The 288,358-nt window shown below is 40.8% G+C and overlaps 1 protein-coding gene across 1 annotated transcript; it reads right to left on the bottom strand.

Moving 5' to 3' along the window:
* Positions 1-129,937: 129,937 nt before the first annotated feature.
* LOC134298506 (uncharacterized) lies at positions 129,938-135,467 on the bottom strand. The gene has a single exon (XM_062978935.1). The coding sequence runs from the start codon at positions 135,464-135,466 to the stop codon at positions 131,942-131,944; it is 3,525 nt and encodes a 1,174-aa protein (XP_062835005.1). The 5' UTR covers position 135,467; the 3' UTR covers positions 129,938-131,941.
* Positions 135,468-288,358: the final 152,891 nt, after the last annotated feature.

The raw sequence follows: 288,358 nt of genomic DNA, 5'->3' as shown, positions 1-288,358 counted from the left end.
GTATTTGTTTGACTATCTTCTTCACTGCCACCAATGGAGGAGACGTCAGGCAGATGGCACTGGTTCTTTTAAGCTGTCTCTATTTGTTTCACTTCAGATGTTGTTGTTGCTTAACTTAATATAAGAGTATGACAGAGGCTTAGTTAGAATAAAAACAAAACAAGTTTATTGCAGGTACAGAGCTTGATGGTTTCATATAACTTGTTAAAGGCACTTCGCTTAATGGTTACAAACGGATATGAGGTGGTCAAACTTTCAAAATATTCCTTTCTCTGGATTACACTAAACCCTGATCCTCCTGGATCCCCTGGGATTAATTTTCCCTAATCCACAGGCTCTATAAATGACCCTAAACAAGTCACCTAACTTGCCTAGTCTGGTCCAACTTAGATCTGACTCAAATCCTTCTATTTGAGCCAACCTGATTCTCCTCACAAGAATGAGATCCTCCACTGTGACTAGAAAATCACAGACTGTCTAAAATAATTCTCTTTATTTTAGACCTGACTCAAACTCTTCTATATGAGCCACCCTGATCCTCTACACAAGAATCAGTTCCTTCCCTGTGAATGGAAATCACAGACTGCCTGGGTTTTTAAATATTCCCCCTTTTCCTTTCCAGGCGGCGGTTGGCTCCGCCCCTGTTGCTATGGTAACCTGTCTTAGCATTCTAAGATGGCTACCTTCCCCCACACATCATCAATTCAAATACTCACCATTTTAAACTTAGCCAAACCTGACTGTTCAAACAAAATCAAATACACATGTCATCTATAAACAAAATATAATTATACACTTCTTCACAATATTGTTGTAAGGTTTTTTGCCTGCTGTAAAAAAAGCCTTTAAAATTGTTGTCCTTTCTTTTCCCGAGTTTAAATAAGATAAACCAACACATGTCAGGAAGAGGGCAGAACTCTAAAATAAACTGTTGTATGCCAGTGTGTGTGTGTGTGTGTGTGTGTCCATATGGAAAGGAAACAATGACTCTCAAAACACTTGGAAAAAAACTTGGAACAAATAAAGCTAGGCAATGAAGTAACAGAGCGATACATTTCATGTGCTACCAACAAATTCCTGGAAACCAATGCAAATTGGTGAAGTTAAGGGACTGGGGGAATTCCCAAAACATTCTAGGAAAAAGTAAGAAGGTAAATTTTTTCCAGGCATCACCACTGAGACCCAAATGATTAGTTATTGTTCATTCTCACCATGCTAAGTGTGCTCCAAGGGAAAGCCCAAATGAAAACAGGTATAGCAAAAAGATAAGCAACCGCAGTAGGTCCAGAATTGGGAAGCAGCAACCTATTTAAAAGCTTGTTGTCTACTCGGAGTGATTCTCAAAAACTGCAGTGTGCCAATTCCTTTTGGTCCAGAGGAAGAACAGGCCAAGGGTCTGGAGGTTCAAGGCTACCGAAACAGCATTGTGGACACACATATGCCTTCATAGCCACATTTGATGTAAAGCAGAGCTGCATGACTTGGCAGTAGGTAGAGGCTGAAATTAAACTTTTCTGGACCATATGCTGGGCACCTTGCTGTTGGGGAACTTACCCATGGAGCTCTTGGCATCCCTCTTGCAGACCTGACCATGGGGCTTCTTCTGCACTCTCCATGACTGCCAGGGAAGCCATATCCAAACCCCCCTCCTTCACTGCCCCTCCATCACTTGTGCCGCTTGTGCCTCAATCTGCTCATTCTCTGGCACTGCAGAGTGGATACACGTTGACTCCACTCATCAGGAAGACCAACCTGTTAGGCAGAAGAAGAATAGACAACTGGGCAGTCAGCCAGACTCCCTGGCATCTCCTATCCACACAGCAGCAGCACCTCAGACCCCTGAGGGCAATGCCAGTGGACGAGATGTAGCACAACATTGGGAGAAGTGATAGCTGGAGAAAGCCATGGGAACAAAAGAGGAGGTGGTGAGGTCCAGGCACTGAGACATGGCTCTTGCTCTTGGTCCCAGCCAGAGGACAGAGGGCCAGCATTGAGACTGTGGCTTGCTCAGGTGTTGGTGGCTTCAATGTAGTTAACCAGGGCACACTCTCCCTGGCAGCTGTGGTAGGCTGCTTGAAATCTTTCTCTGCCTGTGCCTCACTCAACTATAATTTCTAGGATTCTGTAGCATTGTGCCATGGTAGTTAAAGTGATATCAAACTGCATTAATTCTAGAGTGTAGATGAACTCTCAAACCTGGCGCACTGGCTCCCTGTTGTACTAAGAGTTAAGGGCATTACTGATGAAAAAAGTCAGAATCTACAGCAGGCCTTGGAAGACAGTTTTGTACCACTGGAATCCTCCAAGGGGCTACATGAATGTTAAAAAAATGCCAAGCATCCAGAGGAAACAAACAGAAATCTAGACGTGACTGGTTCACTTCTGGTTTAAAAAATATATGAATATTTTGCCTCATATTATAAACCAAATGGGCAAAGAAATCACTTTCGTCAGCTTTCACACATTTTGGAACTGAATTTCTATCACTGCTGCCACATGAGTGTGGTTTAGCTGATACTTGCGTGGTTACACTGGACTTAGCGGCCACGGATCATTTTGGCACCTAAGGAAGATTTGAGGTTTCAAAGCACAGTTCTGGAATACCACAAAATAGCTTTGAAAGTTATGCCTTCCCAAAATTGATATTAGGGTTGACATTCTAAAGCTGCTTCCTGGCTCTTCCTAAATTATGATCTTGTTTTAACCACATTTCAGAACCTAGCAATTTAACTTTGTATTTACTTTAAAAAATAAAAATAAATGAATATGATTGGATTGCATGGGGTGAAAATAAGCATTTCTAGATTGTATCACTTGATGTCACTCTTTGAAAGCTCTGAAACATCTTTTTGAGTCAAATCATATTACACAGCTTTACTAGATGCCTCCATTCAAATTTTGCTAATAAATACATAATAAAAGAATGTATCACCTAAACTTAACAGTCTAGATATAATATAATATAATATAATATAATATAATATAATATAATATAATAATAAAATATGAAATTGTGTCTGTGTTTCAGGTGCCTTTGCAATAAAACAACCTTTGCCAGGGTACATTAGGTTACCAGAAGGAGAGGTGACCAGGTGTGGATTTTTGTGTGAAAGGCCTGTGCAATCGGTTTAGCTGTATGGTGCAGAAAAGAGATTCCTCTGTGCAAGTGAAGCTAGCACAATGACTGATGCACACTATGTTGCAATGCACAGTGTGTCCCAATGTGCCGCAGAATCATAGAAACAGTTAGAAGAGACGCAAGAGCCACATCTCACACAGTGTCCTGTTCTACACCATTGCAATTCACTAGCACAGAGTATATTGTGTCAGTAATGTAGCTCTCTCATCATAGCCTTTGAAACACGATCCTGCCTTACATCCTCTCTCCCACTGCCTTTTGAATTCAGGAATTAAAAACAGATGGGGAGAGTTTAAATCCCCTGTACTATCACGCAAAGACTTCATACTAGATCTGGATCAGGACTGGTCATGCTTTCTTGCATATTCCCTCCTTTCCTATCTCTCCTCAAAGTATGTCATTTGTACTTGGTGCATCTGATAAACTTGCAAATTTTCAGTCCTTTATTCACTTCATCATGCTGAAAGAATTTGGATGGGATATTATATGAACTACATGAATACATATGAGGTCTCCTATTAAAATATGCTATTCTTAAAAGTAGTGGATGTCCCAATATGGGACCTTGCCAGAAAGTGTAGCTACCTGGTCTGAGGAAGTGGACTTAATCAGGAATTCTGCTGGATCAGACCAAAGGGCCATGTAGGCCAGCATCCTTTTCCCCTTTGTGGCCACACAGATGCTGCTGAGAAGCCCACAAGCAGGACAATCCTGAGGGCGATAGGAACATCATACTCATGTTCTGCAGCAATTAATCTTAAGAGGCTTTGACACTGGAGGAATCATACTTATTATGACTAGCAGCCAACAGTTGTCTTGTCCTCCATGAATTTGTCCAATCACTCCATTCAAACTCTTTAAGCAAGTTGTTACTTCCCATCTTTAGTCAGCAAACCCTACTTACTTTGCACTCCCTTTTTCAACTGTAGGTGTACAAAATCAGAGAAGATGTACCTGTAAGTGCTTCTGAGAAATAATATATGGGGCCCAAAGAACAAGGAAGGGAGAAATCTCGTTTCTCCTTAAATGCTCCCAGCATGGCACGCTAATTGTTTCTCAGAAACAAGTGGAAGCATTACTTTTAAGCTAGTTTTATTTTAATTTTTGATTAACTGTGTTTTTCCTTTAGTTTTTTGTGGCTTTTTAACTATTTAATAATTGAGTCTCGATTTGGGACTAATAATACACTTGGGAGCAACGCAAACCTGTAAATGAATGCATTGCCACTAGATGGCAGTGCAGTCCACATTACAACAGCATTCATTTGGATTTGATAACAGCACTTTTACATGGATTGCATCTAAAACTACTAATTAAAGCCTTGTTTTCTCTTCATAGATATTTTTAAACAAATGAAGATGAAACAATTGTTGGGAAACCATGAGAGTATGCTGGATTACTCAAAAATTCAATGAATATGGCTGTGTTAGTGCACTACAAACACCTTCTAAATACCCCACATCACATAGAGAAAAATAAATAGGTAGTGTGATTTGTCTTACCAGCAAGAAAATAAAAGAAAAAAAAATCCAGCACATGAAATGAGAAGGACTGCTTTCTTTCAACGGCCATTAGTCAATTATAAAAACTATTTAGTATGGTGACCTTAAAAGTGAGGGGAAAGATCCCTGGGCCAAAAGACAAAATAGTGTTGTGATACTGAGAAAGGATCCACCAAGGCGTGAAATTAAAAAATCTTCTCTGAATTATCCAGTACTATATCTAGCGAAGGTGACAAGAGTTCATACAACCATATATATATATATATATATATATATATATATATATATATATATATATATATATATATATCTGGTTATGAATGCAAGACATTGGTTCCATTACCCTTTTACCCAGTTGAGTCACAAGAAAGCAAACAAACACAAATCAGCAAAGGGTGATTAGGAAGGATTTTGTCTCGTCCTTCATATCTACAGTAAGAGGTGCTCAAAGGTGCCCAGACGCTCCACCTTCTGATCTAAGATAGCGTTTCTTTTAATCTCACAATGTAGTCTATTTATTTATTGTTATATCCTGCCTTTTCTTAGTGAGGTCAAGGTGGTGCACGTGGCTGTCTTCCTTCCCACTTTTACGTAAGAAGCCACCTTGAGTCCCTAATTGGGAGAAATGCCAAGTCTCAGTCAAATATTCAACATTGCAAAAGCCACTCTGTACACATTCAAAAATACTTTTTCTTATTTTGTTTCAAGAATGAGAGCTGGCACTGAAAACAGGTGGTTTCCAAGGTGGAGCCCTGCTGAATATTTCCTAGTTCCAAATTTGCCTCTGTTATGACAGTTATTCACACCTTCCTACAGGATTTCATGTTACACCCAGGGCAGAATACCTGTGAACCTCCCGATGTTGTTGGATGGGCTTCCTACAATGCAGTCCAAAGAAGCTGCAGTCTAAAACACCCGGAGTATCACAGATTTCCCTTCCTATCATGTCTTTTCAAAATGTTAGGTTGATATTGGTACAGGCTATCATTGGGGAGGCATTGGAGAATGTTCATTCAGAGTCCATGAAACTTGGGATTCGTCTTGACTTTTGGACAGTGGGCAGCTTGGTCTTCATTGAGAGAATATATACAGAAAACTGTACCTGACCTGCCCACCTTCATCATGGAAAATGGCTATTTTACTATTCTCAAAAATGTTTGGGTCCATTTATCAAAGGTAGCTCAATATCACCTTGATTTGTAGCACCATTTGTGGATAAAATATTTTGTTCCAAGTTAGTATGTTAATTTACTGTATGATCTCTCTCCCCTCCTGCCCTTCATCTCAATATATGGAGATGTTGCTATATACAGTGTCATGGTGGTTATTCCTGATAAAAGATTCCTTCATAACCTGAATACCAGCAGATTACATGGCTCTGAAGTTTGTTTAATAAAAGATACCTTATCTGTATCACTTACTCTCTCACAAGGGCAGCCTCAGTCATACGATCTGTCCAAAGTTCAGACCATGTTATCTGTGACACCAACGTGGGACTAATACTTTGAAGGCCTGCCTACATTGTGGCATTTTCTGATTGACAGGACTAGCCTCTTTCCCACTAAATTCAAAACCTCTCCTCATATTGTCAGGATAGCCAGTATTCCTTTGGCTCAAGGCAATTTTCAGCATGAAAGAGGAGAAAAACCATTCCCACCTTCAAGATGCTCAACATGAGCCACATTATTTTGGTTCCCGGGACATGTGATCTCACCTGAGACATATATTCCAATAAACAAGAAAAATTGCACACCACCAAATAACTAACAATTGGCTTCCTGTTCATCCTTCCGAGAAGTGACCCATTCTGTCTAATAATAGGCCCATTTGAGGGATTCAAGCTCAAGAATTTTGACATGAGAACTCTCAGTCCCAAGAATTGTTATTATTGTGTGCCTTCAAGTCATTTTTGACTTATGGCAACACTAAGGTGAACCTATCACACAGTTTTCTTGGCAAGATTTATTCATTTTACTTTTGTCTGAGGCTGAGAGAATGTGACTTGTCCAAGGTCACCTAGTGAGTTTCCATGTCTGAGTGGGGATTTGAAATCTGGTCCCCAGAGTCGTAGTACAAAACTCAAACTATATAGCATCCTGACTCTCAGCTCCCAAGATTACCTCCACACACACACACATATCAAGAGCAATGATCTTAAAAATATAACTCAACAAATTAGTTTGAAATTGTGCTGGGGGAGGGCTGAAAACCCAAACAGGTTTTCACTTTGGTCTGTACCTGTGATTCAAAACAAACATAAATACATTTTCAAAGATACAGCTGTGCCTGTTTCAGTATAATGAAGAAGGAAAGGGTCAACTTGAGGCACCTTTAAAACCAATGTATTTCAGCACAAGTTTTATAGACTATGGTCCACTGCTGCATCAATGAAATGGGCTACAGTCTATAAAGATTTATACTAAAACAAACTGGTTAGTTTTAAAGCTGCCACATGGCTCCATTCTTTCCTTTTTTATAGACTTATTTATTTATAAGCTACTATTTATAAGGAAAAGCCTTATGTTCCTAATCTATACAACTAGAAAACTTAAACTCTGGAAGAGATTTGCCATACCGATTCTAGATTTAGTATCATGCATTTCTGAGGAGGCAGACCAGACTTGAGGGGTATCTGTCACATGTTATCTATTCAGCAGTTGAAGCAAATTATAAACTTTTTACAGGGGAAGAAATATTTCCTAGCAGTACAGTAAATGCTATCTATGCAAACAGGTTTTTCTCCAAAATGGCTGGGAAAAAACTGCTTTCTTTGAAAGCTTATTGTAATGAAACTCTTGTTTCAAGCAAATCAGCATAATCTTCTAACAAGCAGGAGTTTGTAACAGCTAAAATTAAAACTCAAATAGCATATGCACTTTATTTACTTTCACTCAAGTAGCCTTTGTGCAGATAAAGGAACATTTCCCCTTCCACCATTTTCCAATTGTTTCCCATTGCCTTATACCTTCCAATATAGTGCTCTTGACCAGAGGTTGTTCCATTCATTTGAGAAGTAGATGCCAAGTCCTGGGCTGTGGGAATCTTAATCTCATCACATCATACCACAATGTTACAATGTGGTCACCATGGTAAAAGTTATTAACACAGAAGAACACACACACATACACTAGGAAAGTGGTTTGCTATTGCATGAGTTGAGAGCAAGATTATGTTTCATTTCCCCCCCCCCCCGCCCCCCGCCAAGTTAATTTATGCTTTTACATGATGAACTCAGTTTGCAGCAATGGAAGTGAGTTGTGAACAGAGCTGTGGAGAGTGGGAGGATGAAGAAATTGGAACATTTTAAAAACAGCTGAAAAGGTGGGATGACAGAGGATTAACCAAGAATTGGAAGGTATGTTGCCTAAATGGCCTCATGTACTGTTTGTTGTCTTCACAGAATTATAGAATCATAGAGTTGGAAGAGACCTCATGGGCCATTCAGTCTAACCTCCTGTCAAGAAGCAGGAAATCATATCCAAAGCACCCTGACAGATGGCCATCCAGCCTCTGCTTAAAAGGCTCCAAAGAAGGAGCCTCCACCACACAGAGTTCCACTGCTGAACATCTCTCACAGTGAGGACATTCTTCCTAACGTTCAGGTGGAATTTCTTTTCCTGCTGTTTAAAGCCATTGTTCTGCGTCCTAGTCTCCAGGGCAGCAGAAAACAAGCTTGCTCCCTCCTCCCTATGACTTCCCCTTACATATTTACACATGCCCTCTCCATGTCTCCTCTCAGCTTTCTCTTCTGCAGGCGAAACATGCCCAGTTCTTTAAGACACTCCTCATAGGGCTTCAAGTCATTTATAATGTATGGCAAGCCTGCCTGTAAATAGTAGGACAGAATGCTTTGCAGAGATCAATTCCTGAAGCAAGTGGTAGGAAGTCACAAAAAGTGAGGAGGGGGATAGAGCTTCACTGTTGATTTCATTGGTGTGACTCTCCAAGGTGCTGAAGTCTGTCTCCAAAATACTGATAGGTTCAGTACCTTGCATAGTTCCTTTAGAGTTCGGACTAAATTGGTAAAATAATTACTTCCACACTGACGTGGAAACCATTGGGCTACACTGGAAAAACTAATCAACTATTTGATTGAAAACATTCAAATTTCTGCATGAATAGCACAGTACATATTATATAGTATTTATTTAGCTATTCATAATTTATTGTGTCACATTTTACTGTTTTCACTTTGAGAGAAGAGACTACACTAGAAAATAGTGAGCATGATATTTCACGGGGGGGGGGGGAGAACACATCTGTTTGGCAAAGTATACCTTTGTTCCACTTTTACCACCTTCTGTACTACCTTTTCAGTTAGCTAACATCAGTAGAGGGATTGGCATAATTCTCATTTAGCGTATAAATTGTGACTTCATTGTATTAGCATATTTAATGCCTAAAAAATTTTATTTGAACTCAAATAACTTGTCTTTGTTTAATATCAGAAATGTTATAGCTTAGTTCAAACAGCATGCCAAAGTATGGTTTGTGTTCATCACTGGGAACCCTCACTATAAGCTTGCAGATATCCATCAGACCATGTATTCAGCACTCAACTTCATAGGTTTGTAATTTCACTCCTTTCTTCATTGTGGAGCAATAGCACCTCTAAATGGAGTTTGCCAAAACTTCTGCTGTTCTGAATTCAGACATATCAGAATATATTAATTTATACACACACTATATCCAGATGTATTTGAAAAGGCGGAGTCTATCTATCTATCTATCTATCTATCTATCTATCTATCTATCTATCTATTTTCTATCTATCTGTTAATCTATCTCTCACTTTTCCCCCAGTTTGTTAGAGCAGATAAAAGAAGCATAGCTAAAAGTAAACCAACTACGCTATCTATACAATTAAAATTAGTTAAAACATGTCTCTTAAAAACAACAAATAAACAAAACAGAGACAATATAATGCAATTTTGCAGGATCCAGTAAACCATCATTGCTGCAAACTATCCAAACCATCTTCAAACCAAAGTTTGATATTGTGATTTGATATCTCCTTGGAAACAATAGTTTGTGAGCTTATCCAGGTTCACACATACATGCTTTAGAAATCTCGGTTTGGCACTATATCCCAATGTAGCCCTAACACATCTACTGTGCGCTGTTTGGTGGATTGCTAACTTGAAATGTAGGGTATAAACGTGATCTGGATTTTGTTGTTTTGTGGCAAAGGTAAGAGTTTTTGCTGTTGCACAAACAGCTGTGGTTTCTGCTGCATTGCTGTCACACACTGTACAGAGTATTATTGCCTATTCAAGAGGTTTCATATCCACTAGGCTTGTCATGAAAAAGGGTGGGTTGCTGAGAAAACTGAAAATGTCTTTTGTTCAAGGGAAAAGAATGCAAACCCCACCTCTGTAAAAGGTAATTTTGGGCTGCCTTCCAGTTTGCTTAATATAGAAATCTATTAATAAAGCACCAGCAAGCTTGTTATCCAAAAAAGAGAGACAATATCCATTAATTATCTACACTTGTGTTTTTCCTGCATGTTGAGTCCTGTTGTAAATTTGTGGTTTTCCAGTTGCTGCAAAACACTTACTTGCTGCTTGATATTGCACCCACCCACTTTCCAACTCAATACCAAAGGATACATGGAGGATTTACCATTGAAGCAGAGTGAAAGAACTTGTGGCTGTTCAGATGTTGTTAGACTGCAGTTACCTCCAATCCTGTCCACCATAGCTTATGATGAAGGATGATGGGTATTGCAATGTAACAACATCCAGAGGACAACATGTTCCCCACTGTACACTTAAAGCCATAATTTGTTTCAGACTCAAATATCCAAAGTACACCTCCCGCTGTATTAGTCTTTCTGTGCCTTAAGATCTGCAGGGGAGCACACTGAGTGCTTTTTCAATATATTACTGACCGTGCTGAAGATGTCAATTGATACCGTGTAAGTTTTGGTTATCTGAAAGATTATAGCTGGATCTACACTGCCATATAATGCAGTTCAATAAATAAATAAATAAATAAATAAATGGCAGAAACAAAACTCTCTGGCGACCATGAGAGCAATTACTAGGGCAAATAAAACCCATGTAGACTGAGCTCAAGCAACTCCAAAATGAACCATAATCACTGAGCCCCTAATACATGATATCAAGAACCTTTGCCACAGTCCGATGTTGCTTGCACATGTGTCCAAGTTTCCACCTGTGACATGTTAGAAGGCATGGAAATGGAGTGGACTTTTTAAAATCAATGTCACCCATCTTTTGAATTCCTTGAGGCATGTCTACAGGGTTTTTTTTTTGGTTCAGTTTTATTAGGTGTTCCCTAGTTTTGTTCCCTGTTACATTCACCTCCCTCAAGCTAATAATCCAGCCGCCCACAATTACCTCAACTCACAAACAGGTCTACCAGTTGGGAAACTCTTTTTAAACAGATTTCTAAGCTACAAAGAATTGCATGACCAAGTCCTAGGGAATTAACATGCATTCTAACATTTTTTTAAGTCTACCTTTTACGGAAACATCTAATATTTACCTCTTAGAAAGAGCATTTACTACACTACTGAACGGACAACAACCAGGAAAGAACCTTCTTCTAATATTTGCTTTCAGATGTGTGTGTTTGATTTTTAAAAGAGTTTTTTGGTATCTTGATAAATCTAAGTACAGGAAAAAGGACTGGAAAATGTTCTTTAAACACGTAATGATATTATTTTGTTTGTGTTTGTATAAAAGTTCTAGTACTTAATCAAAAGTACACAGACTTTTCAACAAGCTTGAATTTTTCAGTGTTCAAAGGAAACAAAGCAAAATATAAATGTGCAAATACAATGCATACATTTCCACCCCCTCCCCTTTCACCACTCTGCCCATTTTCTTTTAATTTTTAATCTGTTTCATCTTGTTGCTATGTCTTCCCCCCATATTTTCGCAGTAAACTCTTGTCCAATGGCCAGTACATCATGTTCTTGGTTAGGGCTGTGACGTCAAATAGGATCTGGCTCCAAGCCAAGGAGTGTTATTGGGGAGGAATGTATGAATGAATGTGATCTGCCGTCCACATGGTGGTGAATGCTCTTTCATCAGCAAGAGAATCCTTATTTTTAAATAGCCAGCCAATTGGGGAGAGGGGTTTAAATTCTGCACCCCGGAACCTGCTAATCCAATCAGAAAGAGGATCTGAGGCTCCTCACTCTCTTGAACAGTGTGAATGAGCAGAATGGTTTTAGATGAAAAAGCAAAGCCATGATGCAACTCATGGTGGAATAATAACCATTTATTTTTAGAGACAGAGAAAGAGAGAGAAAACTTTAAGCTACATTTTGTGTATCTCAGGCTTAAGAAACTTGAATCTTCATATTTTATGGAGTGCAGGGAGATGGAGAGAGGAGCCAAAGTTTCTAAAAGTATGTATGATGTTTATAGGGTGGCTATAGATCAGGCATGGGCAAACTTTGGCCCTCCAGGTGTTTTGGACTTCAACTCCCACAATTCCTAACAGCACCAGCTGTTAGGAATTGTGGGAGTTGAAGTCCAAAACACCTGGAGGGCTGAGGTTTGTCCATGCCTGATCTATAGATCCCACTGTATTAGACAGTTTTCAAGGGTTATTGGAAGGCAATCCTGGAGTTAGTAATGACTCCTGAGGCCATATGTGGCCCTCAAGGAAGATACCTTCAGACTCCTGAAGACCACATTTTTTCTGGCAAAGAGGTGGGAAATTCACCAATTTTCATTAGGCTGCAGGACCACTCTGTACTATTAAATATGTTTTGACAAGTTTGACAAACAGAAGTGAATTTATAGCCATTTCCAGTTTTGTTTTATAACAACAACAACAACAAAAACAACTTTATTATTATATCCCGCCCCATCTTCCCAAAGAGACGTGGGGCAGCTTACATATGGACCAAGCCCAGTGGAAGAAAATTAAAATACACTTTTAACTAAATTAATAAATTAATAAATTGTTCACTTTTTGGGGCATTTTTGGCACTGTGTCCTCAACATATTGGGGAGGGGGAGGGTCCCAAGAAGGAGAAATTTGGCTCCCAGACCTGCTGAGATTTCACACTTTTGCTCTTTTTGAAGGCTTGAGGAGCTGAATCATGACCTGAAGCTGGGAGAGCCAGTATGGTATAGTGGTCTGAGTATTAGACTGTGAATCTGTAAGCCATGATTCAAATCTATGCTTGGCCAGAGAAACCCACTTGGTGAAGTTGGGAAATTCACACACTTTCAGTTTTGGAGAAAGACCAAGGCAACCTTCCTCTGGACAAATCTTCAAGAAAACCATGGCATAGGGTCATCTTAGGATCACTATAAGTCAGAAACAACTTAAAGGCACATAACAACAGCAAAACAGGAACTGAATTGTTCAGATTTAGAGACCCTATGAACTCCAGTATGGATTCTCCATTATGACAACTGAATAAGCAACCTGCCCTGGATGGGGTTTCACTGTGGTAGAACTGGTGATGGGCTTGAGCTTTTTCTGTTACAAGAGGTCCAATTGGACTAAATGGCTCAAAGTACTTGAGACCCGCTTCATCTAGTCTTACCACCTATAACCTTTCCTGGAGAGGAATAAACTTATTACATTAGTCCATGCATTGGTAACCTCCAAATTAGACTATTGCAACCACATAAAACTGGCCTGGAGATATTGTCCAGGCTGGCAGTGTATTTTTGTCTTCATTCATGGTGTTGAAACAGTGGCAAGAGAGAGAATTAGTTGGGACAATGCCTGACAAATTGTGTCGGCAAGACCACAAAAGTAGGCCTTCTCAACAGCAGCCTCCATTCTTTTGAATTCCCTTCCCCACAGGATTGGAGAAATACGGTTTATCTTCAAAGTAAGAACTAAAAAAAAAAAATCAATTGACATAGGCATTGCTACTCCAGTAGTTATTTTCACCACTTCCTTTAAGTTTTGATTTTTTATTATTTCTAATTTTAAAATACTTTAATAAATAACTATATAAAAACAATACAAGACAATTGATAACACATCAAAGATAGCAGTTTAAAACTGTTTTATACTGTTTCTGTATCTCTTCTCAATATAATCTTGCTGGCGATATGATAATATGGGATGATATTGGGCCGGGCTGTGGCGCAGCTGGCTAGTAACCAGCTGCAATAAATCACTACTGACCGAGAGGTCATGAGTTCGAAGCCCAGGTCGGGTTAAGCCCCCGACCATTAAATAGTCTGGCTTGCTGTTGACCTAGGCAGCCCCAAAAGACAGTTGCACCTGTCAGGTAGGGAAATTTAGGTACGCTTTATGCGGGAGGCTAATTTAACTAATTTGCAACACCATAAAACTGCCAGCAAAACACGAGGAAAGGAATGAGGAAGTACAGCCACTAGTGGATGGTGAAGCAACAGCTCCCCCTGTGGCCGGAATCGTGAAGCTGGAAAAATGTTAAAATGCCTCTGTGTGTGTCTATATTGTATGTTGTTTGTCTGTTGGCATTGAATGTTTGCCATATATGTGTTCATTGTAATCCACCCTGAGTCCCCTTCAGGATGAGAAGGGCAGAATATAAATACTGTAAATAAATAAATAAATAAATAAATAAATATTGAAGACAACAGCAACCTCTCTGAGGATCCTTGTGGTCAAGTATAAAGAAGCACTTGATCTGTGTATCTACAGATCCACCCTAATTGCCATGGTTGTATTCAACAGAGAATGTTATGTACTAGAATTCCCCACTGGAGAACTCTAGTGCACTTCTCTAAAAAAAATATAATACCTGTGCTCTCTGACAAGTTTACTGAAGCCAATAGAAAATGAGAGGGCAGCAGGTTCAACAATTACAATTTCCTGTTTGGGACTGATATCCAGTCCCCTCTTCACCTTATTTCCACTTGCAAGGGATTAAAAAAGGCAGTTCAAGCCAGGTGATCTTCTGTTGGTGGGAGATATTCTTAGAAAAAAAGAATGTTCTCTCAAATAGAACTCTGTACTAAATATGATTCATGTACAGGATTTGCTGTACAAAACCTAGCATGACCTAGCACATTGACATACATAGACAAAATACTTGGATACTAAATTCTTTCAAATAGGCTCCAGCAAAAGCTGGGATATGACCTGCTTGTTTAAAAAAGATAATTCATCCTTTGCCTTTTTGATAAATGAAAAGAGCTGAGCTGTCAGTTATGAAAATATGTATTTCCTGTGGCAAACTTGAAAAAAGGGAATTTTATTAAAATGAGGGAAGCACATTCACATGGGAAAACATCCAGAAGAACATGGATTATTCTATGCAACATGCAAAACCACTGCAAAAACAACACAATGTAGACTTTACAAACACACTGAAAGCAATATGAAGGGGTTTTTTTTCATGTCAGGAGCAACCTGAGTCGCTTCTGGTGTGAGAGAATTGGCCGTCTGCAAGGTCGTTGCCCAGGGGACGCCTGGATGTTTTGATGTTTTTACCATCCTTGTGGGAGGCTTTTCTCATGTCTCCCCGGGTGGGATTCGAACCTGGCCGCCTTCAGGTCAGCAACCCAATCTTCAAGTTACAAGGCTTTAATCCTCTACGCCACCGGAGGCTCCAGCAATATGAAGTACAGCAGTATTTCATTTTGAAAGAAAGGGTAATTAACAATCAGCACCACATCATTAAACCTGGGGAGCCCCCAGTGGCACAATGGGTTAAACTCTTGTGCCGGACAGGACTGCTGACCGAAAGGTCGGCGGTTCGAATCCAGGAAATGGGGGTGAGCTCCAGTCTATCAGCTCCAGCTTCCCATGCAGGGACATGAGAGAAGCCTCCCACAGGATGGTAAAACATCTGGGCGTCCCCTAGGCAACATCCTTGCAGAAAGCCAAATCTCTCACACCAGAAGCAATTTGCAGTTTCTCAAGTCGCTCCTGACAAGGAAAAAAAAATTAAAACCTGGAGCTTTCACAAGCACCAGAAAGCATCCAAAGTAAGAGGAAAACGAGTCAATTCCAGAGAGTAATACTGCCAACAAAAAAGATCTGCTCATGTTTTCCTAAGCAGGAACCACTGGAGTAGACAGAAAGAAGTGTCCATTTTATACTTCTCCCTCTTTAAAAACAAATTATGCCCTAGAGATTTCTAGCCTCCATTACATAATTTAACAAGATTCACCTGAAAGAAGCATTTTCATCAGTGGATTGTAAATTTATTTATTTAATTGATTGATATCCCACCTCTCTCTTTGTATATAATCCAAGAGGGGCTTCAACCAGATTAAAGGCAGAGCATACTACAAAAGGTTGCACTATGGAGTCTGTCTGCTCAGCATCCCAAACACTCTTACTTCATTTCCTTCTCTCTATTTTCTATTTTCCCTTTAACAGCCAATGAGGTTGAAAAGTTCTTTCCTAGAAGTTTTCCCCTTCTACATATTCTTCACACTTCTATGAACTTGAGTGTTCATTCCAATCTGCTGGAAACTTGAGTATGAGTGGTAACCAATGTTCAATTCCTTGAATTAGTCATTAATCAGAATGTAGATTACAGTCAAGAAACCAGAATAAGACTATGACTTTCATAATTTGGGGGGGGGGGGGGGTGTTGAAACTTTTTTTTTTTAACAAATCATGAAGAGTAGTTCCATTACGCAAAAGAATTTAGAAATCAGGCACCATCAATAAACTTCAAGACAGAAAAACTTCAGTGGACACAAATGGGGATTTTGGTTAATCAGTTAAAATTAATTAATAAACCAGTTTTTTAAAAACCTGAAAATTTTCAGGTTAGGGTTGAACCCCTAAACCCCCCCTTCCTTTGGTTACAGCTCTGATGACTTAAAAAAGCAGTTATGAAGGAACTAGACAAGATCCTGAAATATAAAGATGAATCATTGAATGAAGTTAGGATTGTCCATGCATATCCCCAATTTCTTTGTGAAAGCTGGACAGAGAAGAAAATAAACTCATTTAAAATGTGATGCCAGATAAGGCTTCTATAGATACCACGGAATGTGAAAAAGACAAACAAATGAGTCCTAGAGCAAATCAAGCCAGAACTCTCCCTAGAAGACAAGATGGCTAAACTGAGACTAGTCATATCATAGGAAGACATAATTCACTAGAAAAGACAATAATACTTGATAAGGTGGAAGGCAATAGGAAAAGAGGAAGACCACACTCCAGATGGATAGACTCAAGAAAGACAGGGAAAGACCTGAGCAAGGCTATTAACACCAGAATGACTTGGAGGTCTCTCATTCATGGGGTCACTATAAATTGAAGTAAACTTGATGGCAGATAACAAGGACAACATTTAGAAGATATATGAATTCCAGTTGAATTCTGTTAATGAAACTGCTGAACCAGTGGAGCTGTGACAAACTGGACTTCATGATTTTATTCCTTTTTTTATAACATTCAGAGTTTATACAGAGTTTTGTTGCAGAAGTAAAATGATGGCCATTCTAGAAGGTCATGTACGCATTCATGAAGAATGGGATACTGGCTCACCAGAGATGTGGTAAAAGGAACAGCTTATCAATTCCACCTCTCTAGAGTCACATGGACTCCATGTGTGATCATCACAATTTGTCAGTATTTCCCCTGCAGAAGTACTAGGAGCTAGCGTAAAAGCCCTATAATAGTTTTGAAATCAGAGTGCATAAGGAAGGAGAGCACATGTCTAAAACCAAATATCCACACAATACTTCTAACAGCACAGGCAAATAATTAGTGCTGACTTCCCAAACACACGGTAAGGATGAAAAAGCCTATGACATGCATGAGTTTGCCATACTCAATAGGTGACTTGAAGGCATACAGATACACCTCACACATGGATTTTGACAGGTGATCAGAACAAGCATATAGAAAAGGGAGAGAAGTCTCAAATACAAAATGCATTATATCTTTTAGGGAGAAAGTTCCTGCATACCAAGTCACTGGCCCATTTATTTCAATGCACTGAAATAAATGGAGCACATTCCGGACATATGTTTGACCTGGGACCTTTTGCATGCAAAATGTGAGGTCTGTACTTGAAATACGATGCACATATCTCACAGCAAGAAAGGCGAATGTTCTTATACTTCCCTTGTGCCACTCTCCTTCCTTTCATTGTAGTGCCTACATATTTCTCCTACTTCCTATCTCTAGGCCCTGCTTCCTTTGTCAAAGGCATGTGGATCATCAGGCTTCTGGATCTTAATGTCTGTTAAGTTCATTGGCCCTTAGAGTCACATGCCAGATGTCTTGTTTCTCCACTACAGTGTCATTGTCAACTCCACAGGGCAGCCTTTGAGTTTTCTCTTAGAACAGCTGAATAATATTTACTGAATTAGGGAAGAAGAGATTTGGATTACCACTAGTCTGCAGACACTGCAGTCTGCAGACCTAAGCAAAGAATGCATCATGAGAGCTTTGTTCCTTTGGCATGTTTTCTTTTAGCCAGTGCCAGAAATTTAGATATGTGGAGTGGGAAGAAGATAATGGAAAGGAATTAAATGGACCTCCCCAAAGGTCCCTCTGTTGTGTCCTGTTTTGTTTTGTTGGTGTGCGTGCATGTGTGTTTTGTGGGCAAAGGTTCAGAGAGCAGCTCTTGGTTCAGCTTCAGCCACTTTGCTAATTTGTAAGTGAAACCAGCTGCAGACAGCATCCAATGTATATAGCCTCCAGCACAGCAAAACATTTACACGAAAAAGCTTTTTCTGTGCCTTATTTATGGTCTAAAAGCAAATAAAGGGGGCATATAAAAGGGGGGAAATGTCAAATTTTGACTCTAGAACAAATTGTGCATCTTTACATTCTTCATGACTATCCAAGAAGCAAATACACAGCTTTGTTCTTTGTTTGCGTTTTCCTGCAATGATAATTTCTCATGTTTATTGTGGGGAAACATGAATAGTGCTTAGAGGTTACATACAAAGAATTTGTAGTTGTCTGTGAGCCCCTTCAGATGAGAAAAAAATGTCTTTGAACATCTCAGGTTTTGTTCCTGTACAAACTGATTTTATTTTTTTGGAGAATCACACTTTTTTTATTCTAAGGCATTTCCTAGGAACTCCAGGCATTGCTAAGGACTTTGCATTTGTACATCCCATGTTGGATTAACATTACACGATATTTTCTGTAGGTAAACTTATCTATAGGAGCCCCCAGTGGCGTAGCGGGTTAAACCGCTGAGTTGCCAAATTTACTGACCGAAAGGTTCGCGGTTTGAATCCGGGGAGCAGGGTGAGCTCCCACTATTAGCCCCAGCTTCTGCCAACCTAACAGTTTGAAAACATGCATATGTGAGTAAATCAATAGATACTGTACCGTTCTGGCGAGAAGGTAATGGCGCTCCATACAGTCATGACCTTGGAGGCATCTACAGACAAAGCTAGCTCTTCGGCTTAGAAATGGAGATGAAAACCAACCTCCAGAGTTGAACACGACTAGACTTAATGTCAGGAGAAAACCTAAAATGTCAAAACACCAGGATCCCAAATTGAACCCCAAAATCCACAGTCCCATAAGCGTTAAACGTTGCACAAGCACTACATATGCATCCAACACCCAGTGCCAGATTTACCATTATGCTTAGATTTGCTTAAGTACAGGGCTTTGTTGGCCAGGGGCCCCCATATTCCTGCCCGATTTTGTTTTACAAAGAATTTGGCTTATGTGATGTAATTCTAAATTTGAAGGCATTCTGTTTTGAAGTGATACCAGACATAATGATAGAATTGATGATCTATGGGAGTGTGCTACAAAGCAGGCAGTGTAGGCCTACCGGGCCCCCCTCCTTCAGGACCCAAGGAAGGGGCTTCATCACTTAACTAGCAGAAGGCCTCATTTGTCCGAAATCTGGCACTGCCCACACCCCAGGGCATGGCTCAGTATTCAGTCCAGGAATAATCCTACTCCCTTCACAATACCCCGAGAGACACATAATGGGCTTGGCAAGAGCCATGAAGTTCTTCCGAGATTTTATCATAATATTTTCCTGGGAAAATTTTCTCATCCTGGTTGCCAGATCAGACCCCCCTCCTAGGGAATCCTATTCACAGTGCATCTATACCCTCTGCACCATTGTATGTGTGGTCAAATCTCATTGTTCTATTCCAGCCAGGCAGAAACAAAGCCTTAAAATCCCATTATTTCCAGGATATCCATATTCCATTCCTGGGTAGATCAATGACAGCTGATAGACTTCAAATCTAGTAAATGACAGTTTCCTAGCCATGACCGTAGTCAATCAGCAATGATGATGGATGGTGCTCTTGGATTTATCAGGGAGTGGATCCTAGTGGCAACATTTTGGACCAATCAACAGAAGGCATGGCAGTTTCTTTGTTTTGAATAGCTATCAAAGACTCAGGTTCGCAGCTTGGGAGTTCTCCTGGACTCATCGCTGAGCCTGGAACCCCAGGGGAGCATTTGCACAATTAAAAATTGTGCACCAGTTGCACCCATACCTTGGGAAGTCAGACTTGGCCACGGTAGTCCACGCTCTGGTTACATCCCGAATAGACTCCTGCAATGTGGTGTACATTGGGTTGCCTTTGAAGAATGCTCAGATGCTTCAAATGGTCAAACGGGCGGCAGCCAGATTGCTCACCAGAACGGGATACAGGGAGCATATAACTCCCCTTTTATGTCATCTCCACTGGCTGCCAATCTGCTAACAAGCACAATTCAAAGTGCTGGCTTTAGCCTATAAATCCCTAAACAGTTCTGGCCCAGCTTACCTGTCCAAATGTATCTCCCTCTATGAACCATCTCAGAGTCTGAAATGGTTCTATGAACCATCTTGCAGTTTGGAATCGTCCGAGACTGAGGCTCTGCTCTCAGTCCCGCCTTCCTCACAGGTGAGTTTGGTGGGGACGAGAGACAGGGCCTTCTCACTGGTGGCCCCTCGGCTATGGAATTCCCTCCCCAGGGATATTAGATCAGCCCCTTCCCTTCTGATCTTCCATAAGACGTGGCTTTGTGACTAAGCCTTTGGAGAATGGTGCAATAGACATATATGGAATGGTGTGCAATGACTTTTGGAATGACCCAGATTATGCTTATGGATTATGTGCTTAATAGTGAATGTACTGTTTTTAAATGTTTTAATAGTTTTTAGTGTATTTTATCATTCTTTTTTAATGTCCATTTGAATTGTATATTGTTTTTAAGGCATCAAATAGTTGCCTATCTGTAAAGCCGCCTTGAGTCCCCTCTGGGGTTGAGAAAGGCAGGGTAGAAATGTTGTAAACAAACAAACAAACAAACAAAATACTATAATTAATTGTAATCATATTTCGCATTTTAGTCTTTAGTGCTCAGACTCTGCTGACAACCTCTTTTTGGCCAAAGAGCCTCTGATTTTTGCCTTCAATTTGTCTGTGTCTTATTCGATCATTTGGGAGATTGACAAGCCACGCTCTGGTTCTTACGGTATCAGAAATCACTGGTTCTTGCAGTGAAATCGCTAATCATCTGATTGTATTATCCAACAACTACTGTATATATTCATGTATAAATTGATGTCATGGATAAATTGAAGGAATACGTCTGCTTCAGAATTTATGGAGAGGATATGGAAATAAAAACTGGGTTGTTGCGCATTTTCCGGGCTCTATGGCCATGTTCCAGAAACTTTTCACCCACATCTATGTCAGGCATCCTCAGAGGTTGTGAGGTATATAAGAGAAATAAAAACTCTTTTGGTGCAGGAATCAAGAAGTGGTGTCTGGATTCCCAGTGTTTTGGAACTAGCAGCAGTGCTTGATGGATTTCGTGTTCCTGTACCTAGCTATAGTTTTGTAAATAAACAGCATATTAACTAGACACCAGAAGTCTTCAAAGGATCTTTACTAAAGGGAATGGAATCTGTACATTCTGTCCTGGATTTGCCATCCCCAAAAGAGGGAATGGAAAAGAGAAGGAGAGAGAAAGGGAGGGCACAAATATATTAAAATATTTTCTCCCCAGAATGGTCAAATGCCTAAAACTAGCTCAAGGCATGCTGGCTGCCTCTGTCATTTCCAGCTCCATGACATGAGAGAAGTCTCTCACAAGGATGGTAAAACATCAAAAACATCTGGGTGTCCCCTGGCCAGCGTTCTTGCGGATGGCCAATTCTCTCACACCAGAAACAACTTACAGTTTCTCAAGTAGCTCCTGACACACAAAAAAACTGGCAAATGGAAAAGTCAATGGAAATTTGTATTCTGACTAAAGATAAATGGCCAGAACCTGTTCACATATGTCTGCCTAGGACATATAGTGAAGGATATCAATTATCACATTTTGTTGCTTGTTGTTATGTATGCTACATTGATTTCATCTCATTGGAAGACCCCTTCCAAGTGTTTGGTCATTGAGATTTCAAAAGAGGTTTGTCATTGGATTCTTTGGAGGCTGGAAAGGTATGACCTGCCCAAAATTACCCAGCAGGTTTTCACAGCAGAGCAGTGATTTGAATCCTGGTTTTCCAAAATCCTATTGTAAAAGTCTCAGATGTCCTGTTCTGGCCATTAATGGATAAAGGAGGGAGGGCGGTGACCAAGCAACGACAGAAGAAAGAGAAATGAAATATTCATTTCTTTTTCATCTAAAGAACCATAGTGGGGGCAGAAGGAAGTCCTTACTGCTTTGTAACTCCTGTTTCTTCCCACTTCCACTTCCCCAGCTCTCTAACAACTGGGCTTGGCATTTAAAAGGGGTATGGGTGGAAGAGATGTACATGGGGAGTGTAATAATCTGTGTTTTTGATATAGGATTTCAGCTATAAATTCACGTTCTTTTCTTTATTTTGGTCAGTAGTGTGGAGACTGTGGTAAAGATATGAAAGAAAGCGGCAATTCAAGATGTTTTCATACAGAACTGAGAGGCCCCAGTCCTCAGCTGATCTTGGAAGCTAAGCAGGCTGGGCTCTGGTTGGTACCTGGATGGAAGACCACCAGTGAATATCAGGTGCTGTAGGCTATATTTCTGAGCAAAGAACTGCCAAACCACCTCTTGAATATTCCTTGTCTAGAAAAAGCCTATGAAATTCATAGAGTTATATGAACTGTTGTTTTAATGTATTGTGTCAGGCATTGAATTTTTGCCTATTTTGTAAGCAGCCTTGAGTCCCCTCGGGTGAGAAAGGTGGGGTAGAAATGATGTAAATAAATAAATAAATAAATAAATAAATAAATAAATAAATAAATGAGTTGACATTCACCAACAGATGATTTGAAGCCATATGTACAAACAACTAGCATGGCCACTAATGCATCCCCCCCCCCAAATGTCTCAAAATGGATATTTGCATCACACACATATGCCAGATTGATCCATTCATGGGAGATATACTGTTGAAGGCTTTCATGACTTGAATCACAGGGTTGTTGTGTGTTTTCCAGGCTATGTTCCAGAAGTATTCTGTCCTGACGTTTTGCCCACATCTATGGCAGGCATCCTCAGAGGTTGTGAGGTATATTATATTATATTATATTAGACCTCACAACCTCTGAGGTTGCCTGCTATAGATGTGGGTGAAACATCAGGAGAGAATACTTCTGGAACATGGCCATACAGCCCGAAAAACATACAACAACCCATTAATGGGAGGTTTTTAATTGACAGAATTGGGCTTGATGACAGCTAGGATCCTTTTCAGCTCTTCAATTATAATTAAAAAGCTATTAGTATAATTTCAGTTGCCAAGAATGAATCTCTGCTATAGTTGTAAAGACTAGGTGACTCTGTTTCTGCTCAACCGGATGTAGACTAGGAAAACTACCCTCTGCAAAATAGTCTGCCCTTCCTCATTGGTTCAGAGCCTGGGGAAGAAGTAGCCTCACAGTAATAAAGTGCTTAGTATTTTAAGGAAATCCCCGAAAGAATGCGGCCTGTAGTTTCTCAAGCACTTTGAGGCATTACTGTAGGAGCAGAAAACCTAGTGGGTTGTGATGAAGGGATGGAGACGTGTGCTAGCGGCTGGGTTATCTGTGACCCTCTGGATGATGCTTTCTCCAGTTCTTAACTAATGTCAACATCTCCAGATATCAAAGATGATGGGAATTGTGCTCTGATAACAGCAGGAAGGCTACCAATTGGTTATGCCTGGCACATTCTGTTTCAGTGAAATTGGTGGTGGGAGGGGGGATTATCTTGAGGACTTGGGAAGCACTGACCGATCACTTCTGATGTAAAGAAGAGATGAGTTTTGGCTCACAGACAGAAAATAACAGAAATGTACGTCAAGTGGCTGATGACACTGCTGTTCAAACTTTGACTTTGTGCGATGTTTGAAAATGCTGCTGTGGTCAGAGGGAAAGACAGTTGACCATGAGAGGCGATAAGCAGTGTAAACAAAGTCCCTTTGCCTTGGGAACATCATAGATCACATGTTGCTTTAGCAGTTTTGAGATCTGCAGCAATGCTTTGGACAAATCCTGGGGATTAATTTCCTACCTGTAAAACATTCAAAGAAGGAAATGAGTGAACCATAGAATCTGAACTGATTAGTTTGAGTTTGCCCTTACTGAACATCATGACTTAGATTATTTGGACAACATTTGGGGTCCCTCAATCATTATGGTATTAAATGTTTTGGGAATTGTAGCACAGAATTCCGCTCCTCAAGTTTTACTTCTGATGTTACCATCTGTGTGTGTGTGTGTGGTGGGGGTAGGGGGGCTATACTGGAGCAAGAATCCTAGAAAGCTGTACAAATGTATTAAATTAATTTTGTTTAGAAACTTTTCTCAACCTTAATCCATATGGATTTTTTTTTTAAAAAAATGTACTGAGTGACTTCCGAGGTATTGTCTGACCAAATAAGAATTCCAGTGCATTTCAGAGATTTAAAATGCCCCATGCTGTTGGAAGTGTTTCTGGATGTTATGGGAATATTCCACAGAACTCAAATGTCCAGAGCCAGAAAATGCATATTCACAAGAGACAGAACATTCATTCTGAATAGCTGACAGACCTCTTTTACTTGGAAAAAAATACAATCAATATAATTTTGGTGTCCAAAAAGCACTGTTATTTCCAAACGAAAACAGGCATGTATCTCAGAGAGCAGACGAGCTCTGGGTACTAATTTCGTTTTGCAAGCTAATTTTTATTGAATATTAAAAAAATGGAAGCAAAAAAAAAAGAACAAAGCAAAGAAAGAAAAAGCAGACACAGAAAGGAATATATACCCAAAAATGGTTTCAAACTTTCTCTTCAGCAGTTATACATATAATATAGTCCTCTCTCTAAAACTGCATCATTTATTTATTTTTATAATCAGGTCTTACTAATTGTCAAACCCAAACCAAGTGGTTTTACCCCCCCCCCCCCACAAAGTCTATAAAGAGTTACCAACTTTTCTAAAATGACACTAGTGATGTTCCCTCTAATCTGACAATTTCTAATAAATCAATTTCAATAGCCATTCTTTCCTAGTAGGTAATGTTGAATTCTTCCATCTTTCTACATGCTGCCATGGTCATACATTGCCATAATCTTCATTGTCTCTTTTCCAACTGTGGTGTGTTCAGTTTTGTCTTGTTCAGTTTTGTTCACTGATGTTCTCTGTCCATCAGCAGGACAGAACGCTAGGAAGGTTGAGTTGCAGTGGCCATCAGGATACTTTTTCCAGATATCCTATCCCACAGTTTCAAGGTTTGAATGTGTGTATCCGAAGGAGAATAGCCAAGACAGATTAGAGATTCTGTTGGTATATCACTAACACTGCATATCAACATGTAATTCTGTTTCATATGTTTATGAAATTATGTTCTTCCAAATACCATTAGCCTGGATTGTCTCCTACAGGGTGGATAACATCATCAATGTACTCTCAATTTGCAAGGAAATGTGCTGCAGCTTATTAAGGGCATTTTAATGCTACACCAGTGGTTCTCAACCTGAGAGTCCCCAGGTGTTTTGGTCTACAACTCCCAGAAATCCCAGCCAGTTTACCAGCTGTTAGGACTTCTGGGAGTTGAAGGCCAAAACATCAGGGGACCCAAGTTGAGAACCACTGTGCTACACCATTATAGTAGATTCTAGTTCAATTGCCATGGGTGCATCCTATGAAATCTTGGGACTTGCACTTTGGTGGAGCACTAGAGCTTTCTAGCTGGGAATCCTGTATTACCCTCCCTAAACTGCAAATTCCAGGATTCCACTGGATGTTGGCAAAGCAGTTAAAGTACAATTATAGTAGTAGAATTGTGTGGTGTGAAATGAACCTTACTGGTAAAGATGATGCTTTGCATGCAAAAGATCTCAGGTTGGAACCTTGTGATATTCTGTAGGGTAATAATGCTTTCTCCCTGAAGGACTATAAAGATACTGCCAGTCTGTGAAGGTTGTGATGAGGTAGATGGACCTTTACTTTGGTTCACTATAAGGCAGATTCCTATGTTTCCATGGTTGCTCCCTCTTTGATGGTACAATGGGACAATTTGTGCTTGACGTACCATAGAAGTTGCATTTTTAGGAATAGGGTGGGATCCAAAGAATTAAATAAGTCAGGTGCCTTGCAACCTGAGACCAACGACTGGGATAGAATCCAAGTTTGTATAAAACATTAAATCACTCCCTTGCTCAGGAATATGCTGTACATTCTGTTCTTTAGATTTTCACATGAAATGCTAAGGCTCCCATTTTATCCCAGGGCATTTTGCAGGTGTGTGGTCTACATCTTGCAAGGAAAAAAAGATGCTGGGGGAAAGGAAGTATTGGAAGATAGAAAGCCAATACTTAACAATTGGAAACAGCAAGAAGCCTACCTCTGAGTACAGCAGATGTGAAAGAACAATAGATTCAAGGCAGTTTTAAATAGTATACTAATCCAATTATTCAGTCTTCACCATGGAGGATTTTGTGTTAGAAAGAATAATCTGCAATATTTTTCCTGTGTCCATGCATTACCAGCAAAAATTGTCCTATCAACAGAAATATGCTTAAAGTTAGACACAAGCCCTGCCCTGAGATTGGTAGCAAAGAAATAAACAAAAACATTGTTGAATTGCAGGAGAAAGAGAGAGGGAGATTAAGCTCTGTCCATGCAAGTTGGCGTTATTGGAAGCTTCATTCCTGGTGCAAACAGCATCTGGGAAAGTGATTTTTATTGTAACAAGACAAAGCAAATTTGTCCTGATTAGTACTCTAACCCTTTTACTATTTACATAATTTGCTTAACAAAAACATGCATGTAACTTTCATTCATTCGGCTAATATTTGGCATAATTTGACCCTGATATCATTTAATTAATGATTCCCTGATCAGAAAATGCTCACTTATCCAACATTCGCTTATCCAACGTTCTGGATTATCCAACGCATTTTTGTAGTCAATGTTTTCAATACATCGTGGTGCTAAATTCGTAAATACAGTAATTACTACATAGCATTACTGCATATTGAACTACTTTTTCTGTCAAATTTGTTGTATAACATGATGTTTTGGTGCTTAATTTGTAAAATCATAACCTAATTTGATGTTTAATAAGCTTTTCCTTAATCCCTCCTTATTATCCAACACATTCGCTTATCCAACATTCTGTTGGCCTGTTTATGTTGGATAAGTGAGACTCCACTGTAGAAATGAACATTTTAGAGTATTTTAATGACTTCTATTTCAAGTCCCTTGGAATGGGGATATAAATGGAAGGGATAAGAGAAATAAAAACAAATAGCTATATGGAAATCATTGTTACATCCTTGTTTAAGAGTACAGGAAAATTAGAGAAGGTTTCTGTCACTTTGTGTTTAGTCTTATTTCAAGCAAAGCTGATTTAAAGTTCCACTGCAAGCCCCACAAAAGATACTTGGCAATCTTGCTGAGGAAATGGGTCAGGCTGCAGCTGAACTTAGGAGACAGAGTTTCCATATGTTGAAAGATTTTCTGTTTGAGGAATAATTTATGGTTGCATGGAGGAAATGGCAATTAAAGGACCGTGCAATGCCCGGGCAGGAACGTCTCTTCCACAGTTCATAATTATGCATGTGAGAGGGGAAGCAATGTTTCTGAATCAAATCAAAGATGTCCTCTTATCTGAACATTTCCATTTGGGAGTATGGAGAATGAATCCAAGTTCTCATCCCATGTTATCTTTTTCACCTCATGAATTTAGCAGGAAGACAACACAGTTTTGGAATAAGTTAAGTCATACATTGCTTTTTTAAAGTTTATCTTGTGCATGTATGATTAATGATTTGCTCTATTCGTTAATTCCATCATTGACCTATGCTTACTAATCCCAATACCACACTTAAGGGTTGTTTCAGTATAGAAGTTATATTAATTTCATACGACTTTGTTATGGCTGCATCCAAAGGAGTCCTGGGATTGAAGTTCTTAGCATCCTTGGATTTTTTTCACACAAAGCTACTAATCCATGGCAGTCATGTAATCAATAAATACATTCTTGGACTTTGCGTGGACATGCAAAACCACAAATAAAGGATCTTTAGTCCCAAAATACTATATAGCTACTTTGGAGGAGCTAGAAAATAGCCTGCAGTTCAGGTGCTACCAGTTGAAGCAACCTCAAGGCCCTCTACACTCCCTTCTTATGGATCTTCTCATTAAACTAGATTTTAATGGTGAAGTGGGGATATAAATGATGATGATGATGATGATGATGATGATGATGATGATGATTATTATTATTATTATTATTATTATTATTATTTTAACTGAAACATTATTCAAGTAAAGGGTGGTTTCAAACTGGAACACTGCAATTTTCAATTAGCTCTCAATGCCTTAGACTCTTAGAGTATCATATTCTGCCAGAATATGGTGTGAAGTGGACTACTGATGAAATATCATGGTGCTAATTTCTTCCTCTTTCTACTACTGGTAAGCTTTCAAGGGTTTACTGAAACTGGACCCATCTCAATTCCACAGGATCTCACTAATATTCTTCCAACCTGACTCCGCCGCTTGCATTAGATTCCAAATGTCATAACTTTTTTTTAAGGCTAAATGTAGTAAAATAGATGAAGGGAAATAGAGAAATTGTAGTTCTCCAAGGTTCTCATTAAATCCTTTAAAAAGGCTGTAATTTAGGCTTCATATATGAATTTTTTAAATTGTAATTGAGGATCCCTTTTCTGCAATGAATTGATATTGGGATATGAATACAGGTTCTAGGCAGAATTGTACTGTATGGGTATGTTGTCCATCAATACCCTTCCTTATAACCAAAAAACTTCCATAATGAATTTTCATTCAACAGAAGTTATTGTTATGCTAAAGGTAAATTCAGCATGTTTATTGCATTCTGTTAAATGTGGCTAGGTGCCCCAATCAACACGAAGCAATAAAATGGGTTGACATTGCAAAGAGGAGATCTTCAATTGAGATGTGCAGAGTATCTGCAAATAGTGCCCTGTAAAGGTAGGCGTTGCAAATGCATTTGTCTCTTGTGCACACACAAATCAACATAAATCTGATATGTAAAAAAGTCTCAGAGGAGTAATCAGAAAACATTATAGTAACCCAGGTAACAATGATTTGGTGTGGGCCTCAAATAGATATGTATTAATTACTTTTTGTATCCTGCCTTTCACTTAAAAACAGTGAAGCTTACAATGTTCCGTAAATCAAATTCAGCAAGTTACATCCTCTTCCTCCTGCTCCTCCACCACCACCAGCACAACAATAATAATTCATCAGAACAATGTAAAAGATCAGTTTGAAATCTTTACATCCTTCCTAAAATGAGCAAGAATGGCCATTGATTACAACTTTGAGAACTGGGAATAATGGAAGAAAAGGCCCTATATTGTGATCCCATCTATCATTTTGAAACTGTACTCAGATCAAGAAAACAACTAGAATTGCATAAACAAAACACCAAAACATTGATATGGAATATAGTAATGATAAATACAGTAATACAAATAATGTTGACAGCCAATATAAATAACTAATGAACACGAATACAGCAATGGAGAACTAAATGGAATACAACTTACAACCCCAATATTAATTAATTAATTAAATGAGGTATACAATAATTTTCGGAGATATAAAGATTTTCTTGTTTCTTCTTAAAATCCTTTGAATGTGGTGACTTTTAAATTATTTTGTAATTTTTGCTAATTTTTTAAAAGCTGGTTTAATTGACTAGGAACCACCTTGGGTCTCACTGGGAGAAAGCAGCATACAAGTAACAGATATAAAATGAAATAAAGTAAAGTTTTCTTAGATTAAGAACCTATTTTTTCATGAGGAGCCAAAAAACCTGAACCTCAGTACCCATGGTTTACAGGTTTAACAACAACAACCTGATTTTTGTTGAAGAATATTTGTTTTCCTTTTGAAAGTCATCTTGATGAAGAAAAAGCTGATCCTCCAACTTAAGTTGAAATAAACTCACTCTATTTTATTATTAATGACAAATTTATTAAAATAGCTCTCTTGAATATAATATCGTATTCTCCTGTGACCTATGTGACTGATCGTAAGGAGATAAAAACAGTCTTCTCTTATGCAACTGCCAAATATCATTAGTTTATAGTCTTTTAAGAAGAACAAAAAACAACAGAAGGGACAAAATTACTTTTTAGTAACTGAATTGCTCCAGTACAAAAACACATGCTTTGGGGTGTTTGTTCAGAAAAGAAACAGGATAATAAATCTGCTATTCCAAAGAGTCTTCTATGCACGTCACACATTTACTTTACAGGAATAAAGACTGTAGATGAGTACAGAACACTAGTAAAAGTAAGATGAGTAGTTCTTGAATCCAATGTTCAAGTGACTGCTATAAAATTAAACCACAGGACAGTTTGGAATTAACTCATTCTGGCTATTTTGTGTTTCTTCCTTTTCCAAAGTTCTCTTTGATATAAATTAAGATTCCTTTGATTATATATTTTTAGTCCAGTGCTTATGATATTCATTCCTAGTGCTATCTTTATAAATTTTGGAAATGTGTGGTGAATTTATTCTCCATTTGTTTGTGGGTTAACATGATTTCAAAATCTGCATTTATTTTAAATTGGTACATTTTACACATCTTTACACGGTGCCAAAATGAGTTTGGAAGGAAGGTACAGGGAAGCATGGATAAAAGCTTTCCGATGGTCTCTGATTTCCAAACCAAGAATGAATTTTGTCACTTTATTGTTTTTTTCAGGCCTTAAAATGGAAATGCTGGCAATCTTCAAGTTGTTATGATGTTGAGATGAAGGAAATGTATATGGCAAAGAACAAGGTGAAAATACTTAAAGCTTTCTTTCTCAGAGCAGTTACATCTGTTTGAATTCCAAGGCAACAAGCAACATCTTGATCAAACTGTAAGACAAATGGAGTACTGGGTCCAAGAAAAACATCTGGATTCAAGCGTTGGTGCCAGCATGCAGTTCCTTATAAACTCACTATTCGAACTCATGGAATTATAGGAGTACAATGGGTCAAAAAGTACATACAGCCTTTGCTCCAAAGCTTAATTTTTCATCCATACACTAACAACATTCAAGCTTCATAGAGCTTGAAAGGGTTACTCTTTTTACCATAGCTCCCAGAACCCCTTACCTAGCATGGTCAACAGTCATGCTAGCTAGGGGATTTTTGGAGCTGTCATTCAAAAAGTAACTTCCAAGCTCTGGAGTTTCAGCATGCAGAATGATCACAGAGCATGGAGAACAGAAAGAAGCACCTATAGTACAACTATTTCAAATGCCTTAAGGCAAGTGAACAAATTAATTTTCAATGACATAAGATTACAAGCTTATTTGATTTCCTCAAAACTGCCTGATTCCAAATATAGTATTTGATTAGCTGCTGAGCAAAATTCACACAAACATGGAATCTTCCAAAAAATGAATTTATTTTGTTTAAACCAGTACCAATTATCTTTTTAGAACTTACCTGTTCCTCTAAGGCACTATATGAATGTTCTCTGCATCTGCTACTCACCCTCTTGTTTCATCCAAGGATTTATTCATACCTTCTTCCCATCTCTGCTCTGTGACATATATCAGGTAGATGTTCCTTTCTTCTCAAAATGTACTTTTTAATATTAGCATTCAGTTTCAGAATAAGGGTTACATGTGTAGTAAGGTTTTAACTTCTTGTAGAGTAAGGAGTTGCCAGAAAGAGCCAATGTGGTATAGTGGTTTGATTTTTAAAGTAGGGTTCTGGGAGACTAAGGTTCAAAACCCTGCTTGGCCATGGAAACACACTGGATGATCTTAAATAAGTTATGCACCCCCTCAGCCTTGGAGGAAGGCAATGGTAAACATCTGAACAAGTCTTGCCAATCCTTCATGATTAGTTTGATTGAACTGGAATCTACTTTAAGTCACACAAACAATAGGATAAGGATATATGTAAAGTTTATAGAAATTAAGCTAAATTATTGGGATGTCATAATGAGTTGCTGTTGGAATCAGGTATTTGTCAATAAATTCTGGAAATAAATAAAATGAAGGGAAACATTTATATGATGAGGTGCCATCTCTTTATTCACACTGCTTTGAAAGAGTCTCTGAACAGCTACCAAGAATATGAGGAGAGGTTTTAGATGATCTAGTGTTCTTTTAAAGCAGTGTTTCCCAAACCTTGGTCTTCCAGGGATTCTGCTCCCAGATTTCCTAACAAACTGAGAGTTGATTGTGTCTTTCCTGCATAACAGAAGGGGGTTGGACTGGATGGCCCTGGGGTCTTCCACTGAAATACTGTTAAGTTTATGTTGGTCAAAAAGTTAGCCCATGCCTGAGATATATACTACATATACGACACATGCACACACATACACACAATAATACAGGGCTCTACAAGAAACTATTGCTTCAAAAAGGGCTCCATGGCTGAAAAAGTTTGAGAACCCTTGCTTTAGTTGTTTCATAATTCCTTGGATTGGGACATCCGTAGAGATACCAAGGTGATTGTTTATAAAGCCATTGTCCTCCCAACCCTGCTCTATGTCTGAGAAACGTGGACGGTCTACAGACGTCACACTCAACTCCTGGAGCGTTTCCATCAGTGTTGCCTCAGAAAAATCCTGCAAATCTCTTGGGAAGACAGGCGGACAAATGCCAGCGTGCTTAAGGAAGCAAAGACCACCAGCATTGAAGCGATGCTCCTACGCCATCAACTCCGCTGGACTGGCCACGTTGTCCGAATGCCTGATCACCATCTCCCAAAGCAGTTGCTCTACTCCGAACTCAAGAATGGAAAACAGAATGTTGGTGGGCAGGAAAAGAGATTTAAAGATGCGCTTAAAGCCAACCTTAAAAACTGTGGCATAGACACGGAGAACTGGGAAGCCCTGGCCCTTGAGGGCCCTTGAGGGCTCTGATTGGAGGTCAGCTGTGAACAGCAGTGCTGCAGAGTTCGAAGAGGCACAAATGGAGGACTTAAGGGAGAAACGGGCCAAGAGGAAGGAGCATCAAGCCAACCCTGACTGGGACCGCCTTCCACCTGGAAACCGACGTCCTCATTGTGGGAGAACATGCGGATCAAGAATAGGTCTCTTCAGTCACCTACAGACCCACCCCCAAGACCCCACAACTGGAGGACCATCATCCTCGGCCTACGAGGGATTGCCTAAGTAATTCCTTGGTAACAGTGGTTCACTCTCTGTTCCTTCTCCATTCAAACGATTCCCCATTTTTAGTGCCCTGAATGACTTCTTCATCTTTGTTTTCTTTGTTACTGTAGTGTTTCACTATTTCACTGCAAATAAAACTTCATGACCATAAACTCAGCCTATTATTTAATAGAGTGCACGTGATTACTGTTTTGTTAACCATACCCTGCACGTATGGCTATGAACACAAACATAGCGAACACAGCCAGGTCAGAGTTCTCATATTATGATGGATAGTATCTTAATAATTCATAACTATAAGACATTTTGTTGGCAGGTCAGGAACATCCTAAGTCCTAAGATTTCAGGATCAAAGCCAGGGGCCTATGGATGATCTCTGGGGATGTTATAGGAATATGCCTAAGTGATATTTACTTAGGGCCCGGGCTGTGGTGAGGCGGGAGATGGCGACGGCTAGCGAGCCGGGTGCATAAGCTCACAGAAACACGTCATTTCTGGGAAATCACGTGTTTTTGAAGAAATGAAAGCTAAGAATAGGCAAACTGCGTGTGCGCACGCAGGCGCTCTGAGTGATTGTGAACACGACAAGGAAAGAGTGTGCCCGGGCCGCTGGTCGGCGCTGATTGGATGCAAGTCGAGCCGCGTCACAACTCTAAGCCAATGAATTTGCTTGTGGGCAGGCATAACCCGAACCCTGTAATTTGTATAAATATTTACTCAGCCCACCGCTGGGGGTTCTCCCTTGGGAAGCACCGTGTTGTGCTAGGGGAAACCCCAGCGGGGTTATTGGCCGCTTGCCAATAAACTGTTTTTCTTGGAAAGACTCCAGTTGTCCGTCTTCAATTCTTCCCAACGCGCTCGCATGGACCGTAGCACAAAGGTTCTTCTACAGTGGCACAGGCTGGTGAGCAGCCAGCTGCAGCCAGCTGCAACAAATCACTCTGACCAAGAGGTCATGAGTTCGAGGCCAGCTCAGAGCCTGCGTTTGTCTCTGTCTTTGTTCTATGTTAAGGCATTGAATGTTTGCCTTATGTGTAATGTGATCCGCCCCGAGTCCCCTTCGGGGTGAGAAGGGCAGAATATAAATACTGTAAATAAATAAATAAATAAATAAATAAATATTTAACCCCTCTCCCCCACAGATATGATAGGTAAGGAATAGTGATGCTATTAAGCAAGGCCAGGATGAGGGGTGTGGGGCTAGGGAAGCAGAGAGAAAACGTCCACTTAGGTATTTGGGGAGGACATTACCTGGAATTTCATTTATGCTGCCACGGCAAGTAGTGGAGAGTTCCAGCGAAGATGCTGGTCACCAGGAAGTCCACATAGCCAAGAAGAAAGAGGGGAAAGTGATTTATCCACTTGTCTATGTTTCAAAGTAAAACCCATTGCGTTGTCCACATGGACTCTGGGGTATAGGGTTATTCTAGAGTTCAGCTGAAACCCTGGAGCATTCCACAAAATCTCCTAATGTGAAATAAAATCAGGTTAACTGGTTTTCACCTCATGTTACCAGTCAGAAGTCCCTGGACATCATTCAATAGTAATTTTTCATTGACACCAAGGTATATGGCCAATGCAGACAAGCCCCTAGAAAACTTTCTGAAACTGAAGTTAATTTAAGTGTGTGACTCGAAGATGCACATACTCATATTCTGCAGTGTCCATTTCCTCCCAATAAATCTGACATCTTTTACAATTTGAAAAATGTTAAGAGGGAAGGTAGGAAGGAGAGGAAGTGACCAGGTAAACTCCATGGAGAATCTATAATAGCCACTCCCAACAGTGTGGACTGCAGCCCACTGAGAGATGTAGATTTATTTTTTTACAAATTTATTTCAAGACATTACACTTGTACTGAGCTTATCTCCCTTTTCCAAATGCTCTGGTAAGACGGGCCTGATCCTGACATCTTGGAAAGTCTCCGTTGAGAATTAAGAACTGCTGAAACTTTAAGGATGCTGATGGGGCAGACTGATTGGACACTTAGACATGAAACTAATTGAGCTCATTACAATTTATGCCAGTTTACACAAGACATTGTTAGTCCTCTGTTTCCACCAAATAAGATAAACAACTAACAGAGTTAGTCTAGGCATCTTCTCTATAACACTGGCCAACACACATTTTCGCGCCTCAAATGTTAGCCCTGATTCTGAGTATATTTGAACTGCAGTTTTTCCTTATCAGCTCTAGTTTCTGAGATACAAAACATATGCCATCTATCAGTCATCATCTGATTGCTCATAGAAAACCATGATAATTATATCTAAGAAAATAAAGCTGATGTGGTCTATCCAATGCAATTTTCTGAATCAATGTCCCAAATAATCCCAGGAACAGGCCTATAAACCAAGACCCCGAGAAATTCGTTTTTGATTGGACTGTATAATAGGAGGGAATGTTATTTTTATTCTTCACCTGAGGCAGCAATGAAACTTGGGTCAGAGTACCTGGTGTGTGAAAGGCTGTAAAAAGTCATTCAATCCAACATTCATGAAATTGATCTCAAATTCCTAGAGAAATGGTGACCAGAATTCACAAAGGCAACTACAAATCTGTAACCACTGTAGTTCTGTAGAAATGTAGTGTGTAGATGTTTTTGAGAATTGTTGAGTTTGGGAATTGTTGTTTTTTTGTTTTTTTATCTCTGAAAAATGAAATGTGGTGCATAGAACAATGTGAATTTACATTTTTAGCAACACTGCTTCATTCACTGTTTTTTCTCTCCTTTGGAGAGGTATTTGACATGTGGTGTCTTTTTAATAAAACAAGCTGTTTGGGGAATGGTCCATCTGCTTTTTAAATGTGTGTTTTATGCAGACAGTCAACTGCTGTGCATTTTAAATGGCAAGGCACATTTTGTGGCCAAGGAAGATGCTAATATTAAACATTTCCCCAACATTTTAAACAGAACAGAGAATTATGGGAAGCAAAAAATTACAGCCGCGTTCATTCTCTTTTCTCTAAAAGAATTTTGCTCACAAAACAGCTGAAACAAAAATGTGGCTTTAAAATGCTGAACTGTGGTACTATCATTTCAGGACAGAATGTATGATTGTTTCATCTACTTTGGTATGATTGCTCAATTTTCATTTGAGAAAACAGGTTAGGGAAGATCAAGTGCTTGACCATTCCTAATTAGTCATTTGCTTCTACATTTTTAACAGATATTGTACACAGACAACTAAGAATATCTGTGATATCAATGAAAAACTTGCCCTGTCTTTCTGGGAATTGGAAAGAACAAGAAGATTACCTCTTATTACGATAAACAGAAGGCAAGATTACTCGGCAGCAAATGAGGAGGAGGAGGTGATTAAGTGCAAAGTTATGATTTCAGCCGAATCCTTTTTTGGAAGTGGACAACATTGTGTAAGGCTCCAACATTCTACGAATGTTCTTATAGGCACACACATTCATGTGCAAACATACTAAACATGTGAAAACATCAGTAATTGGGAATACTTTTTTCATGATTCATAAGCATTTTATTATGGCTGCAAAAGCAACCCAATGCTGGGAAAACAGAATAGGCTCTTGGGAATTTATTATCAGAAATTCAAAAACAAAAGACATTCTTCAGCTATGCAGAGATCTCAGGATTTATCAATCGCTTTGCTGGAACAAAGCAGTATTCCACCTGATTGTCCAGTGTTCTTCTACGTAGAAGGGCTTCACTCAGATGTTTACAACAAACTGGATGGGAAGCCGATACCTACCTATCTTGTTACCTTTGGCTTTCAGCATAATCAGAACTCTGACCATAGAGGTTTTATTTAACATAAAGATAGGAACTCTCTGGCCGACAGATTGGTTCACTTGGGACACCCACAAATCCTTACACCTAGGTTTTTTTAACTAACAATGTGGAGCTTGGGGAAATGCCCATGCTTTTACAGCACTATATTTTCAGGGCTATAACAAACTGGTTTCTTTTCTTCTTCTTCTTTTTTTTTTTGGGGGGGGGGTGTTCCCTGCCTTGAAACTGCCAACATGCCCAAAAGTTGTCTGGAAGTATTTCATAACTACTTCCAATCACTCAAAAAGGTGGTTGGGCAATGGCATCAGTAGGGAGAGTGCAGGGGGCTTGTTAACCAAGGTATGTCTGCATTTGTATCCTTCATGTGTTTTCCCACCATATCATCCATTTCATAGAATCATAGAATCATAGAGTTGGAAGAGACCTCATGGGCCATCCAGTCCAACCCCCTGCCAAGAAGCAGGAAAATCGCATTCAAAGCACCCCCGACATATGGCCATCCAGCCTCTGTTTAAAAAAAAACTAAAGAAGGAGCATCCACCACATTTCCTCCTAACCACAGAAAATCTGTGGGAGCCTGGAAACATTACTGGGAATATTAGCATTAGAGTTATTTTTTAAATATAAATGTATTCATCTTCACTTCTTACTCTGAAATAACAAATACAATTGTTTGTTAATAGCACACTGCTGTTAACAAGCTTCACAATGTCTTTTTTTTTTGCAGATGCTGCTGCTCATTAAAAGTGTGTTCCTTCTAGGAGCGCTCACCAACTCAGGCAAAAGAGAGCACTACGAAATCTATATTACAAGAATTGCTGAGCTGACCCTTCTGGTAGAGGTACATTTGTATGATCTGAGTTGAAAGGATGAATCTACACTCTCTTGGTACTCATGGGATGGCATTACCCAGCATTATATATCTATCAATTTCCCATTATCATCAATAGTGTAGTTTGACCTTTGATGGCTTATTCCCACAAACAAGTTGACACTTGATGGTGCAAACATCAAACAGCAAGCATACAGGTAGGAATCAGCATTTTTACACTTGCTTAGCTGGGAAACATACCATATTATCTGCACGTGTTGAACATCACAAGCCCCAATGCTGGAATAGCAGAGCAAACTAATGAAGTGTTGACAGAACATCCTGAGTCAGCATTGACTGTTAGTAAGAGCTGTTACCATGAGATATGGTTCAGCAATATTGTATAAAGTCTTGTGTGAAACAGAATCAAGCAATGACATCTTGGGATATATGCAACTGGCCTGAGACATTTTGCTGTCTGGGCCAAGCATCAAATAGAATTCCTTCCTCATCTAGGTCAAAATGCATCATACCCAAAGATAGCTAAGTTATGTTGACAAACTTTTACCCACTCTTAATAATAAGATCAAAACAAATGAAATTACTACAGTTCAGTGTTCTTTTCCAGAGTTCTGAAATCCAGAATATTACAAAATTGTCCACATGAATGATAGACTGAGATAGTAACAGTTCTGCTTTTTTGACTGCTCAACATACACAAGTGTTGTTTCATGATCAAAATTATTTCAAATATTGTTCAAAATTTAGGCTATGTATATACATATTTTGCCCTTGGTGGCACAGTGTATTAAAGCGCTGAGCTGCTGAACTTGCAGACCGAAAGGTGCCAGGTTCAAATCCCGGGAGCGGAATGAGCACCCGCTGTTAGCCCCAGCTCCTGCCAACCTAGCAGTTTGAAAACATGCAAATGTGAGTAGATCAATAGGTACCGGCGGGAAGGTACCGGCGCTCCATGCAGTCATGCTGGCCACATGACCTTGGAGGTGTCTATGGACAATGCTGGCTCTTCGGCTTAGAAATGGAGATGAGCACCAACCCCCAGAGTCGGTCATGACTGGACTTAACGTCAGGGGAAACCGTTACCTTTACTATACAAAATATATATGAAAACTAAATAAATTTTGTGTTTAGACTTGGCTCCCATCTCCAAGATATCTCATTATAAGTATATGTGAATACAGGTATTCCAAAATCTGGAAAAAAATCAAAAGCCAAAACACTTTGGGTTCCAAGCATTTTTGGATAAGCAGTGTTATCACAAGGGTTGATGTCACCCAGCAGTGTTACCCCATGGACATCATAATGTCGCCCCATGGATCTCTTCCCATACTAGACCATAATGTATTTAAAATACCAGTACCTTCAAGTACCCCCTGCTCCTCCTGTATCCTGGGATTGTGCATATGTGCATGCATATACATACACAGTGTCTGGTTCCTTGTTCCTGATGTTGCCCGGGGACCAACACAACAGCAGAAGCAGGGAACCCTGGCTGGCTTGCAAGAGAGCAAGGAAAGATTTGAGAATTCAAATGCCTATTCAGCAGAAGGAAATGTGTTTTTCAGCAATTGGAATAACACATGAAGCCCAAATTGCCTTCACAAATCAAAGCCTGCCACACAAAAGCATATGCTTTGGTATATAGTGCGAAAAACACAAGCTTCTGTTGTAGGAGTCAAACGCTGTTTTAGCTGCTGGAGGAGCAGTTGGCTGTATGGCAGAGAGGCTGGGAAGTGAAACAGGAAGGTTTTAAAAAATATCTGTTTCTTTAAAGAAAAGAGAGAATGTCCAATGGGCAGAGTTGGAAACGGGGAAATGCTCTGTGTTGGAAAGAAGGGACTCATTTGAACATGACCAAGGAAAAGGAAAGATAAAAAAATCTCCTTCTACCTCATTTTTGACCTCATCAGACAAGCCAAATTAGACTGTGTATGGCAATTCCTCTTCACTTCTGCCACAGAGACTGCTGGCTATTATCCCATGCCATTGATTTACTTCCAGCAAGGCTCCATGGCAAAAGTGAAGCTGCTGCAGCAACATGGAAAGCTTCCTGTGTTGCATTGGCAACAATGGGGGAAAGCTGGGTGATGGACACTTCCCTTCATGGGATAGAGTAAGGGGGAAGCTGGTTGATGCGGAGCGTGGGCCAACGCATTCCCGATCTGTGGTGAATCCAGCAGCTAATGTGATAAGATTCTAAGAGAGCCAAGGGTGCAAAGAAAGCAGCCAAGTAGTATTCACCATTACTTGGCTACTTTCCCTCCCATCTTGCCTACCTCTTTCCCAACATGCACAGTTGGTGTCAGCCCCTCTAATGATGGAATACTCTGGGTGCTTCCAGACAGTGTCAAAATCCGTTCCAAAACAGGTTTAAAAAACTTGCTTTGGTGTGGATTCCCATCCCCACTCCCCCACAAAAAAGGGCTTTCTGGGAGGGGGGGGGTTGGCTACATGGAATGCAGTCAACCTGAAGTCCTCCAATTTACTTCTAAAAATTAAATAAAACCTACCTGGCCGGCAGGTACTGGGGGTCGGGGGGGGGGAGGAGAAAAATCCCTACTTGCCCCCTCTTCTCCTAGCACATCATTTCCTCATGCCAGGAGGTTGCGAGGAGCAAAATTATGGCTGCCAGGTACAGGTATTTATTTTTTTAGGTGTAAATGGGGGAGCGGGTGGGTGCTATACCACTCTTCTTGTGATGTCTCAGAGACCCTCAAATCATGACCCTACAGCCATTATAGATCAGGCTGAAGAGGATATGGGTTTTTTTCCAACTCAGCTAGATTCTGCTCCCTTCCAGATGTTCCCTGTTGACAGCTTGGGTCCAAAGCTAATTACAAAAGCCCTTGAAACAGAGCCTGGTTCCCCGGAAAGTGTTCCTTTTGATAGAATATTGTTTCTCAAAACACACTGCTCTGAAAAGGAGATTCGGAGATGAAGCGCGAGATTAGCGGAGAGAGAGGACGCTAATTAAACCGTTTCCCTTGGGAGTTTTCAGGGAGGGTTGCATCTGGCAAAGTTGTTGTCTTCAGTCCGTTTTCCTTGGGAAAATGTGAACTCAGGCACCTGGTTTGGGGAAGATTTGAAGTTCCATAAAAGTTCTGGGCACAGGCTAGCCATCGTGGTGTCAACGTGTCAGTTGGAAAGTTAACATCGACTCTAGTTCCTGCGGCGCGCTACTCTTGAGTAGACCGGGCGTTGCGTCTCGTCTCCCTACCAAGACTGGACTGTGTTTCAGTTCCACCACGACCAACTTGCCTTGCCTTGCTTCCTTGCCTTGCCTTGTTTTCCTGCCTTGGACATTGAACTGGGAACTCTCTTGAGAGACCTTGCTTTATTCCCCACTCAAACTGCCTGGAAGTTTAAGTGTGTTTCGGTTATTGGATTTGAAGACTTGATCTCTAATACTGGACATTAAACTTTATATTACTGGACTATATTTGACCTTTCTTAAAAGGACTAATGCTGAACTATATACTCTGTTTATTTTTGTTTGATTCTTTTATTGCTTTAATAAAGATATTAGATTGTTTATTGGCCTCCGTGTTGGTTTCCAGTGCTCACGCAGCTTAGAGGCGTCACACTTCTGGGCTTTTGGAAACATAAAGAAGTGATATGGATATGGGGACTCACTCCCTGGGTAGTCCCAGGACTACCTGGAAGTGAGTTCCCACAGGCCCAATGCCTCATTAGACCCAGGCCTTTCAGGAAGACCCGGATCTAATGGGGTATCTAATTATTTTTCAACAAACCAGGGAAATGCTGGTTTGTTCTGAATGAATTCTGTTTTACCGGACATGTTATTTTGATCCGGTAAAACCAAGGCAAGTCCCAGGATATGGGCCTGCCTGGATGGGCCCTCAGCTTGTAGTGATTTTCAGCTGTTGTGTGACTCCCTTGATCTGCTGCATGAAGCAGCTACCTCACTCTTTCTAATGATGGAGGTGGCCATGGTTGCAGCAAGTACGGTATGTGAGTCCCTGACACAAGTCACCTGTAGAAGAAAGCTTCTATAATGGGAAACATTACATCCTTCAGGGAGCATGGACATTGTAGACTCTGAATGCTGCCTAACTAAGCACAGCACTATCCCCTTTCAGTTCTTCTGTTAGTGCTCTGTTCTAGAAGGGATCAGGAACTTGTTGCACTGTTGATGTGTGATGCAGGGTAAAACAGAAGGTTTAATGCTTTTAAACAAAGGGTGTGTGGTGTACTTTTGCCAGAAGCACTGCTCTCATGTATACAAGATTGTAGTTTTTCTTGTTTTGCCACATTTTTGTTCAGAAAGGTTACTGTCAGATATTAAGAAATGAAGGCACCAATCATCCCACCAAGCCTGGCCATAACCAGCTAGACATTTTCCTCTGGTGAACTCTTCAGTGTGTGGAGGTAGTTCATATCTCCAACCCTGCACCCTGTTTTTAGTCACACAACCATTATTATTATTATTATTATTATTATTATTATTATTATTATTATTATTATTAAACTTTATTTGTACCCCGCTAGCATCTCCCGAAGGACTCGATGCGGCTTACAAAGGCCAAGGCCTCAACACACAATGTAGCAATACAAACAAAAGGCAAATAAACAATTAAACAGTATAAACCACAAGCAATAACAATACGCTAGAACACAATAAAACTGGGCCGGGCCAGAGTAATGGGTACAAGATTAAAAGTGCTGGTGTGACAGGTGATATATAAGGCTTATAGGGCAAGTGCAGAGTGCGATGTGCGATCTTAGTTCTAATAAAGTGCTTATGGGACTTGGTATTGGAGATTTCCTATTACTCTGGGAAGGCACATTGGAACTCTTTCAGAAATTCTTTCTGAAGACTGCCAATGTAGGGGCCTGTCTGAGATCCTTGGGGAGGGTGTTCCAGAGTCGGGGGGCCACCACAGAGAAGGTCCTATCTCGTGTCCCCACCAACCGCGCTTGCGACGCAGGCAGGATCACGAGCAGGGTCTCTCCCGATGACCGAAGTGAAAGAGTGGGTTCGTAGACAAAGATGCGGTCACGGAGGTAGGATGGTCCCAAACCGTTCAGGGCTTTGTAGGTAAGCACCTGCACCTTAAATTGGGCTCGGTAAATAAATGGCAGCCAGTGGAGCTCCCTAAACAGGAGGGTTGACCTCTCTCTGTAAGGGGCCCCACTGCTCTATTTCTCTCCACCCCCACCCTATGAATGCAATTTTTTCTGCCTTTCTCATGAGGGCTCAAAAGGACTTTTGCCATCCTATTCGGGTGTGCATGGGCTAATACTGATATACTGATATGCAAGTACCGGCACATGTGCACCTTATTAGACAAGAAAAATGTTGAACATACTGGCAGACTTAACATTTGACATTCAGTCAGGAAAACATTAGGTGTTCCTACATGGCAGGTATGATTCTATCCTGGTAGGGATGATTAAGTTACTGTCCAGCCCAGATCATCTCCCACTAACTTGTTCCATCCACTAACTCCTACCTGAAACTCTTCAAGGATGCTGGCCACATGCTAAAAGATCCAGATTTCTTAGAAAATGGCAGGGTAAAAGGCAAGGTTTGTTTCTGAACCAGATTAAAGTCCTCAGCTGTCACAAAGCATTGGATTCCAAGTCAATCATCAAGAACATATATGTTTCAATTGCAGCAGCTACACGGATGATTTTTTTCCCCCAGCAGTGTAGACAATCCCTATTTTCTCAGATGCTTCAAGCTATATTCCTATTGTCAAATTCACATTTGCTGAATGTCCATGTTGCAGGGATCCTGGTCCTTCAAAAGGCACTCAGGAGATCTAGGAGAATGCCTCATCACTGTGCATTCAGCTATAGGAATATAGCTGGATGTCTTTTACTGATGTCTCTCCTGTTCACCACCATCCAGAAATAGACAGGCTGCCACAGATAAAGAATGAGTTTTGAGAGGTCAATCGAAGATATATGATGCTATTCTGCCTAGGAGAACTTTATGTTATCTCTCCCTGATCCAGGAACTTGTCCAATATGTGTACCTTCTTATCCAATATAAGTGTAAAGCAAATATTTTGACTGCCCAGATTCAAAAGATAAAACTATTACTGATATAGAAAGGAACCTACTATATCTGTCAAGAAGCTGTTGAGGTGAGGAACTGGTCAGATGGCGTTTTAGAATACACCGCTGTATAAATAACCTTTACACATTGGAAATGTATTGATCTAGGGCTTTCTAAAAGTTCTCTACCAGTGTTCACTTTACATGGTGTTCCTTTCGAAAGGATTACCAAGAACATGATGGCTGGCTTAATAAGAGAAGTAAGCTGTCAGAAGGGACTGAAGGTGAAAGTGGTAGTCAGATGTCCCCTGACATATTCAAATACAATCTGAGACAAATGTGACAATCTGAGCATGAAAAGAATTAAGCTCCTGAAAGGCCCAGGAAGAACCACGGCTGTTGTTTTGGCTCTGTCTTTATATGTGCTGCTTTGGAAGTCACCTCATTTGCCTTTTCTTTAAAAGGAGAAAGATGGGGAAATAACAACAAAAGAAAATACTTGGCACTGTTTCATATTCCTAGCTGTGGTTCCTCTCCCTCCTCCTCTGTACTCTTTGGCTTTTTACTCCTGGTACTGTGGGGCAAGCTAAATATGCCAAGCAATCAGCTCAGAGAACTGCCTGCCCTCCACCCCACTCCTCACAGCGTGGTGCCCATTTTCTGCTGAGTTGCATGCTGGCGAACTATGGCTCAGACCCAAGCTCTCATCGCTGGAATTCTTTCCCTGCTGACTGGAGGCCAGTGATCTGCAGGGAAGAACTCCGTCTACTGTTGCAAGAATGTTGGATGCTGGCCATTCATAAAAATGGGATGCTGGATAAGATGTGTTAAGATTTATTAGGCAAGGATGATGGACTTCCTATGGTACGGACAATTCCAGTGTATATGTGTATGAGAGAGGTTGGAGGAAGGGAAGCATGTTTTGGATTCCTTGGAAATTATTTTCTATTGTCATAATCCTGGAAATCCATAACCAAGTTGGAAAAACTACCAATTTTTTATTTCTTGGAAAAACTCAGGAGACATTTCAAGTCGTGCTAAACAAAAAACGTGTCTTAAATTAAATCTGAATACCCCAAGTCTTTGTTTCTTCTTCCTTTAAAGGAAAAACCTATGCTGTAGAATGTTGGTTCCCAACCTTTGGTCATTCAGTTGTTTTGGACTTCAGCTCCCAGAAATCCCAGCCATCTTTTCAGCTGCTGAAATTGTGGGAGCCCAAGTCCAAAACACCTGGAAGACCAATGGTTGGGAACCAGTGCAGAACAAGTATTAACTGGGAAAGGATGAACTGACTGTAGAAAACAAACTTTAACGGCATACAAGCAAACTATGTGATGAAGAAAAGTGTGCTTGATGAATGGAGAAGTTCCCAGGTCAAAGCTCAAGCCACTAGATGATATTAAGCCAGTCACCTCCTTTCAGAATCTTGCTATAAAAGATTCCAGAAAGTATATTTAGTAGGGTTGCTTAGTATTCCTATAAATGAAAGCCCTGAAAGCCCCAGGCTTGAAGAGTGCCAACCTAGAAGCTGTGGTGAGCATTTTTTACCATATTATTCAAGTGTGTGTGTGGCTTTTGTTGAAAGGTCCTTTACAGTCTCTTCATGTGTGCAAAATGTCAAGAGAGTGTCTTCAAGGCCCCTAGAGAGAACTGGGACATCTCTATACAATTTCATTTTTAAGTAAGTGACCAATTTTTGAGGACAGGGATACTTCCTGTTGCTGCCACTGCCGCTGTTCTTATCTTCATAGATGTTCTTCCATTCTCTTGAGTTTCAGGGATTCAAGGCATTGTACAAATTAAAATGATATACCTGAATACATAAAAACTCCAATTTTAAAATAGGATTAAACTATTCACCATATTGAAACAATTTACATCCTGCACTTAAAAAGGATAAACCACAATTAAAACAGTACATTATGAAACAATACAGCACTGTCTTAAAAGCCATTTCCTTAAAAATCTTCAGACCCAAAAGGCCACCAGAATGAACAAGCATTTGCATGCATACACTCCAATGTCTCATTTGGCTACTAGCAGGTTGGCTGGGGAGGAGGTTGGATCTGGAAACTGTAGTCCCCAGAAAATGACATTCAGGAGCAGATGTAGACATTGATATTTGCCAGTCCATACAGTTACTTCATACCATTGTGGAACATCACTTTCCTAACCTGTTTGAAGTGAAAGTAAAATAAAAGCCCTGCTAGATCAGACATAGTGCTGTGCATTTATCCTTCTGTCTTCCAGTCATGGCAAGTCTACTTTGGAAAGACCCACAACCATCATTTGATGGGAGTAGTATTTCCCTGCTGTCTCTCCTTCTCTGGATTGTGTCCAGAGAAGGGTGGCCAAAATGATCAAAGGCCTGGAAGCCAAGTCCTCTGAGGAGTGGCTTAGGGAGCTGGACATGTTTAGCTCAGAGAAAAGAAAGCTGAGAGGGAACATGATAAATATGTTGAAACATTTGAAAGTATGGCAGGCTTGTTTTCTGTTGCTCTAGAGACTTGGAAATAGAGCAATAGGAAACGCAGGCTCATCCAGAGGAAAGAAAGATGGTGGCCTCTTGCAACCCTTTACTTCGATTAATCATCACGTTCTCCTTGGATGGCTCCGGTGTCAGGCATCCTGTTTGTGTTGCCCCTTCTCTCTCTCTCTCTCTCTCTCTCTTCCCACATTTTTTTCATTTCTTTGCAAAGAAGGGCTCCCCAATTGCCCAGCTTGCCCAAGGTGCTTGCTGCTGCCACTGCATGGCCAAGAAGGTCTGGACCAGGAGGTCGAGCACTTGTCTGACTTGCCTCCCTCCCTGCCTTGGCTTGCCTCCCTTCTCTGGCTTGCTTTTGTTCCACATCGCCACCACATGTTTTCCAAAAAGGCTGCCCTTGCTGCTGTGACACCCCTGGCTGCGAGAGCACTGGAAACCAATACACTGAGGCCAATAAACAATCTAATATCTTTATTAAAGAATTGAAGAAATAAAACAAAAACAAGCAGAAGATAAAGTTCATCAATAGACCTTTTAGGAAAGGTCAAATATAGTCCAATAATATATTGTCCAATGTCCAATATTAGAGTTTAAAGTCTGAAATCCAAAAAACCGAAACGCACTCAAACTTCCAAGCAGTTTGAGTGGGGAAACGTCCAAGTCTTTTGCTAGAGTTCCAAAGCAAGTCCAAGGCAAGGAATTGAAGACAAGACTGGATTCATGGCACAACAAGGCAATGCTGAAATCACGGCAAGGCAAGGCAAGGAAACATGGTTAGGCAAGGCAAGGCTAGGCTGGAAGGTAGTGGATCCAAACGTAGTCCACACTAGGCTGGAAGTGAAGTTAATCCTTCAACTGACACGTTGACTCCGCGCTGGCTAGCCAGCGCACAGAACTTTTAAGGAACTTCAAATCTTTCCACAGAACAGGTGTCCAAAATGCTCTTTTCCCAAGGGAAAAGAGCTAAAACAACATCTTCAACCAGATGCGATCCTCCCTGAGAATTCTCAGGGGAAAACAGGTTAATCAGCAGATTCTCTAGCTGCTAATCGCGCACTCCTTCTTCTGCCAGCTTTCTCAAACCTACTAGTTTCCCAAAACATCCGTCTATCAAAGGGAGGGGAACTGATGGGAGAAGGCTCCGTTTCAAGGGCCTTTTTAATGAGCTGTGGGCTAGAATTGTCAATAGGGAGCATCTGGAAAGGGGCAGAATCTTGCTGAATCGGCACAAACCCCATTTCTTCATCACTTTGGTCCATAATGGAGGCAGGATCACGGTCCAAGGGTTCAGGGGACATCACAGCTGCTGCTCCTTGAGAAGAAAAGGGGAGAGACAGGTGGCAACTATAAACCCCCCTACCACAATCAAAGCCCTCCTGACAGATGGCTGTGCTGCCTCTGCTGAAAAACCTCCAGAGAAGGAGATTCCACCGGACCCTGAGACAGCATATGCCACTGTCTGAAACAACTTGAAGACACACAACAACAACAACAACAACAACAACAACCTTAATTAACTTGACTCTCTCACCAACCATAAGCAGGGCCACACTTCCCACTGGAATACTGGTATGTTAAGTTAGTTAAAATTGTTCTTCATTTTATATATTGTATTGTTCTTTCATGTTTTTGCACTACAAAAAAAATATATGCAGTGTACATAGGAATGCATTCATGTTTTTTTTTCAAACTATTGTCTGCCCCTTCAATAGGTTAAGGGACCGTGAACTGGCCTTTAGCTTTAAAAGTTTGGACACCCCTGTGTGAGACAGTGGAGCATGCTGCTTGGGAATGTGGTGAGGTCTCCTTTTTTGGAGGTTTTTAAAACAGAGGCTGCATGGCACAATGGGGTTGGACAGGATGACTCTTGTGGTCTCTTCCAATTCTGCGATTCTATGGAGCAGAGCCACCTTTCCTAGAGCTTAGTGGCTGTGGGAATGAATGAAATGGCTGCACATAAACCAGCATCAATGGTTTTATCCTTCCAATCTCACCACTCCAACATGTCATGAAATTACATTGGGGGTTCCAGGAGATTTCTCATAGCCTCCTCATTTAAGGGCACCATTCTGCTTTAACTATTTTAGTTTTCAAAATTTAGAGGTGGGGATGCAAAGGGGTGCCACATGGGCACCTAGCAAAGACAATGGAAAGGGAAGAAGTTTGATTTCTGCTGTTCTAGACGTTTAAGATGTCAACCATGGGGATCAAATGATAAGAAAGGAGATTGTGATTAAATACTAGAAAGAAATCCTATTGTGCAGCATTGAAACAGACTACATTGCAAGGTAAACTTCCCTCCTCTTCAAGTTTGTGTGGCCATCTGTCTGGGACACTGAAGTTGTGAATATCCTGCATTGACATGGAGATTGATCTACGTCAGTGGTTCCCAACCTTTGATCTTTCCAGTGTTTGGGACTTGAAACTCCAAGAAACAATAGTTAGCATGTCTAACTGTCAGGAATTCTGGGAATTGAAGTCCAAAACACCTGGAGGACCAAAGGTTGAGAGCCCCTTGGTCTAGATGACCTTTGGGAGCCCATACAATCCACACAGTTCTTCCGTCAAAAGACCGTGATCATGTGATAATATTTTTACATTTCTAGTAGTAGTAGTAGTAGTAGTAATAGTAGTAGTAATGTAGCACAGTGGGAGGGTGAAATTATGCTGCTCTCCTAGAAGTGCAGCATAACACAGCCAAGAAGCTGCAATTGCACAATGCCAGCATTTGTGAAATGTCTCCCATCATCATGATGAGAAGTAGCTGCTATCCTGCATAAGAGGAATGCCATGGGGTAGTAGCAACAAGCATGTGTACAGTAAAGTTAAGTTACAAATTATCTGGGGTCACAGCTGATCACTTGTTTTCTAAATGATGGTGATTTAAACTGTATAGATGCCCAGTCGTTCTATTTTCCAAGAGGCACACATGTATGTATGTACAAGAGGCACACATGTATATATGTACAGCCATGAGCATCCACTCTTCACATTCATTCCTTTCAAATGACTGTGGCCCTCCACACAGAACAATACGTCCTCCCCGGCAGCTCTGGCCAAGACGTCTCTCTCTATTCCTGAAGAGAAGAGAGCGTAAGAATGTTTCGGAATCACTTCTGATAAGGTTTGGAATGACGTGTTCTCTGTGATGCAGCCTTGTTGATTTAGCGTGAATCATTAACTGTGGACAAAGCATGAAAATTTGAGAGGCCTGGCTTATAGCCAAATCAAAGAAGAAGTAAATGTCAGGTTCAAAAGAATAGAATGGCTTAAGTTTGCAAAGGCAACTGGCCATTGGCATTTCGTGAAGGCCAGTGATCCAGAGATTAACCTCTCTCTGCACACTTTCTCTGCTGTGAATGGCTTGCTTTGAAATCTCAAAGATGGGTTGAGGAATGGATGGAAAATAAAATAGCATTCTGCCCAGTACCCATCATATGCCATCCTCAGCCAGATAGCGTCTGTTAACTTTTTTAGAATGCTGTCACTTTAGGAAGCTTTGAATTTTAAGATTCATCTTTACCTCCACATTTGGCCTCTATACATGAGAAAGGACTGGGGGAGAGGTAACTTCTCTGCCATTTGCTGATGAGGTCATCCTAGTTTGCTGACCAAATGCTGCACTCAGCAGTCATAAGACTTCCACTGATTAAAGCTAAAAATGCAATATGGACAAGTCACTGACCTTCCAACAGTAGACCTGGCTTTTTGCTCTCTCTTGCTCTCTCTCTCTCTGTCACTTTTCTGTCTCTCCCAAGCCCCATCTACACTGGCATATAAAATCCAGATTATCTGCTTTGACAAACCAACATATAAACCTATAGCTTTAAAAAGTACAACAATGTTAATGTTGAAATAAACAAAAATTCAAGAGAAACGGAAAGTTACTTTCCACTTTCCTGACCTCATCTCCCCCTCAGATGCACCATTTTCATTTGGCTTGTGTGTGCCACAGTTTGGAAACATTACTCTTTAGACTACAACTACCAGAATCCTCCAGCCAACATAGTTATTATTAATGCGCAATACAATAAGACCTCCATATCTGTAGAACCCATACCTGAAGTTTCACTTATTTACGCCGGAGGGACGGGAGTGGTCTTCCTAGCAATTTGCTTGATACTCCAGGCAATTCAATGGTATACTTTCCCCAGAAGTTACCATACAGTTGCCTTGGTGAACCCTGCAAATTCCTAGAGAAGATATCTCTCTAGAAATCTCTAGGCCCTCTATGATATGCTGAGACTGAAAAGGAGGCGATTCAATGGCATTTGGCTGCATCCATGATTTCACACACTTGCAGTCCAGCCTGGAATGCATCCTCCATAGATACAGGGGTGTAATTGTACCTTATATGTTTTGGGCGCTTTCATAAATAAATGGATGTACTCTATCATTTCATAGGTGGAAAATAAGCATAATTGTCTTTACTGGTCACTTTTTCTGTCCCAAGGGTCCCTGAGCCAACTTTCTGAGCTGTTTCGATTATATGTCAACTAACAAGGCAAACAAGCCATTTTCTCCGTAAAGCACATACCAGTGTTTTCCAATTTGTTCTATCCATACACACATTGCTAAACTCGGGTAGCCATCTTGAGTGTTTGTGGGGACAGAATTCTCAGCTAGGAAAAATCTTCAGACCGCCCTAAAGGCTGGTTCTGAATACCCATATACTGTAGTATAGTAAAAAAAAAAAAAATCATGTCAGGAGCAACTTGAGAAACTGCAAGTCGCTTCTGCTGGTGTGAGAGAATTGTCCGTATGCAAGGATGTTGTCCAGGGGACGCCCGGATGTTTTGATGTTTTTACCATCCTTGTGGGAGGCTTCTCTCATGTCCCTGCATGGAGCTGGAGCTGATAGAGGGAGCTCATCCATGCTCTCCCCGGGTTGGATTCGAACCTGGCAGCCTTTAGGTCAGCAACCCAACCTTCAAGTCACAAGGCTTTAACCCACTATACCACCGGTGGCTCCTAGTATAGTAATAATCTGTTTGCATTATGTTGAAATCCACATTCAAACCACTGTTGTTCAAACACTGTTTTCAAGCCAAGTGGATCTCTCACCACACATTTCATGGACTGTCCATCCAACCATTTGAATCCCTGAACAGAAACCAAAAGTAGAAAGGAGCGACAGAAGAAAGGAAAGTAGAACAAGCCAGCAAAAAATAATATCAAGGCCAAGAAGAACAGAAACAATAAAAATGTAAATACAATTGAAGTTCAACTAGGTACATTCCCATCCATCAGAGACAGTGAATCAACCACCAGTTATCATACTTTTCTTCTATTCTGTATCCATAAATTCCACTTGAAAACATTTTTTTAAAAATCTAAAAAGTAAACCTCAATTTTGCTAATTCATATACAAGAGAAATATTTTACTATGCTATTGTGTATGATAGGACGTCAACATCCATAGATTTTCATATCCATGTGGGGTCTTGGAACCAAAACCCAAAAGATACCGAGCTCTTACAGCCAGCACAAACAGCTTTTTGCAGGCTGCTCATGAGAAGGGTTTCTTTCTTTAAAAAAATAATACTTTTATACATACAGAAAACATGCCATAAACTTGGTAGGTTGTACTTCCACTTTCTAATATTTCTCTCATGGGTTTGGGCTTGTCTCTTAAAAACCAATCCAGAAAGTCAAACTGAAAGTATCAACAGGATGGTTCTTATGAGAACTGAACTATGTGCTACATTAAATATGTACTATGTAGCTGAGTTGTTCCCCCCCCCCCCTTCAAAATAAGGGCACAAGAGCCCATTGGAACTATGGCTCACAGATTGTAAATCATATGCAAAAAAGGCTGAAGTGCTCATCCCTGCCAGGTTTATTCTTTCCTATTTTAATATCTGCCTTTTGCATGGGGGTATAAAAAGTTGCTATGCTGAGTACTTTCAGAATATTTTCCTAGTAGGCACATTTTCAGTTTCAAAGCATTTACGTACTTCTAAGTGCTGATCTCCTCTCTTAATTTTTAAATGGTTGCATTTCACAATAACCCAAGGCATGTCGTGAATAGCTCAGAAATGCAATTTCCCTGTCATGTGCTGTTGCTTAATTATTTTTATTACTAATTGTAAGTAGGGGTATTTTAATATAATCCCTTGAGAACTGATGGGGAAGAAACACCCTATGCCTAAGCTCAAAAGAAAACATACCGAATTCAGTGGTGGGGCGGGGGAGAAATACCCTTTATACATATCCTGGAATTTCATCGAGATGGACAGGTTCCAATCCCAAAAAGGTGCAGCCTTGGGTGATCTGCCACTAGGGAGCTGTCTAATGCAACTCAACTCAGATATTAGTGCATACCGTAGTCACACACCAAGCAAATAGCAGCTGTGTTAGTCTCTTGCAGCATATCAAGAGTTAGGAAAGGGGAGCGGGAAAAGGGAAAGAAATTTGGCAGCACCCAACTCACCTTTTAATTTTACATAAGCTTTTGTGGACATAACCCCACTTTTTTGGATGCAGCACAGAATGAGTCTTTTCCCCTGAGTTTTACAAGCTGTGCACATTAGTCCCAATCTAGAATGGGCCCATGTGTACTTATTTTCAAGAAAAAAATAAAACTCAGTATCACCTGTACTTTACTCAAAGAAGCGGGTTTATAGCCATGAGGTAAAGGTAAAGGTAAAGGTTTCCCCTGACGTTAAGTCCAGTCATGTCTGACTCTGGGGGTTGGTGCTCATCTCCATTTCTAAGCCGAAGAGCCGGCGTTGTCCGTAGACACCTCCAAGGTCATGTGGCCAGCATGACTGCATGGAACACCGTTACCTTCCCGCCGGAGCGGTACCTATTGATCTACTCACACTGGCATGTTTTCAAACTGCTAGGTTGTCAGAAGCTGGAGCTAACAGTGGGCGCTCACTCCGGTCCCCGGATTTGAACCTGGGACCTTTTGGTCTGCAAGTTCAGCAGCTCAGCGCTTTAACACACTGAGCCACCGGAGGCTCCTATAGCCACGTGAGTTCATGTAAAAATAAGTCAGTCTGAAAGCTGCTGGCATGTTTCTTTCTCCCTCCTTTTCATCACCAAACATGTGATCTGATATAGCTGCAGAGCTTCTAAGAACTGTAAAAAGGGGCTTCCTTTGAAAAAATCAAAAGAGCAGAAGAGCCTAGCCTTCATTTTCTTATATAAATACAATACCTAGAACATTTAAATCTATAGTCCTTCTGGTTATGTAAAAATGAAAATTAAGGCACTCATCATGATAGTTTCTATAGTCATGTCCACACTGAGAGTCCAAAACACCAGGTGGCTGTGTTGCTTCATATCAATAATCCAGGTTTAGCCAGTCTCAACTCCACCAGAAGCAGGTCTCTTACAAAAAATAATGGATCCCAATTTCTCGTTTGAGTACAAGTCATTTCCAAACCTCTGGCTTTACAACAGTCTCTGCCTCAGCCATCATTTATTCCTGCTAATTAAAAAAGTCTCAGTACTTGAATCCTGTTGAGTCTTTGCTTCACTACACAAGTGAATCCTCCCCCTTCATTGTGAAATAATATCACTCAAAAGACAATATTCAGGGCATTATTTTGAATGTGTTGTTCTTCTCTTTTCTGATGCTGCACTTTTTTGTCTATCAAGGAAGGATTCTACTGACTGGAGTGTCAGCAGCCTCTCTGATGTAGGATTGCAATAATTCCACATTTTACAAGTTGTTGGATTTAAGTCTCAGTAGCCCTGGCCAGTTAAGGCATGATGAATGCTGAGATTCACAGTCCAACAACATCTATAAGACTCCTTCCTTTGCTCTATTCGGACATTTGATAACAACATTGCTCTGCTGCTAGGTGTCCCTACAGGCACCTTCTTCAGCATAAAACAGCATAAAAAGTATGCTTGTTTTCATCAACTGTAGTCCTGAGGGGAGGCATCATGGTGTGGTGTTTAGAGTACTGGACTACAACTCTGGAGACCAGGGTCCAAATCTCCACTTAACCATAGAAATCCAATGGGTGACCTTGGGCAATTTGCACTCGCAGAGGAGGGCAAAAGTAAACCTCTGAACAAATCTTGTCAAGAGAGACTCATGATAGGTTTGTCTTAGGCTCACCATAATTTGGAAATGCGTTGAAAGCACACAGTGACAAAATCCATAAGGGTCATGCTTCTAAACCTAGCTGCATGGATCTCCAAAAATAAATATGAGTCCTTCTGCAATCCAGCTATAATCTGATTTTTATGCGCCTATCAGATATCTAGAGCAGTGGCTCTCAACCTGGGGTCACCAGATGTTTTTGGCCCACAACTCCCAGAAATCCCAGCTAGTTTACCAGCTGTTACGATTTCTGGGAGTTGAAGGCCAAAAACATCTGGGGACCCCAGGTTGAGAACCACTGATCTAGAGGTATTAATAGTTTTAGGCACACAATCTTAAAAACCATAATATAGGGACACTGTCACTTGTCCATAAAATAAGTTTTGTGCAAAGAAGCTAGAATCATATTACTGCAGGAAACAATTGCACAATAGTAACTGACTGGTTTTTTAAAGAAATAAATTCTGCAGAAAACCCACAAACGTTCCAAGATCAACAAGTCAACTAATTTGGCGAATCACTCTGGTTTTTTTCATTGCAAACAGCAACATGACCATAAGTATGTTGATCAGAATTTTTTTTAAAAAGATTATTTTATGTTTCAACGAAAGCCAGTGGGAAGTAAGGTGGTCTTAGTTTTTATTGTTAACTGCGTTGTTAATAATTATATTTGTAATTATATCAATCACATGGATTTGCTTATATCAGTAACTCATGCAGTGCTTTCAGATGAAATTTCTATTAAGCAATCTGCTTAATTCAGAGAATTTAGTGAGAACTCAGATGCTACTATATGGTCATCTACACGGACCACAGACATTGTTGCCAATTTGGAGTGGAGCCACAGAAGTGGCTCAGTGGTTGATGGGTGTCCACATTGCATGGCACTGAGCTAGCCTTGTGGCTGGATGGAGTCTGCAGGGTGCAACAGCGGTGAAATCAGTTCAGCACCATCGGACTACCACACTTTCTCCCCACCCTGCTTTTGCTCCCTCTTTCCCTACTTCCCTTCTGTTTGAAGTAGCCTTCGGAGGCATTAGGACAAATGGGCCCTGTGTGTCATATGAACAACACCACAGAGTCCATTCCCCCCTCTGCAACTTCACTTGGCCCATATAGATGGCTGCATGTCCTATTTGCAAACCTGCCCTGTTTTCCTTGTTTACAAAGAATATCAGTTAAAGAGAACAACGGGACAGCTGCTCAATGTCTTTTGGTTGGACCTGTCTTAAAAGCACCATGTTGTAAACAGCTGGCACTGTTATAACTAGCTGATGAAGGGGATCTATACAAACTGCCTATTTTCCTCCAAGCATATTGCATACAATGTTGTCTTCAAGTTATATATGTAAGGGATATATTTGTGTGTTGACATGGATCTCATCTTCAAGAAATCTCATTATGAAAGTACATTAATACAGGCATTCCAAAATTTGAAAAATTCCAAAACCAAAAACCCTTCTAGTCCAAGCATTAAAGATCAGAGATATTCAACCTGTACTATGTTTCAATCTATGTATGTGTATTATATTACTGCGATGGGCATCATGGTACTGAAAAAATGGAAATATACGAAGTTTGAAAGGTCCATTATGTTAGATCATGATGTCTGACAAGATCTTTTCTGGTTCTCAAGCATTTACTTTTTTGCTATCTGAACCATTTTTCTGGAGTTATCAAATATTGATCATATGTGATTTTATGTGTGCAAACCACAGTTATACCATTGAATTATAGCCTATATACCCTTGTTGTGGGCTTCCCAGAGGCATCTAAAGAGACCACTATGCAAGAAACAATCCTGTACTACATAGACATTTGATTTGATCCTATAAAAAATTTCTTATAGTTTTTATTTCTCAAGTTTATAAGGTTTGAGATCAGAATTAGGATAGCATTCAAAAACAGAAAATAAGGAAATACTAAAGGTGACTTAAGTAGCAAGCCTACATAAATGCAACACAGCAATGTCAATATTTAAAAAGGTGACAGCCAGAGCCATATTTGAGATATTGATTTGGAAGATGCTTGGCCAATGACTCAAATTTACTTTGCTGTCTTTTTGGTGAGGCCACCTTTGTTGTGGAATCCCTTCCCCACGCAATGATCTCACATTGTGTTGAACGATAAAACAGTAATATTATTATATAAGTAAATACAAATAATTAGTATTATTGATATTAATACTTAAAATAAATGATAATATAAATTATAGTCAAGCATTTGTAAATAAATACACAAGCAGATGTCTTTTGATGAGAATTTTTATATATGAATACATGTACACATTTTTACATGAATAAATGAATCAGTGTAGATTGTTGTACATGAAAAAATAAGACATCCCCTGAAAATAAGCCCTAATGCATCTTTTAAAGCCAAAATTAATATAAGAACCAGTCTTATTTGGGGAAAATATTGTAGATGAATACCTTTACCTGTTTAGTTTTTGTTTAATATGATTGTTATACACAAATGATGTGAATCAATAAATAAAAAATGTATAAGAAATCCACTTCTTTGTTCCACTTAGTAAACTGAATGAAGCAATGGAATTTACATAGATATGGGTAATTAATCTGGCATGCCTACTCTCAAGACTAACAACTAGATTTATGTGTAGCATTTTATGATAGTAAAGAGAGAAAAGTGACCTGGTGGCTCTAAAGCAGAATTTTGGATTGTAGAGATAGGGCAAATGTAGTTGGTGGGACTGCACCCACTGAAAGGAGCCAATAGGCAAAGCGGATGGACTCTTTCACAAATCCAACAATATGAAGACTAGACTTGTTTAATCATTACCAGTTGCTCAAATAAGCAATGAGACTTGGGTTCAACTACTTAGCTGTTTTTCTAAGCAATTCCCAACAGTTACCATCAAGATCTGTACTGGGAGAGAATTAGTATAAAATTAGTTATAATATATGCAATAGAAGAAATGCCAAGGACACTGCAGTGAAATAAGAAAAACAACAATGAGGAAGAGGAACAGGGAAAAGCCCAAATACCATCCCACAAGCCACCTGAAGAACTTGTCTCGCAAGCCTTGAGTATTTGTTATTTCCATCAAGTCCACCTTTGGCACACATTAAAAAAAACACTGTTCACTAATAACAAAAGGAATGGAACGTTATGGGAGTGTTGAGAACATGTCTTTATAGCAAGGCTCCATTGAAATTGTATGTGGTCATATATCATATAATATAGAGACAAGCAGATAACCAAGCAGAACACACACAGAGTGAGGAGAGTATGAGCTCTAAATCAGGAGGGAATACATTCCTAGACTTCATGTGGATGCATCAAACTGCAAATGATAGCTAATCTTATTATCTTCAATGGGACAAACAATGGTGGCACTGAAAAGAGAGTGAAACTGTGGATAAGTGAAACTGCACATATACATTCTGTTCATATAGGGTCATACTGTGTACACACACACACACACAGAGTACCAGTATATTAATGTATACATAACAAATGACTCCTGTATCCTTGGGGGATAAATGATATCCCTTCAAATATTGTAACAAGGCCATCATATCACTTCTCATTCTTCTCTTCTCCAAGCAAAACACACCAAATCCCTAAGCTGTTCATCATGAGGCTTGGTTTCCAAGCTTTTCCCCATCTTGGTTGCCCTCCTTTGAACATGCTCCAGCTTGTCAATATCCTATTTGAACTGTCACACCTAGAATGTTGGTAATTTTCTTTTATTCCATTGTTTTCTTTTTCTTGTTGATTTCTTACCTATGGGAAGAAAATTGTGTATGCCAGCTGCAGAATAATATTACCCCCCTCCCCCGGTGTTGTGACATGCCTAGAAACAAGCAGAGTTGAGATGCTATGGATTGAAAGCTTCACACTATTCCTCTTCAATAATCACCCTTTTTTCTTTAGCTAGGCCAAAGATGTAAGGATCCCACATATTATGGGGCCTGGGAGAGAGTGTCTGAAATTATACCTTCCATTCATTTCCTTCAGAAATGGAAATCTGTGCTGCTCTATAACTTCTAAGCACTTAGGAATCCTATAATATCAGTCTAAAAGTGTCTATTATTAATTCTGTCTAATATTATGTTTAATGTAGCTCCTTAGGAACATTATAGAAGCTAGTCACGCTCTTAGGAGGCTTTCCCTCTTTTATTTCATCTGTCTTTATTTCTAAGATAATGCTTGCAACACAATCATGTATGATCTAAAACATACCTACTATATTACAACAGAAAGGTTGTATGTATATGCAGTATTACAGAAAATTAATTCACAGAATAATTGACTCAGATTTGTGGGATTACTTGGTAAAAGCTGAAATACTGTACTCATTTCCTTGAAAGTAAGCCCCATTTAATTCAGATGGCCCACTTTTAAATAGACAAATATAGAGCCGGGGTTTGAAGTCTCTGTGTGACAAGCTTTCACACAGAAACCTCCGCTATTAATAATATCAAGCCTCCAGATACCATGTGCCCACCAGGTCTAGGAGCTTAATTCTACATATAGGTAAAGGTAGGTAAAGGTTTTCCCCTGACATTAAGTCTAGTTGTGTCCGACTCTGGGAGTTGGTGCTCATCTCCATTTCTAAGCTGAAGAGCCGGTGTTGTCTGTAGATACCTTCAAGGTCATGTAGTCGTCATGACTGAATGGAGTGCCATTACCTTCCTGCCAGAGCGGTACCTATTGATCTACTCACATTTGCATGTTTTCGAACTGCTAGGTTGGCAGAAGCTGGGGCTAATAGCAGGTGCTCACTTCTCTCCCCAGATTCAAACCTGCAACCTTTCGGTCTGCAAGTTCAGCAGCTCAGCGCTTTAACACACTGCGCCATGTATATTTACTCATAAAGAAGATCACATTACTCAAAAGTTGTTACTCAAGTTTGGAGGAAGAAAAATAAAACCTAAAAGCCAAATGCTTGACATTCTGTATGTTTACGGAGCCTTCACAATAGTTAACTGTCTGGGCAGGAACAGGTGACAGAAATACTGCATGAATGTAGGACAAAAATAGCTGAGAATTTTGCCTACTTAATTTTTTGCAGAGTTTTCCAGAATTTTCACATTTTTAAAATAAACCAAATGGAAGGACTTTTTAAAAATTGAGTATAGTATTAAACTCAATTTTAAAAAGTCCTTCCATTTGGTTTAGGGAAGCCCCAGTGGCAAAGTGTGTTAAAGCACTGATCTGCTGAACTTGCGGACCGAAAGGTCCCAGATTCAAATCCAGGGAGTGGAGTGAGCACCCGCTGTTAACTCCAGCTTCTGCCAACCTAGCAGTTCGAAAAAAAAACATGCAAATGTGAGTAGATCAATAGGTACTGCTCCAGCGGGAAGGTAACAGCGCTCCATGCAGTCATGCCGGCCACATGACCTTGGAGGTGTCTACGGACAACGCCGGCTCTTGGAGATGAGCACCAACCCCCAGAGTCAGACATGACTGGACTTAACGTCAGGGGAAACCTTTACTTTATAGTGTTAAAATGCAAAAGCTATATCTGTTTAAATTCTGCAACTGCTAAAAATATGGGGTGCAGAATATTCTCTTTTACAACTTGCCACCCTCACTCAGTAAAGCTGATAAATATTATCTTACTTTCGTTTTGGGACTGTTATGTATTTACGAGCATAGTAAGAGATAGTATAATGCCTGATGAGTACCTTCAGTTCAATTAAAGTTGTCTGTAGGTATCAAACAAATTGTTTGAACATAATGCTAACATGAATGACAACCAGAAGGTATAAGGCAGCTCCCTCTTGTCATAGATTCTGAGTGTTGCTATGAAAGGCAAATGACAAAATTCTTTAATTTACTAGGGGCTTTGTCTTGTTTTTCACACAAAAGTACGGGGGCCTCCTTTGGATTTTGCGCTTTGCACACCAGCATTTATTTGCCTGGCTCTGAGCAGATGAAAACAAATGAAGAAATAAAAGGAGAAGGACATCAAAAGGAGCAGAAGGGCAAGAAATAATAATTATGATTATCAATGAATAGTTCTGAATCAGTGTTCAAGATTAGGGCTAACTGGACTTCAGAGAGTTAAAAAAACCCCAGCTCTCAGAATCCTCCAGCCAGCAACAGCTACCCCCATAGCTATGACAGTTGTGTTGTCCTGGGAGTTTGCTCAAATGTGAACACTGGTGGAGTTTGGGGAAAATGGATCTTGACATTTGGGAGTTGTAGTGTTTTCTAATGGTCTGTGGTGACCCCTCTGACACCCTCCTTGCAACATCCCCAGGGGTCCTGACCCCCAGGTTGAGAAACATTGGTTTAGGATATCAGCAAATAGATGTGATCAACATAGAACAACAGAACAATAGAATCTCCCTGCTCTATTCAAGAGTCTAATACACTGCCTCAAAGTTTGGTTTAATCTCTTTCTTTGGAGGTTTTTAAACAGATGCTGGATGGCCTCCTTTCAGGAGTATTTTGTGTGTTCCTACATGGCAGGGTTTTTTGGCAGTATGGTCCTTATGGTCTCTTCCAACTCTATAATTCTAAGTCGGTATTGGGTGACTTTTGTGGATTCTTGGCCTGCTCAACTAGTTTAGTGAACTCATCACATTCTGAAAAAAATATTCAAAACATGATTATATGGTTTCATGGATATGCACAAATGACTTTTGTTTAAATTGGATTGGTGTCTGGAGGTAACAAACAATTCCTTTTTTTCTTGGAGAGAAACAAAAGTAACCTGAATCCTTCTGTGATGAAATCATAATAATACTGGAAATACGACTAAAGGCAGTTGGGTCAAGAATAGAAGTAGTAGAACTGACATTTACCATATCTTCCAACTGTCCTTTGTTTTCAGCTTACTTCAAATGATGTAAATTGAATTCAAGCTGGAATAGGGGGAAGAGGAAAAGAGGGTGAAATTGTGTCCTTTCCAGCAGGCTCAATCAAAAGCAAACTGCTGCAGACTCTCATAACTCGTGTGCTTTTTCTCATTAATGAGAACTTTTGCTATCTTGGCCACCCATCCGTGAAATTCTTTTGGTGGGGAGGGGGGGTACAAATTTGCACTTGGTATTTTCAGACAATTGTCACCATTTCCACCCCCCCCCCCCCCAGGACCCCCATTAATTTTCCATTTCCTTGGATTGTTACACCACTGAGCACCACTGGGCAACTGTTTCTAGTTGCCATTTTGATTTCTCACAGAGCACTGAATGAATAGCAGCTCTACTCATTTAATTGACACTATAGTGCTTGCTGTAAGACCTTACTAAGTCTGTGACACACACACAAACACAGACACCATCCACAGATGTAGAACCAGCCTTTGGTAGTAGCAGAAGCACTACTTTTCATTCATATTGCTTCATCCCAAACAGCCATTAATTACTTGGGATGGAAGTCTAATGGAAAATATCAATTCAACTTTTATTGTATAGTGAAGTAATTACAAAATGTCTTGCACTGTAATGGGCAGGACCATGACTTAAGTAGATCAGATTGGCAGGGGCAGTCCCAATTAATCTTATTTTGTCCCACCTTTCATCTGCTTTGAAATGTCCTGATCTCTCTCTCCTTGATCCTCTTTCCCCCTTTGCTCTTGGTTTATTTCAACTGCTTCATACTGAGTTCACTGTGTGTCAGTTCCGCCGGGCGGAAAGAGAAGAGGTGGTGGAACATTGCTCTTCCCAATAGGCTCAGGCAAAAACTGCAGGCTCTCCTAGCTTGTCAATTCATTCATTTTGACCAGACTGATGTTGCATGGGGTTGTTGCATGTCTTTCGGGCTGTGTGGCCATGTTCCAGAAGTATTCTCTCCTGACGTTTCGTCCACATCTATGGCAGGCATCCTCAGAGGTTGTGAGGTATGGATGTTGCATGGCTTCATATGTCCTGGTTTTCACCTATGAAATATTGAAGAGTATGGTAGCTGTGCAGCATAAGTTTCAAAGATTATTTGTGGAAACCTTTGTGAAAACTGTGCCATGACTTTCTGAAAGATCTGCCACCAGAGAAGATGTAACAAGTAACTCTTTCTCTCTGCGAGACAATGGAAGTGGGTGTTACTGGGAAAGTCAATTATGTTTTCTGATTGTGGGGCTCAGAGAAAAGCTTGCAAGATGTAAATTCTGTGGGTGCATCCAGGAATATAACTTTTCATAAGTAGGAGCACTGTGATGCTCTAAGGAAATTTCACCACTCACCCTCCTCCACCTCCTCCACCTCCACTCCTCCTCTTTCCTGGAACAGTACACAATGAAGTACCCTATAAATCAGATCTGCAGGAGGCACTGAAACAACACACCTGATCTCTTGGCACTAGAACTTGGATCAGCTTTATGTTTACCATGAACATAAGTTGCCTTATAAGAATAGTTATTAACTGCCATCAAGTTGGACTTACAATGACCCAATAAATGAGAGACTTCCACGTCATCTTGTCATCAACAGCCCTGCTCAGGTCTTGCAGATTAATGGCCATGCTTTCTTTGAATTTGTCCATCTGCAATGTAGTCTCCCTCTTTTTCTATTGCCTACTATCTACCAAGCATGATTGTATATTATAGTAAATCATGTTTTCTGCTGATATTGATAACCGTCGCCCCCGCTTTCAGATTGATTTGAAAACGCAGCAGAGAGTTCCATAGATTACTCTCCGAGAGAACGGAGCGGGACCGCAACAGACCATTATTAAAAGATCTTTTTTTCTTCATTTTCCCTTTCCCTGAACTATGTAACAAATCCCCCCAATAAAAGTAGCATTTATTTTAACAGTAACACTCTCTATCTGGTTATTTTGTATCTCCCTCTGACTCCTTCCTTTTTGCATGCGGTTTCTCTCCCTCCCGTCCTTTAACTCCGGCTGAGGTTCTCCGCCATAGATTAACATGGCGGACGATATAAATTGGCTCATATCTCTATCAAAATTACCCCTAGAACGCTCCTCTTTTAGTCTTAACCCTTTCTAAGGCTCCTGACTCGAAGACAACCAGCAGACCCGAAATCGGTCCAGTTTTCGGCATCTCAACAGCTGACTGTCAAACGGAACCGCGTTTCTTTCCAAGCCAAGTTGCTGCTTTATCCCGGGTTTTTCTCTCCCCGCGACTCGCGGAATGGTTCTCCCTGGCCCCTTTCTGTGAAATGGGGATGGGGGGATCGCTCTCTCGCGGGGGAGACATAGTTCACCGAGGACCCTCACCCTCTACAGCTGCCAAGGGATGCCCGGACGGGGGCCCTCCACGTTTCATTCATAATTTCATAATTTTATGAAAGAGAAGAACACTCTTCCCCACGCCTACCCCTTGGACTTATGAAATCCTATACCTCCAAAGACTTACTAACCCATATGTGCCCCTTCCCCATGCCATCTCTATGAATTCCTTATGAACTCTTTCCCCTCATGTATTTGTGAATTTTCATATTCTATGTACATGACTCACTGTTGTATGAATTTCAAATTGTTGGGCAAACTCCATGGATTGTGAAATCATGCTGCTTGAACCCTACTTCTATGTTGGATTCCCCAGATGTTGTGAACTTCGTTCCTATCAAATGTTTTCTATTGCTCATTTATATTGTTTATATCATTCATGATTCCCCTTTATGCAATGTCACCCACCTTTATGGTTTCTCCTTTATCTACCTATCTGCCTATATGTATTTACACTCTTTGGGATCCCCGGAAAATATGTGTTTTTCCCTGCTGGGTTTATGTTCCGACTTTATTTATAATTTTCATTTTATCCCATATAATTGTCAGATCATGAAATCAAATGGGAAATATTACGACCCCAACCTGAACTCTAGCCCCATGACTCAGACCTCCCCTTCCCAAAAACAAAAGGATAATCTGCCACAGTTTAATCCCATCTCACTCCGATCGCATGGACAATATAGGGCGAGTCACCAAACTAAAGGTGATTCGCCCCCAAGGCAAACATTGTCACATCTCAGGCCAGGACGCCGCAGGAAGGCACCCTGTGGGGCCGTCAATGATGGCTCATCAAATCACCACTTCCCGTCTGGCACCCCAAAGACATATCTAAAATCTGTGAACGTGACAGGACCCCGGACATCCTTGATGGGTGTCATTAATTCCTTTAGAAATCGGCTGGGCCAGAATTAATCAGATATTTCCTGTCCGGTCACCCCATTGTCTCAATAGCTCCCGCCTCCTCCTCTCTGATTGGCCCGAGAGGGGACAAAAAGCGGCTCCCCATTGGGCCAGCAGAGCAAGGCGGGAAACGAAAGCCCGCCTCGTTCAACCTCTCAGCCTATCCGCGATCAGATGGGCAGGGAAGCGGGGCGGGAGATTCAAAGGGCTGTCAGACCGAAACATTGTATAAATATGGCTTTATTTGAAACATATGTTACGCTAGTAGATTGAATGATCGCTACTAGTGTCCATTCAGCTGAATCGCTCAATAAAAACTCCTTGGCGGATTTTTCCTTCAACTTGGCGGACCTTCTTCATTTCGGCTTCAGGTTGTATTGCGGCTTATATTCCTCTTTTGGCTTCGCCAGGGTCCGTTCCCTCAGGACCGGATCGGCTTCCTTCTAAAGGGGCCCAATCCCCCAAACGCGGTCGATAACATAATTTGGCTTTACCACGAAGGGACTCGCTTGGAAGTTCCAAAAATCAATTTTTTAGGCTAAAATTCCAAGCGGCGACCTTGGTCCAGATATTCTGGGACAGGTTGGGGAGAGAAACGGCTGCAAGGAGGGCCCTCCGACCAACAATTTGACCTCATTTCACATCCAAATTTCTCTGGCAGCCCCTTTCTCTCTCTAGATCTGATTCAGGGTACTGAACAAAGGAGCCAGATAGGAGGAAGCAGATTTTTAGCTCCTCGAAGGAAAGGCGCCAACGTGAAACAGGGGACGCCCTGTAAAAAAATAAAAGGGAACCGGCCCCGTTGTTGAGACCCAGGTGGGCGGAGCCTTGGAGGTATTGCACTTCGGATCAGGGCTCGGTAACAAATTCCTGGTGAAACGCGGGAACATCTGGCGCTCGGGGGGCGTGTGAGGACAGTCTGGCTTGTAAGATTACAGGTTCAAGAATCGCAAGGTAGGGGAACGGTTGTGTTCCCGGGGCACCTGCGGATTCCACGAACGCCAGCCATCCAGTCTTGGTGAAGGGAACTCTCGGTAGGACGAGCTGACCTGGCCGGTTGGGTGAGTCGTTACTCCGTTAACTGTCAGGTACTGGGCAGAGGTTGAGCCAAGAATGGGTGCTTGTTCAGCACGTCCAGGGTGTCCCACCCCAGCAGACATCCCCAGGGATTCTCCATTGGGCAAGATCCTGGCCGATTGGGGTGGGTTTGCATCGAAAAACATGGTGCAGGCCAGGTTGGTCCAACTCTGCAAGCGTAAGTGGCCCCTCGTGGCCCTTGAAGGGGGAGTCGCTTGGCCTCCACATGGCAGTGAGGATGAGAGTCTCATTTTGAAACTCCAGAGCCATTGCCATGGGGAGGGCAAGTGGACCCAACTTGCTTATGCTGCAATGTTCATGGCCTTAAGCCAGAGGGAGAGTGGAAGGGGAGAGGGGGTCCAAGTCTTCCCATGCAGGGACGTGGGCTCCAAACCCACTCTCCTTAGAAGCTCCTCTCTAGACCTACTTCCCCTCCCGCCTCCACCAGAAGAGGAACTTCTGGAGACATTTGCTTACCCCCCACCTTACCAACCCAGACCCCCATCCCTCATCCCACCTCATCCCGCGCCCCCTCCCCCCGTTTTGAGCCCTGCACCGATCCAGAGCCCCCAAAGTGACCCTTCTAGGGAACCTCTGCTTCCCGGGATTCCCACTCTCCTAGACTCACTCTCCCAGCCCCCTACCCTCTCGCCCCATCCCCCTTCCGCTCCCCAGCCCTCTCCTTACTCCCAGCCCCATCTCCCCTCCGTTTCCCAACCTCCCATTCCCCCACAGCCCCCCCAATCCTCCCTTCTCTCTCCTCCTCCCAACCCCCCCATTCTCCAATCCTCTTCTCCCTCTCCTTCCCAATTTCCTTTTCCATTCTTTAATGGCTATCTTCCATACACGCTACCTAGAGGATCACCTTTCCCGATCCCAGACCCTCTCGTCTCTCAGACTTTCCACCCTCTATTGCTCCCCTCTGCGCCTCCTGCGGGGACCTCCCCCGTCTCTTCAGCACCCCCAGCTTCTCAAACCACCCCACCAGTCCCCCTAGCGCCCAAAAGACCCAGCCCCAACTTTCCCCCTTCCACTCCTTCGTCAGGAACCTCATCCCTCCCCCCTCAAAGGGTTTCCCAAACGCCAGAGGATCCCTTTGAGCCCCTCATCACCAAAAATAGCCTGCGGACCCGCCCCGCCACTGTAATGGCCCCTCTACGGGAGGTGGTCGGGGCAAGGGGAGACCCGGTCCTAATTCATGTCCCTTTCAGTACCACAGACCTCATTACCTGGAAGAAGACAACTGCACCACTTTCCCAGGACCCCTCAGAAATGACCGAACTTTTTAGAACTATTTTTCTAACCCATCGCCCCTCCTGGGCAGATGTTATGACTCTCTTGGGCTCTCTCCTTACTCAAGAGGAGAAGCGCCGCCTACTGGCCGCAGCTCAGGCTGAAATCATGAAGGCCGATGTAGATGACGGTAGAGATGCTGAAATTATTTTTCCAACAAAGGAAGACCCCAGTTGGGACTACAATACCAACGCTGGTATGATGTCTCTAAAGGCCTTCCATCGTGCCATCTTGGCCGGCCTGCCGTTGGTCTATCCTCGCCCCATAAACCTTTCTAAATACTATGACATAAAACAGACTCCGGAGGAAAGCCCCTCTGATTTTTATGATCGGTTATGTCGCACTGCAAAACAGTGGACACACATTGACCCCTCTGACCCCCGAAATGAATCCTCTCTAAATTCCCTGTTCATTGGCAGGTCTTGCAGGGACATTCGGCTAAAACTCCAGAAACTGGAAGGGGGAGCAGGCATGCCCATCTCCCAGTTAATCAACATTGCTTTTAAGGTGTTCCACAACCGGGAGGATGCAGCAGCCCAGAAGGAAGAAGATGACCGAGAGGCTCAAGCACAGGTCCAAGCAGCCAGTATGGTGGCTGCACTGGCAGAACGGGACAGGGGACGGGGAGTTGGGGAGAACAGAGAAAGGCCAGTTTGGAGGGACAGGGGGCAAGGAAGAGAACCACCAAGGGAATTCCGTTGTTATTACTGCCAGCAGAGGGGGCACTTCAAGAGAGAGTGTCCCGATCTCAAGGATAAGGGACCAGAGAGCCGGGTCATGTGACTAGGGCAGCGGATCGTCTTGGCTCCCAGTGACCCGTTGGTGCCATTGAAGTTAGGAAAAAGAACTGTGGATTTCCTTCTAGACAGTGGGGCCACCCATTCAGTGGTCACCGAAGGGTTTCGGGGAACAGACATGGGAGCTAGGAAGACTCAGGTAGTGGGAGTCTCAGGGAAAGAGGCAGAGAGGTCTTTTCTCAAGCCCATGGAGTGCGAGGTGGGAGGAAAGACTCTGTCTCATGAGTTCCTGTACATGCCTGAGTGTCCAGTTCCCCTTCTGGGCCGAGACATCCTTTGCAAAATCAGGGCGCAGGTCACCTTTGGGCCAGAGAAGATCATCTTGGCTGTCCCAGAGGAGGAGGGGTGGAGGATACAGGCTCTCCTGCTTCATCAGCCCAGCCCCGAGGCTGACCTGATCCCTTTGGCCATTCTGGAACAAGTCGACCCTGTTGTGTGGGCCGATGGGATTCCAGGGAGGGCCAAGAACGTTGCCCCAGTCAAAATTGCCCTCAAACCAGACATCAGGCCCCCTAGGATTCCCCAATACCGCATCCCCCTCGAAGCCAAAAAGGGCCTCCAGCCCATCATTGAAAATTTTCTGAAGCACTCTCTGCTGAGAGAGTGCGCCTCCCCTTATAACACACCTGTGTTGCCAGTCAAGAAGCCCAACTCAGACGAATATCGCTTTGTGCAGGACCTCAGAGCCATCAATGCTGTTGTGGTGGACATTCATCCCGTGGTGCCTAACCCCTATACTCTTCTTTCCACTATCCCTCCTTCCTGCTCTTGCTTTACTGTTCTGGACTTAAAAGATGCCTTTTTTTCTATCCCTCTGCACATAGATAGCCAAGAAATATTTGCCTTTGAGTGGGAGCATGTGGACTCGGCCAGGAAGGTACAGCTCTGCTGGCAGGTTCTTCCGCAAGGTTTCACCTGTTCTCCTACGATCTTCAGCCAAAGCCTTGCTTCGGAGCTGGACAGGTGGCCGGATCGGGACCAGGGGGTCCTTCTGCAATACATTGACGATCTATTGCTTTGTTGTGAGGATGTACCTACCTGTGAAAGACTTACCATCAGTCTCCTCAACTTCCTGGGAGAGGCTGGCTTCAAGGTCTCCAAAAAGAAAGCTCAAATCTGCAAGGACACTGTGCGTTACTTGGGGTTTGATGTCTCTCAAGGACAGCGGGCTCTGGGGCCGGAGCGGAAGGAAGCTATCTGTAAGGTCCGAGAGCCCAAGACCAAGAAGCAACTGCGGGGTTTTTTGGGCATGGCTGGCTTCTGCAGAATCTGGGTGCCCAACTTCGGACTGCTCGCCAGGCCTCTTTATGAGGCAACCACCGGACCGGAGACTTTCCTCACCTGGACCGCGGAATGCAGGACAGCCTTCGATGCCATCAAGAAAGCCCTCATGTCTGCACCAGCCTTGGGACTCCCTGACATGACCAAGCCCTTCTTCCTTTATGTTCACGAACGTCGGGGGGTGGCAGCGGGGGTGCTGACCCAACCTCTGGGCAGCGCCAAAAGGCCAGTCGCCTACTTCTCTAAGCGACTGGACCCCACCAGCCTCGGGTGGCCAGCCTGTCTTCGTGCCGTGGCCGCCACTGCTATGCTGGCTGAGGAGGCCCGGAAGCTGACATTGGGCCAACCAATGACTGTCTATGTGCCCCATAGCGTCCTGGCAGTCCTGGATGCTAAAGGGACCAACTGGCTGTCAGCAGGACGGCTCACTCGCTACCAGGCTTCGCTCATCGACCAGGGAGACCTCACCCTGGCCACCACCAACTGCCTCAACCCAGCCACCCTGATGCCCATCGAATCAGCCGAAGGGGACGACCAGGGGCCACATGATTGCATCGCCACCATTGAAGAAGTCTACTCCAGCCGGCCGGACCTCAAGGACCAACCACTTCCCCAGGCAGACTTGGAATACTACACTGATGGGTCAAGCAGTGTCCATCAGGGCGTGAGGAAGGCGGGCTATGCAGTTGTTACTCTGTGGGACACCATAGAGGCAGAGCCATTGCCAGCCGGTACCTCCGCCCAAAAAGCAGAACTCATCGCCCTCACCAGAGCTCTGGAGCTGGCAGCAGGAAGGACTGTCAACATCTACACAGACTCTAAGTTTGCCTTCAATGTCCTGCACGTCCACGGAGCCATCTGGAAGGAGAGGGGACTGCTGACCACTGCAGGCAGCCCAGTCAAGCACCAGGCAGAAATCCTGAGGCTGTTGGACGCTGTCTGCAAGCCCACTGCTGTTGCTGTCATCCACTGTCGGGGACACCAGGTAGGAGACCAGGACGCTGCCAGGGGAAACAGGAGAGCAGATGCCGCGGCTAAGGGGGCCGCCAACAAAACGCCCACCTTCCAGGGAGCCCTCATCCCGGACACCACCATCACCAGCCTCCCTCTGTATGGAACTGTGGACGATGAGTTTGCTAGGAAGGAAGGACTGACACAGGATGGGGGTTGGTGGAAGGACAGCCAAGGCCGTCTGCTCCTCACAGATCCCCTGATGCGTGAAGTGGCCCTCCGCCTTCACAAAAGCACCCACTGGGGTCATGATGCCATGCTGGAACACCTCAGATCCTTCTTCATTGGACCACGCATGGCCCAACAGTCTATCTGGGCCTGTAAGCGATGTCTCCTCTGCCTAAAGAACAACCCCAAGATCCAGAAGAAGCCAGAAGTGGGGCATCTCAGGGCAGGACTGCAGCCAGGACAGGTATGGCAGGTGGATTTTGCTGAATTGCCCTCCAGTAAGAAGTACAAATACCTGCTGGTGTTTGTGGATTGCTACAGCGGGTGGCCTGAAGCTTTCGCCTGCTATACTTGTACGGCCAAAGAGGTCACTCAAGCCCTCCTCCATGACATCATCCCACGTTTCGGCCTGCCCCTCTGCATTTCTTCGGACAACGGGAGTTCTTTCATCTCCAAGGTCACCCAACAGGTCTCTCGGGTCCTCCAGATCCGGTGGGACTTGCATTCCAGCTGGCACCCAGAAGCAAGCGGCAAGGTTGAAAGGATGAACCAAACCCTTAAGAGACAAGTGGCGAAAATCTGTCAGCAGGCTAACCTACCTTGGCCAGAGGCTCTTCCACTCGCTCTCACTCGAGTCAGGGCTGCCCCTAGGGGCAAGTTAAAATTAAGTCCTTTTGAGATTCTTTATGGTAGACCTTTTCCTTCTTCCCAGGTTCCCTTGAAGGCTGAACACCTACATGAGGTGGGCTCCGAAAGCCTTAGAGCTAGGCTGTCTTCTCTTACCTCTGTCCTCTCTTCTCTAAACAGGTACCTACTCTCCCACCTTCCTGTCCCCTTGGATGCTCCAGTCCACGACTTTTCCATTGGAGATTGGGTCTTCGTGCGGACGTGGCGACCGGAGCCTCTGACTGAGAAGTGGGTCGGACCTCACCAAGTCCTCCTGACCTCCTACACCGCTTGCAAGGTAGCTGGAATCCGTGCCTGGATCCATCACACCAGGCTTAAGAGCGCTCCTGAACCTGAGCCAGCCCCCACCAGCGGTGAGGAAGACAAAGATCTGTGGACAGCTGAGCTGGGAGACGACCTGAAGGTGTTGTTCCGGAAAACACCTCCTCAGGGACCGCCGCCCGCAAACTGTCCTGACCCACACCCTCCCGAGGCTCGGAGAAAGACCAAAAGCCAGAGACCAAAGCACAAGACCCTCTCCAAGGACCTCTCCAAATTCCATCCTTCTAGCACCACGGGAACACCCCCATTTGGACCTACAAACATTTGACAGCTCGCTTTGACAGCTGTCAAATCGGCCCTCACTTCAACCCCCCCCCCTCGGAAGAATTAACGCCGCGACTGGGAGCTATCCAGCGTGCTGAATCGGGAGCCGTGAGTTCTAATTTTCCCCCTATTTTCCTCTCCCTGCTCTTTCCTATTCCCCTTGCTGGTAGCTGTCCAAGGTACTTAACCCTAGAAAATGCTAACCCTCACTCTCATCTTTTCTCTGACTTTCCCTGCCAGTTCTAGCCCGGTATTGTATGAGTGGCTTTCTTCTAAGGTAAACTTCTGGCAACAGTTGGCCACAAAAGCCTTAAATGTCTCAGATTTTTGCCTGTCCAGTGGAGCCTCAGCCACAGACCTGTTTTCCACCTGTTTAATTGGCATTCCAGAACCTCTGGAAATTTTTAGAAATTATACCATGTTCCAAGACATCCCAAAGGATATGTCTTACAGAGACCTCTCTAACTGGGGAAGAGTCTCCATGGATAGGTTGCCTGGCATGGCTACCATCCGCCTTGCCCATGTTCCTCAAGCAGAAAATTGTTTTCAAATACCCACCTGCATCGGTGAGTGCCATCAGCTTCCCATTGACAACTCTCTAAATTGTACACATATAGAAAAACTGTCTCATTTGAATGCCCATTTGGTCCTGCCCCCAGGATGGTTTTTCCTGTGTGGACAGACAGCCTATGGTTATCTACCTGCCAATACCTCCATGGGGAATTGTGCATTGGGTAGGCTGTCTCTTTTTATGCCCTCCAAGAACGACTTAGAGTTGGCACACTCTTTGGGTCGGAAGGCAAGATCCATTCAGAACTTGGACCCGAATTGTGATCCCTCAGTGGTATTAAAAGGCATCCCACAATTTGTGGCGGCTGCATTGTTCACTCCTGGAGTGGCCTCAGCCATGAATTATAGGGCCATAAAGCATCTGGCCTGCGCTCTGGTCAAAAACATCAATTATACCTCTCAAGCCTTGGCATCAGTGGCAAAGGAAATGCATGAGCTGCGGGAGGCTGTATTAGATAACAGGGCAGCTATTGATTTCCTCCTATTGAAAAACCACTATGGCTGTGAGAGTGTAAGGCACATGTGCTGCTTTAATTTGACAGACCAGACTCCTATGATTCGTAAATCCATCGAGGGTTTGAATGATTTGGCCTCAGGAATTAAGGAGACGACTGGATTCGACCTTAGTTTTCTAACCGACTGGCTCCCTTCTTTAGACTGGTTGAGGAAAGGTTTTCTCCTCTTTCTAGCTGTAATCCTTTTCCTTCTAATAATAAGCTGTTGCTGGTCGCATTTGCCCGCTCTGTTCCAAATTTGTCGCAAAAAGAACCATTCGAACCCCTCTCAGCAGATGGCCATGCTGCCGCTAAGAGGTTATAACGCTTATGCGGTAGGGCAGGGGCGAAATAGGCTCCGCCCATCTCGCCCCGCCCTCCCGAGTGGGGGTATGATAACCGTCGCCCCCGCTTTCAGATTGATTTGAAAACGCAGCAGAGAGTTCCATAGATTACTCTCCGAGAGAACGGAGCGGGACCGCAACAGACCATTATTAAAAGATCTTTTTTTCTTCATTTTCCCTTTCCCTGAACTATGTAACAAATCCCCCCAATAAAAGTAGCATTTATTTTAACAGTAACACTCTCTATCTGGTTATTTTGTATCTCCCTCTGACTCCTTCCTTTTTGCATGCGGTTTCTCTCCCTCCCGTCCTTTAACTCCGGCTGAGGTTCTCCGCCATAGATTAACATGGCGGACGATATAAATTGGCTCATATCTCTATCAAAATTACCCCTAGAACGCTCCTCTTTTAGTCTTAACCCTTTCTAAGGCTCCTGACTCGAAGACAACCAGCAGACCCGAAATCGGTCCAGTTTTCGGCATCTCAACAGCTGACTGTCAAACGGAACCGCGTTTCTTTCCAAGCCAAGTTGCTGCTTTATCCCGGGTTTTTCTCTCCCCGCGACTCGCGGAATGGTTCTCCCTGGCCCCTTTCTGTGAAATGGGGATGGGGGGATCGCTCTCTCGCGGGGGAGACATAGTTCACCGAGGACCCTCACCCTCTACAGCTGCCAAGGGATGCCCGGACGGGGGCCCTCCACGTTTCATTCATAATTTCATAATTTTATGAAAGAGAAGAACACTCTTCCCCACGCCTACCCCTTGGACTTATGAAATCCTATACCTCCAAAGACTTACTAACCCATATGTGCCCCTTCCCCATGCCATCTCTATGAATTCCTTATGAACTCTTTCCCCTCATGTATTTGTGAATTTTCATATTCTATGTACATGACTCACTGTTGTATGAATTTCAAATTGTTGGGCAAACTCCATGGATTGTGAAATCATGCTGCTTGAACCCTACTTCTATGTTGGATTCCCCAGATGTTGTGAACTTCGTTCCTATCAAATGTTTTCTATTGCTCATTTATATTGTTTATATCATTCATGATTCCCCTTTATGCAATGTCACCCACCTTTATGGTTTCTCCTTTATCTACCTATCTGCCTATATGTATTTACACTCTTTGGGATCCCCGGAAAATATGTGTTTTTCCCTGCTGGGTTTATGTTCCGACTTTATTTATAATTTTCATTTTATCCCATATAATTGTCAGATCATGAAATCAAATGGGAAATATTACGACCCCAACCTGAACTCTAGCCCCATGACTCAGACCTCCCCTTCCCAAAAACAAAAGGATAATCTGCCACAGTTTAATCCCATCTCACTCCGATCGCATGGACAATATAGGGCGAGTCACCAAACTAAAGGTGATTCGCCCCCAAGGCAAACATTGTCACATCTCAGGCCAGGACGCCGCAGGAAGGCACCCTGTGGGGCCGTCAATGATGGCTCATCAAATCACCACTTCCCGTCTGGCACCCCAAAGACATATCTAAAATCTGTGAACGTGACAGGACCCCGGACATCCTTGATGGGTGTCATTAATTCCTTTAGAAATCGGCTGGGCCAGAATTAATCAGATATTTCCTGTCCGGTCACCCCATTGTCTCAATAGCTCCCGCCTCCTCCTCTCTGATTGGCCCGAGAGGGGACAAAAAGCGGCTCCCCATTGGGCCAGCAGAGCAAGGCGGGAAACGAAAGCCCGCCTCGTTCAACCTCTCAGCCTATCCGCGATCAGATGGGCAGGGAAGCGGGGCGGGAGATTCAAAGGGCTGTCAGACCGAAACATTGTATAAATATGGCTTTATTTGAAACATATGTTACGCTAGTAGATTGAATGATCGCTACTAGTGTCCATTCAGCTGAATCGCTCAATAAAAACTCCTTGGCGGATTTTTCCTTCAACTTGGCGGACCTTCTTCATTTCGGCTTCAGGTTGTATTGCGGCTTATATTCCTCTTTTGGCTTCGCCAGGGTCCGTTCCCTCAGGACCGGATCGGCTTCCTTCTAAAGGGGCCCAATCCCCCAAACGCGGTCGATAACAATATGACAGCCTGTTTCTCAACCCAAAGCAGTTCACAGAATGATTGGAACCCACAAACATACGGAAAATGATTGAAAAAAATGCACAAACCCAAATACAACTAAGAACACTGCAAGCTCTAATAATAAAAGAAAATGATCGTATTAAATAAAGAACCAAATAAAACATAACTTAAAAGCAAACATTGGACAATTAAAAAAGGAAAATATATAGCATTATTCCTTAAAAGTGTCTTCCTTAGAAGACTTTTCTATTCTAAAAATCCTGCCTGAGTAGAATATTTTTGTTGTAGGTGCAAGGACAACTGGAAGTGGGAGGGGACAACCTAAGCTGCTTTTACACAACCACCAAAAAAAACCCTCTCACTGTTAAGAATGCATTGATTGTATCTTCCTGCATGGCAGGGGTTTGGATTACACGGTTCTTAGAGGTCTCTTTCAACTGAATGATTTTATGATTCATGCCCTCACAAAATGTACCTCTGAGAATACAACGTGAAAGAAAGGCCTCCGCTTAATATCCCAAAGTTGAGGCAAGCTTCAAACAGCTTGGACCCAACTAGTGTGGTATATATAGCTCTTGATAGGCTATAAACGGAACTTTTAATTGTACCTGGAAACATACTAGAAGGGAGTGAATAACAGTCATATGCTCCTTGTAACATGCTTCTGGTCAACATTCTGCCTGCAGGACCTTGAATCTTGCTGAAATTTCTGAATACTTTCCAAAATCAATTGCACTTATCTTTCTGCAGAAGATTTTGGGAACACTAGTGGGGCAGTGGTTTGAGTGTTGAACTACAGCTCTGGAGACCTGGGTTCAAATCCTTACTTACCATAGAAACTTTGGCGATGTCAGTCTCTTCTTCAGTCTCAGAAGAAGGCAAAGACAAAGGATTGCCCCAGGCAGCGAAAAGCCAGGCCTTGAAGCTGGCATTAATGCTAATCAAGGTGATTAATTACAACATTCACACTGGCCTCCAACAGACAAGAGTTCTTTCTCCCACCCTGGACCCTCCACACATATATAAACCTCCCTTGCTTAGCTTCCAATATACCTCACAACCTCTGAGGATGCCTGCCATAGATGTGGGTGAAACATCAGGAGAGAATGCTTCTGGAACATGGCCATACAGCCCGAAAAACTCACAACAATCCAGGCGAAAGCAAACTTCCTCTGAACAAATTTTTGTGGAAAGAAGACCATTATAAGTTGGTTTTAAGGTCACCATATGTTGGAAAGGACTTGAAGGTACACAACAACAACATAGTGTGGGAAATCTCCTCTTGACATGTCAGTTCCTGGTTGTTTAGAAAAGCAGATGAAATAGTAGATAAAGAAAGCTAAGAATTTGGCCTCATTGGGAGACTAGTTGAGAAAAATCAGATAGACGGGTAGATGGATTAAACCAATTTGTGTTTGCAAAGGGGTTTATAGGACTTATATTACATTCTCCTGTGGTAAACAGGTTCAATATTGGTTTAATCCCCCCCCCCCCCCCGGCCTACTCTGTTTGATGCATAGAACAAAAGTAAATGTGTGTAGACATCATGGGCAGCAAAACTTCTCACAAAAACACTTTTGGCACTGTTTATAGTTCACTCTTAATATGACAAATAGAAACGGTTGAATGTTTCCCGTGAGAATTTAAATAACATTTGTAAAATGAGAATTTAACAAAACATAAATTTAGTTGTTAGTTACGTTTTTCTTCTTAAATTATATGAAAAGAACTTGAGATCTTTTTTAAAATCCTAATGTGAAAAAAGTGAAACAGACAGATTTGAGCAGACCGGTTTAGAAGTGAAAGGAGTGCATTATATTTCAAAATGACAAAAGACAGTTCACTAAAAATATTTTTTTTGTTTCCTCTTCAATACATGACTTAAAACAAACAAACAAAGGATATAACTAACACAGAATGAAACAACACAGTAATTCAGTGGAAGTAAAATTGTTATGACATTTCTTTCTGCCATAATAATAGCTGTACTGCCCAAAATGAATATGTTGGAGGTGGTTTCTGACCCTCAGGGGAGAACATGTATTGGACATTGTTTCTAGTGGCATAATTGGTCTCTTCAGAGCCTAATTTTGTAAAATAGATATTCAACATTTTCACATTCAGATGAAAGCATTCTAGAAGTGTTTTGCTCCCAAGGGGAAAAAACTCAAACATTTCTTTGTTGCACACCAAATTAATGTATGTTATTCTCTCCAGGACTAAAACATCAGAAATCTAGTTAGATATGTTCCTCTTTATTCTTACAATAAAGCTCCTGTGTTCATAACTAGACTGTTATTGGCATTTGTATGCTTAAGTGTCAGACACATTTCATAAAAGATGTATTTGGTTTGGACTTGTCTTTAAATGTGAATGATGATAGAATCAAATGTCAGTTATCAGAATGGTAGACTTTCAACAATAATTAAAAAATATGGTCTGCAATGGTGTTCTTAATTTGTTTAAATAGATACCTAGGCTGTAGTCTTCAAAGGAGATGGGATATTCATCCTTGGACCTAATCCAATTGGGGAGGGGTCTTATTACCCTAGCATTCCATTCCATTTACAAGGAAAACATATAATGTATTCATCCCTGTCATACTCAATTTACTTTTTTTCATTTCTATTATGGCTATAGCATATCTTGATTTCAGTAAGGCCTTTGACAAAGTTCCCCATGACCTTTTTTCAAGTAAAACAATCAAATGTGGACTGGACAATACTACCATTAGGTAGATCTGTAGTTGGTTCAGCAACCAAACCCAAAGGGTGCTCACCAATGGTTCCACTTTATCCTGGAAAAAAAGTGACTAGTGAATGCCACAGTGTTTGGTCCTGGGCCCAGTACTGTTCAACATCTTTATTAATGACTTGGATGAAGGTTTAGAGGGCATGCTTATCAAGTTTGCAGATAACACCAAATTAGGAGGGATAGCCAATACTCCAGAGGACAGGATCAGAATTCAAACTGACCTTAACAGATTAGACAGCTGGGCCAAAACTAACAAAATGAATTTCAACAAGGACAAATGTGAGATGCTCCACTTAGGAAGAAAAAATGAAATGCAAATATACAGAATAGGTGATGCCTGGCTCTACAACAGTCCATGTGAAAAAGATTTTGCGTCTTCGTGGACAGCAATGTGAACATGAGCCAACAGTGTGATGCAGCAGCTAAAAAAAACAGAGGGATAATGGACTGCATAAATAGGAGTATAGCATCTAAATCGAGGGAAATAATGGTGTCTTTGTTTTCTGTTTTGGTTTAGACCTCATCTGGAATACTATGTCCAATTCTGGGCACCACAGTTCAAAAGTGATATTGACAAGCTGGAAGGTGTCCAGAGGATGGCGACTAAAATGATCAAAGGTCTGGAGACCATGCCCTATGAGGATCGTCTTTAAGAGCTGGGTAGGTTGAGCCTGCAGAAGAGAAGGTTGAGAGGAGACATGATAGCCATGTATAAATATGTGAAATGATGTCATAAGAAAGAGGCAGCAGGTTTGTTTTCTGTTGCCATTGAAACTAGGACTCTGAGCAATGGGGTCAAATCATAGGAAAGGAGATTCCATCTGAACATTAGGAAGAATTTCCTGACTGTACGATCTGTTCAACAGTGGAACTCTCTGCCTTGGAGTGTGGTGGAAGTTCCTTCTTTGGAAACTTTTAAACAGAGGATGGATGGCCATCTGTCAGAGATACTTTAATTGTACTATTCCTGTATGGCAGGGGGTTGGACTAGATGGCCCATGTAGTCTCTTCTAACTCTATTATTCTGTGATTCTATGGGATGCACCTACATATCAGAATTAATGTAGCTTGATATCACTTTAACTGACAAGGCTGAATGCTATGGAATCCTGGGATTTGCAGTTTGGTAAGGCACCACCATTATTTGACAGAGAAGGCTAAAGATCTTTTAAAACTACAACTTCCACATTTCCATTGTACTGAGCCATAGTACTTATGGTGGTATCAAACTACATTAATTCTACAATGTAGATGCACCCACAGATATACTTTCCATGATCTTCATACCTGTTGGAACAAAATCCCCCCTTGGACCGGAGGATAAGGGAACACATGTTCTCCAGATGCTGTTGGTTTTTAGTTTCCTTTCTTTCTCATTAATGATTATACGGATGAGGCTGATAGGAGTTGCAGTCCAACAATAAGTGGAGGACCACACCTTACCTTGTGATCCTGAATGATTATTACTATTGTGGCAGATGGGTTTTAAGATGAAAAATATTCCAGCTGTAATCTCCTAATTTGGAGCTGACAGTGGAACATAACCTTCAAATCAGCACTGCTACCTGGCAAAGTATCAGCTTTCTTGAGTATAGAATTAACCACTTTGCAAATACACCTGCCCACTTTAAAATTAAGCATTACACCCCTTAGTAGCTAAAGACAAACGTGACACAGCTAGGCGCTGATGTTACTAAAGTGCATTGTGGGTGGGCGGTGTTGTAATGTACAGAACTGACATTAGGAAAGAATGAGATGAGAAACTTAAGTTGGTTCTTCCCCTTGTTTTAACCTCTCAGGGTTTAAATAGAATGAGTCAGATTTCCCAGAAAAGTAGCCTGACCAGCGTTGATGCAGTCCACAAAGAGAGGCAAAGGAAGGGTTAAGGAAAGCATGAACTGAAGTGCACACACAAACCTTGACAGATTAATTGCTATGTTGACAGAGCTCGCTGTTTTGCAGCCAATGGTATTTTCCTCTTCAGAGTTTTGTGCTGCCTTACAGAAGGGGCCCAGGTTTGGGGGACACTCCCTCTGAATCCACCTGCTGGCAAGGAGGACGTGTGGAGGTGGCTCCGGCGGGAACAAAAGGGTAGCAGGTTGAAGAAGAACTGGGCAGATGAGTCAACAGTTTTGCAACTCAGGAAAGAGAAGAGCTGGGGCAAAGGTCACTGTTTGGACAGCAACAACCAGAATCCCCCAGCGAATATGATCACTGAGAGTGGTAGCCCAAAAATTAACTGAGGTTGAGGCTTCCTAAACCTTTTCCACTAGCATCCCCTTTCTACCTGAAATTTTTTTTCATGATTTTTCATGAATTTGCAACTATACCAGTTGCAAATTTTTGTGTAATTGTAATCTCTTGCCATCATGAAATATACTCCTTGGAAATTGGTCCATCATTTTGAAACAGTTTATATTTAAAGCCATGATATGTACAGTGACAGAGAAACTCATATTATTTGTTTTATATGATTTCAGTTTAGAACTAGGAGGGTACAGTATGCTATCAGTAGTATAACAATAACCTTTAAAGGGAGAAAAGGGCCCCTGGTGGTGGCACAGTATGTTAAAACGCTGAGCTGCTGAACTTGCAGACCGAAAAGTCCCAGGTTCAAATCCCGGGAGCGGAATGAGCGCCCGCTGTTAGCCCCAGCTCCTGCCAACCTAGCAGTTTGAAAACATGCAAATGTGAGTAGATCAATAGGTACCGCTCTGACGGGAAGGTCTGCTGGCCGCATGACCTTGAAGGTGTCTACTAGGCTTGAGCGATCCATGAAAAAATTGATTCTAAACTCGTTTCAAAAGTAGGGGGCGCCAGCGTTTCGTTTCTGATGTCATTTCCGAATTTTGCCCCCCCCAAAAATCGAAATTAACGAAAATTCATTATTTTCTAAATTAATTCGTTAATGGCGGACGCGCATGCGCAGTGGCCAAAAAAAACAGCATGAGGGGAGATTTTACAGGACTCTCCCGCCCTCATTTTTTGAGTGATCTTCTTCAAACTTGGTACAGTGGTAGAACACATTTAACACTGATAGCTCACCAAAATTTGGAACGTTTCCCTTATCCTCTGATTTTTGGCGAATTTTCATAGCTTTTATAATAAACCATTTTTTAATAATTGCAGAAATCTGTTCCTGGTTTGAAAGTCTTATTTCCTGTTTCATTGGGTTGTCTTTACTGTGAAAGTCATTGTTCTACTTCAGAAACTTTGTTTTTGTGGCTGAAACTTTGTTAAATTGGTGGACCAAACCATAATATGTTCCATCCATGTCGCTTGCACAAAGTTCAGGCAGTGTCATAGATTTTGCCATGTTTCTATGACAGAACCAATTAGGAAATGACATTTATCACCTAGGAACAGAAATCATAGTACACCATCAAATCCTTCCTGACAGATGGCCATCAGCCTCTGAATAAGGAAATTAGTTCCTGGTTTGAAAGTGCTATTTCCTGTTTCATTGGCTTTTCTGGGCTGAGAGTGTGTGACTTGCCCAAGTGGGTGGCAGAGTGGGGAATCAAGCCACAATTGGAGTCCAAAATTCAAACCTCTTCCTCCCTCCTTCTCTCTAAACTTCTCATACCTTCCAAGAATTCACATACTGTATGAAAGTTTGGTCAAGATGGTCAGAGGAGGGCAACTAAAATGATCTAGGATCTGGAGAACAAGCCCTATGAGGAGTGGCTTGAAGAACTGGGCATGTTTAGCCTGCAGAAAAGAAGGCTGAGAGGAGACATGATGTATAATATGTGAGGGGAAGTCATAGAGAGGAGAGAGCAAGCTTGTTTTCTGCTGCCCTGCAGACTAGGACACTGAACAATGGCTTTAAACTACAGGAAAGGAGATTTCACCTGAACATTAGGAAGAACTTCCTCACTGTGAGCTGTTCAGCTGTGGAACTCTCTCCCCGGGCTGTGGTGGAGGTTTCTTCTTTGGAGGCTTTTAAGCAGAGGCTGGATGGCCATCTGTTGGGAGGGATTGGATGGTGTCTTCCTGCCTGGCAGAAGGGGTTGGGCTGGATGGCCCACGAGGTCTCTTCCAACTCTAGTGTTCAATGACGCTATGATTCTAAGTGAGGACAAAAGGGGGTGGGGAATGTTAAGAGGAGAGAGGGCCTGGAACACCTGGGAATTGTAGTTTGCAAGTGGGCATAGTGCTATTGGAGAAACGTTTGCTTCAGCCCAATGCTTTTATAAATGGTCAATATTCAGAGGCTTCGTTCTCCTGCATTTTGAAAGCTATTATGATGAAATTTGCCAGAATGGAAGCAAAAATTAAGTACTCTTAGCCTATCAAGTTTCATAATGTTTGACCCATCCACTGATTTTTGGGAATTTCTAAAGCAACATTTTTTTAAAATGTTAGCAGATCGATGGCCACGCCTCCCTGTCCTTCTTCCTTCCACTTTGATTGGCTTGCTAAGGCTTCTGGGAAATGGAGTTTTTTCTCTCGTTATGGCGAATTGCTTCATTAATGGTCAATATTCAGAGGCTTCGTTCTCCTGCATTTTGAAAGCTATTATGATGAAATTTGCCAGAATGGAAGCAAAAATTAAGTACTCTTAGCCTATCAAGTTTCATAATGTTTGACCCATCCACTGATTTTTGGGGATTTCTGAAGCAACATTTTTTTAAAATGTTAGCAGATCGATGGCCACGCCTCCCTGTCCTTCTTCCTTCCACTTTGATTGGCTTGCTAAGGCTTCTGGGAAATGGAGTTTTTTCTCTCGTTATGGCGAATTGCTTCATTAATGGTCAATATTCAGAGGCTTCGTTCTCCTGCATTATGAAAGCTATTATGATGAAATTTGCCAGAATGGAAGCAAAAATTAAGTACTCTTAGCCTATCAAGTTTCATAATGTTTGACCCATCCACTGATTTTTGGGGATTTCTGAAGCAACATTATTTTAAAATGTTAGCAGATCGATAGCCACGCCTCCCTGTCCTTCTTCCTTCCACTTTGATTGGCTTGCTAAGGCTTCTGGGAAATGGAGTTTTTTCTCTCGTTATGGCGAATTGCTTCATTAATGGTCAATATTCAGAGGCTTCGTTCTCCTGCATTTTGAAAGCTATTATGATGAAATTTGCCAGAATGGAAGCAAAAATTAAGCACTCTTTGTCTATCAAGTTTCATAATGTTTGACCCATCCACTGATTTTTGGGGATTTTTGAAGCAACATTTTTTTTAAAATGCTAGCAGATCGATGCCCATGCCTCTCCCTCCCTCCCTCTTCCGCTCTGATTGGCTGAGAGGCATGCCAACATGGCTTCTCCTCTCAGAGGGGCTACAGCTTCATCCGAAGACATCAGAAACAAACAAAAAAAGGTACTTTTATTATTCAAATTCGTAATATTTGTAAGGGCAGTGAGCAGATGGTTCAATATTAATTCAAAAGTGCTTACAAAACGAATTTTTAATGAATTTAACGAAATAATGAAAAATTTGCTCAAGCCTATTGTCTACGGACAACGCCGGCTCTTAGGCTTAGAAATGGAGATGAGCACCAACCCCCAGAGTCGGTCACGGCTGGACTTAATGTTAGGGGAAACCTTTACCTTTACCTAAGCAAAATCTATCATAAAAAAGGCAGGAAGATGGGTCCCCCTGGCCAACGGGGCCCTGTGCTTAAGCACACCCAAGCACAATAGTAAATCTGGTTCTGGGTATATCATAGTACGACATAGGTTTGTACACACAAAAACATGTATCTCCTAAGTAAACATAACCAGCTCCCTAAGCTATTTCTCATTGGGCTTGGCTTCCAGACCTTTTATCATTGGCACAAGGAGAGCGTGGCCAAGCAAGAGACTTGAAGGAATACACACAAATACAGTCTTGCTTTATGAAACAAATATTGATCCATGTTTAGGGATCCACAGTGAAGGCTATAACATTTCCTCTAGGAGACCCTGACCACTAGATCCTAGATGTGGGTTTCTTTTGCTCTTTTTTGTATCATGCTGCCCAATATGCCATATAAAAGCACTGTCCTATATGGCATGCGTATAGGATGTTTGAAGGACCATATATCCCTTTATGAGCCCATTAGAAATTTAAGATCTTCTGGGGAGAACTGCTTAATGATGCGCTGCACTGTTTTATGGTTTGCATAATCTTTTAATTAATTTTCAAGTATTTAGCCTTTAATGTTTTAACTACATGGATTGTTTAATTTCTTTTTAAATTAACTTGTATACTACTACTTTTATTGATGTTTTGTGTAGTTTGTAATTTGTATTGTTTTAAAATATGTTCTTAGCTCTCTTGAGTCCCATTATTGGGGAAAAGACAGGATATATACAAATAACAACAACAGCAGCAACAACAACAAAGTCTCTGATGCTGAAGTCTCTTTATAGAAAATCTTTTTTATGTCTATGCTACTCTTTCCATTTTAGTAAAACAATTCACCTCAAAAAACTGAGTTGATGTATTCAAGGGTCAATGTAAGTATTGCACCTTAACTCTTATAAAAAAAAGAATAGAATGGCAAAAGATGAGAGGTTAGTCCATCCGGGGAGAACTTTAAAAAAGCACTGACTGCTTTACTGTCTCCTCTGTGGCACCACTTCTGGCCTTTTTTAATGCCTGGGTGGGAAAATGGTGGTCATGGCCAGGGGCAACTGACTTCCTAAAGTGGTGTTGGTGCTTTCTTCACTCTGTGGAATGACTCCCAATTTATCCATGGTTGATATCAAAATCCATAATTTTGGACCCCAAACCTGCCCACAATATGTTGAAAAATGTTGAACTGGTACCCCCCTTCACCACCGCCACCACCTCTGCTACTACTTCTACTTCCTCTTCCTCTTCCCCTTCCTTCTCCTCCTCCTTCTCTTCCTCCTCCTAGAGAGATGGGCCAAAACTAACAAAATGAAGTTCAACAGGGACAAATGCAAGATACTTCACTTCGGCAGATAAAAATGGAATGCAAAGATACAGAATGGGGGATGCCTGGCTTGACAGCAGTGTGTGTAAAAAAGATCTTGGAGTCCTCGTGGACAACAAGTTAAACATGAGCCAACAATGTGATGCGGCAGCTAAAAAAGCCAATGGGATTCTGGCCTACATCAATAAGAGTATAGCGTCTAGATCCTGGGAAGTCATGCTCCCCCTCTATTCTGCCTTGGTCAGACCACACCTGGAATACTGTGTCCAATTTTGGGCACCGCAGTTGAAGGGAGATGTTGACAAGCTGGAAAGCATCCAGAGGAGGGCAACTAAAATGATTAAGGGTCTGGAGAACAAGCCCTATGAGGAGCGGCTTAAAGAGCTGAGCATGTTTAGCCTGCAAACGAGAAGGCTGAGAGGAGACATGATAGCCATGTACAAATACGTGAAGGGAAGTCATAGGGAGGAGGGAGCAAGCTTGTTTTCTGCTGCCCTGCAGACTAGGACACGGAACAATGGCTTCAAACTACAGGAAAGGAGATTCCACCTGAACATTAGGAAGAACTTCCTCACTGTGAGAGCTGTTCGGCAGTGGCTGTGGTGGAGGCTCCTTCTTTGGAGGCTTTTAAGCAGAGGCTGGATGGCCATATGTTGGGGGTGATTTGAATGCAATTTCCTGCTTCTTAGCGGGGGGTTGGACTGGATGGCCCATGAGGTCTCTTCCAACTCTACTATTCTATGATTCTATGATTCTATGATCCTCCTCCTCCTCCTCCTCTTTCTCTATGGTGCAAGAGACTGTCTCTATGTTTTCCATGTTTTTTCTGCTTGTGACATTAAGTGCTCTGTTCAAGAATAATGCCCAGGAACATATCTACGTCTTTAACTCATTTATGGCTATCTTATAATAGCCCATCTAAAAAATCATATAGGGTTTTAAAAATATTGCCTGCTCAGTTCCCCCTTCTGTCCAAAAGATGCATCTCGCTGTGGTTTTGTAGACTGGCAATGTGCCAAGGTGTTACCACCAGATTTGTTTCTGAAGTGCTACCATAAATATATGGATGACATGAGTGGAATACCACAGCATACATTCTTACCACCTCACCACTGAATAACGGGTGAATAATAGGATGATGGGAAACCACAGAGTGAGCATGATCCAATAATGACATTTAGCAAAGAACAGGGGAAAACTAATTAAAATGTGGGATAACTGGTTAGCCTCTGAATTAGTGAAGGTGTGTGTTTCTAGGAGTCTCTTTCCATTCTCATTTTCTGTCTATGTAGCTTGCTGAACACCCACTAACCTTGTTACCATCTTGCATTAGCTGATATACTTTTCTTCTCCCTGGATCTTTCAAACAAAGCTGAGAATGTTTTACAAAGTAGAGAACGCATCCCAGATATCAGCATAGCCCAGTTGTGGTGTAGAAAATTAAATTTAATGAGCCTCACATTAAGATGTTGGTGGAAACACAGTTGTTTCTTCAAGAAGGGAATGCTTTTGTGTTTTTGTCAAAAGCAAGCGTGCTTTGGAAATTATTGTTTTCCATTTGCTCAATTTACCTTGGAGGGAGTGAAATCTGCAAGGCATTTTATACACTTCAGGGATGTTAACAACTAAGCTTTCCAGATGGTCACTTGTCTACAGGCCCAGCACCATGAACCAAATTGGTTGAATCCAGATTTAGAACAGTAAAGGCAAATTTTCTTGCTCCTTTCACCTCATACTTTTTTCCTGAAACTTCTTCCCAAAAGTTCAGGAGACCTTTCTAAATGGGATGAGCTATAAAGTGGCATGGAGAGAATCTTCTGTGAAATGTTCCAGTAGCAGACAGTCAATCACCTTGGTGGATGATCTATGAAGAGAGCTAGACAGGGGGAGTGTATCCCTATTAGTTATCCTGGACCTCTCTGCAGCTTTTGATACCATTGACCATGGTATCCTTTTGGGCTGGCTCTCTGGGATGGGGCTCGGGGGCTCTGTCTTACAGAGGCTCTGACCCTTTCTGGAGGGTCAGACCCAGATGGTGGTGCTGGGGAACTCCTGTTCGACCCTGGCCGGTGGCCTGCAGGGTCCCTCAGGGTTCAATTCTGTCTCCTATGTTGTTTAACATTTACATGAAACTGCTGGGAGAGATCATCTGGAGTTTTGAAGTTTTGGAGTTCAGTGCCAGATGACACTCAACTCTATTACTTCTTTCCACGTAATGCCAAGGATGCCATTCTGCTCCTAAACCAGTGCCTGTCATCAGTGATGGACTGGATGAGAGCTAATAAGTTGAAGGTAAATCCAGACAAAACAGAGCTACTCCTGGTCAGTTGGAAGGTGAACCAGAGTGTGGGATTACAGCCTGTGTTGGATGGAGTCTCATTCCCCCGGAAGACACAGGTTCGCAGTCTGGGGGTGATCCTGGATTCATTGCTGACCCTAGAGCCCCAGGTGTCAATGATGGCCAGAAGCACCTTTGCACAATTAAAACTTGTGCACCAGCTATGCTCATACCTTGAGATGCCAGACTTGGCCATGGTAGTCCACACCTTGGTCACATCCCATTTGGACTACTGCAATGCTCTCTATGTGGGGCTGCCTTTGAAGATAGTTCAGAAGCCACAACTGGTTCAGAGATTGGCAGTCAGATTACTAACTGGAGCACTGTACAGGGAGCAAAATACAAAGTGCTGGTCATTACCTATAAAGCTCTAAATGATTCAGGTCCAGACTATTTAAAAGACCGCATTTCCAAATACAAACCAAAATGAGCTCTGCGGTCTGCTGAGGAGGCCTTCCTCTCAGTCCCACCCCTGTCTCAAGTGTGGCTGGTGGGAACGAGAGAGAGAGGGCCTTTTCCATGATCGCTTCCCACCTCTGAAACTCCCTCACTAAAGAAAAAAAAGTACTAAAAAGTACTCCTCTCTCCTCTCCTTTAAAAAGCTTTTTAAAACACATATCTGCACATTAGGAGAGAAGGATTAAGTATAGCTATATGCACTCTTGACTAGAGGCTAACATCATCCTTTTAATTCTGCTGTTCACCATCTTCCCTCTAACAATGTTGTTAAATCTTAGGGATTTTTAATGAGATTTTAAGATATAATATGTTTGTAACTATGTGGATTGTGTTATGTCTTGTTTATTTAAGTTGTTTCTGTAATCTTTACTGAGTTTGTTTAGGATTTGTTTCTATATTACTGTTGGCATTGAATGTTTGCCACTGTGTTTATTTTGTTGTAAGCCGCCCCGAGTCCCTTCGAGGAGATAGGGTGGGCTATAAATAAAGTTTCATTCATAAATAAAGCTTCATTCATTCTTGACTTCAACACACTGAGCTATCTGGGTTTTGCTACTTTTTGTGACACTGTAACATGTACGGTCCAAAGTTAATACATTGCCTTCTGTACTGCTCTTTGCATGATAGAGGAAAGGGGACATTACCTCTCTAATTCATGACGTAATGTACCACTTCATATATGAAATATGCACTCCCCACTTCTGTTCATTTACAGACAGACCTAATTAATACCAGAGTGTGGAATATTTCTTTGGAAGAAGAATGAATACATAATGAGACCCAGAGTATCATCATACCACTGCTTGGTTTGGAATTGGTTATTTGTATTCTTCTGAAAGACATTCCACCAATGCAATGTCTCCTCTGCTGCTTTGATGGAAGAACTCTGTTCACTGGATCCCCCTCAAAGAGTTGGAATCATAGAGATGGAAGAAACCACAAGGGCTATCCAGTCCAACCCCCTGCCATGCAGGAACACACAATCAAAGCATTCCTAAGCATGGCCATCCATTTCAAAACATCCAGAGAAGGCGACTCCTCCAGACTCTGTGGCAGCATTTTCCACTGTTGAACAGCACTTACTGCTATGTTTGCAGTCAACTACACAATGTATGGACCCATTGTCACGAGCAGAGGAGCACTGGAGAAAGCAATGAATAAAATCTACCAGTGAATCTTGTACTGATATTAAAGACTCTATTGTTCGGAACTTTCATGCGCTTCTTCTCCAGTTAGAAAGCTGACCTGATATAGATGTGTAGGAGATAAAGGTGGAGAAATCGACTATGCCACTCCGAACTACATATGAGGAATCATTCCGAAATGAAGTTGTTTGTTTTGCTTCTCACAAATCAAAAGAATAAAATATGGGGTTACCTTTTCTACGGCATGTTCTCTTTTTAAGGGATAAAATTTGTGTGTGGGATGATTTCTAAAGTCATTGGTATTATTAAATACCAAGTCTGGAATTTCCACTCAACCATAGTTGAGTGATCTTGGTGCAAATCACATTCTCCCAACCTTAAAAGGAGGCAATGGTAAACCCTCTTTGAACAATTCTTGCAAATAAATCCTGATGACAGTGTCACCTAATGGCTGTCATAAGTCAGAAAAGACTTGAAGGCACACAACAACAAAATGACCAATAAAAAATTATTTAAATAAAATGAAGGTTAGCGTTCTTTCCATATGAGCTCTGGGATTCTCTGAGTCGCTGTGAGTAACTTTCCAACCACTAATCTATCACATCTAATGTTCCTTGTTTGAATTTTAATTTGTATTCTAAGTCTCTGCCCTTTAATCTTAGTTTATGGTATTGTTAGTTTCACTCCTGGAGCCTTGCTAGAAGGCATTTTAGAAGGACGTGCGCATACACACAAAGCACAGATATACCTAGTTTACATATTGCTGATTTCACATGTCTATAGAGACTCAATGATTATATTATTGTAAGAAAAACAATATCAACACAATAAGATGATGAACATATGGTGAGTATGCAGACAAGGATTTTAAGGAAAGTGATGCACAGGACATCATTTGTACACCACACCACTTCAGTTCATGCTGAATGAACTAAAATGAATGAACATTGGAAGATTACAGTGGGAATTTAGGTTGTGCATGACTGTGGACTATCCCTACCTGTAGCTATTCTACTTGCAACACTTCCTGGTATTTTTCCATTGTTATGTTTTGGGTGATGTGTGAGCATCAGTCATCAGTTCCAAACAAATCTGGAATCAGAACAACTATATATAATTGGAGGAATTATATCAACATTGTGAGCCACCTGTATGAGAAAAAACCCATACGAAGCAGGAGAGTATTCAACCTGCTGATTTCCTCTTCCCTGACCATCATTCCACCCTAACTCAACAGGTGAAGAAACAGCCTCCATGAGTCAACATTTGTGGGGAAAACACAGAAACATGGACGGGGTATGCACACCTGCTGTGTGGCACATATCTTCTACCATATGCACATTGAGATAAATATCCCATTCAGGCTTTGAGCTGTGAATTCCCAGAATCTTCCTTTAACTAAGGAAGCAACCCAGGCCCTCAAATCCTCCTTTTCAATGTACCATCCTTATTTGAATCAGGTCCTACACAATGGCACCTCTCCACTTGATCAATTTTCAACAGAATGGTAGGAAGCTCTGAATGGAGACAGTCAAATCCTAGCCAGGAAGGTTGGAGGTTATCAAGAGACCTTGGGTGCATCTATCTATGTGCCATCCATATAATTCGTTTAGAATTGTTGCAAATGCATGCTCAGATGAGATCAATGTCTGTAACCATAAACGCCTGATTTCCCAACAAGACCATCCTCATTTGCAGAACTATCTGCAACAAAGGAAGTGAACTCCTCTTTTGAACCAAGAACATGACCAGACAAAGAATGACCACAATAGTTCCAGGGCAGGAAGAACAGGAAGACTGCATGCTTTTCATTTGAAACTCACATTTATTATTTACGTTAATACAAGTAAATATGGGCCATTAATATCGGTTTTAGCATATCAGCCACCAGGAGGCCGAGGACCAAATGACCTCAACTGCATAGGAAGGAAATTAACTACCTATTCATAATCTTTACTTTTTATTTCTACATTCCATTAAAAATTACATAGTACTTTATCACAGTGAAATAAAATGGGCAGCTTTATAAAAGCTTGCATCAGTCTTTTGCTTCCCTTAACTTTGCAGGGAAATGTAGGCCGATACCATCTTGTGTTTGACTCAAAAGTGATTGGTTATCATTGGTTAAGTGAGTGAACATCCTACAAAAATCCAAAAGCACTTCACTCTCCAAAAGTGCAGCCCGCAGGCCGCATGGGGTCCTCTTAGAACCACTAGAATGTCTACTCAGGACCCAAACTCTACCAATCTATTTTTTCTATATACTTTTTCTCCCTTAGTCATGTTCCTCCATCTCTTCAAGGTGCAACTGAGCAGCCAAAAGCTTTCCCCCTCTTATTTAGGCCTTTCTATAACTTAAAGGTCACTTTAGATTCTCTGATAACCATTCAAATATAGACCTGTTTTCAGTTAAGTAGGTTATCTGGTGGTATAGCAGGTTAAACCACTGAACTGCTGAACTTGCTGACCGAAAGGTTGGCAGTTCAAATCCGGTGAGCAGAGTGAGCTCCCACTGTTAGCCCCAGCTTCTGCCAATCTAGCAGTTTGAAAACATGCAAATGTGAGTAGATCAATAGGTACTGCTCCAGCGGGAAGGTAACAGCACTCCATGCAGTCATGCTGGCCACATGTCCTTTAAGGTGTCTACGGACAATGCTGGCTCTTCAGCTTAGAAATGGAGATAATAATAATAATAAATAAAACTTTATTTATACCCCGCCACCATCTCCCCAACGGGGACTCGGGGCGGCTTACATGGGGCCATGCCCAAAACAATACAAAATAAACAGCATATAAAAAAACAACATTTCAGAACACAATGAACAGTACAATAAATAAAATATCCATTACAATACAAATCAAGAGAACAATAAAAACAAGGGCGGTCCGCATGAACATTAAATTAAAACTCGGGGTGAGAGAAACATAAAATAAAACCATAGCAATCAGGGTCAATGAAGTGGTGTAGTCTAGAGGATAGATATTAGAGGGAGCAACAGAAAAGGAATGTAAAATAGTTACTCTCCAAAGGCACCACGGAAAAGCCATGTTTTCAAATCTTTCTTGAAGATGAGCACCAATCCCCAGAGTCAGACACGACTAGACTTAATGTCAGGGGAAAACCTTTACCTTTATCTAGGTTGCATCATGACTTCCAGCTGCACATGATATTGCATGGTTTTGCCTTTTAGTGACAGTGTCAAAGGAACAGATGCCACATGCAGTGTCCACTGGTTTAGGGATGTTAGGACTTGCAGAAATTGTCTCCCTGGTACATTTCTTATACAAAGCTGAGAAGAGATACAGGTGAAGAGGGTCCTATTCAGGCGGGGAAGGGCAAAAAGTGGCTTTGGATAATTTTACAAATTGCTCATTATGTGTGTGTGTCCAAGAATGTGCACATCTAAACTGTAAATTCTTCCAAGCAATGAAAATAGTGTGGCTCCTTAACTGGGGAATGCTGGAAGTTACAGTACAACAGTATCTGGAGGACTGCAAAACTCCCACCCAGATGGAGATAGGGCCTAGTAATCATATCCAGATTCCAGAGGTCTTTAGGAATTAAATCCAGTAATCCAAACTGGAACAGGCTCACTGAGGCTAGATCTACACTACCATACAATCCCGTTTCAGAATGCAGATTAATTGCATTCAACTGGAGTATATGAGTCTACACTGCTCATAGCCCAGTTCAATGCAGTTAATCTGCATTCTGAAACTGGATTATATGGCAGAGTAGATACAGCCTCAAACAGTAGAATTTACATAAGCATGAGCTTACAAAATTGCCATTAATTTAGTGGGCCCACCCTAGTTCCCTTGATGCTATGAACTACCAAAATAATAATAAATGGGCCTAAGAACAAATCAAACCTGGATGCTCACTAGAAGCAACATACATTCAAGCTATTATACTTTGGACGTGTCAAGAGATGTTATAACTCCTTGGAAAAAATGATAATAGTGAAGTTGATTGCAGTAAGTGAAAAAAAAAGTATGATTGCATTACAAGTAGATTGATCAAACCAGGATGATATCCAAGGCTCTTGGACGTCTCTTATTCATAGGATCATCATATGTCAAAGCCAACTTGACAGCGCATGGCAACAACAAACTGTAGTTGGAATTCAAAATTAGATTTACTGGTATTGCGATATGATGAGTTGTACAAACATTTAAAGAAATCTCATTTTACTTCTTTGTCATCCTATAAGTTTACATTTTCTACCAAGCAGTCTGAACATACCCTTTGAAAACTTAATGCCCAAAGCAGCTGTTTCATCTCTTGTTTTGAGAAGTTGAAGGATATCCAAATAATGTTTTTCTCTGTGTATGTTTTTTGTACATGTTCTGTGTTTGCTTGCCCATGAGAAAAGCATTTTGTCTGTGTAGAAACCTATTTGAATGCCAAAATGTTAGCAGGTGCAGGCAGGGAGGCATTTTATTGGTTAATAGAGGTAACCTCTATAAAACTGAGTTCCTATACCCTTTTCCTGAATCCTCCCATTTTGTTTGAGTGAAAGCTATGAGCTCACACTTTGCTTTGCCAGAAAATATGTGTTTAACTGTCTGCTAAAGATATTCAGCTTTCTTATTGTTACTTATTGTATTTATTCCTCACTGGTTCTTTGAGTATTTCCTATTGCTCTATTTATATATTCTGTTTTTAAAAAATATTTTCCTATCTTTATAAATGAATACATTTGCATGTAGTTCATGCAGGGTAATCCTATGCATGAAGAGAAGACCTCATTTAAAATCCACTACCTGAATTCTTGTTTATTGCTACAGAATAGCTTAGGACTCTGGGAATGAATGGTGCAAAGTTTTGCCTATTGTCCAGAAGTCTCAAGAATATCCTGCAAGGTCTGGATTTCTTCTAACTCATGCTAAGTTGCACATGAAGGTGTGAGAGTAATTCTATGTTGCAGGATTGTTTTATTCTGATTAATTTACCTAGGGTAGAATGGCAAATAAATTGAACACTTAGCACATGTATTGTCCAAAATCCAAAGAAACAACTTTCCAAAGCTCTGGTCTGTAGTCTTTATGAAGATTTTGGAATGAGACTGGAAACTGGGAGATGAACACTCCAAATGTTATGGCTGGACCTTTATTGGCACCATAATAAAATTGAGAGTTGCCAGTAGATCCATTTGTGTCAGGGACGATTTGTTGTAAAAGAGACTGTACTATCTCTCTGCCACAAAGTAAAATCCTTTGAACCCAAGGAAAACACTGTACAATGTTAAGATTTGGAGAGAAGGTGGACCAGGCCTGAAGTTTCATTTCTCTGAGAAATAAATGGTGGTGAGGTTGGTTTCTGTTAAAACAACAACATAAAACAATGCAATATCAGAAAAATGAAAAGTTCTCATGTTATCCAACAATGCAATAAATTTGCGCTGTAAGAAACACTTCCTGTGAGGGTTGTTGTATGTCTTTCAGGCTGTGTGGCCATGTTCCAGAAGTATTCTCTCTTGCCACACCCTGGACTCTCCACAGATAGATAGATAGATAGATAGATAGATAGATAGATAGATAGATAGATAGATATTCATATATATATATATATATATATATATATATATATATATATATATATATATATATGTATATGTATATTCCCTTTCCTTGCCTACTTTATCCATGCCTCACAGCCTCTGAGGATGCCTGCCATAGATGTGGGCAAAACGTCAGGAGAGAATAATTCTGGAACATGCCCACACAGCCCAAAAGACATAAAACAACCCTGTGATCCCGGCCATGAAAGCCTTCGACAACACACTTCCTGTGAGCTTTATTGTCCTGTTGCTTGAAGCCAAAAGGACTTTGGGATGGACCATGACCCTGTTCTTAAGGTTCATAATTCTACCAGCCAAGGAGTAAGTAAATAGCTTGTTTAAGGCCAGTATAATAAAGCATCATTATGAGTCGGTTCACCTTAATTTGCTGTCCTGCCAGTTACAGCACATTATTGTGCCAAACCTTCAGGCTGCTTGACCTCATACTATAGCATAAAATGCTCATTGTACATATCCTGCCAAACTTAATTGCAAACATAATCCTAAAAGGGACATGTAGAAAAGACAGAGTCATAAAGTCTTTGAAGGGCTTTGAATGCTGTTTAAAGACAAATTACATGTTTATTCCCATAGGGGTTCAAGCTGCAAAGCTAGTTCAAGTATGCAGCCAGTACAATCCAATATAACATTTTATCTGGCTTCACATTAAAGTATTCGCCCAGAGATATGTGATTATATTAAATTATACTAAAGTTTCACTTCTTCCAGGATACTGCCGGAATAAAATAAACAATAGCAATTAGAACACAAAAGTGGAAACGCTTAAAGTACTTTACAATGGCAATTATATGAACAGGTGTTTAAGAAGAATTATGTGTCAGCTTTCATTGATGCTGAAGGACATGTCAAAGAACAAGAAGAGACTATATAGATGGACTTCATGGTGTAAAACATACAGAAGTTGGAGTGTGTTTTCAGAAATACAAAAATTTAGATCCCAGAAAGATAAGATTGCTTCAAATTTGTTTTCGTTACTTTTTAATTTGCACAAAACTTTATATCCCGCCCTTTATACACCACCCAATGTAACTAACAATAATTTACATTAACTACAAAATGCAATTAAATCTAGCCTAACCTCGGTATACCACAGAAGACAAGGTCATCAGATAATATGGAACTAGCATAGAAAAACATACCTGATAAAACAGAAATTTGTTGATAAAAAGAAGCCAATTGAGCTTTCTAAGGCAAAGATTTCCTCAACTGAGATATAACTACAGAGAAGAGCCTTTTTGTGGTCCTCATAAAATAAGACACAGAGAAGATCCTTTCCATCCTATCTTAGGATGAAGGGAGAAAGAGGTGGGGCTTGAAACTTCAGGAACACTTTGTATTGTCTATAGAAACCCCTGGATAATCCACCTAGTATTCTATGCACTTGTGTATTAAGTCAACCTCATATATAAGTTAAAGTCAGGTTTGGGGGCCAAGATTATGGATTTTGATATGACCCGTGGATAGATTGAAAGTCATTCCATAGAGAGGGGAAAACAGCAATGCTGACTCAGGCAACCAGTTGCCTCTGGCCACCACCACCACTTCCCCACCCAGACATTCAAGAAGGCCACAAGTGGCGCCACGGCAGAGAGAGTAGAAGACATCAGTGCTTGTTATGGGATCTTCTGGGACAGGATAACCTTTTTTTGGTAAGAGTTAAGGTACAGTATTCTCACTGACCCATGGACAAATTACCAAGGTTTTCTTAATTTATTTTTACTGAAATTTCTAGACTTATACTTGAGTATTTAGGGTACTTGCAGGACTACACCCTACCTTGACCAGTTACAATATCTAGTAGTCTCAAGCTGTGTGTTTTACCTTGTGTGTCTATGTATTTGTACAATCAAGGCAGAATATACTAGAATCACAGAATTACAGAATTGGTAGAGCCTGGAGGGGTCATCCAGTCCAACTCCCTGCCCTACAGAATTATACAAATTACTCCTGATAGATGACTGTCCAGCCTTCAAAAATTTCCAAAGAAAGATTCCACCATACTTCTAAATAGCATATTCCAAATAGCTTTTACTGTTAGGACGTCATTCCTAATACTCATGTGGAATCTCAAATAGTATGAATGAGAAAGCTCAGTGGCTACAGAATGCTTGCTGCTTGTTGGAGTGGATCAGAGATGAAAACCATTGGGTGTGAAGAGAGAATGGAGTATAGCCATGGGTAGTTAGAGTCTTAAGAAATATGGTAGCCCTCTGTAATGGTCCATGGTAGTAAAGCCCTACTAGGTAAAGGTAAAGGTTTCCCCTGACATTAAGTCCAGTCATGTCTGGCTCTGGGGGGTTGGTGCTCATCTCCATTTCTAAGCCGAAGAGCTGGCATTGATAACTTGTTCAAAGCTGGAAATGGTGCAGCTGAATCAGGTTCCACAAAAAGTGGCTTCTACAATAAAAGACTTTGTAACTAGAAAACATCAGATTTTTTTTCAAATACAATAAAGTGGAAGAATGCTAAAAATATTTATTTTTACCTAACTGTAGGTTTTGTTTCATTTTTTAAAAATAACATTTTATTGTAGTTTATTATAATTTATATTTTGAATGAAATATATACAGGGACATGAACATCTTTGAAATGCTTCGGACCTTTAAAGATCTTGATTCAGCCCTGTTGATATGAGCATATGATGTCAGCACATGAGTTAAAACAAAAACAAACAAAAAATATTATTTATTATGGATCCATAGACCTATCAGTGAGAGATGAGTATCCTATGTCATGCACAACCAGCACAAGCAAATATGCCAACCTTTATTACTCACTCAGGGGTTCCAGGTGCAAAATGTATACTTTGGCATTAGCATTCCTGGTGACAGGTAGTCTGACTCAGTCAACACCTTTTGCTCCTGTAGGCCATACACACCTCCTGTTGATGTACTTCAGCGCTAAATTCCATGGCAGTCATGCTACCATCCTTCTTCTTCCTTCAGGGCTTTTGGAGAAGATATGATATCCTTGTCTGTTACAGAAACAAAGCTAAGATAGTCAGGCAGAAAGTATGCTTCAACTGCTTGACAGAGATCCGAAAGAAAGCCTTTAATCCTGAAAGAATATTGTCTTTCAAAAAGAAGGAATAGCTACATTTAGGAAAGGAACTAGAAAAGCTATTATCTTAATCTACAACTGTGTCAAATCATGCCAACTAGGTGTATGTTGGGGGTTGTCATGAAAACAACAGCTGCCCCCCCCCCCCATACACATTTGTGGACTTCATTTTTGCATTTGATTATTTGCACATGTTCTCTCTAGGAATCTCTAGCTCCTGACACTAAAGTCATGCTGGAGGACCTAGAGATTCCCAGAGTGTGAAAGAAGGCTTATTCTGCTCTCTGATCATTGGGACACAAATGCCTATTTATTTAGATAACCTTTGGCCACCCACAAGTTGTGGCAGAAGAGTCTTTTCCCTCACATTTTAGGATTTTAATAGGATTGCTTAGTTAATGGCCTACACACTTTTTGTTGTTAGGTTTTTAGCTGTACTGCTTTAATGTTGTAAGACAACTTGATTCCTGTGCCTGGAAAAAGCTGGGATATAAATTAAACCATAGAACCGTAGAATCATGGAATAATAGAGTTGGAAGAGACCTCATGGGCCATCCAGTCCAACCCCCTGCCAAGAAGCAGGAAATCACATTCAAAGCACCCCTGACAGATGGCCATCCAGCCTCTGCTTAAAAGCCTCCAAAGGAGGAGCCTCTACCACAGGGGAAAGAGTTCCACTGCCAAACAGCTCTCACAGTGAGGAAGTTCTTCCTAATGTTCAGGTGAAAGCTCCTTTCCTGTAGTTTGAAGCCATTGTTCCACGTCCTAGTCTCCAGGGCAGCATAAAACAATCTTGCTCCCTCTTCCCTATGACTTCCCCTCAGGGCCGGCCGGAGATATTTTTAAATGTTAAGCGGGGGTGCTAAAAAGCGCCCCCGCCACCGGCCCCGCCCAGCGTGCCCTGGCCCCGCCCAGCGTGCCCTGGCCCCGCCTCCCACGCTGTGTGGGAGGCGGGGCCAGGGCGAATAGTGCGGGGGGCGGGGCCAGAGTTGGCCCCGCCCCCCGCCCAGCGTGCCCTGGCCGCGACCAGGAAGTAAGGCCCAAATGGCCTAGCTGTGCTGTGCGCGTGCGCACAGCACAGCTAGGCCATTTTGCCCTTAGTCAACAAACTAAGGGCAAAAATGGCTTATCTGGCTGTGCGCATGCGCACTGCCAGATAGGCCATTTTTGCCCTTAGTTTGTTGACTAAGGGCAAAATGGCCTAGCTGTGCTGTGCGCACGCGCACAGCACAGCTAGGCCATTCGGGCCTTACTTCCTGGTCGCGGCCGCCGATCGCCCGGGCGGCCGGCGGCCGCGACCAGGAAGGGCCAAATGGGCTATCTGCGCTGTGCCCGTGCGCACAGCGCAGATAGCCCATTTGGGCCTTACTTCCTGGTCGCGGCCGCCGGCCGCCCGGGCGATCGGCGGCCGCGACCAGGAAGTAAGGCCATTTTGCCCTTAGTCAACAAACTAAGGGCAAAAATGGCCTATCTGGCAGTGCGCATGCGCACAGCCAGATAAGCCATTTTTGCCCTTAGTTTGTTGACTAAGGGCAAAATGGCCTAGGTGTGCTGTGCGCACGCGCACAGCACAGCTAGGCCATTCGGGCCTTACTTCCTGGTCGCGGCCGGCGATCGCCCGGGCGATCGCCGGCCGCGACCAGGAAGTAAGGCCCAAATGGCCGTGCTGTGCGCGTGCGCACAGCACACCTAGGCCATTTTGCCCTTAGTCAACAAACTAAGGGCAAAAATGGCTTATCTGGCTGTGCGCATGCGCACAGCACAGATAGGCCATTTTTGCCCTTAGTTTGTTGACTAAGGGCAAAATGGCCTAGCTGCTTGTTGCGGTTTGGCGTGGGCGCGGGGATTGAAGCCCCACGGGCCCGCGCCAACACCGGAGGCGTCGGTGGCGCTACGGGTCGCTGTCGACGCCTCGACAGCGCCCCTAGCGGCCAGCGCCCGAGGCGGCCGCGTCAGCGGCCTCGTAGTAACAACCGGCCCTGCTTCCCCTCATGTATTTGAACATGGCTATCATGTCTCCTCTCAGCCTTTTCTTTTGCAGGCTAAACATGCCCAGTTCTTTAAGCTGTTCCTCGTAGGGCTTGTTCTCCAGACCCTTGATCATTTTAGTCGCCCTCCTCTGGACACATTCCAGCTTGTCAACATTTCCTTTCAACTGCGGTGCCCACAATTGGACACAGTATTCCAGGTGTGGTCTGACCAAGGCAGAATAGAGAGGTAGAATGACTTCCCTGGATCTAGACACTATACCCCTATTGATGCAGGCCAAAAACCCATTGGCTCATGTTTAACTTGTTGTCCACGAGGACTCCAAGGTTTTTTGCACACGTACTGCTGTCGAGCCAGGCATCCCCCATTCTGTATCTTTGCATTCCATTTTTTCTGCCTAAGTGGAGTATCTTGGATTTGTCCCTGTTGAACTTCATTTTGTTAGTTTCGGCCCATCTCTCTAGTCTGTTAAGATCGTTTTGAATTCTGCTCCTGTCTTCTGGAGTATTAGCTATTCCTCCCAGTTTGGTGTCATCTGCAAACTTGATGATCGTGCCTTCTAAGCCTTCGTCTAAGTCGTTAATAAAGATGTTGAACAGAAGTTAAGGAAGTGGTCTGCAAACACTTAGAAACAACTGCGAAAATCAAGAAAAATAAAGAATGCAACATGGTCTGTCTGCTGGAGATCAACAGGGGGACACCACAGTCCAAAGGAGGCTTGTAATAAGCTTTATTAAACAAAAACAAAAGGCATTTTATGTTTTGTTGTACTACTACTACTACTACTAATACTACTACTACTACTACTACTAATAATAATAATAATAATAATACCCTGCATTTTATCTCCACAAAGGAGACAAAAGAGGCTAACCGACTCAACTGGGATAAAGGAACTCTGTGTAGGGCATATATCTTTCCAGCCTATGCATACCCTACCAGATTGTTTCTCCAGATCTTTATGCTTCAGCAGTCTTAAGACACAGACTATCACAAATCCTTAGCTGAAGTTCGACTCCTTTTGTACATGCCATTAAATGTGCCAGAAATAGTTTTTTGCTCAAAAGAATGCTGCTTTTATTACTAATTGTAGCCTAAATAGAGCTAATCGAGAATGTATAATATATGATGGGAAAATGCATGATGCAAAATATTGCATGAACAAATAAATGTCTAATTTCAGAAGTTGTATGGTCAGGATGGAACTGAATGAATCCATATTTGCTGTGACAATATGAGTGTAGCTGGACATTTACAATGAGAATATGGTGGGAAGTAATCTGTTTAACCTTCCTCTGCCCACCAGTTCTGTATTTTCTTCTCTCAAGCATTTTTCATTTGTTTTCCGCAGTCTGAAACTCAAGACATTATTGTATGAGGCCTTGTCAGTTGTGTTATTAAAGATAATGGGTGCATATAGTAAATAACATCTCTGACATTGCACCTCTTTTCATTCACGCAATAGCACTTATTTGCTAGTCTGTGTCCTGCAATCATACTTCTGTATACCCATGTAATTCCACCTTCCTGGACTTCGGCTATTTTGCAATTTTTCAAACAATTATTTTAGTTTTAGCACTGAATAACAAAAAAGGCAAACATAAGTGTAAAATATTAAACACAAAACAGCTTGGGGATAGTAAGGGGAAGGAAGAAGAGAGAAAGAGGAGGACAATCTCATCCCCTGGTGTCACTTTATTGCTGGCACAGAGGGAGAACAAACCCATTGCATAAGGTGGGATTGCAAGCTATTGACAGGTTTTTCCAGACACTAGTGGGAGACAAGTTCTGTATGATATGGACCATCACCAAAGGTAATGTCCATCTTCACTATCAATTTTCCTGCCTCATATAATAAAGTCATAAGAATAAGCAAGCCTAAAGGAAGTTTCATAGAGGATAATCAATAGGTAGGAATAGGTCAAGTGCTTATCCACCACTTCTCTATGAGTGCATTACATCAGAGTAACAAGGCAAAATATCTTTGCATTATAATTTGAAATAATATCCTTATGTAAAAGGGATCAGAAATGGTCCCTATGTACCAAGAGAAAGAAAAATGCATCTGTAGAAGTAGTCAGTGTATTAAAGGCTGCTAAATGTTATCCTATATCCCGGCTCAGCTTTCCTCCCCAGAACAGCAGCCCGACATGCAGAATTTAGCCTTTGAAGCTTTATTTCCATGCCAGAGAAACCTATCTCCATGCCAGGAAAAGTTTCACCTCCTTAATTTTTGTGTGTCAGGCTGTTGTTAAAGGCAAATGAACAAGGCCAGTAAAAGAGGTTTCGCCTTAATGTGCATTTCTCAGAAACTATCCTTACTTTCGTGATTATGAGCAATAATAAACCAACCTTTTAATACAATATGATTTTGATTATGTTCTTCAGCTGTGCAAAATTATTCATTTGTGAGCCATTAAGTTTGGCACTGGGTGGGATCTGCTCTGGGATCTGTTCAGAGCTGTTCTATTGATTGCTTGGAAACTGAAAAGAAACAAATGATCTATTCTTGAATTAGAATGGGGGAGGGGAATGAAGACAACTTTAAAATTCATTTGGATCTGGCTGGAGAAATCATGGCCAGTGGTTTCTCTTTGTTGGTAACATCTATGGGATTCTTGGGAGCTGGACAAAGGCTGACTTGGAAGTCCTAACTTGCCTATATAACTGTTTGCTGCCCAACCTGTACATCATTAAATGTCCTTGGAATCAACTTCTAATGTGAAAACTGGGAATTCATGTCATGGAACTAAACTGTAGGTTGCAAGCAGGACATCTGATATACAATCCCATGCTATAGTGAATCTGCCTTCCATATTTTCCAATCTTTGGTGCCGCTGATTATCTTGAGTGTAAACCATAATGCGTGCCCTTTCCTTCTTTTGCAATGGAGGACTCACAGCTTAGTTGTACAGAAGATACTTTTGCAGACAAAAGGTTCCAGCTTCAATCAGCCCTATCTCCAGATATGGCTGAAAAACAAGCAGACACAGGCCCAAATCTCTGTACTAGTCTTTGAGCAGCAATCTGGCATAGATTAACCTGGCTTGGGTGGGCCTCTGTGACATGTCCAATGGTCATTTTTCTGTTTGTAGGATCCTCTGGAGCTGCATCAAAAATCATTGACTCCCAAAGTGTCCAGAAGTCTATTTCTGTGAAAATAATGGGGTTTATTTAATGTTAACGTTGCTGTTATAAGGTTTGCAACCTATTTAACAAGTGTATTCTCCTTCCTAGATGCTTCCAGGAGAGGGAATTCACTATTTTGGGAGGCTAAACAAGGTCATTGGGAGAAGAGTTAAGTCTTAGAAGGTTAGAAGTCCCCTTTGCCCATCCCTGGCCCAGATCAGTCAATGGTCTGTCTGATCGTCTCCTATGTTTCTAATGCTAAAGTAAGTAGACCTAAGTTTCCAGGATGACAAAGACAGGGGTGTGTGTAGGCACATGGTTTGATGTTATAGCCTGGCCTAGATTGTTTAGGTCTGCTGTGACATCAATGCTGGGAATGTGTCTGGATATTCCACATCTCCTGTAATTAAAGGAATCATGATCTGTCAGCCAGGTGAGAATGGCTCTTCAGGGAAATGCCACCACATCCTTTCACTCTGGTGAGCCAAGATTAAGTTTTAAAAGTTTTTGCTTTTAATTCTATAACCCAGATGTCTTTTCCCAGATGTGAATGATTTCCACGCAAATGCTGAACAAGGTTACAGTTTCAATTATTTCTGAGAAAACCAAACCTCATAGAAGTAGCTGGGCACCATTTATATTGTGATTTACATATTCCAGGACTCTGTATAAAGGTAGCTCTACTGTTTTGAAAACTCCCCATTTTCAGCAACAGTTTGGCTATTTTAAAGTGGAAATGGATGGCGGTGAGGCAGATTTTCTGTCATGCCATTGTTTCAATAACATCATGCAGCATTATTCTTCGGCTCGGGAGAGTAGCTGATAGTTCTTGGAGACCTAGATTTAGCTTTGATATCATTGGGTGCATCTTCACTGTTGAATTAATACAATCTGACAGCATTTTAACTGTAATGGCTCAATGCTATGGAATCATGGATGTTGTGGGTTTTACAAGATCTTTAGCCTTTGGTGCCAAAAAGTGGTGGTGCCTCACCAAATGTACAATTCCCATTATTTCATTGCATTCACCCATAGCAGCTAAAGTGGTGTCAAACTACATTAATTATACAGTATAAATGTATACATTGACTATATCTAGAACTAGAATGTTCTGTGGTTACATCAATGCATGAACATTCAGTTCACTGAGCAATTGCATCTCTCAGTATGATCTATTTCGTAATAGGGTAGAGTGATCGAAGTGTAAAATGGGGATGACAGAACAGAGACTTTCAGTGGTGCTTTTTCCCTTCTTGCATAACAAGCAACACCTTCTGAAAATTTCCTGGGTACTTAATCACTTAAAAGTCACCCCGGATTGCTGATGCTCACCAAACTACTGTTCCCATGATTCCATAGCATAGGAAGCCACCCACATTCTGGTAACCTTAAACAGGAGTATTGTGGTGGGAGAAATGCTGGACAAGCACACATAGTTTAACATGGGAGCCATAAACTAGAGGTATTAAGTACAACAACTAGTTACATTTACACTGGAAAATCTTTGGCTCTCTGATATTTCCAACTATGGCTTTCCTGTGACATTCACCCCAGCTGTTCCAATTTGTCAAGAACATTCCAAGTTGAATATAGAATATTATATATTCAGTTGAAAAGTTTCCCTCTTCATATTCAGCTTAAATTAATTTCTGCAAACTGAGTATAAAGTGTAAAGGTAGTGTGCACTCATTTAACTGAGCAGAGGGGGAGAGGAGAAAAGGCAGCAGATTCAGGCAAAAGCAAACTGCTACAAACTCTCCTTGTTTGTGTGTGCTTCCTTATTAATAATTTTTGCTTATTGATCATACTTCAATGTCCCAGCTTCATATGTGAAATGTTGGAGGGCATGTGGTAGTGTAAAATATCTAAAGTGGCATGTAGCTCAAAGAGAGCCCCACAGTGCAAGCTGTTGGCTGGATTGTTCCCTAACAACACTTTTGCGTGAAAATTGTACCTGCCCCTCCTTTTTCCTGGTGTGGTATAATTGGACTCTGTTTACAGATGAATCAAGAGCTCCATTGTAAAAAAAAGATGACGGGGTCTAACTGAGAAGAAAACTCTGGCAAGTATTATTTGTCAGTTCTTTAGTGTGATGTTTCCTGTCATGTTTTCACCTCAAGGAACTGGAGAGGGTCCAACCAGGACTCGTTCCTGCTGCTGTGCCCCCTTTCTATGAAGAGGTTCTTGTTCCCAGACAAAATGTAAATGGGAGGGAAAGAAAATAGCGACACTCCAGCCCACACTTTCAAATAATAACTCCATTTAAGTAATATGAAGAGGCTGACACCAACAAAGCCTCACCGGAAAACGCAGAACAAGGCTGGGAAAGCAGATGGCCTGGCACACCCATGTGTAACTTTACTGCCGTTGTATGAAATTCGACCAAACCAATAATTGTGGCGTTACCACTCTGACACACAATGGAGTCTGTGTGGTCAAGTGCTCATAATGATCTTCTTTTGCGGGCGGGCAAAGAATATTACACTGGATACGTGAATCGCAGAGAGTGTGCACATGACAGCAGCAAACGTTTCACTTTGAATTGGTTAAAACTATCTTCTCTCTTCTCCTATATTTCAATAGCTACCGAGTCTAATAGTTTTGTACTATTCTACTTACACATTTAACCCATAATGAAAGAGCAATGCTAATTGTGAGGTGGGTTGACACATATGGCAGGGCCAGAATGCCATGAAGAGAACACCCAGTTAACCAAGTTTTATTATTGCGTATGTCTGGAAAGGTTAGACAGCCAACATTGTGCAGTGGTTTGAGTGTTATGGGAGCATCTACCTTGTAGAATTAATGCATCCCATTGTTCCTGTATTATTTCTCAGAGAGAAAGGAGAAGAATAAAAAATGGAGACCTTTTCTCATGAAAAAAAGCAAGTTTTTTGTGCTAAGTTCATTTTTAGCTCCACTTTTAGGACTGATTGTGGGAAAGTTGAATTCCATATTGAGTAACACATGTCTTGGTGATGTTCCATGTGGCGTCTTACAGATCTTTGGCCACATCCTTAGGATTAGGATCGACTGACTGGGAAGGGTTCCGTGAAGTAATTATTTTGCTACACCTTGCCATTTTACTTGCTAGGAGGAGCAGCAGTGGAACATTCCAGGCAGAGGAGAGGCAATGCTGGTTCAACCTGCATTCCCCTTTGTTTGAGCTTGTCTGCCTTAGGTAAGGATGGGTAAACTCTCCACCCATAAATAATCCATGCCTATAGGATGGTTTTGCTTAATATCAACTGGACCATTCAGAAATAACTAAGGAGTTTTGGTGTAATTTTTGAATAGAAGCCTGCTAGGCTGGTCCTAAGTGTGTCCACATGTTACAAGTTCTAGATCCATTCTCCAACATGGCTGATGGTTATGGTGATTGGGAAACAATGTAGTCCAAAAACCCACCTTTTTCTCGCACTGCTTGATATTTAATGACTGGCATTGGCATGCCAGGTTTTAGTTTGGGTATAATAAGGCATCCAAGAAGATTTTAAATTGTCCCTATTTCCAGGCATCTAAAATAGATTCTTGCTGGATCAACTTCTCCCATAATCACCTTCTCCCACCTTGAAAATTCCAGATTACAGAAGCACTGCTGACTTCAAATCTCCTGAGAACTATGTGACTGCTCAGGACCACACAAGTAGTTTCTTGGTGTTCATTTACTACTTCTGTCCATCATATAACCTCCCAAGATCACTCCTGTGTTTAATCCAAGTTCAGTTTAATTGGCTTGATCTTGTGACTTGACCATGAAGCTGTCTTTTGTCTTACTGTCTTGAGACTTCAATGTCATAACATGATCTGCCTTCTCAAGAGATTTTCCTTCTTGCCTTGTATGTCACACCACACCTTTAGGGCTGCGGCACCCATTTATTAATTCTTAATCAACTGTCTGGGAAGCTTGCTCATAGCTGATCAATGTAAGGCACTCCTTTCTCCCCTGGGGCTGAACATGTTTCCTTCACAGTACGCAGCTCCAAACTCAAGGAACAAGAGGCAAGGGTGGGAACGAAACCTAAGTCTCCTGCATGACAATGCAAAGCATTATACCCCCAGGGCTTTGTGCAGACGTTCTTCTCCTTACCAGCCCCTGTTTCTTCCAGTGATCAGAAGACAATAATGGAAATGTCAGCTTGTTCATCCCAGTATTCTAAATTCGTATTCATAGGATTAGGATTGCTTCTCGTGTTTTCAGATAGACAATACAAAACAGCCTAACTTTCATGTTTTCTACATCATGTTGTTGTATCAATACATGATCCTTTGCTCTTTTCTTGATTGTTTGAGCAATTTTATTATGTGGTGTTATAGATTTGTCACAAAGCTTGGGAAAAAATATTTTAATAACATCCCAAATCCCCCATGCTAGTTCAGGCATTCTGGGAGTTGTAATCCAAAAGGGAAATTGTGAGATTCTGCAGCAGAAGGTATGCACCGTAAGGTTATGATGATGTGCTACCTGTCGGATACGCTATTCAACTCTACTAGTGTATTGTGATGAGGCATATTGGGCATCCTGTGTGGTGTCTCCTTGCCTAATGGGATCCATAGCACAATGATGCCACGGTGTATGGTGTAACGACTTCATACAATACCAGCCTGCATTTCTAAACTTTGATTTGTTGATATTTTCTAACAATCCATATATTTGTCATGACTGCTTTGAATAGGAAAATCAGAATATCCCAGCAGGAACAGACTAGTCATCAAGTTTAGCATTCCAGTTACCCCTATTTTTGCTGAGACACCATTGCAGATCATCTCATACCTACCCACTTTCCCTCCCCCACCACTGTAGGTAGAGAAACAAACAAGAGCTATGACAAAACACTGTGCTCCATACTCCGGTGGAAATATAAGATTTCAGTTTTGAGTTTCAGCCAACCAATAATACTTCACTCCAATTGGCATTTCCGTGACTTTTTCCAGATTCCCATTACTTTCTTTTCCAAATGAATAGAATAGCATGATTGAGACTATCTCCTTGGTTTGTTTAAGATTTTTCTGTCCTTCTGCAAATCTCATGCAACAAGACCTTGAATGTTCCTGTTTGGTGCTCCATACTGTCTGTCATGCTTACTTAACATGGGGTAAACTGGAATAAACCAGTTTAGTTCCATATTAAGGAAAGCCAGGGAATACCCTGCATTTTGGACAGAGTGTGGACAGCAGACTGGCTCCAATGTAAACTGTTCTGCTGTCCATGGGCCAGTGCCACCACCTCCCTTTTTCTTTAATTTGTCAGCAGGAGAAAGGGAGCAGATCACACCCACAATGCCACAGCAGACACTCAAAGAACTCCAGAGAGCTCCTGGCCTTCAACTGGCATCTTTGCTGACACTCAGCAACGGCACCTGGTGAAGGCCTGGAGCTCTCCCAGAGCTCTGTAGCCATCCTACAGTGGTGACAGTGACAGGCAAAGTAAGGTTGACAGCGTAGCAAGAAATTGGTTTCAGTCTGGTTGGACCATGTAGACTCTGCCCATCACTGGTTGGGGATGGAGAGGCTGAACACCTCTGTGGCCTCCAGGGCCATTCTGGAGTATTTCTTCTCTAGACTGGCCTCAGAATATTTGGCAGGTTTAGATGAGCTCCTAGTGTCTCCTCACTGTTTGAATCTGGCTGGCAATCCAAATGACTAGGATTCTTAACCTGTGATTCTTGGACTCTTACTGATTTTGGGAGTGGGGCAGACAAATGCTATAAAATGGAGTGAATATATTTTCCTTAATTTCCTTGAAAATTATCTCTGTGATGGGAAAAGGCTTTCCAGTGAGGAAGCTACAATTGAGCTGAAATGTGCGTCCATCTAACCAAACCAGATCAGATCTTTAGGCAGATCTGCTAACAACAATATTTAATTCCATTGAAAGTGTATGTGACCTTCTCCTTGGCTAGTACTGTATATATGTAAATATCATAAAAGCAAGGTAATGCATTTTAAATTGCACTTTAAATTCTAGTTGATATAAATGATAAAAGAGCCAGCACCTAATTGTGACACTAACATTTAGTCCATGACTGTGAAACATTGGTTCCTTTGTGGCCCTCCTTTTTATTGGATTAATGTTGTTTGCCTACATCTTCCACCAAATCCCTCAAAAATAATTTGGTTCAAGCCAAGTATCATCTTACGTCAAGTTTCTGGATTGAAGAACAGACTAAATATGTAGTAAGCAAACTAGTATGAAACATTGTTTATTTAGCATTCTCAGCGGTTCCAGAACATGGTACAGGAACCCATATTACATATATTCATTGCATCAAAGTAAAAGTAAGGAATCAGGGATACAATCCAATATAGCCTCTATGATTTATGGGGAGTCAGAAAACACTATACTGATTTTCTTTTTTGTTCTTATTTTCCACTTTGGGTATCTGAAAGATTATCTGACTCTGCATCAAACTACTTGAATAATAAAATTGCCCTTAGAGGACTTCTTCTGGGTATGATCATCATCATCTGAAGAAAGTTGGCTGCTAATAAGAGAGAGAGCCTTCTTGGTGGTGGTACCCAGGCTTTCCCTGTTGATAAACAAACAAGAAATATAAAAGTTTGCTTCCCCCCCCCCTTACACATAAGAATAAATGTTTTCAGAAATGTTAATCCATGCCATCTGAACAGTAATATTTCTGCGCATTTTTGAGCACTATATTTGTATCTTGGGATTTTGTCAGGAAAAATTCATTTGTACATTTTTGCATGTGGTTCTGCTGATAAGAAAATGTGTTTTCAGGGCAGAAAATGCACATTTTGAACAAAATTCAGCTTCTCTCCCTCAAATAGGCTTTCTGCTAAAAAAAATCATGTGCATTTTGTGTGAATACTTTTTCTTCAACAGACTCCCAAACCTAAAGTGCCTTGCCAATAGTCTTCTTTTCCTTTGAGATAGTAAGAGAATGCTAATATGAAGAAGAATTCTTCACATCACTCTTGTAGACTGACTTGACAGAACTGGCAGAAATTGTACTACATCCATTCCAAATAGATGAAAAGTCAAAGTGCATCCTGCCAAGGCTGGTCTCATCATCAGGCAGGGTAAAGCAGCTGTCTCGGGTGGTAGATATTGGGAGGAAGGGAGCAAGAGCAACTTGTTGGATAATATAGCTTAAGTCCTACCTTTCCAACAGTGAGTTAACCTGTGATCCTTAGGATGAGTGGAGGATACTGAACAGTTATCAACAACAAATCAAGATTCAGATGCTGATCTCTCCAGATTGTGTCCATGGAATAGGGGGAAGGCACTACCTTAGATACAACTCAGATTGAATACATTCCCCGTCCAGCTCCACAAAATAACTTTGTTTTTAGGCTGGGTGCACCCCCAATAAATATTCGGTGCCCAGCCTTAAAACAAGTTTATGGCCTGGTGAGGAAGTTATGGCAGATAAATGATGGATTGACACTCCTGAAGGTTTCAAAGAGCACAATTCATTCCTCTCCAAGGAAAGCATGCTACATGGCATATGGAAAGCTGCAAAATCTGTTGGGGGGGGGGGGGGCTGCATTTATCGCCAGGGTTACACTTTCCTGTTTTAATGATAATGAAAATCACTGTAAAAATAACAGTGGGACATATCCCCTTGGCAATGCTTTTAATTACCAAAAGGCTGATATTCACCTCAGGGGTGATGGAGATCAAGTATTCTTCTTAACAGGTTACCATGCAGTGGTACATAACCTATGGGAACTATGAGGGGTTTTTTTTACTGTACATTTCCAAAGCATGTAACCTCTCTTGAGTTCATTTGGTTCAGATGTCACTTTGACCTGTACAAATATGAGGCAAGGACAACAAGAATTTATTGGAACTTTTCTAGGCCAAGGGGAACACAGTTTTATATGCATTCTTTTGCACTGGCCTCTTCTTTCTTATCAGTCCGTGTCACAAGAGCGGAGCTCCTTTTTGTCTGGTTATGGATGCCTGTTCTCCTTCTTTAGTTGACAGATGGTAAAGGTTTGCTGTACAGAAGATGCAATGAAATTGTTTTAAAAGGGTTTACTCCTTTATAAAAGAATGCAGGGCACCAAGGCTGTCCTTCTCTGTATTACGGCAGCAACGTGGCCAGTCTTTCCTCCTTAGGCAGCTTACTTACAGGGAGAAGGAGCTTCTAGCCTGAGAGCTACTGACCTGTGAAAACACTACTTCTGTAATGACTTGAGAGCTCAGTCATTTACTCAACTCATGTGACCTGAAGGTCTAAAAGAAACCTGCCTGGTTGTATATAAGTGTTCTTCTAGGCATGATTTCTTAGTCTGAGAATGCTGACAAGCTGGTATAAATGTAATGTGGATACACCCAAGGTACCCAAATCTTTCTTCTTCTTCTTTTTTTTTTAAAAAGTGTACATCAGTATTTATACTTGTCTCTAAGGATCTTCTCACACGAGCCGCTGCAATCATCATGCATCAGAACCTATCACCCCACATCTCCCAACTCAACAGTAGCCATATCCCATAGGGGAAAATATCAGCCACCCAACCACCCAGCTTCCGCTCATTGTCTCAAAGGCAACACGGGAAGCCTCCTGTGTTGCTGCTGTGGTGGCATGTGCCACATCCTCTATAGTTTTACGATGGAGCCCTTCCGGAAGTAGTTCAACATTGTTTGATGGGAATCAGCGGGCTCTGTTGTAAAACTATAGGAGATCCGGTGCAGGCAGCCAAAACTAAGCCCATATGATGAGGTCATATGTCTTCTGGCCTTATTTTCTTGGTCCTCAACCTTCTCACATTGAACTGGCAGTCTGATTAAGTTCTCTTATCTTATCACATTCAATTGAGTGTGAACATAGCTCAATGTTTTTCAAGAGAAGTCAATGCATGAGAAAGACCGACAAGCAGAGTACATTTGTTGCATCAAAAAGATCACAGATTCAGTTTTGATGGAGGTCCTGGGAAACAGTCTGTTAGAGTAAACAAATAGGCCTAAATTGGAGGTGGGCATTTTTAAACTATCTAACTGTCAATTTAGTTTGATTAGTACTTTGCAGCAACTCTATAAATTTGAGACAGGAATCTTCCAGCTCTGACTGTCAAGGTTTGACCATCAAATCATTTGTATGGGACATGAAGTCTACCACTGAGGTATACCACTGGTAATAAACAGTTCTGGTAATAAATAGTGGCCTTTATAGTCAGACCTGTAGCCGGGGGGGGGGGGGGGGGGTTAGGGGTTCACCCCCCCCCCTGAAAATTTTCAGGTTAAAAAAAAACCTGGTTTACTCATGAATTTTAACTGGTTAACCAAATCCCCATGCTAAGTCTATGAGACGCAAAAAATTAAGAGTCCCTCCAGGCACTATCTCAAGCAGATATTGACAAGTCTGAACCCAGGGGGTGGGGGTCAGGGGTTCAATCCCCCTTGAAATTTTCAAAACCCCTCCCAAAAATTTTTTCTGGCTACGGCCCTGTTTATAGTGTCTTCCAACTCTACGATCCTTAAAGTAGAAAGGAAAAGATCAGAAAGACTCTATGAAAATTATTCTGACTTGCCTATTGATTCAACCTGTCTGTACATTGTGTCCTAATAAGAGAAGAAGATAGGGAGCTGAGAAAAGGTTAGGAAAGGGCAATGAGGGTATTTTGGAAATACTAGAAATATCAAGCACAATACAAACAATAGTCTCAAACAGCAAAATGATCAAAGGTTACCAGTAATATCAACACTTGACACTGCTAAATAGTACAGGACAAAACCAGCTGATTAACAGGAAATAGTTTACTAATATGTACAGCAGAATTTGACAGTGCTTACTGGACACTACCAATACTGGAAATGAAATGCCAACATTTTGATGGCTTGCTCTGAATCAAATCCAAATGATCCTGCCCCTTTGGCAGCAAATTTCCTCAACTTGCTAGCCATTCAACACCACCGCACCCCACTTTTCCTAGCTATGTATTGCTAGGCAATGGTGCCAAGATTTCGTACCGGTCTAACCGCTTCACAAATTTCATTGCAGCAGCCCAAATGCCAAGAAAAACAAGCATGGCTTCATGGTTGACATGGAATCTTCGCTGTCTCTTTCCCTATTTTTATGGTAACCTGTGAACACAAAACATTGCAACATGGGGTTGTGTGTGTGTATGTGTGTGATAGAGAGGGGTGGAGGGAGGGGTAGAGAAATGTGCAAATATCAAATGCACCCTCCAAACTTCACCAACAGGCTGTGAGAAGTACTACAGCCTATCCTCATTTATTGTTCTTTTTACTTCAGTCTTTTATATCTACAGTAGAGTCTCACTTATCCAACACTCGCTTATCCAATGCTCTGGATTATCCAACGCATTTGTGTAGTCAATGTTTTCAATACATTGTAATATTTTGGTGCTAAATTCATAAATACAGTAATTACTACATAGCATTATTGTGTATTGAACTCCTTTTTCTGTCAAATTTGTTGTATAACATGATGTTTTGGTGCTTAATTTGTAAAATCATAACCTAATTTAATATTTAATAGGCTTTTCCTTAATCTCTCCTTATTATCCAACATATTCGCTTATCCAACGTTCTACCAGCCCGTTTATGTTGGATAAGTGAGACTCTACTGTATATCCTACATCTCCTTATATACCCTCTAAAACCCACCCTCTAAAACCCTAAAGGGACATACTGCATCTTGTTTTCCAGCACCATAGGACTCTATTGCTCAGGACACTTAGCTGGCTTTTAAGTAGGGCTTCAGGGGCACCTGTCATTACTGCAAATGTGAACCTGAAGTAATACAAGGTCATACATCTTGCAACATCATAAATGATGATCAGGATGCCAACCTCCCTCGGTGAGCTTCTATAGCTCATTTTTAAACACATACTTTTCCCAAGGTTGTTTACTCAATAAAACAACAAAATAATGAAATCATAGTCATAATTAAATTAAACAATAAAATAAAATATATGAAGCAGTATAATATTGCTCATTAAAAACCTGGCAGAGTAAAGATGTGTAAGGAGCTAGAGGCAGCCTAAGAGCTACCTGAGTCATCGACTCTCAACAGGTCCCTGCAAATACTTCTCAAACACTTCCCTTTGAATTTTGCGTGGTGACACCTAAAGAAACTTATTGTCATGCCCAGTTGTGTGAATTTTTCTTTACCAATTTTAAAAAGAAGTGTAGGGATGTTACTTAATCCTGTGAATGCTACTAAATTCTCTTCTGGCCATTATACTTTATAATTTAGCTATCTCAAGGCTTAACACCAGAAGAAACAGCATCTTAGTACACTCTTCCCTAAACTATCCCTTTTGGAGTAATAGTTTTGCTTATTGTGTTGATGCAGCTTGCACCATGTTTGCTACAATGGAAAGCCCTGTTGATTTATTTATCAGAAAATAGTTTCAATTCATCTTTTAGGTGGATCATCAGAAGATGGTGTACCACCAGATGAAAAACCTCAGGTGTAATAACATAATGAATCATATGATTCTGAATCAGTAATGGATCAATAAATACATAAATTCACCCTAGGTCCCAGTGTTTCAGAAAAGGCAGGGATAAAAGAGATAAAGGAAGGGATATAAAACAAATACACAAACAATGCAGAAATAATCACAGATTTTTTCTATGTTTTTTAAAAAGTCTAGTACAAATGGTATTAAATTGAACACTAATCAAGAAATATGTTTTTCAATAACTCATGGTGGAAATTCAGTGTTACTTGAAGTTCATTTTACTAGACTCCCCCTCCTTTTCTGAATACTGGCCAAGAAAATTTGGAGGGGAAATGGGAATCCATGAGGTTTACTTTCTCTTACCTCACCTTTGATAAGAGCTTCCATGGGACATTTTGTCTTTTCCAAAGTCCTGTTTTTGTAACATTGGTTCAAAGAGCAGGGGGGAAAGGCCAAACAGGTTTGTTTAATCTCTGCTGTGACTAATGATGTTCTGAGCCATAATTCCACATTGCATTTGGTGCTAACTGTAATCCTTTGGGAGACTTCAGAGGCGCAACATGCCAGACTTTTCCTGGTAGGTGTCAAGGAGTTCAGCCCAATGGAGTTGCTGATTTTCTCCAAATATTCCAACATCTCAAAGTGTTCCAGGGGATTTATTCTGTACAAGAAACCATATTTTGTGTGCAAAAAACATGTGTCTATGCTTTTAAAAAAAAACCAGTTGGCTCTACAGAAAACACTTTTCTTTTCAGGAACAGTTTTTGCTTTTTTTTAAAAAACATATTTTTCCATGGAATTTATTTTACTTATTAGCTATTCCACAGCAATTGCACAATTCCCAATACTGGATACCTCCATAGGCCTGTTCCCACAATTCTGCTGCTCCGTGATTATTATTACGATATTTTAAGCAATTTTGGTAGTTCAAATTGTTAATTTTAAAAATGTCTAGACCGCTTCACCTCTCCCCCTCTACTAATTTGTGCTAATTTGGGGCAAGCTTCTTTTGCACCTTGAACTAATTTTGTAGCAACTGTATTAACTTGAGGACAAGGGGGTAGGGAGAGGGGAGAGAAACTGTGACATTTTAATGTAATTGGGAAAGTTGGGTGATAGAGGATTAATTGGAACAGTTGGCATTTCTTTAAAGGTGGGGCTGTTTGTTAAACTGTTCTGGATAGATGCGAATGGAGCATTGCTGCTTGAACGAAAGGATCTAAACAGTTGTGCTGCCTTCACATGTTGCTGATTTCCAGCAACCCTAACCAGTAAAGTCAATAGTGAGGAATGGCTAGAAGTTGCAATCCAACAACTTCTTCTTGTTGGCTAGTGCCACACAATTCCCTTTCCTGGCAAAAATCCAGTTGTTAGTCCCAAGTGCAGAATCTAAAAATTCAGCTGATTCAATTGAGCTTCTCTAGAGTGCATCTACAATTTAGAATTAATACAATCTGACGCCACTTTAACTGCCTTGGCTCAATGCTATGGAATCCTGGGAATCTTCGTTAGTCAGGCACTAGCAGTCTTTGGCAGAGAATATTAAAGACTTTGTAAAACTACAACTCCCAGGATTCCATAGCATTGAGCCATAGCAGTTTAAAGGGTGTCAAACTGCAGTGTATCCCTAGTTCAGGCTGCCAGATGAATTTAGACCAAAGAAGGTAGATTTGGAAACCAAATTTTAAGAACTTTGCACTATTTCCAAATGGATTTTCAGGAAAAAAAAATAAACATACCAACACTGTTTACCTTACTTTGAACATCTAGAGTAGTTAATCCAGTTTTACAACCATAAATTGGTGCACTTTTATGGTATGGATATCAAATACTATTAGAATGAGACCATGTGAAATTATGGAGAGATGGATCTGGGCTTCAGAAACAGCTGACATCCGGAGTTTATTTCACTTCTGCTTGCATCTTTTCTCTTTTCCATTGGTGAAGTCAGGCTGTCCTCAATTGTCCTACTGAGAAAATGCTAGGCCAGACTCCAGCAGCACATCTGAATTATTGTTTTAAAGTTTGCCAACACCAAATTGTTCAAAGAAGGAACACCCATAGACACATGTTAACTGGTAGTGTTTTTTTCCCCCCCTGAGAGCTCAACATAGATTTGTTTGGTTGCAATCGTGAAATAACCGTATTTGTTGTTTGGTGTGTTATTGCTTAGTCAACTGGGAGCTTGGAAAAGCTAATGTGAACTACTGCTCCCAGACTCCCACATCCACTATGGCCATTGACAAAGCTACCTAAAATAATCTAGGAGTTCTAGTACAAAAAAGGAACTTTTCCAAAGCTCTGGTTGATCACAGTAATATTTCAACGCATGCAGTTGTGAAGTGTAGAATCTGGATTTAAATTTCTTTTCTTTTAAAACCACAGTCATAATAGGTCAGAAAGCAGAACAGTTGCTTTCATGTCTAGTGTGACCCAAAACTTGGATAGTTACTTTAAAAAATAATTAGTTGAATCTAAAATTCCAATACACCAAAAATAGCACATTACCATCACATTTACAGTGTCCAATGATAAATATTTTCTCATTGTTTTTCAAAACAACAAAGCTACCATTGCTTATTTTAAAAAACATCTAAATGCTATTGCACAAAACGTAGCAACAAGCAGCATGTGAACCATGTAATAATATTAGCTCCTCAATTATAATGAAGTCATATTTCTATAAAAGTAACTTTTTAGAAGTTGTTGTTGTTTGTTGTTGTTATATATTTATATCTTTCTTTTTCTCCCTAACAAGAGTCAAAGCAACTAACACTAAAAAATATTATGTGTAATTTTTTAAACCCCCCCCCCACTATATTGCAAAAATTCTCCAAAAAAAATCTCCAAATTAGGGTGATTTTGGGAGTTGTGATTCAAAAGTAACTTTTCCAAGCTAGATTTGTTTCTAAGGAGTTATTTTCAATCACTGGTGAACCTATATCCTCTATTCATGGTGGTTTAAGAAGGGTTTAAGACTGAAATGGCCTGCTATATGTGCCCAAATAAAGAGCTGTGCATTGTATATACATTTTTACCAACCATCTACAGAAACTGGGGGCTATGTTTTTATTTTTAAAGTTATTTTAAAAACTTACAGTCACAGTCACAGAGGGATGTAGGGAATATGATTATGAAATATTGGAATCTTTCAGGAGAACGGAGCGGTTTTCCTTTGTTTCCTTAGGGAGTGAATGCTCGGAAGGGGTTAACCAGTGTTCAGTTTACAGCTGGATATGTGCGTGTAGCCGGGAAATAGTGCAGAACAGCGCAAACCACGGGACCAGCTGGAGCCTGCTGGAATCTCATTCATGTTGGCAATCACTCTTGAGGTCTTGGGCTCTGACATCACTGTGTTTTGCGTCAGGGTGGAACGCCTCCAGCCACTTGTCCTTTTTCATCATCTGCTTCCCTTGCCCTCCCTCTGCCCCATCCACTCGGGAACCGGATTCACATTGTAAATACTGCTAGAATGACACAGATGCAGTTCATACGTACAAACTGGGCTTTCAGGGAAAAAAACCTTGTTGTACCACAACACTCAGAATCCCCCAGCTAGCAAGGAGATTGACCATGCTGATAAGGAATTGTAGTCTTAAAAAGTGATAACAAACTGTGGTTGACATTAGACAGTCTTGAGCAGGGGTCCCCAAACTAAGGCCCGGGGGCCGGATGCGGCCCATCGAAGCCATTTATCCGGCCCCCACAGCACAAGGGCAGAAGGGGGTTGGGCTAAATGACCCAAGGGGTCTCTTCTTCTCTTAAAACCATTATTATTATTATTATTATTATTATTATTATTATTATTATTATTATTATTATTATTTGAAACACAACAAGATGAATCCACAGCAGACACTCTGCTGGCTGTTGAATTGGATCCCATGTCGGACACTTCCCAAGTGTCTAGGACTGTGTGATGTATCGGCGAAAAATGTGTGCAGATCCCAGTAAGGTGGCCTTCTGCAGCTGGCAGATGGTAATTTTGTTTGTGCTGATTTTGTTTAAGTGCAGGCCAAGGTCTTTAGGCACTGCACCCAGTGTGCTGATCACCACTGGGACCACCTTGACTGGCTTGTGCCAGAGTCTTTGCAATTCGATCTTTAAATCCTCATATCGTGTCAGCTTTTCCAGTTGTTTCTCCTCAATCCTTCTGTCACCTGGGATTGCAACATCGACAATCCATACTTTGTTTTTTAACACGATTGTGAGGTCAGGAGTATTGTGTTCCAAAACTATTATTATTATTATTATTATTATTATTATTATTATTATTATTATTATTAACAACATTGAGGCTAGGTGGCCATCTGTCAGGGATGCTTTGCTTGTGCTTTTGGTGCACAGAGGCAGAAGGGGGTTGGACTAAATGACCCAAGGGGTCTCTTCCAACCCTCTTTATTATTATTATTATTATTATTATTATTATTATTATTATTATTATTTATTGCTTGGTGACCAACTATAGTCCGGCCCTCCAACGGTCCGAAGGATCATGAACTGGCCCCCTGTTTAAAAAGTTTGGGGACCCCTGGTCTTGAGTATCTGAATCAGGCTACCTTTTTTTCTAAATGAACTATTTGGATGCATCTACACTGTAAAATTCATGCAGTTTGACACCATGGTTCAATGTTATGGAATCCTGGGAGTTGTAGTTTAGTGAGGTACCAGTACTCTTTGGAAGAGAAGGCTAAAGACCTCATAATTCCAAAGCCTTGCGCCATGACAGCTATAGTGCTGTCGAACTGCATTAATTGTATAGTATAGATGCACCTTCAGCCTGCTTTCATTTCTCTCTGCTATGGCACTCCTACTTTCATAGGTCAGAGGCCTTTAGAGATACATTCAAATATTGCAACGGACCACATGTTTTGCAATTCCATTACTAAGATTTCTTATTCTGTCTACCTGGTTGTGATTTTACAATTGAGACATCATACCAAACCATAATAGTGGGGTAAATAACACAAGGCATACCACATCTGAACCTCAGCCTTATTATTATTATTATTATTATTATTATTATTATTATTATTATTATTATTATTGACTCAAAACAGCTTAACATAAAAGCATTTAAACCATGATACAAATATGCAAATATTAAAACAGAATTAAATATAAACAGTATTAAAAATTCACAGTTAAGTTATGCATCCTAATTTTAAAAGCCTATCAGATTCCCCCACCAGTAATCCTCTTGCATGAAACTTTTATGGCAATTTATTCTTCAGGAACTGCACAATGTCAATATATCACCACTTTGCTGTGGCCATATCCCCCCCCCTTTTTTTTTAAACTAGATTTTGGACTTCTGCAATTGCAAAGCTTCCCTTAAAAAAAAAGAAAAGAAAAAGAAGGAAAGAATGTGGAATGGATTACACTTGACCATATGATAGCTCAGGATGTAGAGGATTACAGTAGAAATACACAAAAGTACATTGCATGTGATGAGTGAATGTATTATAAATTTTCCTAATAAATGGAATGGGACAAAACACTATGGTAATAAGGTGATCCCCCCACTCCCCCTTCCCCATGGGATGAGGTCCGAAGAGACAGCCACATAATGCTTAAGTACTTTCACAGCTAGTACATCACAATGACACACAGGCAATATTGTATTTGTATTGTGTCCCTCAATACAAAATAGGACTGCTCACCATTATCATTGGACCATTATTGAAATGATTACTTTTACACCTCACTGCAATTCATATCACTTTGTTTATACAAATTCTGGCAACTACTCTTCTGCGCAGCCTCTCCTTCTTTCATTTTCCCTATACAGTGCATGTGCAATGCATTTTTGATTTTCTCTTTCCTCTTTCCTCTCTCTCTCTTTTTTTTTTTTTTGCTGTAACTATGCAGTCTAGAAGGGACAGCCACAATTTATCCTCTGTTGTCCTATTTTTTTCAGCTGTTTTTGTACATCACATTTTTCTCTCTCCTCCTCTGACTCCTTCCTTTGTCTCTAGTTCATTTCATTTGCTGCAGAATGAGTTCAAAGTGCTAAAGTAGCTGGCTGGCACTCGGTTAACTCAAGGTGAGAATAGAACTACTGAACTAACGTAATGTGAAATATTTAGGCACATACAAAGGATTTTGAATTTGTAATGTCAACAGGACTTTATGAAGAAATTTCACAGAGATCCTTCATCAGGCACTAAATTATGGCATACTTAAGGACTGATTAATATACTTTTAATGGACTGTCAGGTTAACAATCTCATCTGCCAAATGGTGAACCACAGGGCACTGACGACAATAAGTTCGGTTTGTCTGTTTTTAATAAATGAGCTGTCCACTGCATAAGGACAAACTGTGGTTTTGGAAAACTGTTTCTCTTAAACATAAAAATCCCAGCTGGAAATAAAGTTTGCCATAGCAAGAGTCTCTTTGTAGTCTCGCTGAAATTGACAACATATTTGATCTAGACATGGAAATCAATCTACCTTTCTTCCATTCTTCCTTTTTGCGCTACTTATTATAATGAACCAATTGTGGAATAGACAGATTGTTTATCCTCTTAATCTTGTTTTGATATATGAAATACTGGGGGGGTTTGGGGGGTAAATGTTTTTTCTACAGTCTACAGTCTTACTTATCTGGAATGTAGTTCTGATTTTTCAATGATTATTGCCAAAAGCTAGCTTTCATGTTAATATACCCAGGAAGTCAAACATGCATATGCAGTGCACAAGTGCATAAGGTTTATTAAGAGGAAGAACAGTTCCTCATTTGGACAGCTGTATGCACTATTTCCTCAATGGAACAAATTCAATCCTTGGTATTTTCACTTAAAATAGGAAAGAACGTCAAGGTTTTCAAAGCTCTTGGGATACCATTAGTTCTTCGCAGTTGGGTGACTACTTGCTGCCCAATGCAAGAGTGAATGGCAACACTACTTAGCATCATTGATTGTAAATTGTGTGATTGTATAATCTTTGAATGTATGTGATTTTATCAGTCAACCAATAGGACCTCAGCCTGCATGTTCTGATATAGCTATATTAAAATAGATTTTCCTCTCTCAAACATTTATATTCTGAAGAAATACTTGTTTCCTTCTTCCTGTTCTTTGAGGGGGGTATTTGAGCTTGAGGAAAAAAAATTGCATGGTGCTAAGTAGGGCAGTGCAGAGGGTGGGTAAGCATTCAGAACAGCCTTCATATGAGCACATTGTACTTCTGGAGCAAGCATTTCTGCATGATCCTGAAATCCAGGCACCCACATGAAACAGAGTTTAGAAAAAATATAATACAGATTATCAAAACAGTCCACCATTATTTGCTTTGAACTGTATTATATGAGTGTACACTGCCATATAATCCAGTTCAAATCAGATAATCTGGATTTTATATGGCACTGTAGAAGGAGCCCCAGTCATACTAACTTGTTGGTTATTGAGAACTTATGGTAAGACAAAAAGTCAATGTTTAGAATTGGAACTGCAAGAAACTGGTCTGTTCTGTTGTTTGCAAATCCAGTCTGTTATCATATTTTGTGAGGCTGCCCATGTAAAGCAGTCATTTTGGTTTGGAGCAAGAGGTTTTAGGATTCAGATAAGGTTTTATTGTGTTCTCATCCCGCCTCATTCCTAGAATTTTCAGAGTCTAGAAAACTTAATTGTGTCCCATTTATGATCTCTAGGGTTTTCTATTCCATCTTAATTTTGTCATTAAATGAAAGTCAGCAGAATAGCTGTCATCGAAAGAATGGTTGCTGTGAGTTGTCCAGGCTGTATGGCCATGTTCTAGAAGCGTTCTCTCCTGACATTTTTCCCACATCTATGGCAGGCATCCTCAGAGGTTGTGAGGTCTGTTGGAAGCTAGGCAAGTGGGGTTTATATATCTGTGGAATGTCCAGGGTGACAGAAAGAACTCTTGTCTATTGTTGAACACCTAGGATAAAATTATATATCCACATGTACATGTTCTGCAGTCTGTGCTATTTGTCCATCTAGTTTTGTCTAATATAGTAGGTGTGGGGAAAATATAGTCAGCAGACTGCATATGTAGTTACCTGGTGGATTTCTGTGATTTCCGAGGCACTCCCACTAACCCACAATGCTATCCAATTTTTAAAAATTAGATCTTGCAGCTGAAAGAGAGCGACTTTTCTAAAAATATGTTTTAGTTAATTGTATATAAAATGTGTGTTCTGGAAAAAATGGCAGAGATTTAACAAGTTGCACCTACCAATTTATCACACATATCCACAACTTTATGTGGGTGTCATGCAAAAATTCCAGGAGAATCAATAATTTTTGTATCCATCTGGACTATGTTCTGTAGGATATCTTCTAGAATACAGTCATTTGATCCTGACTCGTATGAATTTTTCCTGGTTTGTTTGCTCCAATACTATTCATTCTTTTCCAACTGGTGAATTAGGCAAACATGGCTATCTGAAATGTTGATGTTATGGACTCTTTTTCCAAACTCAGATGTTTTGCATGGAGATATTAGTAGCAAGTGATTCTTGAACAATTATTGTGAGTTATGTCATCATTCCCCTCTAGCCTTAGGCATCTGCTGAATTCCTAAAAAGTTAGCATCCCTAGGTGTTTTGCCTGGAATGAATAGAAAAATATAGCTTTTGTAGAATTTTGGTGGCCCATGGCATTTCTCCCACCAGTCTCATGTGGTTGCGAAATCTGATGGGAATTGTATCTCTATTCTCACATCAAGCAATAGGACAGCTGTAGGACAGCTGGGAGCGGTGTCATCAGTGAAATATAATGTCCATATATAACTTGTTAATTTTTCTCAAATTTCCTGCAAAATACAAAGTAAGGGTGCATCTACACTGTTTAATACATGTAGTTTGACACCATGGTTCAATGCCATCGAATCATGGGTGCTTTAGTTTTACAAGGCTTTTGGCCTTCTCTGCCAAAGAGTGTTGGTCCACCACCAAACTACAACTCCCACTATTCCATAGCATTGAGCCATGGCAGTTAAAGTGTTGTCAAACTGCATTAATTTGACAGTGCAGGTGCACTTATAGTCTTCAAAAAGCTATTTCCCTGCTATGGAATACATTGCAGTAAGGAATGGAATAGTACCCTGATTAATACAAATATACAACCCATTGCACCCCCTTATTTTATGCACCAGGCGTGGACTGCTCTGCTCCTCAAATTAGGATGCCACTAAGGAGCATTTACCTCCCAAGTGTTCAGTTTTGGCTGAAATAACCAATTTATGGTAACATCCCACTTGTCAAGCTGCTTCTTTCAAATGTCCCAGTTTTTCTCTCATCTTTCACTCCCCCCCTTGTTTCCAGGTTACTTCAATTGCTGTAAACTAGGTTGAACGTACAAAAATAGTTTGCAGTCAATTAACTTAATCAAGGATGATGAGAGGAAGGGATGGAATCTTTTCCTTCCCTGTTGACTTAGGCAAATAACTCTTACCATCTTGACCACATTAAAATACTGTTTGATCACATGTGTTCCCGTTTTATTCTGTGATATGTTGGAAGGGATGGGATGCCAAAGCTCAGATTTGAGTTCAGATGAAACAACAGTAACAAGCACCAATTTGTGTAGAGATAAACTAATTATCCATTTGAAATGGAGCATTTTGCTTTGCTCACTTTGCTAAAAAAATTGAGGCAAACTCCTTCACCTGCAAGTGCCACACCTCCCATGTGATTGCTGTTTTTCTTTTTCTGGCCATGTGTCAATCTTTCTTTTAGTAGGAGATGTGTTTCTTTGAGTCAAAGTACAATGTACAGAGGTTTAAGAGTCTGAATAAAATGAGATAATCTCCAGATGTCTCTTGTATTTGCCACAACGGTCAGAGCGGGGGTGGGGAAAATAATTTATATTGACTTCCTGATGCAGAGTAAGTGCCACTACATGTCCTTGCTTGCTCTTCTAAGGCAAGCTTGTTTTGGTCATTTGCCATCAGTTCTGAGCTGCAAAAACCACATGCCGACATGATAAAAGCCCAGAGGAAGTGAGGATCTTAAGAAAGAAGTCAAGATTAGTTAAGCAAATACTTCTCGCTACTCTGTAAGGCAAGTTTCTTAATGATTATGACCAGTATAGATAATATTTCCAGTGATGGGCATATACTAGGTAGAACACTCCCTTGCATTATGTCTCTATAATTGGGGACATTTTCGACTTGCTTGTAAAAGATGCATAAAAGTCTATATACTATGTATTGGCCAGCAAATGATATAATGCCCATATACAGAGCAAAGGTCTGGGTTAAACAGAACAGTCTCAATGAAGAATTTTAACTTTAATAATAGAATTGATGACGTAAATCAATGCTTTGTTTGCAAATCTGAAGAAGGATTAAAATGCATTGTGTCTAGAGCTGTTTACTATCAACCTTCACTGCATTGATATAAACCGGGTTGCACAACTGGTGACCCTCCTTAACAAAAACTCATTTGTTTATTGTTTACCTGGGTTTAGAAATACCAAACAACTAGCAAGCTCCAATACAAAACTTTAAGGCTTAGTTCAAATCAGTGGGCCCTAGAATCTAAGTGGCTGTCCTGATTATGAAAGTTTGTAGTCCAAAGTATGTTTCCCCATTCTCTGGGTTGATTCCTTCTATAGCAACTTCAAATTGGTTTTGACTTTTGCTCACCTTAAAAATCAAAATCTTCAAAGACACCCTTGCCATCAAATCAGGGCTGTAGCTTGCTTGACTGACTCTGTGCACTTGTAACACCGTCTTCCTCTTTTCTTTCCACTTTATCAAGCACTAGCTGTGCCCGGCCACGCGTTGCTGTGGCGAAATATGGTGCTATGGGAATAAAGTATTGAAAAATTGGTGGTAGTTAAGGTAAAGGGTAAAGGTTTTCCCCTGACATTAAGTCCAGTCATGTCTGACTCTGGGGGTTGGTGCTCATCTCCATTTCTAAGCCGAAGAGCCGGCGTTGTCCGTAGACTCCTCCAAGGTCATGTGGGATGACTGCATGGAGTGGCATTACCTTCCCGCCGGAGCAGTACCTATTGATGCACTCACATTTGCATGTTTTTGAACTTCTGGGTTGGCAGAAGCTGGGGCTAACAGTGGGGGCTCTCTCCGCTCCCCCAATTCAAACCTGTGGCCTTTCGGTCCACAAGTTCAGCAGCTCAGCGCTTTAACACACTGCGCCATCAGGGGATATTATTTCCTAAAGGTTGTGAATATACAATATTTCTGAATGGTTTTTTTTTCCTGTTGGATGCAAGTATGAATGCTGCAATTAGGAAAATGATTAGGATGTAATGGCCTTGCAGCTTTAAAGCCTGGCTGTTTCCTCCCTGAGTGAATTTTTTGTTGGGAGGTGTTAGCTGGCCCTGATTCTTTCCTGTTCGGAATTCCCTTGTTTTCAGAGTGGTGTTGTTTGCGATATTTTATGTGCTTCTACTGTCTGTGGCCCTGAGAAAACAGAGGATTTGCCAGACTTTGATGATGGGAATACTTTGTTGGGAGGTGTTAGCTGGCCCTGATTGTTTCCTGTGTGGAATTCCCCTGTTTATTTACTGTCCTGGTTTTAGAGATTATATTGTTCTGCATTATTCTATCCCAGTAATTATTTCATATTAAAGTAGAATCTCACTTATCCAACATTCACTTATACAATGTTCTGGATTATCCAACGCAGTCTGCCTTTTCATAATCAATGTTTTTGTAGTCAGTGTTTTAAATTCATTGTGATATTTTAGTGGTAAATTTGTAAATACAGTAGAGTAGAGTCTCACTTATCCAACATAAACGGGCTGGCAGAATATTGGATAAGCGAATATGTTGGATAATAAGGAGGCATTAAGGAAAAGCCTATTAAACATCATGGAACTACTTTTTCTGTCAAATTTGTTGTATAATATGATGTTCTGGTGCTTAATTTGTATAACGATTACCTAATTTGATGTTTAATAGGCTTTTCCTTAATCCCTTCTTATTATCCAACATATTCACTTATCCTGCCGGCCTGTTTATGTTGGATAAGTGAGAGTCTACTGTTTATTGATAATCTTATATTATCTGCTTAGAACTGGATTATATGAGGCTCCTTCTTCACAGCTGTATAAAATGCCCACTGAAGTGGATTATATGGCAGTGTGGAGTCAAGATAATCCAGTGCAAAGCAGATAATATAAGATTATAAATGGGTTATATAGCTGTGTGGAAGGGCCTTGAGTCTACACTGCTATATAATCCAGTGCAAATTTGATAGCCTAAGTTTGCCTGTCCCCTAACTGAACCCTGGCTGTTCCTTGGCTTGCTAGGAGTTGGTTGCTAGTGAGCAGAGATTAGCCCTCTAAACTGGCAGCAATTGGATAAAAAAAATGATTGCTCTCCCTCTAATTAGGACTTTGTTTTTCTTTTCTTTTTGTTGTATCAACCTGGAGGCATGGATGATGGGTTGTGTTGTCAAATTTCGAGGTTGGGCGGCCTGCGGTTTTGTTGTTTTGTGAGTCGCCGTGATGCCATCACTCTTTTATATATATAGATTATTGTCTTTTCCAATTAGACATTCTTCACATTCTAAATAGAGTCCTGACCTTCCTACTCTATGATGCCGGTGCTTGTATTTGCCATATATGTTCATGATGTTGTAGGAAGTTGTAGAACAATCTCCTCCAACCTGATACCATTAGGTATGTTATTATTTATTTATTTATTTATTTCAATTATTTATACCCCGCCCTTCTCACCCGAGGGGACTCAGGGCGGCTTACAAGTGGCAATTGATGCCGTTACACTGATATACAATAAACTAAAATGATTAAAACAGTTAAAACAATCATAAAATAGTCATAAAATAGTCATAAAATACAATATACAAAGTTTAAAACAATGCAAAGTGCTTATGCCATTCATCCACCAGACGTTATACAAGAGCCGTAATTCAGACCGAGTAGAAGCCAACACATGCTTATTCTTCAAATGCCTGCGTACATAGCCAGGTCTTCAGTTTTTTTCTGAACCCCAAAAGGGATGGGGCCTGCCGAATGTCACTGGGGAGGGACACTGTTAGACACTGTTAGACAGTGGTATATAATTCCCATATTTTCTACTCATGTTACCTGTTGGCCAGGCTAGTTAAGCATAATAGATGCTGTAGTCAAACACAACTGGAAGGTGAAGGTTGAAACAGAACATTCTACTTTCCCTCAGACTTTTCTCCTTTAGTCATGCTCAGGAATTAAGCACTCCCCTTTTGGGCTACATCTGCAGTAGCATATATACATAGGTTGGTTACAAATCACATGTACAGTGATACACGGTCAAACCATGCTATCATCAGCATAAATGTCTCCAGTTGGTGGAGTGATTATTGTGTCAGTATGTGCTTTAGTTATATAGTTCTTAAGTTAATGCATATAATTTTATTGCAGCTGCATTTTTATGCAAAATTGACCTTTTCTCTTCTCTTCACTTAGAATCTACTTGATATTATGGTCACTATGTTTCTTGAGCTGGATTCATATTTGCTCATGTAAGGGCACACCCATTGTAATCAATGGGGTCAATGGGATGTCAATTAGCCAAGGCTAGTTAAAATTCATTTGATTTCTTTAGGTCTCTTCTCAGTTTGACTATATTGTTTAAAATGTAATTTTTAAAAAATCTCAACAGTTATGTTAGGATATTTGGGAAGAGCAGAAAGTAGCAGATAACTTAAGAGTTATCCAAACTATAGAATTAATGCAGTTTGACACCACTTGAACTGCTAAAGAATGCTATGGAATCATGGGAATTGTAGTTTTACAAGGTAAACTTTAGCCTTCTCTGCCAAAGTATGCTGGTGCTTCACTGAGCTACAACTCCTATGATTCTGTAGAATTGAGCCATGGCACTTAAGTGGTGTCAAACTGTATTAGTTCAACACTATAGATGTGCCCTAAGTTACATTTGTACATGAATCCATATCAGTTGGTACGGGAATTCATTATGATTGAATCTTTTAGGTATTCCTTTGCAATATTCATTACTCTTATGGAGTAACTGAAGCTACCTGGACTACTTCCACATCTAGTCCATGACTAAAAGAAATATATGTAGATCTCTAAAATAGAAAGGTTTTATGATTAGTCAAAGAGAAAGTGCACAGCAAAGAAAGAGATGATCCATGGAAAAAGAAAAGGAAATTAGCTGAGCAGTGGAAAAGGACTTTTTTTGCAGTTCATTCTGATGCTACCCCATTTATTTGTGCTGACATTGATGGAAAGAATTATGAACTTTGAAGTTCCTGAAGTGAAGCTAGCTGCGTTATTATTAGAGTCATTGTGGGGAATGGAGGAAACAACATTTGTGACTAGAAGTCATTCATATGTACTTATTCATATGTACCCAAATAATAGCATAATACAACTAAAGAGGTCATTTCAAGGTCATTTTGTATCAATATTTGTTAATTCTCATCTCATGGGACAAAAGTATGAAATGGCTATTATTATTATTTTGACCTGGTGGCAAGTGGAATCAATTAAAAGATCTGGAAATTTCCTGTCTCCTGACTACTTCGATGTATCAAAATCTTGGACTACTTCCTACTATATGTAGACTTTTTAGAATTATGATTTAGTGGTAAAAAGGGAGAATTATTTGCCTTCATTGGAAAATTAAGCATTCTCTTTCACCCCGACTGTTTATTGCTGTTAGAGCAAATCAGGATACAAGACAGTATAGGACCTACTGGATGCCAATGCTAATTCTGAGTTTGTCAACTAATGTTTCACCATTTGCTCTCCTTTCCATTGCAATGCATGGTCATATATAAATATACCCAAGTAATCAGATCATGTGACCCCATAAACTTCTTGGATTGGTGATTAAATAAAAACGTCTTCTCTATCAGTTTCTTCTTTACCTCTTTTTTTCCCCTTCCTTTCCTCTCATCTTCAAGATGGGAAGTTATAATTGCACACTCACTTGAACCCTTCTTTTTACCCTATCTTTTCATTAGTTATTTGGGTTGAGATATGATGGGCCCTTGGTAAATATTTGGATACAGAATCCGTGGATACTGTAGGTCAACTGTTCTTGTTGTGATACAGTTTCTAAAAACAATTCGTAAACTTTTTTAGTTTGTAACTTGATGCTTCATACTGGTATTTATTTAAGTCAGTCTCAGCCATGGAGCTACTGATGATTGAGGCATTTTAGTTCTACTAGGCTCTGCTGATAGATCCAGTCTTCAGTTTTTCCCCTGAAAGACTAACACCTTGAGATACAATCTTTTTCCTGCAGCCCTGTTGGGAAAAATCCAAAATCTACAAAATAATTATATTCTTATCATCCAACTAAATGGTCACTCAATGAAGTTATCATTCTTGTCTGGAATTTGAATTTTGCTGAACTTTGCTGTATGGTCAGCACAACTTCCCCTGAGTATATTCCTTGGAAACATGATCCAATTGCATAAATGGCTGAGTTGTTTGAATTTTGGATGACAACTCTGGAGACCAACCAGGATTGGCAATCCATTGAGTGAACCGGGGCAAATCACTCTCTCAGCCTCAGAGGGAAGCAGTGGCAAACTCCCTCTGAACAATCTTGCCAAGAAATCTCTGTGATGGGTTTATATTAGGTTTGCCATAAGTTGGAAACAGCTTGAAGGCACACAACAACAACCATGTAGCTTAGCCTTCCCAATGGGGTGGCTACTTTACATGTCACTTGAAAAACTGGAAGTGCGTTCCTAAAAAGAGGACCAAAATGACACGGTTGTGCATAATTTCTGAATGTGCTACCTTATTTATAAAGATGAATTTTTTTTAAATAACTGCCATAGTTTAAACAGAAGTACAACATATCTCACCTTAGCCAGAAAAAAGATATACAGGTGACCAGTCTATTTACTCAATTTGCTGTCTATGGGCTCAGTGCTGAAGGACATCTTCGGTGATCTTAATGTCCCTTTATAATATGCTTCTTTTCTATTAAACTATACTTAAACTGAGCAAATATTACTTGAATATAGCTACCCTTAATCCATTTAATATTGAACTCTTTTAAACTAACAACTTAAGAAGATCAACTGATGCTTAGCACATGAAACATTGAAATAAAAAATTCAGAAATTGATTTCAGGCATCAGATATCAACTGAAGTAATGGACATCTCACATTCATAATTATCCTCCCTTTCAGATATCATTTCACTTCATTACAAAAGCACAGGGCTAATTTATCGCTGTTACAGTGGTAATTATTTATTTTTCATGTTAAGTATTCATATTTCTAGCCTGCTCTTTTACTGAAATTTGACTAAGGATTGTAAGTCAATAAAACAATTGGAAAAGGGAATATAGCACCCTTGAAAAATAGAAGACAACATGTACAATTCAATAGCTCCAAATCCAAGCTATCACTGAGACCCCAAAATGGGTGACCTAAATGGTGATTGTAGGTTTAACTTGGTGCCAAAAGAGTGGTACTGTAGCGGAACCTTTGTGCTGCGGTTCTTGTTGGGCGCAGTGGAGGAATGGAGGACGGACAACTGAAGGAATTCCAAGAAAGCAGTTTTATTTCGCTAATGGCCACTAGGGTTCCCCCTAGCACAAAGTAAGTGCCTCTCCAGGGAGAACGCCCAGTGGCAGGCTGAGTAAACATTTATACACACTACAGGGTTCGGGTTATGCCCGCCCACAAGCAAATTCATTGGCTTAGAGTTGTGACGCTGCCCAATCAATGCTGACCAGCAGGCCGGCTGCACTCTTTTTGTGCCGTGCTCACAAATCTTTCAGAGCGCCTGCGTACGCATGCGCTGTTTGTTTATCTTTAGCTTTCATTTCTTCAGAAACACATGATTTCCCAGAAGTCACATGTTTCTGTGAGTTTATGCACCCGGGTCGCTAGCTGTCGCCATCTCTGCCCATATATGGTATTTCCTGGGGTTCCTTAACCTCCCGCCTCACTCCCCCATTTTCTTTTTGCGAAGCGCATGTACAAAAGCTGAAGCAAAGCATTATGGTTCCATCCAATCCCGCTTGGCTTGGAGTATGGCTATCTTTTTTTCAGGTAAAGATTGTGTGACACACCTAGTACACATTTGCATCATTATTGGAGTGCAACACATAACTATGAGAACAATGAACAATCCTAAAATCCCTACCAACAATATGTTCTTCAACCATTCTATTGAGGGTAACCAGCTAGTCACCCAGGAGAAGGGAGACCAACCTTCTATCTCCTGGACATTATTGTAAATTAACTTTTGTAATGACTCGATGTCATCTTCAATAGTACTATTCAAGTTATGAAATTTCACTACACAACGCCCTCTAACCATGGCGCATAACCCCCCCCTGGCCGCCAGTAGGTAGTCAAGGGCCAACTTATGCTGTAGGGCCATCTGGCTGATTTCTTCTACTTCAGACTGGATTTCCCGGAAAATTTTACCAGTGGCATTTATGGACTTTTCAAGGCGGCAAGTCAGGCCTAGAACACTTCTACGGTTTGCTTGAGCTACAATCCCTGGGTAAGCACCCAGTGTCAACAAGCCTGTGATCAGGCCTCCTCCTACACGGGAGGCTTCTGAACCTGACAGAGCCTTGTTAATAATGACCTCATCCGAGCATTCTGGTCCTAGAGGGCCTGTTTGCACAATGTCCCGTTTCAGGCGCTGATGCCTTTTGTGTAAGACCTGAACTGGGAATGTCAAATAACCCACACCGACACACTGGTAGTTGCCGGGGTGATAATTTGTGGCCCATTTATCAAAGAAAAACCATAGATTTGGATCCCTAATTTGCCATAACGGACAGAGGCTTTTACCTAGGCTCAGTTGGGTTAATTGTTGCAGTATGTTCATATAAGATTTTAGGCCCTCAATAGAATCATTCACACTAAATGTGGGATAATCTGGATACATGCTAGCCCACTCGGTTGCGGTTAGATTTAATCGTGAGACATAAGATGTATTAAATCGTCCATGTAGATAGAACCGGTCTCGACAATGGGAATAATTGCCTAATCGGGAAAAGAACGCCTGCCTAGTTCCCCAGTGTTTCCACTCAGAATTCCATATTCCCGATCCTCCACAACAGAAGCACAAACCCCTGGTGGAGGTATGGTATCTAAACCGTCGAAACCGAGTTTTATTTATCCTTTGCGGTATGCTAGAAAACACGGTAGGTGGACCCTCCTGAGCCTTGGACAATCCCTCCAACACAATCTGTGGTTCATCAATTAAATCGGGAAGAAATGAAAAATCTCCTACGGTGAGGGGGTGTTCATATATTAATGCTACCTCTTTCCCGTGCTGCTCAAACATATAATTGGCATGTTCTTTTATCCAATTCCCATGTGCTCTTTTTCCAAAAGAGAGAATAAAACTCAGCACAAATAATATACCAAACACAGTGCGCTTTCCTCCCCTCCTCATAACTTGTCTCCCACTTTTTCCTCTCAAAATGTCTAGCCACCATCTCCCGGAGAGCGCCTTTGTTGGGCCATGCTGCGACATACTTGACCACCGACGCTCCGTTGCACCCGAAGGGATCAGCTTCATGGCCTTGTTGACCCCTTAGGGAGTTGCCGGATGATCCTGAGTCTCAGGTCCTCACCAGGAACTCGCTCCGTCCGCCACTCCTCAGGTGCTAGCTTTACACGGGTGTAATGTATCCACGGCTTAATCTCCTTCACCTTCACTGCAGTGGGGGTAGACAGGAGCACAACATAGGGTCCTCGCCACTTGGGTCCCAATGGCTCAATCTTCCAATCCTTGACCAGAACCTCGTCACCTGGTGAAAAACAATGTAGAGGTGTGGTAGGGAATGGTGGGTTCAATTCAGAAATGTATTTTTCTAACTGCTGCATTTGTCTGCCCAAAGCCTGAACCTGGGCCAATGTCTGTTTCTCTCCTATGAGGTGCTGCTCAGCTCCTGTCTCTAAGGCTCCCTTCAAGTTCAAAGGGGGTCGTCCATAGAGTCTTTCAAAAGGGGAGAGTCCTGTCCGTTTGTGTGGTGTACATCTGATTCCTAATAATGCCATGGGCAAAACCACCGTCCACGGCAATCCTGTCTCTTGGCAAAGTTTCCCAAGCTGAGCCTTTAATGTCCTATTCATTCTTTCCACTTTTCCAGAAGATTGGGGTCTATATGCACAATGTAACTTCCATTTTATGCCCAAAATTCTACATAATCCTTGCACAGCCTGTTGAATATATGCGGGGCCATTATCTGATCCAATTTCTAAGGGTATGCCAAATCTGGGAATAACATCTTTCATTAGAGCTCTTGACACCTCTACAGCCTTCTCAGTCCTTGTAGGGTAAGCCTCCACCCATCCTGTGTATGTGTCCACGAACACCAGTAAATATTTGTATCCTTTGTATGGGGGCATTTCTGTAAAGTCAGTGACTAAAGCTTCAAAGGGTACCCCACCCACATGTTGGACTCCTGGTGGCTTGAGGGGTCCTTCTCTGGGGTTATTTTTGATACATGTCCAGCATCTTTGGGCTGCTGCTGCCGTTAGGCTATGTAATCCATCGATATACAACTGTCGTCCTAGCAGATTTGCCAATGCCATTTTTCCTAAATGTGTGTTTTGGTGCATGTGTTGGACTAAGTGCCATGCCAAGTCCTTAGGGACGTAGACACGGGCGTCTGGCATCACTATGAGTTCTCCTGACCACTGACCCTTCTCCTTTAAGGCCCATTCTTCTTCCTCTGGTGTATATGTAATGTTATGTTCAGTTAATTCTACCTGTAGGGCCATTACCTGATGTTCAATATAGGGCAGCCTAGCTGCCTCTTTGGCTGCCAGATCAGCCTGCCTATTTCCTTGCACTACGGGATCGTCTCCACGTTGGTGCCCTTTACAATGCATCACAGCCACCTGCCTTGGCTTCCAAACCGCCTCCAGGAGATCCACAATCTCTCCAGCATGTTTTACGCACTTTCCTCCAGACGTGAGGAGCCCGCGCTCCTTGTACAGTGCTCCGTGTGCGTGGAGGGTGGTGAAGGCATATTTTGAGTCTGTGTAGACGTTAACCCGCTTTCCGCTTGACAATTCCAACGCTCGGGTCAGGGCAATCAATTCGGCCTTCTGGGCAGAAGTCCCCGGGGGCAGTGACTCTGCTTCCAGCGTCTCTCCCCCCCACCGAACAACCGCATAACCTGAGTGTCTTTGATTATTTTCCATAAAGGAGCTTCCATCTGTGAACAGAGTGTCGTCCACCTTAGTTAGTGGCACATCCTTCAAATCCGGTCGACTGGAGAATACCTCATCCATCACCTGGGCACACTGATGGATCGTGGTGTCTCCTGGAGTCGGGAGCAAGGTGGCCGGATTCAGAGTGGAGCAAGTCTCCAGGGTCACCAGTGGGTTGTCACACAACAATCCCTCATATTTCATTAACCTCTCACTTGTGAGCCAGCGCGGTCCCTTAATGTCTAACAGTGCCTTAACGCTATGGGGCACCTTAACTGTCAGTGGCTGTCCTAGGGTCAATTTATTCGCTTCTTTGATTAAATCTACTGATGCTGCCACAGCCCTCAGGCAAGGTGGCAATCCACGAGCCACTGTGTCCAATTGCTTTGACAAGTAGGCAATCGGCCTTTGCCATGAACCTAGTGGTTGGGTCAATACTCCAACCGCTGTTCCTTCCCGCTCTGCAGCGAACAGAGTGAATGGTTTTTCCAAATCGGGCAGTCCTAATGCTGGAGATGACATCAATGCTTCTTTTAATGCCTTAAATGCCTGTTGACATTCTTCTGTCCACTCAAATGGATCTTCTCTTCCACCTCTCGTAGCCTGGTACAGTGGCTTAGCCAACACGGCGTAGTTGGGGATCCACTGTCTACAATATCCTGCTGATCCCAAAAATTCCCGCACCTGTCGCCGGGTGCTGGGAGTGGGGATGGCACAAACAACTTCCTTTCTTTCAGCTCCTAACATCTTCTTTCCTTCGGTCAGATGGAACCCCAAATATTTCACCGTGGGACAGCACAACTGGGCCTTTTTCTTTGACACTTTGTAACCCTTTTCTTCCAATGTCTTGAGTAATCTCAAAGTATGCTCTTTACAGCCCCCTAGTGTCCGGCAAGCGATAAGCAGGTCATCTGCATATTGAAGCCAAATTCCCTCTTCTTTAGGTATTACAAAATCCTGTAAGTCTTTGGCCAGGGCTTGACCAAAAATGGTCGGGCTGTCCCGGAACCCCTGAGGAAGGCGTGTCCAAACATACTGGGTCCTTTGCCCTGACTGCTGAGATTCCCACTGGAAAGCAAAGATCGGTTGGGATACAGGGGCCAATCGAATGCAAAAGAATGCATCCTTTAAATCCAATACAGTAAACCATTTGGCAAATGCTGGTACTAGACTCATCATGATGTATGGATTTGGCACTACCGGGGTTAGGGGAACGGTGACTTGATTTACAGCCCGCAAATCTTGAACTGGGCGATATTCTCCTTGTCCTCCTGGTTTCTTGACTGGGAGCAGGGGCGTGTTCCATGGGGAACTGCATGGTACCAATATCCCATGCTGCAGAAGTCGCTCTAGATGCTTTCTGATCCCCTGCACTGCCTCTCGACTGACGGGATACTGTGGCTTACATATGGGTCCCATTCCTCTTTTCACTTCCACCACCACCGGTGGAACATATTTAGCTAATCCTGGAGGATTATCTTCTGCCCACACTAAAGGAGTCTCATGCCATGGCCATTGTATTTCTTCAGTAAAAATCCTAACTTGAAACAGTCTCCATTCCTCTTCCATGGGAAATGATAGCTCCACTTGTCCATTCTTCATGAACTGGAGTTGTGCTTGTAATTTTGATAAAATGTCCCTTCCCAATAAAGGGACTGGGCAGTCTGGGAGATATAACATCTTATGCTTGACCTGATGTCCGGCCAGATTGCAGGTGCGTTCCTTAAGGAAGGGGCACTTCTGGGTCTTCCCAGACACCCCTATTACTTTCGTAGTTTCCCGAGTTGGTGGACTAATTTTTGTATTTACTACTGATTTTTCGGCACCTGTGTCCACTAAAAAGTCCAATTGTTGGTCCCCGATTTCAAGTGTGACCATCGGCTCCCCGGGGTCCAACAAAACAAGAGCCTGGCTTCCTCATTCCTCTCCTCCATCCATATCTTCCCATTCTTCTTCCATCACAGCTGCTGCAGCTATCACCTCTCTTGCAGGAAAAGGTACGTAGTTCCCACGCCCTCTTCCCCTTCCTGGGTTTCTTCCTCTCTCAGGCCTTCCTCTTTCTCTCGGTCCTTCCTGACTTCCTTCTCTTCCTTCTGGGCATTCACCTTTCCAGTGTCCAAACTTCTTACATTTAGCACATTGGTCTCGACCTAACCTCCGAGGGGGCCCTCTTCTTCCTCCTTGTCCCCCTCTGGCATATCCTCCTCTTCCTCTCTGTCCACTTGCACTTTGTTCCATCATGGTAACTAATGCTTGGTATTCCTGCTTCTTCTTCCTGTCCTTCTTCTCTTCTTCTACCTGGTCCCTCGCCATATAAACTTGATCTGCGAGTGCCAACAATTCATTCATAGTCTTTCCTAGAAATCCTGGTTGCTTTTGAATCTTTCTCCGGATGTCAGGAGCCGCTTGACTGATAAAAGACTGTTGAATCGCCCTCCTACCGTTTTCATCCTCCAAATTATATGGGCTATACTTTCTATATGCTGCCTCCAGCCTTTCCAAAAAGGCTGTTGGTGACTCAGATTTTTTCTGTACCACTCCCTGAATTTTTACAATGTTGACGGGTCGCGGCGGGCCCCTCTTTACCGCTTCTACCAATATACGCTGGAATCCTCTCAGTCTCTGCAAATGTCCTTCTTCTGCGGTGTCCCATTGGGGATCTATTTCCACAGGAAACCTCTGTGCTCCCCACTCGGCTGCATCACCATCTTGTGGGGCACCAACCTGGGCTATGGCTACCCCATTATTCAACACTGCTCTTCTCTCCTCTGATGTGAACAACATATTCAACAATTGTCTGCAATCTTGCCAGGTGGGATTATGGGTTGCCATAATCCCTTCCAATAGCCTAGCCATAGCTTGGGGTTCTTCACTATAAGGTGGAGTATTATTTTTCCAATTCAAAATGTCACTACTACTGAAAGGCACTACCTGGTATGCTTGAACTATCTCATTCCTGTTGTTTATCACAGGCACCGTTCTCAAGGGCATCTGGAGGGCCGGTCCGGTCGGTGAATCACCAGACCACACCGGAGCTCCATGTCTCCGAGTTTGTGCCGGAGAAGCATCACTGGGCATCCGTTGTGACTTCTTCTTTTCCTTTGTTTCCTCCTGATATTTTTCTAGGCTAGGATAGTGTTTCTTGGCCGCTTCGGTTGACTCCGAAGAGTAGGGTGGGGGTCTCGTTCCTAGTGTAGGTGCACCGGGGGCTGTTCCCTGGGGTGGGGGGGGCGGTGGCAAGGGTGGCGGCAATAATTCCTGTTGTCTAGCCTGTACACTCAACTGTAAATCTGGGTAGTCCTCCTCATTGGATTGGAAAACTTCCTTCTTTTTCCCCTCCTTCTTCACCACCATACATTTGCCATTCCTGCACTGTCGAACCCAACCTGGATCTTCTCTAACTACCCGTTCCCACGTAGCAATATAGACCCACTGGTTCGGATGATTCACAGCACAATATTCTTCCACTGTTCGGATCAGTTTCAGATCCCACGTTCCTTCTACTTGCCAACCTAAACCAAACTCTGGCCATTCTCCCTGACACAAATTTCTCAGTCTATAATCTCTCAGGTCCCTTGGATTCCCTGCTACGGCTCTGTTAGCAAAAGAGCCAAAATTATCTAAGATGCATTGTAAGGGAGTGGAGCTCTTTGAATTTTTCCCTCCCATCCTGCCTAATAGAGGGGACTGTCCTGGCCTGGGCACCTGGCCACTCAATGGCATGCATCAGGAAACACAAGACAGAACCCCTTTCTACCTCCCTGGGAACTTTTTTTTTTTTTGTCCCTCCCAGCGCTGGCGTTCCCTTAATATCTCATGCAAACCCCTATACTTGCCAGATTTCTGTAGACGTCGGACCAACCTTCGCCCCTGGGCTTTTTCCCTGGATCCTCTTCCTCCTAGCTGGTTTCTATGGAACCTTGCTGGTGTTGCAGCTTCCACCGTCAGTCGGCGTTGGCATCAGAGGCAAGTACCGCAGCCGGTCGTGTAATATTCAGGGGCCCCTTCTCGTCTCACGGTAGTTGCCTCAGGCCCCCACCGCTGAGTTGAGGCCGTCCCGCCAACGGGATCCGTCTCCAATCTCCTGGCCCGTCTTATAGGAAAAAATCACGTCGGGGTCACCAGAAAATGTAGCGGAACCTTTGTGCTGCGGTTCTTGCTGGGCGCAGTGGAGGAATGGAGGACGGACAACTGAAGGAATTCCAAGAAAGCAGTTTTATTTCGCTAATGGCCACTAGGGTTCCCCCTAGCACAAAGTAAGTGCCTCTCCAGGGAGAACGCCCAGTGGCAGGCTGAGTAAACATTTATACACACTACAGGGTTCGGGTTATGCCCGCCCACAAGCAAATTCATTGGCTTAGAGTTGTGACGCTGCCCAATCAATGCTGACCAGCAGGCCGGCTGCACTCTTTTTGTGCCGTGCTCACAAATCTTTCAGAGCGCCTGCGTACGCATGCGCTGTTTGTTTATCTTTAGCTTTCATTTCTTCAGAAACACATGATTTCCCAGAAGTCACATGTTTCTGTGAGTTTATGCACCCGGGTCGCTAGCTGTCGCCATCTCTGCCCATATATGGTATTTCCTGGGGTTCCTTAACCTCCCGCCTCAGTACTATTTGGCATTCAAGGGGTAGCATTCAACAGCTGGGATACTAAAATTAAATATTGTTAAAGAACCAGGAATCGGTCTCAGGGCCTGGTCCATCTTTTTCTAGAATCCAGAAAGAAGGGAAGAATCTGAGGATAAGTACAGAGACGTAAAATTATTATTTTTTCAATTGTGTGCAGCTGGCTACTATTGTGGAAGGCTGTTTTTGAATGGCTACTGCAGCCCTCCAGATGTTTTGGACTTCAATTCCCAGAAATCTTGTCCATTGAACAAGCTGGCTAGGAGTTATGTGAATTGGAGGCCCAAATAGCTTTGGCGCCACAGGTTGTGCAGAACTGGGCTACTAAATACTCTCCAGAGAGTTCATCTCCTTCCATTTCAACTCCTTAGTCTCATTTATTAGATTTGTGTTTTTAAAAATTTGAATGATATACTCTGAGTAACTGTAGTTTATTCTTAAATAGGCTTAACGGCATCACCGGATACTAGCCCTGGGTCTCATCTTAGGGTCATGAAAACTTAGGGCCTCAGATGCTTCAGACTGGTAATCCCAATTGCTAGTACTTAAAATGCATGCACCCAACAGAATGAGGTTAGGCTTGTTAGAATGGAATCAAGCCTGTCATAAAAGTTCAAAACAACAAAAAGGTCTTTCTTGATTATGTATATAGCAAAAGGAAGAATAAGGAAATGTTCAGTCCACTGTGTGGAGAAGATGGATGCTGAAATGCTAACATGGGTTGAGGTCAAGCTACTCAACACCTCTTTGACTCATTCTTCTCCCAATGGTAAAATAAAACTAACAAAATAAATTTTAGGTGCAAAAAATCAATTATATTATATTACATATAGGTACAACAAATGAACTGCATAATTAATAGGATGGATGACACCTGACTTGACAACAGTATGTCTGGAAGGGATTTAAAAGTTTTAGTAGACCACAAGCTGAACATGAGTCAACAGTGTGATGAAGCAGTTAAAAAGCCAATTGCTACGTCTATAGGAGTATAGTGTCTAGACTGGGGAAAATAATGGTACCACTCTCTTCTATTTTGGTCAGACCACACCTGCAAAACTGTGTCAAGTTGTGGACACCACAGTTCAGGAAAGATACTGACAAGCTGGAACATGTCCAGAGGATGATGACAAAAATGCTAAAAGGTCTGGAAGAACGTATGTTTAACCTGCAGAGTAGATTAAGGGGTGAAATGATAGCCATGTTTTAAAACAAATTTGAGATGAAGCAAGGTTCTTCTTGTGTTCAAGATGCTAGGACACAGATAAACTACAGCAACAGAGATTCCACCTATTAGGAATAACGTCATGTGGTAAGAATTGTTCAATAGTGGAATATACTGCCTCAGAGTGTGGTGGAGTCTAATTCTCTGGAGGTTTTTAAATAGAGGCTGGATAGCCATCATTTGAGAGTGATTCAGTTGAGCAGAGAATTGGATTGGATGGGCCTCGTGGTCTCTTATAGCACTATAATTCTATGAGCATTTCACGAAAGGAAACTGGAACGTGAGGCCAAGCAACATTAGAAAGTCATCTAGATGGCAAAAGTTTAATAGGGAAAAACACACAAGCTATGAGAGACTCCAACAATTTGCTTTTGCTTGAATTTACTAGGAAAGGCAGGATTGTGTCCCTTCTCATCTCCCACTCCTGCGTTTATTGGTGTAAAATACTTTTTCACTCAATTTGTAGCAACTGTAGCAAACTGAAGACAAAGAGGAAAGTGGGAGGAGCAGAGAGAAACTCGGATACTCAAAGCAGTTGAAAAAAAATGGGGTTGCAGATAGTAATCAGGAATGTGCCTGCCAAATCTGAACAGTTGGAAGAAATATAAAAATATGATCCTACGTGTAGCCCAGTTACATTCCATATGCAGTGATATAGCGGAAGAGTTGACAGACTACTGCTGATGGATTAATATTCCCAGAATCCCCAGAGTCATCCATAGCTTAATACTTCCTGATTGCTGCCTAGGAGGTTCTGGGAATCAGGAAGAAGTGCCACCTTGTTCCTGTACTTCAAGCAAGAAAATTTCTTGGGATGACCCCTGCCTAATACAGGGTATCCATTCCTATGAAGGAACAAGATGTATTTAGCTGTAACCCATTCCCTTTCACTCCCAGTCCCAGGAATATGTTTGGCTTTCGCCCTCCCTGTTATCTTGTCCTGATCCTTTAATCTGGCATGGAAGGCTGCCCCTAAAACTTTGACGTACAGAGCAACAAGTTAGGGCCAAAAGGAAAGAAGAGAGAAGTTGGAAGGTTGCCAGGTTCAGAGCTAAACATTTCCAGGCAGCAGCCATGTGGCACATAAAAAAGTTTGCAAAGACAGAGTGGGCAGCTCAGGAGGGAGCTGAAAGAAAGGGAAAGAAAGGGAGCAAGAAAGGGAGGGAGAGAGAGAAGGAAGAAGAGAGAGATCTCTTCTGGACACAGAACCAAAGACAGAGACCTTCCAGCAGCTCACCCAATGCTGTGCTAGTTCTTACAGTGTGAACTGGCTGGAAACATTTTTTGCTGACCACGTTCAGCATGTTGTACTGTACGCTGATGAATCATTTCCTGCCTTTGCCCACTCTCCCCCTTTTCTCCTCCTCCTCTTCTTTTTTCTTCTCCTTCCCTCCCTCCCTCTTCTTCCTTGTGCTGCATCATGGCTGCATGGCTTTAGGACTGCTGGATCCCTCCTGCAGATCCAGCTGAGATGTTTTGTGTGCTCTGCCCTGGCGCCGGCTGCAGTGCATTTGCAGGGGATAAACTGCTGTGTCATACTTTAGTTATTAATGACCAAGGAACCACATGACACAAAGTTCTGGGAAACTTAGAGAAGATTCCAGGAAAGAGGTCAACCAGTTCAGTAAACAGATTTTATTAGAACCTGAGCAAAGACCAAAATGCTTCCCATTTACTGGGTTTGACTGAGTTTTTGTTTTGTTTTTGTTTTTTTCAATCAACCACATTCTTTTTTTCTCTTTCTATGCAAGAAAAGAAAACAGAAAAAGATATTTATTTTGATGTCATCCCCTTAATTTTCAAAAATACCTATAAAAATAAAAGCAAAGACTTTGCTGGAGTCCCAAATTAGTCTGCTGTTTTGATTTGATGTACAGTACAACTCTATATCCCATGGGGGATACGTTTCAGAACTTCACATGGATACATGAAACCATGGGTAATAATGAATCTATTGAATCTATTGAATGAATCTATTGACTTCTTGAAGAAATGTACTATAGAGTCACACCGAGGAACCTAGGAAATGCCTGGAGAGGATACCTCTAGGTATTGCCAGCCCCTCCAGCACAACTTTATAGCCAACTTCTAGCAGAAGCATACAATAGAGGACCTAGAGATGATACATTTTTTCAGACAAGATAATTAAAACCATGGGTACGAGACATTGTACTGCACTTTAATTTCTGTCCAGGATGAAGGTAAAAGTTTCAAAGTCCAGGATACAGTTAACAGTTTTAAAATCCAGGGTAATAGTTTCAAAGTTGTTGCACTGATCCTATAACTTTTAATCACATGGTAGTCCCAGGAAAAACTGCAAGTCCTGTGGAAGGGAGATCCACAACCTGGGAGCAGCTGCCTTGAAGGCTCCCACCAATGTTTTCACCAAAGATGCTTGAGAAGGGACTAAAAGAAAATCATCTACCAAATATCTCAAAACTTAGACCAGTCTAGAGAGACATATTGTTTTAGACAGTTTGGTTCCAAACCATGTAGGGCATTAAAGGTCATGACCATCACTTTGGTTTCTTCCTGGAAGCAGATCAGTATCCAGTGAAACTTTGATCCTATCATCATACTTTTCTGTTGCTCACCTTACACTCTTTTATTCTATTGACTTAAGTTCTACAACACACAATCTCATCTGAGAAGTCAAACAGAGTGAGACCCAGTCAGTACATGGATGGAAGACCACCAAGGAATGTTTTGGCTCCCCAGGCAGAATTAGGAAAAATCCTGCTAGAAATCTTGAAAGATTTTACCAGTTAGAGTTTATTGTGCTGGCCTAGATGGACCAAGGACCTGATTCAAAATGAATTAGCTTTCTATGTTTCTAAGATAAAATGGAATATTTGTCTCATCTTAGATCTTTAGCAGGAATTGAGACACTTTGATGTCTAGGTGTTTTTGTCTATAGGTTCCATCAGTTCCACTCAATATGGCAATAAGTAAATAATTGTAGAAGTTGTGGTCCAAATCATCTGGATAGCTAAATGGCCTTATCCATGACAACTAACAAATAAGTTGATGTATTAGGAAGAAGATGGCCATAGTCCCTGTGCCTATTACACAAGTCCAATGTACTTCAGGGGTACTTGAGTTCAAGTAATTTCCCTCTGGCAGTGATACTCCCTCCAGATAAGATCCTAATATGTGTGTCACTATCCACATGACATGTTGGTGTTGAATTTCCACATTCCAATTTGGCTTCCCAGCTCTGTCATCACACTACCAGACATGTGCAGCACAATGTTGAAGTTTGAGCTGAGCTAGATTTGTTCCTTGTAATTGTGTTTTCCTTCTACTTTAGATACCTGACCACAAGTTTGTGACCTTTATTCCTCCAGTTCTATGCTAGAAACTGTTAAATTGCTTCACCCATTCTCCATTTCTGCCCCTTACTTGTGGAATGCTCTCTTAAGGATATAAGTTGTGGTAGGCAACATGAGGCCTTTCAGCTGTTGCTGGATGAAAGCTCCCATCATCCTTCATCATTGGTTATACAGATTAGGACTGAGGACAGCTGGACTCTAGCAACCTCTGGAAAGTCACAAGTGGCTTGCTTAGGTTACCCAACAAAACTGATTCTATCCTTCTCTTTTCTTTCAAGACCTAGGTGGACAACTCTGTTGGGTGTAAGGCCTATTTTCTCCCCCAGAGTTTGAAAACACTTTCCTAGTTTGAATTGATGGATAGGAGGGAAAACTCAACTGTGAATCAAAATGTTCTTCAGTGCAGTGGGGTATAACCTCTTTCCTTTCTGCCAATGGTTTTCACAGCAGTGGCTGTGAAAGGGATTATAGAGATGTATACAATATCTTGAGGCCTAGGCCCCTTCCACACAGCTGTATAAAATCTACATTGAACTGGATTATATGGCAGTATGGAAGGGCCCCTAGTTGCCTTCAAGAGTAGGATGTGATCAGGGCAGGTTCCTATGGGGTTTCTCTTGCCTGTACCAAGTTGCCATTTCAAGACTGGTTAGATGACCTGGGTCCTTATCTTAATGTACATGGTACACTTCTCTATTTCCAAACTTGCCATATGACAATCTGGTCTTAAAAACTATCCAGGCCAAGTCAGGTGTAAAGATAAAATGATCTAAAGAAAGCTCTTGAAGCTGCCTATTATTATTTATCTTTCAGATATGCTATTTTATGTATATGTTATTTTAAACTGAAGTTTTAACTACTGTAAGTTATGTGTTATAGGGTTTTAACTGAAGTAATGACATCTGTTGTTCCCTACTTCAGTCCCTGGAGAGAGGCAGGTAATAGGAGGATGAGGAGGAGGAAAGAAGAAGAGGAGGAGGAAATACTACTAGTAGTAGCCGTAGTCTTTGTATCTAAATTTTGTTCTACATGTAAAAATTGTATCCATTTTTGCTGCTGCTGTTGTTGGGAAGCCTTGGGAATTTTTCTCTGGAATTGCGCAGGATTTTTCTGCAACACAGGGAAATGATGGGCACTTTAACAAAGAGCTAGGCCTGACATATAAAAGGTGCAACCCATTGAACAACAGTGTGGGAAACACCAGCCTCAGTCTTTTGTGTAAAGCTTTCCATGCCAGCAGTAACTTGCCAGTTCTTTTTAGATAACATACATACACACAGAGAAAAAGAGAGACCCTTTTTAGGTGACACACAAACACACACCTAGCTGCAAATTCTAAATATTCCTACCTTAGTTATCTATCATCTATCTATAATACACCATAACTTACTAGCCTCCCTCCCAACCATCTGTGTGTGTGTGTGTGTGTGTGCGCGCGCACACACACACATGCTAAAAGAGAAAAAGTACCAATCATATTTTAGGTGAGGAAGTGAGGCCATCTGCAGCTGTATCAAGACTACACTGGGAATTTTATTTAAACAGAGTGGAATTACCCCAACCAAAGGATCACTTGTGAGGCAGGCACAGTTCTTTCATGAGGATCCAAAAGTTGCATCAAGACCACTGTTTGGCATTATCTGGAGAGAGTTATTCTCAGTTCCCACTTCCTATTGCAATAATTTCCAAAAATGTTTGCTGAGTCACTTAATGCCATGCGAGTAAACTGTTACGCTGCTATGAGAAAGGAATTCTATATGTGAAATATTTTTTGAACTCAAATACAAAAGTATTGGTCTATTTCACATGATTATAGCACCACAATACCTCTTTAAACTGCCATGGTTGTATCCACTGTAATCTGGAGACTTCTAGTTTAATGAGATATTTAGAATTCTTTACCAGGAAGCTAGTGCCTCACCAAAGTACAAGCCCTCATGCAGTGTTGTGGCTATGTGGTCGCATGGTTAGCATGTCAAATAATAGCCATTAGAGACTCAGTTGATCAAATTTTCTATCTGCATCACACAGCTTACTGGCAGATCGCAGGTAGCATTGCCAGATTTCAGCACCTGCCAGTTTTTAGTTTGGTTTACAGTTTTTATGAGTCATTTTCAGGCATGAAGCAAGGGAGCAAATTCTTCCATTTTGGTTAGCTCAGCTCTGGGCAAGAGGAAAGCATGGAAATTTCCAGCTCACTTAGGGCCCTTCCACACAGCTGTGTACAATCCACATTGAACTGGATTATATGGTAGTGTGGACTCAGATAATCCAGTTCAAAGCAGATATTGTGGATTATCTGCCTTGATATTTTGGGTTAAATGGCTGTGTGGAAGGGCCCTAAGTGGAGCACCAGTTTGCAAGGTTTAACTGATTTGTTGCTGTGACTTTCAAAGCCTTCCACACAACCATATAACCCAGAATATCAAGGCAGAAAATTCCACAATATCTGCTTTGAACTGGGTTATCTGAGGCCACACTGCCATATATTCTAATTCAAAGCAGAAAATGTGGGATTTTATTCAACTGTGTGGATGGGGCCAAAGACCCTTACAATGTTTGAATCTTGGTATGTGTTTAGTTGACATCTGTGAGCAAATAGAGCTGGCACTCAATGCCTAACATTTAATGACCATCTCTAACCTTCAGGTTTCAGCCCATAATCACCTGTGCTTTGAATAGTAAATAGTACTTATTTACTTTGTTTAATACCCCACCCTCTCTCCCTCATTGAGGGCCTCAGAGTGGCTAACACTCGGCAACAATTCAATGCTGTTTGAACCTAGGACAATTCAGACTCAAAATACATATAAATCATACACATAGCAATTTTAACACCTCATATAAAACAACAGTACATGATAAAAACTATTAAAAGCCAGCTATATTAAGAACCAGCTCCATCTCATTGCCCTAGTCAGAATCCATTGCCACTTGACATGATTATTCATTGTCTTATCCAAAAGCTTCCTTTCAGAGCAAACTTATTATTTGCTTTCTGAAGGAAAGCAGGGAGGGAGCCATTCTGATGTCCTTAGCAAGGGAACTCCAGAATCGAGGAGCCACCGTCGAGAAGATCCTCTCTCTCATTCCGGGCTGTGGCGCAGCTGTTGAGCAGCTGCCTTAAATCACTCTGACCATGAGGTCATGAGTTCGAGGCCAGCCCGTGGCGGGGTGAGCACCCGTCAATTAAAAATAAAAAATAGCCCCTGCTCGTTGCTGACCTAGCAACCCGAAAGATAGTTGCATCTATCAAGTAGGAGATAAGGTACCACTTATAAAGTGGGGAGGCAAGATTAACTAATTTACGACCTGGAATGAGGAAGTGCCGTCAGTGTGGATGATGAAGCAGCTGCTCCCCCCTGTGGCCAGAATCGAACATCCCCTCAGAAGAAGGTTAACTTGCCTCTGCGTGTGTCTCTCAGTCTCTGTTTGATGTGTTTATGGGCATTGAATGTTTGCCCTATGTGTGTTATAATGTGATCTGCCCTGAGTCCCCTTCGGGGTGAGAAGGGCGGAATATAAATACTGTAAATAAATAAATAAATAAATAAATAATTCCCACTAGCCGTACTTAAGATGAGGGTGGGATCGAGAGCAGGGCCTCTCTGGCAGATCGCAGGGCTCAGGCGGGCTCATATTGGGAGATCCAGTCGGACAGATAGGTTAGGCCTGAACCGTTCAGGGCTTTAAACGTTAAAACCAGCACCTTGAATTGCGCCCAGTAACAAACTGGTAGCCAGTGGAGCTGCCGCAATAAAGAGATCCCTGTACAGTGCTCCAGTGAACAGCCTGGCTGCAGATCTTTGAACCAGTTGAAGCCTCTGAATGGTCTTCAAGGGCAGCCCTACATAGAGCACGTTACAGCAATCCAGTCTGGTTGTGGCAAGGGCATGGGCCACCATGGCCAATTCAGTCTTCAAGTGGCAATGTTAACCACAGCCCAGGTACCACCCCAAAATCTAATCTATCCCGCAGGGTTGTAATGAAACATCAAGTAAAACAAAAATCTAGAATGGTGCTGATGTTTCCCTGAAAAGTTTCACCTATGTGTCCTATATAATGAAAAATCTTATAGCGAAGCCTGAAAGTGTGATGCCTTATGTACCAACTTGCCCCTCTGGAAAACTTTACATCAGAATTCTATGGCCCTTTCCACACAGCTAAATAAAATTCGACGTTTTCTGCTTTGAAATGGAATATATGACAGTGTGGACTCAGATAACCCAGTTCAAAGCAGATATTGTGGGATTTTCTGCCTTGATATTCTGGGTTACATGGCTGTGTGGAAGGGCCAGACATCTCCATTGCCAGCACCCAGAAAAGTTATTTTTGGGCTACAGATACCATACCAGAATCCCTCAACAAATATGATCATTAGCCAAAGTTCAAAAATGATTTTTCTTCTTCTACCCAATATTGTGATTTCAATAGTATGCATACCCTCTAATTCCCAAATTTTGGGAAGGGCAGTCCTGCTTTTTTAGCTTCTTTCAAAATGTCCCAGTTTCTCCTCCTCTCATTTTTACTCTTTGCTTTCAAACTAGTTTGCACTTAACCTACTCTAAAAGAACAATTATATTATTCCCAATAGGCAAAGGCAAAAGCAAGCTCTTGGTGACATCTCCTAGCTTGTGTGTTCTTTTTCATAAATAACTTCTGCCATCTTGACCACAATCTAACGTTGCTTTGCTACATCTGTCTCAGTTTTAATCTGTGAAATGTTGGACGGTATTTTGTATGTTGTATGTTTTTGGTGAGTTAGGTTTCATTATTGAGCAATGGGCAGTAACTCCTTTTCAGCCTGGCCTGGCTCACTGTATTGTTTTGAGTCTAAAACAGGGTGAGGAGAGATAGCCATACAAGGCACTCTGATCTTATTGAAAAAATGAGGTAGGATACAGGCATCACAAATGATTAAAAAACACAACGCCCTAACAAGATGTTTTTAGACCTTCTAGCTTTCCAAAACAGGTCATAGCCAAAAGCAGTAAAAACAAAGGAAACATTGAGAGTAAATGAAGCTGGCACCAGCTATCTCCCTTTCAATTAAAGTTTGCATGTGTGCAGGCTAATTATTTCTAGGAATGTGAAATTAAAATTGCCATTAGCTGTAGGCAGAAATCCAAGGAAAAAGTAGCCATAAGGCAGCTTCACTGGAAGAGGAAAACTGATGGAATAACAAGGAGTGGATTAATTTTATTCTGTTGTTTGGTGTTTGTGTGTTACATATATTAAAATGGGTGTACATGATTGTGTTCAAACACCATTATGTATGTCACAAACAGGAACTAGAACATCTTTCGCAAATTTGTTTTGATTTGCAATGCACCACAGTGCCAAGGTGTTTTCTCCCCGGCACATATTTCCAAGGTAAAGAGGAACCAAAATGTCTATAAAGTCATTTTTATAAGAAAATTTAAGCGATTTTCATTTTTCTGCACACACATGTAATAGAATATGATTTTCACTTCTTATTCTCCCCTTTAGTGAAGCTGGTGGGTGAAGGCCAAGGCCATTGAACTGAAAGCGGGATTCCAACTGTTTTACAGTGTAGTGTGATAATCTACTGGGTTGAATGTCCCAGGCATTATGTTCAAGGCACTTTGCTGTTTGTGATGCTGAAAATCATCCCTGTGGAACTATTGGAAAATTTATCCTTCCCCACAATTATTTGCCCACATCTGTCTCATTTGTATCAAAAGCTCCACTGGCTGAAAGTCCATTTCCAGGCACAATTCATAGTACTGGTGATGACCTACAAAGCCTTATACAGCTTGTGTTCAAATTATCTGAAGGACAGTATTCTTCACGATGGGCTGTCCATGTTCTTAGATCTTCATATGCGATCCTTCTCAGTCCTATCACTTTCTCAAGTGGGAACACTGAGGAAGGACTTGTCAGTGTCGGCTCCCAGGCTATAAGACTCTTAGCAGGGAAGCTAGACCAGTGGTTCTCAACTGGAGTCCCCAGATGTTTTTGGCCTACAACTCCCAGAAATCCCATCCAGTTTACCAGCTGTTAGAATTTCTGAGAGTTGAAGACCAAAAACATCTGGGGACCACAAGTTGAGAACCACTGGGCTAGACCTTCACTTTTTTTTGGTTTGGCAGACCTTTGAGGACAAATTGCCCATGGAGAAAAGGAATATAACAATATAAAATATTGATAATATTGTCTATGAGCATTGTTGCCACTCTCTTTTTAAATGGGTATGATTTAAAATTATTTTTCATTATACTGATATTTTAATTCTATTTTAATTTTATATGATGTAAACTTTAAAATGCTATATAACTTTGGTAAGCCATCTTGAATACTAGGATAGCAAAAAAAAAAAAGGTAGGGATAGAAATGAAAGAAAATAGAGTTGTTCCTCCATATTTTATTTATTTATTTATTTACAGTATTTATATTCTGCCCTTCTCACCCCGAAGGGGACTCAGGCCGGATCACATTATGTACATATAGGGCAAACATTCAATGCCCATAAACACATCGAACCGAGACAGAGACAACAGACAGACAGACACAAAGGCAATTTAACCTTCTCCTGAGGGGATGTTCGATTCTGGCCACAGGGGGGAGCAGCTGCTTCATCATCCACTCTGATAGCACTTCCTCACTTCCTCATTCCAATGTTGTAAATTAGTTAAACTTGCCTCCCCACTTTTATAAGTGGTACCTTATTTCCTACTTGATAGATGCAACTATCTTTCGGGTTGCTAGGTCAGCAATGAGCAGGGGCTATATTTTATTTTTAATTGACGGGTGCTCACCCCGCCACGGGCTGGCCTTGAACTCATGACCTCATGGGCAGGGTGATTTATTGCAGTAGCTGTTTACCAGCCTGCGCCACACTCCGGCCCCTTTTAGAGGAAGGGGCACAGAAACCTTACAAATGTAGCAAAACTGGAGAGACTTCCGGTGCGTGGAATATGGCGGAGGAACGATCCCACTGAGACTCTGTCGGGGGATCAGCCACTCCGGAGCGGCTGGGTAGAGCACTAGCTCCCTCTCCCCCGCGTTTTAGAGCGGAGAGACTGCGAAACTCAAGGCCCCAGCCGACGACCTAAAAAGGGTCTCCCTCATCAAGGGGGAGTCCCTAGAAAGGTCCGGTAACTGGGGGCCACAGAGTACGGCGAGCCGCGGAGCAGGCGAGTTGGCGATTTATAGCGCACAACGCACCTCCGACCCCACGCGCACTCCAGCCTGAGAATCTGACACGAACAATAAAAAGAACGAGAGCCCGAAGGCGGAAGGGTAAGAAGCTTCATTTGAACTTTGTAGATATAACTTTGAGAACTGAGGAGACCGGGCAAGACAAAGTGGTGTAGGGGAACTGCAAGTGAAGGAAAGCAAAGGAAAGCAAGAAAGCACGGGATTGCTGAGATCTTAAAAGACCTCGAAGCAAAAGAAAAGGAAACGGACGAAGAGTGAAAGATAATACCCATCAAAGATAATACTTAAGAGGAAAACTAAAGAATTCAGTTGAAGGAGATAGAGAATAAAATGGCGCTTTGAAAGTCTGACCTTGGAAACGCTGCTGGCGAGGGAAAGGAGCGAAGGGAGTGAAGGGAGTGAAGGGAGGTCGCAGAGATCCTAGAGATATACTCCCGGCAGATCAGGGAGAGAGGAAAACGGCAGGCGACGGGATCCAGCGGCTGCTGGCGGACTTTCAGGGGGAGGAAGGAATCGCGAGAACAGGACGAGACAGTGAGAGACCCTGCAACAAATTCATGTGAGAAGCCAACAACGGGAAACGACTGTGGGGGAAGTTGCAAGAAAGTAAAGAAAGCAAAGTAATTATAGGGGAAAGTGGAGAGAAAAGACTATACTAACATTGGCTAGTCACACTGTTCAGACTGAGGTTGTTAATGGAAAGGGGAAATACTGTGAAACAAAGACTGAATAAGACTAAATAAGCTATTAGGTAAAATCAGAAACGGAAATATAACATATCTGTTCATAAACAGATATTTATATTGGAATAAAGCAAAGAGCCACGAATATATATACACATATATATATATATAAAACAGTCTGAACAGAACAAAACCAGCCACTAACCTGTCTAAGAGTGTTATAGCCAAAATACATACTGCCTTGTCGACCTCTGACTTACTTCTCTTCCTTAACTGACCTAACGGATATAGCCAATACAGGGAACCAACTTAAAACCCCAGCGAATAACGGAAATGACTTACAGGCTCAGAAGCGAAAAAGAGACGAAAGACTTAAAAATAAACCAGAAGAGAGCCTCCATATCAGAAGAGGGCCAAGTTAGGGAAATGACGGAAACTATTCTTAGAGAGCTTCAAAGGATGCAAGAGAAGCAGGACGCATATCAGAAAATCGCGCAGGAACAAATGTTAGATTTTAAGAAGGAGATTAAAGCAGAACTGAAGGGAATGAAGCAGGAGATTGAAAATATGAACCAGGACATCAAAGAGCTAAAACGAGATAAAAAGGAACTTAAAGAAGCGTACGAAAAAGTACAAACGAAGATAGAAAACATTGACTTAAAGACTAATAAAATAGAAACTAGACAAGAATGGTTGGAAGCAAAAGAACTTGAATATCAGTTGAGATTTAGAAACATATGGGAAGACTCAAAGGAAAATATAAGAAAAATAACCATAGACATAATATCTGACATGCTGCAGTGCCCAATAGAAGAAGCAGAAGATAAAATTGACCGCGTTTACAGAATCAACACCAACTACTCGAAAAGAAATAAGACCCCACGAGATGTGATAGTGAACTTCACAAAAAAAATATTTAGAGACGAAATCCTGAAAGTGAATAATGAACATCTAATAAGATATAAAGGAGAAAAAATAGCAATTCTGAAGGAATACCCCACTGAAACTTTGAACAGAAGAAGGAAATATCTATTTCTGGTAGACGAACTTAAAAAATACAATCTAAGATTCAGATGGGAAAAGATGGAAGGACTAATGACTACATACAAAGGACAAAAGTACTGGATAACATCAGAAGGAAAAGCGGACAATTTCTATAGAAAATTAAAGAGGGAAATGGAAGAGGAGAGAACCCGAGAAAACCCGAGAAAAAGGGAAACGATATGATGGAGGAGACCACAGATCAGATATATCAAACAAAAAGCAACAAAGCATCACGGAGGAGGAGGCAACAAATCAAATGGGTTCAAAAGGACTAACAGGTCAAGGAACAGAAGGAAGAAAGAACAAAGCCAGAAAGGATGAAACAATAACAGACACGGAGACTGAGGAGAACCCAATACCACTATCAGAGGAGGAAGGGAAAGAGGAAAGCGATGTCGGGGAAGATTCAGCATGAAAGGTAAATTAAGAATCTACAGTTGTAACGTGAACGAACTGAATGCCACCCAAAAACGGAACAAAATACTTAATTCACTCAAAAAAACTAAGTACGACATAATTTCTTTACAGGAAACACATATCAAACGAGAGCATGAGAAATATCTATTCCAACAAGGTTTAGGACAAACATTTACTTCCTCAGACATACAGAAGAAAAGGGGAGTAGTAACATATATCAATCCCAAAATCCCAGCCCAACTTTCCTTTAAAGATAGCGAGGGTAGGATCTTAGGAATCATGATTCAAATGGAAAGAACTAAAACGCTGTTATGTAACATATATGCCCCTAATGAAAGCAAATCATCATTTATTAAAAAACTAAAAGAATTAATAGGAGATAAGGAGTATGACAACCTAATAATAATGGGTGATTTCAACGGAGTGATGAATAGCGAGATAGACAAAAATCCGGGTAGAAGAGCTAGAAATAAAAAGTATAAAGGAACACTGTCGAAAGAATTTCAAAACCTCCAAGAAGAATATGACCTAGTAGATGTTTGGAGATTGTATCATGAAAAGGAAAGGGACTATACATTCTTTTCAGAAAGACACAAGAGTTGGTCTCGTATCGATATGTATTGGGTTTCAAAACAAATATCAATAAGGGTGAAAAAGGTAAATATCCTCCCAAGGCTTCACTCAGATCACTGCCCCCTGGAACTAATAATAAACCAAAAAGAAAATAGTTGGAGGTGGAGGCTAGACGGAAACCTATTGAAACAAAAAGAAGACATAGAGAAAAATAGGAAGATGCTAGAGGAATTCTTTAGTATAAATAATAACCAAGAAACACCCCCATATATAATATGGGATGCGAGTAAGGCCACAATGAGGGGCTACTTCTTACAGCAAGGGGCTCGTAAGAGAAGGGAAAAACAAAAACAGCTAGATCAGGTGTTAGAAAAGATAACATTAATAGAAAGGGAACTAAAGGACAAACCCAAGAATTTAAAATTAGCACAAGAACTCAAGCTGAGACAAAAAGAACGAGAACATATAGAATTAGAAAACAGGGCAAATCAACTAAAATTTATTAGACAAACCCATTTTGAGAATGCAAACAAGCCAGGGAGGTGGCTCGCTAGAAAGCTGAGAAAAAGAAAAGACGCAACATATATAAACAGAATTAAAATTGGGGATAAAACATATGTTGAGGAGAAGGAAATTTTGAATCAATTCAAGATCTTTTATAGTAAGCTGTATGAGAAAGAATCGGTAGATAAGGAAAAAATAACTGAATATTTAGGGAAATTAAATCTTCAAAAGATAAAAGAAGAGGATAGGACTATACTCAATGAAGAAATCTCAGAAAAAGAAATCTATCAAGCGATCAAAAAACTAGATGGAACTAAAACCCCAGGTCCAGATGGACTATCGGCAATTTATTATAAAACCTTTGAAAAAGAACTAGTGCCACATTTGCAAAGAATAATGAACTTAGTGAGAGAGAAAGGAAATATGCCAGACTCATGGAAGGAAGCCTTAATCACAGTAATTCATAAACAGAACTCAGATAAAGAGGATATAAAAAACTATAGGCCAATTTCATTACTTAATGTAGACTATAAAATTTATTCCAGTATATTAGCAGAAAGGCTTAAAAGATTTTTAAAGAATTGGATTAAGGAAGATCAGGCAGGTTTTTTACCTAACAGACAGATAAAGGATAATGTAAGAACAGTAGTGGACCTAATTGACTATTATGAAAAAAACAAACAAAAAGAAGCGCTTTTTCTAGCAATTGATGCTGAAAAAGCATTTGATAGGGTAAATTGGGATTTTTTCAAATTATTAGCGCAAGAGCTGGATATGGGGTATTATTTTCGGAATGCATTGGATGCTATCTACCAAAATCAAACGACAAAAATCAGAATCAATGGACAAGAAACAGATCCGGTGAAGATAGAAAGAGGTACAAGGCAAGGATGCCCCTTGTCTCCATTAATTTTTATCATGTCACTAGAAATCCTACTAAATAATATTAGAGAAAATAGAGAACTACAAGGAGCAAAAATACACGGTATACACTATAAGGTAAAGGTATATGCGGACGATATAATTTGCTTTATAGAAAACCCAGTAGACACCGGAGGAAAATGGCTAGAAGTAATAAAACAATATGGAGAATTGGCAGGGTTAAAAATGAACGTGAATAAAACCATAGCCCTAACAAAAAATATAAGCAAAAAACATCAAGATTTAATAGCTAACCAATTGGGAGTTTTGATATCCTCAAAAATAAAATATCTAGGAATCACGATAACCCCAAAAAACATTCAATTAGTACAAAATAACTATGACAAAATATGGCAGGAAGTAAGAAAAGATCTAGAGAAATGGAAAAACTTAAAAATTTCATTATGGGGTAGAATCTCGACTATTAAAATGAACATACTACCAAGAATGCTCTATCTTTTTCAAAACTTACCCATTTTAAGAAATCAGAAAAACTTTAAAATTTGGAACAAGGATTTGTGTAACTTTATATGGCAAGGGAAGAAGCCCAGAATCAAAATGAAATATCTGACAGACGATAAAAGAAGAGGAGGATTTGGCGCACCAAATTTAATGTTATATTACGAAGCATGTAACTTACTATGGATTAGAGACTGGATAAAATTAGAAAAACGGAATATACTAAACATTGAAGGAGTAGATCTGAGGGCCGGTTGGCACTCATATCTATGGTATGATAGAACAAAAATAGAAAAATATAATATAATCACCCGATTAGATCAGCACTTATCAAAACTTGGCAGAAGTATAAATTAAGACTATATAATAAGACCCCAACATGGATCTCCCCTATAGAGGCTGTACAGAGAAGGCTACTGGGATGGAACTACTGGCCGAAATATGAGGAATTAATTAAAAAACAGGGATCAGAGTTGGTATTAAAAACACAACAAGAAATGATAGAGGATAATTTGAAGATCTCGTGGTTACAATATTGTCAACTTAAGGAGTACTTCAAAAGAGATAAAATGATGGGGTTTATGGAAAAAAGCAATATATGGGATAGGATATTCTTCTCAGAAGGGAAGCTTATATCAAAAATATACAAAATATTACTAGAATGGGATTCAGAAATGGATTACATTAAAAACTGTATGACAAAATGGGCAAAGGATATTGGCAAACCAATCCAAATAGAAGAATGGGAGTCATGTTGGAATAGAAAGTTAAAACTAACATACGCTATTGAACTGAAAGAAAACTGGATGAAACTTTTCTATAGATGGCACATAACACCGAAAAAGTTGGGAATTATTAATAAAAGTCAAAATACTAAATGCTGGAAATGTGGAAGGGAAGAAGGAACATACCACCATATTTGGTGGAAATGTAAAAAAGCGAAAAAATTCTGGTCAATGGTCCACGAAAGCACTCAAGAAATTTTAGGGAAAAAATTTACCAAATCACCAGAATTGTACTTATTAGGAATATCTAAAATGCAGGCAGGATCAAACGAGGAGAAAATTATGACATACCTCACGACAGCGGCAAGAATTGTCTATTCAAGATATTGGAGACAAAAAGAAATACCGGCAAAGACAGAACGGTTACTTAAAATAGCAGAAATAAAAAACATGGACAGGCTTACATTCTTGTTAGCTAGACATCAGGGAAGACAAAGGAGAGAGACCAATTGGCAACAGTTAGATAAATATTTAATAAGTTAAGAAGCACGGAATACAAAGACATTCATAAGCCTATATATACTAACAGAATTATTAACATACAGGAGAAAGGACATCCTACACTGACTGGGAGAAAAAAGGTAGAGCTCAAGAACCCAAAGAATCAAATGAAGTACATAAGAGAAGATAGAAGAAAAGAAAATCACCCCCTTTCGACAGGACTTGGAAGTCAATTTTATTTCCCCCCCCCCCAAACTTCCCTCCCCCCCTACCCCGCACCTTTCTTCCTCCCCCCCTCTTTTACAATCCAACCCTCCCCACTATCCTGGATAACCGCCACACTTACCGATCCCATTCCCCATCTACCACCTCTTTTTTATGATAAAATGTTTTAAAGACTTCAATAAAGATTATATTTAAAAAAAAAAACAAATGTAGCAAAACTGCAAATATAAATACAAATTGTGAATGCTCCTTTTAAAAACCCGAGAGAACACTTCTATAGACATTTCTAGGTCCTCTGGCAGAATCACTTTGAAGAACCTATAAATGCCTAAAGAGAACATATTTTTCCAGTTTCGTTTAGGTAGAACCAAATCAGAAATAATTAAATCCATGAATGCATAACCTGCAAATATGGAGGGATGACTGTAAATATAGAAAACTTGCAGGCCACCCCACAGTCATTGAAAGGTCAGTGAAAAGGTCCTTTGGGTGACAGTTGACAGTCAGGTTCTGAGTGTATGGTGCAAATTGTATGGGAAAAGGTGTTAACCTGGACCTAAACCATTTGAAGGAACAGAAAATTCCTCATTCCAACATCAGAAACAAAACAGAGAAGAGAGGAAGCACCCATATTCATTGCTTTCCCTGTCTTCCTCAACTGGGTCTTTGAAGAAGGAAGGGATGGCACCAACATGAGCTCAAGGAAAGCCTCACTCACTTCAAACCTATCCACAAGCATTCAAATAAGGACACTCATAGTGGCATAGTGCAGCCAGGGCTTACAGGTCAAAACCCCATGGTACATCTACACTGACCACTTAAATCAGTTTCTAACCGGTATTGAATAAGTTATTTTCACTGTGCAGATGATTATATAGAAAATCCTGGCACTTGTTTGAGGTGATTACACAAACCACCGAGCACTAATGTGCATTAAGAGTTTTCTTTCATGCACTTTCATTGACATTGACTGTCTTGCTGCCATGGTTTGAAGCTAGAAGCTTCAAACTACATTAAATAGTAAGTGCAGAACGGGCCATAGTCTGTTATCACCTTTCAGCATCCTTTAATTCTGACCTCAGCTGCAGTCTTCCCAGAATTTGAAGATACATATTTTTAAGGGAACAATATATAGTTGTGGGTTAAGTGACCCTTTAGAGGACCTTTTCATCAGCTGCCTCAAGACCTACCAGGAGAGCTCTATTTTAAAACCATCTAAAGACCTATCTCTTCCAGCAGGACTGCCCAGACAGTTTTAAAACATCAATTTTAAATGTGTGTCTTTTGTTTAATCTCTGTTTTGTGTATTTTAATACATATTTTATAGAAATACTTTTTAATATGTATCTTTTATAGAAATACATTTTAATATGTGTATATGTGTTTTAATTATCTCTAACCTGCCTCAAGCCACAAGGACAGGCAAGAAATAATAATAATAATAATAATAATAATAATAATAATAATAATAATAATAACAACAACAACAACAACAACAACAACAACAACAACAACAACAACACCTCCCAGCAGCAAAGAACTGGTGGGATCACAAACCTGCAAAAGTATTGGAAAATGAGCACGCAAAGATACTGCGGGACTTCCAAATCCAGACTGACAAAGTTCTGGAACACAACACACCAGACATCACAGTTGTGGAAAAGAAAAAGGTTTTGATCATTGATGTTGCCATCCCAGGTGACAGTTGCATTGACGAAAAACAACAGGAAAAACTCAGCTGCTATCAGGACCTCAAGACTGAACTTCAAAGACTCTGGCAGAAACCAGTGCAGGTGGTCCCGGTGGTGATCGGCACATTGGGTGCCGTGCCAAAAGATCTCAGCCGGCATTTGGAAATAATAGACATTGACAAAATTACGACCTGCCAACTGCAAAAGGTCACCCTACTGCGATCTGCACGCATCATCCGAAAATACATCACACAGTCCTAGACACTTGGGAAGTGTTCGACTTGTGATTTTGTGAAACGAAATCCAGCATATCTATCTTGTTTGCTGTGTCATAATAAAATAAAATAATAACAACAATAATAACCATAATAATAATAATTAATAATAAAGCTTTTACAGTTTAGCTACAAACGGAGACAATAAGTGTTGGAACTGGTTTGGATGAACACACATTATCTTTCTGAGATCTCTTTCAGGAGTGTCGCTGTGGGGGCGATCACAACGACTATTGAACTTAAGAATTTAACATCACACCACTTATCATGAGCACTAGTTTTGAAGTCTTGTGGCACTCCTACTACATCCTCACTACACTGGATTTGGGCTCCATCCTATGATACCTCCAAGACAGAGCCTGCATGATGGGCAAGGGGGTGATGTGGGCAATGTGGGGTGCTTAATGCCGATTTCACCTACTGCCTGACAGATTACCCCACTGTCCCCCGGCTTAAGGACTTCAATGTGATGAAGTCCCTAAAAGTCATTTTCCTTAAGAGGATGAAAAGTGTGGGAGGGAGATAGTGGGGATGGGATGACTCTCAAGAAAGCTGCCTTGACTTTGTCCTTTACTAAACAAAGAAAATGCAGAAGTCATCTAAGCAACAGTGTCCTGTTTATATTTTGTGGGCTTATGAGTCAAAAGAGTTGAGGAGGGGACTGAACTTGACTGCCAAAATAACAGCTTCAAAGAAATTAAACTAAAGTAGCCAGTGACTCATTACCAAGCAGGAAAAAACCAAGATCATTTGGGGCTAAAGCATGAGAGCAAAACAAAATGTCAAAATAAAACAAGCTGGATGAATGTCCCCAGTGTAAATAATTATGATGCTGATTATGATAGGAGGGGTGGAGGCGTATCAGTCTTCTTGAAGAAAGAGTAGCTGCGCTTTGAAAATATAGCCAATGCCACATTCCACTTTGGTAATGGTCTTTAACTTTTACAGTGTATGCTTTGCAAACAAGCATGTAGCAAGACAGAATCATTCTGCTGATTTCCATGTTCGGGTGCATATACGAGTATACTGTAGAATTAATGCAGTTTGATAACACTTTATCTGCCATGGCTCAATGCTATGTACTAATCATGAGAGTTGTAGTCTTATAAGACCTTTACCATTCTTTGCCAAAGAGTGCTGTGAGTTCACACTGGCCTCCAACTGACAAAGAGTTCTTCTATCACCCTGGATATATATATATATGTATGAACACAGATATATATGAACCTTCCTTGCTTAGTTCCTCCATACCTCACAACCTCTGAGGATGCCTGCCATAGATGTGGGCGAAACGTCAGGAGAGAATACTTCTAGAACATGGCCATACATCCCGGAAAACATACAACAACCCTGTGATCTCGGCCACGAAAGCCTTCGACAACACATAGTCTCTGTGACCCCTTCTACACTGCCATATAAAATCGAGATTATCTGCTTTGAACTGGATTATATGGCAGTGTACACTCATAGAATCCGGTTCAAAGCAGATAATGTGGATTATCTACTTTGATAATCTGGATTATATAGCAGTATAGAAGGAGCCTATGAGGACCATACCTGGTATTCAGCATGCAAGATTGGTCCTGAGTTATATGTCTATGTAGATATGCTCTCAGTCTGCAAATGCTTTTGCTATGAACTTCTTTATCTCAGTTACTCTCAAGATTCCGTGGTATCTCTGTTTAAATATTATTCCATTAAAATGTTGTGCACCTTAAAAGGTCTGAAATATTTTTGGAAAGAGATGAATGGGTACAACTTTTAGAAATCCGGAAACTTGTGTATGCACAGCTCTTGGGTCCTCCATGGCTGTGGCTCCTTCTACACTGCCATATAATCCAGCACATAATCTGGATTTTATATAGCAGTGTAGAAGCAGCCTGTGTCTCCACTTCTATTAAATGACTGCTAGAGGACAGCCCTCTCTTTGAATGTGCCCTTTATTGGAAAAGATGTTCTATCTGGAGGCCATACCATACTACATTATTTTGATTGATTCTTGTTCAACTTCTAACTCTCATTAGAATCCTGGGATTTGTTGTTTGGTGAAGCTGTAGACTCCACTAGCTGAGAATTCTAAATATCACACCCTAAAATACGAATCCCAGGATTTCATAGGATGTTGCCATGGGGCTTAAAGTGGAATCTTAGTGATACAGATGTGTAGTGTGAAAGGTTTCCCTTTAAAGATAAAAATAGGCATGACAAAAGGATAGGAGGCATCTTGAGATTGCCTTCAGGAATAAACACCTGAAGAACAGACTGAGAAGACACATGGGCCAAAGATTATACATGTCAATAGTGAGATCTGTTGCATCTCTATTTAAATTCAAGCAACAGCTTCTAAAAGTGCAAGCCTGTAAATCCATTATCATAGCCACATTTTCTTTCTTTAGATGATACATTTTGAATGATGACATCATTTCTTTCTAAATTCAAGCAGTTGCCTATAAATGTGCAAGTCTGTTGATACATTATCACATCCATGTTTGCTTTGAGTGATCCACTTTGAATAATGAGATTAGTTGTATTCTTTCTAAATCCAAGCAATTGCTTCTAAATGTGCAAGTGCACTTACACTAGCATATGCCTATTTGGGGGAGGGGGTGACACCCTTCCTTTTTTCCATTGTAAATGACCAACATATTGCATACAGATCTGTAGAAAAAGGGATTGTGAGGGTGGCATTTCTTTTCAAAATTCACCTGCAAAGCCTCCTTATATCCTTGATTTTTCACTTCGAGACAAGATGAACTATGACTCTGGAGACTCGGGTCCCTTCTAACACTGTCATATAATTCAGATTATCAACAAAGATAATCCACATTATTTGTTTTGAACTGGATTATATGAGTCTAAACTGCCATATAATCCAGGTCAAATCTGGATGTTATATGGCAGCGTAGAAGGGGCCTAGGCTTCAAATCTTAGTTTGGCTATGAACTTCACTGGGTAAATCACACTTTTTTTTGCCTCAGAGCAAGGCAATGAACAAATTTTATGAAAAAATCTTGCCTAGAAAACCCTGTGGAATGTTTGCCTTGGGTTGCCATAAGTAGGAAAGCACTTGAAGGCAGACAACAACAACAAAGTTACTTGGTAAACTGTGGTTCTCATCACCTTTGAAAAGCATGTGTTCACATAATCTATGATTATAATAAGACCTATCATTATCACAAATGCCATGTGACACGTATGGACAAAAAAGTTCCTAATTTCATATATATACTGGTAAATTCTGAATGGTACATGTGACAAACTAGGCAGACTATATTAAGAATTGACATGGACACAGCTCAATGAAATCGATGTACAGCTGCCATGAAAAAGAGGAGCATATAATGTAGTGGAAAAGGATTGAAATTACATGTCTGAAACCATAACATCTTTTAAAAATACAATCTGTGGTGCAGCTGTGCTTGGAATATTTGGTATCCTTCTGGTCACCTATCTGAGAACAAAGATATCCTAGAATAGGAAGAGGTATGGACAGGGTCAATTGAGGGCTCATCCAGACAGGCCCAAAATGCAGAACCTGTCTTGGTTTGATCTGAGACATTCAAATATAAAACTGAATTAATCCAGAGAAAACTGTGATATCTCCATTTGCTCTGGATTAATCAAACACATGAAAAGATCTTTACCTGTGGGGATTGACCACAAGACCAATGGAGTGGGATGGCCTTGAGATTATCAAAATGTTGAAACTAAAATTGAGTTGAAAATGGAAGTTCTCAGCTGAGAATTGTTGGCCCAGAATGAAGGATGGTGGGTGAAACTCAGTTCCCTCAAATTTCATGAATAAGAATGTGAAATCGTTCAAAAAGTGAGTGGGAGCTTCCATTGTAAAGTATGTAGAAATGTGCAATTTTCACCTTCCTCATGGTAATGTTGTTGATACCTCTTGTGTTTACAGCACAGGTCCTTCTGATAGTTTCCAGTTGTCATCTTCCATCCTCCAAAGTGCTGTCATGAGGTATTTTGTTGGGGGGGAATATCCACCATATGGTAGCCCTCAAGATAAACTCTGCTTTGGAAGCAGTAAAATAAGAGGAAAGGAAAGGATCATGCCACTGTTGCTGTGACAGTAATACCCAACTCCATTGGTCTTTGACCTTTTTGGACTCCTCAAAAACTTCTAAAATGCAAATGCTATGAATTGAGAGGATCTCAACAGTAATTTCAGTATGTTTCCTTTAAAATACTTACAAGTTTCCTGAGGTTTAATTGAAGGGGAATTGCTTAAGCACATTCTCTTAAATTGTCATTGAAGAAACAGAAGTTTTCTCCACCTAACATAGTAATTCCCAAACTCTGGAAGTTGAAGTCTGAGAAGCCTCAGTTGCTTGTCCAATGACTAGGGATTCTGGGACCTAAAATCTAAAAGACATGGAAGACCAGAGTTTAGGCAACGCTGTCCTCCCATAATAACTTAAGTTAAAACTGAAGAGAGGTAGGTTTGGAAAGGTCAAAAGCAAATCGGATTATGAATGGACTTCATATTTGTATTTATTTTGAACATTCATATTCTACTCTGTAAATCAGAGATTTGAGATAGTTTATGAAGTAGAGCAACAACAGATATTTTCCAAATAGACTCCAAATAAAAGAGTTGCTAAATCTGAAGATTCTGCAATATTTTGATAAGGGAAATGCTTTAAAATACCCGAGTTAATAATAACATTTTGCTTGATGCTAAAAAAAAAGCCCTCACAGCAATTTTGGTGTCAGGTACAGCTCCCTTTGGGGGTATTCCATCATTGGCACATCACTACCATGAAATCCTCACTCCCTTAGAGGCATAGAATTATTACTAATAAAGATGGTATTTGCCTTTTATGCAGAGATTGTGATTATTTGGCCTTATTTGACTAGAACTCCAATCATCTCTTGGCATAAGCTATGCTGGTAAGATCTGATGCAATTTGTACTCTTATCAGTATCTGGAGGGATACTCATAAACCACTTCAACCTTAATATCCAGGTCATTATTGTGAGCAAAATGATATTCTTTACTATCAATTTAAAAGGTGAGTACTACTATAGACAGGAATATTTTTAAGGGATAGGAAAATTGATTAACGATGCATCAGCAGTGGTTTCCTAGAACCCATTCAGTGACAGATTTATCAAATGCTAGGGTCAGATATTTGGAGACAACTAAATCCAACCATTATTCCCAAATAGAGTAGACTAATTCAGCCAGTGAAAACTCAATAAATCAAAGATTACATTATTTTCAATGCTTCCATGTTTTGACAAACTGGAACATTAGATTTAGGTCACTGTTCAAACAAATTTTGGTCAGGAGTACCGGCATGATGTTGCTGTTTGAGAATGGAACGATCTGTATGGGGATCTTGGTTCAAATCCCTGCTTGACCATGCAAACTCACTGGGTTCCCTTGGGCAAGTCACACTCTCTCAGCCTCAGAGGAACAGAACTTGCACATACAAAAAGCATGACCTGTTTACCTTAGAGTCACCACAAGTTGGAAATGATTGCTAATAACAAAAGTTAAGTTGAATGGCTGCATTATATCACAGCGATTTTGGAAAAGATTTCTGGAGGGAAAGCAATAAAATTAATGATTGTGCAACCAGTAATATCAAAGTGACAGATTTAGCAAGTACATTTTAATAATACAAAAATTAGTCTGAACATTTTCTGCAATATGCTTCTGAATTCATATGTGCCACCTGGATGCAACAGTGCCTTTGGCAATTGTCACTAATAAAAATTTAACCACATGTTGACCTCTGTAATGATGGTATTACATTTTGAAATTTGGGGAGTTTAGTAATGTTGCATTAGTTCTGGCACAAACACCTAAAACTTGTAAGCTGCTGCTTGGGGCTCAGATCCCTGAGGTATAAAATCCAGAAGTTTGTTTTGATGCCTTCTGCCCTGCTTCTTCATTGTCCCTTAAAATATCAATAGATAGAAGAAAGGGGAAATGCTGAAGTGGGACCAATGTCCGGGATTTGGCTAGGAAGCTCTCATTTATGGCATATACATATACATATGAATTCAGAAGCGTATTGCAGAAAATGTTCCGACTAATTTTTGTATTATTAAAATGTACATTTTCCTTATATGTATGACATTAATTATTCTGAATATGTACACCACTGATTCACAATGTATTAAGCCCGGATAGTAGACTAGATAAATTGCACATGGGTAAAAATTTGGCAGTTTTCTCTGTCAAATAGGAAGTATGATTAGCCTTCACCAAAACCCAGGGGTTTTGTATATGACCGGGGGAGGGGTGGGGTGAGAAAGAAAAACAAATATGACTTGTATGGGTGACAAATGACTTCTATGGGTGAACCTCAGAAATCCTGAGTCAGCTTCGAAACATTTTTAAATCCATTTTGTGAAACATTCTGTTGAAAGAATGTGTTTCCTGGAAGGCAGTTTGCAAGCAGGGAGTTGGAGGAACAGCAGGCTGCAGTTCCTATGCTCAGCAAGTGGTCTTTTACACTCAAGAATTTCTGCCAAGTGGAGATAAGGAAAATGAATTAGTTACTCTGGGATTGTCTCTATTTCTTGTCAAGCTCAGTTAGCTTTGTGTCCAATAAAACTCATTTTCTTTTCACAGGATTTGTTTCCATTCCATGGTTATTTTCTAGTGAAAAAAACCCTAATTTTCCATAGCCAAACAAATGTTCTACTCCCTCCCTATAAACAGAACTTCCTTTCCTCTTATCTGTATTTTCTTGGAAAGATGCAATGAAGTTTTCCTTTTCTTGGCCACCTGAAAACCCCCACCTCAATCTCTTTCCTTCTTATGGACTTTTCAGTGTTACTCCCCTTCATTCCTGAACGTTGATTCTCAAAAGGTGAGACAGCAAAACTACAACAATAGTGCAGGTTGCAATGATAATGCTAGAGAAGGCTCATAGCTGGGCTCTAGGCCTAGTTCGGCTATGTAGGTATCACCAAAAAAAAGAAGGCAAAAGAGGGTGCAGATATTCATCAAGCTGGCTTGTACTGATTTACATGTATAGATACAATCTAGATAAACAGTATATACAGTAACTGAAATAGAAGTCCAATACCCCCCTAATAGTGAGGAAAAACATGTGAGCTGTGTGCCTGCTTGCTCAGTCTGCTGTCCAAAGGCTAAGGACTCTACTGTTCAAGGGGTTTGCTTTCTTTTCTTTCCTTGCTGTTATTTGCCATAATGTCGACTTTGACTTAAGGTACTCCTATGGATAAAATCCTCCAAGAGTGGTCAACTGCCCTATTCATATCTTGCAGAGCAGTGGCTCCCTTTATTGAATCAATTCACCTGTAATAAAGGTTTCTTTTTTTCCTACTGCCGTCTGTATACAACTCTGGAGACCAGTGTCTGAATCGCTGCCTGACCATAGAGAGCCACTGGGTAATTTTGGGAAAGTCATGCTCTTTCAGCCTCAAAGGAAATCCATGATAAATCCCCTCTGAACAAATTTTTGCCAAGAAAACCCTGTGATAACTTCACTCTAGGGTCTTCTTATGTCAAGACACACAATAACAGCACAGTTGTCTTTTCTAATGAGTAATATCATCTTGTGTTGTGTGCAAAGTACAACAGCCCCAAAATAGTCATCTTGGCTTCTAGTGAAATTACAGACTTGATTTGCTCTAAGAACATTCATTTGTGTTGTCGAAGGCTTTCATGGCCGGGATCACAGGGTTGTTGTATGTCTTTCGGGCTGTGTGGCCATGTTCCAGAAGTATTCTCTCCTGACGTTTCGCCCACATCTATGGCAGGCATCCTCAGAGGTTGTGAGGTATTACAACACACACAGATAGATACCTTCATAAAAACTCCAACCATCACCCAAGTCAAAAAAGGAGCACAATCAAACAGACTGTGCACAAAGAATCTGTGAACCTCTCCTCCTCCAGGGTGAACTCAACCACCTAAACTGGGCTCTACAGGCCAATGGATACTCCACCACAGACATCAGAAGAGCTGCAAGGCCAAGAACAAGCCATGAGAGTCAAGACAAAGATCCACCCAGAGGAAAGGTGTTCTTACCATACATCAAGGGAACCACTGACCGCATAGGCAAACTGATGAAGAAGCACAACCTACAAACTATCTACAGACCCATGAAGAAAATCCAACAAATGCTACGGTCAGCGAAGGACAAGAGGGATCCTCTCTCTTCTGCAGGAGTCTACCAGATACCATGCAGCTGTGGACAAGTATACATAGGGACCACCAAACGCAGCGCCCAAACAAGAGTCAAAGAACATGAAAGAAACTGCAGACTAATTCAACCAGAGAAATCAGCCATAGCAGAGCATTTGATGAACCAGCCTGGACACAGGATATTATTTGAGAACACAAAAATGCTGGACCATTCCAACAACTATCATGTCACACTACACAGAGAAGCCATTGAAATCCACAAGCATGTGGACAACTTCAACAGAAAGGAAGAAACCATGAAAATGAACAAAATCTGGCTACCAGTATTACAAAACTCCAAAATCAAAACAGTAGATGGGAACCAACAATCTGAGGGCTTGACTGAACAAAGGATGCCCCCAGGCAAGAGACAAAACATTTCCAATGCTAATTAGGGTGATTAACTGAAACATTAATGCTGGCTCCCAGTGACAAAGGACTCTTGCCACACCTTGGACTCTACACAGATATATATTCTTTCCTTTCCTTACTTAGTTTATCCATACCTCACAACCTCTGAGGATGCCTGCCATAGATGTGGGCGAAACGTCAGGAGAGAATACTTCTGGAACATGGTCACACAACCCGAAAGACATACAACAACCCAACATTCATTTGTCTTTTTAGTTGTCTATGATATCTGCAGAATACCAACACATTTTCATATTAGTTTTATTTTTTTCTTCCTGTCAGCTTTTACAACCTTACAAACAAATCAGAAATAATATGACAAGGATTATTATGAATTTGGTATTTAATGATATGCCGTTACACTTGACTTGGTCTGTCTTGGTTCCCTTTTAACATCTTTGTCTTTTGATTTCTCATCTACATTCTCCATTTTGGTTAATGAGTGAGCCAGAATTTAGAAAATCTTTATGTTGATGGCTTTGTTATCTACTAGTTCTTGTCTGACATTAGACAATTCTTCATATACAGAAAGGGTGAACACAGTACATTCCAGCAATGATGAGAATTGCAATTCAATCACATCTGGACCAAGGTCCTGTACTTATGATAGGTAGCATGTGGAGTCGTGCATGAATTGTATTACAAAAGTCTTATGTTGAGTACCAACATCATGCAACTGACCAAGGGATTCCACAGGCAAAAAAGGGGATCCCAGGAGCCATCAAAACTGTGTACCCTGAGATGAAGTCTTGATTTGTTTCCATATGATTCTGATGTCTTTGTGGTCTAGAATGCCCAAACTAAAATAATGAGTTTGTAGGAATTTGCATACTCATTCTTTAATACGCTCATAAACTAGCCATCTCTGTATTTGACTCTGAACCTTATGAATCCCATTCTTATTTCTTGGCTGATTTTGAAGCTGAAGATCTAAGCACAAAATGTTCCTCTCTATTTCATGGATTGAGACAATGCCCACCAACTTCACAGACAGGATAGAAAGTACAGGCTTTTGAAAGGGGACTCTCATTGTGGTAATAATTTCTCTTTTTGTTTAGTTGGAATCCGGTTCAAGAAATCTGGAAGGCATGTGGACTTAGGAATGTCTAGTAGTGATTCTGCCAATACAGAAGGAGGGAGGGAAGGTGGCTCACTTAAGCATGGAAAATTGATCTTTCTTGAGACCACAACTTCCTGAATCTTCTTCAGTCGGCATGGAAATTCTCAGAGTTATAGCGTAAGAAAGTCATTTTTCCAAGCTGTTTCTCTTCTTCTCTTTTAGAAGGGTTTCTTTAGGGATGGTGTTTCACCCTCTTGAAATAGTGCTGTCTCCAAATGGTGGCATTGCAAAGACAATAAGGGCTGAATCATCCCAGGAGAGAGTTGGAGAGAGGAAAACAAGGCTACATGGAATGTACAAGTTCCAGTCCTAGATTTTCTCACTTTAGCCAAGTCACATACGCAGTGTGAGCACTTGAACATTGTTGGAAAGAGGAAATGCATTTCCAAAAACAAAGCTAGAGAACTATATAACATTGGCATGGTCAGATATACATGTATAGATGCATATCTCAAAATATTTACAATAATTGTATAAGAATACAGCAAATCACACCACCTTGAAGAAAACTGATCCTATGACCTGCTCAGTTTGCTCTCCAGGTGCTGCTCATAGTTGCTGGTTAGGCATCCACTTCTCTCCCATCCTAGGCTTCTTTATCTTCAAACTGGACCCGGACTGAACAGTTCTTCAAACAGAAGATAACCTTTAAACAGAGAATTACCCTCTGGTAGGACTTCAAACAGAGAACTGTTCTCTGTAAATTCTTCAAAAACAGTACTTAGAGGCAGGGTTGGGTTATGCAACTATTAAAGGCTCCTCACTGGTTAAAGCCCCAGTATTGAACAGGAAAGGTATCCCTTGCTTTGCTTTCTCCGTTACTTTCTGAATCTCCCAAATTTTTTTATCAATAACATTTTGATCAGAATTCTGTTAGTGACTTACTTGTGTGCATAAGTGTAACTTATTTGTCTACCTTACTGTCTAAAAGACCTTGTAACCTTACATAAGATTTAAGATCTGCAGGGAAGTGCTTCCTCTCAGTTCTTTGCATAAGTAGTTGGTGAGGAATTGGGAGAGAGCCTTCTCCCAACTCCCTTCCACAGCAGGTCCAGTTGATTTCTTCTCAGCACTTTTGGTTTAGATAAGACTTTAAATTATAACTATAGGGCATATGTGATATGATGTGCGGTATGTTTTAAAAACTCTTTTATTAAAACGATGTTTTAAACATGTTTTAAGTGTTTTTAAAGGTCTTTAATCATGTTTTTGAATAATACAGTAACATCCCTATATCTGTGGATGATACATTTCTGGACTTCACGGGGTACATGAAGACCGCTTTTGAAATGGAGGACTTGCCCAAGAATACTATAAAGCCCAAAGTCACCCTACTGAAGGAAGACATCATCAACAACACCAACATTGAGACAGGATAGGATTTTCATCCTTGCATTTCACAACTGACTCCACTTGGCACAAATTATCAGTAATCTATATTTTGTGGATTTGGTCCCTGCCTATTTAATAAATAGGAAGATCCCTCCCTATTTAAATAGGTCCTTTTTATTTAAAGTCAATCATATTAGGACTGGTAAAGGGAATGGCTCTACAGCTGGTAGAAAACAAAGAGGACTGCAGTACTTGTAAAAAAATTACAAGTTTATATTTATATTGAATGTGTAAGGCTTGTTTACTGTTTACTCATAGATCTGTTTATTTTATAATTAATAAACATTATTTGGAAAAAAGAACTGAATTGGGACCCTTGTCCAAATTGGTGGTGTAATGATAGCCAGATCATGCCAAATAGTTGTATGAGAAGACTTTAAACATACTCAAGGAAATGTTTAGAGGGTTTTGCATACTACAGGCCCTAGAATTTCCCAACCAACATGGCTACGAAACTTGTGGAGTTCAACAAAGTAATTTTTCCAAATGCTGACTTTGAGATCCTGTATGAATTATAGCATTCATTTTGTATTTCACTTTTGCTTATGTTGAAGAAAGAATACTATTTTTTCGAATAATGATCTTTTGTCTACTTAGATTTTTTTGTGGAAGCCTTTAAAATGGAATGCTTTGAACCTGTCGTGATAGTTTCTGTGTTTTTGTAAGAAAGTTCAGAAAATGAAGGTTAGAACGATGACTTCCAAGGAAGAGAAGACGGATGGATACTCATATATTGTTATTATGCTTCAGTTAAACACCTTGCAAAGCTGCAAGTGGATGGTACCCTGTTTAAGCACTTTGACAAGGAGTATCTAGCTAGAAGATTATTCTAGATTTTACAGTTCATAAAAGACATTTTCCTCACATTCATGATTAGGTTGATTTACAGTAACAATAGCTTAGTAAGGAGTGTAGCTATGGGGAGGCTCAGATAGGGCCCAATGAGAACATTTCCTTCCAGTCTTCAAGTTTCTCATATTAAAGAATGAGACATGGAAAATCATTCATTCCTAGAACTCTTCTATTTGCTGTGTTTTCCTTCCCTTGGTCACTGTGGGGCTGATTGTGGTGAAAGTGGGTGGTTATTTGGGGGAAATCTTTCCATTTTCAACTCTTGCTCTTTGAGCTAAACCATTATTTAAGAATGTTGTTTTGTTGAAGAGCAGAAAGAACAAAACATCTGGGTCATAGTCTGGCAAATGGAGGAAGAAGAAAACAGAGGAAAGAAGAAAAGAGGAAGCTTTGGGGGATGTTTGAGTTCTGCAGAGACACATACCATGCAGTCTTAGGCCCCTTCCACACAGTTGTGTCTCTGAGTATCTTGTTGCCTAAATCAAAGTTAACAATATGTCTCCTGCAATATTGTGGAAAGGACCATAGCTGGGTGGTAGATCATATGCTTTTCTTGCAGAAGGTCCCAGGTAAGGTTGAATATACTTCTGGCCAAAACACCAGAAAGCTCTTGCCTATCAGTATTAGCGATACGGGTCTAGATGGCATAATTGTCTGAGTCACTTTAAGCCACCTTCCTCTATTTTTGTATTTACTAATGCAAACATGAAGGAACAAAAGAAGAATGTATAGTTAGAGCAACAACTTTGCAAGACATTTCTTACAGTTGCATAACGTTAGCTTGAATTAGAAGGATCAGATAATAGTGAGAAACAGATGGCCTGCTTCTTTGTATAGCCTTTGTTGCATACACAACACTTTAAAGGAAATACTGTAACTAAAAGACAAAAAAGAAAAAGCAGGGGATTTTACTGAACTTCTCTTGAAAGCTGGATGAGTAGTTCTTCAGTGGTAACAATGCAAAATAGTCACCCTTCCTGAGCTGAGCAGGGTAGAGCCATACAAAGTTGACCTACAAACAAGCCTCTCCTAATGCAATAATGTTGGTTGCTTCCTACCCAGGAGTCAAATGTTACCTTTTGGCTCCCTCTCTAATGAGAGAAATCCATCTAGCTCTAGCTCTTCAGAGATTTGGGTGTGTTATTCCATATGGATTTTGGTCCATGAAACCACATTTGACTATTTTAACTGTTTATTTTTAAATGATTTTAAGGTGAATTATGAATTTGTTGTTGTTTTAAATGTTTTATCTCTTAGATATCTTATTGGGTATCCTGAAAGGCAATATACAAATGATTTTTTTTTTTTAAAAACCAGAATCTTTTCCTACTTCCCTTTGAAAGCAACCTGCAGTAGGTTTTCAATCTTTCCCCAGTTATCTCCTATTACATTTAATTAATACATGCTTTAATCATGCTACACTTTTGAGTGATGTTGAAACAGCTGTGTGGATCAGAAATGACAGCCGAGCCCCTGTTTTGCAATCCCGATACGTCTCCCTGAGCACTTTTAAAAGTATGGCCCTGACATCAGTGTGCCCAGGAGGGAATTTTAAAGACTATTAGTGTGCATATAGAAACTCGGCATTTCTATATATAATATAAAAGTAGTGAGGGAAACCACAGTACCTGTATTTCTATTTTGTTATGTTTCAGCTGTGGTTGAATTGTCTTGCTCCTTGAGGCAATTTGCAATAAGACCAGTAGATGGGATGCAGAATGCATAGGCCTTCAGATATTGTTGGGCTGCAACTCACACATATCCTCCAATTGGAGACAAGTCTGATAAATACAGTGTTCCCTCACTTATCACAGGGGTTACATTCCAGGACCACCCGCAATAAGTGAAAATCCGCAAAGTAGGGACACTATATTTATTTTAATAATTATACATTAGTTTAGTAGTTATGCACTATTTTAAGTCTTTATCAACCAATCGTGTGTTAATAAATTGCTTCCTTCTCCTCCTGTTGCCGCTTGGGCTCCTTTTCTCTCCATTCGGCTTCTCCTTCCTCCCTTCCTTAGGTTGTAAATTGTAATTTTTTATGATTTATAATATTTTTTAGAGTTTATTGAAAAACCGTGAAACAGCAAATCCACGAAAAGTGAACCGCGAAGTAGTGAGGGAACACTGTATTCTGATGTCCCACTTTTTCAGCTATTTTAAATTGTCCTGGTTTTTCTCCCCTTATCCCACTTCCCCCTTTTTCCTGATCTGCAAACTGAATTCAAACTACAAAAGTAGTATGCACTCAAATAACAGAAGAAGGGGGACAGGATGCATGGAATCTTGCCCTTCGCAGTAGACTTGGACAGAGGCCAACTGCTGCAAACTCTTTTAGCTTGTGTGTTCTCCATTAATTGTTGTCATCTTGACTATACTTGGATGTTGTTCACCACATGTGTCCCAGTTTTCGTCTGTGAAATGTTGGAGGATATGCTCCCATGAGCCCTAGCCAAGAGAGCCAGCGGTGAAGAATTGTGTTGGGAGCAGTCGAGAAACTGCTTGAGAGCCCACATGATCCTCATCCCCTGTACAGGAAAAGATAAAAGGCAAAAACTGGCAGAATCTAAAGCAAGGAAGATAAAGTAAATACATTCCAGAAAAACTGGGATATTTTATCCTAGCTCAGTCCTTTCTCTTGATGCAAAGAAACTGTGAGAGTTCCTTAGAGTAGAACTCACACTATAGTGGCTAACAGACTTTTGAAGACAAGGCAGGGGGGTTGGATTGCATGGCCCTTATGGTCTCTTCCAACTCTATGATTCTATTATTTTAAGACCTTAAAAGTGTCCAGTGATCAAACAAAACAAAAAAAAACAGTGAAAAAGGAAGGACAACACTGTTTTACACTTTTAGTCCTATAAACATTATGCTGTCCTGCCTTTCTGGAGCCAGTAGAGGCCACTGTGGACGTTGGCACTGAGAGGGGGGTAAGGGATGAGTAGAACTACTTTTTCACTGGCAGTGACAAGAAAAATCTGAAGTATACTTTGTGGAGGGAAATAATCCTTTTGTCTCAACATATCATGGTTCAGATGACATTGCAAGTGACATAGACTGGATGTTAATTCTTGCATGTAAAGGCAACAAATCAGTTAGGGAATTGAAGCAATTCCCTCACGTAAAATGATCACAATTTTTACAGTTGTTTTGGTTTTGAAAGATGATTGATATGGAAAACTTAATGATACGAGCAGTATGAGTATAGAGAACATGGCAGAGGTGAGTAATGTTATGCATGGTCGGGACAGTGTAGGTAGAGAAAAGGTCTCATCCCATTTCTGGGTTCACCAAACTAGAACTCCAGGTCATCCAACAGTGTTAAATTGGAGGATCGTGAGGAAGTACAAAAGAAAAGCCTTTTTCCATAAAGCACAAAATGAAAGCTGTTAAATTTGCACCACAAGATTACCTTCAAATTAGATTTTTTTATTTATTGTCCTAGGACTGTGGAGCATACTTCAAAATGCGGGGGGGGGGGGGGGGGGGGGTTGTGTCAGGAGCGACTTGAGAAACTACAAGTCACATCTGGTGTGAGAGAACTGGGTATCAAATAGCTTACTTAAGAGTATATCTTAGTTAAGATCATTCTTTTTTTCTTTTTTTTAAAAAAAAACACTAATTGAAACCTCACACAGGTGGCATATATACTTTGACCTGCAATATAAACTCAATTTAGATATATGCCTTAACACTTCATCTGTTATTCAAGTTGACAATAATGGACTCCATTGTTCTGTCTTATGTTCCTTATATGCCTGACTTGCCACAGTACCCCCATTGTTATTCTTAGCGGTGTTCATACACGTTCTCTATACCTACAGGGCTTATCACTACCACAGGAAACAAGGAGGGCAGGCCACATTATTGTAGCTTGTACAGGTGGATTGGTTGCCAAAGCAGATTTTATAAAACACACAGTAATGAGTGCTGCCATATGAGCCAAAAATAGATATAAATGATCTGTTCTTGTTGAGACAATAGCAATAGAGGCCCTATTATTACATAATCCGAAAAAACACTTTCTCTGTTTTTTTAAATTGCTGAAGGCTGAGTGGATTCTGTGTCTTGATGCCCATCATAATGCCACCTCTAGTTCCATACTTATAATAGGCAGTTTACACTAAATGCATTTCTCATTATTAATTCTTATGGAATTTGTTGGATTTTGCGTCATCCCAAAGATGCTGTAAATTCACATGGGATTCCTAATGCTGTGTCCATTTGCCTCATTGTCTCATGGTACTCCTTAAATTGGTGAATTTCCAGATTAAGCTAGGTGAGGTGGTTCAGAGCTCGCAATCTCCTATCTCTTCACAATTTTTTAAAAAGCCAACCACAGAACTGGAATGAAGTCTACTTGGGGATTTTCCATTCTCCACTCATCATACTGCTGTTGGTGATGGTGGTGGTGGACAACAGGCAGGTCACACTGTTTCAGTTTCAGAGAAAGGCAGTGAAAACTTCCTTTGAACAAATCTTGGAAAGAAAACCCTGTGACAGTTTCACCTTAGGGTTGCCATACTTCAGAAATTACTTGAACAGGCACAACAATTATTCTCTCTCTCTCTCTCTCTCTCTCTCTGAATATAAATCTCTCTGGTGTTTTCTTTTACATAATGGTCTGAAATTTTTGATGGTAATACATGGATAGCTATTGAACTTCGGACATACCACAAAATGACATGACTCACTGAAAAGACGATAATGCTGGGAAAAGTTGAAGACAGTTGAAAAAGAGGAAGACCACATTACAGGCAGATGGACAAAAGCCACAGCACTGAGTTTGCAAGTTCTGAGCAGGGGTATGAATAACCTCTCAAAGACCTCTCATTTATAAGATTGCTAGTAGTCAAAGTTAATTTGTAGCACATAGGTAAAAGTTTTCCCCTGACATTAAGTCTAGTCATGTACGACTCTGGGGGTTGGAACTCATCTCAATTTATAAGCCAAAGAGTTGGTGTTGTCCGTAGATGCCCCCAAGCTCATGTGACTGGCATAACTGCATGGAATGCCATTATCTTCCTGCCGGAGTAGTACCTATTGATCTACTCATATCTGCATGTTTTCGAACTGCTAGGTTGGCAGAAGCTGGGGCAAAGAGCGGGAGCTCACCCTGCTTAACGGATTTGAACCGTCGACCTTTCGGTCAGCAAGTTCAGCAGCTCAGCGGTTTAATCTGCTGCGCCATCGGGGGCTCCTTGTAGCACATAACATCAATAATGTATGGATATCAACAAGGCTTTATTTGACTGTTGAAGGCCCATCATTTGATCTTGAGACATACCCCATTCCCCAATTGGTGGACCATTTTTACTTCATGCATTAGCCAGTGTCGGGAGTAGCATCACAGTTTTCCTATGTATGTTTATCTATCCGTATTTCCTGATCTGCCCATATTTCTTGTATGTAAATAAATCTTAGAAATTTTGATATCTGAACACAAAGCTGGCTAGAGTCTTTAGATACATTTACATTGTAGAATTAATACATTTCAACACCACTTTGTCATGGTTCAGTGCTATTGAATCATGAGAGTTGTAGTTTTCCAAGGTTTTTAGTCTTCTCTATCAAAGATCACTGGTGCCTCACCAAAGTACATCTCCTGTGATTCCATAGCATTGAGCCAAGGCAGTTAAAGTGGTTCTTTCTTCCCACCACCATTACCTCTCCTGCCACCTTTACCAGACTTTTCCATGGTGGATAGTAGCTCAAAGGATTATTATGTTAGATCCATTGCATGCTACTTCATGCATTCTGTACCTGTATAGAGAGAAAAGCAGAGTGAAAGGAGGAATTTGATCAAGATATTGAGAGTTGAGAGAAGAGATTAAACCCAAAGTGAACATGGTGGAAGGAATGATTAAATTTATTAAATAATAAAGACTGATTACCCTTGGAAAAAGAAGACATTCACAGTCATAAAACCAAAAGGATAACCTGGGGCTTGAGGAACAATTAATATGATTCCTTTTAAATCAGAGATCATATTTCTAGGGTTTATTGTCAGAAAGGAGAACACTACATGAAAGTTGCAGATAAATATGTCCAAACTGGAAGTTTTAAAAAGCATTTCTTTTTTTTAAAAAAAAAAAAAACCAAAAACTAAAACATGGATGTTCTTGCCTATCATTAAATCATATTGTGTTTTAAATGAGATTAAGGAGGATTTCAGTGCAGTATTAATCATTCCATCTAAAAACAACTCTATCAAAATCTATAAATTCTGCTAAAAAATCACAGTGGTGTTCCGAATTATTAATTCCAATTTCACGTTTTAATGAATGCAAATACTTAAAGGGATCTTTGTTTATTTTAGTACATTTATAGGCTATAATTGTTTCTGAATTTTAGAAATGGGTGAATGTAATTGATTGGGGCTATCTATTTTCTTCCAGATGTTGCATGCTGCTATTTTAGACACCAAGAAAGAAATGGAGGGGTAATTACCATTCACTTTATATCCTGATATGGATATTAAACAGCCTTATAACCAGGTATGAGTTTGGTGTATGAATATGGTGTGAGTGCGAAGTGACTTTCTTTTTCCTGTTATCTTCATATTTCTTTCTTTTTATTTTTCTGTCAGAAAATACATTGTGAGAAACAGAAGGAAAGCATGGAAATCATTGTTTGTAAAAGGGGACATGATAATCCAACAGAAGGATAATGATAGAAATGTCTTTTACATTTGTAGGCTTAACTTTTGTAGACGTGATTAATAAGTTCTCTCTAGAAATTTCTACGTTCTTCAGCATGACTCTAATGTCAACTTCCAGAGTTATTCTGGAGAGGCTAGAGATTCCTAGAGTCTAGTTTTCTTAGATTTTTAATAAAGTTTTTAAATTTGTTATTTTTCTACTTTCACAAGTGTGCTGTTCCCCATAATGTTCTAAGCATTATGACTGCTGTTTTTTTTTTCATATTTTCACTGGTGCCCCTGGTGGCACAATGGGTCAAACCATTGTGCTGGTAGGACTGCTAACTGACAGGTCGGCAGTTTGAATCCGGAGAGAGTGGGTGAGCTCCCTTTGTCAACTTCAGCTCCCCATCTAGAGACATGAGTGGAGCCTCCCACAGGATGGTAAAACATAAAACATCCAGACGTCCCCTGGGCAACAACCAATTCTCTCACACCAGAGGTGACTTGCAATTTCTCAAGTCGCTCCTGACATGAAAAAAATTTTTTCACTTTTATATAGCATTTTCCCCCACCGATCTCTCCAAAATTTTGTACTTGTTTTGAACTCCAGTCCCCAATTGCCAGTGGATGTATGGGTGAGAAAAAGATTTTTCCATAATTCATTGAGCTGTTTGCCTCTCTCACACACTTAGAACTGAGATACAAAAGCAAGGCAAGGGAGTCAAAATGTGGATGGGATTTTTCATCATCATGATGGTAAGGATTTTAGTGCAGCAGTCTGTTGTGATTTTAAGGCCATGTTAAAGTTAATGTAAGTGTAATAACCATTCAATTGTAAACATAAATGTTGTGTGTGTGTATGTGTGTGTGTGTGTGTGTGTGTGTGTGTGTGTGTATATATATATATATATATATATACACACACACACACACACACACACACACACACACACACATACACACCTCTAAATGTAAATTATCATAATTATCATTTCAGTTCTACCTTTCCCTCCAAGTAAGACTGAGGATTACAAATTAAAATGAATACAAAATATAACTCAACCATCAATGACATTTATAAAAAATTAAAATGTAGAAATGAAATATAAAAAATAATTTGAAAATATTATAATTAAAAACAGTACCTTGTTCATTAAAGCATTAAATTCACTAAAGCTTAAAAATAAAATTTTATTTGCAGAACAATGGTGACACATGAAGATGGCATTTTGACCTCTGTGGGATGGGACTTCCAGAGCCTAAGAGCAGCCACCAAGAAAGTCCTGCAAATGTAAAAATGTGACACTATTTTTCACAAACAAGCATACATACTAGGGTTGTGTATTTGGGGCAAACCTTGCCCCATTTTGTGTCCCAGCTTTTGGTGGGGGCCCAGCCTGTTTTTTTGGGAACCTCCCAAAATCAGGAAGATATATATCTGTTTTCAGTTTGGGGCCCTGAAAGATCTGTTTCCTATAGGACCATTATGGGGGGGCTTCCCACCCAGACTCCCCAGAATCTGCTTTAAGGAGGCTTCTTACCTGCTTTTTCTTCTCTAGAGTAAGAGGTGCTCGACTGCAGGCATGCGCATTTTCCGGGCCTGCCTGCATGCCACGCCACACACACTCTCTCCTTGGAAAGAGAGAGTGTGTGTGGCGTGCAGGTCTAGAAAGTGCACATGCCTACTAGTGCCTGCAGCCTAGCACCTCTTATTCTAGAGTAAGAGATGCTCGGGTGCAGGTACTGACAGGCGCATGTGCTTTTTGGGCTTGCATGCCACATACTCAATCTCTTTCCAAGGCAAGAAGGCAAGTTCTGGGAGGCACTCGGCTACAGATGAAAGCAGGCTTTTGTGCGGGGAGGGCGCTTCCCGTTTCATGCTCCCGAAGAAACAAAAGACACGAAAGAAACAGTAGAAACGAATTCTGCACACAACTCTAATGCATAGCAGAATTTGGTTCATATCGATGGCTGTTTACTAAACTGTGAAGTTGGAAGGTTGTTCCAAAAGATCTCCCCAAACTATGGAGTGGGCATGTTTGATATATTTATGTTTAAGTATCTTCTCAGCAGTAGGCTCAACCCTGTATTTTAAAAATTTACGTTAACCAAAGAAAAAAATCATAACATGTCCATTTTTGGAACATGAAAAATACACCTCTTTCCATTAAGGGTGCCATTTTGTTCAATGCAGATTTGTGCAGAAGGAAATAAATTTTTGTATTGTTATTTTTCAATATTTTTTTACTGATACATTTCCTCAACTACCTCTGCCATCGACAAATGACAGACATCCCTCCACTTTGCAGTTTTGTCTTTTGTGGATTTGAGTAAAGTGTTCTTTCTGGGAATCTCTTGGTTCTCTGGTTTGTATGTATGCTTTACTTCCTCCCATCAGGCTAGAAAACATAGAGGTCCTGCAATGTTGTTATGTGGTTAGCTTCAGAGAATTGTGCTAGAAGACCTAATAATTCTAGAGAAGTATTATTTCTAATTAAAAGAAATTGCCATTTCTTTACTCATGGTCTTTCACTTTCATGGGGGTCCTCTGCCCTTAACCCCAGCAAATGTAGAGGGCTGGCTGTAGTTGCACTCTTGTAAAAATTATTTCTTAAAACTAACCCAAATCAGGAACTGTACCTGTTCTTTTTGGCTGACAAATTTAAAATATTGACACTTCCCAGTGTGAACCCTGGCCTGTAAGGAAATAATTGAGTTAAAAACAATTATAAAAGCAAGGAAACTGGCATGAGTACCGGACTTTGACATTTCTTCCATTTGAAGGTGATGCCACAACCTGGTTATGCCAAGACCTAACTGACATACCTGTCAAACAACTGATGATAGTAAATAATTAGTTGGGAATCTTCTTGAACACATGTTCTCTCAGTTTCTATCTACACAGAATATGCAGTTCTTTTCTTTTTTTTAAGACAAAACCTAACCATATACTTTTTGCTGCTTTGTCCATAAAATAGCTGTTGTTGTGGAAAAAGCCAAAGTAACTATGAAACTTAAAGATGCTGCAATGAGAAACAGCAATTCAGCTTACATGGCAGACTTTTAGTCTACATACTGAGTATTGCCAAGATCTACTTTGCATGTCATTAAATGTGAAGAGAAAGCGAGAGAGATTCTCCTCACACTGCAGTTCTGTGACATGAATGGCTGCATTTTCTAAACCTCCTCCTTGATAACCTCCTGAAACATGTCCCTAAAACTTCGGAAACTTCTTTCCTGTTTTCTGTTGTCATAAAGATCTCCTCCTCACCTCCATTGATATTGTGACCCAAATCATCTCATGCAGGAGACTTCAGTTCCAAGATTAGGAGCTCAGGCATTTTAGGGAAAGGATACAGAGCACATGGTTTGATTACAGAAGATCCCAGGAGGTACCCTTAGCATTGCCTTTTTCAATGTATCAAACAACAGGTTTGTACAAAAGGCTCCAGAGAACTACTGGCAGTCCAAGGACAGAATACTGGTCAGGACAGACAGTTTGGCTACCATTGTAAGTCTTGTCTTCTAAGTTGTTGTTTGTTGTTGTGTTCCTTCAAGTCATTTCCAACTTATGGTGGCCCTGATCAAAATCGTTTTTTCTCCATGGATTCTGACTTTGTCCTCTGTGGTTGAGGAAGTGTGATTTGCCCAAGATCGCAAAGCAGGTTTTTATAGCCAGGCAGCAATTCAAAGCCAGAATTGTAGTCCAACATTCAAACCACTACATCATGCTATTCTAATATTTCATTTCAATGCTTTGTTGAAATTTGCATCTTAAGTTTTCAAAAAATACCCCACTCCCAAAAACAATTACTGAATTTCTACAGGTTTCTTGTAGTCATGTTGGTGGTAGCAGTAGTAGTAATAATGAGAGCAACAACAGTTACCACTTATTTTAATGCCAGACCTGAAAAGGCTACTATTCTGGACTACAACTCTCAGAATACACAGAACACAGAAGTTCATTGGATCTGTCAGATCAGAATCAGGTGCTTAATGGGATGAACATAGTTTGCAGCCCCATGGAATCCTTGGCACAATGATCCTCAGAACATAAGAGGAAATGAACCATTCCACTATCTTATTTGTATTACTTACAGTTTTACTTATCAATGCTTCAAAAATATTACTCCTAAAAGTGTTTGTGGGTCTTTCTTGGGTCCCTCAGCGTGATTCTGTGGTATGCTTTCAGTCCAAGACTTGAAGGGTATTGAAATGTATCACCTGCAGATACAGGAGTTGTACTGCATGCCAGTGTTTATTGAATATACCTCTTCCCACAGAAACATAAAATACCCTTATTAACTCAAGCCTTCACCTAGACTTCTTAGCCCTCCACAAAGTGATGCAAAAATTTAAATCGACAACTGTAAGTATGTGATACCTCTGCAGATAGTAGGAACAGGCTGAAGTTGGCCAGAGATTTAGTGTGGCCCATTTCTAGGTGAGAAAGGGGAGCAAATTTTAAGTCCTGTTAGTGACTTAAAATCATAAGACCACAGAATCATAAAGTTCAAGAGACACCAAGGGCCATCCAGCCAACCCCATCCTGCCATGCAAGTTGGCTATCCAACTCCTATTTAAAAACTTCAAGAGAAGGACACTCCACCACATACCACTGAATTAATTGCTAAGTCAATCTTATCTGAAAACTTATGTAAATTCCATTGAGTCGTGGGCTTAATCTAGTTAAGCTTAATAACAAGATTTAGGTCTATGTCTGGCATTGGGATGTGGAACAAGGATAGGAAGAAAATGAGAGAAGGATTTGAGAAATGCCAATAAATTGTGATTGAATGGTTTGCACATGAGCCATGTTTTAATATCCAGGGAATGCTGGTTGCACTGATTTATCTCCCCTGCATTCCCAGGTTGTGCCATGGATTCTAGATAGAGCACAATCATGTTTTTCTTGTTTCTCATGTTCACTTTTAGCTTTGAAGAACAGGGAATAAGATTGTTTTCCAGCTTCTGTTAATCACTCAAGGAAGTGCTTACCCAACATTTGACTGCTTTTTGAGGAAGCGGATGTGAATGGTACTTGGAGGGTGCCACAATTAGAAACTGCCTGACACTGGCTCCCGTAAATGACCCCCCTACCCCACCCTGTGATGCAGGGTGTACGGGATGCCTTCCGTCTTTGGAGTCCCCCCAATTACCGCTTGTGCCGTTCAGTTTTGGTTTCATCTTGCGCAACACCAGGACTCCAAAGAGGAAGGAACAGACCAGGCAGTGAGAACAGACAGGGGAGCTGGATTAAGGTGGAGGAGTGAGAGAGTGAGAGGAGAAACCCTTGAAGCCTTGTGCAAGACCTAAGTGCATGCATGTGTCAATAGTTCAGCTTCCAGGCTTTGAGGGACAAGATCCTTCCTGTTAGCTGAGTGATAGGCGACAGAAAAGGAGAAGTGAAGTCCCTTGGTTCCAGGAAAGAAGAGATGACTGACTCTGTGTCCGGACTACCTCAGCATTGCTGAGTACACCTTCAGCATTGCATGTATTCCATCACCCTGAGACGGCTCAAGTACATTATTCACTGTAAGCTAATGACTCTGACACACGCCTCTTGCGTGACTATGCCACAGCCCTGGAACATTTTGGAAAGACTAGTTCTTCTTCCTTGGTGGTAGATCTCTTGAGTTTTTGCCTTCTTCTGGTAATTGCTTTTAAATATAAGGTGAGCATCCCTTATCTGGGATTCCAAAATTGCATACAGATTATGTGTATATGGTATATATGGAACACAAATTAATATCATGTTTAGAGTTGGGTCCCATCTCCAAGATATCTCATAATATAAGGTAAAGATAAAGGTTTCCCCTGACGTTAAGTCCAGTCATGTCTGACTCTGGGGGTTGGTGTTCATCTCCATTTCTAAGCCAAAGAGCCAGCGTTGTCCGTAGACACCTCCAAGGTCATGTGGCCGGCATGACTGCATGGAGCGTTACCTTCCCACCAGAGCGGTACCTATTGATCTACTCACATTGGCATGTTTTCAAACTGCTAGGTTGGCAAAAGCTGGAGCTAACAGTGGCAGCTCACATAATATACATATATGTAAATGCAGGTATTCCAAAATCCCCCAAAATCCAAAACACTGGTCCCAGGCATTTTGAATGAAGAATACTCAATCTGCATCATCTGGAAATTGAGATAAACAGTTTTTGTGATGCCATCCAAATGAAATCATAGAATCATAAGAGTTGGAAGAGACCTCATGGGTTATCCAGTCGAGCCCTCTGCCAAGAAGCAGGAAAAACTCATTCAAAGCACCGATAGATCCAGCCTCTGTTTAAAACCCTCCAAACATCGACACTGAAATACAACACCGCCTGAGCTCTGCGAGTGCAGCATTTTTCCGTATGAAGCAGAGAGTGTTTGATGACCGGGACATCCGTAGAGAGACCAAGGTGCTTGTTTATAAAGCCATTGTCCTCCCAACCCTGCTCTACGCCTGCGAAACGTGGACTGTGTACAGACGTCACACCAAACTCCTGGAGCGTTTCCATCAGCGTTGCCTCAGGAAAATCCTGCAAATCTCTTGGGAAGACAGGCGGACAAATGTCAGCATGCTCGAGGAAGCAAAGACCACCAGCATTGAAGCGATGCTCCTACGCCATCAACTCCGCTGGACTGGCCACGTTGTCTGAATGCCCGATCACCGTCTCCCAAAGCAGCTCCTCTACTCCGAACTCAAGAATGGGAAACGGAATGTTGGTGGGCAGGAAAAGAGATTTAAAGATGGGCTCAGAGCCAACCTTAAAAATTGTGGCATAGACACTGAGAACTGGGAAGCCCTGGCCCTTGAGCGCTCTAATTGGAGGTCAGCTGTGACCAGCAGTGCTGCGGAGTTCGAAGAGGCACGAACGGAGGGCTTAAGGGAGAAATGTGCCAAGAGGAAGGAGCGTCAAGCTAACCCCGACCGGGACCGCCTTCCACCTGGAAACCGATGTCCTCACTGCGGGAGAATATGCGGGTCAAGAATCGGTCTCTTCAGTCACCTAAGAACACATGCCCAAGATACCAAGGTTGGAAGACTATCGTCCTCGAACGACGAGGGATCGCCTAAGAAGAAGAAGAAGAGGCATAAGATACTAAGTCCGCCCCGCCCCCCCGCCCCCCCGCACACCGCTCATGTTGGCATGGCTGATGAGAATCAAAGTTCAACAATATGTAAGGGGCTACAACACCTTTAGCATCACCTTGGGCATGTTTTACCATGTGGACCCAAATCTTTAAGAAGCATATACCTATAAATTCAGTTACCTGCAACATCTCAATGACACCCAAAGCACCCAAAAACACTTAGAAAGGAACACTTACCCCAAGAGGTGATGTCAATAAAATCATGCAAGGTTACTTGTCCTCCCAGCAGCTGAAAATACTGTGGGGTGGAATAGATGTTAAAGACTCTTATATCAAGTTGGAAATAAGGTATAACGCATTGAGAATTGTGTTATACAGTAGAAAGAAAGAACCTAGCAAATATGTAATATCCAAGGCCACACTGACTGTTTCTTTGACACTACTATCCTGGCAGACAGTACAGTTCCAGCCTGTAGAAAACAAACCAGCATTTGGAAGCCCATATATTAGATTGGTATGCCCACTATAGTTTTATGATGGAATTCTGCTACGCTGTGTAATGTGCAGGAAGACCATAGCAGGGAGGAAAGGGCTTAATGTGAGAAGCTTCTTAATGTGAGAAGCAGGGTTGGACAACCTATTTGTATGTATGTGCCATCAACTCTTATTGCAACCCCATGAATTTCATAGAGTTTCATAAGTTCCCAAATTTATTTCGTGGATAGGGTAACAGCATTATAAATAGCTCATTTACAGTTCAGGCAAAATCTGGGGTAGATTAATCAACTCTCTGACATAAAAGTCACCAACCTTCTCAGTGACACACACACACACACACACACACACACACACACACACACACATCTTAAAAGTGATGAGCAAAATTTGCAGGATGTTTCTGAGTACCAAGATTTGCCATGGGTTTTGCAAAGACTGATGGCATATTTAGCCTCGAGAATGCAAAATGCGATGCTTCTTTTGACAACTTATTTCCACTAATTGCTTCAGTTTGCCAAAGGCCTGGTTAAAATAAATATGGAAAGGCAGGCAATTACCTGATGCATATGATGAGTGTGGTTTCCTTTTTCATGTGCATTTGTTATGTTGCTCCACACAGTGATAGGCATCAAATTAGAAGTGTTAAGGCAAGTTCTTGATCATTAAGGAGAATGGGATTGCTGGATTTTAAGACATTTCCCAGGTGCAAACTCTGAATTCCTAGAAATTTCCTGTCACTGAATAACTTACTGCACAAATTCCAAAGAGATGGCTATGTTAGAACACAAGCCTGATTTTCAGAGATGGCCAAGATGAAGCTGTGCTTAATTGAAATCATTCTTTGACTGGAAATATTGAAAAGTACTTAGACCTTTCCTCATCCTGGCCTAACTTTGTGCCAGAATTATGAATGCACCCCGGGGTTGAAGAAAAACTGGACCTGGGTTAACTTACCCCTGGCTTTGCTTCCTTTTAAAAAAAAAACTTGGGCTATAATTACAAAGCATATCATTTCATAAATATGACTGGGACTTCAGAGGATAAATAACCTCAGAATACTTGTCAACAAAGTCAAGGTATGAAAACAAAGTAATGTAAAAGTTATCTAATACATTTATATTTTTAACAACATTTGCTTCTGTGTTTAGATTTTTCCATAAGAACAAAATGCAAGACATATGTATATCTTTCAACTAACAATAATCTTTTAGCATATTTCCATACTGGGACAATTTCTAATTTCACCACCAGGCATAGGAATATGGTACGATTCATGTGGCCTTTGAGAACAAAAAGATAAATAACTAATTGACAGTGAGTCAGAAATTGTCTGCCTTGTGATTTTACTGATTTCAAAGAAAACATAAAATCAGCATTTCACTATATTTCCATCAAAGATGAATATTTATTAGTTGCCTTCAAGTCAACTTATAGTGACCCTATGAATAAGAGCCCTTATCCTATCCTCAGCCTGCTCAGATCTTGATGACTATCTTTCAACATTTTTATAATCTTACCAATAACAGCCCTTTAAATTAAGGTAAGCATACCTTAAATGTAAAAGTGTAAGATACCATCGATGAATAGTTTTTAAACAATGATTACAATGAGGAAAGAACACAGATTTGAATGTAGCTTTAGTCCACATGAAAATGCCATTTTCTATGTCAGTTGCCAAGTCCCAAGTTTGCTAACCCCAATCAAAGATCCCAATAACTTGTCAAGCAAAAGGGACTTTCATGAGTTCTATACTGTTTTAATGTGGAAAGCATGAACCTAGTGCAACTCCTATAAATGTTTTGAGGTTTTCCACTTCTCTTCATCTTGTAGCTCTCCAGGATTCAGAAAATCTATCCACAACAAAGCTATCCACAACCCTCTAGAATAGGTTTCTAGAGTGAATTGTGGACTGTGGGAGGCAGGGAGATTGTCCCACTTGATTCCACTAGCAGAAGGTCCCTGCTGGGTTGTCCTGGCTGAGCCTTGAACTATTCCTTTTTGAAGACTGAATCAATAATTCACCACTGATAGAAAATTCTGAGATCTGTAGTACAAAAGGGTGAGTAGTGGGCTGCAAAAAGGAAAGTGAGCATCTCCATTGCTTCCACTAGAAGAGAAGAAGCTCAGCAGAATTTGGGAAAGTTCCTTTTGGAATGCAGTGCCCAGCTACTACCGTGTTTCCCCAAAAATAAGACAGTGTCTTATATTAATTTTTGCTCCCAAAGATGTACTAGGTCTTATTTTCAGGGGATGTCTTATTTTTCCATGAAGAAGAATTCACATTTATTGTTGAACAAAAAATGAACATTTATTATATACTGTACAGTAGTTATCATCACAAACCAGAATAACCAAACTGTGAATCCTATGAAGAATTTCTTGTTACTACCATTATTTCCATGTACAACAATTCTATGGTACATATATTTGCCAATCCCGCATGCTCTAGTGTTCCGTCTGTTGGGCATGCTTCCAAACAAAAACTTTGCTAGGTCTTACTTTCGGGGGAGGCCTTATATTTAGCAATATATTTAGCAAAACCACTACTAGGTCTCATTTTCTGGGGATGTCTTATTTTAGGGGAAACAGGGTAAGCAATTCTAAGATCTGGAGTCCAAACGAGTGAACAGAATGCTGCAGGAAGCAGGGAGATCCCTGCATTTCCCCCTATTAGCAGAGGCTCTCCCTTGGATTTGTTATGGCAGAGCTTGGAAAAGTTTTTTTTTTTTTACTATAACTTCCATAATTCATCAGATGCTAGGAAATTTGGAGATGTCAGATGTTAATCCAAAGGAGTTAGTCAAAGATTTCAGGAGGAAGGGAGATAATCCTTTCCATTCCTATTGAAGAAGCTGACTATTGGAGTGGAAAAATTCCTTTTGAACTACATAATCCATCAGCTACTAGGAAATTCTGGAATTTGTACTCCAAAAGGGTTACATCCTCCAAATTTTGGACTTCACTCCTCTCACCATGAGTTGGTGTTTTCTTAGGATTCTGACGGCAGCAATTCAAATCATCTGGCTTTCATTGAATAAAAGCCATTTTATTTCTGACCCTATTATAAATAAATTTGGAGAGAGGAGAAATCAATACCTGACATTGTATCAAAACTCAAATATACAAAGGCAGTCATTGGTGTTTATTATTTTAAACAGCACGAATTCTTCTGCAAGTGCAATAAGGAACTACATAAATGTCTATAGGCACAATAGAAGACAGAGTGTGGCAATTGTCAAATGTCCCACATTTGGGTGAGAAAACTGCATGTCCTATGATTAGACTTTTTCCTTGTTGTTATTGGGAAGAGTTACACAATCAAGGGGATATATTATTGGAGGAGTGGTTGGTTTTCTTTGAAGCACCAGGCACTTGTTTACTACTCATAACAGCTTTTTGGACTGGGATGGTGTAAGCTTTGATCTCAACCAGTTTGGTAGATGTGTCAGTCTAATATAACCAAACCAGTTTCAATCTCCAACTGTTTATTCAGACACATAACAGGTGCTACAAGCTTGAAAGAGAGAAGTGCTCTCTAGTGGTTATAGTATAGCCAGGAATCATAACTCTAGCTTCAGTTTCATCAACTATAAAATGAGGATAATAATACTGTTCCTGCATTTTAAAAAGAATAATGAATGTTTTAAAAGTACATTTTGATCTTCAGATGAAAGAAGCTGCTGGACTAAAAAGGTGCAGCCAAAATATTATCTGTTTGGAGGCTATTGCTTTACAGTAAGATTGGACATTTTGAGTTGGGGATAATGCTGCTGTATTAAGCAAATTGCCTACTAGACTTATATCCACACCTTGTGTTATCAACTGCAAATTGCATTCATTCCTTGATAAGCCAAAGATGTGAAATTACTGTAAGTACTCATAAAGTCTAAAATTTTAGCCAAAAATGGATTCAAAAGAACCTGGATCAATTTATCCAAAGGTAAATATAAGTTCTGTACCTTAAGGGAAAGGAAAAGGTTTCCCTTTGACATTCAGTCTAGTCGTGTCCAACTCTGGGGGGCAGAGATCATCTCCATTTCTAAGCGGAAGAGCTGGCATTGTCTGTAGCCATCGCCAAGGTCATGTGGCTGACATGACTGCATAGAGTGCCATTACCTTCCTGCTGAATCGGTACCTATTGATCTACTGACATTTTCATGGTTTCGAACTGCTAGGTTGACAGAAGCTGGGGCTAACAGCGGGAGATCTCCCCACCCCGCAGATTCAAACCTCCAACCTTTCGGTCAGCAAGTTCAGCAGCTCAACCATTTAACCCATTGTGAGAACTGTACCTATATAAAAAGACCCATCCCCTTCTCTTAATAGTGACAAAAGTCTGCACTGGGAAAACTTAAAGGAAGCATTGACTCTGTCACTCCACTTCTTGCTTTTCCAAATGTATGGGTGGGAAAATGGCAGTGGCAGTGGCAGTGGCCTGGGATGGCTAGTGCTTTCCATTCTCTGTGATATGACCCTCTATATATCCAGGAGTCAAATAAAATTTCATAATTTTGGCTTATACATGAGAAAAATAATTTCAGTGGCTTGCTGTGAATCTTCTGGGCTGTATGGCCATGTTCCAGAAGCAGGTTAAAAAGTAATATACACAACCTCTGAGGATGCCTGCCATAGATGTGGGTGAAAAGTCAGGAGAGAATGCTTCCTGAACATGGCCATACAGCCTGGAAAACTCACAGCAACCCAGTGATTCTGGCCCAGTGATTTGCACTAAAAATTATCAGCATTCATGAAAGGATTTTTTTTAAAGAATTATTTCTGGAAAATGTACCCACCACTAACTGGCCACTACATGGATTCAAATTAATATGCTAAGAACCTCTGGGATTGGGTTCTGGTTTAGATTTACATGAAACTGCTGGGAGAGGCTCAACAATCAGTGTCACCAATATGCTGATGACACCCAGCTATATCTTTCCATCCCATTTGATTCCAGGGATGCTGTCTCAGTTCTAAACCAATGACTGTTTTCAATAACTGAATAAAAGCAAACATATTTAAACTGCACACAGACAAGATGCAGGTGCTCCTGTTTAGTTGAAAAACAGATCAGAGAACTGGGATTCTGTCTGTGTTGGATGGGGTTACACTCCCCTTGAAATCTCAGGATCATAACTTGGGTGGTATGCTTGACTCAACCCTGGGCTTGGATGGCCAGATTTCAGTGGTGGCACTGATAAGAAGTCAGATTTGACTACTGTAACACATACCTTGACCACATTTCATTTAGGCATGCTCCATGGGGCACCAATGTGGCTAGTGGTTTGAGCTTTGGACTATGACTTCCTAGAAAAAGATTAAATTTCCTGCTCATCTATGGAAACTTACTAGGTGACCTTGGGCTAGTCACACTGCGCTTCAGAAGACCCTGTGACAGATTTCACCTTTGGGTACAATAAGTTGGAAATGACATGAAGGCACACAGCAACAACAAAACTCTGCATGGAGTTGCCTTTAGAAGCTGTTTGGAAACTTCAGTGGGTCCAAAATGCTGCAGCCTGAACTTTGGCTGGAGCCAGTCACACACAACATGTAACTCCATTGTTAAAACAGCTGAAATTGCTACTAGTTCTCATAAAATGTGATGCTGGAGAAGAGTCCGATGGAGACAGCCAAGAAGTCAAATAAAATGGACATCTTACTAGAAGCCAAGAAAACTAACTGGTGTTATCATACCTTGGGCACATCATGAGGCTACACAGAAAAGATAATGATTGCCAAAGTGAAGGCAGTAAGAAAAGAGGGAGAGTACATTCAAGATATATTGCTTAAATCAATGAAGACATGACCCTGCATTTGCAAAACCTAAGCAGTACTGTTGCTGACTGGCTCTCTTGAAGATCTCCCATCCATTGGATGGAAGTTGAAGCCAAACAACTTGGCAGCCAAACAACAATAATGCTGGTCTCAATCCCATTGGTAGTACCAACTACAGTAAACTATTAAACCAATGAGATTTATGGAAATGATGTTTCACCAATTGGCAGCTGATTCAATTGGTCTGAACTATGTGGAATAGAATTGAGCCATACAGGTGTAAACACTCCCTTGTGTAATGTTTATGTGTGTGTTGGCTTAGCTATGGTGTCTGTATAAATGCAACAAACAGCAACTTCCAGAGAAGCCTGCAACTACTAGCATTCATCAGTTTTCAATGGGCTTTCACGGTGTGATGCAGTTTCAGTTACCAACAGGCTTAATTGCAGTGACCGTAAGAGGGCCTAACTATTAGAGTCATGTGTGTCTGCTTACAAGAAGCTGAGCAGTATGCTCTGGCAAAGGGAAATCCCCAGAAAAAGCCAGAGATAGACTGCCTAGGCATGGCTGGGCTTTTCCGGTGTGTGTGAAGGAACCGTGTCGCTCCAGCTAAGAACACAGTGTGCTGTGCTGACAAGCCGCCTGGGGTGGGGTTTGCAGCCACACACACACAGCAGGAAAGCCAGTTTGGCAATCTACTTCAGGTCCGGCCTACTGACTTTTGACACAGATGCAAAGTCTCATTAACTCTTTCATTTCTTTTTTGCATATGTCTTTTACAACTTCCTGCAAGGGCTCAAAGAGGGTGACAGTTAGAATGGATATTGTGCAATCAACATCAAGCCCATACTTTGATACTGAAGTTTCCTTCTCCTTCCTGACATTAATTCATTCTGTACTTGCCATACCACATTGTTTCCTACCCACCACCAAATGAATTTTTTTTTCAAAATTTAGTCCCTTAAGCTCCAAAAAGCAGTATCAATCATGAAACCTCAGTAGTGGTGTTCAGAAAGGGAGGTTTAACTAGGAGCAAATCAAACACTTGGGCTCCAAAGCTGAAAACTGGCTTTTGAAATTCTACAATCAATGCTTGGCACACAAACAGATTTCCAGAGCATGAAGGGAAACTAAGATCATTGCCATTTTAAAACCTGGTAAAGATGCCTCCAATGACAGGAACTACCGACCAATCTCCCTCTTATGTCATCTATATAAAGTCTATGAGAGGATGCTATTAAATCGATTAGGACCTGTCATCAAACCTAAGCTTATTGCACAACAAGCAGGTTTCAGACCAGGGAAAAACTGTACAGGTCAAATTCTCCATCTGACTGAGCATATCGAGGAAGGCTACGAGTAAGGCTGCATTACGGGAACAGTTTTTGTGGACCTTACGGCAGCCTATGACGCGGTGCAACATAGAAAAATGCTGCATAAAGTCTACCATATTACCTGGGACTTTGACTTTACAAAAACTGTCCAGACCCTCTTGGAAAACCGCAACTTCTATGTGGAGTTTCAGGGCAGGAAAAGTAGATGGAGGGGGCAAAAGAATGGTTTACCCCAAGGCAGTGTTCTTGCACCAACCTTATTTAACATCTTCAGGAACGATCAGCCACTACCACCACTCTCAAAGAGCTTTATATATGCTGATGACCTTGGCCTTATAACACAAGCAAAAGATTTTGAAACACTTGAAAACCAGCTCACTAATGCCTTGAAAGATCTCTCCAGCTACTACAAAGAGAACCACCTGAAGCCTAACCCTGCCAAGACACACGTGTGTGCATTCCACTTACGTAACCATGAAGTCAACAGGTAACTGAAAGTTACTTGGGAAGGCCAAGAGCTCGAACACTGTTTCCATCCTAAATATCTTGGTGTCATCTTAGACTGAACACTAACATATATGAAACACTGCATGAACACCAAGCACAAAGTAGCTGCATGCAACAACATCCTGCGGAAACTGACTGGCAGCGCATGGGGAGCAGACTCACAAGTAATAAGAACATCAGCCCTGGCCTTGTCTTTCTCAACTGCTGAGTACGCCTGTCCTGTTTGGCACAAGTCTGCACATGCGAAGCAGGTGGACATAGCACAGAACGAAACATGTAGAATAATCACATGATGCCTTAAACCTACACCTGTTGATTATAAGCTAGCTGGCATTGCCCCCTCTGATGTGCGACGGGAAGTTGCTGCTAACTGTGAGAGAAATAAGGTCGAACATTATGAAATCCACCCACTGCATGACTATAAGCCCCCTCCCAGTAGACTCAAATCAAGGAAAAGCTTCATGAGAACCACCACTCCTCTTGATGTCCCGCCAGCAAAAGCAAGGGTGTCCCTCTGGGCAGCTAAACCTGGCAATTCCAACTGGATGGCCCCCCATGAGGGTCTTCCTCCAGGGGCAAACCAAGAATGGGCAACTTGGAAGCCCTAAACAGACTGAGAAGTGAAGTGGGCAGATCAAAAGACAACCTGGTAAGATGGCACTACCTGGAGGAATCTTCCACCTTGTGTGACTGTGGAGCTGAACAAACAACTCCTCATATGTATGCTTGCCCACAATGCCCTGCCTCATGCACAGAGGAGGAGTTGTTTAAAGCTATGGACAATGCGGTTGCTGTTGCCCACTTTTGGTCCAAAACTATTTAGCTGCTTGTGATTCCTTTATTTTATTACTTTTAAACTTATTTATTATGCAATGCTTTTGACATGAAATAAGATAAAAATTAGGAGATCTAGTACCTAAGGGATGGAGGCTTACTATACTGCAAAGGTCTTATATAAAGGAAATAGTTTGTACTACTAAAAGCTTAATCTGAACACAATTTGGTTTGGGGCAATGGGAAAAGAGATACTTAGCAGATGTCTCTATGATGATTATGTATTATGTAGTCCTGTAACAACTATGTAGTCAGTTCCAATAAGATGCTCCCTCCCACTTACCAGTAAGCATCTGCAGGGCAACTTTTCCCTGTCAACCAAGAAGCACCAGCCCTCCTCTCAATGATCTCCAGCACAAAAGGCAAAAATGGGACCCCTATTGCAAACGCGCCCCCAGATCACTCCATGGATGTGGGGACATCTAGCAAGGATTTCTTGATTGACAGATAACTCCAAACCCCATTGATCCCAGTGGCTGCTTACTGGCAAATAGGGTTTGCTGAGTTTCCAGGGATACCTATGTAGCCTCTAAGGTATGTCATAGATATGCTAAAGGCACCAGATCCTGTCTGATCTTGGAAGCTAATCAGGATTATATTTGGTTAGTACTTGGATGGGAGACCACTAACGATACCAGGTGATATAGGCTAAATTTTAAAGGATGGAAATGGCTCAATATACATTCTAGTCTAAGAAAGGATACACCAGTTATTGCAGTAACCACAAGACCATTGCATTAATCCCAAAAGTTTACCAAAAAAACTTATCATATTTCCATCCCTTATTTAAAGGAAGAAATTCCAGTTGTCCAAGCTGGAATTTGGAAGAGCCACTAGGTATCATAATGCAAAACCATACATTGTATAATAGAGTGTTCTACAGTTCCACAGAGTACCACACTTTGGCCATATCGTGAGAAGACTTGAATCACCAGTAAAGACAAAGGTAGAAGGCAATAGGGCAATAAGAATACTTCCTTATAGATAGATAGACTCAACCAAGTAAGCTTTGTCCCTGAGCTTGCAAGCTTTCAGCAGAACGCTGATGATAGAGTGATTTGGAGGCCTCTAATTCATGTTGAAGTTGACTTGATGGCAGTTAACAACAAAGCTTCCTGGGGTCCCCTATCAGGAGAAAACAACTAACATTTATAAGTAAATGCTCAAATTCCCCTCTCAAAAGTTCAAATAGCACTCCCCCCCAAATCCTGTGGGTCATGGTTTTAAAGGTGATTTCTCACACATCCTAGTTTTTTTCATTCTTGAAACAGAAACTGGAAATAACTGTGTAATCTCTTCCTTTTTCTAGGCTAATAATATCTGAACAACAAATTATTATGGATTCTCTGTTTGCTTTTTAAAGCATTTTTCCCTGACATCAGCATCTGGAAAGTGGAGGGAATGCAGTCCATTACATACCCTCCAAGTCCTCCTATTTGGTAGAGATGGTACCAGTTGACCCTCTTTCATCCAACTTTTTCCAGCTGTCTTTACATCTCTAGGAATTTTCTAGCTCCTCCAGTGCAACTCTGTGGTGACTTTTGGCAGAAGGCATTCATTTCAATAGGGTTCATTATTATCTACAGTTTTCTGTTTCCATGGCCAGTTCAGGAGCCTGAACTGGATATGGATATGCAAGTTATAATATATCTTATATGTACATATTTATGTGTGCTTCTTTATTTCAACAGGCACAAATTTGGCAGGGTGGTGGTGGTATCAAATATGTGAAAGTAGTCTTTACAGAGATCACAGCTGAAAAAGGAGCATTAAACCTCCCACTGTTGTAATGCTGCTGGTCATCATTTCATCACCCCAAGTGACATTAATTTTAAACTTGCATCAATTTCTTCCAACTTGAAGTGTCAGGAGAGAGGGAAGGGTTATCATAGGTGTTTCTAGAAAAATCTTTAAATCCAAAGGGGTCTGCTACCAGCTATGAAGTGTTTTGCTAATCTTTGCTCTGGGGAATGTCTTTTCCATGCACAGGAAACTGATGTATGCTCACTAGCTGTACAATTTAATGGCAGATGGAAGAAGAGGAAGAATGGGCTGTACTAACGCAGAGGGCTTCATCAAAAGAAGGAGTGTGTGAATGAGAGGTAGCCTTGCCTTAGATGGGCAGTGCCCTGTTTGGACTACCGGCCAAGCTTTTGCTGTTTAAAACACAACAATGGCATAATTGATCATCACGCTGTTAGCATCACATGCAATCAGGCCATTAAAGATAAATGTTCCACCACATGATTTTGATATTGCAAGGAAAGTATTCTTCTTCTAACAATATCAAAGACAGAGAATGAAAACAGTGGTCCTTTCAATATGTCACGAAAAGCCAGAATCATCTGGAAGAACTGTGGCTTATCCTCTCAAAAAGCAACATGCTGGTATATGATGCCCATTGTCTCCCATTTCCAACTGAGTGAATAAACAATCGTAGTCTTTAGGCCTGGAATTTGTTTGGCACTATATCCAAACAAATATAGTGGAAGTCAGTGCTCTAGATTATTGTTTTATTTATTATCAGCTATGTTTTCATCTGTCTCTTCCCCCCCCCCCCCACACACACACCCTATGAACTCAGGACAGTGTCGATGGTTCTCTTTCTCCCATTAACTAACAAGAACAAGGCTGTGAGAAGGTGACCAGCTCAGGGCTCTGTGGGGATGAGAATTTCCCAAGTCCCAGTCCAAATGCTTCATTGTATTGCATTGAAGGCAGAAAAACAACCAAAGAGGATACTGGCTAAGACCAGTCTAGTTATTTAACTGCCTTAGTTACAGAGCTAGGTAGCATTTCCTAGTGCAACTATCTCAGTTCTGACTTCATGACCATAAATGACTGGACATCTGTTTTCCTGTTGATTAAAATGCAGTCAGTTTGGATTTCTCGTGAGAGTGATCCCTCATGCAACAGTCAGAAGCAGGATCCCTTTCTCAATTCCTCTTCACACCTGAAATCACTGTTGGGAGTCTAAGGCATCCCAATTGATTGGCAGGAATACGGATCCTCTCATTCGGTGTTTACCTGTTCCTGCTGTGTATAAGAACAATCAACCAACAGATATTAATAGGGTATTTTGTATTTGAACTAAAGGATTATCCTTTCTGTGGTATTTGAACCAGAAGAAAAGATGATGCAAACCTGTGTCTCTCTGTGTGTGTTTTTGCAATTGTTTTGCAATTATTGCTTTCAGAAGAGAGCATGAGAAAGTTACACAGTGAACTATAACTTTCAGCACACCCTGCTAGCTGGGGAAACTGGGAATTGTAGTTCAAAAGTTAACTTTGTTTGGGATTTGGTGATACAAAGATAGTTAGTATATGTTCTCTCATGCCTTCTCCATCTATTTAATTCAGTTATAAAAAAGACCCAACATGTTAATGAACATATAATCCCCCCCCCCCCCCCGCACATATATAACTGAATCTTCAGCAAGGTTCGTTTTTTCACCCACTAACCTATTATATAACTTTTGCACACCAACAAGTCTTTCTAGAATTTCTTTTTTAGTGCTGTTGCTGTAGTGAAGTGCTAAAGCAGAGATGATGTTAAACAGATGCCCTGGTTTCATTTGGCCGCTGTCATATGATGTAAACATGACTTCTGAAAGTACCAAAAGTCAAGGAAACAGTTGACTCAGTAAGAGTGGGTGGTGAAGAGGGAAAGAATACAAACAAGCCTAGTAATTGGACAAACTAAAATAACCACACCACAAATTACTGAGTGCTTGACTTTTTTAAAATAAAGGATTAAAATATCAGTTCCTATAGCTGCAGCCGTTGACCCCACAAGATTTCAATCATTGACTCAACAAGATTTTGTGTTAGACAGGACTGCTTTACGATGCCTTGGTAAATCTAAGGTGGAGAATCTAAATATCATTCACTTCTTTTGCACAGAGGTTATTTTTATTGGCAGCACAGTGTGTGGCTACCATTAATTTTAATGGCAATGGTGCTGGGAGATTTTCAAATTATGTTCAATTGGACAAACCCATGTATTCATTGTTGCTGTTGTTTGCCCTTTTTGAATGCCAGAAATGGTGTGAAGTCAATAAAAATAACAAGGAGCTTGACATGGAACATAACAAAGTTATCTTCCTTTACATCACAACAAATAATAGCAAAATACCTCCCAAGTGGTATAATGAGCCATCAAAATGAATTACTGTTTATATGCATGCATATGTTGATCTCATACATGAAGGCAGATTTGTGGGGCAAAATTATGGATTTTTATATGACCCATGGTAATTCCATGGAGAGGGGAAGGTACCGATGCCACTTCAGGTGAGCAGCTGAACCTGACTTTCAAAAAGGCCATAAGTGGTGCCATGCCAAAGAGAGTACTGAGGCTTAGTACTTCTTTTAGGATCTCCTGGAATAGACTAAGCTCCTGCCTTTTGCCACTCTACTCAGAGAAGGGGATCCTTTTTAAAATAAGAGTTACACTACTTGAATAGACCTGTGTATGAGTCAACCTAGGTTTTTTGGCTTGATATTTTTTACTAATATTTATAGTATATAGGGTACTTTAAAAAGTAAAAGTAACCTCCATTTTGAGTTTAGATTGTTACCAAAATGGAAGCACCTAGAAGTCGTTTACATTCAACATAAGGGGAAATCCAATGTTGCTGTATTCATATTGGCTAACAAAAACCCAGTGTCATGAGACTAGTTGGGTATCATATGCTCCCATTCCATATGTGTACTGTTTTCAAAAAGAAAAAAGAAATGGGACAAAACTAAAGACTCTGAAATTAAAGCAGAAGAAATATATATATATATATATATATATATATATATATATATATTACTTCTGCTTTAATTTCAGAGTCTTTAGTTTTGTCCCATTTCTTTTTTATAAAAAAAAGTCTTTAGTTTTGTCCCATTTCTTTTTTATATTTATTTATAAAAAAATAAATAAAAAATCTTGCTTGGTAGCCATTTGAACTGAATGGCCCTTTGGTCTCTTTCAATGCTATGATTCTAAGCAAATGCCTACTGTAAAAGGTAAGCAACGTGGTTCTCTCCAGAACTGTAGCTGGAGAGTGGAGCAAAATGAGAGTGTTTTACACTCCAACCATTTCATCACATTAGTTAAATTCCACGGAGTCCTACACTTAACAGTGTGACATTTAACCGTGTGATGAAAGTAGGGAAAACATCGATTTCATTACAAACCGGAGTAAGGCTGAGCTCTTCTCTGCCACACACTCCCTTGCCTCAATGTGATGAAGTCGCAAGTAACAGAATCTGAATACGGATTCATGGCAATGATGGGCAACTTCCATGTCATTCTGTTGTTGAATCTATTCTGGATTTTTGTCCAGATTTTAAAGATGTTATCCATGTTACTGAACCTAGAAGTTGGATGAGTTTTTTAAAGTTCAGAATTAAACCCACAGTAGATTCTCTACTCTACTGAGACAGAAGACACAAGCTCCTAGTAAGACTATTTATATTGCGGACACATGCAGACAGAGTGCCTTGGGGTTTGAGTGGGTTAGAAAATGGCAAACTCCTTTAGATACATATGAGCCACTGGACTTTTCTTTCTGGAGACCATCACTTCCCTGCCTAACAGAGTTTTCACGATGTGTTAAAAATTTCCAAACTCAGAGGACAAGTTTTTTAAATATATATTTCTATTATTTCGTGGCCTCCTCCTACTTTGCAGTACACTCAGCTTTCTAAATTAGCTAGGATTAGGGGCACAAAACCTCAATAAAAGTGAAAAAGACAAAAAATACTATTTTATTTTTATCTGAGGGCCCTTCCACATAGCCATATTATCCAGAATATCAAGGCAGAATAACCCACAATATCTGCTTTGAACTAGAATATCTGAGTCCACACCGTCATATATCCCAGTTCAAAGCAGATAATGTGGGATTTTATTCAGCTGTGTGGAAGGGGCCTGGGAGACTTCCAGCAGGTGATTATGGAATCACACTGGAGGACCAATAAATTCCTAAAGAGATCATTTAAATCAGTGGTTCTCAACCTGTGGGTCCCCAGGTGTTTTGGACTACAGTTTACCAGCCGCTAGGATTTCTGGGAGTTGAAGGCCAAAACATCTGGAGATCCACAGGTTAAGAACCACTGATTTAAATCAAATCCATGCATAATCAAATCCACAAAAGTCAAATGTGAAGGGCGGATGCATCTTTTCTCTGATATGCACCTTCAGAACTCTTCGATCATTTGACCAGAAAGGATAATCAGGATGGAGACTGCATTGTGTGACTTTTCCTTGTTCCTTTTTCCTTTGCTCAGCTGTTGAAACTAAAAATAAGCTGTGTCATTTGCAAAAGGCATGTGCTAGTCCGAGGATCTTTTCACTTCTTTGTTTATCCTTGGAATGGGGCCAGTGATAAATGGTGGCTTCCATATCAAAGTTGATTATTGAAATCACTTTAGATTTTGGTCTGAATTTCAAAAGAGCTATCCAAATTGCAAAACCTTATCTCCACCTTGGATAGCTCCTTCAAAGGTTGGACTGAAGCCCAAGATTCACCACCCTACTGCCATGAAAGCCATTAGGCATCAGTGATTCAGGTCATGAAGCTTCTTAAAAGTCCTGCTTTTACCTTCCAGACTAGACATTTCACATCTTTCACTGCAAGGGATTATGTGTGTTTCTTTCCCTGTTTGCTAACTTGCAAGATATTCACACACTCTTTTCTCCTCCTGCTGTAACCCTGAATTTTATTGGTTGCCCAGTGCCAGAAAGGAAGGTGTGTGTAAGTGTGTATGTGTGTGTGTGTGGGGGGGGGGTATTTTTCAAGTATTTCTGACCCTCAAATGAAGGCATATTTCAGACTTGTTTAGCAAATAAATGCAAAGAAAGGAAAGCAGGAAGAAGTTTCATATTAAACAATTTAGATCAGATTTTTGACAATTCATATTGGGATGCTGCATTTCTCCAGTGTAAAGGTAGATTAAAATAATAGCACCTTTTAATCATTTTTTGGCTATACATTTTTAACTTCATGATAATTCCTCACAAACCTGCTTCCAAACAATTTCAAAAGGATAAACATGACTGAAAATAAAAACACAGTAGGTTAAAGGAAGGGCTAGTCTCAATTAGAGAAGACCACTGAAATCAATGGGGCTTGTCTAGTTGACAAGGAGAGAACAAATGGTCATAATTAAAAAGGCCAGGTTCAAAAAATTTTCCTAGCAAACAAGAAAGCCCATTGAGAAGAGTGCAATTTTGGTTAGTATTCATTATCCCAAAGTTTTGTGCAGGAATTGTTACATACAGAAAAACATACCTTTTGTGGAAAAAAAAGCTTTCCTGTGCAGAAAACATTGAAGAGGAAACAGGTGTTTTTGCAGAATATTTTTTGATCCTGCAGAATAATTTCTGCATAATGCTTTTGGATGTTCAGTTAAAAGGAGAATTCGTTTTCTCCTTTAGTGGGGAGAAACTACTTTAATTTTTCATTCATATATGAAATAGTTAAGGACTGTCATCCCTAGCAGGTGGCAACTAACAAAAGTGGGTTTATTCCAATTGAGAATAACACTAAATTTAGTCTACCACAATCAAACAACATGAACAGCACAGATAAAACTAAAAAGAAACCCAGAGCTGTGAATAACCTCTTAAAATTACTCATATTTGATATGTGGCAGAGAAATTGCATGTGGTAAAGGGCAATTTTTGCCCTTGCTAGGGACTGTGGTTGCATCTACACTGTAGAATTTATGTAGATTGACACTAATTTAACTGCTATGGCTTAATGCTATAGAATCTTGGGCGTTATCATTTTACAAAGCCTCACCAAACTCCAAATCCCAGGATTTATTTAGTTATTTATTTAAAACATTTATAATCAGCCCTTCTCACCCAGAAGGGGACTCAGGGTAGAGCACAACACATATATGGCAAACACTCCATGCCAGGACATAAAATAATTATAAATATACACAAACATTAACATCAGTTATATCTACTTTAAAATCAGATATTTAAACCAACTCAGGACACCATGCTGGCTCCAGTCAGCAGAGTCAGTTTCCTATTACTGCCCCAAAGGCTTGGTCCCATAGTCAGGTCTTTACAGGAGGAAGGGGGCTGATCTAATCTCACAAGGGAGGGAGTTCAATAGTCGGGGGGGGCAATCACTGAGAAGGCCCTGTCTCTCATCACCACCAAACGCACTTGGGATGGTGGCAGGACCGAATGCAGGGCGATGCATTCAGACAGGTAAACTGAGCCAGGGCCATTTAGGGCTTTATAGGCCAAAGCCAGCATTTTGAATTGAGCCATGGATATTAATGTGATATCAAACTGTATTGTTTTTACAGTGAAGATGAACAATATGCTATTAAGGGTGCTTTTTAAAAGTCACTTGATGCTAGAGAGCATGGGACTTGCCGTTTCCTCTGCCTCCTGATTCAGTTCAGTTGATGGAGGAGAGAATTGAAGCCCAAAACTCCCTGGCAGGAAATGACTCTGGAGCATGATCAGAAGATTCATACTATGAAGGAAAAGGCTTGTCAAATTTCACCACCAGCCTGTTGAGTATTACCCAACAGAGCAACTTCTAGTATTACACATACCAGCCTTACTATGTATAGATCCATTTTTTAAAGAAGAAGAATGAGTAGCAATTAATTGAGGTCCTAGGAATGTCTAGGGGAAAAAAATTGTCTTAGCTTCCAGGGCCAAACATAGCAGGTGCTCCTGGCATCTGTGGGCAGCTAAAAGAATCTGAGTATAATATCAGGGACTGAAGATGTCACCTTTCTTGTGGGCTCTCATATTTTTTTCTTCTTCCCAAAAAATGGCAGAGCAGTTCAAGGTGCACACAGACCTTACAACAAAGAAGGTTTGGCTGTGAAATGGATGCAGTAGGCTGTTTCTTTGGATAGCCTTGTCTTTGCTATTCAATTCTCTGCCTTAACAACCACAATGGGCAGCAGCCCAGGACCGGATCAACTTCTTTTAGAGCAAAACTGTGAACTTGGGATTACAAATTGACTGTCTCCTAGCTTTGATGGACCACGGGAAGTTCTGTGTTGTGCTATAAACAATAGGGTGGAACATCGTGGCATGAATCATTTTGTGATCGTTTGACCACTGATGCTGCTGGTTTCACTTCTGTCTTTTAGGGCTATTTAAAGTTACCACCCCAAAGTCCTTGCTGTTTGCCTCCACCCAAGAAAGATCATGATCATTGCTCAGCTGGTCCCTGCTCCTGACAAACACAAGTCAGGAGAAAGCAAGACCTGAGGTTACTGTAGAATAAAATGGCCAATTTGGGGGCATGGTAGCTTATGGATAGTCTAGCTCAGAATTTCTCAAACGATGCTCCTCCAGTTGTTTTGAACTTTGAACGTCTAAAACACCTGGAGGAGCACAGTTTGAGACACTGGTTTTCTCTACTCAACACCCCATCAGTTGAGTAGAGAAAATAGAGCATTAAGATGCATTGTTATGATGATACTACACAATTACTTCATTATTGTGTTGCAAAAACAAGTAAGATCACATTGTACATTATATTTTTAGGCCACAACTTCTCTATATTATGGGTTTTTTTTAAAACATGAATGCATTGTTACCATTGCTATACTCGAGAAGCAGTGGCATCACTACAAGTGATGTAAGGGGTGCAAACCGCTCCATTCAAGAGCATGATACTAAAGCAACTGTCTATAACAATTTTGTGCAGTGCTGTAACTATGGTGTTGGCCCCATGAAACTCTTCCTGTACTAGATCACACAACAATATTGTAACTAAAATATCAGAAAATGCGACAAAATCAGTGACTCTTAAAAATCAACAGGTGAACAAAATTACATGATTTGAATCATCTTTATAATTCTGTAATAATGACAACTCTGCCTGAAGTACACACAAATTAGAAGGTTCAAAAAGTAAATTAGCACTGTTTTAGCATTCTAGATATGTTGATATAGTACATGTAAAATGTTTTTTTGTGGCTGTATCTAATTACAGGGATATTTTTAAAAATAATAATTTTCTGCTGAAGCACTAGATAAGTATTTTATAGACAGTCATTTTGATGTCACCCCCTCTAATAATGTCACTTGATGCTGTTCGCGCCCTTCACACACCCCTAGTATATATGTACAACTGGAATATCAGCCTATTTAGTGTGGACAGGCAAAGTGCAGTAAAGGTTTTCAGGTCTTCTGTTCCTTTAATTAAAGGTTTTATGCTTATAGAATGTACTCTTTTTATTGCTTCCTGTGGAGCACAACTTGTTAATTGCCCACCGGGACTCTTAATTGCTCTTCTTGTTAGCTCCTGTTCTGGGATATGTATTTATTTATCATGTCAGAAGTGAACCGGGTAATGTATTTAGAAAAGCAAACAAAGTTAAGAACTTGACATTATACAAATGCCCTTTGACCAGAAGCTGGCCACTTGGAGTCCATCTGGTGTTGCTATAAGACGGTACTCCACTGTGCATGTGGCAGGGCTCAGACTACATTGTAATAGGTGGTTTGCTCTTCTCCACACTCGCATGTTGTAGACTCCACTTTGTGGCCCCATTTCTTAAAGTTGGCTCTGTATCTAATGGTGCCAGAGTGCACTCTGTTCAGTGCCTTCCAAGTTGTCCAGTCCTCCGTGTGCCCAGAAGGGAGTTTCTCATCTGGTATCAGCCACTGATTGAGGCTCCAGGTTTTAGCCTGCCACTTTTGGACTCTCACTTGCTGAGGTGTTTGTGCGGGTATCTCTGTAGATCTTAGAAAACTATTTCTTGATTTAAGGTGTTGACGTGCTGGCTGATATCCTGCAGGGGACGGGCCAGAGATGTCACTGCTACTTCCCGGCAGATATCAGGTGGTGCAATACTGGCTAAATAGTATAATTTCTCCAGTCGTAGACATCCTGTGATAATGCAGCATGTCTCATTAAAAGCCACGTCCACTGTTTTAACATGACAAGATGTGTTCCACACTGGGCATGCGTATTCATCAGCAGAGTAGCAAAGCACAAAGGCAAATGCCTTCATTACGTCTGGTTATGATCTCCAGGTTGTGCCAGTCAGCTTTCATATGATATTATTTCATGCAAAATAATGAACAAACTGGTCTCAGAAGTATTTTCTGTTTCATCTCATACTTTTCAAATATGAAATAGCTGCATTAAAAGGGAGGGGTGAATAAAGAAATCAATAATGAAAGACCGTTCTGATGAATTTAGGAAACCCCATTGAAGAATAATGCCAGAAATAGTTGCTATTGAATGGAAGTTTACCAGATATCTACCTTTAATCTTCCTGCCATTCTGAACAGGAAAAATGTGTAACCAGATAATTTGTAATTAACATTAGAAGGAATTTTTGCTGAAAGAGACATTAGAAAAGGATATCTCACACTAAAACAGTATATCACTATGATTCCTCTTTAATGTTCATGGTTCCGTCATATGGACTCCTGTGATTTGCAGTTTAAGGAAAGTCATTTAGAATGCTCAGCCAGAGAGATCTAGTAGCTCACTAAACTGTAAACCCCAGGATCCTATAGGATGCAGCCATGGAAGCTAGTAAATAATAGTGCTATAGTAAAAAGGGAATTAGAGTGTGGAAAATGACATTGCTGGTTAATGCCTCAGTCAATTAATCAATCAGTTAGTTATCCATTATATTAAGTAGAGTATGGAACCTCCTTTTGAAACCAACATGGAACTGAATGGAGAAAAGCAACGACTGAAGGATTTTAGGACATTTTCACAAGTGGTCTCACAATGCTGGATATCAACCATTTACTGTCATGATGACTGGTGGCACCACACAGCTGTTGCTGTCATGTGACTATGAACCCTCAGTTTTATGAAGCCACACTTCTATATTTTACTATATTTCGTAAAATATAGTAAAGAAAGGTGTATATTAGAAACATTGAAGTTTGAAATTATGAAACTATTTATTGAACTCAGAATAGAAAGATAATACAGTTATTCATCGCCCCCAAATGCACCTGTGGCCATCACCGCCCCCCTGGATCGCTGCAGCGCCAACCAGGGGGCGGTAGTGCCCACTTTGGGAATCACTGGTTTAAGATATGTTTTAGAACATGTGACAGCAACTAAAAATATTTTATTTTAATAATAATAATAATAATAATAATAAACTTTATTATTAAGTTACAATTTTGAGATTTTAATTTTCTATTTAGATATTTTTCCCCTTCTGTACATAAAGGTAAAATATGTAGCTCCTTTAGGGTAAGATTAGCCAAAAGGAGAGAATGCTTCTGGAACATGGCCACACAGCCCGAAAAACATACAACAACCCTGTGATCCCGGCCATGAAAGCCTTCGACAACAGCCAAAAGTTGTTTTTTTTCCAGAGCTTCATCAAATAATTCAATCTTGGCAAAATCCATGATTTTTTTTTTGTCCTGTGTAATGGTTTAACCTCAAGCAAACTGTGTACCTCAACAAGTATCCTCTTGGGCAAAACAGATGGAACAGTCTAAATTTATTCTTTTCATTAAAATCTCTCACTCTATTCTATTAGATAAGACCAACAGAAAAATTTAATTAAATTGGCAGTTGTAAGGGATTGTGATGGCACCTACAATGTCTGGTTATTCTGGGCTTTGCAGTGCCCACCAGGCATAAAAACGACAGTGTTAGTTACTCAGTGTTTGGAGTGAAGTTAGCTGGAAAGATAAGACAATCGGAGAAGGGAGGAATGAAAGGAAGGATTGCCTTTCCTCCCTCTGCTTTCTCACATTGCTTCGCCATTCTGGTTATCATCATTACAGGTGCCAAGTAGTGACTAGTACCATTTTTGTGCCTAATAGGCACCGCAAAACCCAGAATGATGGGGCCAAGGTAAGGGGGATGATCCATTGGGGCCAAACTGTTTGCAGTGCTTCTGGACTACGTGGATGCCATCCACCTTCCAGAAAGGCTCACAGGTATGCCCTGTCTGCCATCCAGCCTTAAAGCTGGCTTAATGGCTAACCATGTAGACTATAGCAATGCATATCTAGAGTAACTCACTCCAAATCAGCATCACTATTTCTGGCCTGTCTCGATGCACCCTTAGTCCTTACTAGAATAGATATCTTTGCATTGATTCACTGTTTGACACCTGATTTTAGAATAATAGATTGGGAAGGGATCATAAGAGGCTGCGTTTTCTAAGTTGCTGCCCACCTTGTCCACTCTCTGTGCTCATGGTGGTCACTTACTTGTGGTGAGCCAGCCATGTAACTCGATGACAACCAAAGCAAAAGTTTTGTACAGCACCAAGAACTTCCTCAATGTGGGCTCAGTTGTTAGTATTCACAACTGCAGCTTCTGTTTGTGGTAAATTGGCCTGATGACACACAATCACAAGCTACAACGGTGGAGGTGATTTCAAAATAACTGGCACCGCAAGCTGAAGACTTCTGAGCAATGACATATGAAGAATACCTTCAAATACATGGAAAAAACTTTGTTTTCTGGAATACTTCTATTCTAGTCCTAAGTGACCTGCCCCAAAAAGTTTGCCTTTGGAAGGATAGACCTACAAATAAGCAATGCTCCTCTACATTTTAGAACACCTTTTTTTCTCTCAGAATACAGTTGGCCCTTTGCATTTGCAGTTTTAAATTTTATGGATATGATTAGTATATTCTGTTTAGGAATCTCTAGGTGTGACTTTATGCTCAACGTCCAAAAGAATGTGTTTCTATGAAGTGCAATTCTATACTGGAGGACCTCGAGATTCCTAGAGACGTTTTCTCTCGGGTTAAAAAAAGTATTGTTTTTCTTTTTAAAATCATGATTTGGCAATTAGGGATAATGTATCCTTCTTGCGTAAGTCTAAGACTTCTGGTAGGTGAATAATTAATTTATTCTGATTTAAAACCACTAATAGTAAAATCTCTTAAAAGTGAGCTGATTTGGTATAGTGGTAAATGTTGGACTAATGCTCCTACTACACTGCCATATAATTCAAATTATCAAATCAGATCATCCACATTATCTGCTTTGAACTGGATTATGTGCGTCTCCACTGCCATATAATCCAGTTCAAATCAGATAATCTGGATTTTATGTGGCAGTGTAGAAGGGGCCTAAGACTGGGGGAATCTGGGCTTAAATTTCTGCTCATCCCTTTGATCCAAAATTTCTTTCTCTCAGCCTCACTTGTAATTATAAATTAATAAAATGAAAAAATAAAGAAATATTTTTGAATTATTCCTGCTATGGTATTAATTGGTCTTATATTGTTTAAACATATTGATATTACCTTAATTATGTTTTAACTTTTTACTGCTCATTTAAATACATGTACAGTTAGTTATATATCGATTAACAAAGTTCCTGGCTGTTACTTCTTTAACAGAAAATTTGACACCAGATGCAGAAATCACATGGGAAAAGATGAATAGGTTCTTGTAGCACAGAAAAGAATATCATTTGAACATGTTTCAGCAAACCTATGAAATCAAATAATCAGGCAAAGGGAGCCAGCATGATGCAATGGTTCAAATGTTAGACTGTGACTGGGGTTCAATTCCCTGACCTTGGGCCCCCAAAACCCCATGATAGGTCCCCTTTGGCTTGCCATAAATTAGAAACAATTTGAAGGTATATCACAACAAACTTTGAAAACAAATATATTTGAACTTTTTAAAGAAAAGTTGAAAATGCTTGCCAAAATGTATCCTGGATTTTCTTTTCTATCACCACCTTCTATTTTATTTTATTTCCATTTGGGTAGCCAAACATGATGGGGATAACTGGGGAGGGATGCTGATACATTTTCCCCTTTTCTTTCTTGCTTTGATGTTCATGCATGATCAATAAAGTATACTGGAGGTAACTGCTTGTTACCTTACCAGTGTTGGCAGTGCCAAACAGCTACAGATGGATTTTGTGTGTGTGTGTGTGTGTGTGTGTGTGTGTGTGTGTGTGTGTGTGTCAGGAGTGACTTGAGAAACTGCAAGTCGCCTCTGGTGTGAGAGAATTGGCTACCTGTAAGGACATTGCCCAGAGAACACTCGGATGTTTGATGTGGGAGGCTTCTCTCATGTCCCCACATAGAGACCTGGAGCTGACAGAAGGAACTCATCCACTTTCCCCAGATTCAAACCACCAACCTGTTGGTCAGCAGTCCTGCCGGCACAAGGGTTTAATCCATTGCGCAACGGAGGGCTCCTATTACATAGGATACAGCCCCATTCATTCCCATCTTGAGCTGTATTGCATTTGTACTGCAGATATTCTGCTGCAATTCAATGCTGAATGTGTTTCTCCAGCCCTCATTCACTATCTTCCCAAATGTGATGCATCTAAAAAATCCACCGAGAGAAAGAGGATGAACATGGTGAGTGGGTGAAAAAAAATACTGCTAAAAGGACCTTCTTTATCAGAAGTTTTTTTTAACAGAGGTGTTTTTCTCTCATGCAGGAGAAAAGTCAGATATAAATTACAAATAATAATAGTACTAGAGATAAATGGAGGGCAGGAAGAAGGAACTAAGCATGGCTTAAGAACCCTACTTTTTAAAACCAGAATGCCAAGATTCCCTTTTTCAGGGCCAGGGGATTCTGTGAGTCATTCTCCAAAAAGGAACTTTCTCAAGTTCTGGAAAACATTCTGGAAAGAAAAGTTTAAATGAAGCAGCAATTAAGTAAACATTCAGTCAGGTGAGACCCACTTGAAGCTTCAAGGACTCCAAACTGGGAAACAAGCACAAGTAATGCCTTCCAACTGCATGTTTTATAATGTGCTTGATGGTAGGGTAGGAATGGGGAAGGAGGAGATCAGTTCACTGAGATTTGGTACCATGGACGTGACAAGACTATTTAGCTTGTGCAGGGGAAATTCCCCTTCTCTTTCCCCTTCTCTTGTCAATGTATGAGTAGCTAAGACCTTGTGTGTTTTATTGGGAATGACACTCCTGCTAGCTAAAGCTGAGATTAGTTAGCCTGATTTGCATGAATCTGTTCCTCATGCCTTGGGCATTCATCAGCCTCCATGAAACTGTGTGTCATTTGTTCATGCTGGTTGGAGAAACAATTCAATGGGAAGAGGATGGGTTAATGCATGACGCACTCTTTTCAAATCTTAAGGGAAAGGTGTTAACTGCATTTGATCTGGCAACTCCTTGCTACACATTGCAGCTTTATCTGCTCTATCGATCTGGTTTGTGGTTTCATCCGGGAAAAGGTTCAAAAGGATGATGTAAATGCCTGGTCAAGGTGTAGTGGGTGACATGGGCAACTTAGCATTGGAACCAGGAGGGAACAGAGAACTTCTCCGTCTTCGGGCACCTCTTCTTTTCCCCCACAATTAAAGGGTACAACAAAATACCTACAATTTGTTATCCTTCAAAGATAGTCGATTGCAACTCCCAGCACATTTGTTGAGTGAGGGGATGGGAATTTTAGCCAACACCTTTAGAGAGCTGCAGATTGAGGGAGGTTGCTACAGCCATCCAGCTAGCTTGTCTTCCTGGCATTCATGGAGTTCTTACATCAGACAGAGCTCATGATCTTTTTTTTTTTTTTTTTTGCAACTCTACACATTTAAACTGAATGTTGTACCTTTTTTCTAGTAAATAACATGCTGGAACTCCCTTCTCATTTGTTGATGTGATATATGTCAAAGCATGATAGCTAAACTTAGAACTTCTCCCTTCACAATATTGCTATGACTAGACCTGCATTCCCCATGGATGTTTGAATTCCCCTTGGTCCTGTGCACTCACATATCTCTATTAAGAGGGAAAATATATATTTTTGTTTGCACATCAGGAAAAAGTTTCTTTCACAGTTGAAATTGTATTCTATACTCCTCAACTCATTTACCTGAGAGTAAGCCCCACTGAATTCAGCAAAATATACTTTGGAATAAAGAAGTGTAGGAGTCCACTGTCTCTATCATCTAATATAGAACCATTTTACTGAAGCTTGGTTCTCTTATCATCCAGTCTAGAACCATTTAAATGAAGTTTGGTTCTCTTGCCAGTCTAGGATCATTTTACTGAAGTTTGGTTCTCTGATAGAAGAGAAATTCTGCCTCGTCTTCTCATCTTTATACTTCAGCTTTCCTCCAAAACTGGGATTTAAGTCAGCTAACAAATTGTAACAAATACAGTAGAGTTAAATACATACAAGAGTTCAACATTAAAATAGAATGAAAGCATTAAAATATTGAAACAATTTGAAACCACACTTAAAAAATATTGAAAAGCTGTTAAAAATCAGTACAAACATCTGTTCTTGACTTCCAATTCCTGGCTTGCTCATAAAGAAAACATTAAAATTCTTAGAAATTCTTAGACATATCCATTTGAATTTGACTTTTGTCACAGATTTAAAATTAAGCAACATCTTCACAGGAAAAGAAGTTTATGGGGAGATTTGAAAGAAATAAAAGAACAGGTTTTTTTTTAAAAAAAAAAGCAAACCCCAATAACTACCACCAAAATTAGATATAGCTAGAAATGGAACAAGAGCTAGCATGGTATAGAGATTTGAGAATTAAAATATGACGCTGGAGAAATCCTAGCTCATCCTTGGAAACTAACTAAGTAACCTTGGAGAAGTCACACTCGCAACTTCATGGGGAGACAAAGGAAAAACCCCTCTGAATAACTCTTGCCAAGAAAATCCCGTAACAAGTTCTCCTTAGGGGCACAATAAGTTAAAAACTACTTGAAGGCACAATACCATCACAACAACAGAAGCAGGGCCAGATTTTCAGTAGTTCAACTGGTGTAACTGCTCTAGGCGCCTAACTGGCTAGGAGCCCAGTCTTGCAGGGAAAAAATGCAACTAGTTTCCTCTCCTATCCTAGTCATTTCCCGGATCCCTCAATGCTTCTGGCATCATGGTTTTGTGTGTTACCTGAACAATTACCTAAAAATGCATGGGATCTGGCTGTTAGTTTCACCGAAGTTGCAGGACTGAAAATGGATTCATATGTCAAGATTTTTTTTAAGCTGCTTTGCATTTAATTAATTATTTATTTCTATATTTATTTATCTGATTTCTATTCTACTACTAACAGGATAACCCTAACACATCCATGCCAATAGGGGACCTTCTGGGGGGGAGGGGGGCTATTCTAAGATTTTGACTAGTTTAATTTAGAGTTGGCACAAAGAGGTCTGTTTGAAAGAACCAAAGACAGTCTGTAGGGTCTATAGCAGTGGTCCTCAACATGTGGGTCCCCAGGTGTTTTGGCCTACAACTCCCAGAAATCCCATCCAGTTTAACAGCTGTCAGGATTTCTGGGAGTTGAAGGCCAAAACATCTGGGGACCCACAGTTGAGAACCACTGGACTTTAGGGTCCCTGCTTTCCTTTCACCAGCAGGCAGACACCTTTTTGTTTAAGCAGCCCTTTTATGTGCAAGCAAGCAAGCTTTTTGTTGGGATATTTTATTAATCTTTTTTTTGTATGATTTGGTAGTGTTTTATGCAGTGATCTTAGCTGGGGTTTTTTTGTTGTTGTTGTTGTGAAGGTTTTTCATTTATTCTCTTTGGGAGCCATCATAAGTTCCACTCTAGAGGAAATGTGGGATATAAATGAAATGAACGGACATAAACTTGGAATCGGAGGATTCCTGGCTTATTAAGCCAAAAGGTGGGGGATTTCTTCAGTCTGGGGTGTCCAACTAACCACCATGCAACTCTTTGGAGGTTAGAACTTTCCGTTTCCAAAGTAACTGGAGTTGGTATTTGCAGGGTGCCAGAAATATAGATTTACGTTGTTGTTGGTGGTGGTGTTGTTGTTTTGTGCCTTCAAGTCATTTACATTTAGCAAGGTTCATCATCCCCTCTGGGTTTGTCACCCCCTTCTCCTCTTCCCATTTATAATGTCCACCCAAATTTAATTCCTTTGATAATTACCCGGAAAGCAATGGGATTTATGACTCACTCAGAACTCACATGCATTTCTGGTCTTGCTTTGAATTTCATTCTCTCTCATATTTGCACACATGATCAGTTTCTCCTCTGTCAGAGATTACTCTCCTTTTCCAAACAGAAACAAGTGGTTGAATAAACACAGCTCATTGTCCCAGAGCAGAAAAAAATAGTTCTCCATGAGCCGATTAAAAAAAGAAGCTTAATGCTATTTCCATCATGATGTTTCATAGTAACTTTATACTAAGAGCCTCATAATGTATAGCCCATTGTGGGGCAGTGGTGGAGGAAATGAATGACGTTACTCATGTGATCCTATTAATCAGTTCTTGCTCCAATTATCTGGCTGTTCTAGAGCTTCTCCACACTATGGATTTTATAAACTAGCTTTTGATCCAAACTTGCCATTGTATGCCAGTATGTGAAGCTGGATCTATAATGTAAACTGAGTTATAAGTAACCCAGCATTACCAACTTCTTTAAAAAGCAAAACAAAAAAGCTAGAGCAAACAACCTGGGTCATACACTGCACGTAGATAACTCAGACAGTCAGACAACATCTAAGGTCATTTGGGGCTCAGTACATTGCTGGATGTCTCCAAGCTTAGTCACTTAAAGACATTTTTAAAACATCTACACACCCAATAGAACCCTCTTGTTTTCAACTCTTTTCTCTTTGGAAATTCTCACAAGCTGGCCACCAATACAGAAGAACAGAAGAAACAACAGTGGTAATATTTCAACCAGCCTGGATAGGAATTGCAGACTCTCTGTAACCACATAAAATTAACATAGTTGTGTGTCTCATTCAGCAGGGGACACTCTTATGTTTTAAGGACTCCTCTGTTTGAAAGGTTGTCAGGTGACAGTTCTGTATTTGGGAGGCAACCTCTGTTTCAGAGATAGCGAACTTCGGGGTGAAATCTGATCTTCATGTGGTCCAAATCTGTCCTTCTGGCCTTCCACCGATTGCCATGTTGCCTTCCAAATGACACTGTGGGTAATTCCCAGATTTGCTTCATTTTTTTTTTTTTACTTTAAAGGGTCACATTGTTTCTCCTAAAAGTTATAAGGTCCCTTTATAACAGTTTGATTTCTCTTAAGTGACCATGGTTGCATACTATGGAATCCTGGAATTTGTAGTTTGGCAGGGCACTAGAATTCTCTGGCAGAGAAATCTACATGCCTCGCAGAACTACAATCCATTGGGTTGTACCCTAGAAGCGAAAAGTGCTATAAGAGTGGCATAATTGTTTAACATGAAAAGAGAGCCAACATGGTGTGGTGGCTTGAGTGTTGGTCTAGAGAAAACAGGAGTCAAATCCTTGCTTAAGCCATGGAAATCCATCTTGGGCAAGTAATACTTCCTCAAATTTTGGAGGAAGGCAGTAGTAAACCTCCACTGAAGAAACCTTCACAAGAAAGCCCTGTGATAGATTACCCATGATTTGAAGGTGATATGCAATACACCTATATCCTCAGAAGTTGCAGTCCAAAATACCTGGAGGGCTGAGGTTTGCCCATGCCTGTTCTACAGCATGTTTTCTTCATAAATTGTTCAATCAACAGAGTTCTTTATTAATAGCTCATGGTTTTGTATATCCACGCAAGCATATACAGTACAACTCCCATATCTGTAGGACCAGTATTCGTAGTTTCATTAATCTGCTTTTGACAAAATATTACATCTCTATGTATTTTTTTAATCCTCCAGGTTGTTCTATGGTGTGTTTTTCACAGGAAATTGGCACTAGAAGTGCTGGAGGAACTAGTGATGCCTATGGTTTTAGTACAGTAGAGTCTCACTTATCCAAGCTAAACAGGCTGGCAGAAGCTTGGATAAGCTAATATCTTGGATAATAAGGAGGGATTAAGGAAAAGCCTATTAAACATCAAATTAGGTTATGATTTTACAAATTAAGCACCAAAACATCATGTTATACAACAAATTTGACAGAAAAAGTAGTTCAATACGCAGTAATGTTATGTTGTAATTACTGTATTTACGAATTTAGCACCAAAATATCACAATATATTGAAAACATTGACTACAAAAATGGCTTGGATTATCCAGAGGCTTGGATAAGTGAGACTCTACTGTAATTGTTTTTCTAGGTCCTCCAGCGTGACTCTATAGTATGTTTTCATCTCAAGTAGTTCATTTAATAGGGTTCTCTCTCTATCAGTAGCTCATGGCTTTGCATATCCATACAGATCTGGAAGGTATCCCTTGTGGATATGGAGGCTGTACTGTAATAACAAACATTTTGGTCACACCCTTTTGCTTTTGACCCACCTATGTCTCTCTTCCACCAGGAGTGTCTCTGAAATTTGTTTTTGGGTTGATAAGGATTGTTGTTGTACTCAGTCATGTCCCAAATTATAATTAGTCATGAAAGGGATTCAAGGAGGCACACAGATTTTTAAAAGCAGTGGAGATTATATACCATACTAAAGCATCTGTAAAAACTATAAGCAAAGAAGCGATCTTAAAAATAAAGTATCTATAAAGTTAAATCCATTTAAAATTCATTAAAAGTGCTAACAAATTTAAAAGCCAGTAAAGAACACCATTATAAAGATTATCACAGTTAATTTCTATGTATCTAGTAAAATAAGAACACTTTAACTTGCTGGCAGAAGGAGAGCAAAGAGTGAACTATCTTAATTTCCCTAGGGAGTCAGTTACGGAATTCTTACAAAGGAATACAGTCCTTTAGTAGTATGAACACAAGTCATATACAACTTTTAGGTCATCACTGTTACTCACCCTATGCTCTTGTTTGAGGAGCTGTCCTATCTCATTTGAAGAACCAGAAAGAGGAAGAACCAAGGTCTTGAAATTGCCCATCAACCATTATGCAGCATTAAACAGAAGTCTGAGCTGGTGCACAAACCACCTGGTCCTAGTTCTCCCCAGGAAAACTGGTGCTGCATTTATGTGTAGTTGCAGTAATTGTTTCTAAATGTGTAAGTGTTTATAAGAATTTGTATTGCATGCAAATCTATACCCCCTTGTGACTGCTTTTAATCATGCTTTTGTTCCTTTTTTGACAATATGTGAGTAGTCACCCTGTCTGTTGCAAAGGTCCATATGTGCCCCCCCCCTTTATCTAGCTACATATTCATCCACATATTTGTTAGTATCACCATCTGTCTCAAATTTAGAATTATAGACATAATTGGATGGAACTTTGAAGATCACTAGTCCAACCCTTTGTTTAATGTGCATCGGTATCCCTTGTGGATGGCCATCCTGTCTTTACTTAAATGCCTCTAGTGAAGGACCTGTTCTGAAAGGACCAGGAATTTCCTAATTTAAATCTCATTTCTACTGAAGTTTGGTAGATCAGGAGTGTGCCAGGCCCTGTGATTTCAGGATTAAAATCTATGAGCAAAGAACATTCTATTGATTAAGCATGGTACATTAATAATTAACCGCAGTTGCTCAGAGCATGCAGTTCAAATTATAAACAAGTCTAGCAAATGATAATGCATTTCTCTGGTTGGAAGTGCGGCTTTCTGAGCCCTAAATGAATAAGGGGGGGCGGGCACACTATTTCTTAGCTTTGTTTTTAACACCTCTGCCAGCATTATAAGAACACAAGAGAGTATCTATGCTAAGAACACCAACAGAGCCCTGGTTTGAACAGCAACCTATAGAAGCTCTTCCATAACACCCTGCATCAACAGGAGACTAAGGGCTCATCTACATGGTCTTAATAACCTGTATTAATTGTGTGGATACTACTTGCTATTCCCATGATGTTTTGCTGCTTCTAGTGGTTATAATCAGATAACCTGGTTTAGCCCCACATTAAAAAAATTGGGTGATTTGTCTAAGACTCTGGAGCAATCCCATAGTTTTGGTCCAGTGTGGACATCAGAACCATTCCATTGTCCACATGGACCACGACTGACTTTCCCTTTTCCTGCAGGGAAAATAGTACAAGTCAATCCCTTGTTGCTACTGATACAACTGCCGGATGTCTGCAGAGACCCCTCTTTCTCTCTGTCTGCAAAATGGGAGGGGAAATAATTACACAACTGACTTACTATACACAGAGCCGGCCCTAGGTATTTTTCAAGTGTAGGCGAACAGAATTTTGGCGCCCCCCCAAACCAATCACTGAAAAATAAAAGCGTTGGATAAGCGAAAATGTTGGATAATAAGGAAGTATAAAGGAAAAGCCTATAAAACATCAAATTACATTATGATTTTAAAAATTAAGCACCAAAAACATCATGTTTTACAACAAATCAATAGAAAAAGCAGTTCAATACATGGTAATGTTATGTAGGAATTACTATATTTGCAAATTTAGCACTAAACATTGAACAGGGATATAGGGCAGTGTGGACTTAGATAACCCAGATAGCCCTCGGTATTAAAAAAAACTCTAAAATCAGGACAATAAATAAAGAACAACATTCTGAAAACAGAAGAAATCCAGACAGTAAACAATCAGGGACAGCTAACTCCTCCCAAAAAAAGATTCTCCCAGGCAAGAAGAAGCCAGGCCTTGAAGCCACAGAGCCATTAAATGCTAATCAAGGTGATTAATTACAACATTCACACCTGCTTCAAAGAAAAGTTCTTTCTCCCACCCTGGACCTTCTACAGATATATAAACCCCACATACCTAGCTTCCAAGTTCCTACAGACCTCACAATCTCTGAAGGCCCCAAAGGTGGGCTTGCGTGGTGCGAAGGTGGGTCTGCGCTGGCTGGAAGGCCCAGCGCGGCCGCTGGAAGGCCCGAAAGAGAAGGAAGGAGGTGGAGAGTGGTGCCCTCCTCCCAGGACGATGGTGCCCCCGGGACGATGGCGCCACAGGCAAATGCCTATTTCGCCTTATGGTTGGACCGCCTCTGACTATACAGAGTCCTTATACAGACTGCTGAAGATTCAATTTTATAAGTTCCATGAAAGCAATGGAATTCTGAAACTCTTAGAGCACTGTACAATGCCCTCCAGTATTTCTCAGAAAACAGCCTCTTTCCCAATACACCACATTTGACATTGCTGCAGGCCATTTCTGTTATTTTGTCATCATAAATCTGTTGTGCATTAGTTTTTGAAGTGCAGCACATGAGTAAACAGATAGTTATGGTTTCCTGCTCCCCCTCTATTTCTTAAACTTAAGAATATTAACCAGCAAGTTGAATCTGTTCTTATTATGCTGGCGGGCAAAGATCTTTTTATTCAGACAGACCACTGGCACTCTCTAGGAATTTCTAGGTCTTCCATCATGACTTTATGGTTGATTTCCACTGATGCTGACCACAGAATTACTCTAAAGTATCTAGAGAGTCCTTCAACCTGATTACACTTACTACAATAAGCATCCTAGGTTGCTTTGAGCCCTCCTTGGGGACGGAGCTGAATACCAGCCATCACACGACATTGTGTGGCTTCCTTGGACACTTCTCCCCAAACACGGAAGCCTTACTGCTTTTGCTCTGTTTGGGTGACACCTTTCCTGTGTGATAGGGAAGGCATTGCCATGCCGGAGCAGTACACAGGCAACATTGTCACTCCTCGCACCTGCCATTTTGTCACACTTGCTGGCAAATGACATGAGGGGCCTTCCCCATGTGATAAGGTGGCTAGAGAGGCATTCTCTCTAGAAATCTCTAGGTCCTCCAGCATAATCAGAGGAGGGTAAGTCCCACTGAAGCCTCTAAAGATTCCCAGAGAAAATATTTTAATCAAATCCATGAATTATCATATCTGCAAAACTCAAACCCACAAATATGGAGATTAATTAAGTCTATCCTGAGGGTCAGGGACATTTTTAGGTAAAGATAAAGGTTTCCCTTGACGTTAAGTCCAGTCATGTCTGACTCTGGGGGTTGGTGCTCATCTCCATTTCTAAGCCGAAGAGCTGGCGTTGTCCGTAGACACCTCCAAGGTCATGTGGCTGGCATGACTGCATGGAGCGCCGTTACCTTCCCACCGGAGTGGTACCTATTGATCTACTCACATTGGCATGTTTTCGAACTGCTAGGTTGGCAGAAGCTGGAGCTAACAGCGGCCATTCACGCCGCTCCCGAGGTTTGAACCTGGGACCTTTCAGTCTGCAAGTTCAGCAGCTCAGCTCTTTAACGCACTTCACCACCTGGGCTCCTTCCTTTTAAGCATGGCAAAAATGTCACGTGGATCCCCAAGCTGAATTCAGTTTGTACAGAAATAAAACATGGGCCCTTGAGGGGTTTTTTTCCTCATCTGGAGGATGTTATTCTTATTGTGGAGAAAATGGAGGAAAGACAGTGTTAGCCCCGAGGATTCCCATCTTTCCCAGCATTTATTTACTATGTTTCCCTTTAGACAGGAGATAAAGTGTTATGAAAAGTACTAAGTAATGCATCAAGTAATTTAATGAGTTACCTTTATCCATCAATCTTTCATTGTAACAAGTGACTATAAGAAAGATTTAAAAAAATATATATAAATTTTAATACTTAACATTAATAATTCGTTTCAAAAAGTAAGTTTCCTGACTGTGACAAGTATCAGCGCTGGCTTGCCATTTTAGAAGCATAAAGGTCTTGCATGTTGGTTGTATGGTTGCCCTCTGGCAGTATACTAGGTGACCTTGTGATATAGAGTGACTGGACTTTGTTGTGTGCGCCCCAAGCAGAAAGCTGAATGGGCTGGTCATCAGATAATGGCATGGGACACAGCTTGGGATTTTGTTTTTTACCCTGTTTCCTGTTGATTGAGTACAGCTGATAAGAAGCGAGTCAGTAGCTGAAATATGAGAATGTAAAGATCTGTAGATTTTAAAAAGAAATCAACCAGAATAACAAGTATGGGAACGGTGCAAGAAGGAGGGGAGAGAGCTCACCATGGTCCAAAGGTGGAGACAGGCTTAAACTGATGGCTAAGATCCTGTATGGATATCAACCTTCAGGGCAAAGGTGACGTGGATGAAGCCTACGTGCATATAGCTTATGTTTAAATATAGGTCCCATACCTTGGGGTTAGATGAAAATGCAGAGGTCAGAGAGAGAACCAGCAGGCACAGTTTCAACCCTCTCTTGTCAATTCATTTTTGTCATTGATCTATGATGAGAAGCTCTTTCACACTATGCTGTTATAGAGCTTTGATTCTGCATTAGCGACCATGGTGCCATCCCATAGAGTTTGGGTATTTGTAATTTAGGTATGAGTGGCCAGCCAAAGAGCCCTAGTGCTCACCATAGTGGAAAGCCTGGGCTGTACATGACACACCATGGCAGGTAAAGTAGAATCATAGTTCTGTAACTGTATGTGAAAAAGGCCCTTCTGGCCTCGAGGAAACCATAATGGTTGCATTACATATTCAGGGGTTAGAACCTCTTATGCAGTTCTTCATACTCACAGAACTGTTGTGAAGCAGACATGAAATAAGCTGTGGTAGGCACTTGAAAGTGCTGCATAAACAATTGATGTGGTACAGCTTATTCTGTGACTCATCAAACAAGGTGACAGGAGGAAAACTCATATTGTTTGCTTTGGTATAATTGGATTAATACACACCCAGATCTTTACCAACCTCAGTGATGATTGTCAGAAGGCCTCCTGCATTCTTCCTATAGCCTCCTCATTCATTTCTTCAAAACAAATATAAAAAATGGATGTCTATCCTACCACCACCAGCATTGCAATTCTATCACTTGCTGCAGCAAATGTGCAGAAGTGTTGTTTCCTGCAATGCTTGATTGGTTGATTTGAAAAAGATTATTCACGGGACAATCCTAGCCTGTGATTTGTAATGTTCTAACAAAACAGCCTTAGACCTGGGCAACCTTGTAGTGTCCAGAGGAAAGAACTGTACTTTTATTTCCCCTTCTTGCATTACAAGTAAAAAATTATATTTCTTTCAAATACTGTATTTGAGAAAGACGAGGTACAAATATGGTAAATAAAAGACATGTTCAAGATCTGATTGGTGTCTGTGTCTCATGCTGCTGTATGAAAAACATACCTTTTTTTAAAATAAACTAAGCAATACTCTTAGTTACTTTTTAGAAATGTGAAAGTTAAAGGTTACCTTTTAGAAAGGATAACAATAACTAACTACTTTTGATTATGGTGAGTACAGTGAATGCAAACAGTATCTTCCCAGACTCTGACATCCTAAGCATTATCTGACTTTGGTTTCAAAGGCTGGAGAGACGAATTAAGAATATTACGAATTAAAATCCTGTAAGTTTAGATCAGTGATCCATCTACTCTAAAGTTTGTCCAAAATCTGCCCTGAGTCCCTTTGGGTGAGAAGGGTGGGATATAAATGCTGGAAATAAGTAAGTGGAAATGTTACTTTTTGTATAGTAACTCCCACAATTCCTCAGGTGGTATGTTCACTGGAAATGTTGACTAAGGATTTGGAGAACTATAATACAAAGAGGAACTTTTCCAAGCAGCTGGATTTTCTTCAGTATACACTCAGATGCCTCACTGGGAAGACCATGGAGGCAATAGCTATTTTCTATTGCTGCTGCTCAGGTATTAGTATATTCAGTAGCTCAGGCGCCGGCAATTTCAAATTTGTACATAAATATACTTAGAACATTTGCAGTTGATTCCAGTGCATCTGTTTTGGTTCCTAATTTTACATACCAAGGCCACAAGCTATTTTTAAGAATCTTCATGGGAATAAGGAAACACAGCAGAAACACAAACCAAGTGTCGCCACTTCAGTAGTTGTAGTTGAAGAAAAATTGCTAACACGTTAACCAAAATTCTTCAGCTAGGCTCCTTGATTCTGCATACATTTCCCTTTTTGTGGTTAGGTTACTGGTTGACCTGTCTCTATACCTTAGTGTTGAAAAACAAATCTGTTAAGATGAGCACAATTCTATTTAAAATTCCTAGACTGATCAATTAGGTTCTCTTTACTATACTAATCTATACTAACTATTACAATTGGATACACTTCCACTCAAATCATACTGATTAGCCTGAGCCAGAGCAAAGCTAAATTGATTGCTACATTCTAAAGCAAATGGGCTCATCCAAACTGGGTACATCGAGGCAGATCATGAAGACCAGAGCATCCCAGATTTTGTTCTTATTCTTTCCAGTGCTAGGCTACAATTCTAGGGGACAGGCTCTGAATCTCACTTCCCTGTGGTAGCCCACTGGGTGATCTTAGGCAGGTGACACTCTCAGAAAAAAAAGCATTTTCTTTCATACATGAAAGAAACATGTATAAGCTAGCTGGTATCCCCCCCCCCCCCCCGGGATGTGCAATGGAAAGTTGCTGTCAGTTGCGAGAGAAATAAGGTTGAATACTGTGAAAGCCATACACTGTATGGCTATCAGCCTCCTCCTAGTAGACTTAACTCAAGGAAAATTTTCATGAGGACCACCACCCTTCTGAATGTTCCTCCAGCAACAGCAAGAATATCCCTGTGGGCAACAAAATCAGGCAATTCCAACTGGATGGCTTCCCCACGTAGGTCTTCATCCAGGGACAAACCAAGAATGCACAACTTGGAAGTCCCTGAACAGACTCAGAAGTGGAGTTGGCAAATCAAAAGGCAACCTGGCAAAATGGCACTACCTAGAAGAACCCTCCACCTTGTGCGACTGTGGAGCAGAACAAACAACTCAGCATCTGTATGCCCTGCCTCATGCACAGAGGAAGAACTGTTTAAAACTACAAACAATGCAGTCGCTGTTGCCTGTTTTTGATCTAAAACTATTTAGCTGGTTGTGACCCCTTTATTTTATCAGTTTTAAACTTATTTATTATGCAATGCTTTTGACATGTAATAAATAAACACATGAAAGAGGCCAAGACCTTGTTTACACTAGCCAGTTAAACAGTGCAACCAGTTTTCTTAAAAGTATCTTAGCCTCATCTGGCATATTTTCACCTGTTCATGTTTGTACCTCTTTAAGAACTATTTTCTATATGAATGTTTGAAAAAAATAAAGAGCTACACTTTAGGAGTCCCACCTGTGTCTGAAGAAATATGAAAGTCTTAGAGCATCATGTAGGCGTAAGTATCGGAGTAGGTGTCCAATGTCTTTAAGTGTGGGTTTCAGTGACAATTACCCTAACAGCAGACCAAGTATTTATTTGAGGAACAATGAAAACAAATTCACAATAAAGTGAAGTCTGGAATGAATGCTGTTATAGCTAGTAATCTCCTCAACTCAGTCCCACCCAGCTAATTCCCTCCATCCCTCCACCCTCTTCCCTCTGTTCCTCTTCCAAGTGCCAACTCACCAAATTCCCACCACCACCCAACTGTCATTCCATGCTCTCCTCATTTCCTTCTTCTGAGGTTCCCTTCTTCGATGAATCTTCTGGCCCCTCTCTTTCAAACACAACCCCCAAATGTGGTTCATTACATCAGCAGAATGTCATGGCAATAACTCATGTACCTGTCACTTTCAGAGCTCACACCTCTTCCCCTCCTGCTGCACCTGGAAAAAGGCATGCTGTACTTGCCAAGTTTTTTCTTCAAGCTTGATTCAGTAAGCTTTCAGACCAGTTTCCACAGATTTTTCCACAACCTAGGTTTCTTAGCATGAACTTCTGAGACTCTTGGAGAGAGGTATATATGTGCCTTCAAGTCACCTGTCAACCTGTGACAGCCCCATGAATTTCATATGGTTTGCTTTGGCAAGGACGCCTCAGAAATAGTTTGCCAGTTGCTTTCTCTGAAATAAATCCTTCAGCACCCATCCAAATACTAACATGAGCTGACCCTACTTAGCTTCCAAAACAAAACATGATCTAGTGTGCTTTAGATATTTAGGAGACAGAAAACATGTATAAATGTATGAACTTGTTATACACTTGTGGCATTTCTCTTCTAATGCATACTTTGCTTATTTGCTTCCTTGCAAATTATTTGACCTATTTCTTAGCTGCCTTTTGTGACCAGACTCTTTCCAAGACAATTGAGAACATAAAAATAATACAAACATATTAAAGAAAGTATTAAATTGGTTTTAATAAAACATTGCCTGGAATTAAGTAAGGGAGCTTTAGCTTTATAAGTGGATTCATATCTGCAGAAATAGAGTAGAGCTTTTTCGCAATGTCCATATTTAGCAAGGGGCTGATGTTACTATGTAGGGGAACTGGAGAATTGACCAATGCACCACAGAACTGATGCACAAAAGGATACCAACAAGGGAGTGCCAATGCAATTTGTAGAACCCAATGTCCTGATATACATGTTCATGTTCACAATTCACTGAGGAGGTCCTTTGCATTTCTGCTACATAGCTAAATACATTTCTTCTTCTTCATCCTGGAAAGAAGTCATGAGTGGAGTGCCGCAGGGTTCCATCCTGGGCCCGGTTCTGTTCAACATCTTTATTAATGTTGATGAAGGGTTAGAAGGCATGCTCATCAAGTTTGCAGACGACACCAAATTGGGAGGGATAGCTAATACTCCAGAAGACAAGAGCAGAATTCAAAGCAATTTTAACAGATTAGGGAGATGGGTAGAAACTAACAAATTGAAGTTTAACAGGGACAAATGCAAGATACTCCACTTAAGCAGAAAAAACAAAACACAAAGATACAGAATGGAGGTCTCCTGGCTTGACAGCAATGTGTGTGAAAAGGGTCTTGGAGTCCTTGTGGACAACAAGTTAAACATGAGCCAACAATGTGATGTGACGGCTAGAAAAGCCAATGGGATTTTGGCCTGCATCAATAGGAGTATAGTGTCTAGATCCAGGGAAGTCATGCTCCCCCTCTATTCTGCCTTGGTCAGACCACACCTGAAATTCTGGACACTGCAGTTGAAGGGAGATGTTGACAAGCTGGAATGTGTCCAGAGGAGGGCAACTAAAATGATCAAGGGTGTGGAGAACAAGCCCTATGAGGACCGGCTTAAAGAGCTGGGCATGTTTAGCCTGCAGAAGAGAAGGCTGAAAGGAGACATGATAGCCATGTATAAATATGGGAGAGGAAGTCATAGGGAGGAGCAAGCTTGTTTATTTATTTATTTATTTATTTATTTATTTGCAGTATTTATATTTCGCCCTTCTCACCCCGAAGGGGACTCAGGGCGGATCACATTGCACATATAAGGCAAACATTCAATGCCATAATGTCAGAGACAGAACGCCACCAGATAAAGTTCAACACAGTTTATTAAAGTTACAGAACTAAAAAGTGCCCGTATGAAACAAAGGACTAGGCAAACACTTGCCTTCAGTGTAAAAATACACAAAAAAGACTCCACTGATACTAAAAGTGGTTCAAAAGATAAACCGGATTAAACAGGAGTTTAATCCGGGTTAAACAGAAAATGCTTACTTCAGCCCGGCAATTTAAACAAACAAAAGTTGATAAACAAGGGTTCAAAGAAACATAAATAGCTGGCAGCAGATTCCACTCTGCTACTCGAAAGCTGCAAATGAGTAACTAAGGTTGTTACTCCTCCGTGCAACAAACGGAATCCGGATCCAGGCACTTCAATCAGGGTAGAAACGGTCAGCAGGGTCCCAGTCCGGTCCGAGGTCGAAAGCCAGGTACAGATGTCTTTGGTTCACCAATTCCACCGAAAGCCACAGAAGGGGTAGTCCGAGGTCGTAGTCAGTCAGTCAGTCCAGCGTCAATCCAGAATAGGCAATTAATGTCCGTCAAGAAGACGACGGAGGTCCAAGCTAATAAGATTAAACACAGGTTGCACAACAAAAGCCCACACAGTTCCTCCCGCCGTCCATGCCCAGTGTCCTTGGTAACTTACGTATTCAGCAAACGAAACACACCCGTCTTCAGGAAATTCCCAACAAGAGCCCAAGCGTTCGTCCAGATTACCTTGCCCAACGCAATTAGCCCTGGATTCTAAACCCCATTTTATGCCAGTTTACAACTCCTCATCGCTGTCAGCTGTTACCCTAATTCCAGGTGCCTCATCATCATCATCCTCATCAGAGCTAACACACCTTTGACTACGCCCCACAGCATCCCCAGCTGTGGATCCCGTTCCATCCCTCCAACTCGTCCACGGGTCCGATCCTGCAACCCGCCAGTCGCCTCCCACACTAGCATTGCCGGTGACACCCAAATCCTCCCTCACACGAGTCCATTCCATGTCATCCTCCTCTGAGCTAACCACCTCTTCCTCCATTCCCTCGGTAAAACCCTCAAAGGAGTCTTCGTCTGTTGGTTCTGCAAATAAGTCCCGCAGCCGTTTCCTTTCTCGCTCCTCAAGAGAGTCTGACTCTCGAGGAGTCTTACGACCACGTCTCCCAGTATCGGAGCCATAAGGCTCAACCATAACACATAACATAGAACAGAGACAGAGACAGAGACAGACGCAGGCACGGGCTGGCCTTGAACTCATGACCTCTTGGTCAGAGTGATTTGTTGCAGCTGACTGCTAACCAGCCTGCGCCAGAGCCCGGCCTGTTTTCTGCTACCCTGGAGACTAGGACACGGAACAATGGCTTCAAACTGCAGGAAAGGAAATTCCACCTGAACATCAGGAAGAACTTCCTAACAGTGGGAGCTGTTCAGCACTGGAACTCTTTCCGCCGGACTGTGGTGGAGGCTCTTTCTTTGGAGGCTTTTAAGCAGAGGCTGGATGGCCATCTGCCGGGGGTGCTTTGAATGCGATTTCCTGCTTTTCGGCAGGGTGTTGGACTGGATGGCCCATGAGATCTCTTCCAACTCTATGATTCTATGATTCTTTGATTCCATTATTTAAAGGTATGCAAGATCAAAATACAAAATCGCAGCCATGGATTTATTATCATTCTGATGTTACACTTTCATGTATTTTCAGGCTTGGATCCATTCTCTTGAATCCCCGATCTTTCAATATTAATATGAAAAGGACCATTTTAGGATTTAAAGACATGAATGATCAATTGGAACAGAATGGTTATGGGTATGACACTGGAAACACTGGCATCTTGTCATTAGTCATAGACAAGATGCCTGGGAATTGCAACATTGTGGCTTTGGGGGACTCTACTTTAGGGGACTAATGTGCATAGATGGTGATGAACTTAGGAGCAGGAGGAAGGAAAAAGGATTCTATTAAAGCATATATAGATATTTACCTGTAGTTGCAGTAGCACCCATAAGTAGATGGATCATGCTTGGTATTTACTAAAAAACTTAAGAACATTAAAGTCAAACTTATGCATCTGACTTCACTTTGGATACCATCAAAATGGCTTTGGAATGGATGCCACATAAGTGTTATTTTAAATTGGTACAGTTACCGTAAACCTGATAGACAATCTCTCAAATGACTGCATGTAAGCAACAGTACTGTTTTTTTGTCCAAGTTCGGCACTATAGGGTAGGACTCTCTATGTATTAACAACTGTAAATTCCCTTTTAAATCCCATTCAAGACATAGTTGTAAATGTCTGTACAATCCAGTCTATGGAATTATACGGGAACGTTTTCCATATGTCTTAGTCATCTACATCTGTATTTTCACCTTATGCCTATTATCTTTGTTACATTAATGCGCTTGTAGTTTTCCATGCATTTTGGCTTAACAGAGCACTCTTTCATAAATGCCTTTGGGCTTTTAAGAGAAAGCTGGACCGATATCTGCTGTCTTTCCCTTAGATATAACAGATTACATCTTAGATCAAGAATGGGTCTTTACGCTTGTAGGATATATGCCTGCCCTCCACTGCAGTTAGAACAGAGCAACTAAGAAAGTCAAGCAGAGGTTTAATATGCAAAGTACCTCTGAGCATGAATTCAGTCCAAGAACTTATTTTTGTTACACAGTTGAGGCACATATAAAAAGCCTTAATAGGAGTTAGTGGGTTTATATCCATGAAAGCTTTGAAAAAAGTTGTCAAGCTACAATGACACCCCCCCCCCCCGCCAGAGATCTGTAATTAGCCAGGGGCTCTGCAATAAGTATATTATTTTTTATTATTTGTAAAATACTTTTTTGAACTTTTGCTATTTTGAAGCATCACAGATTAGGAGTAGACCAGTGCTAGTTTCACCCCCAAAAGACTCTATCGTTCTAACCATTCAATAAATTGTAACTGCTTTCCTTGACTTTCTGCAGAACTTGAACCTTTCCATATATTGTATCTATTTCTTTTATATAAAATGTATTTACTTCTTTATGAAATGTAGCAAGATGTAGCCCAGGGACAATCATTTCCCCTTAACCCCGCTGAAGCATTTTCTGAGAACAGAAAAGTTGGGCAAATCCCCCTGGCTGTTTCCCAAGCAAGCAATCCTCAAAATTCATTGTTCAGGTATGCAGAGATAGATAGTTTCCCATGTCAGCCCAGATAAGTGCATAATTATTTGTCTAGTTAAATGGTCCACTTGAGACTGAGAGATTGGTGACCATAGAACCAGAGGCTCAGAAAATGTACATTTCTTAAACTTCTTTATTGATAGCCCAGCCCTTGATTGCCAAGATCATCACCTTTTGTCTCAGGAGCCTCGCACTTCAATCCAGAACTGGGCAGTTGAGCTAATCAAAAGCTCTTTTGACATTGTCTTCATGGATGATGCATCCTCCCAGTGGGCCGTTCCACCAACTGATTGGTTCCCCGGCCAGCAAATCCTTGGCTGTCATTTCCCTGTGAAAGGGAATCCCTGCCTGGAGGTGGCAACGTCAGCCAGGTCAGCTCCCCCTCTTGGCCAATCAGGGAAGGGGGAGGGAATTTTGAATAGCTGTCAAACTGTATAAGACGTCTTTCTTTCTCTGCATGTTTTATGCTTCTACACTTTGATGCATCCACTTGTACTTGTTTCCCTTTTGGCCAAATTAAATAAACCTCTGTGGTTTGTCTTCAACCTGGTGAGTGTTTCTCTGTCCTGGCCTATTCAGTTTACTTTGCGATAGCCAAGCATGGATCCTTTTATCCGCAGTCCTAGTTATCCACTTCAAAAAAGAAACAAAAAACAATAGTCTGAAAGGTGCCACCATTTTTCCCCTACCTCTCTCCCTCCCTCCTTCTTCCTTTGTATGCTGCAAGAGACTAACAAGGCAACGTCTTTGAAATTCTTGTCCACAGACAAATCCATGAATTCCCTGTTATCTCATCCACCACCCCAACTCACTGTTTTATTAATTTATGCACCATAATTTTGTCGTTTTAACTGCTCTCAAGTAGACTTTGGCTTATGATCAGCAGTCCTGCAAATTCAGGTTTGTGGTTTCCTCAAAGGAATTTATGCATCTGTAATACAGGTTTCTTTTTTCCACTTGCTTTCAACTTTCCCAAGCATTATTGTTTTTTCTAGTGACCCATGAGATGCCCAAAACGTGAAAGTCTCAGTTTACTCATTCTAGGGAAATTTCAAACTTGATTTGCTCTTGAGCACATTTATTTGTATTTTTGGCATTACATAGTATCTGTATCTGTTTCTTGTGCATCAGATTTCAGAGTAGCTTTTCTTCCTATCAGCTTTCTTCTTTGTCCAGTTTTCACAACCACACATTGAAATGAAAAATACAATGTCATGGAAAATCCTAACTTTAGGAATGACACATATTTACACTTCACAATCTCATCTAGTTCCTTCATAGCTATCCTTCCAAGTTCTAGCCTTCTTCAGATTTCTTAACTGCAGTCTCTATCCTGATTCATGACTGAGCCAAGGTATGGGAAATCTTGAACTATCTCAATATCTTCATTGTCTATTTTAAAGTTATGTAAATCATCTTTAAATTCAGTAAAATAGCTTGCACAAGCTTTGTGAATAAACAGACCAATGGATCTGGCCTATCATTGTTGTGGGATAGCTGCACAGTTTAGACATCTCTAGGTCAGAAAGATGTGCGTGTGAGACCAGCTTTATATGTCACATAAACATAATAGTTAATATGCAAGTACATTCCTGTATGGACAAGCCCTGGCAATCTGCCAAAGAGCACATTCTGAAATGCTTCTGTTCTTGCTTATCACACAAACTCCATGACTTTTGGGGGCAACTCAGGTAAGAAAACAGTGGAGTCAAGTTAGGTGCTCGAATCCATTATTTCTACTTTATTTGAGCCAGGGGCTTTATCTTTTGCAATGGTGTTCTACAGTCAGTTTTTTCACAGTGTCTCTTCCAAAAGTTGTGTTGGTTTATGAAGCTGAGTAATTGAGGTCTTTAGTAAGCAAGAATGTGTTCAGGAAAATGAAGTCCCAGAGCTACTAGGATTCTAGCTCCACCACTTGCTGACAAAAAAGTAGCTTACTCTTCTTCCAATGAAAACGAAAGAAAATATGAAAATATGAAAAAGACAAAACAAAGGAAAGGAAATACTGCTATGAATACTATGAGCTGATCCCAACTGGAGTAAACTCAATTAATTGTAGACTGGTAAGTCAAACATAGCAAAATCCCATTGATTCTATGAGTGTATACACACTGTAACAAACAATGAGATTTAGGCCAATGGTTAATTGGAGTGATGCCAGAGTATGGGGAAAATGTGTTTTGGACCACAACTTCCAGAATCACCCAGCCAGTTTGGTCTCTGGAAGATTCTAAGAACTGTTGGAAAAGCTCTGACAAAATCTCAGAATGGACAGGGATCCTAGGGATGGCCTGTTTATTTCCAACCTGTGTCAATATCACATTTATTCCTTCATATATCTGTCCAGTGCTGTTCCTGCATCAACTTTTGATTTTTTTTAGAGAAAGTGAACATAAATTATTGTGTACATTTGATTGCAACATATGTATCCATTATTTCTTAAAATAGGCCTTGGTTAGATGGTTCAATAGTCCGATGATCTGATTAAAGGCATTTATAGACTCTAAATGCAATGTACTTCTTTTCCCTAATGGGAAAATTTACTAAGGGCTTCATGAAGCAATTATCTAAAAAAGTAACCTTACCAAGTTCTGTATTTTTTATACAGGAACATACAAGGCAGAAGGGGAAATCCCTGAAGAGGAAAAAGGCACACAGTCACACTTGCCTTGCTTGTATCACTTACACGCAATCACTGAAACAACAAACAAGAAAATGTCAGGATTTGCCAAGAAGTTGTCACCCACCAGATGAAAGAAACAAACCTGGTGCGGCTGCAAAGAAGCCCTTGAAATATATTAACAGAAAAAATGAAAGGTTGATTCAACAGCTCCACGTCAATGCGGGATTAGGGCAAATAATGAACTGAAAGCAAGGGTATACAATGCAGTTCTAGAATGATGCATGTGAGGGCACGGGAGCCACTGATGTTAGGACATGTCTCTAAGGACACTAGTGGTGCGAAAGGAATATTCATGCATGAGTAGTGTTAGGATGCTGATTAATGTGGAAATTAGAAATGTGGCTTTTTGCATCTGGAACAAAATTTCTGCAATTCCAGATGATTATATCATAGGCTATCACTCGTGGCTGAGAATAATTGTCTTCCAAGGGTAGAATCTTGGTGTTGAGTCCATAAGTGATTGTAGAGACCTGTTCAGGATCCGCATGGTCTTTTACAATGAGAACACACATTTCCAAATGGAAGGCGGCCCCAACAAGGGTTTGCTTGATGCTTCTTCCTCTCTGCAGATTTCCCTCCTTTTTCCTCTATTTGTGCCTCTTTGAATTCCACAGCACTGTTGGTAACAGCTGACCTCCAGTTAGAATACTCAAGGTCCAGGGCTTCCCAGTTCTTGGTGTTTATGCCACATTTTAAAGCTTAGCTTTAAGCCCATTTTTAAATCTCTTTTGCTCTCCACTGACATTTCTTTTTCTGTTCTTGAGCTGAGAGTAAAGTAACTGTTTGGGAAATGGTGATCGGGCATTCGGACAATATGGTCAGTCCAGTGGAGTTGATGGCAGAGAATCATTGCTTCATTGCTGGTGATCTTTGTTTCTTCCAGAATGCTTATGTTTGTCTGCTGGTCTTCACAAGAGTATGGCTTAACCTCCGGTTTGCTAGTAAAACGGAACGACTGTTTTATGAAAGGAGGCATATCTCAAAAGTGTTTCCCCAACATGAAAAGTTTGGAAAGCTCTAGCCCTTTAACTGAATCTGCTTTGCCCAAAGATGGCTCAAATTCTGTTGCTACCAGAAGTAGGAAAGAAAGCACCACCCCTCATAATAGCAACCCATTTTCACTGCAGCACCCTCCCACCCATTACAGACCTCATTGTCAGAATGCCAACTACTTGGATCCACTCTGTGTATGCCTATTTCATTTCCCAATGTTGGTCTAAAGCAGGGATGAGCAACTGTGGTTCTCTGGCTTTTTTTGAACCACAGCACCCATAAACCCTTACAATGGACTATGCTTACAAAGGCTGATAGGAGCTTCTAACCGAAAACAGATGCAGGACCACAGTTTTCAGTCTTGGTGTAAAGGATGAAACTACATGTCCTATGCCTCCCCCATTCATCTCTAAAATCTCTATCCTTTTCTTGCCAGCAATACTCATGTTTTCCTTTCATTAGCAAATTTTTGGAAGAGGTTCATGTTAACACTAGCATTTTCCTTTGTTTATCAGCTGTCTTAACATATGCAGATTGCAAATACTAGTGTTATCCAGAAGAAGATCTTTCCTTTTCCACTTTTGTTTTCTGAAATATTAATGAACAACGGGTAAAATTGTAGTAACAAGGGCTGAGCAGGAAAGCAGCTGCCTTAGATTATCATTATTTATTTTATTTATTTACCCCATTTGAACCCTGCCTTTCTCACCCTGGAGGGGACTCAAGGCGGCTTACATAGGGACATATTCAATGCCTACAAATACACATATCGGACATACATATAACATAAAGCAAAAATTCAAATTCAAACAATAGCATTAAAAACCTGATAATTAATTAAAACCACACCATCCACAGGTCATAGTCTAAAGCCATTCCAAGGTCATTGCATGAATTGTACATCTCTTATTGCACTACATTCTTATCCAAAGGCTTGATCCCAAAGACAGGACTTCACTTTCCTTCTGAAGGCTAGGAGGGAGGGGGCTGATCTTATATCGCTAGGGAGGGAGTTCCACAGCCATGCTTGCGAAACAGGAGGGATCGAGAGCAGGGCCTCCCCAGATGATCTTAATATTTGAGGTGGTTCATAGGGGAAGATATGTTTGGACAGGTAAGCTGGGCCAGAACCATTTATCATCTTTAAACCATGAATATATCTGTAAATAGAAATGCATTTAGTTCTGATCTTCTCTATGAAGATGTTAACATGGAGAAGTCCCAGGTTGTTGTGGTCTGTTCATTTGCTTAATTTCTCTAGTTTCTCCAGTACTAACCATATCTGTACAACAATGTAAGAAATAAAAATACTTTTACAGCATTTAAAGAATAAGGAAAATGGCTCGAGGACCACATTTTGCCAAACCATGTTCCAGAAGAAGTTCACACTGATCTAATCCCTTCTGAATTTCCAGCAGGCAACAAAAAGCATGCTGTTTCCCTCGGTCTTTGATTCTTAAAATTGTGGGTGACTGCTCTGAATTTTAAAATTTGCTTTGAATTATATTTTAATTGTCTGTGGTTTTGGAACTATTTTTTTTAAAGAGGAGGGCCTTTTGTTTTTGATAGTTTTTAGCACTGCATTAATGTTGAAATGTTTTTACCACTGTACATTTATCAGAGGGCTTAGAGGCAATAAATATTTGCCTCAAATTTATAAAATGAATAAGTATCTTAACAATGAATTGGAGTTGCCAACTTTTCTTTCAAAGTCTCTCCGCTCCATTAACCTCCTTATCTTTACTATCTACTTGGCAATCTCTGAATATATTCCCATATGGAATTTGGTCCCTGGAAATGCAGGAGAGTTTTCTTTCAATTGATTTTAAAGATTTTTTTTTTAAAAAAAATAAGAATTCAAGGAAAATGAAATGGACAGAATTGTCTGATCAGACCCAGAGCTTTACATGGTCACATAGTAAAACAGAAAAGGGAACATTGAATACAGCTTCCATGAAGAGCAAAACATGCAATACGAGAGACCTCTTCTCATTTTTGCTTCTTGCCTCCTCCTTTTCTAATGCATACAAACATGAAAACTCCTGAAAACATGGGAAACTCTCATGCAGGCAAACACTCTATGCAAATGAAACATTAAAGGATATGTTTGACATCTAGACACTTTATCACATGAAATTATATATCCTAGCCTTAGTTTCCATACCAGAAATGCAGTGTTTATTTTTTTAAAGCCTTGTTTAATTTTGTTTGTAGTCCTGAACATTTTTTTACCCTGATACTTCCCTGGGTAATGAAGCAATACAATAAAATAAACATTTAAATGAGCTGGCTCCTTTAGTTCTGTGTTGCAATTTGCTGTCAATGATTAATTGACATTTGATCTCGTCAGTGTATATCATATTCTAGTTTCGGGTCTAGCATAAGTTGTTTGCGGAATAGCAAAAATTGAACTTAATAACAGGGCTTTGATGCAAAGTCTCCCTCATTTGTGTAATGTAATTAGATAATAACTTGCTCATCTCTTTCTTAAGAAAGCAACCCAAACCTTTTTTTAAAAAAAAAAATCTCACCTCAGCATGAAATGAACAAGTTATACAGATGCTGAATATAGCAGATTGCCTTATATCAGTCTTCCCCCAAACTGGTGCCTTTGGAATGAGTTGAACTATATATTCCACCATCTCACATGTCATGCTGGTTGGGGATCATGAGATTGCAGCCGAACTATGCAAGCTACCTGCACCAGCTCTTATAAAGCCTGCCTTATATTTTTAGGTTTCAGGAGGTATTTCCTCTACCTGCTAGAGATACAATATTTACTATTTGAGATGCTGGTGATTAAATTTGGGAAATTTTGTCATGCAAATAACAAACACTCTTCTACTGATCTGTCACAGGAGTGGGCACCTCTGTCAGATCTGGAATCTTCAAAGGTTGTGCTTCACTTTGAACATGTGTTCAATTATCTATGGAAAGTCCAGACCTGATCCAAATGAGTGAGCTCAGACTATACCTGTGATATTTCACCTTGTTCATTCCAAATCTAGCATACATTTCTCATTATTCTATCATCTGGAGACTAAAAGAAACAAGAGTTCATTTGAACCCAATATTAGGAAAACGACTTCTTGAAATTAAAGAGATGTATTTTCTAAAGAAAGACTAAAGAGTTAGCTTGCATCACAGCAGGCCCATTATCCTGAATATAGCCCACCAGTCTATATTTCTTGATGTTATTTCCTTTGTTTTTTGCTTTTTGTTTGTTTTGTTTTTTGCAATTCCAGTAGTCAGCAGATCAGTGACAGATTTATAGAGCCTGCGAAGAACTGTCTCTCCCCCAAAGGTTTTTTTTTCTGTCCATCCCTTCCAGATTTCTTAGTTGCAGCATGAGAAAAAAATAGCCAGCACATATCTTGGCCTGGCAGCACTACCCACACCACAAAGCAAGCATGACAACAGCAGTGCTCACACACCTGAGCAAAGTGGATTCTGCTTTATAATCACCTTAATCAAGACTTTGTAGGAGCCCCCGGTGGCGCAGTGGGTGCCAGCAGAACTGCTGACTGACAGATTGGTGGTTTGAATCTGGGGAGAGCGGGTGAGTTCCCTCTGTCAACTCTAGCTGCCCATGTGGGGACATGAGAGAAGCCTCCCACAAGGATAGTAAAACATCAACATCCCGGCATCCCTTGGGCAACATCCTTGCAAATGGTCAATTCTCTCACACCAGAAGTGACTTGCAGTTTCTCAAGTCACTCCCGACACAAAAAAAATCAAGACTGTTACAGGTCCCATCTGCACTGACCACTTAATATAGTTCGAAGCTAGGTTCAAATTGCGGTGGCTAGGCAGCAAACTCGCATGGAGGCCCTTAATGTCCATCAGTGCTCTGTGGTTTGTGGAATCTCCACCTGGGCCTCAAATTGGTTTCAGGATTTCCTCTGTAATAATCTGCACAACAAAACCACATTCTTCAACACTGGTTTGAAACTGCATTAAATGGTCAGTGTATATCAGGCATGGGCAAACTTTTTTTGCCTTGGGGTCATATTGTGGGCCCAGCCAGGAGGGCTGGGCAGGAAGGGAGTGAGACTGTGCGCAGGCTGGATGGAATGGGCCCACGAGGGGGCAGGGCCAGGAGGGGACAGGGCAGGGCCTGGGTAAACTTCAGGTTGTCCTCAAAGCATATGGACAGGGCTGCTTTCTCCATTCTTATGCCGAGAGGAATGCAGGACATGTGGTGACTGCCCTGATTCTCTTCCTCCTGGAGCGCTCTCAGAGGAACACGAGACAGGCGGCAGCTGAGAATGCTCTGGAGGGCTCTCAGTCACCATGCGCTTTCCTTGAGCTGTCCTCCAGCATAAGGATGGGGCCACTTGCACCATCCTTATGCTCGGACGAGGGCGAGACATGTGGTGGCTGAGAGTGCTCCAGAGAGCTCTCAACTGCTGCGGGCCGCCATATCTTTATGTCAAAAGGACAGGGTAAATGAAGAGGGCCTTATGTAAGTGCCTTGGGGTCCGCATCTGGCCCCTGGGCCTTCGTTCGCTCATGCCTGGTGAAGATGGTGCCATAGTATACTGGATTGCTTATAACTTGCTACTTCCAAACTTGGAGATCTTTGTTATTAAGGTAATAATAATAATAATAATAATAATAATAATAATAATAATAATAATAATAATAAGGTTTGGATCATTGATGTTGCCATACCAGGTGACAGTCGCATTGATGAAAAACAAAAGGAAAAACTCAGCCGCTATCAGGACCTCAAGATTGAACTTCAAAGACTCTGGCAGAAACCAATACAGGTGGTCCCGGTGGTGATGGGCACACTGGGTGCCATGCCAAAAGATCTCAGCTGGCATTTGGAAACAATAGACATTGACAAAATTACGATCTGCCAACTGCAAAAGGCCACCCTACTGGGATCTGCGCACATCATCCAAAAATACATCACACAGTCCTAGACACTTGGGAAGTGTTTGACTTGTGATTTTGTGAAACGAAATCCAGCATATCTATCTTGTTTGCTGTGTCATACTAATAAATAATAATAATAATAATAATAATAATAATAATAATAATAATAATAATAATAATAATAATGCAAAGATACTGTGGGACTTCCAAATCCAGACTGACAAAGTTCTGGAACACAACACACCAGACATCACAGTTGTGGAAAAGAAAAAGGTTTGGATCATTGATGTCGCCATCCCAGGTGACAGTCACATTGACGAAAAACAACAGGAAAAACTCAGCCGCTATCAGGACCTCAAGATTGAACTTCAAAGACGCTGACAGAAACCAGTGCAGGTGGTCCCGGTGGTGATCGGCACACTGGGTGCCGTGCCAAAAGATCTCAGCCGGCATTTGGAAACAATAGACATTGCCAAAATTACGATCTGCCAACTGCAAAAGGCCACCCTGCTGGGATCTGCGCGCATCATCCGAAAACACATCACACAGTCCTAGACACTTGGGAAGTGTGAAATCCAGCATATCTATCTTGTTTGCTGTGTCATAATAAAATAATAATAATACCTTTATTTATATACGGCTCCGCCTCCTCAAGAGGACTCAGGGTGGTTTTGAGCATGTACAAAACAGTCAGTTGTCAAAACAACATACAACGGCATGAACAAACAAACATAATAAAAACAATATCATAAAACAGCAGTAAAAATAGTTCAGTCTAAAAATGAACACAGGTAGACTATGCAATCTCCTGCCGTACATCATCATCATGCAATCTCCTGCCGTACATCCAACAGCTGTTTAAAAACCTCAAGAGAAGGAGATTCCACAAGAGTCCAAAGCAACATATTCCAATGCTGAACAACTCTCACCTGACATTTCAGCTCCAGAGAGTGAAATCCTTATAGTATCAAAGCGAGATGGGTCTAAGTCTGTACAGTGTTTTAATTGTTTTTAACAATTTTTAGTTACTTGTTTAATATAATGTTAACTGACTTGTTTTAATAATTGTATGTTCAATTCTATTTTAATATTCATATTTTATAGGTTTTTAATTGATTTTTTTAGGTTGTGAGCCACTTTGGGTCTCAATCAAGACAGAAGAGTGAGGTACAAATGGAGGAGGAGGAGAAAGAGAAATAGGGGAAAGGGTGAAGGAAGAGGATGTTGTTGTTGAAGTCATGAAGTGACACTTCTTTGGAAATAAACATGATGTTGCATAGTTTGGGATTTGGTAGAGCCCCCATAACATACCATCCCAGTTTGATTTACTAGCAACGAAGTTAGGAAAAATCTTATTCAGACTGAATGAAAATTTCTGTGGTTTTCTCCCAGAGAAAGCTAAGCATGATGAGGAAGAATTCTAGCCAACCTTCCCACAACATCAAATTTTCACTATGTAGACAAGATGTTTATGTGTAAGATCCATGAACACAGTCAGTCCCGGCATCTCCATCCACCTCTGTCCTCACTCTGATGTGGTGCAGCTGCCCGATCTTCAAAACACAGGGTAACTTAGCTTCTCAGTTAAAGCTTCCTTCAGCAACATGCTCAAGTAAGAAACCAGAAAAGAAACTGTCAACTGAGTTCAATGGGGGCAGTGTGAACTGTGAGGCCCAGGCACTCGATCCAGCAGAGGCGGGATGGTTTGAGAAGGTGAGGCACCACTTGTCCTGAGGGAAGGGATTGCCATTTGTCTCGTCACTATGCCATGGCAGGTGAATCATGGCATTATACTGTGGGTGACAATTGTGAAAGAGGCCAAAGGGGAGGAAGAGAACAGAGGAAAGATGAGAAACAAGGGGACATTACAAAGAGGAGCAGACAACTGGAAGAAACTGCAGAGAAATGACAACACTTTGGGTCATGAAGTTCCCTATAACTTCATCAAACAACCGTGCTCTCTCCAATGAGTAGCTGATTCACAAGACCCTGTGCTGGCATTACGTGTCTTGAACCTTACTCTAATACTCAGGCTATTTTTGTGCCCTATGCAAAGCTAACTACTTGCACCCCAATCACCCCTAAAATTACTAATTTCAATTTTCACAAATAGGTATCTAATAGAAAAAATGGAAAGCACAAAACTTAAAACTGCTAAATGTATTTTAATTTATATGAGTAAGTCACATCCAGAATGCCAGGATGTGTGAAGCATGCCTGGTAAAAATGGAAAAGGCTTAAAATTTCTATGTGGGAGACATGAACAGAAAACACATTCCGACTGATGGCAAGGTATTGCACCAAAATCATTGATCCTATATGAAGATTTCAGCAGGGCAATCCCTGAAAAGAGAGTTGCCAAGCCATTGACTGCAAGCAAGGGAGGTTGCACAGATTTAGGGATAGGTATGGGCTTAAATATATATAACAGATTGGACACAGAAGAAGCTACTGCCATACAGAGTGTTTGAAAAAGAACTCCCTATTCACCATTTAATTTAAATGATGAATAGGGAGTTCTTTTTCAAACACCCTGTATTTCCAGAAGAATTTGTGAAGCTTTCTGAGGTGAAAGAATATCATCCAAGGCAAGTGTCCCATTGCAATGAAACTGGTCTGTTCTATGCCAACTAGAACCTACATTCATAAAAAGGTGGCATTAGGACATAAAGCATGGAAGGACAGACAAACTCTGATCCTATGTGGGAACTCTGCAGAGCACATGATAAAACTAGACATAGTGTACTTATTGATCAAAGTTCCTATGAGCTCTTAAAAACAAAAACAAGCTTTATCTACCCATGTTCTGGCAGCATAAAACAAAAGCGTGGGTGATAGCCATCTTGTTTACCAAATGGTTTCAGCAATGCCTCATCCCAAAAGATAAAAAAGATGAAACAGAGAGGTTTGCCTTTTAAAGTCATATTAATGGCAGATAATACATTGGGCCATTCTGAATTTATTTGCTATGAAAATGAAAATTCCAGTGTTGTCTTATTTCCCAATACAGCTTCATTAATTCAGCTCCTTGACTAGGATGTCATTCGTTTTTTTCAAAGCTGTGTACTCTGACCTGGTATTTGAGAGCATTGTAGCATCAACTGAAGCAGATTCTAATTCAGACATAATGCAGTAGTGGAAATGCTTCACAATTGCTGACACAATAACATTCATCAAAGGTGTAATGGATGAAATAAAAATTTAAAAAATGAAATTGTCACTCTATGCTTGAAGAGCTTAAGGAAAGGAGTAGGGAGATTACAATATTTGTGTTTTTTTCCACTTTTGTGAGTGTCCTGGACCCTAAAACCTTATGAATATGGAGAGCTGACTACAGTATTTCTCAGTCTGCACATATATCTAATTAAGTAGCCAGCAATATGAAAGCCCCACCCTCCACCCCAGTTATTATTTGTGTTATTCCCCAGTATAACTGTATTGCAGTTATTGAATATCATGAAGTAATATCTAAAATGTTCTGAGACACTACAAAAGAAACTGGGATGTATTTATTTCAATGTTCAATATATGCAAAATATCAAACCCAGCCGTATTATTAGGAAAAATGAAAAAGTCACCTCAGGCAGGAAACACACAAAAGCAAAGACACAGGAGTTGGGAATGACCCTGTCTTGAGCCTCATAAATTGTCTGTGATATAGTGGAAGATGCTGTCTTGGGGCTCTTCCAGACAGTCCCTATATCCCAGAACTTGATCCCAGGTTTTCTGCTTTAAACATGATTATGTGAGTCCCTACTGCTAGATAATCTGGGATAAACAGAAAACCTGGGATCAGATCCTGGGATATAGGACCTGTCTGAAGAGCCCTTGGATTCAATGTTGGAGAACGATTGAGCTACCAGTCCAGTGGTTTCTGTATCTGGAATGGGTGGAGGCACCATCTTGCCCTTTGCCTCAGGCAGCAAAAGTTCTTCGCCCATCCCTGCATAATGTCTCATGCTGACTTTGATCATTATATGCATGCTGAATCTCCCACCATGCACTACTATTACAAAGTCAATGAACTGCTAGTAAGTGCTACTGTGTTTCAAACCATACTTTGGGCCCTAACAACAGTTTGGACAACCAGTGTTGAAGCCTAGTAGAAAAATGTCTGAAAGACTCCCCCTCTCCCCTCCATGACAATAGACACTTTAGAAGCGCTTATGGTGCATATTTGTCTGCACACACAAACAGGACTTAATCCTTTCTGTCACTCTTCCAAGTAAACAATGGCGATCTTTGTACCTGGCCTGTAGGCGTGTTGTCAAGGTGAATCAGTTCTGGCAAAGGGCCTCATTGTCTTCTTTCCCACAACTCATTAAGATTTAGTTGGGTTATCGTGTGTGAGCGTAATAAGCAGCATGCTGATTATACCACAAGGACATCCCAGAGCCAGTGACTCATGAAAGCGAGACCACGTTTGTCACCTGGCATATAAGTGTCTCCTGATCCTTCACCATTGTGTCTTTGCTGTAATAGATTCTAGAAGCTAGAACCAATTGCTCGGGGTTCAGCAGAAAACCCAGCTGTGCTTCAAAAGACGCTTCAGGCCTTTTATGATCCAGCTCTACTTCCCACTTGCTTCATTTGCTGACAACACCTTGTCTAATTCAAAGCTTAGACACCCACTCATAGGGATGAGCTGCAATGGGACTGGAGGTTTCAGAGTTCTTGCCAGCAACTCTTTCAGCATGATCATGAGTCAGCTGAGCTGACTTATGCTTACCTGGAACAGATCTGCTGAAAACAAGGACGCGATTCTCTTCTGTTCCCCACACTACCCCCTCCCCAACTCACACATACATTAAAAAATGTAGAAAACACACACCTCCTTGCTTTGCAGCCAAAACAGCTGGTATGGTGAAGCAGCTACTTTAGATTGTATCTGCCATTAATATACCAGGTGCCCTTGGGCAGCCTTCTATATTTTAGCTTCCAGGCTGCCATCTGCTTTGTGAAACTCATAATGCTGGTCTACTTCAGTCCTGTATAGGTGGAGACAATTTCCTGTTGAGCTTCTCCAATACTTTATGCCAAAGTATCTCAAACCACTTGACTAAGGTTGGTGTAGTCATCTTCAAGAAAGCAACTGAGTCAGGGCACGGAAAGATGCAGAAAGAAATTTGCTCAAAGGCATCTGACAAATGTCAGTAGCCAAAAAGCCAGGCACAGTAACTTTGGTGACATGCCTTATTTTCACTAGGTTCTCAAGGTTGTCACGATGCTTTATGAGAGCTATAAGAGAAACCTCATCCTATTTGTTGTTGTGTGCCTTCAAGTCATTTCCAACCAGTGACAACCCAGAGGCACATGGGGTTTTCCGGGGCTGAAAAAAAAAGGCAAATAAATATTTCTCTTCAGGTAATTTCTGCCTGTTTGTGCTTTACAATTCCATCAGAGAAAGTGCTATGAGGTTACCAATAGCAATTAAATAGAAAGAAGATGTGTGGGAGCCATTTCACTGAAATTTAAATATAATTATATTAATTTCCTCTAGTAGCTTCTTCACCTATCTTTTGGGATGAACAAATCTATGCAATTTCTTTCTCTCCATTTCTCATGTTAGTACAAGATATTTATGTAGTTTTGCAAACAATTTTGCAACCAAATTTTGCAACCAATTCAGTTAAGACACAATTTTGTAATTTTTTTAATTGACATACAGATTTTTGCATGCACTCTGATTAGAGAACTGCATAACCAAATCTGGACAAAGAAGGAAGAAAATCTTCATACCTGTGCTGTAGCTCACCTCTTCAGATGCACCCAGCACAACTGTAGTTATATGTATGTATGTACAGAAATGCAGAAAGTGATGCAGGTGCAAAGCACAAATCTTAAGAGCAGCAATTAAGAATTGTTCGAAGGACATGATTGGACATCCAGGTGTAAACAAACAGAGAAACCTTTATATGGAAGAGAGAAGTCTGTGCCTAAGTCAGTTAAAAGGGCACAGATAATCTAAATATGTTCACAGTTGAAGACAGAGGCAAAATTATAAGTAGAAAAAAATGCTTCAATCGACTTTTTGAACATTGTATTTTGGTCTCATATTGGTTAGTAAGATACCCTTAAAGTGAATTCAGATCAACATGAAAACAGAATGATTTCTCTCAGTCTTTGTTTCTCTTGCAATAATGCATTTCTACTGTCTGAAATGACCTGAGGCATTGACTATATAAGCCCCGCTACTTGAATTCTTGTGCATCCAATAGGTCTGCCTCTTAATTCTGCTCACAACCCCGCTCCTCAGCTTGATTTTTCTTGCAAATGTATCGTCTTCTATCCGTATTTGTTCATTTTGCTCGCTGCAAGAAAAGATCTCAGAATGTAATTTCCCACAGAGGTTGCTTTTTCTTTCATTTTTTTTTTCATTTAGAATTTTAATTCTACATTTAAATATTTGTAATGTAATGTTATAAATATACATTTAATTTTAACCCATGGAATGCTTTAGTTTTATTTTTTTCTTGGGAGAAGGATAGGGTGCCCAGGGAAGGAACAAAGGAAGTGCAGTTTATCTGTGAACATATTCTTACTTCTTCCCTCCTCCAACCTGAAACTAGCTACTTGTTCATCATTTGGACTGCCTCCCTTTTTCCTTCCTCACAGTAACCAGAAGCAAGGGATCTTCCTGGGGTTTGACAGTTGTTGGGGCATAAGGGGGGGGGGATCATGGAACTGCACATGTGAAGCACTGTGCTCTTTCTGCTTGATATAAATTCTCTGCTTCTGAGAAATATATTTCCAGAGCAGCCCTAGAGTGCAATAAACCAGAATGCACAGCTTTATTAATTTTCTGACATTGTTCTTGCTGACGATTTGCTTGGAAATGGACACAACATGGGCACAAGTCCATAGTCTGAATTCCATGGTTTCACTGATAATATGTGAGGTTACTTGTGATGACAAGTGGACATGCCCTGGAATTCTCCTTTGCAAACCACCATATTCGGTCACTATATGGATGACTGTTTAGTTTGGTTTTTTTTTGTAGTATTGTAATGTAACATATCTCAATAACCCACAAACATCCATGAAAAAGGGTTAATATTAATATATCTGAATCACTAGTATTTTATAGCTTTGGTTCAGACTTACCGAATCAATGGGAACACAATGAAGCAACACCATAGTAAGTTGCATTGGGTCAACTGGGCTACTCTAGTTAGGACTAGCAATTAGATTTGTCAATGACTAACCAGACATCTAGTTAATTCACAGCACAGGATTTGAACCATAGATATCTTAGTTTCTATACTATACTCCTGTAAATATATTGGTTTTCAACTGGCTGGCCAGAATCAACTTCCAAGTTGAAGCCATTCTAAATTAGTTTCCATCAGCTGTACTATCACCATACAAATACAAGGTTCTGCATCCATGAATTCAACCAACCAAGGCTCAAAAATATTCAGGGAGGGGGGGAATAAAAAAACAGCCGTGATTTTGCCAATCACCAGCACTATGCTAATGTATTGTATAGGCAAACCCTCCTGTAGCCCCCTACCATTTCACAGACCTTGAGTTTCTCTCTTGTGATTGTTTCAATGGTTCACAATTTATATAAGGAATCTCATTTTACTACAACATTGTACGTAATGGGATTTGAGCAGCCATAGATTTTAGTATTTACAGGGGTTTCTCGAACCAAGAACTCTGTATATTTTTAATTTGAGCACTGTTGAAAAGCCATTTGAGTATGAAAAGGCTGAAGACTGCTGGATGCCACACAAGCTGTTCTGTAACCTGTTCCCAAAAACCACCCCATAGAAATGCCTGTGTACCATTCCAAATCACCAGACATCTCATGAAAGAATATTGGGAAACCCTATTTGAAAATATATTAGAAAGGAACCATCTGATAAGCACTTTAGACAGGTTGGCTCTCCCCGAAATCTTTGGCGGGTGTTCTAAAGCTCTGCATCTGACTTCTGCAGACAGAATAATATATTAAGGGTGTGTGCCTTTGTGTGCAGCAAATGTATTCCACCTTTCCTCCATCTAATGAAAGGGCACTGCGATGTTTTTGATGCTTGCATATCTGGCAAAACATTTCTGGTGATGAAAAGAAGAGAGCTTCAGGCAAGCTAAAACTTCAGCACTGATTTGTATACTCTGTGCACATGAAGTCAGGAATGCTGTAGCAGGTATGGGGTACTGCTGAGGTAGAGCATGAAAAGTTGCTTTCGGGGACTATATCTCCCAGAAGCAAGTTCTGGCAGTAATAATGAGAGCATTTGCTTGGCTTCATTACTTTTTTCTGCTTTCTTCTGTCCTGCGTCTCACTTGTCTTCACTTTCAATTCAGTTAGAATAAATGTTTCAGTCAACAGAAGAAAATACAAAGCTTTAGCCAGTTTCGGGATTATACTAGTTTAATATTGAAGAATCTACACATGTTAACAATTTGCTTTTCAGACTCAGTTCAAGATGACTGCTTTAACATGTAAAGTTCTAAATGAAATGGCTTTTAAAGTTATCTAAGCACATAGCTTTTCTGAACTAAAATATCCAAGATACCCAAGCAAGAAGACTAATATAGGTCTCCCCACAAGATCCATGGCTTAGTGAGGACTTGAATGAGGCTCTCCAAAATGTGAACTCTATGAAAGCCCATATGATTTTCTATAAATCTATCTCATGGACCACTTGATGGAAACGTACTGAAAGATTTTCCTCTATAAGTCTCTGAAACAGTGGAATGTATTCCTCAATTCAATTCTGAAACTTTTAAAGGAAGGCATCAGGATACCACTTTTTACATTACATTATCATTTATAAAGGGATTGCCTTTGAAGACTGTTCAGAATCTTTAAGTGGTCCAATGGGCAGCAGCCAGATTGCTCACTGGAGCAGCATACAGGGAGCACACAACCCTCCTGTTGCATCAGCTCCACTGGCTGCCAGTCTGCTACCGAGCACAATTCAAAGTGCTGGATTCAGTCTAGGTAAAGGTAAAGGTTTTCCCCTGACGTTAAGTCCAGTCGTGTCTGACTCTGGGGGTTGGTGATCATCTCCATTTCTAAGCCGAAGAGCTGGCGTTGTCCGTAGACACCTCCAAGGTCATGTGGCCAGCATAACTGCATGGAGCGCCGTTACCTTCCCGCCGGAGCGGTACCTATTGATCTACTCACATTTGCATGTTTTCGAACTTCTAGGTTGGCAGAAGCTGGAGCTAACAGCGGGCGCTCATTCTGCTCCCGGGATTTGAACCTTTACCTATGGTGGGGATGAGAGACAGGGTCTTCTTAGTGATGGCCTCTTGTCTATAGAACTCCCTCCCCAATGAAATTAGATCAGCCTCCTCCCTCTTGATCTTCAAGAAAAACTAAAAACATGGCTTTGGGACAAAGCTTTTGGTCAGTAAATTGGGGCAGTGCAATAAGAGTCTACAAAATGGCATAATGACAACTTAGACTGGGCCTGGAGTATGATTTGGATTGTGTGGTTTTAACTGATGTTTTAATGTGTGATGTTTTAACTGTTCCAATTGTAATGCATTTGTTTATTTATCAATATGTATATGTGGCATCAAATTGTTGCCTTTGTAAAGCCACTTCAAATCCCCTTCGGGGTTGAGAAGGGCAGGGGTACAAGTGTGGTAAATAAATAAATAAATAAATACATTACATTGCGTTCACTGTGTTTTACTGTGACATTCAACTTTCTAATTCCAGTTTTGTGGGTTTTATGTTTATAATGGGGGGTTTTTTCATATGCTGTACAAAAAGAAAGTAAAAACTCTGTTAAAAAACCACAAGTAGGCTTTATTCTAGGACCTACTCCCTGCATATCCCATTCTACCAGGTCACTTGATACTGTTTATAGCATTTCTATAATGTTGGTGACTTTCCCTATTGCACCCCGAAGCGTTGTAATTGCAGTGCTTCAGTGAACCTATACAAATGTAACTGTTCCTCTGCAGTTTTGCCACTCTGCTATCATTTGATTTCATTAAAACAACTTCCCAATTCCCACAAAGTTTTGTAAAAGAACACAGAAGAAACCTCTCTTAATTTTTAATTGCTATGAGTGCAAGTGGAAGAGGAAAACAATCCTCCTTTTTGTGCCGACATGGAGTGGCTGTTATTGTACCAGGTAGGTTGCAGCATTGTGGCATGAACAAGGGCTATTGATGGGCTGTGCCCATCAATTTTAGGGGATTGTATGTTGCAAAAAGGTGGCAGACTGCCAATAGGTTGCGCATGGTATTGTGCGATATCACTCCTACTTCTATGCCATTTTGTCACATCCATACAGCAAAATCTTAGGGAAACACACTACTTCCAAGCCCAGATGAACATGCCTGAATGTGGATCCAACTCATTGTTCTTCATTTATAACTCTATAGCCCATTTTGGGTCTATGTTTCAGTGGAAAATGATAAGTAACACAAATATTAATATTCCTTTCAATGATAGATAATTCTGAGGTAGTTTGCAAAAGGTATCCAAATAAAAGAAAATAAAAGAAATGAGACAGAATCCAGCACATAGCAATGGAAGGTTATAATGTTATTATGTGGAAAGCTAGATGGAATGATCCAACATTTATTGTTTTACTGAATGACTGACTGACTGACTGACTGATTGACTGATTGATTGATTTATAGATTAACTTTTAGCCCAGCAGTCAATGGTGAACACGTTTTTCCACCGACACATGCTTCTGATGTGCTCAAAAGATAGTGAAGAGAATTTAGTTCACTGTTTTTAAAATATCTGCCCTGTTCTTCACTTGAGGATTACTTCTTGTAGTAGCTTCAAAAATGCAGTCCAATCTGAACCAACAGAGTAAAAGATATTGATTAATGTAAAAAATCGTAAGTTTAACCAGAACCACTGGGCACAAAAGCTCATGGATGCAAGAAACCAGCTTAGAGAACTAGGTTGCTCTTTCCTGTAGGCATCCTCTGTAAATATTTTCACATCTCCATAAATATACTAACAGAACAAGCTTTTGTGGTATTTTTTGCCCATTAGAAATGCAAGATCACAAAGCATGGCATTGAGGAGGCAGTTTGACACCCCTTTAACTGCCATGCCTGGGATTTATAGTTTGGTGTGACACTGGCATCCTTTGGCAGAGAAAGCTAAAGACCACTTAGAATTACGACTCCCATGACATCATAACACTGAGCCATAGCATTTAAAATGATATCAGATTGCATTAATTCCTCAGTGTAAATGCCCCTCAAATCTCCAGTTTTAATTAGTCATCTCCAGATGAAAGAAAATGGTATAATTCATCCAGTTTTGGTGGACCAGGCTCCAAGAAAGAGGAAATGATTGTTTGAAAATCTCCAGTTCTGATAGTAGAGCAACTGCTTGCAGCACTCTGAAAATTTTAATTTATTTGTTGCTGCAATAGACTTTCTAGGGAGTGTAGGGGTTTTCCACTCTCCTCCTCAGTTGTGGTGTCTGAGCTCACCTTCTATTCTGCTCTGCATTTGCCTTCTGGCCAGATTAAGTATTACCTATTCTATCTCCCTAAGAAAACCAGAAAGAATAAGATTTTAATCTCCGAACAGGAATATACAATTTCTCTGTGTGAGAGAGTTTTTTTTGAATGACAAGTTATGAGCAACTTTGGTTGGTAGGTAACACACAATACTTACTCTCAATACCAGAGGCTGTCCGTAGGTCACAAATTTGCATCGAGAGAGCTCGGGACCTGGGACAATCCTGAACTGGCAAACCTATGATTGATTGACTATTTCCCAGCTCATACAGTATTGTTCATTGTGCACTGTAGGTTTCCAGCTGCATCTATGATCACTGCTACAAGTAGCAGTAGTAATAATGATAATGATGATGGTAAATTATTTGTTTCCTACCTCTCCTCACAGTTCATAGAAAATTTAGTAGAATGTTCTGACCACGGATTTGGAACAGGGTGGAGGAAAAAGTACTGTCCATTACCAGTAAAAATTGAAAGGCTATGATAGAGACAGGGAGTTTGCAAGCCCATAACTGCTGATTGGCTAGCTTTCCTTGCTAACTTAGGACACCCATCCTAACCCCCACACCAAAGGTAGCTGGCTACTATATACTCTCTAACTGCATCTCTTGATTCTAGAACTATCTCTTAAAATGTATTGTTGAGGATGAGAATTCTGTTTCCCAATGGCAAACTACTTCACCTGTTGACTGTTTAGGCATTACGTTTTAGGGCATGAGCTTCACCTACTGAAGCCATCTACTCATATGAGAAATGTGTGAGCATGAAATTCCCATGTCTCCTTGATGGGAACGCCAGCTCCAAATGCTCCAGCTATTTAGTTTTGTCTTTCAAGTGCATCCTTATTAGCATGAGAAAAGAGATAACATGCAGTGATGCTAGCATTTGCTAGATAACATGCAATGGTGTTAGCACACTGATCACTCACATGCAGTGAAATGTGGTATTTCGCAATTGAAAACTATTATGATTTATTATTTGTTTACTTGTTAACTAGATTTATATCCTGCTTCTCCTGTAGTGAGAATCAGCCAGGACATATGGATCTCCTACTCCACAATATATCTTCTCAACTACTTGTTGAGGTAGTTTAGTCTGAAAAAGAGAGTGATCAGTTCGAGGTCACCCAGGAATTTGCAAAGCACAGTGAGGACGTGACTGCGAACATCCCAAATATCCACAGTCAAGTCCTCCTAAGTATGTCTCAAATATCCACAGTCATACTCAAATTACTGCACCACTGTGGCTATCAATATGCTATTTCTATAAATGGAGAAAACATGTTTGAATATTTAAACTTTGCTTTAATAATCAAAGATGTTATCTTTTGTTAAGCGTATCCATTTTTCCTTTGCAGAGCTTTTGTTTGTTTGTTTTACCCTATATTTGATATGCAAATTTTAATTTTGGATCAAATAAATCAAATTGTGTGCATGGTGGAAAATCCCTCCTTTTAAAAGTAAACATTTGTTTTAGTTCTCTTGAAAATAACATATATGAGCACTCCCCAAGTTACAAACAGAATAGGTTCTGTAGGTTTTTTTCCTAAGTTAAATTTGTTTGTAAGTCCGAATAGGTACACTTTTAAGTGTTATTCCAGCAAAAAAAAAAAAAAATTATTTAGCTGTCATTTTCCTTTTTTCCCCACTTTGTATAATTTTTTGTTAATGTAATCACTTTCCTGGCCTCAAACCAGCTGTAGGCATGGAAACTGGTCCCTCCCAATCCGGTTCTAAGCTACATTATAGTGTTAGTTTAAGAGCATTCTGGGACTAAGAAGGAGGAAGTGGATTATTCAGGCAACAGAACAATCCCTGGTCTTCAACTGGCAATTAAGACCTATTTACAACATGTTGTACCTTCAATTTACTTGTCAATTGTTGGTGACCTGCAGCATCTGGTATTTATTGGTGGTCTCCCATCCAAATACTAACCAGAAATTATCCTGCTTAGCTTCCAAGATTAGATAGGAGCTGGCGCCTTTAGGGTATCTAGAGCCTCCCAACAACATAAACACATCACAATAGGCACGTATGTGGGAATGGGTTTGATTTTTCTATGCTTATTTAGAAGTTATTTAGAGGCTATGGAGGTCGTCTTGGAATTGCCTTAGCATCTCAGATAATCCCTCTGTCAGAACATCTTCAGTTTTTTAAGATCCATCATCGCTTTGCAGTCCATACATATCGGAGAAGCATTTAACAATTTTAGCCCTTATCATTCTGCATTTGCTTGCAATTTCAGTAGGAATGATGCCCCAGCTGCTGATTATTTTCTTGTTTGACTGTTATAGCAATAATAATAATAATAATAATAATAATAATAATAATAATAATAATAATAATAATACTTTTGATTATAAGATTGAGAACTCCACTCTTATACATGAAGTAATTCAGAATCTGAATGATGCAATTTGGAATCTTGCAGATAAATTTTTTCATTAAAATATGGAGAAAAATTCAATTGGAATCTAGCACCCTAACTGCTCATTTTTTTTTCTCCCAACAGTTGCTGAGAAGTAGGGTCGGGGTGGGAAGAGAGAGAGGCTTTATGAGCAAGGATAAATCTTGTTTGTTTTTATCCAACAAAGAGTAAACCTGTTATTGTCCAATCAAAATGTATAAAACACACCATATAAGCTTTGAAAACTTGCATGATATATACTGTGTTTTGTGCATTTTGGTTGAAGAATGAAGACAAAACAGTCTTGCAGTTTGTGTTCTGTTCTATGGCCATCATGTCTGATTTTAGGTGTCAATAAATAATCCAGGAGCAGTGGCACTAATGAAACGTTTGAGGATTGTTAGCCAACAGGAAAGAAGAATAGCTGGGATTCTTCCAAGACAGTTGCAGATTCATAACCTAGAGTTATGGAACTTTAAGTGTTTTGGATCCAATAACACTATGTAGTCATGATCACTGCACTATTGTCAGGGTTGAAAATGTCCACTCAAATGTTTATTGCAAGGAGCAGTTGTACTGAAAGATGAAGGAAAGATTGGGGGACAGGAAGATGACATTGCCAGCCCTCTCCTGCCAGTGATGGTCAGACAAAGGACCCTGTTTTAGTTCCTTTTGTGACCTTCAAATCCCAGTATCTGACTAGTCTTTCTAGAAATTGGCTCCACAGTGAATGCCCAATGCAAAATCCATCAAATTGGAGGTTGGAAAAGTTAATTGTGTGGCTGAGGCTTTGGAAGAGTTATCCAAACCCTGAATCAAAGACATGGATAACATCAACTTAAACATAATTAACTTACAAAAACATGCAGTTGTTTAGCTCTTAACAATAATGCATAAACATGTCCCTTTTCCCTTTCATTTTCTTGGAACTGCAGTTGTATAGAAAAGAAAACAAAGGAAGAGGACTTGGAAACCCCCTTCAATAATCCACTTTGAATAAAGATATATGATTCAGGAAGACCTTTGGCAACGGATTGTGGCAGAGGCTTTTAACAAGTTACCCTTTTTTTGTCAGAATCCTTAAAGGACTTTTAAATCAATATTATTTTAATGCTACACTTCATTTGTTTGTTCATCAATGGTGCATCTTTTGTTGATTGATTGTATCTCTGTTTTCGATGCTGTAAACTACCTTGAACCCCATTTTGAAATACAAAGGTGACACAAGAATCACATCAAATTCATCCATCAATTTTTTAAAAAAATATTCATATTCTGCATTAAGGAAAGCTGAATGGCATAACTTTAAAAAAAAAATATACAGGCTGAACAAAAATGCATGATTTTCTTGAACTTACACAATCTGTATTGCTTCCAGTATTGATAATGGTGGAACTGTGAGGAACTGAGATATTTCTCCTTTACAACAGTGAAAATCCCACCCAATTTGCTCTGAGATTCAGAGATTTCTCCAGGTGAGGGACATATAAAGAATTAACACCATCACTGCTATCTTATTTGTTTATTAGGTTACCTGATTTACCGTTCCTAAAACTGAGATACAATTTGCAGTCAAATCCGTATATGTTGAGGTTGTGGCACATTCCCTGGAAGAAAGAGGACAAACTTTTCAGTGTATACTGTACACACATATAGCAAAATATGCACACTTCTAAAAAGCAGAAATATAATCATTAGTCAATAAGTGTATGCATCCCAAAATGCATTTAAGTTTAAAAAAATATACATATTTAAGGGGAAATGTACCAAAAAAATATGGATTTCTGTGCAGGTGGAGGAATCCATTATGGAATTGGGGAGAAATTATCTGGACAGTTAAACTAAAAAGATCCTTGACTAGATCAAGCTTGAGAAACATGCCCATCCTTACTCCAGGCATGCCTGTGCATATTAAAGCCTAGCTTGAGGGCTAGAAACTTGATATTTAAAAATATTAATGGATTTTTGCATGCTGGATTTTATTTGCATGCATTTCAAAACCCTTCTACTTTTCAACACTAGCGTAAAATCATAGGCTACCTCACCAAGTTTTGCAGTTAATTGCAAGTTGTTTGCATTCAAGGTGCTTTGAATGTCATTTTCCTGCTTCTTGGCAGGGGGTTGGACTGGATGGCCCATGGGGTCTCTTAACTCTATGATTCTATAAGGACAGAAGTGGACAGGACTAGACTGGACAAGCTGATCCAGTGGATCTCTTCGAAACCTGAAAAGCGGTGGCAGAATGCAACACAATGTTTCTTGACTTGAGTTCCCTCCAACGTGGAGAGAAATCTATGAGAATCTGGGCTTAAGTACATGAGTTTAAGTGTGCGTGCAGGTGCGTAGGGGGAAGTCTTCAAACTGTGAGCATCAATGTCTCATCCTTTCTTTGAACTTTGATTGATGAAGGGTGTTCCATTTTTTGCTGGCCAAGAGATCCCGGCTTGTCCAGGCATTTTGTCACATGCACGGTAAGACAAAAGGACCAAAGGGATGGCTTGCCTTTTGTTTTGTTTTGAGAAAAGGTGTTGTCAGAGTTGGCACTGGGCGTATCCAAGAGTGTGTTGATGCCAGGCCTTTTTCTGGGTGAGTCTACCCTCAGGCTGGATGCATCTTTTTAATGCCCTGGCAATAACTTAGCTAGGCCATTCGGAGAAGGAGGAGAGCCATGTGAACCCACCTTGAGTTCATTGGAGTGAAAACTGGGATGCAAATACTACTACCGTGTTTCCCCGAAAATAAGACAGTGTCTTATATTAATTTTTGCTCCCAAAGATGCCCTAGGTCTTATTTTCAGGGGATGTCTTATATTTCCATGAAGAAGAATTCATATTTATTGTTGAACAAAAAAATGAACATTTATTATATACTGTACAGTAGTTGTCATCACAAACCAGCATAACCAGACAAAATGTGAATCCTATCAAGAATTTCTTGTTACTACCATTATTTCCATGTTCAACACTCTGGTACGTACATTTACCGATCCTGCATGCTCTGGTGTTCTGTTCAGCGGGCATGCTTCCCAACAAAAACTTTGCTAGGTCTTACTTTCAGGGGAGGCCTTATATTTAGCAATTCAGCAAAACCTCTACTAGGTCTTATTTTCTGGGGATGTCTTATTTTAGGGGAAACAGGGTAAAAAAGAAAGAAACATGGGAATCATTATATGTATAAAATAACGTGCTTCACCCATATACTTATATGAACTCATGAAACAGTCATCCAGAGTAAAACTCATTTTGCGTACAGTCCACAAAAACTTTTGTTCATAGCAAATTTGTGCATAATATGTAAGCGACTACTCTACTGATCTACCAAGATGGATTGTGATCTAAAGTTGGCAAGCAACCTGATTTTCTTCAGAAAGTTTGGGTTACAACTCCCATAAATCCCCAACCAGCATGGTCAGAGACTGTTTGCACTATAATTTTGTTGCTTGGAGAAAGACAGGACAGAAGCTTAATTAAATAAATCCAACCCGTGGGAGACAACAAAGAAGGGAGGGAAATGCAGAGGGATAAACAGAGGAATAAACAAAGGTTGTTAGATCAGTTACACATACTTAGAGTCTCAACATAAACACTCAGAGATTCTGCCAAGAAGATTGCAGAGGAAAAGGGTTTTGCTCTACAACATGCACACACATGCCCAAATCCCCCCCCCCTCTATAAAATGATGGGAGGTAGTATAGAACCAGCATTAGAGAATACAACATTCTTTCCTAGAAGTAAAAAGGTTTTTTAAAAAAATCACATTGAACCTCTCAGGAATCTAAGGCTCGATCTACACTGCCCTGTATCCCAGGATCTGATCCCAGAGTATCTGCTTTGAACTGGATTATATGAGTCTCCTCCAAATTATACTCTGGGATAAACAGATAATCTGGGGCACTTCCACACAAGGCCCATAATGTGTGAGCTCACACACTTTTACCGGAGATGTCCAAACGATGCCTCCGGAAAAACCAAATTAATTTGGGACAAAGCAGGAATACCCTGTTTTGTCCAAAATTAATTACGTACTAGATTAGACTCAGGTCTTCCTGAAATACCTGGTTCTAATGCAGTATGGGTCCTGTGGGGACTGCCCCCCTGGGACTGGGACTTCTCAGGGGGCAGCCCACACAGCCCTCTCGGTTTTCCAGGTTAAAACTCTGAGGACTGTAACCCCCTCCTCAAAAACACTTAAAACAAAAATATTACTCACCTGGCCACCATTTCGGTGCTGCTAGAGCTTTCCTAGCACATAGAAATGATGCACAAGGAGAAAGGGGGGTGATCTTCCTCCTCACCCCCTCTTCTCCTAGCATATCATTTCTATGCACCAGGAGAGCTCCAGAAGCACAGTAATGGTAGTCAGGTTAGTAATTTTTAATTCTTAGGCCTTTTCTGGAGGGTTTTCTTTGGTGTCTGGGTGCCCTGCCGGAAGGTCTGGCAGGACATCTATACATCCCCACAAAAAAGCTCAGCTTTTGGAGGGAGGTGTGTGGACTGTAATGTCCAATTGGGTTTAAGAAACCTGATTAGGAGTGGGCTAAGGGTCTGTATGGAACCGGCATGAGATCAGATCCTTTTCCCCTGCCTTGCTTGCTTCCAAAACCCTATTTCTCTCCCACTGCTCAGGGGGTGCTTTGGTTGAACTTTTCCTGCATGGCAGAAGGGGGTTAAATTGGATGACCCCTGGAGTTTCTGCTGCTGCTACTACTACTACTACAATGGCTGGGTGACCATCTGTTAGGGATACTTTGATTGTGTTTTCCTGCCTGGCAGAAGGAGGTTGGACTGAAAGGCCCCTGGAGTCTTCCACTGAAATACTGTTTAAGTGCATGTTGTTCAAAACGTTTGCCCATGCATATACATTTCTTGGGGCTCCACAATAAACTTTTGCTTCAAAAATATCTCCATGGATGAAAAAGTTTGAAAACCCCTGATCTAAATAATCTGAAGGGCTTTTGATGTGCCCCAGTAAGCCATGCCGCAATACCTGGACATGGCTCCCTGAACTTTCAGTTCAATCCTTTACTGTTCCATTGTGTTTCCGTTCCTGCCCAGACTGTCCAAGATCTCACAAAACATTGTTTCCCAGTAGCACTTAGTAATGATAAACCAGAGGAAATTGTTCTACGGGAGTGTCACTCTTTTTTCAAATTTCTCCTCAGTTGTGGCTTGCTATCTCATCTTATATTTCATTGCTTGGGCCTATTTAGTGGCTCAGTTCTTCAGGGCAGGGAGCGTGTCTTGTCTAGTTTTCAAAGCACCTCCATTTTTATTGTGTTTTATTAGTGTTTTGTTTTTAATTATGACAACAACAATTAGGGTTGTGAGAATCCTTGAGGGTCTGGTTCATGAACTAAGCCCTGTGCCACTGGGATACAGCTGTTTGGATACCAACCAAACCCTGAAGCTTTGCTTGGGCGTTGAGTGGCGCTGACAAATTTGAACCAACAAAGTGAAATTTCCAGAGCTGCCTCTCACCAGGGGCAATGTAACTGGGCGAGTGCCTTTGTGAGCTTGTGACTCCTAACATTTAATAACCATCCGGCGGATGCACTTTTTCCCATTATGGTTATCCTATGACTGGTGAAGCCAACACTGCCTTGCCGCCCTATATGAGAGCCATGTGTGAGTTAGGGCCTTTTACCCTAGCACTCAAGACCTGACTCTTTACTAGAGCTTTTGATCTATGTTAATTTTATCAATATTTGTATGTATGTTTTTATCCTTTACAATTTTATCTTGTTAATCGCCTAGAGCATCTTGGATGGAGGGCGATTAATAAGTAATTGATGATGATGATGATGATGATGATGATGATGATGATGATGATGATGATGATTTTCCCCCTTTATCAGAAGTGGAGAACCTCAACCACAAACTAGATTTCTTGTAGTCCCTCTGGACTTTCCCAAATGTCAATGTCCCATTTCTGAAGACACCATTGTTTGGCAGCATCAGTTCCAAATTAGTCCCAAATCTCAGAGACAGAACCAAGGATCTAGAGATAAACCCTGTTGGGCCACATGGAAAGACCCTTGTTATGTCATTAAGCATCAACAAGGGCATATCGTTGACTTTAAAAACAGACCAAATGAATTGTTCTTCCTAAGGGACACTATGACTGTACCATCCAACATGCACCTGGGTATGACCCTTTTTTATTTTTGGTCTGTGTCCTAGTGTATATGATGCTGCTTGAGATAGTAGCATAGTTTCCTTCTTGTCTTCCTGTCTCCTTCCCTCCTTTCCTTCCTTCTTAACAAACATTTTATACTTGGCTGGGATTACAGATGTTTGCAGTCACACATTTTATTACACTCAGCTTTCCACATTCGCTGGTCATTGAGTTGTACTGGAGACTCAGGACTTAAGCAGACAGCACAGGACGAAACGGGGGAAAGAAGAGGGAACCATCTTACCCCATTCCCTCCTGTCTTTCCCCACCTTGAGGGATATCCAGCTATCCCACATCCTAACCCAACTTTCCCCCACTTTCACTCATCTTAAGGCTGTTTGGAGTCAGGTAAGATCCAACTCCCGAAGATGGGTTAGGGTTCCATTTTTATGCTCTGCAAAAAAAATGTGATGGCCTTTGTGGATTCTCACATGGAGTCCTACACCCATCTGATGAGGTCCCTAGAAAGTCCTTGAGAGAACATTTTAACCAAATCAGTGAGGAATCACAGATAACATGGTGCCTTCATTATAAAAGGAAGGATGAAGAGGAGGAGAGGGAAAGGAATGTAGTAGTACCTCTAAGACTAACTGGTTTTATCTTTATCAGCTTTTGTGGATATAAACTCACCAGTAGAGAGTGATAATTCACTCTTCATCACCTCAGATATTGGCAACTGTGTCAGACCTGCAAGAGGGAACAGGCTCCAGAACAAGGACTGCTTTTTTACAGCCAGACAGGTTGCTCAGCTACCCACACACTCACTTCATCAAGTCATCTTGGGAAGCAACTATTTCTTAGCCAATACGAGGTTTAAATTGGCATGAACTAAAAAAAAACCCTCTTGAAATCCTTTTTGCAAATGTTGTCAGACTGCCCCTGGAGATCCCTAGATCAAATGACTGACCTCCAGTTTTAGAGCTGATGTCCATAGCCAGTAGTCATGGCGGTGGCAGGATTCTGGGAATTGTAGTACAGGAGATAACTTTTCCAAGCTCTGAATCTGATTCTTAAAGATGTGGTAGAGCTGAATTTCTTCTGTGCCTTTAATCAGCCTTCAGATGTGTAAGATTACAGTTTTCACTATTCCTGACTAGCATGATGGGCAGGGACCACTAGCTCAGGAAAAACTGCCTGCAATAGACAGAAGGAAGAAGTTTAGCGAGCATAACTTCTTCCTTCGAAGGACCAAATCTAAAATGATGTTAGAAATCCTTTATTACCAATCTCCAGTCCAAATCAATTCAGAAGTAATTAGCAACGTTTTTCTCATTTTAAGAAATGAATAAAATAGTGCTGCTGGGAAGAGGGGATTAACACTTTTCTGTTAGATGAACTCTATCCCCACCCCTCCTAGAAGGAACTACTGTTCTTTCTGCAATAGAAAATAGATAGGGATCCACACATTGTTGATGCAAGCTTTCGATCAAGGGCCAAAGACTTATCTTTGATCTGTACACATCCATCTTCCAGCATCGCAACCTAGATCTTCAAAGCAGCTGTCCTGATTAAAAAAATAGACACTTTACATCTAATTTGACAACCCCTTGGAAAAGTTACTTTTTTGGACTTCAATACCTCTACCATGGTGAGTAGTCAGGCTGGTAACAGGATGCTGACAGCTATACAGGCAGTTCCCGCATGACAAACACCTGATTTACAAATGACTGATAGTTAAGAACAAGAAGTGAGAGAAATCTACCCCTCAAAAGGAAAATTCACTTCTGAAAGAGTTATCATGGGGAAAACAGGTCTCCACTGAAGATTTAGCACCAATCCTTGTTTCCACAACAAGCCAAATTTTTCAAAATCCAATTATCACAGGGAAGGAAAGTGAGGTGAAATGTTTTGAATAGAGGCACAGATATTAAAGCAAACCCCACAGGGGTGTTAACCTTTCTCTACTACTGAAAAAATGAAAAAATATACCTGTTCCTACTTACAAACAAATTGAACTTAAGAAAAAATCTATGAAACCTACCTTGTTTGTAACTTAGGGACTCCTTGTAGTATAATGACATAACTTGTCCAAGTTCTACATTTGACTTTAAAGGTAGGGTAGCCAACCTGTACAGTTTGCTGAAAAATGAAAATGTATAGCCAAAAAAGAGGGCCAAAGATGGCACAAGTTTGTATATACAGGTACAAATGTGCAAATAATTACAATGCCTTCAATTGAAATGGAGTTGGTTATAGTGGGAACAGACTGTGATCAATATACCCTGTTTGTCTAGGTCAGTGGTTTTCAACCTGTGAGTCCCCAGATGTTTTGGTCTACAACTCCCAGAAATCCCAGCCAGTTTACATGCTGTTAGGATTTCTGGGAGCTGAAGGCCAAAACATCTGGGGATTCACAGGTTGAGACCCACTGGTCTAAGTGTTAGCCTTTATTGGTTAACTCCATAGGCCATGTGTGTCTTTCTAATGGTTCTTGATTATTAAAGCATATTGAATTCTGTTTTCCGTGCATGCAATTTGTTTTTTAATGCAGAAAATGTAATTTTCTGTTTAAAACTACCCAAGTTTTTGCACAGCATATGTCCTGTTCAAAAATCCCACCTTTCTAGGAGATGCCTCATCAAGTAATCCCAGCACTCAACAATCTCATTTTTAACCTTTTCAAAAAATATATATCAAAGATTGATATAATTCATATTCACATGTGGTTTCACCATTTGAATAAACAACTGAAACCTGCAACCCAACCTCATTTCCTAACAGAAGTGTTCTTGTTCAAACTCTTCACTAAAATCCTCCATTTTATGCCACTCACCATTTTTTATTTTTGAAAAGACATTCAGTATTCTCTGTATTAGTATTAGTTATTTTTCAGACCAATGTTGTCTCTTTACTTTAAAAATATGTTATACTATTGACGGTCGCTTTAGCATTCCATTAAAGAGGTACGTGCATAGATCTGTTTTCCAACATGGCAAAATAACAAACACTTCTTTAAACATTGGGTCTACAATTCTCTTGCTCCACTTCTTTAACAAAATCCTTCTGCATGAGCCTAGAAGAGTATCTTTTTTTTAAAATAAAATAAAATAATGTAATCCTAAGGAATACCACTATTGTAAGATACCACCACTTTTGCTGCATTTTTTCCTTCATAGTAATCTAGGCTTTCGAAATTGTGCTATTGCTAGCTTTTTAAACATAACAATGGTATCATAGAGAGGAGGAAAACCTGGGAAGAGGGATCATGGCAAAGTGTTTCATAATAACGCTGGTATAATGAACATGGGGGAGAGCCTGGGAGGAAGGGATTGTGGCAAAGTGGCTTTTATAATCATAGAATCATAGAGTTGGAGGAGACCACATAGGCTATCTAGTCCAATCCCCAGCAATGAAGTAAAAGGACAATCAAAGTACCCCTAACAGATGGCCATCCTGTCTCTGAAGAAGGTTAGGAAGGAAAGCATGGGAAAGACAGCTCATGACAAAGGGGTTTAAAATTCCCCTGCTTTCCCCTTCAGCCGAATGGGATGAAATCTATAGTAATCTTGGTAAGTACTTAGTCCTAATCTTTTTTATACTGGTTTTAAACCACTTCATTGGATGTGGTTTAAAATTCATCAGATTCCCAGATTAGTTTAGTGTTACATATTTATTTATTTATTTTTGGTTATTTAATATTTAATGTTTATTTTACTTAAGTGATATTCTAATCATTCTTTACTGTTCTAATGTAGCACAAATCCTATGTAAAATAATACTACATATTTTTGTCATTAATATTGAAATCTGAAATATATACAGAGAAAGACTGCTGAGTTGGTGGGGACTGAACTCGCTTATGTGATGGTTCAGAAAGCAGGACATAATGGGAACGATCACCAAGCTGTATTCACATATCTTTCTGGCTCTAAAATGAGCGCCATTGACTACATAGCTATCTCAAGGGACCTCCTTCCATATGTCAAAACCTTGGAAGTTAAGCCCAAGTTTGACAGTGATCCTTTTCCTGTCCTGCTGCACCTAAACTCTTTTACTCAAAATACCCACATAGTGGAATGCTTCCAACCCTCCAGGCTTAACTTAGTTGCAGAAACTTGGTTTAAATGTTGTTGTTATTAAAGTTATTTCTGAATAACTGTTTATTTTAATTTCTGGTTGTATGTTGTATGTCTATGTGTTAAATGTTTTGATACGGCCGATGGGCTAATCAATAAAACGTGTTGTTGTTGTTGTTGTTGTTGTTGACATAATGGGAAAACAAAGTGTCTGATGGGATTTGTAAATTGAAATGATGTCTTTTAAAATGGAAGGGGATGATATGCTTTGCTAAGAAGATGATCTCTCCACCACCACCACCACCACCACCTTTTTTTTTTTTTTTTTGCAATACGTCTAATGAAGTCCTAAGGGTGCATCTTCACTGTTGCAGTTTTACATCACTTTAACTAACATGGCTTAATGTGATGGAATCCTGGGATTCGTAGTTTGGTGCAACACCAGGGCCGGCTGGAGATATTTTTTGATGTTAAGCGGGGGTGCTGAAAAGCGCCCCCGCCACCGGCCCCGCCTCCCGCGCCCTGGCCCCGCCCAGCGTGCCCTGGCCCCGCCTCCCACGCAGCGTGGGAGGCGGGGCCAGGGCGAATAGTGAGGGGGGCGGGGCCAGAGTTGGCCCCGCCCCCGCCCAGCGTGCCCTGGCCCCGCCTCCCACGCAGCGTGGGAGGCGGGGCCAGGGCACGCTGGGGGGGGGGGCAGAGCTGGCCCCGCCTCCCACGCTACTCCCGCTCACCCGTCTGGCCTTTTCTAGCAGGCTAGACTTCAGCAGAGGTCCCTCCAGGCCGCAATCGCGGCCTGGAGGGACCTCCGCTGAAGTCTGGCCTGCTAGAAAAGGCCAGACGGGCGAGCGGGAGTAGCGTGGGAGGCGGAGCCAGCTCTGACGCCGCTCCCCCCCCGCCCAGCGTGCCTTGGCCCCGCCTCCCACGCAACGTGGGAGGCGGGGCCAGGGTACGCTGGGCGGGGGGGCGGGGCCAGAGCTGGCCCCGCCTCCCACACTACTCCCGCTCGCCCGTCTGGCCTTTTCTAGCAGGCCAGACTTCAGCGGAGGTCCCTCCAGGCCGCAATCGCGGCCTGGAGGGACCTCCGCTGAAGTCTGGCCTGCTAGAAAAGGCCAGACGGGCGAGCAGGAGTAGCGTGGGAGGTGGAGCCAGCTCTGACGCCGCTCCCCCCCCCCGCCCAGCGTGCCCTGGCCCCGCCTCCCACGCTGCGTGGGAGGCAGGGCCAAGGCACGCTGGGCGGGGGGGGAGCGGCGTCAGAGCTGGCTCCGCCTCCCACTCTACTCCCGCTCGCCCGTCTGGCCTTTTCTAGCAGGCCAGACTGCAGCGGAGGTCCCTGCAGGCCGCGATTGCGGCCTGCAGGGACCTCCGCTGAAGTCTGGCCTGCTAGAAAAGACCAGACGGGCCAGGGCGCACTGGGCGGGAGGCGGGGCATTGTCAGGGCGGTGCCCCGCCTCCCGCCCAGCCTGACGGCGCCCCCCCGGGCCTGCGCCCGAGGCGGCGGTGTCAGGTGCCTCAATAGTGGGGCCGGCCCTGTGCAACACCAGCAACCTTTGGCAGAAAAAACTAAGGACCTTGTAAAACCACAACTCCCTTGACTCCAAAGCATTGAGCCGTGATAGTTAAAGTGGTCTCCAATTTCATTATTTTTACAGTGCAGATATACTCTAACAGCTTGAGCCCAAGTAGTTTTGATGGATTTTTCAATTAGCATGTAAAAACCTAAGATACTAGAAAGAGTGTGAGATTCAAGAAACAGAGAGAAAAGGAGTGATACCTTTTCTGGTCAACACTGGGCTCTGTAGTTTGTGAGAGATCAGGAGCAATTCTTCCTATTGAACCATTGAAGATCCAGCCATACTATTTAAAAAAACCCAAACTATTGGGGTTGTTAGTAAAGACCTGTAAGCCGAATACTGCACGACCCTCCTTTGAAATCTTAAAACATGTACACTGGGCAGGGGGAGGAGGGATGCAACTGTTCTTTCTGTTTTTGCACTGTGAGCCTGTCATTTGAGCGGAGAGGCCCTGCATGCTGTGCTCGATACTCCTCGGATGGCAAGTAGCCACAGTCGCTCTGCAAATTTCAGTCCCTGCCCAGCCCATGAAACTCACCTCACCCAGAACTTGTTTAAACTTCTCCAGCTGTTCTTGGCATGTGCTGGGATTTCACAAAGCTGATGCCATCAACTCCCACACGTAGAACAAGAGAAAGAGAAAAAAAGAAAGAGCACACAAACTTATTTATGGCAAGGAGACACTTTTCTTTGTGTGTTTGTGTGTGTGCATGTGCACACATGTACACACATGCTGCAAAGCATAAGCATGTGATGGTTTCTAACTGAGGTTTCTAACTGGGGCAGATTACAGGACGCGCTCAACGCCGCTGTTTAAAGAGCTCCACTGGCTGCCATTTATTTTCCGAGCCCAATTCAAGGTGCAGGTTATCACCTACAAAGCCCTTAACGGTTTGGGACCCACCTACCTTCGAGACCGCATTTCCCCCTATGAACCCGCACGACCTCTTCGCTCGTCGGGGGAGGCCCTCCTCTCGCTTCCACCAACTTCGCAGTTGCGGTTGGTGGGGACGAGGGAGAGGGCCTTCTCCGCCGTGGCCCCCCGGCTGTGGAACTCGCTCCCCAGGGAGATTAGGCAGGCCCCTACCCTACTCTCATTCAGGAAGAGCCTGAAAACTTGGCTATTCCAGAAGGCCTTCGTTGACTGATCCTTGTGGGATCATGTTATTTACCTATTAAGCAGTAGACCCTCTGGATTGTTTTTAGGATTCATTCAGCACTTTAAGTATTACACCTGCTGCATAATTATCCCTCCCTGATAACTTGATATTACTTTGCACCTTGGCCTGGATCTTTTGACCCAAATCGGGATCTTAATATTATTGTGTATATTGACTTTTATGACTGTTTTTAATCATGTTGAAGTTTTACTGCTCGGTTTAATGTTTTATCTGATTTGTGCTGTCGTGTCTGGGCATGGCCCCATGTAAGCCGCCCCGAGTCCCTCCGGGGAGATGGGGCGGGATATAAGAATAAAATTATTATTATTATTATTATTCTTATTGGGAATAGAAATAACAATTCCTAATAGCTATTAATCACTAAAACAATAAAGATGCAACAATCTAATTTAAGTGGGTAGATAAAGGTCTTTAGAAAAGCTCCAAGAATTCAGCTAATCTAGGCTAACCTAGGTCTTCAAATCAGTGTAATTGTGAGGCCACAGTTTGGATTCTGCTTCTTTATAGGTGAGATCATGACATCTGTGTTACTTGTAAGGTTTTAAAGTCAGGACTATCTCAGTCCCTGAGACTTCAAGGCCCATATTAGAGTCCTGAATTATGATGCATTAAGTAAGTATCAACCACGGTTGCACAAAGTTTACAATTCAAATAAATAACATCAAATCTAACACATAGAGCAAAAATATATACACATAATTTTCAAGACAGTACTCTTAACCCTGAGATTCCTTCTCCTTGCTCTCAGGACTTGAGAAGAAAGGCTAAGCCCCGAGACTCAGGGCAAGATCTGTAGATCTGGGAGACCTAGTTCCTTGCATGGAACAAATAGAAACTTTTTCTCCTTGAGGCTCCACAATCTGAAGCAACAGGACTAACATGATAATTTGTTGTCTGAGACAGATTGTGAACAACTTTCTAAATCAGAGGTCATTTATCCAAGTGTTTTTGGATTATTGGGACACCTGAGATCAACTCCTCCCACCCCCACCCCCCACCCCCAAAAAAGTGCCATTCTCTGGGAGTAAAAATACACAATATATGTTTGTCTTATATGTTCATGTTTAACAACTCACTGTTCTAATTAAACTAACTGATGAAGTTGCTGTGCTCTGTCTAATAAGCCCTTGATCTCTGTCAGGGTTTTGTTCCAGCACCCACCATGGACACCAACATTCGTGGATGCTCAAGTCCCATTATATACAATTTTTCAAGCTGCAGTTGGTTGAATCCATGAAGAATCCACAGGGATGGAGAGATGACTCTACATTTTTTCTAAGCCCAGATTTTCAATACCTTGGTTCACCTTGCATCTGAAGATCAATATTATCTGAACTTATGTGCAGAATACCTCTACTTAAAACTTGAACTATCTACGCAATCTTCTTTTTAAAGAACAATTTATCTGGGAACAAAGTATCTCCAAAGGTCTCACTACCCCTAAGGAACCAGATCACATTTGATTGTGACAGCTAAGCAGGGTCTGGCCTGGTAAGTACTTGAATGGGAGACACTATAATAAGACTTTATTTGTATTATGCCCTATGTCCCTTAGGGGATTATATTCAGAGGAAAGAACTGGCAAAACCACCTCTAGGTATTCCTTGCCTAAGAAAACCCTACAAAATTCATGTGATTGCTATAAGTCAAAGGATGACTTGAAGGCACACACACACAGACATAAGGACTCTGAATTTGTTCATTTGTTGCCACCAGGACAGTAAGCCAGGAAGACACACAGGTCGCCTGATGCCCTTTCACACTACATATATTTGGCACACTGTAGGCATATTTCAGGGTACAGCTACACTCTAGAATGAATGTAGTTTGACACCACTAACTGCCATGGCTCAATGATATGGAATCATGGGAGCTGTAGTTTGGTGAGACACCAGCATTCTTTGACAAAGACAACAGAAGATGTTGTACATCTACAACTTACACAATATCACAGCATAGAGTCATAGCAGTTAAAGTAGTGTCAAACTGTATTCATTGTAAAGTGTAGCTGTACACTAAGTGTCCTACCAGCCATAGCAAAGGCCGAAGCAAGGGGGAGAAATGTGAAGCTAACGTGTAGGAAGCACAGTAGCTGTGTCCTATCTTGATACCTGGAGCACTAAAAAGGACAGGTATAATCCCTGGGTGAGGACCTGGTTCCTTTATGTGTTCAGCTGCCAGTGATCCACACACACACGTCAATCAGGCCTATGCTGAACATGTGGACAGCCACTGTTGGAAAGCACTGTGGTTTTGATATGAAAAGTTCTGTCTGCAAAGCTGACTTTGTGATGACATATGCAAGTCATCACTTCGCTATAATCGTCGTCAAACAGCTGTCAGTGCAATCTCAGCCTGTGTGATAATGCTAAATTGATCTCCAGAAGGCTGCTCTGAGTCAAGTAATTTAACAGGCAGATTAGCAATTTAACAAGCACATTTCTCATGATGGGTGAGTTTGGCCTGCTTTGATCGAGTATATGTTTCAAAATACAAGTGTCTTGGGAGGATGCTTTAGCATATAGCTGCAGGTCATCTTTGGTGACAGGGGCTGTATAATCTGTCAGACTGACTACAAATGGGGTTGGTCTATTAGAAGAGTTATTTGCATTTTTGTAGAGTACTGCACAACTTCTTCTACTTTGCCAAGACTAAATTGTCTCTGTTAGTGTCTTCTTATGTAAGTCTCAACCTTGTCACCTTGGCATCTAGGGAAGAAATTGCATTTGATTTGATGTAGGACCCATTCATTTCTCTTTTAGCAGTCCAGGGTATCCACAGAACTCTCCTCCAGCAAATGATATCAAATATTTATCATGTCAGAAGCAAACTGAGAATACAGTTATAATGTACAGAAAAACCACAAACAAAGTTAAAAACTTGGCATCACATCTCATGAATTTATTCTTTTCCTGACAGCTTTCCTTACATCCAGCTTTCACAACCACACCTAGAAATTGGAATACTAAGGCTTAGAGAATCCTGATCTTCATATTCAATGATACATCTTTACATTTCAAAATGTAGGCCATTATTTCAAAGCTGCCCTTCCAGCTCTTAATCTTCTGATTTCTTGCCTGCGGTCTCCACTCTGATTAATGCCTGAGCCAAGATATGCAAAATGTTTGACTGTTTCCATGTCTTCATTATCTTCTTATATAAGTTTTATAACTCATTTGTGGTCATTATTTTTGTTTACTTAATGTTCTGCTGTAAACATGCCTTTGCATTTTCCTCCTTGACTTTCTTCAGTTCCTGTTCCAAGTACTTGCTATCTTTTGTTAATAATATGGTGTTGTCTGCATGTCTTAAATTGTTGATTCCTTCCTCCAGTTTTCACCTTCACAGAGGTTCCTTGAACACAAGGAGGTGCCAGTACAGAAACTGATTGCAGAAGTCTTCTGCCTGGGCTCTATGGTTTTGCAACATTTAGATTCATTCTTAAAGTCTTAAAACCCTGCTAATGCTGTGCTTGAAGGGCTGCTGGTTGTTGCAAATACCTTTATTTTTGGCTTTACTTTAAATTCTGGCTGTCTGCTCTTAAGCTGTATTTGGTCAAATATAAGATATCAGTTTTTTGGATTACCTATTAGACTCAGCATTTGAGACATGTTATATGCCAACGCGGTGGCAAAGTGTGTTAAAGCACTGAGCTGCTGAACTTGCAGACCGAAAGGTCCCAGGTTCAAATCCCTGGAGCGGAGTGAGAGCCCGCTGGTAGCTCCAGCTTCTGCCAACCTAGCAGTTTGAAAACATGCCAATGCGAGTAGATCGATAGGTACCGCTCCAGCGGGAAGGTAACGTCGCTCCATGTAGTCATGCCAGCCACATGACCTTGGAGGTGTCTATGGACAATGCCGGTTCTTCGGCTTAGAAATGGAGATGAGCACCAACCCCCAGAGTCAGACATGACTGTACTTAACGTCAGGGGAAATCTTTACCTTTTATATACCAACGCACAACGGAAAGCAAAAACCACAATACAAAGTTAAAGTTATTTCAGTGTTGCATTCCTTCCTACATCCACTTGTTAACTGCAGTGATATAAATAACTAGACAGTGATCAGCAAGTCAAAACTGGGTATTGTAGTTGCCTGGATGGCCTAAGGAGTATTGCTGAAAAGATGTTTATAGGATGACCACTCATGCAATGCCAAAGCATCACACACACAAAAGAGGACAAAAGAAGGCACCGACCTACATAACATTTACATAGGTTAATTTATACTGAAATACAGTACCTGTCACCATAGTGGGAATGCTTGCAATGAGATGGCCTATTCAGTCTGCTAACTATGGATGGGCAACTTCAAAGCCACTTTCAATCAGAGGTGTGTCCTATGTAAAGTAAGATGCATCACCACCCAGGTTGTTCGGAGAACACCGTCATCAGTATTTCTTGTAGGAGTTTTCCACTATTGGAAGATGAGGCTACAGGAGAAAGCATATGTTGCAACATGCAGAGCCTGAATTATGAAAATGGTTCAGCCACTGCGTGTGGCCACAGAGTTATTTTACTGAGTGCAAGTTATGGTCACCACTTAAATATAAGAAGTCATTGTTACTTGTAAATGAAAATCACATGGGAGGCTCCAGCTGAAATCCAATTGTTAGTCCCAACTACATTATACCTACTGAAACAATGGGATTAAGTGTTCATTTACCATTCAACATCTCATTAATTGCATACACTCTGTTTTTGTTGCCTCACAAAGTTCAGAATTTTTCATAAAGCATGAATTTTCTGTGGATTTTTTTCTGCAGGTATTCTACATTGGCAGCATGGAAATGATAGGCCAGTTCGCCCCATCCAACTAATAGGCTTTACATTTTGATACATTAGTGCAATTCTTTTGCTAGAATTTCAGTGGTGTTGCTGTTGGATTGTCCTACATAAAACATTTTTCTGGAAGAAGTAGAGTGTGAACTTTAGTTGGTCTTTGGTTTCTTGAAGTTATGACCTTCCTTTCCCCTTTTATAAGTCAAAGCGGCTAATATGCAATCAAAGTTCTAAAATTGGGAGTGTGGCACATAGTACTTTCTGTTCCAACTTCTGGGCCAAATGCAATCTAAACTGGGTGTTTCTTAATATATGGACTCACTCCTAATTAACTTGGCATTGCTACTATCAATTCCCCAATGTCACAACTCCTAATTTTTTGTTTCCTCCTGAATCTTACCTGGCTATGATCCCTTCCACACAGCTGTATAAAATCCATAATTGAACTGGATTATATGGCAGTGTGGACCAGGGTCATAGTCAGAAAAAAAATTCATGGGGGGGAGGTGGTTGAAACCTTTTTTTAGCGAATCACGAGGAGTAATTCCATAATGCAAAATAATTTAGAAATCAGGCTCCATTGATAAACTTCAGTAGACACTCAAGACAGATAAACTTCAGTGGACACTCAAGGGTATTTGGTTAATCAGTTAAAATTCATGAGTAAAACAGTTTTTAAAAAAACCTGAAAAATTTCGGGAGGGGTTTGAACCCCTAACCCCCCCCCCCTTTGGCTACAACCCTGGTATGGACTCAGATAATCTAGTTCAAAGAAGAAATTGTGGATTATCTGTCTTGATATTCTGGGTTATATGGCTGTGTAAAAGGGCCCTATGAGAAGGGTGACTGTCATATTAAGAGGCATCAAGCAAACCTAAGACATACAGAAATGTAGTTTCCCAGAGTTTCTTGTTCACAGGAAAGCCAGATGTCACTTTCCCATGTCTCCGCAGTAAAAAAAAAAATCATTAAAGAATTTGGATGATGGGGCAGCATTCTATTCCCAAAATCCTGTGTATGGCTTAGCCAGGAGTGGGAATCACCCCCATCACACTTCATACATTGCCAAACTCACATTTCCCAGCATTCGTCACAACTGGTTATACTGTCTAAGGCTGTTGGAACCTGCACTTCAACACTTGCAGGTCCACCAGATTCTGTTCTCTGTCTTAAACCAGCATCCCATTCAAGCAACAGCCAACCAAGTGTATTAGAATGAAGAGACTCAGTCTGATGGCATCACACCCAAATCAGTCTTCTTTAGTTATGTAAAAATGTCTGAAGAGAACCAGGAAAAGAAAGAGATGGGCCTATCAAAATAACCCATGCCCCGAAGCTTAAGCCAGCACCTGGAAAAAAATATTTTTGGGACCAGTGGCCATGCTGCTAAGAGGCGTCTAGGCATTACAGTACCACAAAGTAACTTTCCCAAATTCTGCAGATAACCTGACTGGTGCAAGAGGAGATCCCCCAACCAAGATTCTTTAAGTGTTGAGCTACAACTCCCATCATTACCAGCCAACAGAACTAATGGAAAATGTAATTCAGCATATCTAGAGGTTACTAGATTAGGGAAGGCTGCTGCAGGGACTCTGAGAACCAGCATCAGTCAGCATCACTGACTGGCTGATGGCCACACACTTTTCCCCAGGCATTTGCCTCCCAATGAACTTGCCTTATCCTGGAATCAACAGCTAGCAAAGCATGGGGTTTGCTTTCTCAGTTTCACTCTCTTAACATGACAAAATAAGAGCAGACTATTTGCAGGTGGGATGTTTATGACTTGAATTTCAAACGTTTAACATTAGCATTTATTAATTTTGCAGCAAAACCTGAATAACCAGTTGGCTCAGAAGGGTAGGCTTTTAAACACAGATTTTGCTGGAGGCAATCTGAGAAATCTGGGCAAAGATGCATGCCAAGCATCTTTCTGATGATGATAATAGTAATCATAAGTGCCCTGTTTGGCCTCACATGAATTTTGAGCTATGTGATATCTCGTTGCCAAGATTTATTTTTAAAGAAGGATGCATGAGTAGAGGAATAACCAAAGTTCAGAAGAGGGTTTTTTTTTGACAACTCCCAGAACCCATTAATGGGGGGAAGGGCCCAAAAATATTAGGGGTATGTGGTCCAAGAAAGTCGTTTTTTCCAAGCTCTGATAATACTGAGAAAGTATCACCCTTTCTTTTGTCTAGGCCTGTATATGTTTCCTGATCATCCAGAAAATTTCAGTAATATGCCATTGAGCTATTGTCTTCATTTCTCTGCTAATACATTAGAATTTCTGGATATATTTCAGTTCAGCTGCTTCTCTTTCTAATCTTCATTTGTAAATTCCTTGTTCAAGAACTGCAACTTGTAAATTGCTTACTCTGTGCCCAGGATGGTTGACATATTCTGCAACTAGTTTTTGAGTATTGACATTTCTAATGTCCAATTAAAATTCTTGCATAAAGACTGTCCTGTTCATTCAATGCAGGATTTAGTGTGCGTTACTAACATAGGATAACATAGATCACATTGGAAGACAACCAAGCAAATGCACCACCACCAGCGCTGTAAGTGATGTTATTAACCCCTGTAATATTGCTCCCAACGTAAATGTGAGGACAGGGCTGGCAACTTTGTTGGTGGCAGGGTCTTGTCCCTTTATTATGTTATGTACTGTTGAGAATGAGTAGTAGTTTAAAATCTGGAGACTGTCTGTAGGCCAATAAAGCCTTGCCTCCCAAAGTTTGTGAGAAAGCTGGAATTATCTGGAATTCGTTCTTGCTCCTTGATGATGTATTTGAGTTGTCTCAGCTGGGGATTGCAGGTGACAACACAGAATATTCTGTCACCGTGCACTACTTCTCTGTCTTGTAGTAGATGGTTTCCTGTGTATTAATCCTGTGTTCTAGATTTGTTTCTTCACTTTCTTGCATGGGTATGGTAGTCTGAGGAATGCCTCTTGTAAATCCAGGAGTCTCTGTCTTGAGGAGCCTGGGGAGATGTGATTGTATCAGAGGGCTTGGCTGGAAACAATAGATTTAGTTGTGTATTATGGGTAGAAATCAGGGACAAGTGTGTATATATAGTGTTCAGTAGAGTGTGGTGCTTAGAAGTTAATTGTGCACTTGCACAGTGGGGTCAGGAAAGTGAACTCTGAATGGAAGGTGTTGCAGTAACCATTGTCATGCCATGCAGGTTGATGCTTGGGAACTGTTACCTGGCTACTGTCACCCTCCTTGAAATATTTCTTTGAACTGCAAACAGAAAGAGAAAGTTTCCAGATTAATACATAAATGAACCATGCATGTTGGTTTTGAGGAGTGAAGAATAGGTCTCATGAAAGGACAGACTCCTCTGCCGGGGACAGTATATGTCCAGAAAGGTTTACGAGATTAGTGTCCAAGTTGGTGGAGTTCCTGCTTTGCACCTTTGGGGAATGTAATTAAGAAGTTTGCATCTCTGCATCTCATTCATGTTTTTTCTTCATAGTTGAAGGAATTACTGAGCAGCATTCCATGGACGCCAATATTAAAAAACAAGGGAGTTAAGGATGGATGGGAGTTTTTCAAAAGTGAAATACTCAAGGCGCAAACGCAAACAGTGCCAACAAAGAAGAAAAATAAGACAAGTGCAAAGAAGCCAGAATGGATGTCCAAAGAACTTCTAACTGAGCTAAAGCTCAAAAGTGACATGCACAAGAAGTGGAAAAGGGGAGAAATCACCAAAGAAGAATTCAAACGTATAGCCAACACCTGTAGGGAAAAGGTTCGCAAGGCTAAAGCACAAAATGAGCTCAGGCTTGCCAGGGACATAAAAAACAACAAAAAAGGCTTTTTTGCTTACGTTGGTAGAAAAAGGAAGAAAAAAGAGGCGATAGGGCCTCTGCAAGGAGAAGATGGGGTGATGGCGACAGGGGACAGGGAAAAGGCAGAACTGCTCAATGCCTTCTTTGCCTCGGTCTTCTCACAAAAAGAAAGCCATCTTCAACCTCAGCAAAATGGAATGGACGAAGGATTGGGGGAAAGCCAACCCCAAATAGGGAAACAAGCTGTCCAGGAACACCTGGCCTCTCTAAACGAATTCAAGTCCCCAGGGCCAGATCAGCTACATCCAAGAGTATTGAAGGAATTAGCGGAAGTTATTTCAGAACCACTGGCAATTATCTTCGAGAGTTCTTGGAGAACGGGAGAAGTCCCAGCAGATTGGAGGAGGGCGAATGTGGTCCCTATCTTCAAGAAGGGAAAAAAAGAACGACCCAAACAATTACCGTCCGGTCAGCCTCACATCGATACCAGGCAAGATTCTGGAAAAGATCATCAAGGAAGTGGTCTGCGAACACTTAGAAACAAATGCGGTCATTGCTAATAGTCAACACGGATTTACCAAAAACAAGTCATGCCAGACTAATCTGATCTCTTTTTTCGATAGAGTTACGAGTTGGGTCGATACAGGGAATGCCGTGGATGTAGCGTACCTGGGTTTCAGTAAGGCCTTCGACAAAGTCCCCCACGACCTTCTGGCAAATAAACTAGTAAAATGTGGGCTAGACAAAACTACAGTTAGGTGGATCTGCAATTGGCTAATAATAATAATAATAATAAAACTTTATTTATACCCCGCCACCATCTCCCCAACGGGGACTCGAACCCAAAGGGTGCTCACCAATGCGTCATCTTCATCATGGAAAGAAGTGACAAGTGGAGTGCCGCAGGGCTCCGTCCTGGGCCCGGTTCTGTTCAACATCTTTATTAACGACTTAGACGAAGGGTTAGAAGGCACGATCATCAAGTTTGCAGACGACACAAAACTGGGAGGGATAGCTAACACTCCAGAAGACAGGAGCAGAATTCAAAACGATCTTGACAGACTAGAGAGATGGGCCGAAACTAACAAAATGAAGTTCAACAGGGACAAATGCAAGATACTTCATTTCGGCAGAAAAAATGGAAATCAAAGATTTGAATGGGGGATGCCTGGCTTGACAGCAGTGTGTGCGAAAAAGACCTTGGAGTCCTCGTGGACAACTCCAGATTAAGGGTCTGGAGAACAAGCCCTATGAGGAGCGGCTTAAAGAGCTTGGCATGTTTAGCCTGCAGAAGAGAAGGCTGAGAGGAGACATGATAGCCATGTACAAATATGTGAGGGGAAGTCATAGGGAGGAGGGAGCAAGCTTGTTTTCTGCGGCCCTGCAGACTAGGACACGGAACAATGGCTTCAAACTACAGGAAAGGAGATTCCACCTGAACATCAGGAAGAACTTCCTCACAGTGAGAGCTGTTCGACAGTGGAACTCTCTCCCCTGGGCTGTGGTGGAGGCTCCTTCCTTGGAGGCTTTTAAGCAGAGGCTGGATGGCCATCTGTCGGGGGTGCTTTGAATGCGATTTCCTGCTTCTTGGCAGGGGGTTGGACTGGATGGCCCATGAGGTCTCTTCCAACTCTACTATTCTATGATTCTATGATTCTATACTAGGTATCAATATCTTATGCATCTGGAAGATGCCAGATTGAGAAGCTGAGTATATGCATCTTGGAAAGTGTGCAGATGCCAATGGCATGTTGCTTTTGAGGAATCATATGGCTAGGAGACCTCAAAGACAGCGTGCTGTACCTTCAAAGCTAGAATTACCACATTTTAATTTTAAAAATGCCTTTGGCTGAGGCCAGGTGCAGAGCAATGTCAGTTGGAGTGGGGCAAGAATGACTCAAAGATAGAAGTAAAGGAGCAAAACATACATCAGCGGCTCTGCCAAAATTATTTCTTGGAATCACTTCTGCTGCTCCACATGTCAATAAAATAAAGAATTAGGCAGTGTCCAGGAAAAGAGGTTCTACCATGGGGAATAACTTCTTCACTATAAGAGCTGTATGACAGTGGAAAAGATTGTCTCAGTAAGTAGTGGTAAGAGTTTGAACTGGATAGCCCTTGCAGTCCAACTTGACAGTTCTGTGATTCTGCAACATATGTGAAATCTAGGAGGGACCTTGAAGGAAGTATGTCAGGAAAGACTTGACCCATTTCTAAGTCATATCTATTTTTTCTCTATTTAGATGTTGCCTCACATTAGTAAGGTTGGCTGGAAATACCCCTCCTCGCTCTTGTCCTCTCAACTCTGCAAATCTGAAGACTATACCTCCTGACCCTGTGTTGCATAATAACAACCTTCTACCACACCGAAGAAGCTCCTTGAGTTTTGCAATCATGACTATTCTGCAGCTTCCGTGGAGGGTTCAAACCATCCCATATCAGCAAAACCACAGCATCGTTTTCTCCCCTTTTTTCCAAGCATTGTTGTGAAAGAGGAAAGAGAAGCCTGCTTCACCCAGAAAGAAAATGGCTCCTCCCAAGTCCTGTGGATTCTCTAACTCTAGCTTTGCATTAGTGCAGTAGTAGTATTCAAAGGTAACTGTGTTAGTCTGGATCAGTAGGCACAGGGATTCTGTAATACCTTTGAGACTAAAAGAAGTGTGTATCATAAGCTTTCAGAAACTTCCATCTATTTCATGCATCTGATTCAATACCCTTCATTCTACGAAAGCTCATGCTAGCAATTATGTTCCTCAAAGATGCTACAGTATCTCTTTGCGTATTGACCCGCCAGAATCACCCAGTATTGCCACAAATTGTGGCAATGTTGGTGGCACCTGCCCAGGGGGTGTGGGGACCTGTGGCCCTATGCCATGCACTATCCTTCTTCTCCCTACCTCATCCATGGGGGGAAGCCTCTTTAAGCCAGCTAATCTCACTTTTCCTTATGGAAAGACGGGATGCCTCCCATCGTGCACCACTGACAATTTTTCTGGCAATGGCAGAGGGTTTTTTGGGGGGGGTTTGCCAGTCTTGCCACAGAGCTGCTCCATAAGTACTTCTCTGGGGTGTGATGGGAGCCGTTGGGCCTCATGGCTAAAGTACAAAGAACTCATTGCCGCCGCCGAATTTGGGCCCATGTGAAAAGATCCTTCGTGTGATCTAGGTTCACACTATCAAAGATCATATTTTCAACAAGTGATTACAGACTATCATTTTGGATAAAATTATTAAGCATCAGAAATGTTCATTTTTGGACCCCAGCTAACATTTACTGTTCAAAACAGACCTGGAAATTCTGGAAATCTAACAACTGGCAACAACTTGCTTAGGGTTCTTTCAGTACAAGGTATTTAGTCTTCTCTGCCAAAGAATACTGGTGCTCCACCAAACCACAACTCCTAGAATTCCATAGCATTGAGCCATAACAGTTAACGTTGTACCAAACTGCATTCATTCTACAGTGTAGGTGCATGCTTAGTTTGAATGAAAGAGCCATTAAGTCAGCCAGTCACCAAGTTGAATAACATTTGTTTTCAAGATTGCTGTTGAATTTAAATTTTTACAAGGAGACAGGCTATTTTTTTCTTCTCTCTTTTCTTTTTTCTTTTTTTCTTTTTTACATTTACAGCGGTTTAGGGAAACTTGATTTACAGAGATTTAATATGGCTATCATCACACTAAAGTTGCTACAAAATTTAATTAGAGAGACTCTGCCAAACCCATCCAGTTCCTCAGAGCAAGGTACAGTACAAACAGAAGGTAAATGACCAACCATTTCCCCAACACACTCACCCTTTTCTAAGTATTCAAGTCATTCTCTGTTGACAAAAATAGTTAATGATTATACGCTAGGGCAGGCCAACCCACAGTCTTCCTAAGCTGAAATGTTTGGGTGTAAATTGTGCTCAAGCATTTCCCAAAAAAATGTGAAATGTACCTCGCAAAATGGTTCCAACTGTATCTGTAACAGGGTGAATCAATGCTGCATAACTTGGAACAGTAGTTACACCGACTAAAGGATCTTAAACGTTTTTGCCCAAATTAAATAGCTTTTTCAAATTTTGGTTATGAATAACCTACTGCAGAGGAGATATTTGGGCAAACTGTCATTTGGCTCCTCCTGTCCTAGAACTATCTCCCTTAGGGCCCTTCCACACAGCTATATAACCCAGAATATCAGGGCAGAAAATCTCACAATATCTGCTTTGAACTGAATTATCTGAGTTCACATTGCCATATATTTCAGTTCAAAGCAGAAAATGTGGGATTTTATTCAGCTGTGTGGAAGGAGCCTTAGATGCCATTCCACATGGTTATTATAGCTATCCCTTCATATGTGTGGATCTGACTTTTGCAGCTTTGAATATTCACGGATTTGATTTAAAATGCTCTCAGGGAATCTCTAGGTCTTCCAATATGACTCAATGGTCAACTTCCTCCAATCATGCTGGAGAACCTTGAGGTTTCTAGTGAGAACATCTCTCTAGGAATTTCTAGATCTTTCAATGCAATACTATGATCAGCTTCCAACCAACATTGACAATAGAGCAGTGGTTGCCAACTGCTCATCCTCCAGGTATTTCAGCTCCCACAATTCCTAACAACTGGATGAGATTTCTGGGAGTTGACATCCAAAACAACTGGTTCTCCAGTTGAGAACCACTGCAGTAGAGTCATGGTGGAAGACCTAGAAATTCCTAGAGACATGTTCTTTCAGATAAAAAAAAGCAATGTCCTTATTCACATTTTTTTTCACTTTCTTGAGGGTTCTGTGCCTCTAACCCGAACAAATATGAAGGGCTGGCTGTATAACATTTTCAAGTATGACCTGCAACAAAATATTACTATTCTTGTTCAAAGTTGCAATCTGCCAAGTATTCCCTCTTTCAGAACATGCTGGTTCTGTAGTGAGTTGCTTTGGTCTCTTGCCCTCTTTAAGGTTTCTACTTTTAGTGTGTATAAAAGTGCCTTCAATTCACATATCAACGTATGGTGATCCCAAGAATTTCGTAGGAATTTCTTAGGCAAGGAATACTCTGAGGTGGTTTTGCCAGTTTCTTCCTTTGAAATATAGCCTGCAGTATTTAGCATTTGTTGGCAATCTCCCATCCATGTAGCAACCGGGGCAGATGTTGCTTACCTTCCAAGATCAGACAGTATCTGGTGCCTTTAAGGTTTTTTGGGCAATCAAAAAAGCTGCTGTGGACTAGAGAATTAATGTAACACAGGGGCTTAAGTGTTGGAAATAGCTAGGAGACCAGGGTTCAAATATCTGCTCACCTACAGAAACCCATTGGGTGATCTTAGGCATGTCACACACTCTCAGCCTAAGAGGGAGGTAATTGAAAAATAGAAGTGATCTTACAAAAAAACCCTGCTATGTGATAGGATCACCATAAATTACGGTCAACCTGTCATGTAACAAGAACAAAGGAAATTTCCCTCAGTACTAAGTTATACCTTCTTTTTTGGCATGAGTAGTAAGGTGATCATTTACACTTTATCACAAGAACAACAAAGGAAATGCATCAACCAGATATGCATGAGATTTCTATGTGCTAATGTATATGTTTAAATGCAAATATTGGAATAAATGCTGTACTATAAAGAGATATGAAATACATGTCACCACAGTGAGAAAACCTGTGGTTCAATAAATAGTGTACTGGCTCAGTCTTATTACTGGCTAATTTCAGGGCCCTGCTCTATCTTTGACCACAATTTCATATGTCCATGACATCATTGCCAAAAAGGGGGAGATGCATTAGCAGGAGAGAATTTGCATATAAAATTCATATGCTAATTCATACTTAATAGATTCACATTTAGAAATAATGGAGGTAATAGAGATAAAGTACCCAAGAATTGACTATCCATACTCTTATTTTCCTCCTTCCTCTGAGTTCCTTGTTTCATGTTTATGATCCCTAGGTAAAGGTAAAGATAAAGGTTTCCCCTGACGTTAAGTCCAGTCATGTCCGACTCTGGGGGTTGGTGTTCATCTCCATTTCTAAGTCGAAGAGCCGGCATTGTCCGTAGACACCTCCAAGGTCATGTGGCCGGGATGACTGCATGGAGCGCCGTTACCTTCCCTCCGGAGCGGTACCTATACCTATTGATCTACTCACATTGGCATGTTTTCGAACTGCTAGGTTGGCAGGAGCTGGGGCTAACAGCGGGAGATCTCCGCTCCCAGGATTTGAACCTGGGACCTTTCGGTCTGCAAGTTCAGCAGCTCAGTGCTTTAACACACTTCGCCACCGGGGCTCCTTATAATCCCTAGTTTGCTGGAAATCTATCCCGTTTAAAGCCACACAAAATAGTGATTGATCTGTTGTTAGTCTTAATGGTGCTGTTAGATTTTTCCCTCCCCTTCTTTTTTTATGCTGAAACAGATGAGCATAGCTATATATTTTAGGCATTTTAACCTAATTTTAAATATATTTTTATGCTGCACTGCAGATGGCAAATAGAGAAGTAGTATAGCAGGAGAAGGATGATATGAGAAGCTAAACATTTTCCCAAAGTTTAGGAAAGTTACTCTTTTTGACTACAGCTTCCTGAATCCCGCTGTCAGTAGCTATCCAGTTGTAATCCAAAAAAGGAACTCTTCTAGGCATCCCTTCCATGCAATGTTATTTTTCCTCCTACTTCCAGGGAGGTTTTTCATGAAGGAGGATATTCACAGTATCCCACGATTCTTAGATTGACACTGATTATGTGTGCCATAAGATACAAACCAAAATATTGGCTGGAGGCCTCCAGTACGTTTGTTGTGTAGATAGGGCCTGAATATGTATATAAACAGCTTGTAATCAGGCAGATCTTTACCACAATTGCATTTATCATTCCAGTAAAGAACAAATAAACAGGGTTTTTTTTCTGCAGAAACCTGTTTTTAGCTTCCCTTCCCTCCTCTCCTCAACTGAACCAACCGCAATTATCCTGCTGGTGAATGTTGTCAAGACAAGATAGAACATGTTATTTCCTGCCAAGATCTGGCCTTCTTCAAAAATTAATAATGTGGTTTAGATACCAAAGATTAGAGCTGAATGAGGCATCATAGATAAAAGGCGACAATGACACGAGCAAACCTTGTCCCAAACGTCAGCCAGATTTCCCTCCCTCCAAACAGAATTATGTTCACTTTTCCTTATTGTTTATTTGTTCTATAATTAAGATTTCGCTCCATGATAATAGAAACATTTTGTGCCTTAATATTGGTGAAGTGCTTCCGAGAATTGGTTGAGCAGTAAATATTAGACTGATTAACATAATAAGAATTCTTACACTTTCAGGACTGTAATGTTCATAAAAGCACTTGTTCAGTGTATTTTAAAAAGGGAGAGACTGGGAGAGAGAAACACTTTTTAATAAAAATTGCATGATCTGTTGCTGTCTTATATTTGGTTGCAAACTTGCTTTAGAATTTGTATTTGAACATCAGGCATTATTAGTGGCAGAGCTCGGAAACATTAGGGGGGGGGGTTGGACTACAGCTCCCCAAATCTACCCAGTCTGCTGGCAACCATGCCAGCTGAAAATGTCTAAGAGCCGTTGTCAGAATAATGAGAAAAGAAAATCCAAGTGCCGATTAGCAGCACATTATTAGTAGCAGCAAGCAACCAGTAATGAGGCTTTGGTTATGTAATGTCCTGCAATCTCCCTATTCACATGTTCTTGTTATGTAGTTGTTCTGTTCTAGAAATGATTTTTTAAAAATAGCATTTGCAGAGTCAGCTTTTTAATAAAACATCTTAAGCTCAGGTTCTCCCTGTTAAGTCCTTGTACATGTCCTGGGGTGTTTTGGAGCTATTTGAAAATCTAGAGTCAATGATCAGTTCAGGCACAGCTGATATACTTTTTCTGACTGCTGCAGGGGAAACGCTCACCGACATAATCTTGAAGCAGATCAGAGAGTTGGCAACAGTTACCAAGATCACAGTTCTGGCTGAGTTTGCCCCCAGCCAAAATAACGGCATAGTTCAAATCCCAAACCTGCGAAGGTTTCCCTTTGGACTGCAGGTCTCAGAATCCTCCATGACTATTTGGAGATTGTGGGAATCACAGTTCAAAACAATAACTCCTCCAAGTCATGCAAACAATTGTTCATTAAGGAGCAAGTGATTTGAGATGTCACAAAATTAGCTTGAGCTGGTTAACTTTTTGCCACAGAAAGCCAGTATTCTCTTGCAATGGCTACAGCCGGGTCTGCTGTGATTCGTTTGTAGCTTGGCCTGGTGATAAAAAAACAAAGGGAAAATGATGAGTCTCAGAAGGTACTTCAGTTTGAATTCATACTGAAAATATGCTTTGTGTTAGTTTGTTTGTATCTCCGTCTTCTTTTACCTCCCCTGCCTTGTGAAACACTTTGCATGCCAGACATTCCCAGTGTCTGTTTTTGTGCCAGGTTTATATTTAGTACTTTAAGCAATTACATATATTTAGCAATATGTGTGATTCTCTCTGCTATTCACTCCCCAAGTCAGCATAAAGGGATGATGTCCTTTTTGGCTGATGCTTGGATCAGAATTCTTCACTGTCTGCCCTTTAGCCAAGTTTGTTGCTGCTGTTCTCTGCTGTCAAGTCAAACCAGTACAGATGGGAGATGCCTTCTTGATATTATAGGGTAAAAAAAACACAAAGTACATAATGTGCTGTCTCTCGTTGGACTAATATATTTACATGTAAACATAAATATTCACACTTTCAAGTAATACATCATCCAAATCCAAGGTTTTCTTAGTAAAGTTTGCACAGGAGAGGTTGTATGTCGCCTGAATCTGAGACCAGAAAGTATGATTTTCCTTGTCTGGGCAAGATATCCAAACCCTAGGGACCCAGTATAATATTCAAGCTACTTTACAAATAAATATCCAAACAGCCTAAGTTACATTTTTTTAAAAAAAGAAAGAAAAGAAAGAAAGAAAGAAAGAAAGAAAGAAAGAAAGAAAGAAAGAAAAGAAAATCTGTTGTCTTGAGAGAAGTACCATACCTTACAAATTTCACAGCTAAAAATAAGAATACTTTTATATTAAAACCTGTTCTTACAAGAAGAAGATCACTATCTGAAGACAATGCCTTGTCTGTTGAATTCCAACTGTTGAATTCAGGCTCCCATACAGGTGTTAGTAACTTAGGTTGTTTATTTGCAAGATTATATAAACTTCTCAGGGAGGTCAGTTTAATTCAAGCCTGCAGAAGTGTTTCGCATAGACCACATTAGTGGAATCTGTTTGCATACGAAATAGTTGGGGTATATCCAGGTGCACAGTTATAGTGGTTTGATATTAATTTATTTAAACTTCAGAATTTGGTAGCTGCTTTGTCCAGTGACCATACTGTCTAGGATTATGGGAGCTGTTTCCAAATTGCAAATCTTTCCCATTATGCACTCTGGGTTCATTTTTCTGAGTTCTGTTCCAGTATTATGAATAATTTGAATTGAAATGAAATATTTTACAAATCTGTGTCCCGCTTGAATTTTCAGCATGAAAATAAAGAAAGGGCAAGTATCCTGTTTGATAAGTAGATATATTATTGTATGTACCAATAATGGAGATATTATCTGTCCCTCCATCATCAAACAACATTTATCTGTGTCACTGTAATAAGGAGGTGCTGCCACATGATTAAAAATGCCTTGCTTCATAAGCCTAATGGAATATGTTAAAGGGCAACTGAGATAATTTCAGACTGGAGAGAATAAGGAAGAAAGTAAATAGAGAGTAGTATTAATTAATGGTTAATGATCGGGAAGGGGCAACATGTAGCATTCCGGACGCGTAAACTCCAGATGTCCCAATTTGACAGGTACGTTCTCAATCAGAATTCTGTCCTCCCACTTTTCCAGCTGATTTTAAAATGGCCCAGTTTCTCTCTCCCATTTTCCCCAACTTACTTCAGTGGCTGGAAACTGAGCTCAAAGTGCAAAAGTACAGATACTTTAGCTGGGAGGAGAGTACCTTCATTGCCAGGTTGCAGCAGCATGTCTGCAGTAGTCAATGCAATAAAGTCTTGAGCTGAAAAACAATGGGATCCAGCTCTAGCAAAGCTCATTATAACTTTGTGTGCCCTGCCTAGAACAGGCAAGCTAAACAGCAGCTGCCTCCAGATTTCTTTACAGAACATGTTAAACAGCAAAAAACAAAGAAAAGAGATCAGTCTGTCTTACCAGGTATCCCCAGAATGTTAAAAAAACCCACTGTTTTTGGCCACCTAAACAGAAATAATAAGAAAAGTAGAAGTTGGTGAAAGAAAATATAATTTCTTTTGAAAAAGCCTTTGTGTGGCTCAGGAAGATTTACTTGTCCAAGGTTTACCTGTCATGATAGCTTCCTTTCACATGTGCATATTGTCTTGAGTAATCCATTTCCTTAAGCATATTGAACTGCTCTTTTTGTGGTACAGGAACCCACCTCTATTCTATCTATATTATTTCTGTCTTTAAAATAAAAATTTCGGTTAAAGATGTAATGCTTAGAAACACATCTATTTTGTTATTGACGTTATATCTTTATTTTCTCCTCAATTAACTCAGCAAGAGGGAGGGAAGAGGAATCCTGCCCTCCCTGTAAGTTGCGGCAAAAGCAAACTGCTGCAGTATATGTTTTAGGCTGGATCTACACTGCTATATAATCCAGTTTCTGATCAAGGATTATCTGTTTTGAATTGGATTTTTAGCATTGAAATTTATATAATCCAATTCAAAGCAGATAATCTAAGATCAGAAACTGAATTATATGGCAGTATAGATCCAGCCTAAGCTTTCTTTTTTATCATTATTTTTTCCCATTTTGGATGCATCCTTGCCAAATGTATATGTATTGTCAGTCAACTACATTTTCTACCAATTCCCAACATTGGCTGTGCTGGTTAGATTTGATGACTGTTGCATCCCAAGAACATTTGAACAGCCATGTGTTCTGCACTCCTAATTAAATTGAAGTCACTGAAACTGTTCAATGGTGATCCTCTTAGTATGAAATGCAAGTACAGTACAGAATTTGAAAAACATTATATGAAATATATGAGGAGACCACCAACTGTTGTCCCATGTGGAAAATTGGGGGGAGAACATTCCAGTTTGACCCATTTTCTCTGTGAAAAATCTTCCACTGCAGGTCTGAATGGGAAGGTATAGAAGAGGACTTCCTGTTTCAGTTGAATTTCTCTTGAGCAATAGGGCCATTCAGAGGTCTGCACATTTCCATACATCCTGTGTTTCTCTTCTTGCTTGCAGAGCTTATTTCAGCCGCATATACTGGCTCTGCCCTACTTCTCCCATGGAGACCACCAGGTTCCATCAAATGATGCCGGCAGGTCTCCATGTGATGTAGGGCGGAACCGGCACATGCCGCTGCCACGGCAACACGGGAAGCTTCCCATGTTGCCACTGGAATCTATGGGGGGAAGCATCAAAATTGATGCTTCCCCCAATTGGATTGCCCTCAACTGCAGATGGGTGATGCGGGGCATGGGGTGTCAGGTTCTTCAGCCTCCCCCCCCCCCCCCGGTGACACGCAACATTTCTGGTGGCCGTGCAACAAAGTAGTTAGAAAGATTCATGACAGCTCCTGGAAACCCAAATCCAGCCTGGGCACCAGAATCATGAAGGCATCGAAACTCCAATAAATATTTGTGGGGATGAGCCAGACAGCAGTGAAGAGGCAAAATGAAGAAATGTCTTCTCCCACTAGCACAACATTGGAACCCAATGATTTAAAAAAAAAACTTGCACAAAACTCACAATTTCACAGATGAAAACTGGGGCTGGATCTACACTGCCATATAATCCAGATTATCAAAGTAGATGATCCATATTATCTTATTTGAACTTGATTATGTGAGTCTATACTGTCATATAATCCATTTCAAAGCAGATATTCTGGATTTTATATGGCAATGTAGATGGGGCCTTGGGCAGACATGGGCAAGCAACATCAGAGTGAGATCAAGATGGCAAAAATTATTAGTGAGGAAGATCCCCTGCGTGAGGATAGGATGTAGCAGTTTGTTTTTGCCTGAACCGACTGGGGAGGGTAAAATTCCACTCTCTCCTCTCTTTACTGCGGTGTTAATTAATACAAACTGCTTTTGCACTTTGAATTTTGTTTGCAGCAACTGAAATATGCTGATGACAAAGGGGAAAAGTAGAAGGAGAGAGAAATTGTGGCATGCCAAATTGGAACATTTGAAAACTGTTTAATTTTGCAATAGAGCATTGCCTTTTCAGCACATGTTGAATGGTACTACTGCAACTAGTGGGCACCCACTGATTCAGACATTACTCTGGTGCCTTCCACAACAATAAATCTTGTCACCTTATTTATCAGCCTAGCAAATCTGTGTTGTCTTAATTAACACAGTACTTAGCCACCCATTGTAATATTGATGCAAAGAGCGGTTTAATTTCACACTGATTGCCCTCCAATAGTAAACAATTGCGTGAACAGCATCGGGCCCAGAACAGAACCATGTGGCACCCCACTAGTCATCCTGGAATGAAGTTTCTAGTGGGGTGCCGCATTTTTCTCTGCCCAGTGCTATTCAACATCTTTTTAATGACTTAGATGAAGGTTTACAGGGCAAGTTTGCAGATGACAACCAATTGGGAGAGATAGATAATACTCCAGAAGACAGGATCAAAATGGGTTTATTCAAGATTTCTGTTCTCCTTTCTTAGATTTCATTAACCCTAATCTTATTGCTTGCTATCAGGATTATTTCATTTATGGTTCTCTGATGAATGAGAGACCTCCAAGTCGTCAACAGTCCCAACTGAGTCTTGCAAACTCAGGACTGTGGCTTCTTTGACTGAGACTATCCATCTGAAATGAGTCCTGTTAAGATGACAAGTCTGGTGAAATTCCTTGGAGTGGTCTGTACATGGGGTTATCCTTCACAATTGTGGTTCTGTGCATGCTTTTACATCTCTTTGAATTCTGTGGCTTACATCTCAGTGAATGAGACACAATCAGGCTGTGAGGAATTTCTTAACCATGGAGGTGACTTTCTTTTTAAGTTGGTTAAAGGCCCTACCAGTACTGTTCAAACATAAAATAATGCCCATTAAAATGTGTGAATTCTGAACATTTGTTTTAAATTCTTGATGTCTGGCCATTTTTTCAATCCCTATTAAAGAAGTTTTGACATTTAAAGAGAATTATTGGCATTTCTTCTAATTCCTTTCACTCCCTCCATTTATAATGTTCAGCCTGTGTGTGTGAAAGGTCATCTTTGGACAGCGGGAGGTAACAGCAGGTTTTGCAAGGAAAGCAGGAGACCCTGAGATTTGCAGAAGTATTATTATTATTATTATTTTATTATGACACAGCAAACAAGGTAGATATGCTGGATTTCGTATCACAAAATCACAAGTCGAACACTTCCCAAGTGTCTAGGACTGTGTGATGTATTTTCGGATGATGCGCGCAGATCCCAGTAGGGTGGCCTTTTGCAGTTGGCAGATCGTAATTTTGTCAATGCCTATTGTTTCCAAATGCCGACTGAGAACTTTTGGCACGGCACCCAATGTGCCGATCACCACCGGGACCACCTACACTGGTTTCTGCCATAGTCTTTGAAGTTCAATCTTGAGGTCCTGATAGCGGCCGAGTTTTTCCTGTTGTTTTTCGCCAATGCGACTGTCACCTGGGATGGCAATATCAATGATCCAAACCTTTTTCTTTTCCACAACTGTGATGTCTGGTGTGTTGTGTTCCAGAACTTTGTCAGTCTGGATTCGGAAGTCCCACAGTATCTTTCGTGCTCATTTTCCAATACTTTTGCAGGTTTGTGATCCCACCAGTTCTTTGCTGCTGGAAGATGGTACTTGAGGCATAAGTTCCAATGAATCATTTGGGCCACATAGTTGTGCCTCTGTTTGTAGTCTGTCTGTGCAATTTTCTTACAGCAGCTGAGGATATGATCAATGGTTTCGTCGGTTTCCTTGCAGAGTCTACATTTTGGGTCATCAGCTGATTTTTTGATCTTGGCCTTAATTGCATTTGTCCTGATGGCTTGCTCCTGGGCTGCAAGGATCAGGCCTTCTGTCTCCTTCTTCAGGGTCCCATTCGTGAGCCAGAGCCAGGTCTTCTCCTTATCAGCTTTTCCTTCAATTTTGTCAAGGAACTTTCCAAGCAATGTTTTGTTGTGCCAGCTGTCAGCTCTAGTTTGTAGTGCGGTTTTCTTGTACTGGTTTTTTGTCTGCTGTGCTTTGAGGAGTTTCTGATTTTTGACTTCAATCAAAGCAGGTTCTTCACTTTGCTTTACATATTCTGCCAGGGCATGTTCTTCTTCTTTGACTGCTTGTTTTATTTGTAAGAATCCTCTGCCCTCTGATCTTCTAGGCAGATGTAGCCTTATTATTATTATTATTATTATTATTATTATTATTATTATTATTATTTCTTACCTGCCTCTCCTTATAGATTGAGGTAGAGAACAACACATTAATTCATATATTGCATATTGAAACATATTAAGGGGGAAACACTTGAAATCAAGAGACACAAAATGTTATGAAGTGGTCTTGGCTACAGAATGCTGCTTGACTATTAGGGTAGAAATTGAAAACCAGGAGTGGAAATGAGATGGAAAGGAGTTACTGGAATTCTAGATAGTGAAAAATTCAGATTACATTCTTTTGTTGATAGATTCTGCTGTTTGGTTTGCTTTTTCTTTACTTCACAACAGACCTCCAAAGGGGAGGTAGGAGAGGCTGGAAAAAATGCAAAAGTTGCAAAAATGACATGCAGGAACATGATGCTTTTCAAAACCCCATCAACAGGCAGCATGGTTTATGGCAATTTCTGGAAGTCGTAGTCCAAAAAGGAATTTTTCCAAATTCGGGCGGGGAAAAAACAAAGATTAAAATTGATCCCATGTTTGTGAGAGTCAGAAATTATTGGCAGCTTGCTCTCACCAGACTCTGGCTTTATGGGCATGGCCTCAAGATGTTTCCCTCCACTTAATTAAAGAGACCGATAAGTATCTAGGTGGAGCGTACAGATACGTCCAGGATGAGCTATCAGCTTAGGCTGGTTCACTGTGCCTATTGTTGAAAGCCAAGATATAATATCAGATTAGTGCATTATATGCGCCTATTATAAGACTATGTCATCATTTTACATGACATCTTATAATTAAAGCTGGAGCTCGAAACAAAACTATTTGACATGGGATGTGTCGCCTGAAATGCTTTCCTGGTTAGTTAGGGTGCCTTCTGCTTTATTTATTAACCCCTTCAAAGCCTGTGTTATGTTTTTTTTCCCTTCCTGGAAGCATTGATAGCAAAATACATTGGGTGTGCTTAGAATGCATTGGGTGTGCTTAGATGGATGGAAAGAAGATGAAAATGAGGTCAGGCTCAGCCCTGTAGTTTCTCAATGCAAAACTTATCTCGGCACATCTAGAGAATTAATACAGTTTGGTACCACTTTAACTGCCATAGCTCAGTGCTGTAGAATCACAAGAGTTGTAGTTTTACAAGGTCTTTACTATTCTCTGCCAAAGAGTGCTGGTGTTTCACCAAGGCCCCATCTACAACTGCCATATAAAATCCAGATTATCTGCTTTGAACTGGATTATGTGGCAGTGTATATTCCTATAATCCAGTTAAAATAAAATAATCTGGATTATCTGATTTGATCGCCAGGAATATATGGCAGTGTAGATCCAGCCCAAACTACTACTCCCAGGTTTCCACAGCATTAAGTAATGGCAGTTAAAGTGGTGTCAAACTGCATTAATTCTACAGTGTAGATCAGTGGTTCTCAAACTTATTTGGCCTACCACCCCCTTTACAGAAAAATATTACTCAACACCCCTGGAAAGGGGTGGCTTAGAGGGGTGGGTGGGGCTGAGCCTCTCCCCTAGTCCAAGATGCAGGGCTGAGAGGGGGGTGGGCGGGGCCACAAATGGACGGCCAGGACTGGGATGGGCGGAGTTACGAGCTCTGAGGCAGGGCTGAGCTTCTATCCCTGTCCTGCGGCGCCTGCCAGGACACAGGGAATGGGGCTAGAGGAGGGGGCGGGGCCTCTTCCCAAGTGCCTGATGGGACTGAACCTCTATACCACACCCCCGTGTTCTAACAAGCACCTCAGGGGAGGTATACAGAGGCTCAGCCCTGTCTCAGGCTCTTGGGAAGAGGTCCCGCCCCCGCCCCTAGCCCCGCCCTTTAGTCCTAAAAGGCCTCTCAGGAGAGGTAGATTCTCAGACCTGTCTCAGGCTCTTGGAAAAAGCCACGCCCACTCCTCTAGCTCCGCCCCCTGTGTCCTAACAAGTGCCTCAGGTGCTCAGCCCTGTCTCCTGTACTTGGGAAGAGGCCCCACCCCTTCCATGGCCCTGCCCCCATCTCCTAATAGGTGCCATCACCGCCCCCTGGATCGCTGTAGTGCCCACCAGGGGGCGGTAGCACCCACTTTGGGAATCACTGGTGTAGATGCACCCTGTGTCTATCCTCTTTGATTTCTTTCACATCTCGTTCGTGGAGTTGTGACTCAATCTGAATGACACAACTGTCTGACTGGATCTACACTCCCATATAATCCAGATTATCAAATCAGATAATCCAGATTATCCGATTTGAACTGGATTATATGGCAGTGCAGATCCAGTCTTGGAAAGGTCCACAAACATTTCTGGGAGGGAATATTTTGGGGATAAGTGAAACTGTATTATTTAAAAACTCCCCAAACATCACTATTTTAAAACTTGATCAGGGGATGGAGAAGTGGTTTGCTAGATTTTCTGAACCGCCAACAATTAAAGTAGACCAAATATCTAAATATAAGGCCGTTTTGAGATTGCATAAATTTAGCTTTCAAATACTGTAAACATTGTTAAATCTATCCAGTGGATTAAAATGAGAGAAAGTTGTCCTTAATTATGCAGGCTGCCACTTCTAAAGAATCCTGCTATTGTGTTCACTCAGAGCTTGGACTATTATTATTTTTAACAAAATAATTCATTACTCAATATTTTCCCCTCTTTTTTTAAATAAAAACAGTTAGTTTCTGGCCTTGGCAGTGTAGACTCATATAATGTAGTTCAATGCAAGTAAACTGCACTGTGAAACTGCATTACATGACACTGTAGATGGGGCCTTAGTTACCTTCTAATTAGACTACTGTAATGTGCTCTACATGGGACTGCCCTTGAGGCATGCTGGAACGTTGCAGTTAGGGCAACATTCAGCTGCCAAATTGGTATTTGGTGTGCGTTTTAGAGACCATTTTATAAGGCCTTTAACATTCTCCGGCAAAGGGTGCTGATGCCTCACCAAACTATAAATCCCAGGATTCCATAGCATTGAGCTATGGCAATTAAAGTGGTGTCAAAGTGCATTCATTCTACAGTGTAGGTGCACATGAAGTTAAACTTACGGTGGCAACTAAAATGTGTTGTTCTGCATGATATTGCTAATGTTTGAAATTGTAATTTTAACTGTTTCAAAACTGGATTGAAGGATCATTTTTAGACTGCTTTTGTGAATTATTTTAGTGTTTTAATATGCTTTTATATTTGTATTGCTTTAATTGGTTTTAATTTCTGTATTGCCTCAGGAACCCAATTCATTTTTTTCAAAATAATATTATTCACTTGTTCATGTTGTTCTTGATATGTTCAATGTTACTTTTTATTATTGCAATCAGACCCCCATATCCCTGGATTCTGCACCCACAGAGTCAACTATCCA

The sequence above is a fragment of the Anolis carolinensis genome, chromosome 4 (assembly GCF_035594765.1).
Source record: "Anolis carolinensis isolate JA03-04 chromosome 4, rAnoCar3.1.pri, whole genome shotgun sequence".
Taxonomy (NCBI): Eukaryota; Metazoa; Chordata; class Lepidosauria; order Squamata; family Dactyloidae; genus Anolis; species Anolis carolinensis.
Note: the sequence above shows the minus strand (reverse complement) of the source record. Positions and strands in the feature narration are given on the sequence as shown.

Coding starts and splice junctions, on each gene's coding strand:
- LOC134298506 (XM_062978935.1), bottom strand. CDS start 135,466: ATGGTCACACTTGAAATCGGGGACCAACAATTGGACTTTTTAGTGGAC.